Source organism: Balaenoptera musculus, chromosome 17 (genome assembly GCF_009873245.2).
Source record: "Balaenoptera musculus isolate JJ_BM4_2016_0621 chromosome 17, mBalMus1.pri.v3, whole genome shotgun sequence".
In the NCBI taxonomy this organism is placed as follows: Eukaryota; Metazoa; Chordata; class Mammalia; order Artiodactyla; family Balaenopteridae; genus Balaenoptera; species Balaenoptera musculus.
In genome coordinates, this window is record NC_045801.1 from 70,019,967 (window position 1) to 70,308,324 (window position 288,358).

Here is a 288,358-nt window from a genome sequence, read left to right on the forward strand (position 1 = left end):
CGTATATTAACGCATATATGTGGAACCTAGAAAAATGGTACAGATGAACCGGTTTGCAGGGCAGAAATAGAGACACAGATGTAGAGAACAAACGTATGGACACCAAGGGGGAAAAGTGGCAGGGAGGTGGTGGTGGTGGTGTGGTGAATTGGGAGATTGGGATTGACATATATACACTAATATGTATAAAATAGATAACTAATAAGAACCTGCTGTATAAAAAATAAATAAAATTCAAAAATTAAGAAAACAAAATAAAATAAAATTACATGAATGAGCTCTTTAAAAAAAAAAAAGTACATGAGTTTCTTGTTAGTCAAATGAACACCATTCAATACAAGGCTTGGCCCATCTTATTAGTTTCCCATCCCATCTAAGAGGGCCGGTCACCTGGAAAAAGACCCATCGGAGAGAAATCTGTGGCTTAGACCTTCGGGGAATGGGGCTGAGAGGGCAGAGGTCCTCCAGAATACATCTTCTGCCCTAGGAGCTGGGCAGCACGGAGACCCTGTCCAGCCCCCTGGAGGGACACACACAGAGCCCCACAGGAGGGTCAGCATTTAGATGTTTCCCGCACAGGGGGTACTCACGGCCCCTTTGTGCCATCCCTGATTGAATGTAAGAGTGAAATACCAGAGTCGCACAACACATGTGTGCTTTCCACCAGTCCTGCCCTTTTCCTGCCTTAACACCAGGGGGAAGTAAAGGATGTGGGGTAGGATGGGGTGGGGGAGAAGTAAAGAAGAGGTGTCCCAGGAGCAGGCCTTGCCCCTCCCCATTCATGTCCCTCAGCGGAAGCCGGGTGGACCCTAGGGAAAGGGGAGGAGGGGAACATAAAACTGCATGTAAGACCAAAGGTTTAAATTGGATTAAACTGGTTTGGAATTGTTATGCCTTACAGTGGCACACAAACAATAAAGTTTGTGGCAGATGCCATCAAAAGCCCTGAAGGAGTTTCTCAGTAGCACTGTTAAAGGCAGTGATTGGAGAAAAATCAAACCATTACTCTTTGCACCTCACTGAGTTACCACTCTTCAATAAGCTGGGTATATCTATTTCCAAGTGGTTGTTTCAGAATGTTTGTGTGCCAGATGGACGTGAGTTTTCCCTGTATGATCTACGTTCAAAGGGTTGGATTTCCTGTCTTATTCTTATAGCCTCCTTATTATATGAAGAGAGGAAATGTTGAGAAATGAAAAAGTAAACAGCTTGGGACAAAATTGCAATACACTATACACACGTGAGTCATTGAAATGATGTTATACGACGGACCGAGGGGTGTCAGAGGCCATTACAAAGGGGCTAAAATCACAGGTCACTGTCCTTCAGTGTGCGGGCCAACTGCTGCCCATCGATCCTGCTTCTCCGCAGCCTCCAGCATGAGAACTCTGGTAAACTTCATTTCTCCTCCATGTAACTTGCCCTCTACATTGGCCACACTGTGACCTGACACATCACTCAGACTACTTAACCTTGCAGAGCTCAAATATTTAAAATGCCCTCTCTGTTTACTACTTCTTTGCCCACCACCTCCCGGACCCTTGTTTCTTTCGGGCCTGCCCTTCTTCCCAAGGGTTCTAATCTCCCAACATCCTTTATTTTGGCTCAAATGTCTTCCCATCCTGCCTACACCCAGTGGCCTTTTCAGTACCTGCCAAGGTTCTTGCATGGAGGCGATGATAGACTAGACTAAAACACAGTTCTCCTGATTAACAAATGGAATGCCCCAAAGGGTTAGGGTTAGGGGTTAGGGGTTAGGGTTAGGGTTAGGGGTTAGCAGTTAGGATTAGGGGTTAGGGGTTAGGGGTTAGGATTAGGGGTTAGGGTTAGGGTTAGGGGTTAGGTTTAGGGTTAGGGTTAACAAATGGAATGTCACAACCATCAGCTTGTTGTTCAGGCCTGTCTTTTCAAGTACGAGTTTCCACAAAGAAATTCAGGTATTGTACCAGGAGGAAAAAGTCCAAGATGAACATGAAACCCTTTCACGGAGCATCAGTTTTCCTCACAAGGGCAGGTGGAGGCCGAAAATCATTTGAGCTAAGAATTGAAAATATTATTTTTATATTAATGGTTTTAAACTTTTTCTTGATTTTGAAGTTAAAGTATTAAAAGATCTATCACCATTTCAGCCAGCAGGTTCAAGGCCAGACAGGTTATCTAAACAACTGTAAAAATTAAATCACCTCAGACTTTTACACAAAGCAATGGAGATAAGAAAACAGTAAAATATATGTACAAAGTGTTGAAAGAAAACTATTGTCAAACTATTGTGTACCTAACAATATTATTGTTCGAAAATAAGACAATAGGCATAAGGGCAAAATTTTTAAGATCTTAGAAATGTACAAAATTGAGGCCTTTTTGACACCAAGAAGCTTGCTTTACAGACTACGAATGAATCTACTTCAAGAAGAATTACCATACTAGAAAGATGGTCTGAGACTTAAGAAATAATGGTGAAAACAGAATGATAAACATGCATGTAAATCCAAACAAACATTGCTAACATAAAACAATAATGTCTAGTATTTGGGGTTAAACAAAACAAATGAAATATCCAACCAGAGTACTAACAATATTATAGAAGGCATAAAGGGGGGGATATAAGCTAAATGCCCCCCAGAGGGGCAGCTTCACCCATAATTTCTAAGCCCAAGCATAATGAAGTGTGCAACCAGAACAAGGTATTGGAGCCAGCGTGGGCTGAGGAGGCTTCTACTCTGCAGTGTGGTCCTGCAGGTGATGTCCAGAGCATGAACAGAGGGAGGAAGGTATCCCTGTGGGGGAAATGACAGCCACCTGACACCAGGAGCTCAGGTAGTGGGAAAGAAGACATCTGTGGGAACGATGATTGTGGCAGCAGCAGTGAGAGGTTGGTTGCACATAGGATAATTGATCAAAGAAGTAAATATATTAAGGTTAATAGGAGCTATGTTTCTCAGAGTTGCAAAAGGGGCTGCAAATGTGGAAAGGCAGAAAACTAGAATGAACTCGGCAGTATTGGACTGGAATTGGAGGTATTGGTGTGAACTCACGGTATTCAGTATACATACCTAGTGCTGTCCACTGAGATTATCCAAGAGCAGCAACTTCCCAATAGCAACGGACACTTAGCAATCAGAACTTGACTGCCAAATACTATCCTCCCCAGAAAGAAACCATAGCTTCTTCGAGGGCTGAGGCAGAGAGTGTACCAGATAGCGGGTACACTCTCTTCTTGTTTGCCAGAAAGCAAAGAAATGCTCATAAAATGATATGGATGTATCAAAAGAACAAGGGGAGGGTGGGATGAATTGGGAGATTAGGATTGACATATACACACTACCATGTGTAAAATAGATAGCTAGTGGGAACCTGCTGTATAGCACAGGGAGCTCAGCTCGGTGCTCTGTGATGACCTAGATGGGTGGGTTTGGGCAGGGCAGGAGGGAGGTTCAAGAGGGAGGGGATATATGTATACATATAGCTAATTCACTTCGTTGTACAGCGGAAACTATCACAACATTGTAAAGCAATTATACTCCAATAAAAATAATTGTTAAACACACACACACACACACACACAAAATGAACACAGACTCCATCTTGAAGTAGTTTCAGCTGGCCAAATGTTAGATAATTTGAGTATTAAAACAAAGAATGACAGAAATGGAGTATACCCCTTTTAATAAATTAGAAAACATGCAGCTACACCAATCTAAATAAATGAACAAATGAATGAATAAAACTTTCACGAGGAACGCAATATTTACAGTTTCCAAGTTTTTCCCAAAAATAATACTTCTTAATTACAAAAGGAGAAGGATTACTTTTTACCGGGAGAAACCAGCATGCACCATACTAATCAACTAATCAAAGTGAACATCATCTGTAAAACATCACCCGAAAAATAATCAAAATTATGCACTACCTGATAGGATGCAATGAGAATAGTGCAGCATCATTTCTTCTATATTCTTGCCAAAGAACAAACTGAACCAAACCATGAGACAGAGCCAACTGAGGGATATTCTAAAATATATCTTTCGAAGTGTCAAAGTCATAAAATTTAAGGAAGCATTGAGGAACTATTGCAGGCTGAAGAAATCTAGAAAGACGTGACAACAAAATGCAACATGATTCTGAAGTGAATCCTCTCACTATCCAGGACATGACTAGGATGATTGGCAGACTTTAAAAGCTATGTGGATTACATGTCAATAGCGTATCATTGTGAATTTCCTGATTTGGATGGCTGTATTGAGGTAGCACAGGAGACTGTCATTGTTTGTAGGAAATAAACACTCAAGTGTTTGGGTGTGATGAGGCATAAAGTTGTAAGTTTAGCTCAAATTACTCAGGAACAAAACATGTTTTTTTTGTATTGCACTTGCAATTTTTTGTAAATTTGAGATTGTTTTAAAAATACTATATATATGAGTGTGTGTATACATATGACTGTGTGTGTATATATATATGTGTGTGTACATACATGTGTGCACACATATGTATACAACAGGATGTATTACACAGCTATAGGATTTAGTACACTTGATAACAGCTCAGGGATAGACAAATCAACAGTGAAATAGAAGTGAATGCCCAGAAAAGGACCCTTGCATATACAGAACTTTGATAGCAGCAGCGTTACCTAGCAGATCAGGGAGGAAGGAAGGTTTATTCAATAGAAGGTGCTGGGACAACTGGAGGTTCAGACGGGAATTCTGGAAATGCTCCCCTGCTCTTCAAATCATCCTGTCAACACCTCAACCAGTCCAGTGCTTAGCCTTGGGGTAGGAAACACCCATGTGACCATTCCAGAATCCCCAAACAAGCGTTTTTTGACTTTTGATTTTGATTTTATTTATTTATTTTTAAAATTAATTAATTAATTAATTTTTGGCTGTGTTGGGTCTTCGTTGCTGCGCGCGGGCTTTCTCTAGCTGCGGCGAGCGGGGGCTACTCTTCGTTGTGGTGCACGGGCTTCTCATTGTCTTGGCTTCTCTTGTTGCGGAGCACGGGCTCTAGGCACGTGGGCCTCAGTAATTGTGGCACGTGGGCTCAGTAGCTGTGGCTCGCAGGCTCTAGAGCGCAGGCTCAGTAGTTGTGGCGCACGGGCTTAATTGCTCCGTGGCATGTGGGATCTTCCCGGACCAGGGATCGAACCTGTGTCCCCTACATTGACAGGCAGATTCTTAACTACTGCGCCACCAGGGAAGTCCTGATGTGATTTATAAATTTGTTTCATTTCTTAATTGATTGCCAGCATTCAAAAATAAGATGATATGACATAAAACTCTAGATGGCCATTAAAAAAAAATCTGCAACAAAAGTGAGCCTAGAGTCTCACATGGTGATAACGATTTGCCCCCGTTTAGAGGGAGCACACCCCCTCTGGTTCATCATCGAACTTCTCCACAAGGTTACCTTACCAGCCGGGGCCCTCTGGACACTGGGGTTTTCTATGCAGGTCTAGTCTAAAGTGTCAGTCATCACTGCTTTCTAGTTATTTCAACTTTGCCCCTTTGAGGGTTCTCCTTTCATCTGACCTCCAATCAGATGTTCAGACTGCTTTCTTTCCTGAACTCTGCTATTAATTTATGTATTCTTCCTAAAACTTAAATGACTGCTTGTATCATTTTGGGAGGAGAAGGGAAGGGCTTTTTTTTTTTTTTTTGTAGTTATTTGAGACTTTAATACATTTTCTTTAAAATACTATTTTTACAGATTGTCCCCATCGTTCTTTTTTTTTTTTTAACAGCTTTATTGGAGTATAATTGCTTTACAATGGTGTGTTAGTTTCTGCTTTATAACAAAGTGAATCAGTTATACATATACATATGTTCCCATATCTCTTCCCTCTTGCGTCTCCCTCCCTTCCACCCTCCCTAACCCACCCCTCTAGGTGGTCACAAAGCACCGAGCTGATCTCCCTGTGCTATGCGGCTGCTTCCCACTAGCTATCTGTTTTACATTTGGTAGTGTATATATGTCCATGCCACTCTCTCACCCTGTCACATCTTATCCCTCCCCCTCCCCATATCCTCAAGTCCATTCTCTAGTAGGTCTGTGTCTTTATTCCCGTCTTGCCACTAGGTTCTTCATGACATTTTTTTCCCCTTAGATTCCATATATATGTGTTAGCATACTGTATTTGTTTTTCTCTTTCTGACTTACTTCACTCTGTATGACAGACTCTAACTCCATCCACCTCACTACAAATACCTCCATTTCCTTTCTTTTTATGGCTGAGTAATATTCCATTGTATATATGTGCCACATCTTCTTTATCCATTCATCCGATGATGGACACTTAGGTTGCTTCCATATCCTGGCTATTGTAAACAGAGCTGCAATGAACATTTTGGTACATGACTCTTTTTGAATTATGGTTTTCTCAGGGTATATGCCCAGTAGTGGGATTGCTGGGTCGTATGGTAGTTCTATTTTTAGTTTTTTAAGGAACCTCCATACTGTTCTCCATAGTGGCTGTATCAGTTTACATTCCCACCAACAGTGCAAGAGTGTTCCCTTTTCTCCACACCCTCTCCAGCATTTATTGTTTCTAGATTTTTTGATGATGGCCGTTCTGACTGGTGTGAGATGATATCTCATTGTAGTTTTGATTTGCATTTCTCTAATGATTAATGATGTTGAGCATTCTTTCATGTGTCTGTTGGCAATCTGTATATCTTCTTTGGAGAAATGTCTATTTAGGTCTTCTGCCCATTTTTGGATTGGGTTGTTTCTTTTTTTGTTATTGAGCTGCATGAGCTGCTTGTAAATCTTGGAGATTAATCCTTTGTCAGTTGCTTCATTTGCAAATATTTTCTCCCATTCTGAGGGTTGTCTTTTGGTCTTGTTTATGGTATCCTTTGCTGTGCAAAAGCTTTTAACTTTCATTAGGTCCCATTTGTTTACTTGTGTTTTATTTTCCATTTCTCTAGGAGGTGGGTCAAAAAGGATCTTGCTGTGATTTATGTCATAGAGTGTTCTGCCTATGTTTTCCTCTAAGAGTTTGATAGTGTCTGGCCTTACATTTAGGTCTTTAATCCATTTTGAGTTTATTTTTGTGTATGGTGTTAGGGAGTGTTCTAATTTCATACTTTTACATGTACCTGTCCAGTTTTCCCAGCAACACTTATTGAAGAGGCTGTCTTTTCTCCACTGTATATTCTTGCCTCCTTTATCAAAGATAAGGTGACCATATGTGTGTAGGTTTATCTCTGGGCTTTCTATCGTGTTCCATTGATCTATGTTTCTGTTTTTGTGCCAGTACCAATTTTTTAATCATAGTTTCACTGAGGTATAATTCATACATCAAAAAAATTCACCCTTTTAAATTGTACAATTCAGTGGTTTTTAGTATAATGACAGAGTTGTGCAAAGATCACCCTTATCTAATTTTAGAATATTTGTATCACCCCAGAAAGAAACCTCACACCCACTAGCAGTCACTCCCCATCCCGTTTTTATCTCTAAAAGCATTACTCCAGCTGAAGGTATTATACTTTGCTACATACCAAAGTCATATAATTCAAGTATCAGCCAACAGGCTCTAATAGACTTTGGTGGGGAGGTGATTATCTGAACCTTCTTGGTATTTCTGCAATAAGACCCTGTAGACTCATACAATTTATCTGTCCCTTCTGCTCCCAAGGCTGAATCACCTGGCAGATTAACTCTGAATCAGTGAGGTTTGATTCTGATATGTGCCTTCTTAATTCTATAAATCTCTTAGATTTTCCAGGCCCTTCCCTTCACGTCTAAGTTCCTAGAGCACATTCCCTGACTCTCACTGCCCAGAGTCCTCCATGCAGGGCTCCATTCAGATTTGTCTTCCTCCCCTGGAACATTCCATGCTCCAAAATGATGACACAGTTCCCACACCATGCCCATGTCACTAAGGTTTCTGAGGACTGAAATAATATTTTAGGAGGAAAGCAACAATCATTAACCATACTGAAATAAAGAAACCACAGCTAGTTGCATCTTGTAAATAGGAGTTCCAATTGTTGTGAAATTTTAGGCTTTGGGGCAAAATTTTATTTCCAGTGAAGTAGGCATGAATAGGCAGGTTGGCAAGATCTTTCCAGACACATCTGTAAAGCTAAAAATTTTTTCTGTATTTTTATTTGTTTCTGTAGTGCAAAGAAAAAGGAACTAGAAAGTTGATAAAAGCAGGATTGGAGACCTAGGCGTACAGACAGCCCTTAGCTATGCTTTTAAGGACCTCTTTCTCTAATTATAAAAGATTATACATGCCTAACAAGAGAACTTTTGGAGAATACAAACAAGTGTAAAAATATTTTAACCACTTTAACCCCCACCAGCCACTGTTAATATTTTGGTATGTTTCCCTCTAATGTTTCTTACTCTGGAGATGCCAATCCCTAAAACATTTTCTCTTGTTTAACGCATATGAGCTAAGTTAAATTATTAACCCTGGATATAAGTACAGACCACTAACCTTAGAACTAGTTACCTTAATTTTTAAATTACTTTTTTAGATGTTTAAAAGATATTCAAGCAAAATGCAAAATTTTATATAATTAATTTAAATTTATATAAAAATAAATGCTCGATTCAGTTACTGGAAAAATTTTAAGTATGCTTGGAACATCTTGGGTACGTGAATCCACTTTTTCAAGTGCAAAGTTCCCAGTGCAAACTAAGTATGTTGAGTAAAAATTTAGCATCCCCCCAAAAGCAAAAATTTATAAAGAAGAAAATAACAGTCACTTGTAATTCTAGTATCAAGTGATAACCACTGGCTCTCATAATTTACATAATTCTTACTTTCAGCAAGGAAAGTCCCCACTCTATTGCCTAAAACAGTGCAAATTACTAAAAGCTAGTGTTCTGGCCAGGCCACCTTGGTGGCCTCGCCCAGATCACAGGTAACAGGGGCCACTCCACTCACACAAGGCATTGGTAAGCTCCTGCCAATTATTTTTCTCTCAACAGAATTTAGGTAAATTTTCTCAAAGCCTCAAACAAAAGGGACAAGATGAAGGCATAGAGAGGGCAAATGAAACACCTTCCTGACAACCAGAAAGCCGAAGTCGCATTGAATACGACTTAATTTGTTAATTCATCTTTAAAGTTGAAGTATAGTCATTGACATCCTATCATTAATTCTTTAAAATAACAACTCAGGTCAATTAAAGTATATGAATATGGCACTCTGAGAACCAGTGATCTGGAGATAACCGTTCCATGTCATATTCACCTTTTTTTTTTTTTTAATTGACAGAAGTGCAGAATTTCACAAGAATGAGGAGGAAAAACCAAACATTCTTGAAGAATGATTGTTTTTACAAAGTCTTAACAAAAATGTTCGAGAAAATCTAGAAAACCCAAGCAATTTCCTTGGCACATTGCATTTTTCACACTCCTTTCCCATAGTAATCAAGAATTCCCTCAGGTGTGTTCTACGCTTAAAGTAGAATAATTCCCAAGTACTCCTTTGTCCCTATAACCATTACAATAACTATGCTCTAACCTTGTAGCTACCCTGGGCTGCTCTAGGAATGTTGGGTAATAGAGAGCTGGGGAGAGAGGTGGGCTTTACCAAGAAATATTCAGCAATACACTATCAGTTCCATGTACAGAGCACATGGCATTCAGCAAGAACGTGGAACGTGTCATCAGTGAGATGCTAATTTCTATAAATAAAGGGGCTGTGTGTTTAACTCTTTTAAACCATATGCTATGAAAACAAATAGATTTTTCACCAAAGTTTGAGAGTATGTTTGGAATGGTCTGATTTAAAATATAAATGATAGAGTATGCATGATCATGCAAATTACATACGGGGGTTGAGGGAGCATAATTTTAAAGGTTTCAATTATTTACATTGTTCATATTTTGAAAAAAATGCTTTATGTTTTAAATGAAGAGGGCTCCAAATGTTCATTCATTTTCTAATATGATTAATTTCAGTGTTCTTTTGGCTACAGTCATGAGAAATTATACCAGACAAAAGGCAAGCTCAAAAATTAGCAGATCTTAGATTCACATCATCAAAAGCCTGAAAAGAAAAATGAGAACTCTAAGTAAGTCCAAAGGTTGTCTGGAAAGGATAACCTCTTGAGGACACTTGGGAGAGGCGTGTTCTGTCAAGGACACCTGAGACTGAAGTGTGGTGTGAGGAACGGCTGATCACCCTGGGGCAGGCGTCTTCCAGAGCAGCTGAAACCCAGGCATGACCAGATGCCCACGTGACAGCCAATCCAGACAGGCCTGCCACGGGTAGTTAAAAGTCCAGCCTGAGGGAAATTTGGCGGCCACTCAGGAGAGACATGCCATGCATATTAAGAGTCCATGGACAGAGAAAACAAACACTGCTTTTAAATATGAGCCTCGAACCAAGGAATGTAATATGAGTGCAATGGCTGAAATTTGTCATTCTTGGTAAATATTGAAAATAAAAGGTCAGTGCAAAGGTTCCACATTGAGGTCAACTAATTAGCCTCCAGAACTACCGAAATGGTTATTAATAGGGAAAAAAAAAACACAACAAAATTTTTAGAATGACTTTAAGATCAAAACATTGTATGAACATAGGGTGCAGTAAAAGAAAACCAGTGTTTTATGAGCTGGATCTCACTGCTTCCCTTGGACAGCCCTTTGCTTTGTAAACCTCAACAGTTCCCATGGAGCACTTCTTTCACCCTAGACATGAACAGGTCACAAGTGTAGATGATACAAATTGCAGGCACTGGTTGGTGACTGAGCTGCTTCTCTATGTAATGTGTTGCACAATGAGAATAGCATTCACGTGTGACTCATATAGCAAATGTATGTGTGTATGAAAAAGATTCTTTATAAAGCTGTACATTATAGCTCTATTTTAATTATTACACTTATAGAAAATTATTACAGCATTGACTTTTAAATAAATTTTATATAAAGATGGTTAAGGATCCTCTCAAGGAAAGCAGGGCAATATTGTCTAGATATTTAGAGAGACAGACAGGAGAGAACAGGAGAAGGAAAGAAGGGGATGAGAGGGGGGAGGAGCAGAGGAGAGGAACAGTATTGTAGGTGCTGATTCAGAGTTTTAAAATGTAAACTATCAGAAACTAATGAGCTGACTTTTATATAAGAAGATGAACCAGGTACAGATTTTGGTTCAGGGTTGAAAACTGGAGTGGACATCCTTCCCCCAATATACTTTCTCATTTTTTTTTCAGTAGAAACCCTGCCCTCCCCACTATTTTATTTTTTTAACCTTTAAAGAACTTCCTTCTTTGTGATTATGGTGAAACTGCTTATTATAGTCACCCAACTATTCCCAGAGGTAGAAACACAACCCAAGCTACATCAACCACATTCACCCCCTGAGGGATTTAAATAAGAGCAAAGATCCATAGGTGCAGGAGGTGTCCATGACTGGATGATCCAATGGAATCATCTCAGAAAGAGGGTTCTCAGGTTCCTGAAGCTGAAAGCCACAGAGACACTCTAAAGCCTGTCTTTCATTTTGGCAAGCTAATCAATGTTCTGCATGTGGATCTCATTTTCTTGCCTAAAAGTTATGGCTCCTTTTGCTTTCATCAAAGGGTTCTAGACTGTATCTCCATGGATGTAGGGACCATACTGAATTTCACTCACTGTTATATCCCCTGTGTTTGGCTCTGCACTGAGCCCTTGGTAGGCATTCAACTATTTGCTGAATAATGAAACAACAAGCGTGAATAAGTTCACCCCAACTCCTAAAAATATTTCCTGCCTTTAAGATTTAACATCTTAAATAGTTGAGGTAATTTTCATTAAACATCTAAAATAATGTGACAGAGATGAGTATTAATATGAAAACTGGATTTAAAAAGTCAAAAAGTTTTGATAAAAATTTTTAAAAATGATTTTTGTATTGTCCATTATATGTTCTATCTAATAGAAGTAAAATGTAATTCCTACTTAATTCTCATCGATGAATAACATTTTAACATACTTCTTTTCATTCTCATCTGTGCATGTTATTGATTATCTGCACGAATTATTTTGTTTTTTCACAGCCATCGATTCACTAAAATTTATTGCTACTTCTAATTTTTTAAAGTACTGTTATGGACTGAATGTTTGTGTTCCCCTCACAAAATTCATATGTTAAAATTTAATCCCCAGTATGATGGTATTTGGAGGTAAGGCCTTTGGGAGGTAATTAGGTCGTGAGGGTAAAACCCTCATGAAAGGGACCAGTGCCCTTATAAAAAGAGGCCAGAGAAGCTTTTTCTACCATATGAGGATACAACAAGAATTTGGCCGTCTACAATTCAGAAGAGGGCTCTCACCAGAAACCCTGATCTCAGATTCTCAGCCTCAAGAACTATGAGAAATAAATTTCCATTGTTTATAACCCACCCAGCCTATGGTACTTCGTTGTAGCAACCCAAATTGACTAAGACAAACACATAGGCCAATAATTGCCAAATTAGGTAGATATGCCTCTGAGTGTCCATGAAGGCTTTCCAAGAACTTTGTAGGCAGCAGACAATTTAAGAAAATCCATTTTCATATTATCAATTTCTAGTTTTTGCAAAAATTGATCTGCCTGAGAATAGGCCTGTGGTCAAGGCATCATTTGGTTTATTTTTTCCATCTCCCCTTCTCACAATCAAACTTCCCTCATATTACAAAAGAAAGGGTTGTGTTTCACCCATCCCAACTCTTACAGAAAAGTATGTAAAACCTTGCTCAACCACATCAACATAAACTTTTGATAAGGCTTTTGTCTTTTCTAATACATTTTGCTATTCTAGACAAACTGGGGCATTAGAAATAGGGTATTTTGCCTGTGTTGGAATATTCTGAAATCAGATATATTTGTAGAGTTGGGTTAAAGAAGTGACAATCGTCTTTAAAGACCTATCTTCTAACTCCCTAATTCTTCTCAACAAAATTGTGGATGCTGAGGAAGATCCTGAGAAGAAAGCAACAAAAGTATGTCAGTAGTAAATAGTGAAGGGTATTGTAGGTTATTTCTCATAGAAACTCATAGAAAGACTGTGTCCAATTATGTCCAATGTCTATTTCAGAATTAAAGAGTTAAGATTTGTAAACATGCATGGTCTCTTTCCCCTCCCTATGTGGTTTCCTTTCAGAATAATTTAGTCCAAACACCAGTAGTTAGGGCAGAGCAAAATAACCCAAAGAGAGGAAATAGGAGTGCAAGCCCAGCACTGCGTGTCTGTCTGAGCATAGTGAAGAAGGTATCTGTCTGCACAGTGGCCACGTGTGGGGTGTCAGAGCTAAGAGGTGTGAGGAGGTTGTGGAGATGGGGCAGTGGTGATGGGAGATTGTTTACCTATAGGTGGGATTGATCTGATAAGTAAATATTTTAAGGATGATGGGATCCAAGTTTCTCACTGTCAGAGGAGAGAGTTATATATGCATATACATTTATATGTATTATACATATTAAAATGTAAATTTCTAATTAAACTTTACTTTCAAGGTTTACCTATCCGTTTCTGTAATATACTAACTTTCTTTGATCAATAATAAGCCAATAATTATTGGAATGATAACTTAATCCAGATGAAGGAAAAATAACACTTAGGTCCTCTGGTCACAGAGAATATTAAAAAAATTAATTTCAATTTATGTACATAATTTTATAGCAGAAAGCTATAAAATGTGATCAATAAAAGACCTTCAAGCATAAAAATATATTATGTTAGGATAAAATTCTGTAGGAGAAATGGAATGGAAATATGAGTTCAAGGAGAAAATGGGACAATGTAAAACTTCTGGTTGTTAAAAAAGAGCTTATTCATGGATTTTTAAAATTGATGACGGTGGGCATAAAGTCACTATAGCATTTAGATTATATTGAATAGATACGTTGAAAAGAATTGTAATATGATTTTTATATCAAATGTCAATAATTAAAATATGCCAAAAGTCACATCTTTTGAAACTCTTTTACCTTATAATGAAAACATTTCACTGTTAATTTAAAATTTGGCAAAAAGGTAAAATAGTTTTCAAAAAAATATTAGGGGTATGCAAGCAATCCCTAAATGTAAATATTTCATCTATGTTTTACAACTAGAAAAATAGAAATTTTCACAAAAATTAATTAAGGTTCTTAGGTTCACAGAAGAAAATGATGAAACCAGGAGAGTCTGTTTGACTCTGATCTTCTAAATTTCCCACTGCACCTTCACTTCCCCAGATTTTCCTCACTTCACTTCACTTCCTGTCCAGTTCATCTTTCCAGCTGTTGAGCCGGCTGACTCACAGGGGCCCCAAGATCACTCCAGCTGCTTGGGTGCAGACTTGTAAAGGCAAGAGCTGCACAGAGGCCCCTGCTTCCCATTTACCTCCCCATTAGCTCCCCCTTAGTCCATTTGGGCAGATGTGTGTTGGCTTCATGATTTCTCTGCAAGCTCTATCATGTCCACTTGCCACAGTGCTTCAGGAGGCCTGGTTTAGTGCTTCGCTCTCTGGTCCTCCAAATTTCCCTTCTGTGCCTTCACTTCCCCAGCTCCTCGCATAATTGTGTAAAGTTTAATTTGTGTAATAAATTTCTTATTCTCACAATATGCATGATGGCTCTGCTTCTTGACGAACACAGTTATTGTTACCCAAAGTAATTCCACAGTAACAGAATCTTAGTATTAGGAATCTGGAGTGGGTTCTCTGATCTGGCTAGATTTAAAGATAATTATGATCCTGTTGTCAGTGGCAAATGGGGCAATGGTAGCCCAGGGCATGCAGTGGAAAAACACTACTTAAAGTATCACCTCTAGCCACCTGGAAAGACCTTGCATGGCCAAGTGGTTGCTGCCATTGAACAATTTAGTGGAAATAAAAGTAAAACTATGATGGATTGATTTGGTTGTTTCTAAATATGCTGGACGACGTGGAGGGGGAAAATGGGATTAGGGTTTTAAATTCTTGACTCAAGGTCTTGGTAAGGAACCAAAAAGCTTCTATAATGGCCCTTAAGGTGACTTTTATCTTCTGTAGTCAAAGAATTGAAATTTCTAAAAACCAAATCCAAAATTTAATCCTGTGGATGGCTAAATTGCAATGAAAATTTAATTCTAACTTCTCAGGGTCTTTTAGAGAATTAATTAGAAAAGAGTGAGATTCTGGAATCTGGGAGGAGGGCATATACACAAATTCCAATACAGCTGAGGATTTTGAAGACCCAAATTTCTGCAGTTTTCTTTTGACACTCGGAGCAAGATTTCTACCGTTTTCTGAGATTAGTCACCTTTTGTCTAAAGTAATTGTAAAAAGATCTCTTATTTTCAGGGCACTGCTGATCCTCCTTAAGGCCTACTACCATCACCTCTCATTGCTTCTAACTCTATAAATAGATTCAAATCCCAGATGGCTCCAGAGGTTCAGCTACAGAGTATGACCCATGAGGATGTCTTCCCAAGGGATAGGAGGGAGGGAGAATTAAAATTATTTTCTTATTACAAGGTACTTGCACTACTTGTGAAGCAGTACAGTGTCATTTGAAAGTGGACTTGAATTAGTTGTAAATGTATTGCAAGTTCTAGGGAAAGCACTAAACAAAGTAAAAGAAAGAAGTATAATTGATATGCTAAGAGAGGAGAGAAAATGGAAAATCATATAAAATACTCAATGAAAACCTCAAAAGGCACAAAAAGAGTAGAGAACAAAATAGTAACATAGAACAAGGGCAACAAATAGAAAACAGTAACCATGCTAATACTAATCAAAAGAAAGTGGGAGTAGCTATAATAATTTCTGACAGAGTGGACTTCTGAACAAGGAAAGTTATCAGGGATAAAAAGGGACATTACATAATGATTAAGGGGCCAATTCTCCACAAAGGTATAACAATCCTTAAAATGTATGCACCTAGCAACAGAGCAACAAAACACATAAGGCAAAATCTGATGGAACTGCAAGCAGAAATAGATGAATCCACTATTATAGTTGGAGACTTCAAAACCCCTCTCTCCCAAATAGACAGATATAGCAGACAGAAAGAGCATAGTTGAACTCAAAAACACTGTTAATCAGCCGGATACCATGGACAGCCATGGACTACTTCATCCACCAACAGCAGAATATACATTCTTCCCAAGCTCACATGAAACATTTGCCAAGATAGACCACATTCTGGACCATAAAATATACCTTAACACATTTTAAAAACAGAAGTCTGACAATGTCAGCTCTCAGATCAGGATGGAATTAAACTAGAAATCAATAGCAGAGAGACGGTGGAAAATCCCCAAATACATGGAGATTAAACAACACACTTCTAAATAATATACGTGTAAAAGAAAAAAAAAATCTCAGGAAAAATTTTAAAATATTTTGAAGTAAATGAAGATGAAAATACAACTATCAAAATTCTGAGATGCAGTAAAAGCCATGTTTAGCGGGACACTATGTCTACGGAAGATAGAGATGCCGTATGGATCTGAGATGCAGTAAAAGCCATGTTTAGTGGGACACTATGTCTATGGAAGATAGAGATGCCGTATGGATCTGAGATGCAGTAAAAGCCATGTTTAGCGGGACACTATGTCTACGGAAGACAGGGATGCCGTATGGATCTGAGATGCAGTAAAAGCCATGTTTAGTGGGACACTATGTCTACGGAAGATAGGGATGCCGTATGGATCTGAGATGCAGTAAAAGCCATGTTTAGTGGGACACTATGTCTACGGAAGATAGAGATGCCGTATGGAGCCACTGGCAGGTCTCTCGAGGTGAATCACAGAGGAAACCTTTAAGATTTTAGAGCAAGGCCACAATTCTTTGAACGTAACTATTCTCCTTTTGAAAAACAACTCCTGGCTTGCCTCTGGGCCTCATGGAAACAAAACACTTGACTGTGGCCACCAAATTACCATGCAACCTCGGCTGCCCATCATGACCCGGGTCTGACTCACCAAGCCATAAAGTTGGTTGTAGACAGCAGCACTCCATCACCAAGTGGCGCTATCATATATCAAGCTCAAGAAAATCTTAAAAGCACAAGTAATTTCTACAGCCAACTCTATTGCTGCTACATAACCTTGTTTTTCAACCCACAACTATTTTCTGTGATCTGATTACCTAAAAAGAAAAAACTTTCAGTCTGTTGTACAAAGAGTGCTGCATGATATGGTGGCACTACCCAAAAGTAAATAGTTGTAACTCTACAGCCCATTTCAGAGACAGCCCTGAAAAACAGTTGCGAAAGCAAATCCTCCAAGTGGGAAGAACTTCAGTCAATGTACCTGGTGTTTTTTTTTCTGCCTGGAAAGACAGATGACCAGAAACACAGATCTACATTTAATCATGGGTAGTAGATGAGAGTTTAGTTGTATGATCAGGTATTTAGGGGAAAAATGATTGGAAGATTTTGACAAGGAGGTCTCAGGAAGAGGTATGTAGATAAACCTCTCCACATGATTATTAACTGTAAAAATAGTTTTGTTCCATATGAATGCTTCCTAAAGAGCAACCTCAGCAGAAGATCTTAATAAATAGCTTCTTTCCTCAGCTATGCCTACTCTTAACCAATGAGCTCATGAACAAAATGGCCATGGGGGAATTCCCTGGCAGTCCAGTTGTTAGGACTTTGTGCTTTCACTGCTGAGCGCCCGGATTCTATCCCTGGTCGGGGAAATAGGATGCTGCAAGCCATGTGGCGTGGCCAAAAAAAAAAAAAAAAAAAAAAAGGCCATGGTAGCAGGAATGGAGTTAATACATCTGCAAGTTATTAATCTTTCTGTACCTTTTTTTTCATAGTTAAAATAAAGACTATAAAAGTACCCACCCAACAGGGTTATTGTGAGGCCAAATGAAAATACACATAAAAGAACTTAGAACAGTAAGCAGCACACAAGTGATTAATAGATATTGAGTGATTATCTATCTATCTATCAAATATGTGTTAAGCACCAACTATATTGAAGACCCTGTGTAAGAATATAGTCATGAGCTAAACAGGCAGAGTCCCTGCTTTCATAAGCTGACATTCTGGTGGAGAAGTCGTTCAACAGTTCATTACAAAGAACTATTATTTAATGACAATATCATAAGTGCTAGCAAAATGAAGTCCAATACTCTAAGGAGGCGAAGAACAGATTGGACTGACCTAGCCTAGGGAATTAGGAACAGGTTTCCTAAGTAAATAATGCCTAATTTCAGTTCAGGAGATTTAGAATTTAGCTAGTCCGAGTAGAGTGGATGTTGAATTGCAGACAGAAGAGAGATTATGTGGAAAAGGCTCAGAGAGAACCAGGGTCATTGACAGAACCGAATGGCAGTCAGTATCAGAGTGCTGCAAGGGTTGGTGGAGAGAGATGAGCCGAGGGTCTAGCCGTTCAGGATCATGAAGTGAAGGAGTTGAATGTTACTCAGAAAACAATGTGATGTCACTGTAGGGATTTAAAATATTATAGTGACGTGATTAGATGTGTATTTTTAAAAATTATCGCTGTTTTTATGGTGTAGAGAATAGATGGATGAATAGGGCAATAGTAAATCTGAGGCCATCTATTTGGAGGAGTCCAGAAGAGAGGTGGATGATGCCATCTTGGACTAGGGTGATGGCTATAGAGGGGAAAGAAGGAGACGAATTTAAGATGTGTTTTAAGGTAGACTTTACATGACTTAGAAGCAGGGTTGACTGCCCAGTTTTGATCATGAGCAACTGGATGGATGGTAGTGACTTAGGAAAAGGAGTGGATGTGGTGGGTATGATTAAGGGTTGTTTAGACATGCTAAGTTCAAGGTGCTTATGAAACAACCATATGGGCTGTTTATTTATTTATTTATTTATTTATTTATGGCTGTGTTGGGTCTTCGTTTCTGTGTGAGGGCTTTCTCTAGTTGCAGCAAGCGGGGGCCACTCTTCATCACGGTGCGCGGGCCTCTCACTATCGTGGCCTCTCTTGTTGCGGAGCACAGGCTCCAGACGCGCAGGCTCAGCAGTTGTGGCTCACGGGCCTAGTTGCTCCGCGGCATGTGGGATCTTCCCAGACCAGGGCTCGAACCCGTGTCCCCTGCATTGGCAGGCAGATTCTCAACCACTGCGCCACCAGGGAAGCCCCTGGGCTGTTTTATAGACAGTTTGGTATGGGGTTATCTCTTAGAGAAATCTGGAGATACACATTCAGGAGCTATTACATAGACATGATTTTTAAAGTTTTCCTGTTAAGAGTTTGTTTTTTTTTAATCGAGGTATAATTGGCATAACATTACATTGGTTTCAGGTGTACAACATAATGACTCAATATTTGTATACACTGCAAAATGATCACCACAATAAGTCTAGTTAACATCCATCATGATATGTAGTTACAAAAAATATTTTTTCTCATGATGAGAACTTTTAAGATCATATATATATATGATATATGTAATCTTAAAAATATATAGGTTTTTAAGTTCTTAAAAATATATATATTTTCTTTATACATTCATCCATCAATGGACACTTAGCTTGGCTATTGTAAAGAAGGCTATTGTAAAGAAGGCTGCAATGAACATGAAGGTACATATATCTTTTCAAGTTAGTGTTTTCATTTTCTTCAAATAACTACCCAGAAATGGAACTGTTGGATTATATGGTAATTCAATTTTTAATTTTTTGAGGAACCTCCATATTGTTTTCCATAGTGGCCACATCAGTTTACATTCTCACCAACAGTGCACAAGTGTTCTTTTATCTCCACACCCTGTCCACCACTTGTTTTATCTTGTCTTTCTGATAACTGCCATTCTAACAGCTGTGAGATGATGTCTCATTGTGGTTTTGATTTACATTTCTCTGATGATTAGTGATACTGAACATCTTTTCATGTACCTGTGTCTCTTCTTTGGAAAAATGTCTATTTGAATCCTTTGCCCACTTTTAACTGAACTGAATGTTTTTTGGCTACTGAATTGTATGAGTTCTTTGTATATTTTGGATATTAACCCCTTATCAGTAATATGATTTGCAATTTTTTTTCCATTCAGTTAGTAGTTTGCCTTTTCATTTTGTTGATGGGTTCCTTTGCACTGCAGAAGCTTTTTGGTTTGATGAGGGCCCACTTATTTATTTTTGCTTTTGGTGTCCTTGCTTTTGATGTCAGATCCAAAAAATCATCACGAAGACTGATGTCGAGGAGCTTACCACTTATGCTTTCTTCCAGGAAAAATGCTCTTTCTGCATCTATTAAGATGACTGTATGATTTTTTTCTTCATTTATCATATTGATTGATTTGCAGATATTGAACCATTCTTGCATCTCTGAGATATTGATATATCCCACTTGATCCTGCTGTATGATCCTTTTAATGTATTGTTGAATTCAGGTTGCTAATATTTTGTTGATTTTTGTATCTGTGTTCTCAGGGATACTGGCCTGTAATTTTGTTTCCTTGTGGCATCCTTGACTGGTTTTGGTATCAGGGTAATGCAGGCCTCATAAAATAAGTTTGGAAATTTTCCCTCCGTTACATTTTTTGGAAAAGTTTGAAAAGGATTGGTATTAATTCTTCTTTAACTTTTGGTAGAATTCATCAGTGAAGCTGTCTGGCCCTGGACTTTTATTGGTTGGGAGGTTTTTGACAAATGATTCAATCTCCTCACTCGTAGTCCATCTGTTCAGATTTTCTATTTCTTCATGATTCAGTCTGGGTAGGTTGTATGTTTCTAAGAATTTATCTATTTCCTCTAGATTATCAAATTTGTTGGCATGTAACTGTTGATAGTAATCTCTTATAATTCTTTGTACTTATATGGTAGCATTTGTAATGTCTCCTTTCATATCTAATTTTATTTATTTGAGTCCTCTCACTTTTTTTCTTGATGACTCTAGCTAAAGAGCTGTGAATTTTGTTTAACCAGCTCTTAGTTTTGTTGACCTTTTCTTTTGTCTTTTTAGTCTCTATTTCACGTATTTCTGTCCTGGTCTTTGTTACTTCCTTTCTTCTACTAACGTTGGGCTGTGTTTGTTCTTTTTTTTTTCCTAGTTCTTTAAGGTGTAAAGTTAGGTTGTTTATTTGAGATTTTTCTTGTTCCTTGAGGTAGAATGTATTGCTATGAACTTCCCTTTAGAACCACTTTTGCTACATTCCATAGATTTTGGTATGTTGTATTTCTGTTTTACTTTGTCTCTAGCTATTTTTTAAATTCCTCCTTTGATTTCTTTGATGATCCATTGGTTGTTCAGTAGCTTATTGTTTAATCTCTACCTTTTTATGTTTTTTTTTCAGTTTTCTTCTGTAATTGATTTCTAGTTTCACAACGTTGTGCTCAGAACAGATGGTTGATATGATCTCAATCTTCTTGAATTCACTGAGACTTGCTTTGTGGCCTAACATGTGATGTAGCCTGAAGAATGTGTACTTGAGAAGAATGTGTACTTTGCTGCTTTTAGATGGAATGTTCTGTATATATCTGATCTAATGTGTCATTTAAGACTTACATCATTATTGATTTTCTGTCTGGATGATCTATCCGTCAATGTAAGTGGGGTATTAAAGTTCCCTACTATTATTATATTGCTGTCTATTCCTCCCTTTAGGTCTATTAATATTTGCTTTATATATTTATATATTCCTCTTGTCCAGTGCATAAATATTTACAAATTTTATTTCTTGTTAGACTGACCTCTTTACCATTACATAATGCCCTTCTTTGTCTCTTATTATATCCTTTATTTTTAGGTTTATTTTGTCTGATATAAGTATAACCACCCCAGTAGAGTATGTAAAACTCCTATGGTTTCCATTTGCATGGAATATTTTTTTCCATCACTTCACTTTCAGTCTGTGAGTGTCCTTACATCTGAAGTTAATCTCTTGCAGGCAGCATCTCGATGTATCTTGTTTTTTTAATCTATTCAGCTACTCTATGACTTTTGATTGGAGAATTTATTCCATTTTCATTTAAAGTAATTATTGATAGGCATGTACTTATTGCCATTTTTTTGTTCTTTGTTTTCTAGCTGTTTTGCAGTTTCTCCTTTCTCTTGAACTCTTCCTTTGAGATTTGATGAATTTCTTAGTGGTATGCTTAGATTCCTTTCTCCCTGATTAGAGTTTTTAAAAGTTTACTGGTTTAGAGTTTGTAGCAAGAAGAGATGAGCACCTAGGTTCAAGCCCTTTGATGTTTAGTGATTAAGTAGAGAAAGTACTTGCCAAGGAGAATAAGAAGCAACCAGAGAGGTAAGAGGACACTCGGGAGTATACACTCATAAAAATGCAGAGAAGAAAGTATTTCATGAGAGTGTGAGAGTTGCTGAGAGAGCAAATAAGTTGTGGACTGAAAAACAGATGGTGAATCCAGAACCATGGAGCTGGGTTATTGGAGATCACTAGTTACATTGTAGGATTCTATCTCCTCCATCATATTTTGGTCACCTGGGTCTAGGGCTCTGAAGCCGCTGCTTCTTGAAATAGGAAAAGAACATTTTATGTTACATATGATGCATGGGTCACAAAATGACCTTTGTGCTATCAGTATTTTACAGAAATTTTAGCAAAATTGTTCCTTTGTTTTTCTTTAACAGCCTTCATTTTCCAAGGCTCTGTTTCAAGCTCTACAGGAAGTGAAAAAGGAGAGAGAGGTATAGACATAGGAAAAAGGAATGGCTATTAATTCAAAAATTATCCCTTATCTCTCCTATAAACTCTATCCTCTGAACAAGCTTGTGGATTTCACGACTCTATATCTCTTATCCAAGTGCAATGGTGGAAGGACCATTCCTTTTTCCCTCCCTCAAGATTGATAAATCCTTACAGTAAACACAAAAAAGCTGTCAAGATGAGGTCCCTGATAGATACAATTGAGATGTTTTCTTTCCGAAAACAGATACGTTAACTAAGCCTTAAGAGAGACTGTTGTTATTCATTCCTGTTATTTTGGCATGTGACTCTTGCCCTGTCTGCAAACCTTCTACTCTAGATTACTTCTTTACAAAAATAAAGCAAAACAAAATTGGTAAGATTAGTCCCAGCATCTATTGCTAAGGGCCCCTACTGTTTGTTCTTTTTATTTCTCAGAAATAACCAACTAAGCCTACCCTTTGCTCCCTCTAAGTTAGTTCTGTATTCAGGATGTTTTCCTCAAATTAGAGCTTCAATGTTATGTAAATATTGACCCAAGTTCTAAAAATATCTTTTAGAAAAGAGCTAAATTACAAGGTAGGCTGATACGCATTACACATAGTGCATATTTATAATACATTATCTAGAAATAATCTAGAAATGCATTAAATATAGTGAGGCAACCCCATAAAGTAGAAAAAATACCGCTAGTATTCAGATTAATAAATGAGAATCCATCTGCTTGCACTATCTAGCTCCTAAACTTGGTCAAGCTCATGGGAATATTGTGTAGATGAAAATATGTAGCTTGGTGATCAGCACATTGTGGGTACTCAATAAATATTCATTTCATTTCATTTCTGAATATTAGGTTTCTAATTTTCATTCATTTGACAAATATTTATTGAGAATCTACTAAGTGCCACATACTCTCCCAAGCACTGTGTGTACACTGGTGAAATAGACACACAGACAAGGTGCTTGATGTCAGGGAAGTTACCAGGTATGTGTGTAAAGTGAAGATAACATCTGGCTAGATTGTCAAGCGGTCACATGAGATAATGTTTGAAAATGCCTTTATTGACTCGAAAGAACTATGCTGGTTCATTTTCAGATTTCTAATTACAAAATAATTATGTTCTGATTCTTGATGCAGAAATGCAGAGAAAAGTAGGCAGGTAGAATTCTAATCTATGCCTTAATTTCTGTGTGAGCATAGAAAGTTCCTTAAAGCATCACATTATGTTTTTCTTAGCATGTGGGTTGTGTAAATGCTAGAGGACTAAGTGTTTTGCTGAGAAATGGCAGTAAGAATCTAGATAAGGAATAGATTTTCAGGTTGTTCAGAACTGACACAGAAGAAGCAAAAACAAGGAGACGTGGCAAAAGAGAAAGGGACTTTGAGGTTCTGGAGCACCAAAAGCAGGAGGAGGAAACTCTGAAAAGCTGAATTAGCCTTTGCCCCTTTCTAGATCAAGAATCATTATAATGGTGGGGAGTAATAGGTAGAGAAAAGATATCTGTCTCTAAATGGGACTCTCTGAGACACCTATAAATGCAGAAGGGGCTCATGTTAATATGTGTCCATCCACAGACATTCTAAGTGACCAATCACTGTCATTAGAGCACCTTTAAGAATGGGAGGGAGGGGACAACATTCTTCTCTAATTTCCCTAACATTTATTTACATTCTTGAAAGAGAGAATAGTTAATTTTGCTTTTTAAATTTTTTAAATTGATATTGTTGATGATGATAATTATATTTTGAAAATATTTATGCTCATTGTTCAGAAGAAATTTTTCTATAGCTTCTTGACATGAGAGTGGTTTGCTCAAATAAAAGGTGTGAGTTGAATTGCTTTGCTTTACAAAATCAGGAGATATTTGATATTTGAAGAGGAAAATTCTGGAGGGAAAGTAGAACTGGAGAGGCTGGACTCTGTCTGGGGGAAGAGAAAGAAATTTCCAACTGCAATGCAGTCCAAGAGGACTAGGGGAACATAAAACGTTGAGGATATTTTGTGTGGAACCTTATGTTCTGTACAATGTGACCTCTTACAAATTTGTAGCAGAGGCTTCAGTGCCTGCTGTGTTTGGGTTTCTTGCAGAAACAAGTGAAAGTACAGAGTTGCCTGCTGGTTATCTGTTGTTCTAGGATCAAAACAGATCCTGCACATGTGATTTTAGGAAGTCCCTGGCTGATGTTGTCTTATATACCCATCTGAGTTATAGCTCAACCCCAGAAAGCAGAAAATCAGACTTTTTTTCAGAATCATTACAAATCAATTAATTTCTTCTTGCATTAGTGCAATGTTTGCTCATAAATAAGAATATTCAAAACTTCCAGCATATGTATAATTGCTAGTATTTATTGCTTTCATAATGTCAAAATGTAGCACTCTTTGTTGGTGGAAGAAAATTCCAGACTTCAGAGAGGAAAGGGGAAAGGAATGGATCAACCATGGGAATGTTAGTGATCAGAAAACTGGAGGAGGAAACGAGAAAAAAGCTTCAGAAGACCTTGACGGAATGAATTTGGTCATTTTCCAGTTGAGCCTTGGACAAGAAAGTGGAAGGTGGGGAGAAAGCTGAGAACAGAGTTCACACACTGAGGAGTCAGAGAGGAATGGGGGATAAAGAGCGAATGGCGTCTTCTCTAGTCTGTAAAGAAAGGTGTGGGTATCGAAGGACTTCCCATGAATCCAGGTTGCAACCAGCCAGATAAGAGGGGTGGGACTCTGTGAAGGAAGGGGCACCGTGACAGACTGAATAAACAAAATGTAGCTAGTTACTGTAAAAGAAAAATTGTCCCCAACCTCGTCTGCAGCAGAAATTTTGCCTAGTGAAAGGGAAGAGCTTAGCATTCCTGAAAAATGCTTAAGTGGTTTTCTGATAAAATTTCATGGGTTTGGACTTGTTTGAGTCAACACCCTCATGGACTGTCCCCTTTCAGCCAGGAGTTGAACAGTGGTTAGCTGACGTTCTCTTTCTATAGTGTTTCTAATCAGAGTAAATGTTCGAACTGACCTCCTAGAGGCTTTCCTGTTGCAATATTGTAATAAATCTTTGACTCATAAACACACCAGTCCCCCCCTTACCCATGGTTTCACTTTACGAAGTTTCAGTTACCCTCAGTCCACTGCGGTCTGAAAATATTAAATGGAACATTCCAGAAATACACAATGTATAAGTTTTAAAGCTCATATTATTCTGAGTAGCATGACGAAATCTCACGCCATCCGCTCCGTCCCACCTGGGACATGAACCACCCCTTTGTTCAGCGTAACCTGCCTGTTAGCCACTTATGAGCCCTCTCGGTTATCAGATGGACTGCTGCTGTATCACAGTGCTTGCGTTCAAGTAACTCTTATTTTACTTCATGATGACCCCAAAGTGCAAGAGTAGTGATCCTGGCAATTCAGATGCCAAAGAGGTCTTAAGGGTGAAAAGGTGAAAGTTCTTCACTTAAAGAAAGAAAAAAAAAATCATATGCTGAGGTTGCTAAGATCTGTGGTAAGAACAAATCTTCTGTCTGTGAAATTGTGTAGAATGAAAAATAAATTGGTGCTAGGTTTGCTGTCGCACCTCCATCTGCAAAAGCTATGGCCAACGTGCAGGATAAGTGCTTAGTTAAGATGGAAAAGGCATTAAATTTGTACAAGATTTTTTTTTTGAGAGAGAGAGAGATCACCTTCACATAACTTTTATTACAGTATATTATTATCATTGTTCTATTTTGTTATTCGTTTTTGTTATTAATCTCTTCTGGTGCCTACTTTACAAATTAAACTTTATCATAGGTATGTCTGTACAGAAAAAAACAAATATAGGCTTTGGCACTATCTGTCATTTTCGGCATCCACTGGGGGTCATGGAAGGTATCCCCTGCAGATAAGGGTGGCGTACTGTAGTCTAAAGGTTTTTTCTTTAACATTAGAATCACTTAATAAACATGATTGCTGTATCTCAGAAGCTGAGAGGCTGGTGTTACTATGGTTCTGCCAGTGAGAAAGAGAGCAACTACAAAATGAATGAATGCAAGACTCATCACCATCGATGCGCTACCTGCCCTGATACATTTCTGTGGCACCATAGCGACACTATGTAGTGGTCACTGTGTACATAGTGGGCACTGTGTACATAGTGGTCGCTGCGTATATAGTGGACACTGTGGATGTAGTGGTCATTGTGTACGTGGTGGACACTGTGTATGTGGTGGACACTGTGTACTTAGTGGTCACTGTGTTGTGTCGCTCAGATTCTGTCAGGATGGGAGAACCTATGCGCTCCGCTTCTGCGAGTGTCACCAGCTGCTTCAGGAATTGCCTTCAGCTAAAGAGAGCTCCTTTCCAAGGTCACCCTCAGCTTTCCATTATCCTGAGGGCAGTCCACAACCAAAGGCATGTTGATATTGAGATCTGAAGGCCTGGACCTTCACCCCATCTTGGGGTAATTCTAAAGGGCTGTCTGGGTTCTCAATATCCTCAGGGGCTGAGTCTTTGGATGAGACTGCACCCCAACCCAATACTTCCCTCTGTCTCTCAGTTTCAACCCCTGGTGTTGATCCTGAGACTCTGTCCTAATATAGTCCTGTGCTGGTCTGTCTCTCTCTGAGTCTGTTTTCCAAAACCTCTCCTGTAACAGGTAGAAACAGCAGAACCTGGTGGGTAGATTTTATTCCAGACCAGGGCTTTTGTTGCTTCTCCAGGAACCAGCCTGGCCCAAACCGTCCACCCCCACCCCCCAAAAGAAGTTTTTGAGTCTAAAATTCTCCCTTAGTGAACAGAGATAGCTGGGGGATAAGTTTGTAGGGACCCTTGTGCTTTCTGTCCTCAGAAATCTGGGTTCAGTGGTTAATCAGGAAATGAAATGTTGGGAAAGCCAGTGAATCAGAAACAGAGATGGAGAGTCTCAAATCTTGGCATGGGAAGTAGGGTCAGATCATGAGTATGAACTAAGGGTTAGCACGGGATTGTGAATTTATAAGCCGTTGTATTCAAAACTCAAGTGTGTATAAGTAATGCCAAGACTATTAAACAAGAAATGACAAAACTCTTGAATCTTTTCCTTCCTCTTGAAGATAATCAGAGCCATCTGTTCCACCATTTTTAAAGCTGCTTCAAAATTATTATATTCAGGCCTTACCTAAAATTGTACTTTATTAAAAAAAGAGTTAAATGTAACAATACTCTCTATTGTTGGGTCACTCTGTTCATTCAACAGCATTTTATCAAATAAGCATTCCTGCCTGCCATGTCTGTATGTGTAAGCTGAGTGCTAGGTCAACACTATAAATTGGCTTTTTAGGAGAAAGGGAAACTAAAGGGAAAATAAGTGCATTGTTTACATTTTAAAGAAAGACAGAATAAGAGGAAGAATTTGTGATTTAAGATATTTTTGGTCAGGTTCAGGGCCAGCATCTAAGGTGCCTCACTATTTACTATGTGCCGATTAAACAATACTAACAGCAGTCTCAGGTTTCAGGATATATGTGTATATATATATATATATATATATATATATATATTTACCATCATTGCTATCTTAGCTACAACCAGAATAGCTACCTTAATCAAGCAAGAAATGGCACATTTTACATTTTAATTGGGTAGAAGTAATACATCAACAGGCTAACACCTTAGTTGGGCCGAGCTTGTCTGATAAACTCATTTCTATTTATACCCTCTGCCAATGGAGCACAAGGTGCTCACATACAAAAAAAGGGAGAAGCTCCAGGCATTTTGACTGTCATATATTTACTGTTCACAATTTCAACCTCATAAACCTATAGGGAAAGTAGTCTTATAACATTTTGCAGATGGGAAAGCCAAGACTAACCTCCGAGCTAGTGAGGTAGCTCTGAGGTAGGCCAGGGTATAAAGCAGAGGCCCAACTGTCTCCATGCGGTGCCTCGGTCATGGGCAGCTCAAGGTAAAGAGAGGATCCCTAAAAATGGAGGCCAGAATGATTGAACAGATGTGGAAAGGGGTTAGCGAAAGAAAGCTCTAAGGAAGGCAAGATGGTACTGTGGAAGGAGGGATGAATGCACAGTAGAATGTACAAGCTGAATAATCATGGGTGCCCTGAAATTCTTTGAGTCTTGGTTTTCTTCATGTCTAAAGGACTAGTAATGCCTACAGAGGTAGGTGTTGAAGATTAAATAAAATGTGTGTGTAAAACATGAAGCAGTACCTGGCCCATGGCAGGTCCTCTCCATCCTTGCTCCCTTCCTCTTCAGTTTTCTTCCCTTCCTCTGCTTCACAATTTTGCCCAGAAGTGGTCTTAATTCTAATAGAAGGGGATAGGAAGTCAAAGTTAGTTAAGACAAAGCTCACGAGCCAGGGGAGAATAACAGCAGTCATTCTTTTCAGTTAAAGTTCTGACTCAAACCCAATCTACATTTTATGTCAAAACGTTATGGGACATGTCAGGCTTGAATACTCAAACCTGCTTTTAGGAAATTCCCAATATTAGAAAAATAATGTGTAAAATTCCTCTTTGACAATTTCCACAGTGGGACTTTCAAATGTTTCCCAATAACTAAAGCCTACAAGATGCCCTTTCCCCAGCACGTCATTTGCTTCCCAGGAACTCACAAGATTGCAGCCATATTGGTGCATGTTCTTAAATCCCTTCATTTTTACCCCACAGTCTCACGTGGACTAGCCTCTTTTCTTTCTCCTTTCCAACGTCAACACTTTTAGTCCTTTTATGTCCATCTCTTTGAAGGAAGAGCCATCTCATTCACTTTTATAGCTCCAGCAGTCCAGACATAGTGCCATGGGCACAATTTGCACTTAAAAGAAGTTACTGACAAAATAGGTGGACTTGGAGGTCTCAATCCAGTATATTCATATTTTCAAAGTCAGGGCAGGACTGGAAATTCCCTGGCAGTCCAGGGGTTGGGACTCCTTGCTTTCACTGTTTTAGGGCCTGGGTTTAATCCCTGGCTGGGGAACTAAGATCCCACAGCCAAGCTGTCAAAAAAAAAAAAAAAACGACAAAGTCAGAGCAGGAGAATTAGGACATCGATGTTGAAATGCAGGGAAATAGTCATTTTTCAAGTTTTGGTGACTTCCAAACATGCTCTTTAGATTCAAAAGAGAAGGCCTCAAGGGAAGCAGGGCCAGAATTCAAGCCCTAATCATAGACTAGAACGAGAACAGAGAAAGCGGCTGACAGCTTAGACCACCTGGTAGATGAGGGTCAGCTGGGCTGGAGGGGAAGGCTTTGGAGTATGACCTGTCACCTAGACTTCCATAGCTCTTCCTTTAGAGACTCCAATATATCACGCTCTCCCTTTACTCCCTCTGGTCCTACTTCTGTTTTTGCTTGTCTTTTTCTCTCTCCATGTGTTTCACAATCAATATTTTCTGAAGAAAGATGATTAGGCTAGTTGCTATCTGTACTGAACACATTTCCACATCTGGATACCTCAAAGTATAAAGGCCACCCCATGACTCTTTTAGATCTGACTGTTAACCCTGGTCTAATTCGTGTAGCCAAGGTACATAAGATACTAACATTGGTAGCCAGTGTTGAAGGAAATATTTGTGGCTGATTTCTGGAGGGGACCATTGGGCAACTAGAATTTAGTTGCCTTACCTGTATGCCTTATGAACCCCTGTGTTGAAATTAAGCTAGAGTTACCAGATTTAACCAAAAAAAATATAGGATCCCAAGATAAATTTGAATTTCATATAAAGAACAAATAATACTGAATGCAATATTTGGGACATACTTATATGTGCTCCAATGGTTGCCTGAGTTCCAGGCATAGTGTCTATATTCTAAACAGCAGAAAAGAGGAAGGAAGCAAAGGGCCCGACCATTCCTGTTAAGGACACTTCCCTGAAGTAACACCTTAAACTTAGCCTACTGGTGAGAATTCAGTTGCATGGTCACTTCTAACTACAAGGAAGGCTGGGAAAGCAGTCTTTATAATGGACAGCCATGTGCCCGTTAAAAATCGAGGCCTGTTACTGAGAAGGAGGGGGAAGCAGACATGGAGGGTGAACTAGTCATCTCTGTCAGAGAAGTGATGGAAATAAAGGCATGTTTTGGAGGTAAAATAAATTGAACTGGATTGAATATAATGACGCTGATACTGGGTTACAAAAGCAGAAGAGGAATAAAAGAGGTCTTTAGATTTTATTTCAACCAGGTCAGTTTACAGTATGGAGCCCCCTTTTAGCAGAAATGGAAAACAAAAGAGAAACATATATTCAAAATGTATTAAGTGTATACCATAAAGCATTCTAAGTAAGATACTATACAGATACCATAGGGAGATGACACAGTCGCTAACCAAATCTAGCAGGTGGCAGTGTAGTCTTCTTCCTTCCACCTACATAAGACACTGTGATTAACTGCAGGTGTTTTCTGTTATTAATGTTATAAAATAAAATGTTTAGCATGGTGCCTGGCACATGGTAAATGTTCAATACATTGATTAATGCTAAACGTTTTAACCTCTATTTTCAAAGAGAAGAGTCATCCAGGAGATCAAATGGAAAACTAAAGTATAAAAGTTGAGGCTTCTCGTGAAAATTAGTGAGAGGCACTTTTTGCAGTGGGTACAGAAATGCACGGCATGGATACCATCCTGCATGCTGGCTCTGAAGGCCAGGTAGTGATGGAAACCAATCTGCTTTTTCTTGGAGGAGACAGAATAGCTGTTGGCTCACTGTACCCTGATTTCCTGGAAAACTGAATTTACAATAGGAGAAAGGAAAGGCAGTAGAAAACCCTGGAATAAAAGTCAGATGAAGAAACTCATAAACATTAGAGTTCTCATGCTTGCCCAGCCATTCACAGCTTTAAGGCCAAGGACAGCAACACAGTAGTGATTCAGTTCTGGAGCATGGACCAAGGGCCAGGCACATGCAAAGTACTTCCAACTACAGTACCTCAACTCCAGGGTCGGGGGCCAGGGCGACAGGAGGTAGAGAGTAGTTGCAGACAAAGTTGTCTAAGAGATGATTCTCACCTTCTATAGCAAGCAAGACAGACATAGACAGAAATAACTCAGATAGAGAGGGAAAATGTGATGGAGTGAAAAGCAGAGACAGTGTTAAAAGTACAGAGGAGGGAGAGATTAATTACAAGAGTAAGGAATAATTTCTAGAAGGAAGTGGTATTTGAACTGGGCGTTGACAGGTAGGTAGAATTTTAGTATTTAGGGGAGAGAGGAAACTTTTTCAGGCAGAGAGAATGTCATAAGCCAAGGTGTGAAAGGGCTGATTGTGAGGGACACTGTGGCTCTAGCTTTCATGTATACGGAACTGTCCTAGCCATGGGATGGAGACAAATTGTGGAGGCTTCTCATTGCAGGTTGAAGATTTACCTTTATCACAAAGGCAACCAGTAAGAGTTTCGAACAGGGTCAAAGCTGGATAGGTCTGTGTTTTAGGGACGTGGCAATGGAGAGGATGGGCTGGAAAACTCAAAGGCCGGAGGTACGGAGACCAGGTGTGAAGTTGCTGTAATAGTCTTGAGAACTGCGCAAATAAAATCTTGCGTAAAGGAAAGAACACAGTGGCACTGGAACAGCCTTGGTTAGAATGGTTTTTAATTACTTACCAACCGAGGGACCAGGCTAAATTACCTTAACCTGAGCCTCATTATATGTTCTCTAATACATTGCTAAAACTTAACGTTCCAAGTTTGGTGTGGGGAGTAAATACACACGTGCGAAGTAATGTGAATGGTCATTACTCAGGAAAAGACATTTTCAAAGTTTCTCCCTCACCCTTTCCATGGCCAACCTGCGGGGCTTGTACCACTTCTGTCGTAGTACCTTAGCGTCGTTTTGCAATAGCGCGTATCCTCTGTCTTCTCTCTTCCTGGATGGTGTGTCCCATGGGGACTCCTGGAGGGCCCCGGCCCAGCTCTGGTCCCGGTCTTGCCGGCCTCGGGGACTGGCCTCGGCGCCCAGAAGTCGCGGGAGCGAGCAGGGAAGCGCGGCGTGGAAGCGGAGGCGCAGGCGCGCGGGCATCCCGCCGGCTGGGGGCGGGGAGGAGGGGCTGCCGAAGAGGTCGCCGGGGCCAGAGCGCAGCGGGCACAGCCCCAACCCTCTTCGAGGGCCAGCGCGGTCGCGGGGCGCGGGCGAGGGGATGACGTACCCGAACAACTCATTTCCAACTCAGAACTGAAATCCCCTTCCCTCAGGCCTTCAGCGCCTCGAGCTCGGGAAATCCTAACCCCTTTCCCCCTCTTCTCTAGCCCTTCTGCCTGCCCCGGGGGCGGGGGTGGGCGGTGCGCAGTTTTCCAGAGGCGGCCGGGCGGGAGGCGGTGGCCGAGCGGGGCGGTGCGCATGGGTCGAGCGGGGAGGGGTGGGCCGGGGGAGGGGAGTCCGGGAACTTTGAGACTCGGCCCCGGGGGCCCTCGGTGATATTCCAGGCGGCGCCGCGCCAGGCCAGCCTCCCGGGACCCTCTGCCGGCTGCAGACTCGTCGGCTGCGCAGCTCGGAGAGACACCCCGGGCCGCCCCCCGCGGCCGCGCGTGATCTGGACGGCGGAAGACGTGGCCGCGGGCATGGGCAGCTTCTCGCCGGAGCCGTGGCTGCCGCGGCCGCTCAGCCCCTCGGGCCTGGTCCTCGCCGCGGCCCTGCTGCTGCTGGTACTGTGTCTGCGCGCCCGGCGCACCAGGTAAGCGCCCCTCCGCCCGGCCGAGCAGCCTAGCGCCCGGCTCACGCATGCGTCCTGGGCCCCGCGACCGCGCGCGACCCAGATGGTCCAGGGAGCCCCTTCCATGACTGCGGGCGCCGGCGTCGCTGGGGGTCGTGTGTAAAGACAAAGGCTTCGTCTGCCTCTTTCCCAGGCACACGCACACGTACGCAAGCGTGGGGACCAAATTCGACTTGCTGCTCCGGGCTCGGCTGTAGTCTGCCCTAGGTTTGCGTTATACATTAGGCATCACGCATGGCTTCCAGACACACTTTGGTGCCTTGTTACAGTGAGTTGATGCTTTATGGCCTAGCGTTCACAGAGTGTTTCAGGAGGGGAATTTTCTTTCTTTTCATTCCATTAAAAGTGAAATGTTTTAGGAAAATGCCAGTGTGTGGTATGAGCAATACCTCTGGGTGCCTGTCAGTGCCTCAGTTTACCACTGGTCCGCATCTGGAAAAACGAATAGTACCTCATGGGATTTTTGTGAGGACTTAATGAACTTATAATGTGTATTTTATACATTTACTCTGTTATTTTCATTAGAACAGAACAAACAGCATATTAACACCAAAACCCAGAAGTGTGTCACTTCATTATCTGATTTGAAAGGTGGAAGGAGAAACAAGAGGAGTTCAACATAAAAGCACTCACTTTGAAATCACTCTATTTGTCTTTTCTAGCCGGGTCACTTTTCATACTATCAGGTTCTTCTTCATAGCTTTTTTTTTTTTTCCTCCCTTGTTTTTTGTTTTTGTCTGATCATCTGGGTGGAGTGTGGTGTCATTCCCTGAGGTAGGGCAGGTTTGGAGGGACGTGTTAGATAAATAGTGAAGTCTGTGTTTCTGGTGCTCAGTGGCGAGGTCCGGGGAGGATATTTAATTATGAAAGTCACAGATATGAAAATGGAACATAAAATCATGAGTATAGATTGGTCACATTGCGAAAAAGTTTGATGGAGAAGTAGGGGTCCCGGGCCACTCTCCTTGTTGAAGAGTCCGGCAGAGGAAGAAGGACCACCAAGGGAGACTGAGAAAGAGGAGCCAATGGCATGGGAAGAAAACCAAGTGAATGTGGTGTCCCAGAAGCTAGGTAGGGACATATTTAAACAAGTAGGGGGAGTTATCTGTGTCAGATGCTGCTGAGAAGTCTAGTGTGTTGAGGACAAAGGACCGTCAGAGTTGACAAGATGCAGAATTGGTAAGAGTGAAGCTGAGAGTTAATGGACATGGTAGCCTGTTTGAAGTGGATTGAAGTGCCATCTGTCCTACAGTAGCTAAGATTTTATATTCAGGCAAGAGTGCAATGTAGTATTATGTTTCATATCTCTTGAGCCAGTAATTCCAGTGATTTTATTTAAAAGAATTTCTCCTGGTGAAATAATCGTGAAGGTCCTTAAAGATTTCACCAGCTCAGTGCTCACCAGGGCTGCTTATAATAGTGAAACATTAGAAAAAAAACTAGATTTCTGAAAAATATTGGTTCAGTTAAAGAAATTCTAGCATATCCGAGTAATAGAAAGTTATGTAGCCATAAAAAACTATAATGTAGACTATATGAAGACATAGAAAGCCATATTCAAGATATATTAAGTGAAAAAAATTTAAAAACACGGTTCGTATACATGGTGTCAATGACCTCCAGCCAAAGACTGCTAGGAACACACCTGTAGTGGAACAAGTTGAGTTATTGCTTACGGCAACTAGAAAGAACACACGCCATTCGTTCTGGGTAAAAGAGTGTAGAAAGAACCTATTTATGGCATTTGGGTTTGTGTTATGTGATTTGGGGGAAGGTTCAAGGAAGCAAGGTTTTGCTCTGTTGGTAAGATACTCTCAGAAAGCTGGGGCTGGTCTATGACTGGCGACCTTAATCTCCTCTATGAGGCGAGAGGAATGCATTGAGGCTGAATCAGCAATTAGTAAGTAAGCAACAGACTCTAGAATTAGTAAGGTTTGGGGGATATTTGGTCATTTTATTGACTTAGTATTCATGATTTTTGTCAGTATTCAGACACGATTATGGATTGATCTCGTTTTTGACTTTATAATAGTCACAGAGTGGCTTTCTTTGATCACTTAAATGTTTGATTAAGAATGGCTTAATGTTTGTGCAGTTGTTTCTGTTCATCAGAAGAGCGAAGCGTGGTAGCTACTGTCAACTGAAGAGAAATACACAACCTAAAAGTTGTGAGTTATGTTGTATCCCGGAACCTTACTGAAGACTATATAGCCCAGGAGACAGCCTCTCAGATAGCTCTGAGGAACTGTTCCGGAGAGGCAAGGGAGGCGCCAGGATATCTAGGAGTTTTTGCTGAAAAAAAAAAAAAAATCACGTAGTTGAACATCAGAAGATTACTGCTGATCACAAAAAAACAGACATTTCAAGTTAACGATTTTAGTGCTTTTCTATGTATGGGAAGGTGCAAGAGTCCAGGCTCACTGAAATGATTTCTTACATATGTATCTTCATTATCTGGGACCAGCATCCTGTTTTTCTCCATCCCGAATTCCCCCCAGAGTGCCCCACACAGTCAGGGGTGGCTACGGTGGCTGGTGGCTAGGCAGCATTTTGTTTACTGGAAAGGCAGGCAACACTTTTTGTCCGCGCTAGGAGTGCCAAGCAGGCACCTCCATGTCAGGGGTTGTGTTCATCTTTCTTAAAAATATAAAAGGCTGCAAGGATATACCACAGACATTTGAGGGGGGGCAAATTTACATACAAGGAAATGTGTAGATTTTAAATGTACCATTCGATTAGTTTTCATACATGTAGACACCCATGTTAACTGTCACCCCAGTCAAGAAATAGAATATTTTCTCACACCTCTTTCTAGTTAGTCCCCACCCCTGAGCTCTGATTTAGTTTTGCCTGTTCTTGAACGTCTTATAAATGGGATTGTGCAGTATCTTCTTTTGGGTATGGCTTTCTTCGGTCCACAAAGTGATTTTGAGATTCATTCATTCATACGTTGTTGCATATGTCAGTAATTCATTCATTCTATTTCATTGCAGAGTAGTTTATGTTCTCTCTCTATATAAACTGTGGTATATACATGTATATATGTACTATATATATATATATCTATATATATACTACATTTATTATGTATGTGTGTGTATATGTGTTTACTACAATTTGGTCATCTATTGTCCTTTTAATGGACTTTTAGTTATTTCCAGTCCGGGACCATTACAAATAAAGCATATGTAGACATTCTTTCACAAGACTCTTTGTGGACATATATTTAGTTCCTTCTTGGGTTAAAATCCTGGAACCTATGAGAAGGTTGATGGATCATAGGGTAAAGACTTATACTCACACCCATTTTGGAAAATGCCATTTTTCCAAAGTAACTGTACTTTTGTAACACTTCCAGTAGTACGTACTATATGAGAGTTCCAGTTGCTCGCTATCTTCACCTATGTCTGATGTGGCCAGTCTGTTAGTTTATAAACCCTGTCTTTCTAGATTCTGAATTTTAGTGTCTTCCCCTGAAGAGTGATGGATTTTGTTATAGTGTGCAGATGTATTTCTGGCCGATTCTCTTGAACTTGGGGGAAGCTTAGTTTTATCCTTTATAAAGAGGAGTCTATGGAAAGCTCAAGATATTTACCAAGCTTCTTCTCTTTGATGGGATTCAAACCCTAAACTCTTGTCTCCCCAGCAGTGGGCAGCAGCGGAAATCTCTGCTCAGTTCTTTGAATATTGCAGCTGATGCCTTCCACAGGGCTCTTTGAAGTCTCCTCCACAGATGCACACTTCCAAGTTTGGCCACCAATTTGAAGGGTGTCTATATGCATGTTTTTCTAGGTTTCTCTTCTTGATTTCCAGCCACTTCAGTATCCCAAACTCTGACACCTCGGTCAGTAATATTGTAGCTTTTTTGCTTGAGTTCCAGCTGTCTCTCCCCCTTGCAGACGGGTCAGAGGAAATGTCTACCCTGGACTTAATTCATTATGGGTCTGTTCTTTAAGGATTGACTCCCCTTCAGTATCTGCCTTCTTTTGCTTGTTCTTTAGTGCATTTAAATCATTTTTTGTTTGTTTATTTTGTCTTTTGCTATCTGTGAAAATGTTAGGTTATTTCAAGCTACCTCACCATTACTGGAACCCAAACCCAGACTTCTAACAGTGATTATATCTAGGTGATATCTTTTTTGTGAAATGATTATTATTTCCTTTTTTATGCTTATATTTTTAAAGTGTCATAATACATACGTATTTCTTTCATAATACAAAAAGAATGATACATTTAAAATAAAACTTTGATAAATTCTTTTAAAATGTTTTTAATCATTTTTTTTTTTTTTTAGAAGAACCAGCATTCTGGGTCAGTGTAGTAATAGGATTCTAACTTAGAAGATAAGACTTGGGTGGTGCTAGGAAACCCAGTTTATTTCCAGAAAGTCATGATATATATATGATATATATATATATGTGGATATAAAATATGAAATATGTTTTTGTCCAATAATTAGATACATGTTTTAAAAAAATCACTGTTTACTAATAATAGACTTTAATACAGATACATACTTTCCAATTTATTTTAGAAGACAACATCATATAAAAACAGAGTCTGTGGCAAGGCAGAGTTGAAGACAAACACATCTCTATTCTTTCCCTACCTCCCCATCCCCTGTAAAAAGGACAAAAATCAGTCCTACCAAAACAATAGAAAATAAATATAAAATAGTTAAATTATTTTAAATAAATGAAATAAAAATTGTCACTAAATATTATGTTTCCTGAAGAGCGCATTTAAAACAGAATTAAAAGTTTATAATGAATAGGGGAAAGTGTTTACAGAAAATATCATGGGGAAAGGACAATAGCACACATTTTTTAATCTTACAGTTCAGGATATGAGAAGTCTGAAATGGGCCTTACTGGCTTCAGTTAAGGTGTTGGTAGGGTTGCATTCCTTTTGGTGGATCCAGGAGAGAATCCATTTCCTTACCTCTTGCAGCTTCTTGAGGTCACCAGAACTCCAATTTCTGTTTCAGACTCTGACACTCTTGCCTCTTTCTTATAAAGACCTTAGTGACTACATTGAACCCACCCAGATAATATAGGATAAGCTTCCCATCTCAAGTTCCTTAATTCAGTCACATTGGCAAAGTCCTTTTTGCCATGTTAGGTAACATATTTAAGTTAGGGATTAAGGATTAAGAGCTGGGCATAACAGCAAAGGAAACCATAAACAAGACGAAAAGACAACCCTCAGAATGGGAGAAAATATTTGCAAATGAAGCAACTGATAAAGGATTAATCTCCAAAATTTACAAGAGCTCATGCAGCTCAATATCAAAAAAACAAACAACCCAATCCAAAAATGGGCAGAAGGCCTAAATAGACATTTCTCCAAAGAAGATATACAGATTGCCCACAAACACATGAAAGGATGCTCAACATCATTAATCATTAGAGAAATGCAAATCAAAACTACAATGAGGTATCACCTCACACCTGTCAGAATGGCCATCATCAAAAAATCTACAAACAATAAATGCTGCAGAGGATGTGGAGAAAAGGGAACCCTCTTGCACTGTTGGTGGGAATGTAAGTTGATACAACCACTATGGAGAACAGTATGGAGTTTCCTTAAAAAACTAAAAATAGAACTACCATACGACCCAGCAATCCCACTACTGGGCATATACCCTGAGAAAACCATAATTCATAAAGAGTCATGTACCACAATGTTCATTGCAGCTCTATTTACAATAGCCAGGACATGGAAGCAACCTAAGTGTCCATGGACAGATGAATGGATAAAGAAGTTGTGGCACATTTATACAATGGAATATTACTCAGCCATAAAAAGAAACGAAATTGAGTTATTTGTAGTGTGAGGTGGATGGACCTAGAGTCTGTCATACAGAATGAAGTAAGTCAGAAAGAGAAAAACAAATACCGTATGCTAACACATATATATGGAATCTAAAAAAAAAAAGGTTATGAAGAACTTAGGGGCAGGATAGGAATAAAGACCCAGATGTAGAGAATGGACTTGAGGACACAGGGAGGGGGAAGGGTAAGCTGGGATGAAGTGAGAGAGTGGCATGGACTTATATATACTACCAAATGTAAAATAGGTAGCTAGTGGGAAGCAGCTGCATGGCACAGGGAGATCAGCTCAGTGCTTTGTGACCACCTAGAGGGGTGGGATAAGGAGGCTGGGAGGGAGACGCAAGAGGGAGGGCATATGGGAATATATGTATGCATACAGCTGATTCACTTTGTTATACAGCAGAAAGTAACACAACACTGTAAAGCAATTATACTCCAATAAAGTTGTTAAAAAAATAAATAAATGGATTGAGCCCAGGAGAGGACACATCTTCTGGATGACATCAGAGAGAGTCCCCCTCCTCCAGAGATTCAAAGGGTCCACATTCTGTGACCTCTGAATAATCTCTCCCAGTCATCTTCCTTAATAGAAAATGGAATTAACAGCGACCATACAAGGTAGATACGAGAAGCAAAGTGCATGAGAAATGTGAACACGTTTTGTAAAGTGTGAAGTCACTTGGAAGACAGTTGGCTTGCACAATTAGGTTTCCTTGGTTCTTCCCAGAGATCCTTTTCTCTTAGTTGCTATTTAGGGGGAAAAAAAGTGGGATGAGTTTCCTTCCCTCTTTCATCCTTCTCCCCCAACACACAAATCCCCGCACCTCCAAGATGCTGTAATTGGTAAGAAATAAGATTTAAATGTTTTTAAGATGAATTTTAGTCAATGTAAAAATTCAATCAGTGATTTTTTTTGAGTTATAAATTGTCAAGGTTATGTAGGTAACAAGTTGTTTTGAAATGTTGGTTTGTTGACATGAGGGTATCACACAAGTCAATTTTCTTTTTTCTAATTACTTAATTACTCCCCAAGGAGACCCCTGGTGCTCCAGATCCCTCACATTGTTACCATTGCCTAGAAAATGAGAGGAACTAGGTTGTCATCACTAGTGGATGTTTTTCTTCTTTCTTCCCTTTTTCTTATAAGAAAATGTAGGACAAGGATGTGGGCAGCTGAAAGCAAAGTCATTATCTATGCAGAAGAATGCTGATTTAACAGGTGGATTTTTATGTTTGTACATGGGAGGTGGTAGGGACATCTCCAGGCACATTTGTGACTCTGGATTAAATGATCAATTACTGCAGGGTGCTACACTTATCTTTACTAAGCTGTGGGGTTTGGATTGGTCTTGTTACCATTTGAGACATTTCAGGCTGCCTCACTATTTTATTTTGTAACTTAAAAAAAAAGTTCCTGAAGATAGAGAGTATTCCCACTACATAATTAGTGGAACAGGTAAGTTTTGAAAAACACATACTTTGCTGTTTAGTTGTGTGTCATTCAAAGTGATGATTCACTGGGTCTTGGGAAGTTCAGAACTGCTGATTGGGTCCACACTGAGGATTGCTTAATGCTGGAATCATGATCTGCTGATAAATCCTGACTATCCCTTTAAATGTACCATCTGTTTGCATCAGAGAAATCAGTTCACAATTTATGCCAACTCAGCATAAATCTCTTAACCTTTATCAGAGTGAAATCTTCGAGTGCTTCCCTTAGTCATGCAGGGCCATTTATGTATGTAAAATCATGGCTCACTGTTTCCCAGCAATGGGACGTCCTTGTAGAAGGAGTGTAGTGTAAGGCAAAGAGCATGGCTGTGAAGCCAAAATGGACCTAGGTCCAAAATCCAGCTCCATCCCACTATGATGCGGACTTTTGAGAGGAAGGTAAGGGAAGATGGAAATGAACATAACAGGCTCTGGGCTTAGATGTTTTGCATATATTATCTCATTTAATCTTCACTGCGATTCATGAGATAACTGTGAAGCTATTTTTTCAGAAGAGATGAACACATTAAGAAATTAACCAGTTTGCATAAGGTTGCAGGGCTACTCAGGGGTAGAACTGGGCTTTTGATTCCAAGTCCATTATAGCTGTGGTAGACAGAATAAAGCCCCCTTAATCCTAAAGTTTTTCACACTTAATCTCCAGAACCTATGAATAAGTCACTCTGCAAAGTGGAATGAAGGTTGCTAATCAGCTAACCTTAAAATGGGGGATGATACCAAACCATTGGGTGGGCCCAATGTAATCACACATTAAACCTGGAAGAGGGAGGCAGGAGAGGAGGTCAGTTGACCGTTGCTGGCTCTGGAGATGGATTAAGGAGTGCAAAGGCCAAAGAATGCAGGCAGGCTCTCGAAGCTGGATAAACAAGGAAATAGATTCCCCTCTAGAGCCTCCAGAAAGAAACCTCGCCCTGCTTACACCTCGATCTTAGCCTAGGGAGAGCCATTTTGGACTACTGGCCTACAGAACCATCCGATAGTAAATTAGTATTGTCTAAGCCACAGATTTGTGGTAATTTGTTACAGTGGCCATAGAAAGCTAACACAATAGCCGGGTCCCCCGTGCTCTTTGCATTAAACTCTACAGCCTGTTGCAAGAAGGTTCAGAGAGCAGGAAAGAGTGGGACTCGGATCACTTTGCTGGTGGCCCCTGAGGAGCAGGATAGAAGGCAAACATTTGTAAATACTCAGTGTCTATGCTAATACACAGTAATTGGAGAATTTTTGGTCCCAAGGTTCGCAGATTACCATGAGCTATTCACTGATGTCTCTCTTCCTTATCCATCAATTCACAAGTAAGGTTTGAATGTTTGTTATGTATCCATGTAACTCTGTGCATCTTTAAAATCTTTTTGAAAATGTGATGTGGGCTGCAGGCATTGAGGTGCATCCCTGCTTACTGCTACCCACAGCCTGGAGGAGAAAGCCCAGGGTGACTCTGAGGCGTGGAGGGGGTCTGGGGTAACAGGACGCTGTACTTCACTGACTTCCCCAAAATCAAGTAGAGCAGAGAGAACCATCAGCTGCAGAGGAAAGATTAACGGCTTCTTGGAGAAGAATATTTTTGTACTTTATCCAAAGTAAAATCCCACTGAAACGACTTCAGGTTACTGTTCTGTGAAAGACAAAGGACAAAGTTATAGAATGCTCCTTTGCTGAATAAGAGAAGGTGACATCTATTATATCATGCATTTTTATAGCTGAAGTGCTCATTTTATGGCTTTGGCATTTTTTTCAACATAGAAGTATTTGGGATGGGATCATTTTTTGTCTATAGGAAAGTGGAAAGGATTAATTAAGTCTGTAATTGCTTAATACAAAAGTTAATAGAAATTTTAATAAAAGTACAATCATAACAGGATTTAAATCCATTGTCATTTCTCTTCATAACTTTATCCTAAATAGTTGATAATAATGAAGAAGAAACTATAAAAGCTTGACTTTAGTTTTAGCACTAGCACAATACCTAGCCCTGAGTAGGTCCTCAGTGCATACTTGTTATAAGAATGAAGGATGAATGAATGGGTTTGGTGCAGTAATTGTTATCTATTTCCAATATGAATATTTTAGAGTTGTAGATATTGATATCAAAATATACAAACTGTTTACAAAAATGATAAATGTCATACATATCAATTTTCTGCCACTTTGATTAGAAAGTGAAGATTTCATAAGCAAATGCTTACCTATCATGAATATTTACAAGTGGAGAACATATATTGGTGCAATGATTATTCTTTAGTATAAACCTGACTGAAAACGTAGCAACTGGAGTGCAGTCAATTCCTAAAATTCCTGCTTCTGAAAATTCAGAGTTTAAAAATACATATTGTTAACTTTCAGGTTTAGGCTCTGGATTTGTATAACTGGGCTTACGTTTCTGCTGCCTGGCGTGGGTGGACAGTGTGCTTTGTTGAACAGATCAGAGCTCCTTTGTGAAAGGGCTGAGCCTGGGATTGGTCAATCACATAGATTCACACACATTTTCGTCTTTGGTACCCTGAACACTAATAATGGTGGGATGAATACTGATAAATATTAGAGACCAGGTTTTCTGTTTGAAAATCATCATTGCTCTGGTGAAAGCATTGCTTTGTATTAGCTGTCCCTTAGAAATGTGGTCCCCAAACCGCTTTATCCCAGAAGACATGTGGCTTGTTGTTTGGTCATGTCTAGTGGTGACACTGTGTTTTGGCAGTGCTGTACTTTGGGGGCAGGATGTGAAGCGATTAACATTTTTGGATGATGGATCGTTACCTGGATTAGCTACTCCGATATTGTTGACTTTTCAATCTATTTTTGTGTGTTGAGTATAAAGTCCTACAGAATTGTTTTTGACTTGTAATAATGGCGGCCAATAATTTTGAGCGCTTCCTATGTGCCCACAAGACACTGAGGCAAGTACTTTATAGCCATTATTAGATTTAATTGATTGAATCCTCCCTCACAATAACTTTCCTCATTTTACAGAGGTAAAAAAGTAAGTCTCATTTAAATAATATTCCCAAATTTATACAACTAGAATACTGTGCAGTTAGGGTTCAAATCCACAGTGCTTGACTTCCAGTCCACCCATTTAACACCATTTGTGTTTGTTGTTTTACTTTTTAAGTTTTTTTGCAATAATGTTCTGGCATATGCCCTTACCCTTGACTGAAAACGGAAGTATTAAGATCTAATACGACTTTAAAGCATTTCTAGTAGAAATTTAACTAAGATATGAATACATACATTTGGACTTTTAAAAGAAGGATATGTTAAGACTGAAAAAAGCAGGCAGTACTAGCCTGCTGTCTCCTTCTGACACTAGATTGTATGAAAGTGACATTTGTTGGACAGTGTGAGAAAACACCTGTTTTTCCTTATTCCATTTACTGGCTCTTGCACCCACTCACTTAATGGCTTAGCAGAGGATTTGAGGTTCACTGTGTGTCCACACTGTCCTTTGTTCAGATACAGTAGAGAACAGGACGGGTCATGCTGGACCCTGTCTGTCTGTCTCTCTTCCTTTTTTAACATACACAAAGCTGTATATGTTAATGTATTCAATTTGATGAATTTGGAGATAAGTATACATCAATGAAACCATCACCACAACCTGTGCCATAAACATATCCATCACCTGCAAAAGTTTTTCCACCCTCTTTATTTATTATTGTTATTAAGAACACTTAATATCTACCCTCTTAGCAAATTTTTAAGTGTATAATACAGTATTAACTAGAGGCACTATGGTGTACAATGGATCAGTAGGACTTATTCATATGGTATTACTGAAATTTTGTATCTTTTGACTAATACCTCTCTGTTTTCCTCTCCCCCATCCCCTGTTAACCACCATTCTACTCTCTTCTATGACTGTTGGAGATTCTTCATATAAGTGATATGACATAGTATTTGTCCTCCTGTGTCTGGCTTATTTGACTTTGCATGATTTCTTCTAGGTTCATTCATGTTGTCACAATGGCAGGATTTCCTTCTTAAGGCTGAATGATATTTCATTATAAGTATAAACCACATTTTCTTTATCCATTTGCCCATCGATGGACATTTAGATTGCTTCTATGTCTTGGGCTATTATGAATAATGCTTTAATGAACATGGGAGTGCAGATATCTCTTTGGGATCCTTATTTCAATTTTTTGGGATATATACCCAGAAGTGGAATTGTGGGATCATATGGTAGCTCTATTTTTAAATTTTGAGGAACTTCCATACTGTTTTTTATAGTGGCTGCACCAATTTACATCCCCACCAGCAGAGTACAAGAGTTCCCTTTTCTCTTTTCTCCACATCCTTGCCAATACTTGGCTTTTATATATATATATATATATATATATATATATATATATAATAGAGGTGTGAGGTTATATCTCATTCTGGTTTTGATTTGCATTGCTCTGATGATTAGTGATGTTGAGCACCTTTTCATATACCTGTTGGACATTTGTATGTCTTCTTTAGTAGAATGTCTATTCAGTTCCTTTGCCCATCTTTTAATCAAGTTATTTGGTTTTTTGCTATTGAGTTGTCAGAGTTCTTTATAGATTTTGAGTATCAATGCTTTATCAGATATATGGTTTGCAGATATTTTCTCCCATTCTGTAGGTTGCTTTTTCATTTTATCAATTGTTTCCTTTGCTGTGCAGAAGCTTTTTAGTTTGGCATAATCACACTTTTTATTTCTGCTTTTGTTGCCTGTGCTTTTGGTGTCCTATCCAAGAAATCTTTGTCAAGAAGCTTTTCCTCTGTGTTTTATTCTAGGGAAGACTACCTCTTGACACAAAGACTAATGAGCAGGCCAAGTGTCACACCTTAATCTTTTAGAAAACTTGTAAAAATTGATTCAAGATCACTGTTTTCAAAAGGAAAATCATGTTGAAGGAACCTGGAATCAAAGGGAAAGGATACTTTCACCCTCTGGGAATCAGTTAAAGATAGTTTAGTATGTTTCCCATTTTAACAATCTTTCCTAAATGGATTCTGCAACTTGTTGTGTGTCACTGCTGCAGTTATTATTGCACTTAGAGAAGCAGCATTAAATATTGTGTGAAAAAGTGTTACAGACAGTTCAAATATTACTTGATGTAGCAAAATGTAGGTGTTTCTGATATATCTCTTGAATGCTTTCAGGTCTATAGTGAACTTTCAATCTTCCTTTGGATTTTAATGACCTTTTTCACATGGACAAAGAATCTCAGTCCTGTATGTAGGATGTGTAACTTTGCCCTTATTTCTTTGTAGGCATACATGCAACTTCTTTCACTATGCATGCAGTGTATGTGTGTGTGAATATATAAATGTATAAATATATGTGTGTATATATGTGTATATATTTCAAACTAGTTCCACCCTTTTTGCTTGTCAGTGTGTTATACCATATGGTATAGAGCATCATGCCAAAAGATAAAAATATTCCTAGAACATATGAAATCACCAGTCAACTGAAGAAGGGTAAAGACTTTTGACCACAGCATTTGTGACTCTGATGCATTTGTGGGCCATAGCATACTGGCTTAATACCCCAATTCTAAAAACAGGACTTATTTTGAAGTTAAAGTGGCTCTTACTTTTTAAGGGAAGGAATCCAAAAGTAAAGTCTTTAAAATTTTTATTTTTCTAGAGGCATTGATTCAAATAAGTGTTTTCTTTCTATGTTGAAATTCTCCATATGTATTTACAGAACTTTCCCCTCTTATTTTAATCTCTAGATTTACCGTACAGGGAGACATTGGAGATGGAACCCACTCCATTGGTGGATGGAGTCTTTTGGTTGTAAATAACACAACCACTACACAGTTTTTTCTAACTTATTCCATGGGTGGGATGTTTCAACCAAAAAAGAAAGGTACAGAAGATCAAATCCTACAGTATTCCTAGGGACCATGGAATAAAGTCATAATAACAATGTGACTCAAGGCTGTTTAAGCCCCAGCAGTAAGCAATAAAGGGTCTGCAGATGGTCTACGATAATGCCTTATTGTGCTACTCAGACTTTACTCATTTTACATCTCAAGTAGATTCAGGTTCCTTTGTGCCATATTGAATATTGTATTCAACTACTTAATTAAACAAAAATAGGGGAAAAACTACAGCAGTTAATTTCCTAGCCAAGGATTGAATATATTTTCTACTAGAGAGATAAACTATCACATAAAATAGAGGAAGTGCCATTGCCATGAAATTTCTGGGTAGCAGTTCTGTAAATAGTTCTCATGTTATTTGATGAAGATCCAATCTTAATTTCTCATCTCTTCACTGATTATGATACTTATTCTTTTGTATTTAATCAGCTCTTCTAGTTGTCTTTTTTTTTTTTTTTTTTACAAAATGGCCCTACCTGGGCTTGATTTTTACAGGGTGGATCTATAGTAGAATAGTCTTGCTAGACTGCATCTTAGCAATGCCATTCTTCATTTTATGATTTATGTTTGCATTCTGCAGTATTGTAGTTAACTTCTTGGACAGTGGTTGCCTTACCTTGAGACAAACGTAGATCTCAAAAATGTTCAAGCAAAAGTCTTATTCCTGAAACATCTACATATTTTATTTGTTCTTGTGCTTTTCCCTGTGTTGACTAGAGATCTACTATAGAGAAGTTTCTTTAGTCCCAAATATAAGTTAATGAAGTTGAGTAGGTAGGTACAGGTGTTCTTAATTACATTGCCTTGGAAGATATATGAAAATTGCCTTCCACTTTATAGGCAACTATAATATTTTTAAAGGGTTAGTCTTTCCTCTTCTAGAAGCCAAAGTGACTGATTCTTGTCCGTTTTCTCAATCTGCTTTAGTGGGACTAAGATAACTCAATCCCTCTTTGAAACTCTATATTTGTACTCTTTTAAGACAGTCATATTTGAGAAGAAATTCTGGCCAAATAGAACCAAAAGCTGAAATAATGTCTGTTTTTGGACTTTAAAAATTGTTACTGTCTTATAAAAAAGAACACATAACTGGAGTCTCAAGCACTGTGTTTCTATGATAGGGTAAGAGGGCCTTTAAGTATTTTAGGATGACTCAGATTTGTAGGACATCTCATGACCTGTGTAATAAATTCAGAATAATGCTAGGTTACTTAATCAGTTAAAATTGATCATTCTTTGTCAGCAACTTTGAACAATGACAGTTTTCTAACTGTATTTAAGATATACATAGATTTATTTTCAAATACACCCCCTTCCTTAGAACTGATTATTATCAATAAAGGAAAAAACAAGGAAGAAACATGCAGGGGTGTTGTTTCTGTCTGTCACAGGGTGACTTTATTTATTTATTTATTTATTTTTAACATCTTTATTGGAGTGTAATTGGTTTACAATGTTGTGTTAGTTTCTGCTGTATAACGAAATGAATCAGCTATACGTATACATATATCCCATATCCCCTCCCTCTTGCGTCTCCCTCCCACCCTCCCTATCCCACCTCTCTAGGTGGTCACAAAGCACCGAGCTGATCTCCCTGTCACAGGATGACTTTAGAAAATGACTAGAATTTTGGCTACGTCCAAAGCATGCTTTTCGCAGGGTCTCTGAAGCCTTGGTGGGATCAAGAGAAGAAGAATCCATAGCAGCGCGTGCTTTGCTTTTCCAACTGCTGTTTCCAAACTTTCATTAGGACGCTACAGTTAGAATATGTACTAAGTATACTAAGTATGTAGTATGTACATACTTACAATATGTATCCCTATTCAAAGAGAACAAGGATCATGATATTTATGAAATCAGCAATAAAAATGAAACTCCCCCAGAAGAAGAAATGGCATGATAACATTTCTCACTGTCTCTGAGCCTCCGTATTCTCATCTATAAATAAGGAAATCAGACTAGATAATCACTAAGGAAATGATGTGATTCTACCAGGACACTGACATTCTCAAATTAAGCCCCCAAACTACATATATTTCAGCTCTACAGAGGGTACCCCTTCTCAAACACAGCAAGTCTCTTTCTGACTCCATGACCATACCCTTCTTTCTGCTCTTTTAGTCCCAGTGTAAAAGCTCCATCTCTCTGGAGATTTTCCAGATCTTTCCCAGGCAGAGTTCACTGTCTCCTCCTCAGCCTCTCCCAGCAGCTCAGAATTCACCTCACAATGTATCATAATTATCTGTGAATATGCATCGCTCCTCAGTCAGTGTGTCAGCAACTAGTATGAGAATCAGTCTGCTTTTCATTCATCTCTGTGTCCTTAGCACCTAGAAAAAAAAAGTGTCTGGTGCATTGTAGGCAGCCAATAAGTAATACATTAATAATTTAAAAATAGGACTTAGAGAATCATTGCTCATCATAATATGGAATAAAAAGGCTGTGGACGATTTTCTTTGTAGTCATGATTGGTTCACAAAATGCTGAGAAACCTGGCATACAGTGTTGACTATGAAGGGCATGACCCGTGATTCCACCTGAGTCAGAGCTAAGCCAGTTATTGGGAATTCCCCTTAGACATTTATAAACTATAAGAATAGTCTCAGGGCCCAACACAGAAGGATCACAAGACCCTGAATCCCAGAGTAAGTTCAGGGCCATGAAAACCATATCATTCCTGAAGACTCAAAGAAACACTGTTTCTGAGAATTAAAACAGAGAGTTGTTTGAACGGGATTGAATAAGGACATTTGGAAATTGAAGCATGTCCCCATAACTCAGAGCAGAGACAAGAAGGCCATCTCAAGAAAAGTCAGCTGAAACTCTTGGCACAAAAATGAAATAGAAGAGAGTGAGGTATTTGACCATTTATTTTTGTTCAGAATACTTCAGATTGGCAATATGGCAGAATGATTAGGGCTTTAGAACCAGAGAGATGAGGAGTTTAAATACTAGCTCTGCTATTTATTTGAGGTAAGACTTTTTACAAGTTATTTTACCTCTGGAGATAGAAGTAGTTTTGGAGGCAGGCAGATGAGTTTGAAAAGGTTTCATTGCTCAGACCCTTGAAGGAAAGCAGGTGTTCACTATTCAGTCAATAGTTGTTGACCTCCTACAGTATGGAAAACCCTGAGTAGAAAGCAGAATAAGATACCATTTTTACCTCCAAGGAGTTTATAGTTGAGTTAGGAAGACATGTCCAAATAGGTCCCAGTCTTTAAATTTCACACTTTCCTACTCTATTAATTCCATATTGCTTAACACCTATATTTGTCATTGTGTACACTCTTGTTTCTTTCACATGACCCTTACGGCTGTGATTTGCACTGGGAGGAAAAGTTGAGGCTACTAAGGTCAACTGTGACTACTGACACGAATTTCTCAACAATCACCAAGGCAAAGAAATGGATTTTCCACCCAAATCCCTATTCTTAAATCAGGAGTCTTCCATTTCCTGTGTTCTTTTCAGTTCAACTCAACAAAGATGTATTGGCTACCTACAGAGATGAAAGTTTCTGTCCTCAAGGAACCCAGAAATCTATAGAAATATACAAATAATCCAGCAGTTCCATTACACCATGTGATAGGTAATCAGGATAGAACGAAGCCACAGAAAAGCAAGCGTTGATGATGGGGCTAGGTTAGAGAAATTCTTAGAGTAAAAACTACTGGACTTGGTATTGGATTGCACGTGGTTAGAAGGAAGGAGAAGGGGAGGGTGTAAGGATGACCTTTAGGGTGCTGGTCTGAGTGACTGTAACTGGGTCACTTGACAAGATAGAGATTGTTGAGGAGGACAGGGTTTGGGGCTAAGGGGATGAGTCCACTTTATTGGACATTGTGAATGTGCAGTATCTGGGATACCGTGTGGTAGTATTATCTTTGGCAGTTGTATCCATCGACATTATTTTTTTCTTCAGTTCTACCTTCATGATTTTTATTGGTAGAAGGGACAGAGTGACCGGTAGGTTAGTAGAAATAGCTTCCAGGTCAGGACAATTCTCCCAGCTGTCACATCTTCACCAGCATCTCATGTGACATATAAATGTTTTCTGTGGGCAGTCAGATAGTTGAGTCTTAAGTTCAGGAGAGACGTCTGATTGTAGAGATAAATGTGCAGGTCAGTGGCATATAGATAGAGAATGAAGGCAATGTGAGTAGATGAGATTAAAGGGGGAGTGTAGAAATGAAAGAGCAGAGGACCAAGGACTGAGCCTTGGGCACTCCCACATTCAGAATTTAGGCAGAAGAGGACTGAGAAGGGACAATTAGTGAGGTAGAGGAAGACCTTGAGTGTGGCATCCAAGTGAAGAACACACAGGTGACGGGAAGACAGACTGGTGAACTGTGTCAGATGCTGCTGACAAGTAAGATGAGGACCAAGAGGTGACTTGAATTTATTGATATCGAAATTGTTGCTGATCTCAACAGGAGAAGTTTCTGTGGGGTGGTAGAGCTGAAAACTTGTTTGGAGGAGGCTTAGTGGAAAATGGAAGGAGTGAAATTCAAGGCAGTGACTGCAGATAATCTTCAAAAAGTTTTGTTGGGGAAGGAATCAGAAATGGGACAGTAGCTGGTGGGCACATTCAATTAAGGGCAAGTTGTTTTGGGGTTGTTTTTAGATTTATATAAGAGAAATGACAACATGTTTGAATACAAATGGGAATGATCCTATAGAAAGAGAAAATGATGATATAGACCAGAAAGGTGAGAACTTCCAGAGAGAATGCCTTGTGTTAATGAGAGGGATAGTGTATTAGTCAGGGTTCTAGAGAGAAGCAGAACCAATAAGATGAGTGTGTGTGTGTGTGTGTGTGTGTGTGTGTGTGTGTGTGTGTGTGGTGTATAATATATATTTTCTATGTAATATATAGAATATATACAAAACATATATATATATTATATATATGTAGAGGGGTCAAAGGGGAATGTTCTGAGGGCATCATACCCCTGGTTCCTATCACTCCCAGGGCCAGTTTCACTCCTGACTTTAGTTATGTGGGCACATTCCCCTTTAGCCGAAGCAGGTTGGGTTTCTGTCACTTGAAGTTGAAAAAGTCCTGCCAGTTGGGCAGGAAACATAAAGGAGAAAGGGGAAGGACCCAACTGACAAAACTTCTACTCTCCAAACGAATGGTTCTTAATTCCCAGTGTATCAGAATTATCAGAATTAAAGTGTATCAGTTTTTTAAAAAAATGATACTCAGATCCCATCCCTGAGATTCTGATTCATTTGGTGAAGACTAAGGAAGTTGTTTTCAAAACTCCCCATAAAATCCAGTCTTCAAGCTGCGTAGAGAATGATAGTTCTAAATCCTCTCAACTAAGGTCTGTAGTGACAGCTTCAAATTATTTAGATGCTGCAAATTAATCTGTGAATTAAATGATCAATTAATTTTTGGATTACGTCTGCCTGCTACTGGGAGATTTATGGGGGAAAGAAGAGGTGTTCAGATTTCCCCTGGATACATTTTATAGCTCTAGGGCCCAGCCACGTGTGGAGCCCGAGGAGACCAGCGCTGGCCTGTGGGGTCCTGCACAGCATAGGAGTGACCCCAGGGGGCCGGGCACCGTGTGGACAAAGGTGTGGCCGCCACTCTCCCTGGGGTTTTTATTTGTGTTATTGTTTGTTTCATGTTTATTGTGAGGAGTATATTGGTTTTAGATTTATGGTTCAGTAGTTTTATTCTTTATGGTAGTTGAACACTTTATTGCAAATTAAGGCTCCTTAAATAATTGGTGTGTAAAGTATGCCCTTTTAATAGGCATTTACAACAGGGCAGTAGAATATACTAGAAAGAGCTTTGGTCTGTGTGTCAACAGAGCCGTGCTCGAGTTCTGTTCCCATCCTATCTTAGCTCTGAAGTTCAGGGCAAGTTTCTCACCCTTTTTGTGCCTTAGGGTCCCCATCTGTGAACTGAGGGGCTCTAAGATCCACTGCAGCCCTAAAACTCTATGACCTAAGCCATAGTTTTTTTCCGCAAATTATATGTTGCGATACAGAAGTGTTATATTTTTTTGGTTTTATGACACTGTTGGCCTCACCTGTGGCTTATTTTCACTCCTTGTTATTGGAGTATCGCATGGTGGCCAGTGGAAAACGTGAATGGTCTTGACGACAGTCTGCTTTCCAACTTTCCAATGTGGTTTTTAGGGATGCATTGTGGTGAAAAGGGAGGGCGTCTGTTCACAGAACAATGTCATTGACCATACTAAACAATAAAGATGGGGTAAAGAAGAATGGGAGGAACACTGGTTCTTGCTGGACTTCTGAAAGGAAGGAGAGAGCACTGTTTCCGTGTTGTTCTGGGAAGACTTCAGGGAGGAGGTGGTGATTGACCCAGTGTTTGCAGGATGAGCTGGATCTCAGTCTTCAGGGAGAACAAGACTTTCCCTTGTGCGCTTGGCTGGGGTGGTGGGATGACAGTGGAGGCATGGGCCAGCCAGGATGGATGATATTTGAGGGATGGAGGGAGCAGATCAATTTGCCTTGGAGGAACAGAAGGAAAGACTGGAAATACAGAAGGTGCAAACTGCATGCCAGCAGTTGACACTGTGGTGAAATGCAATGGATGGAGCACATTCCAGTATTAATATTTAAATCTTTTTTTAACTTTTTATTTTACATTGGAGTACAGTTGATTAACAATGTTGTGTTAGTTTCCTGTGTACAGCAAAGTGGTTCAGTTATACATACACATGTATCTATTCTTTTTCACATTCAAATATTAATATTTAAATCTTTTTATGTAAGGTTGAACAATTAAAATGTAATGGGAAATGGAGACTTAGCAGGGGTTAAAATAGTCTTTAGAAAAAGGGAATAAAAATGGCGTTTGTACATCCCTTGGAGGACAGGCAGAGGATGATGTGAAGGTAGTCTGCGTCTGGGCTCTCTACTTTTGTATATACTTCATAAACTTTTAATCTAAGTGATATGCCTGAGAAGTGCTTGGGTGCCAAGGAGTCTGTCCTCTCTCCTCTTATACAGTCTTCCAACCCTTACTGAATCTTACCATTGTCTCAAGGTATAAAAACCTCTTTGGTGGAGAGAAGAAAGTGAAGATTCAAAGTGTTTGTGTTTGTCAAGACTGCTTTAATCAAGGCGCCGTACCACCCCCTCCTATGCATTTCTTACGGGATTCGATTCCAATTTGACTTTTTAAATTTAATAATGTATTAAAATGTGCAAGGCATTTCATTTGTTTTGTTCAATTGAGTGCTGCTATCGATTTTATAATTTAATGATAGTTTAACCCAGAAGAACGTGTTTAACAGAGTATGATGGTCATGATCATTAAAAACAATATTTAAAATTTTAACATACATAATACTTTTTGCAGAAATGTATAATGGGGTGACATGAAAAAACTGGTGTGTAGCTAATACTTCTGTGCAACTAACCTCATATAGTTTGTAGTCTGTTTTGGAAAATCCACCAGGCATTAGAACCACTCAAAGGCAGGTGATTCTTTTTTTTTTTTTTTTTTTTTTTTTTTAAAAAGATTTATTTATTGATTGATTACTATGTTGGGTCTTCGTTTCTGTGCGAGGGCTTTCTCTAGTTGCGGCAAGCGGGGGCCACTCTTCATCGCGGTGCGCGGGCCTCTCACCGTCACGGCCTCTCTTGTTGCGGAGCACAGGCTCCAGACGCGCAGGCTCAGTAATTGTGGCTCACGGGCTCAGTTGCTCCGCGGCATGTGGGATCTTCCCAGACCAGGACTCAAACCCGTGTCCCCTGCATTGGCAGGCAGACTCTCAACCACTGCGCCACCAGGGAAGCCCGGCAGGTGATTCTTTTATTGCGGAATTTGTTTTGATTTGGTTTGATTTTTCAAATGGTCAAGTCATGCATTTGGTTATATCTAAAATCAAACAGATCTTTGAATTCAAGCATAGCCAATTATATAATCTTAGATAAATTACTTAACTTCTCTGGGCCTCAGTTTTCTCCAAAGTAAATTGGGGATAATAAGACATATCACAGTTTTGACTTGGGGAGTAAATGAGATATGGTGTTAAATGTTTAGTACAGTTTCAGGTACATGGAAGACTCTCAGTCAGTGGGTTCGCTTTCGCTCTCTCATTACATGTAGGAAACTCAAGTTGATTGTAGATCAATCATTAATTTAAATATGGCTTTAAAAAGTAACCTCACTTGGAAAATTATCACAGAAAAAAAGGTGAATACATTAGTTTTTTAAAAAATAAACTAAAGATTGGAAACGCATCAGAAGAGCAAATTACAAAATAATTGCTCCTGGAAATATAAATAATACCTCTTATTTCTCCTCTGCTATTTTAGATTTTTGTACAGTGTTAATATCTGTCTATCTACTTGCCTTCTACCTACCAGTTTATTAATGTAAGAAATACCCAAAAAACATTTATTATTCACTAATAATTATAACAGTGAATAATAAAGTGGGGAGGGAAGTTTTTGGAGGGAAGAATACTGTGGAGTCTTTTGGTTAATTTAGGTTCATAAGATTAATGCATACAACAGTTCTCTGAAAGATGATTGGAAGGATTTGAACTTTTACGTGAATAATGGCCACCAAAACTAGTTTCCTCTCAAAAAGGATATGAACTATTAAAATAGATGCCTTTAGTACTGTGCAAACTTTTGCTGTAGTAAACAGTTGGTAGCCCTGATCACTGCGTCATTTAACCAAGGTTTCAAATGCAGTATGAAAATAAGTGAAGTATCGTACTTTTTTACCTATTTGTGTTATCTTCTCAAGCTAATTCCACCCAAGTATTAGTAATTCATTGTCTTAGTTTCCTGGCATGTAAGTTATTATCAGTGTTACAGAAATTCTAGAAATTTGGGGGGGCTAATTATTTGGTTAATATAAGTAAAATTGACCATTAAACATGTAGCTGAAGAGGTGTCCGAAAAGAAAATCAATACGATCACTCATGAACAGGTAAGTTTATTCTCATATCGTATCGAAAATAATTGTAATACATCCCCAGTGACCCATTCCAGACTTCTGTAGCTTTACAAATCATTCTTTAAATGAGGTAAAATTGCAACTATAATATCCTTCTTGATGCGCTAAAAAATCTACTGTAGTAGGTTTTTGAGCTGTAATTAGGATAACTACCATACTGTGTGACTCTCCATAAGCTGAATGTATATGTTCTGTGCTATCATTTATAACAGTTTGTGCAAACTAAAGAAATTTTCACATTTGAAAAATTTGGAAAGCAGTTCAGAATCTCAACTTTGGAACATGCCTGTCTTTCTCATTTCCCGCCTTCCTCATAAGCCCTACATTTCTTCTCACCATGGAAAATGCATAGGAACGAACGGGTTGAAGACAGTACTGTACACAGTTCACACGAGGTCTTGTGAAGAAGATGGGACCACATCTTCAACCATATGGAGTGCTGGAATTTTTGGGAACAACCCAAAATGGTAATCTGAAGCCTTATTTAGGAAACAAAACTTGTGTGACTAGAAATAGACCAACCTCTAAATATATTCTGGTTTATGTGCATTCGGGTAGAAACCACATGTCACTAAGTAGGGTTTTAGGTGGTCAACAGAGGGCAGGCATATATTTTTACCTAAAAAAATGTGTCCACTAGTCCAGGAACTGATTATATTCTTTTCTAATTTGATCATTTCAAGTCTTTTCTAACCTAGTGGCAAATCTGTACTTATATATACATATTTTTAAATATTGTCAATCCCTTTGAGGAAGTGAGTGTTCATTTTAAGACAATTTTGATCATGAATTTTGACTTCAGAAATCTCGTTTCTACATTTTAATTTGTTTAATCATCATACCAAATATTCTGTGAAGTATTGATCCTCTCTTGGGCTTACACAGCTGAAAATAAAGTTGTAAACTATTGGAATTTTTTTTTCCCCAAATAATCCATGTTACCTATGATATGCAGCTATGATAGGGTGGGTTCAGATCTCTAGACTTTCAGTCATTAGTATCTTTCTCATTTATTAGCTGCTTCCTCTTAAAGCAAATGATTGAACCACTCTGAAATTGTGTCCTTGTTCATAAAATAAAGATTTTTGTATTTCATGATCTCTCAGACCTATTTCAGGTCTGAATTTCCATTTTCATAAAAGTCTGATATTCTTTACTCATATTACAGTTTGATCATTTTCCATGTTTTTTCTTACAAATCATTGACCTGTCAGCCTCTGTTTGCTAGTTCTTATAATTTGGCATATGGTTGTTCTTTGTTGCTGACTTTTTTTTTTTTTTTCTAGTACATTTCTTGTGCAGTTAATGGATAAAAAGGGAACCCACTGGGATTTATTTTTGTAAAATAATGTAAAAAGTATAGATATTTAGAGATGTGAGTGATTGTAAACAGCATCAAGCCCATCCATCAAAAAGAAGAAAAGTGATGGCAGAATTGTTCAGGATCTTGATTTTGGTTTAGAGGGAGGATCTACGAATTCAGAAATGAGCAGGTTGATGACCTCTCACATTTTATCATGTATACCCCCTTTTAGCTGTGACATCAGCAGTAATGTTTGTATTCTGATTAATCACTCGTTGTGACATTTAAGAATAAATCTTTGGGGACTTCCCTGGTGGCACAGTGGTTAAGAATCCGCCTGCCAATGCAGGGGACACAGGTTCGAGCCCTGGTCTGGGAAGATCCCACATGCCGCGGAGCAACTAAGCCTGTGCGCCACAACTACCAAGGCTGCGCTCTAGAGCCCGTGAGCCGCAACTACCGAAGCCCACAGGCCTAGAGCCTGTGCTCTGCAACGAGAAGCCACCACAATGAGGAGCCAGCACACCCCCGCTCACCGCAGCTAGAGAAAAATCCGTGCACATCAACGAAGACCCAACACAGCCAAAAAAAAAAAAAGAGAGGATAAATCTTTGATTCTGGTGAGCTACAGCAATTCCAGATTTCTGTAGTCAGGTCTCCAGTTCATCCCTCCATCACTGGGTCTGACCAGGTTGGGAGGTCACCCTAAGACTTACTGAACTTCCTCCACCTTCCCACCAAGGTGCTTTGGTGAATTCCTTGGTCAGCACTGGGGCTTGTCTTCCTATAGATGGTCAGGATTGCCTGATGCCCCAGATGGGAGGCAACATAGTGTGACAGAGCAGGGACTGAGGGTTCTGCCTTTAATCTGGTAGGTGACATTGATCTCTTAGCCTCATTGTTTTAAAATGTGGGTTTGTTTTAGTATTATTCAGGTGTGGTGAATAATACCACACCGAGGGGGGGGGGCGGTGGGCACACAAGGAAGCAACCAGCATTGGTCAGAGGTAGAGAGAGCAAGGGAAAAGCATGAGGAAGGGAGTTTATTGTGGTTTCAGAGGAAACAACAACAAGGCAGGGCAAAGCAGGCTTAGGATTGGCTAGTTAGAATGATTTCAGCAGGCTCCGGGGCATAGGGACTGTTGCTAGTTGTCTGGTGCTTGGCCCTGGGGTGATTAGGGCAGGGGGATAGTCACCCAGATTGTGAGAATCCAAGATAAAAGAGGTGGTTAGAGCTGTGGGCTCTGGAGTAATTGGTTTGCACAGGAGAGTTATGCTTGCAGGTAAGCTGTCTATTATCTCTAGGAATTGGCTACCCCAGAGAGAGGCAGTCCCTTCAGTGTCAGCAAGTCCCCAGAAGTCAAAGCATCAAAAATATAGAGTAAAAAGGCATGCTTTATACACCCACTAGCCTTAGAATTCTTCATTTGAAATAAACACCAATATAGGTAATTATATCATTACTAATATAATGTTTGTAATAATACTAATATTATTACTGGAAGCAGTACTGTGGTCTATTCATTATTTCATTGTATTCTCGCTACAATGAGGAATGATGTATAAATTATTATATACTTTTTACAGCTGTAAAATATGGAGATGGGGTTTACTTGCCAAGTTTACACAGCGAGTCACTGTGTCTGTACTTCCCTGCTCATTATATTTTAAAGTAAAAGCAAGGAAGAGCAGAATTACATTTATTGAGTATCGAATATGTGTCAAATGTATTCTTAGGTGCTTCCGTATATTATGTTATAAATATTAAAGAAATAAAAATTCTTTATAACACTGTGAAAAGAAATTATTATGCCCATTTTACAGATGAGAAAAGTGAAATCCGCAAAAGTTAGGAAAGTTATTTCAAGGCTACATGACTAATACGTGGCAGAACTGAGATCTGCCCTGGCTGAGTCTGCAGGACCAAGGTAGCAAATGAATCTTATCTCGAGCATCGCTTTCAGTTCACTGATGGAGGCTACCTGAAGCAGTGTGGAGAAGGATTTGGAAGCTGTGTCTGGGCTCCTTGGGAAGGAGTATCACATTTAGTGAGCGATCTTTGTCACAGGAGTGAGGCGAGAGAGCAGCACCCAGCCATGTATTTCTCATCCTTGAAGTAAACTCTGTCTCATGTCCCTTTCAACTCCACAAACCTATTATTCTAGATAGCCATGGAAACAGGTAATGTCATCTTGCCTTCCCCTGAAAGCAGAACCTGAGACAGAGGCTTGTGTGCAGGTAGTTAATTTAAGAGTGTGACCCCAGGGAGCAGGAGCAAAGGATGGGGAAGGAGGGGAAGCCAGTACAAGGGTGTGTTTTGGAGTTGGCCACCATTGGTACTGAATTTGGTGTGACCTCCTCGGAAGCGTCATGAGGACTCTCCCCCCATGGGAGGATCATAGGGGCAAGAAGCATTTAGCATCGTCTCCCGTGCCTTACTGGACCAGGGCAGTTCTGTGAGTGTTAACTCCTCCGTACTGCCAGGTGGCACATGTGTGGGTGTGCAGAGGGCTTCTAGGGTGTCCTCTGCTCTAGTCACGTAAGGTCAGGGGTAGAAAGCAGGAACGGGCAGTGCAGCTTGGTGAAATACTGTTGAGATGCACCCAGTGAGGCCGGTAAAGCCTGCGCTGAACTTGGTCAGCTCAGTCGTGGCTGGTGGGGGCAGTGGACTGAGAGGATCTTGAAGTGGTGCCTAGGTGAACACTGACCACGGTTGATGTCTGTACCTCCCTCAGGCCTGGGGAGACTCCAGGACCTTTATAAAGGCTATAATTATGCTAGGAAAGTACTAATGCCCTGTTGTCTTAAGCACTTCCTGAATTTTCCCTCTCTCTATCCTTTTCCTGACTGATAGAAAGTTGGGCTTATAAATATCAGTCTGTTTATAAGAGAGCAAGTAGGTTGAGCATTAGTAATTCTATTTTGTTGACTATCTATTATGTGCCAGCCTCTGTACTAGACTCCATAAGCCCACTCAATCTTTTTTTTTTTTTTAACATCTTAGTGGAGTATAACTGCTTTACAATGGTGTGTTAGTTTCTGCTATATAACAGAGTGAATCAGCTATACATATACACATATCCCCATATCTCTTCCCTCTTGCGTCTCCCTCCCACCCTCCCTATCCCAGGGCTCTAGGTGGACACAAAGCACCGAGCTGATCTCCCTGTGCTATGCAGCAGCTTCCCACTAGCTATCTATTTTACATTTGGTAGTGTATATATGTCCATGCCACTCTCTCACTTCGTCCCAGCTTACCCTTCCCCCTCCCCATATCCTCAAGTCCATTCTCTATGTCTGCGTCTTTATTCCTGTCCTGCCCCTAGGTTCTTCAGAACCTTTTTTTCTTTTTTAGATTCCATATATATGTGTTAGCATATGGTATTTGTTTTTCTCTTTCTGACTTACTTCACTCTGTATGACAGACTCTAGGTCCATCCACCTCACTACAAATAACTCACTTTTGTTTCTTTTTATGACAGAGTAATATTCCATTGTATATATGTGCCCCGTCTTCTTTATCCATTCACCTGTCAATGGGCACCCAGGTTGCTTCCATGTCCTGACTATTGTGAATAGAGCTGCAATGAACATGGTGGTACATGACTCTTTTTGAATTATGGTTTTCTCAGGGTATACGCCCAGTAGTGGGATTGCTGGGTCGTATGGTAGTTCTATTTTTAGTTTTTTAAGGAACCTCCATACTGTTCTCCATAGTGGCTGTATCAATTTACATTCCCACCAACAGTGCAAGAGGGTTCCCTTTTCTCCACACCCTCTCCAGCATTTAGTGTTTGTAGACTTCTGGATGATGGCCATTCTGACTACAATGAGGTGATACCTCATTGTAGTTTTGACTTGCATTTCTCTAATGATTAGTGATGTTGAGCATCCTTTCATGTGTTTGTTGGCAACCTGTGTATCTTCTCTGGAGAAATGTCTGTTTAGGTCTTCTGCCCATTTTTGGATTAGGTTGTTTGTTTTTTTGATATTGAGCTGCATGAACTGTTTGTAAATTTTGGAGATTAATCCTCTGTCAGTTGCTTCGTTTGCAAATATTTTCTCCCATTCTGAGGGTTGTCTTTTCGTCTTGTTTATGTTCTCCTTTGCTGTGCAAAAGCTTTTAAGTTTCATTAGATCACAAATGTTTATTTTTGTTTTTATTTCCATTTCTCTAGGAGGTGAGTCAAAAAGGATCTTGCTGTGTGATTTATGTCATAGAGTGTTCTGCCTATGTTTTCCTCTAAGAGTTTTATAGTGTCTGGCTTTACATTTAGGTCTTTAATCCATTTTGAGTTTATTTTTGTGTATGGTGTTAGGGAGTGTTCTAATTTCATTATTTTACATGCAACTGTCCAGTTTTCCCAGCACCACTTATTGAAGAGGCTGTCTTTTCTCCATTGTATATTCTTGCCCCTTTTATCAAAGATAAGGTGACCATATGTGCGTGCGTTTATCTCTGGGTTTTCTATCCTGTTCCATTGATCTATATTTCTGTTTTTGTGCCAGTGCCATACTGTCTTGATTACTGTCTTGATTAGCTTTGTAGTATACTCTGAAGTCCGGGAGCCTGATTCCTCCAGCTCCGTTTTTCTTTCTCAAGATTGCTTTGGCTATTCGGGATCTTTTGTGTTTCCATACAAATTGTGAAATTTTTTGTTCTAGTTCTGTGAAAAATGCCACTGGTAGTTTGATAGGGATTGCATTGAATCTGTAGATTGCTTTGGGTAGTGGAGTCATTTTCACAATGTTGATGCTTCCAATCCAAGAACATGGTATATCTCTCCATCTGCTTGTACCGTTTTTAATTTCTTTCATCAGTGTCTTATAGTTTTCTGCATACAGGTCTTTTGTCTCCTTAGGTCGGTTTATTCCTAGGTATTTTATTCTTTTTGTTGCAATGGTAAATGGGAGTGTTTCCTTAATTTATCTTTCAGATTTTTCATCATTAGTGTATAGGAATGCAAGAGATTTCTGTGCATTAATTTTGTATCCTGCTACTTTACCAAATTCATTGATTACCTCTGGTAGTTTTCTGGTAGCATCTTTAGGATTCCCTATGTATAGTATCATGTCATCTACAAACAGTGACAGCTTTACCTCTTTTCCTTTTGGATTCCTTTTATTTCTTTTTCCTCTCTAATACCTGTGCCTAAAACTTCCAAAACTACTTTGAATAATAGTGGTGAGAGTGGACAACCTTGTCTTGTTCCTGATCTTCGTGGAAATGCTTTCAGTTTTTCACCATTGAGAACGATGTTGGCTGTGGGTTTGTCATATATGGTGTTTATCATGTTGAGGTAAGTTCCCTCTATGCCTTCTTTCTTGAGGGTTTTTGTCATAAATCGGTATTGAATTATGTCAAAAGCTTTTTCTGCATCTGTTGAGATGATCATATGGTTTTTCTCCTGCAGTTTGTTAATATGGTTTATCACATTGATTGATTTGCATATATTGACGAATCCTTGCATTCCTGGAATAAATCTCACTTGATCATGGTGTATGATCCTTTTAACGTGCTGTTGGATTCTGTTTGTTAGTATTTTGTTGAGGATTTTTGCATTTATGTTCATCAGAGATAGTGGCCTGTAGTTTTCTTTTTTTGTGACATCTTTGTCTGGTTTTGGTATCAGGGTGATGGTGGCCTCATAGAATGAGTTTGGGAGTGTTCCTCCCTCTGCTATATTTTGGAATAGTTTGAGAAGGATAGGTGTTAGCTCTTCTCTAAATGTTTGATAGAATTCGTCTGAAGCCACCTGGTCCTGGGCTTTTGTTTGTTGGAAGATTTTAAATCACAGTTTCAATTTCAGTGCTTGTGATTGGTCTGTTTATATTTTCTATTTCTCCCTGGTTCAGTCTCGGAAGGTTGTGCTTTTCTAAGAATTTGTCCATTTCTTCCAGGTTGTTCATTTTATTGGCATAGAGTTGCTTGTAGTAAACTCTCATGATCCTTTGTATTTCTGCAGGGTCAGTTGTTACTTCTCCTTTTTCATTTCTAATTCTATTGATTTGAGTCTTCTCCCTTTTTTTCTTGATGAGTCTGGCTAATGGTTTATCAATTTTGTTTATCTTCTCAAAGAACCAGCTTTTAGTTTTATTGACCTTAGCTATTGTTTCCTTCATTTCTTTTTCATTTATTTCTGATCTGTTCTTTATGATTTCTTTCCTTCTGCTAACTTTGGGGGTTTTTTGTTCTTCTTTCTCTAACTGCTTTAGGTGTAAGGTTAGGTTGTTTATTGAGATAGGATTGTATTGCTGTAAACTCTCCTCTTAGAACTCCTTTTGCTGCATCCCATAGGTTTTGGGTCGTTGTGCATTCATTGTCATTTGTTTCTAGGTATTTTTTGATTTCCTCTTTGATTTCTTCAGTGATTCCTTGGTTATTTAGTAGTGTATTGTTTAGCCTCCATGTGTTTGTAGTTTTTACAGATTTTTTCCTGTAATTGATATCTAGTCTCATAGCATTGTGGTCAGAAAAGATACTTGATACGATTTCAATTTTCTTAAATTTACCAGGGCCTGATTTTTGACCCAAGATATGGTCTATCCTAGAGAATGTTTCATGAGCCCCTGAGAAGAAAGTGTATTCTGTTGTTTTTGGATGGAATGTCCTATAAATATCAATTAAGTCCTTCTTGCTTAATGTGTCCTTTAAAGCTTGTGTTTCCTTATTGAATTTCAGTTTGGATGATCTGTCCATTGGTGAAAGTGGGGTGTTAAAGTCCCCTACTATGATTGTGTTACTGTTGATTTCCTCTTTTATGGCTGTTAGTATTTGCCTTATGTATTGAGGTGCTCCTATGTTGGGTGTATAAATATTTACCATTGTTATATATTCTTCTTGGATTGATCCCTTGATCATTATGTAGTGTCCTTCTTTGTCTCTTGTAATAGTCTTTATGTTAAAGTCTATTTTGTCTGATATGAGAATTGCTACTCCAGCTTTCTTTTGATTTCCATTTGCATGGAATATCTTTTTCCATCCCCTCACTTTCAGTCTGTAGGTGTCCCTAGGTCTGAAGTGGGTGTCTTGTAGACAGCATATATATGGGTCTTGTTTTTGTGCCCATACAGCCAGTCTATGCCTTTTGGTTGGAGCATTTAATCCATTTACATTTAAGGTAGTTATCAATATGTATGTTCCTATTATGATTTTCTTAATTGTTTTGGGTTTGTTATTGTAAGTCTTTTCCTTCTCTTGTGTTTCCTGCCTAGAGAAGTTCCTTTAGCATTTTTTGTAAGGCTGCTTTGGTGGTGCTGAATTCTCTTAGCTTTTGCTTGTCTGTAAAGGTTTTAATTTCTCCATTGAATCTGAAGGAGAGCTTTGCTGGGTACAGTAATCTTGGTTGTAGGTTTTTCCCTTTCATCACTTTAAATATGTCCTGCCACTCCCTTCTCGCTTTCAGAGTTTCTGCTGAAAGATCAGCTGTTAACCTTATGGGGCTTCCCTTGTATGTTATTTGTTGCTTTTCCCTTGCTGCTTTTAATATTATTTCTTTGTATTTACTTTTTGGTAATTTGATTAGTATGTGTCTTGGCGTGTTTCTCCTTGGATTTATCCTGTATGGGACTCTCTGTGCTTCCTGGACTTGATTAACTATTTCCTTTCCGATATTAGGGAAGTTTTCAACTATAATCTCTTCAAATATTTTCTCAGTCCCTTTCTTTTTCTCTTTTTCTTCTGGGACCCCTATCATTCTAATGTTGGCACGTTTAATGTTGTCCCAGAAGTCTCTGAGACTGTCCTCAATTCTTTTCGTTCTTTTTTCTTTATTCTGCTCTGCAGTAGTTATTTCCACTATTTTATCTTCCAGGTCACTTATCCATTCTTCTGCCTCAGTTTTTCTGCTATTGATTCTTTCTAGAGAATTTTAAATTTCATTTATTGTGTTGTTCATCATTGTTTGTTTGCTCTTTAGTTCTTCTAGGTCCTTGTTAAATGTTTCTTGTATTTTCTCCATTCTATTTCCAGGTTTTTGGATCATCCTGACTATCATTTCTCTGAATTCTTTTTCAGGTAGACTGCCTATTTCCTCTTCATTTGCTTGGTCTGGTGGGTTTTTACCTTGCTCCTTCATCTGCTGTATATTTCTCTGTCTTCTCATTTTGCTTATCTTACTGTGTTTGGGGTCTCCTTTTCACAGGCTGCAGGTTTGTAGTTACCGTTGTTTTTGGTGTCTGCCCCCAGTGGCTACGTTTGGTTCAGTGGGTTGTGTCGGCTTCCTGTTGGAGGGGACTAGTGCCTGTGTTCTGGTGGATGAGGCTGGATCTTGTCTTTGTGATGGGCAGGACCACGTCGGGTGGTGCGTTTTGTGGTGTCTGTGCACTTATTATGCTTTTAGGCAGCCTCTCTGCTAATGCGTGGGGTTGTGTTCCTGTCTTGCTAGTTGTTTGGCATGGGGTGTCCAGCACTGCAGCTTGCTGGTCATTGAGTAGAGCTGGGTCTTAGCATTGAGATGGAGATCTCTGGGAGAGCTTTTGCCATTTGATATTATATGGAGCCGGGAGGTCTCTGGTGGACCAACGTCCTGAACTCGGCTCTCCTACCTCAGAGGCTCAGGCCTGACACCCGGCTGGAGCACCAAGACACTGTTAGCCACATGGCATCAGTTTTTAGCAGTTCTTGGACTCTCCATGCAGGCCTGGAGCACTACAAACATATTTCTCATAGGGATCAATGGCACTTCGTGAGAAACACCCAGACTCCTTCACTGAGACCTGCTAGTGTTGGAGGGTCTCCTGCAGAGGTGGGGGGTGGCTTTGGCTCAGTGCAGGGACAAGGACACTGACAGCAGAAGTTCTGGGAAGTACGCCTTGGCGTGAGCCCTCCCAGAGTCCAAGCGTACTCAACCTTAACCACAATATTGTGGGGTAGGTATTAATCCCCTGCCTTGCACAGGAGGAAACTGAGCCTAAGAGCCGAGCTGAATTGCCTAAGGCCACTTCTACAGAGCTGAAATTCAGACCCACCTCCAGCTGATTCCTAATCCCATATTCATTTCACTCTGTGGGTTGTCTGATGGGCAAAAGCTGGAAGGTCTTGGCTCTCATTTGACCAGTTCTTGGGCTCTCATCACGGGACTGTACAAAATGAACTCACTTCTGGGACTTGGGCCTCTCAGCATCCTCCAAGTGAGTCAACTGGGGACCTGGCCGGTTTCCACGATAAGTGCTGGAAATCCCCACTGCGTCTCTGACTCAGAGATGCCTTTCTGTGCCCATGAATCTTTAAACTGCCTGGGTAAGCCCAAACTGAAGTTGAAAGTTCCTAGAAGCTGCACCTTTTTTTCCCAGAAGTGCTGGAAGGCCACATTTTCTCTAGTACTCAAAACCATAACTTTAAATAGCATGTCAGCACTTACCAAGAAAATTAGCATCAACCTCTCTGCATCTCAGTTTTCTCATTTATGAAATAAGGATGTGCATTTCATGTTCTCTGTGGTGGCTTCCAAGGTAGATTTTATGGACTGCAGCTCCCCTGAAGCAGATTACGAGGAGCTGGAAGCAGGGGTGTGGCTGCACCAGGAAACTGTTTCTTCAGTGTTTGGTGCAGAGTAAATCCTGAACCTGCGTTTGCCAGATGACAGTGAATGCAAAATGGACAGGCCACCTTTCCTCTGTGTTTCTTTCCTCTACTCCTTGATAGGTCTTCATCCTATCCCAGCATCTATCAATTCTGCTTCCAAAACAAACCTCGTGCTGAAAAAACGTTTGGACATTTAATTGTGCCTTTGTGTGCAGGATGTCAAGTCAGTGTATTCTCCTCCCCAGGTGCCTTTGCCTAGTGAGATTCATACTTAATTTTGAAATTAAAGAAATTTCATCCTTCAGCCAGTTTCATTATTGAGGGGCAGGGCTCTTCTGAGGCTCTAGAATCACCCGCATTGGACATAAAATCCAGATCGCCCGACTGGTACACATCATGGACCAGGAAAGGGTGCTTTCCGTTAAGGGCAAGAGGGGAAAAATGGGGAAGAGGAGAGAAGAGTGGGACATGAAGCCACCACCGGTACCACTGGGAAGCCAGACACTCCTTGCTGTGGCTGCAGCTGGAAACCCACCGGGTTGAGGACTCGTCGGGCGGGCGGATGAGGCAGCTGGTCAGAGCAGGAGCTGCCCTGCCAGCCCGGTCCAGCCCAACCCCTGCCTCTGTTTTTGTACGGTTTACAAGCTCAGAATGGTGTTTACAGACGAACATGTGCAGCTTATCTGAGGATGGAGAACACTAACTTTGAAAATCAATTAAGTGAAATATGACTCTCCTGCAAAAGAATTCCATTCCTTTCTTTAGTTGACTTGTATTATGACAACAAAACAACAAAAATTGTACTAAATGATTATTATCATATTTTAAACTTCATCAATGAGAGATACGTGGACATTCTGTCCCACTCTTAGCATATAAATACCTACATAATATAATTGATTGTGTCTCTTGACCCACAAAGCTTAAAATATTTACTCTCTGGCTCTTTACAGGAAATGTTTTCCAGCCCCTCATGAACAAGAAAAGAAACCAGACAATAGGAAAATTAATAGATATGGGAGAGGATAAAAGGGAAACGGAGCAAAGTGAAATGATGTTAACAAATAAAATGGAACAAGTAGAATGTTCTTTCTCTAATCATGTGAAACACTTACATGGGATCTTAAGGAGTGGCCAGCTTCCCCTACCCCAGCAAAAAATTATCTTCTCTGTGTGTATCTTAAAACACATACACGGCATGCGTGTGTGCACTTACACACACATACACACACACATGTGTGCGTATACACACACACACGGACACTCTTGCAATGGGCCTGCTGCGAAGGAGATGTGACCGTGAGCCTGGATCCCAGCTCTGCCACTGGGGTCGCCCTGTGATCTGGTGAGCTATTTATCCCTCTCGCTTCATCACTGTTCCCTAAAGTTGCCAGTGGAACTTGCAGTCATTGAAGCAGTGGCTTCTCCCACTTCTCAGTCCCCTGAAAGCCTCATCTCTGGTTTCCAGGACACTGCTCTCATGATCCTTTCGTAAGTCCTCTTCTGTTCTGAAATCCTCTGCATAAAAACGGGCCTTGCACAAGATTCAGCGCTCAGCTGTCTGCCCTCCCTTCATTACACTTTCCCTCAAAGCTCTAGTTCCTTCTCGAATCTGATCATATCACTCCTTTCCTTCCCCCAGCGACGGTCCGTGGCACACAGGGCGTTACATCTGCACGTCCAGCCCTGCAGCCCTGACAGATGCGCGCTGCCTGCCTGCCGTGCACCAGCCTCCCCAGCTGCATGCCTCCCGGTCCAGGCCCCCGCCCGCTTGCAGCTTCGTCTGCCCAGATCCTCAGTCAGCTCTCTCCTCTCACCTTTGCTGCGCTAACCTCTAGTTCTTCGGGGCCCCGTCTGCCTTGACCCTCTGCCTGTTAAATAGATTCTGTTAAGCATTTAAGCATTGCTCTAAAGTTAATGTATCAGACCATCTTTTCAAGCACTTCAGGTGACCGTCAGGGCAGTCAGACTCTGGTGCTAAGACAGACGCTGAGACCTCTCGCAGACCTTAAACATTAAAAAGATCAGTACATCAAGTCTGCACAAATATTCCAATCCTAAAAATATTCCAGTACTACAAAAGAGCTCCTGCACTTTTTGCAGAGGCTTTTTATAACTTAATCAGGCCGTGCGTGTCAGGCCCCTGCTTCAGATTCTGCCTGGCTTCCTGGTTTTCTCCGAAGAGAGTGCATATCCTAGCTGGGGCGGCAGGGCCCTCACAGAAGCCTCTTCCCATCCTTGGCGTCCCCCTCCCCCCGCAGAGCCCCAGGTCGTGCACAGGGCACCAGCCACACTGGCCCCTTGGCTCCTCAGCTGTCCCAAGCATTTGCCCCTTGCACCCTTGCTCTTTTGACTAGAGCTCGGCCCCCGCTTTCTCGTGACGAGTTCAGGCTTGTCCTCCAACGTGCAGCTCAAATGCCATCTCCTCAGCAAGGCCTTTCCTTGTCACCCCATCTAGAGCTGTCCTCTCCCCCCGTTGAATGGATCCACTGGGTTTCCTTGATGGACTTATCACAGTCTGAAACCTTCTGGTTCGTGGATTCTTACTCCTGTCTCTTTACAGTGACTAGAATCTGAGCTTCGTGAGAGCAGGAATCGTATCGATTTTGCCATTACGAAGCCCCCCCCCCCAGTTGTCCTGCTATGCGTTTATTCCTTTAGGATGCACGTGCAACAGTCAGTGCAAAAGGTCTCATTCACAGGGAATGGGTTGCTTTCCCTCAAAGCGAACGTTAAGCTTTGGTGCGACAGGGTTACATGTTTGGGTTTCAAAGAAATTCTATATATATTGGCTTACGATAGAGAGGAAGCCAGGTTTGTTTGCAGAGCTATGGGAGCTGATGCGAGACTGCTAAATAACTATTGGCATAGTGCTTCAGACTTCAACAAAGCAAAATAAATATTTTGTAGGCTATCAATAAACTAAAATCAAGAACAGCTCTAAATAGTGGGTATTTGGCATTGATTTTTTTGTTGTTTTGAAAAATCACTGCGATGTTTTTATGAGAAATTCCTGTCAGTCTTTCCAAATCTGAGTCCATCATCTTCATTTTTAAGAGTATTAACTACTTAAAGGGAACCCTTGAATTCTGGTACCTTCTAAACAAAAGTCTTCTCTTTGAATCTTCAGTGGAAAATAACATTTCAAACACTGGAAGACCTTAGTAATTTGTATTTGACCTTTACTTTTCGTTCACTCTGTTAACTTTTCCAGATTATTAATTGTGCATGTGCTGTCTGTAGGTTCTCTCAGATTTCTCCTCATCCGTTTAACATGTAACACAAGTAGCATATGCATAGTGAATTTTCCAGAGCTTTCATAATCCTTGGCTAGAAAACCTAAATCAAGGTTTTTGATAAGAAGACATTGATGGGTACCTTTAAAGTATAGAACTTTCTCAGGTTTTACTTTCTTCCTACATTGCAAGAGGAACTATAACAAAAATTACACACACACACATATATATATTTACATATAGGGTCAAAGTTTCTTACATATATATAGACTTATATATATAGACTTACATATATAGAAAAAGACATAAGCTTTTGCAGTTTCCCTTCAAACACTGTACTGTATAATTTCACACAGAGAACATTAGAAAAAACATTCTCTCCTTGAGTCCCATTCTGTATCTCTTACCACCTACCTCAGCTCTACATAATATCCCATATGTCTTTCCTCATTACCAGCATATTTTAAAGTCATTAGAACTCTGTGGGTGGCAGAGATACATTGGAGAACAGCTCATAATTAATATAAACCTCTTGAGGGAACTTTAGAGTTTATCTTGATATATACATGTACGTATACTTACACACACAATTTGTTTTAACAGAAAGTTGGACATGACGTTTAACTATGAAAATCGGTTGCAAAGTATGTAACCTTGCTTGGAAGTAAACTTCCTTTACATAGTTTTTACATAATCTCAGCTGTGTACCATGTGTGATCTAGCTAGAGCACTGATTTGCTTAAGGGACCTAGAACTTAATGATTTTTTTTTTTTTCTGGTATACATCATGGATCAGGTAGTGGCATCTGCTGGCAATGAGTGATATTGCTTTCTAATTCTATAGGCGGCCTGGCTTTTCATAACAGTACATCCCTGGAAAGCAGATCGTGGTGTTTTTTTTTTTAGAACAAACATATACATGAAAGGATAAGTAACAAAACAGAGTGGCGATGATCATTTACATATGGGCTGGTATGTGGCATATGGAAGGAAGAAAATGAACTTTTGTTGTGAATTTACTGTGCCCATGTGGTGTTGTGTTCTTCCCTGTGCTGTTGGAGAGGTTAAGAGATCAGGAAGGTCAAGGAACATGCCCAAGTTCACAGGCTGGATTCAAGTAAAATCTATTCCTGTGGGAAATAGTTAGGATGACCTAGTTTTTGAGGCAAAAAAGAAAAGGCTATTCAGACAAGAAGGATTTGGACAGCAATGAACAGTCTCATATACTGCCAGTTGTAGTGTATATTGCTTCCATTTTTTTGGAAGGACAGTTTTCCTGTATGCGTTGAAAGCCTTAAAAATGTGCATTCTGTTTGACTAAGCAATTCCAATTCTTGTCATTTATCCTAAGAAAATAATCATAGAGGTGCTTAAACATTTATCAATATACATGGTTATTGCATCTACATCTCTCTCTATATATAAATATATATACTACATATTATAGCATGTACTATAATCATGAAATCATGATCTAAGTAACAACCAGTAACAAAGGGTTATTAACGTAAATTATAGTATATTCCTATAAAAGAATTATATTCATCCATTAAAAGTATGTTGTATAGGAATATTATTGACATGAAAAAGTGTTTATACCATATTATTAGTAAAAAAGCTGGTTTATGCAGCTGTATGATGCCATTTTCCAAGTAGAACTCTATATATGTACATGTGAGTTGTGCAGGCTTCTAAAGAAGATTTAGCAAAATACCAACGGTGGTTATCTCTGATAAGATGACAGATCACATTTATTTTCTTCTTTTCCTCATCTCTCTTTCATAAATTTTCTTCAGTGAAAACACATCATTTTAAAAATTTAGAACAGTTAATATTTTAAGAGAATTAAGAATGCGGTAACAGGAAGCAACCAGGGGACCGAAAATACAGAGAGACCCAACTGGGATTAAACTGGAGAGGGACTCGTGCCTGCAGCAGGAAGTTAATGGGAAGTGAGGTTAACAGCAAAGATATCTGGCATCGATAGGGGGATGGTTTCCTGGCTGTTGTAAAGGGAGGGGCAAGAGGTGCGTGTACAGGTGCACAGGTAGCCTTGGTGATGTTTAAATGGCAGCATGGTGGCTGGAGAGTAGCCCCAGGATAGAAATCACTTTTGTCCTAGAGAAGTTGGGGGACCAGCAAGAGAGCAAAAGACAAGAATTAGGGTTGGCTCTAGGAAGAGGAGGTAAAGCCAGGGCAGAGGGGAGAGGCAGGTCCAACTCAGTGTTAAGTTATTGAACAACTGTCCCAGGACTCTACATTTCCCCTTGATCATGCTCCAGGCAAGCTTTGTTCCCTCTCCCGCCCCCCACGCTAGAGACTTAGAGAATCATTTGTCTGCAGATGGAAGAAGCATCATATCTAGTGTACTAAAGGTTGCTTAAGGCTATTAATGTACTTGGAAGGAGTTGGAAAACATACAAATAAAACTAAGCCAACAGATGGAACCAGTATCATTTTTTCCCCACTTAATTTTTCCCTAGGAAGCAAGGGTGATTAAATTCATTCCTTTGACTTCAAACATGCCCTTAAATTGGGATCATTTGCAACATCTCGATGTTTCAAACTTTGCAAAAGGTTTTGTTTGTGAAGTTTGGGAAAGAAAAAGACCATTGGATGCGGGTCAGTGGATCTCGATCCTGTTGTGTGGCCATGCCTGACTGGGAACGTCACGTCAACTTTTTAGATCTCAGTCCTGCAAGGGGAAATAAAGGTGGAGGATCCTGGCAACCCCGAAACCCCAGGACTCTCTTGACTTGAAACTTTGCTCTTCTTTCCATACCCATATCTTCTCTCACATCTACCCACCCCAGCCCCTAAATAAAAGAGCCATAAAAGAGAAACATCTATCACAGAAGGTCAGACTGAGGGGAGAGCTGGCTCTTTTCTCTTTTTCGGGAGTGTCCTTACAGACTGACTGTATAGCTAAAAACCCAGGAGCATCTTAGCATTGTTATTCATCTATTCGTTCATTCAAGAGACGCTGAACACCTGGTTTTGTCTCACATGGTGTGCTGGGTCTTAGGTAAACAGAAATTAAAAAGATACCCCTCCTGCTGTCAAGGAACTTTCTGTGTCGTGGAGGATTTTCAATTTTCCTGCGGTATATTCCCCTAGATATTTTGAACTCCCTCTCTATTCTCCTCCCCCTTCCACCCACACTGCTTTTAATAAGACATATTATGATGGAAGTTGATTGCATTTACGGATAGTAATGGAGGTAGAGAAATATGGAAAACCACTGGCCCGATGCAGGAGATAATCTCATATACAGGCAATTACAAATTGCCATCATACGATCTCTGACAGGGTGATATTCTTTGGGCCATAGAAACACAGCCGTATGAACATACTGACCTCCTGTCTCCAATCCTGTTTCCAGGAGTTTCTTATGTAACCTGCTTCAGGGCTCAATTAACAAGTAATACAAATCTATGTAATAAATTGCTCTAAAGTCCATCTATTTCTTTCAGTCCCCTACTGCCTCTACCTTGATCCTGTTTCCTGTCATCGTTTACCTGGATTACTATAGCACCTCCTACCTCAGGTCCCTGCTCGCTTTGAACCCATTTTTCACATTATAGCCAGAGTGATCTTTCTAAAACACAAATCTGATGATGTCTCTCTCCTGCTTTTATACGTGTAAAGTCTAAACCGTCAGTGCAAGTTGGGGGAAACTCCTCTGTGCGTTCATCTCTGTACGTCATTCAGTGCTGTAATTGTGTATGTAGTTATCCTGGACCACACAGAAAACTCTCTGAAGGTGGAGACTAGTTTATTCATCAGTTAATGAATGCGCCAAGGACTGTGCCTGGCACAGAGTAAGTGCTGGACAGTATCTGTTAGGTGAATGGAGGATGTCAATTTTGAGGTCATATTTAGTTGAAATCATTGGCATAGATAACATCTGGATTAGGAGCTGCTCTGTAAGGCTTTTGTTGAATGAATAGATAGATAATGAAGGTTAGTAGACTAAGATCTTGTTGAATGAATAGATAGATAATGAAGATTAGTAGACTAAGATCAGACGTAGACAGTAGAACCGGAAGAACACTAACATTTCACTGCAAGGCAGAGAAGGGTCAACTGTGAGAGTGATTGAAAAGATGGGAGGAAACCTATGAGAGAACGTTGCAGGGAGGTGGGGCGGGGGGGAGTGCCGAGAAGCGAGAGTCTCAATAAATGCTTCTTTGTATTTCTAGGGCCCGGCACAGGGGCAGGTGAAGGAACCGGTTAGATGAATGATGGTCAACAGATTCAGATTCTGCAGCAAAGCTGAAAACCAGAGGGGCTGAGAAGTGCTCACTGGATCTGGCAGTTAGGGGACCCTTGGTCATCAGTGGGATAATTACAGTTTTAGTGGAGTGTTTGGTGCAGAATCCCGGGGTGGCAGTGGAGCTGAGGAGGGAGAGATGGCAGGTAGAGACCACTCTTAGAAGGAAAGGGAAGGAGACATATGGGCAGTAGCTGCCTCAACTCTGGCTGCACTTGGGAGGCTTGAGAAACATCACGTAGACCCCAGAATAGTAGTCGGTGAGAGGGGGCAAGCACAGATCCTGAGGTTATGGAGGTGCTGCTTCTTCCACAGCAAAGCACAGAGGGTCACGGGCCAGGCCATGACCTAAATTTTTCCCCTTTCAAGTTATCAGCTTTGCTATTGGGTGACTTAATAGCAGCAGACTTTCTTCTGCTGTACATTTTCTTTATATTTCTCTAGTCATGATAATGATGATAGTGGTGATAATAATAATAATGATAAGCCAGGAACCGTGTTAAGTGCTTCTATGAGTACTATCTAATTTAATCCAGCTAATAACTCAATGATATAGATAAAATTATTATCCTCATTTTAAGGATTAGTAAAATTAGTCGAATAAAAGAATATTTTCTATTAACTTCCAGTCAGGTCAATGACAAAACAATTATTTTTATAAACTTGTTTTGTACTCAAATTTGAGGAACAAAATCTTTCATAAAGTGAGGATATACTGTAATGTTGTAGATTTCTAGGTGCAGATTGGGATTAAATACATTCCACAGAAGGCAGTTGATAACGAGAATGTCAGAAGGTCCTTTTAATCTCTTTTGTGTCCTTAGAGAGTTATCATATAAACAAATGACATTTAGAAAAAATAAATAGCATTGGGTATATCTTAAGTAATGAAAAAAATTAATTTTAAATTATTTACTATCCTGTTTCTAGTAATTTACTTTTGAAATGAAAGTATTTCTCCTGGCTGTTGGGTAAAAATTTTCTTGCTCTTAATCCTTACTATAAAAACGCAGAAGGAAAATAGTATTGGGATGAGAGCTCACATATAAAATATAGTTATTGTTTCTTTTAAAGTACCAGAATCCAAATGCATTTAGAATCAATACTTGAGTCTTCACAGCCATTGCAACTGACTGACTACAAAATATATTTTAATATATTCTATAAATGAGTGATGATAACACACAAGAATGACAGCGTCTCTTGTGTTTTTCCCTATGCAGTTCTCAGAATGGATTTTTCTTGTGGTAAAACAAAACCAGGACAAAATGCATCGTTTTAAAGGCCTGTGTTAAATAGACAGCAGAAGCTAGGGAGATCAATGCTGGGGGATCTAAGCTACATTATTAATCTACCTTTTTGTGCTGCAAAATTAATACATATAACATACATGAAGGTCTACACTGCAATTTTAACAAAAGACCTTGGCTATACTGCCTTAAGAAAGGGATTTCATTCTCACCTTGTAAATACCTACTTCTTTCTTTTTAATTCAACTGAGATTCAGCAAGAGAATATAAACATATTTGAAAATTTTAGTGGAGAGAAATACTCCTTCATATCAAATAGATTAAAAAACACGCAGGGGCTTTCACTAAACTGGCCATGAATGCTGAAACCATCTGTTTTTCTGGACGTTGTCAGGGTGAGTGTGGTAGAGGCAGCTGTTTGAAAAGCTCCGCTTTGGATGATGAACCAGCCCATTGTTTCTAAGCAATTCACTTGCATTCAGAGGCTCTACCCAAGCATACTATAGAGCAATCAGAATCAAACTATTGTTTCTACCAATCATATTGATCTGAAAGGAACGTGGTGGGATGACCCCATTGTCGATGCAAATAGTTGTTCTGAACAGCTGTATGCTGGCCAATATGTACCTCAGCAGGAAACAGGCTTGGAGGCTAGAGGGTTCCCTGCACCCTACTGGGGAAGAAAAAAGATTATACCAGATTGAACTGCAGTTTAAGGGGACTGGGGGGAATGAAGACACAGGTCTGTTGGTATTAGTGGCAATTTTCTCTCACAAAAACATGGTTGACATTAACTCTATGGTGGTAAAGATACTTGTGTATTAAAGCTTTCTGCACACTAGAAATCTAGAATCTCCATAAAATTAGGTAAGGACTTAAAACTATAGCACAAAAAGTGATTTGCTTTGGTTGCAAGTGTCAAGTCCTTTAGTTTTGCAAATTAGAACACTGCTTCAAATTTTATAATTGACTTACAGCTCAGAAAAATGTAGAAACAATCTTGATATTGCAGTATTTGCATCAGTATTAAAAAGGACATTTTGATCAATGCAGAGAGCAAATGGAAGCACACAAAAGGAAAATTATACTGGCTAGTTTTTAAAAATAACCTGAATGCTATCTTTTATCCATTAACATTTAAGCTCTGTGATTGTCCTTGTCACTTCATTGCATGCATGCTAATATCTTCTCATATAAAATTTAATCTGTTGAACTAAATGAAGGAATTAGTATCTGAAAGACATCTTTCATTAAGCAATTAACGAATCTCTCCAACAAATCTACAAAAGCATATGTGTTTATATTTAATAGTTATTTGTATGATCAGCCAGTTATAACACGTGCATATGTTTAGTCTTAGTCGTGATATTACTACACCTAAGCTTATTGTCACAGTACTGTAGAGTCCTAATAAAAATGTGGCTAGAGCTGGTTATTTGCTAAAGAATATATATATATATATACACATATATATATGTGTATATATATATGTATATATATACCTGTAGTTTATCGACTTTTAAAATTCCTCTGGGGTTCATTATAGAGCAGTGACAATTCCCTCAAGCAGAGCTATTTGATTGTAGATGAAATTTTGCTTTCTGTTGCAGTGAAAACCAGAAATAACAGGGTAAATTTAAGACAATTCATAGGTTTGTAGGATATGTTTGAAAAAAGGCTCAACACCATATGTCCCAAAAAGCTTCTATTGTCAAATATAGGCTGTTATAAGACTTAAATTTGAGTCTTTCTTAAGAAGATAAAAGAAAATATCTGATTATCTATATTTTTAATTTAATTTTTTTTCTTCTTTTTATAAATTATTTTTATTTTATTATTTTTAAAAATATCTTTATTGGAGTTTAATTGCTTTACAATGTTATGTTAGTTTCTGCTGCATAACAAAGTGAATCAGCTATACGTATACATATATCTCCATATCCCCTCCCTCTTGTGACTCCCTCTCACCCTCCCTATCCCACCCCTCTAGGTGGTCACAAAGCACTGAGCTGATCTCCCTGTGCTATGCAGTTGCTTCTCACTAGCTATCTATTTTACATTTGGTAGTGTATATAGGTCAATGCCACTCTCTCACTTCATCCCAGCTTACCCTTCCCGCTCCCCATGTCCTCAAGTCCATTCTCTATGTCTGCGTCTTTATTCCTGTCCTGCCCCAGGTTCTTCAGAACCATTTTTTTTTTAGATTGGAAGAATCAACATTGTGAAAATGACTATACTACCCAAATCAATCTACAGATGCAATGCAATCCCTGTCAAACTACCAATGGCATTTTTCACAGAGCTAGAACAAAAAATTTCACAATTTGTATGGAAACACAAAAGACCCCGAATAGCCAAAGCAATCTTGAGAAAGAAAAACAGAGCTGGAGGAATCAGGCTTCTGGACTTCAGAGTATACTACAAAGCTACAGTCATCAAGACAGTATGGTACTGGCACAAAAACAGAAATAGAGATCAATGGAACAGGATAGAAAACCCAGAGATAAACGCACGCACAAATGGTCACCTTATCTTTGATAAAGGGGGCAAGAGTATACAATGGAGAAAAGACAGCCTCTTCAATAAGTGGTGCTGGGAAAACTGGACGGCTATACGTAAAAGAATGAAATTAGAACACTTCCTAACACCATACACAAAAATAAACTCAAAATGGATTAAAGACCCAAGTGTAAGGCCAGAGACTATAAAACTCTTAGAGGAAAACATAGGCAGAACACTCTATGACATAAATCACAGCAAGATCCTTTTTGACCCACCTCTTAGAGAAATGGAAATAAAAACAAAAATAAACAAATGGGGCCTAATGAAACTTAAAAGCTTCTGCACAGCAAAGGAAACAATAAACAAGACGAAAAGACAACCCTCAGAATGGGAGGAAATATTTGCAAACGAAGCAACTGACAGAGGATTAATCTTCAAAATTTACAAGGAGCTCATGCAGTTCAACACCAAAAAAACAAACAACCCAATCCAAAAATCAGCAGAAGACCTAAATAGACATTTCTCCAAAGAAGATATACAGGTTGCCAACAAACACATGAAAGGATGCTCAACATCGCTAATCATTAGAGAAATGCAAATCAAAACTACAATGAGGTATCACCTCACACCAGTCAGAATGGCCATCATCCAAAAATCTACAAACAATAAATGCTGGAGAGGGTGTGGCGAGAAGGGAACCCTCTTGCACTGTTGGTGGGAATGTAAATTGATATGGCCACTATGGAGAACAGTATGGAGGTTCCTTAAAAAACTACAAATAGAACTACCATATGACCCAGCAATCCCACTACTGGGCATATATCCTGAGAAAACCATAATTCAAAAAGAGTCATGTACCACAATGTTCACTGCAGCTCTATTTACAAGAGCCAGAACATGGAAGCAATCTAAGTGTCCATAGACAGATGAATGGATAAAGAAGATGTGGCACATATATACAATGGAATATTACTCAGCCATAAAAAGAACGAAATTGAGTTATTTGTAGTGAGGTGGATGGACCTAGAGTCTGTCATACAGAGTGAAGTAAGTCAGAAAGAGAAAAACATAATTTTAATTTTAATTAAAACACTTAAATTGGCAGCCTACCCTGCTTCTCTTGAATATATTTGGCTGTCTTGGTGTCACTGTGAGTATGCTATGGGGTGGAGCCTACAGAACGTTCCATCATGTTAAATTCAGTCCACCACTAGGTTGGTAGGCCTGTGTATCTGAAAGAAAAATACTAAAAGCTATTTTTCAACTAAATCTCTGATTTTTACTTGTTGACTTATATGTGTGGGTGGAATGGCTATGAAATATCTGTAAAATAAACTTCATTGGTTCAAACTTCTTAAATGTTTTATATGTACAGTTAATAGACCCAGACACTATTTCATTATTCTAACACTCAGCTGATTATATTTCCCATCTACTTTTAGGAGAATGAGACCAATTACAATTTTTTTAAGCCAATAGAATGGGTTTATTCCAAAAAGCAATTTCCAAGTTATATTCCTAGCATGAATAAACATTTGACTATTTTCCCATGCATATCTGTAGAAATAACTATAGCTGTGGTAGGTGATACTCTGAATGATGACCAGAAGTGCCATAATGACATGTCAGCCACCAAAGAATAATTACGTAATGTTCATGATACTGTACTTAATAGCTAATTATTATTGGATTTTACCATGGGGAAGTTCAGTTTCTTTATATGGAAAGAAACAACTTACTGCTCAAAACTAATAAAATGAAAAGGATTTTAGAATGTGTTGTGGGCTGAATTGTGTCCCCCCCAAATTCATGTGTTGAAGCCCTGACACCCAGTACCTTGGAATGTGATTATATTTGGAGATAGAGTCTTTAAAGAGGTCAAGTTAGATGGGGTCATATAGGTGGACCCTAATCCAGTCTGAGTGGTATCCTCATAAGAAAAGGAATTTGGACACACAAAGAGACACCAGGATGGGTATGCACAGAGCAAAGACCATGTGAGGGCACAGCCGGAAAGTGGCCATCTGTAAACCAAGGAGGCCACAGAAGAAACCAAACCTGCCAACACCTTTGAGGTAGGTTTTTGTGTTTTAGTACAGAAAGGAAGCAGAGGCTTAAAGAGGTTCAGATTTGCCAAGGGTCCCACAACTAATAACTGGGAAACTTGGGGGGGTAGTTTCTCTATTTTATTTTATTTTTTATTGAAGTACAGTTGATTTACAATGTTGTGTTAGTTTCTGGTGTACAACAAAGTGATTCAGTTACACATATATATGTATATACATTCTTTTTCATATTCTTTTCCATTATAATTTATTACAAGATATTGAATATAATTCCCTGTGCTATACAGTAGTACCTTGTTGTTTATCTATTTTATGTATAGTAGTTTGTATCTGCTAATCCCAAACTCCTAATTTATCCTTCCCCTACCTCCTTTCACCTTTGGTAACCATAAGTTTGTTTTCTATGTCTGTGACTCTGTTTCTGTTTTGTAAGTAATTTCATTTGTATCATATTTTAGATTCCACATATAAGTGATATCATATGATATTTGTCTTTCTCTGTCTGATTTACTTCATTTAGGTTGATAGCCTCTAGGTCCATCCATGTTGCTGCAAATGGCATTATTTCATTCTTTTTTATGGCTGAGTAGTATTCCATTGTATATATGTACACTTCTTGTTTATCCATTCATCTGTCAATGGACATTTAGGTTGCTTTCGTGTCTTGGCTGTTGTGAATAGTGCTGCTATGAACATTGGGGTGCATGTATCTTTTTGTATGAGTTCTCTCTGGATATATTCCCAGGAGTGGGATGGCTGGATCATATGGTAACTCTATTTTCAGTTTTTTAAGGAACCTCCATACTGTTTTCCATAGTGGCTATGCCAATTTATATTCCTACCAACAGTGTGGGAGGGGTCCCTTTTCTCTACATCTGTCCAGCATTTATTATTTGTAGACTTTTTAATGATGACCATTCTGACCAGAGTGAGGTGATACCTCGTTGTAGTTTTGATTTGCATTTCTCTAATAATTAGTGATGTTGAGCATCTTTTCATGGCCATCTGTATGTCTTCTTTGGAGAAATGTGTATTTGGTCTTCTGCCCATTTTTTGATTGGGTTTTTTTTTGTTACTGAGTTGTATGAGCTATTTGTATATTTTGGAAATTAAGCCCTTGTTGGTCACATCGTTTGCAAATATTTTCTCCCAGTCTGTAAGTTGTCTTTTTGTTTTGTTTATGGTTTCCCTTGCTGTGCAAAAGTTTATAAGTTTAATTTGGTCCTATTTGTTTATTTTTGCTTTTATTTTTATTACCTTGGGAGACTGACCTAAGAAAACATTGCTATGATTTATGTCAGAGACTAAAACTCGGTTTTGAACCCATGTTTATATGTCTTCAAAGCCTTTCTCTTAACCATCATGCAGCTTCCTCTCTCAAGCAAGTAAAGAAGTGTACCAATATCATTTAGAAAGAATTTCAGCAATAAATGTAGAAGTATGCTCTCTAAATTTTTAACCCTCGTAAATAAAAAAGTTAGTTAACAAAAATGGTCTATTAGCCAAGAATTTCACTAATAGAAGTTAATAGTACATATTAAATAACTCATCTTTGGTAATTTTATTTCCATTAGTGAATTTACTGGGAAAAACTCCACTTGTATTGATTCTCTAGATCTTAACAAGATAAATTAAATTTCTCCAGGAGATGCTAACAGGAAGAGTTTAAGTTTATAAGAAAAATGTGTTAGAGATAGAATATCATAAAGTAAATAATTTAGGAAATTAATGACATGATTTTTAATGCACTCAATGTGTTCATAGGGAAGTTCAACTTCTCTCTAGTGAAAAGAAACAGTTTACTGCTCCAAGCTAATAAAATGAAAAATGTATTTTTATCTGAAACCATGCCATTTACTCTGTTTTTCTTTTTTATTGGGCTGAACCGTATGATTCAGGGGTTAGATAGAAGTTGAAGCTGAGAAACAATAAAATGATCTACTTGATATTTGCTCATAAATTCTTGTGGGGGGCAATAATTTATTTTAAAAAACTGTGGACATAATGGTGCATTTTCTTTTTGTCCTTTTCCATCCTGTCATAAGCTGGTATCTTAATACTTGTCATAAAGAAAAACATCCAGTAAACCTATAGACCTGCTTTTTATTTTTGAAACATATAAAGAGTGCTTATTGTAAGTTGTGCAAAAGTAGTCTATTAAATTAAAGGTTTGAGAATAGATCACGGAAATGAGAAAGGTTGCTTCCCACACTCGTGAGCACATAGAGCATTAAGAATAATACCAACAAAATTCCAGAACAAGTAGCCAAAGTTGGATTCCCCTCATCCGTTCCTATGGAATTCTTAGCTCCTTGATTACGGGTTCAATGATTGGCTTTTCCTAAATGATCAGCTTCTGGGCTAAAAAGAGTTACAGAAGTCCAACCCTGTGTTACGCCAGTTGTCCAGGTGATGTCAACTTGGAAGCTTGAACCCATATTCTAATAATTGAAATGTCAGTAGTTAAGAGTATCTGGTACTTTGCATCACCGTTCTGAGTCTGTTCCTGGTTAAAGACAAATTTCAAGCCTTTAGTTTATAGCAGAACCTTCAGGCACACATGAGCAAAAAGCAGAAACTACCTGCTGCAGTGGACAGATTTGAATGGCTGTGGTTAATGATCACAGTAACTGATATAATATAGAAGTCAGGAGAGTAAATTTTTCTGTTAGAGTAGAAAACATAACAGTCTCATAAGGATTTGATTGTGTTCCTCCTGAAAGGAAGAACAACAGTAATGATATTGACAAATAGTATCCCTGAGATATATCTATATTAACAATATTTTATTATATAAAACTAACCTATAGCCAGCTGTTTTTCTCTTTTGATTTGACTACTCTTCCCGTGCAGCTCTTACAACCAATTGTTTTCGAACCAAATTATAAATATAGAACCTACTAAGCAAACCTAATTATTTCCAGCATCCTTCTTTTTATAAGGTGAGAGAACAAATCTTTGTGATTGCCCAAGAGCCATCTGGGAAGCCTCAGAGATAGTTTAGGTGTAAAAAAATAACTTCAAATAACTTCAAAAAAGTTCTTTTGGGGTTAATCTAGGGTCTAATATTGGAAAAGCAGAATCCAGCGTTGTTAGTGGGAATTTGGTCACTTGATTGAGAGGTGCCTGGGAACAAAGAATGGTGTTAGCTTGGTTGCTTATTCATCAAGGTGGCAATACAATATTTTTAAGTGAACATACGAGAAGGGAAAAAAATTATAATGAACACTAGCATTCTTAAAAAAGAGAAACCTTTTTTAAAAATAATCAAGGATATGATAAAGTAAGCAAAAATCATAGAAAGTTATTCTGATGGTATATAGAAGGTTAGAAAGGAAAGTAACCCTTTGCTACCTTTGATAAAGAGTAGACTGAATTCTCTAAGACCATCTTGGCATTTTAACAAAAAAAATTCTAATATAATATTTTCCAGTATTCATGAGTTCTTTTTTTTATGAATAAACCCATCAAAATTGAGGTTTTGCCAAAATTTTAACATATTTCAGTGCTTCCTTTCAGTCTTACTATTTGCAGTACTTATAAACCGAGGCAAATGAATTTTACAAAATTTCTACAATTTTCTATATGCCTTCAAATTATTTCTTCATAATTTTTTACATAATCTTCATAATCTTTTACATTCTAGGAAAGCTGGATACTTTACTTGAGAGCAAAACCACTCTTTTTCCTTTATAAACAAAACATATCTCATTACGTTGCATTGACAACCTGTTTCTTTACTACTACTTCTAATATAGTGTTAATCACCTATATTACTTATTACTTTTAACTAAAGTAACTTCTGTTTCTCAGAAAGAACTGAGAGGTAAGTAATAAAGAAATATCAGTCACATGCTAGCATTTTAGCAGACTAGCGAAGTTCACGAGGACACACGGTATGACCCCCTGTAGCCAGAAATATCTATTTTACACCTTCTTAAAGTAGCAACTGTGAACACATTCATTAATATAACCCAGAGGTAAAAGCACTCCACAAATATAAGAATAGGAAGCAAAAATAAAAATACATGGATTAACATCATGCTTGAGACCAATGGCTCAGTGTTCTATTGTACTTAGAAATATCCAAGTATTTGGGACTTCCCTGGCGGTCCAGTGGATAAGACTTCACCTTCCAATGCAGGGGGTGTGGGTTCCATCCCTGATTGGGGAGCTAAGATCCCACATGTCTCGTGCCCAAAAACCAAATCATAAAACAGACGCCATATTGTAACAAATTCAATAAAGACTTTAAAAAAATGTCTTTGTTTAAAAAAAAAAAGAAATACCCAATTATTCAATGATTACCTGTTAATTAACTCAGTGTAATGTTTATCCAGGGTCTTAATGTGAACTAAGCTTTTGGAAATTAGATTTAAATTGACGTAGTACAGCAGAAGGGGAGAGGCAGCACGTGGAAAGGAGGGCCTCTGGAGTGTGGAGTTCTGGAGTTTGGAAGACCTGCGTGGCTGGAGGGGGCCTCAGTGGGCAGAGGATCAGGCCTGGAAGCTCATCAGGTTCCTGGGGGTCCAAGTGAACAGGGGAAACCTGTCCACGCTCTCAGAGGGAATTTTTAAGTATTATTTTATGCGCTTTCTTAAGACGGGATTGAGAAAGAGACCAAAAAGGATCAGAAAGTTTCATGGCTGAGTTTTTTGAAATTGAAATATAATTTACTTATTGTGAAATGGACAGATCTTAAACCCCTATCAACATACAGAAAAGGATCATCACCTCAGAAGGTTCCCTTGTGCCTCTGCCAATGCATCCTCAGCACAAAGGGAGCTAAGAGAAATATTACAGCTACTTGAGGTCGAATCCATTCATATTCTTATTTGGTGGGTTTTCCCATTATAATTTTAGACTGAGAAGATTCTCCTCACTCCAGAATTTTGGTATAACCACTGTCAACATTTTGGTGTACACAGATCAGCTCTCAAACACTTGCTGGATTCAATCAGTGGGCTGAAAAGTCCGTTACAAGAGTCATGCTGCATGCTCAGCATGAAACAGGAATGAATTGGATGGACTTGGAAGATTTAGCCGTGAGGCTGACAGGGTCTTGGTGCTCCTGTGCATCTGAGGTGGGAGAGCCAAGTTCAGGACAGTGGTCCACCAGAGACCTCCCAGCTCCACATAATATCATATGGTGAAAGGTCTTCCAGAGATCTCCATCTCAATGCCAAGACCCAGCCCCACTCAATGACCAGCAAGCTACAGTGCTGGAAACCCTATGCCAAACAACTAGCAAGACAGGAACACAACACCACCCATTAGCAGAGAGGCTGCCTAAAATCATAATAAGTGCACAGACACCCCAAAACACACCACCGGACGTGGTCCTGCCCACCAGAAAGACAAGATCCATCCTCATCCACCAGAACACAGGCCCCAGTCCCCTCCACCAGGAAGCCTACACAACCCACTGAACCAACCTTAGCCACTGGGGGCAGACACCAAAAACAATGGGAACTACGAACCTGCAGCCTGTGAAAAGGAGACCCCAAACACAGTAAGTTAAGCAAAATGAGAAGACAGAGAAACACACAGCAGATTAAGGTGCAAGGCAAAAACCCACCAGACCAAACCAACGAAGAGGAAATAGGCAGTCTATCTGAAAAAGAATTCAGAGTAATGATAGTAAAGGTGATCCAAAATCTTGGAAATAGAATGGAGAAAATACAAGAAACGTTTAAAAAAGACCTAGAAGAACTAAAGAGCAAACAAACAATGATGAACAACACAATAAATGAAACTAAAAATTCTCTAGAAGGAATCATAGCAGAATAACTGAGGCAGAGGAATGGATAAGTGACCTGGAAGATAAAATAGTGGAAATAACTACCGCAGAGCAGAAAAAAGAAAAAAGAATGAAAAGAATTCAGGACACTCTCAGAGACCTCTGGGGCAACATTAAATGCACCAACATTAAAATAGTAGGGGTCCCAGAAGAAGAAGAGAAAAAGAAAGGGACTGAGAAAATATTTGAAGAGATTATAGTTGAAAACTCCCCTAATATCGGAAAGGAAATAGTCAGTCAAGTCCAGCAAGCTCAGAGAGTCCCACACAGGATAAATCCAAGGAGAAACACGCCAAGACACATATTAATCAAACTATCAAAAATTAAATACGAAGAAAAAATATTAAAAGCAGCAAGGGAAAAGCAACAAATAACATACAAGGGAATCCCCATAAGATTAACAGCTGATCTTTCAGCAGAAACTCTGCAAGCCAGAAGGGAGTGGCAGGACATATTTAAAGTGATGAAAGGGGAAAGCCTACAACCAAGATTACTCTACCCAGCAAGGATCTCATTCAGATTTGATGGAGAAATTAAAACCTTTACAGACAAGCAAAAGCTAAGAGAATTCAGCACCACCAAACCAGCTTTACAACAAACGCTAAAGGAACTTCTCTAGGCAGGAAACACAAGAGAAGGAAAAGACTTACGATAACAAACCCAAAACAATTAAGAAAATGGTAATAGGAACATACATAACGATAACTAACTTAAATGTAAACGGATTAAATGCTCTAACCAAAAGACATAGACTGGCTGTATGGGTACAAAAACAAGACCCATATATATGCTGTCTACAAGACATCCACTTCAGACCCAGGGACACCTACAGACTGAAAGTGAGGGGATGGAAAAAGATATTCCATGCAAATGGAAATCAGAAGAAAGCTCGAGTAGCAATTCTCGTATCAGACAAAATAGACTTTAAAATAAAGAAAATTACAAGAGAGAAAGAAGGACACTACATAATGATCAAGGGATCAATCCAAGAAGATATAACAATTGTAAATATTTATTCATCCAGCATAGGAACACCTCAATATATAAGGCAAGTGCTAATAGCCATAAAAGAGGAAATCGACAGTAACACAATCATAGTGGGGGACTTTTACACCCCACTTTCACCAATGGACAGGTCATCCAAAATGAAAATAAATTCAGAAACACAAGCTTTATATGATATATTAAACAAGATGGACTTAATCGATATATATAGGACATTCCATCCAAAAACAACAGAATAGTCTTTCTTCTCAAGTGCTCATGGAACATTCTCCAGTAGAGATCATATCTTGGGTCACAAATAAAGCCTTGGTAAATTCAAGAAAGTTGAAATCATATCAAGTATCTTTTCTGACCACAACACTATGAGATTAGATATCAATTACAGGAAAAAACCCTGTAAAAAATACAAACACATGGAGGCTAAATGATGCACTACTAAATAACCAAGAGATCACTGAAGAAATAAAAGAGGAAATCAAAAAATACCTAGAAACAAATGACAATGAATGCACAACGACCCAACACCTATGGGATGCAGCAAAAGCAGTTCTAAGAGGGAAGTTTATAGCAATACAATCCTACCTCAAGAAACATCTCTAATAAACAACCTAACCTTACACCTAAAACAGTTAGAGAAAGAAGAACAAAAAAACCCCAAAGTTAGCAGAAGGAAAGAAATCATAAAGATCAGATCACAAATAAATGAAAAAGAAATGAAGGAAACAGTAGCAAAGATCAGTAAAACTAAAAGCTGGTTCTTTGAGAAGATAAACAAAATTGATAAACCATTAGCCAGACTCATCAAGAAAAAAAGGGAGAAGACTCAAACCAACAGAATTAGAAATGAAAAAGGAGAAGTAACAACTGACCCTGCAGAAATACAAAGGATCATGAGAGTTTACTACAAGCAACTATATGCCAATAAAATGGACAACCTGGAAGAAATGGACAAATTCTTAGAAAAGCACAACCTTCCGAGACTGAACCAGGGAGAAATAGAAAATATAAACAGGCCAATCACAAGCACTGAAATTGAAACTGTGATTAATAATCTTCCAACAAACAAAAGCCCAGGACCAGGTGGCTTCACAGGCAAATTCTATCAAACATTTAGAGAAGAGCTAACACCTATCCTTCTCAAACTCTTCCAAAATATAGCAGAGGGGGGAACACTCCCAAACTCATTCTACGAGGCCACCATCACCCTGATACCAAAACCAGACAAAGATACTACAAAAAAAGAAAATTACAGACCAATATCACTGATGAATATAGATGCAAGAATCCTCAACAAAATACTAACAAACAGAATCCAACAGCACGTTAAAAGGATCATACACCATGATCAAGTGAGATTTATTCCAGGAATGCAAGGATTCGTCAATATATGCAAATCAATCAATGTGATAAACCATATTAACAAACTGCAGGAGAAAAACCATATGATCATCTCAACAGATGCAGAAAAAGCTTTTGACATAATTCAATACCGATTTATGATAAAAACCCTCAAGAAAGTAGGCATAGAGGGAACTTACCTCAACATGATGAATGCCATATATGACAAACCCACAGCCAACATCGTTCTCAATGGTGAAAAACTGAAAGCATTTCCACGAAGATCAGGAACAAGACAAGGTTGTCCACTCTCACCACTATTATTCAACATAGTTTTGGAAGTTTTAGGCACAGGTATCAGAGAGGAAAAAGAAATAAAAGGAATAGAAAAGGAAACGAGGTAAAGCAGTCACTGTTTGTAGATGACATGATACTATACATAGGGAATCCTAAAGATGCTACCAGAAAACTACCAGAGGTAATCAATGGATTTGGTAAAGTAGCAGGATACAAAATTAATGCACAGAAATCTCTTGCATTCCTATACACTCATGATGAAAAATCTGAAAGAGAAATTAAGGAAACACTCCCATTTACCATTGCAACAAAAAGAATAAAATACCTAGGAATAAACCTACCTAAGGAGACAAAAGACCTGTATGCAGAAAACTATAAGACACTGATGAAAGAAATTAAAGACGATACAAGCAGATGGAGAGATATACCATGTTCTTGGATTGGAAGCATCAACATTGTGAAAATGACTCCACTACCCAAAGCAATCTACAGATTCAATGCAATCCCTATCAAACTACCAATGGCATTTTTCACAGAACTAGAGCAAAAATTTCACAATTTGTATGGAAACACAAAAGATCCCGAATAGCCAAAGCAATCTTGAGAAAGAAAAATGGAGCTGGAGGAATCAGGCTCCTGGACTTCAGATTATACTGCAAAGCTACAGTAATCAAGACAGTATGATACTGGCACAAAAACAGAAATAGAGATCAATGGAACAGGATAGAAAGCCCAGAGATAAACCCACGCACATATGGTCACCTTATTTTTGATAAAGGAGGCAAGAATATACAATGGAGAAAAGACAGCCTCTTCAATAAGTGGTGCTGGGAAAACTGGACAGCTTCATGTAAAAGAATGAAATTAGAACACTCCCTAACACCATACACAAAAATAAACTCAAAATGGATTAGAGACCTAAATGTAAGGCCAGACACTATAAAACTCTTAGAGGAAACATAGGCAGAACACTCTATGACATAAATCACAGCAAGATCCTTTTTGACCCACCTCCTAGAGAAATGGAAATAAAAACAAAAATAAACAAATGGGACCTAATGAAACTTAAAAGCTTTTGCACAGCAAAGGAAACCATAAACAAGACGAAAAGACAACCCTCAGAATGGGAGAAAATATCTGCAAATGAAGCAACTGACAAAGGATTAATCTCCAAAATTTACAAACAGTTAATGCAGCTGAATGTCAATAAAACAAATAACCCAATCCAAAAATGGGCAGAAGACCTAAATAGACATTTCTGCATAGAACATATACAGGTTGCCAACAAACACATGAAAGGATGCTCAACATCACTCATCATCCGAGAAATGCAAATCAAAACTACAATGAGGTATCACCTCACACGGGTCAGAATGGCCATCATCCAAAAATCTACAAACACTAAATGCTGGAGAGGGTGTGGAGAAAAGGGAACCCTCTTCCACTGTTGGTGGGAAGGTAAATTGATATGGCCACTATGGAGAACAGTATGGAGTTTCATTAAAAAGCTAAAAATGGAACTGCCATACGACCCAGCAATCCCACTACTGGGCATATACCCAGAGAAAACCATAATTCAAAAAGAGTCATATACCACAGTGTTCATTGCAGCTCTATTTATAACAGCCAGGATATGGAAGCAACCTGGGTGTCCATCGACAGATGAATAGATAAAGAAGTTGTGGCACATATATACAATGAAATATTACTCAGCTATAAAAAGAAACGAAATTGAGTTATTTGTAGTGAGGTGGATGGACCTAGAGTCTGTCATACATAGTGAAGTAAGTCAGAAAGGGAAAAACAAATGCCATATGCTAACACATATATATAGAATCTAAAAAAAAGAAAAAGGTTCTGAAGAAACTAGGGGCAGGACAGGAATAAAGATGCAGACGTAAAGAATGGACTTGAGGACACGGGGAGGGGGAAGGGTAAGCTGGGATGAAGTGAGAGAGTGGCAGGGACATATATACATTACCAAATGTAAAATAGATAGCTAGTGGGAAGCAGCCACGTAGAACAGGGCGATCAACTCTGTGCTTTGTGTCCACCTAGAGGGGTGGGATAGGGAGGGTGGGAGGGAGACTCAAGAGGGAGGAGATACGGGGATATATGGAGATGTATAGCTGATTTACTTTGTTATAAAGCAGAAAGTAATACACCAATTAAAAGCAATTATACTCTGAAAAAGACGTTTAAAAAAAATTAATAAATTGACGTAGTACAAAACGTAATTTCTCGTCATAAGGTACTTTTTAGAATTACAATTCGGTTTAGCCAAACACATAATTTTCTAGTTTTCATCATCATAGATCTTCTATAGGAATAATGGTAATATCTGATCAGTAAATCAGTTTTAGAACTTTAGAAAGTTTATATTAATTCATCTCTTTGTTGATATCTATCAATACAAAATAGATTGCTGGAATTTTAATTAGGATTGTGTTGAATATATAGATGAGTTGAAAAAGAATTGATGTCTTATAACAGTATTGAGTCTTCTAATCTATTATCGTAGACTATCTATCTCTCCATTTATTTAAATCTTTAATTTCTTTTATCAGAGTTTTGTAGTTTTCTGCATATAGATCCTGTACATATTTTGTTAGATTTATACCTAAATATTTCATTTTTGGTGCTATTGTAACATGTATTGTGTTTTTGTTTCAAAGTCCAATTTTCATTGCTGGTATATTGGAAAGCATTTGCCCTTTGCATATTAATCTTGTATCATGTAACCTTGCTAAAAGTGATTATTTGTTCAGGATTTTTTTGTTTGATTCTCTGGGATTTGCGCATAAAACATCATGTCATCTACAAATAAAGAGTTTTATTTCTTCCTTTCTCTCTGACTGTCCCAGTCTGCATACCTGTTATTTTCTTCCATGGTCTTATCACACAGGCCAGGGTTTCCACCATGATATTACATGGAAGTGGTGAGGGGGATGTCCTTGGCTTGTTCTCTGTCCTAAGAAGAACATGCCAGTCCTTCACCATTAAGCTCTCCTCCTTTCTTTATGTAGGACCAAGTTGTTGACCTATAACTTTTTCCTTTTCCCTGAAGACATTCTTTTTTTTTTAAACTGGAGTATAATTGCTTTATAATGTTGTGTTAGTTTCTGCTGTACACCTAAGTGAATCAGTTCTATGTATCCCCTATATCTCCTCCCTCTTAGACCTCCCTCCCACCACCACCCCCATCCCACCCATCTAGGTCATCACAGAGCGCCGAGCTGAGCTCCCCGTGCTATACAGCAGCTTCCCACTAGCTGTCTGTCTTACACATGGTAGTGTATATATGCCAAACCTAATCTCCCAAGCCATCTCACCCTCCCCTTCCCCCGCTGTGTCCCCACGTCCATTCTCTACGTCTGTGTCTCTATTCCCTGGAGAAATTCTTTTAACATTTCTTGCAGGGCAGTTTGGCTGGTGATGAATTCCCTCAGTTTTTGTTTGTCTGAGAAAATCATTATATCTCCTTTACTTTTGAGGGATAATTTTGGTGCATGTAGAATTCACCAAATTTGGTGCATGAAGGTTTTTCTTCAGCACTAAATATTTCAATCCACTCTCTTCCTGCTTGCATGAAGAGAATTCTGCTGTAATTCTTATCCTTGTTCACCTTTAGGTAAGAGTTTTTTCTCCTCTGATTTCTTTCAAGACTTTGGTTTTCTGCAGTTTGAATATGATATGCCTAGGTGTGGAATTTTCAGGATCACTGCTTGATGCTTTTTGAGCTTCCTGCATATGTGGCTTGGTGTCTGTCATTAATTTAGAAAATTCTTAGTCATTATTACATCAAATATTTTTTCAGTTTTGTTCTCTCTTTTCCTCTGTTATTCCAATTATGCATTTGTTACATATTTTGATATTGTCCCACAGATCTTGGATGCTTTATTCTGTTTGGTTTTTTTTTCATTATTTTCGTTTGCCTCTCAGTCTCGTGAGTTCCATTGAACTATCTTTAAGCTCACTGATTCTTTCCTTGGCTGCATCCAGTCTATAGAGGAGCCCATCAAAAGCATTCTTTGTTTTTGTTACACTATTTTTTTATTTCTAGTACTTCCTTTTGATTCTTCCTTAAAGTTTTCATCTCTCTGTCTACATTATGCATCTCTTCTTAAGTGCTGTATATTTTTCTATTAGAGCCATTAATATATTCAGCACAGTAATTTTTAATTCCCTGTCTTATAATTAATTCCACAATCAGTGTAATATTGGAGTCTGGTTCTGAGGCTTGCTTTGTCTGTTCAAAATGTTTTCCCCATTGATTATTAAGACTGTTTTGTACAGTTTTGGTTATATAGTTATCTTTACGGTTCTGAACTACAGTGCAAAGTGAGGACTGCCTCTGTGTGTGTGTGTGTGTGTGTGTGTGTGTGTGTGTGTGTTCTGGTCAAGTAATGAAGTACTTAGCACAGGAAGTTTTCCCTTTGCTTTGATGTACCAAATAACATAAAGCCATCTGAGCATATATCTTTAAATTAGTTGTTATCTTTCAGCTTCTCTTTGACTAAGTTGTGCTGGTTTCTTTCCTCAGTCTGATTGCTGTTGAGCTAGAATTCCTATTGTGAAATTTTCTCTCTTAACAGACCTTTTCTACTATTGTATTTTGAAGAACTTGGGAAATAGCAGAAATTCCCTAAGCATTTTGAAATTGAATTTAACTTGTTTTCCCGATTTTTCTATAAGTGTGTGATAATTTTCTGGACTTTTTCTTAATGATAGTAATAATTGCAATAATAGCACCTAACATTTACTGAACATTCGGTATGTGTCAGTTTCTTTGCAGAGCACTTCCTGTGTATTATGAGAGAATATAATGCTTTTCTCCTACTCAACAAATAACTTAAAATTTGAATACAGCTGGAAGAAAAAAGTCTTTTACACATCAATATTGTTGATGTGAATTATATCTTAGACTTTTTCTCAACAGAGGCAAGGGGCTAACAGAGTGTGGGGAAGGATCTTTTTAAGATCTAGGCACTTTCCGCTCACTGCATGGGACCAAGTGGTTCCCATAGCCTACGACTTGCCCTCCAGAGAAGAGCTGCAGGTGCTGGCCACCAAAAGCAGCAAGAGGATCTAAAATTTGTTTTCACATTATACTTAGTAACAACATGCTTGGTAACTCGCTTGTATGATAGAAAAACTTAAACATGGCCCTAGTTTAGAAAAGAAACCAACCTACTGCCTGGAGATACTGGCAATGAATGATAATTATACTCTCCAAATCCTTCCATAGAAAAATCAGTGAGCTGTATTTACTTCTTTTAGGCATTATAAAAATTATGTATCCTTTTATGTGCAGAGACAGTTCCTTGAGGATGAAGAGTTATGCATGCTCATTAGCAGAAGAATATGTACCACAGCAGGTACTGCATGCTCAACCCGAGACTTATGACCCTCTTGTCTGCCTGAGTGGCAAGCATAACTTCTGCGTTGTGGTGGTGAATGAGAGGATGAAGAGATAATGATGATAATGAAAGAGGATCATTTAAATGTTCTTGCTCCATACTTTGGTTAAAGATTCAGATACATTTCAAATTAACCATGCTTCTTCAAAAGTTAGAATCCAAGTGTGATTAAAGCATTACATTCTTGCTTAATTTTCTGTGTTTTGAAATGGAAGATACCTTTGGAATTCTGTCTTAGCATTGGCAAATCACTTTGCCCTGGCCATGAACCTTGATTATTAGTTTACATCTTTTAGTCCAAAAAGACTTTGCTCTCATTGGTCTTTCTAGATTGACTTTCCCTGACTCTGTTGGCAAGTATATTAGCATAATCTTTGCCTAAAGATTTCTACTTGGTCAACTGTTTCCTATGGTCCTTTTCAGTTTAGAAGAATGAACTAATGGGACAGAAGCAGTCACTTTGATGTTGGAATCTTCATGATAATTATTCTTTTCATGAATTCAGGTCCTTTGTGTCATTTACTCTTATGATCAATGTATGTATTGTGTGAAGACCTGATTCATGGGAATTATCATGAAAATTGGTTCATTGGTTATATACACATTAAAAGAGTTCAAGTGAACAGAAAATAATTTGTGAAGAACAAATAATTTAAGGAAAGCAGTGAAGGCTCAGAGTTATGTCATTAGGAAACCTAGTCAGCCAAAAGAAATGGTGAATTATTACATACATTGTTTAAAAGAAATAAGAGGTATGAGAATTTAATCTCCAAAATTAAGTAAATAAATTACAAGAGACTTTGTAACAGCATATTTTCTTAGATCAGGGTCCTTAGAAGCAGAACTCCTGTGCAGGAACTCCCAGGGGAAACCTTAAGGGAAAGGGAAAACAGGACAGGGAGGGGAGGAAACCGAGGAAAGAGGCCGATCTCAGACAGAATCTCCCAGAAGGTGGGCTTCAGCCTAGTCCTACAGAAGATCTCTGGAATATGAATTATACGTGTTGAAGGTTCATAATCCATCACCCCATAATCACTGGTTGACAGTCACAGGGTGCGTAAGAAGGTCACAGACCCACAGGTCCTTCCCGCTTTTTACACCTGCAGTAAAGTATTCCTGGCAGCCTGAAAGTTGTCTTCTGAAGAGCTGCAGGCCTGGCCATGGAAAACACCAGATTAAGATTCAGAAGGTGGGGTGCATGCAGAAATAGTAAGAAGGCATAAGAGGGGGTTCAACAGTGTCTGTCACACGGATGATCCTAAGTTACAAAAGTGTGTAAAAATTCAAGGATGTTATTTCAAATCTGGATAATTTCTCAGATTGAGGAAAAAATCAAATTGGCTGTACTAGGAATCTTTGTTTGTTTCTTTGTTCTTAATCATGTAATAATCAAATGAAACCTGCCATTTATTGAGCTCGTACTGTAAGTCAGGAACTGTACCTGTCACTGTCAGTTCATTTAAGTCTGATCCTCAGGACAGTGAACATGGGTATTATTTCCCCCATTTCAGAGAGAGCAGAAACTCTCCAGATGCAGTAGTGTGCCAAAAATGATGTTTGGATGAGCAAATGAATGGATACACCGCATTGAATCAAACACAGGCTGGCCGTATACTTTTATTCCATTTATCTCATTAAACTACAGCTAGTAAGTGAGTGGCTCACTCAAGACACAAGTGTACGTCTGTCTGACTCTAAAGCCGCAGGTGTTTTCATCTGTTCCTGTGTACAGACAGTCTGTGTTTTACGATGGTTCAACCTATGATTTTTTGACTTGACAATGGTGTGAAAGTGATAACGCATTCCGTAGAAACTGTAGTTGAATTTTGAGTTTTGACCTTTTCCTGGGCTAGCGATCTGTGGTAGGATCCTCCCTCCTGATGCTGGAGAGCAGTAGCAAGCTGCAGGCCCCAGCCAGCCCCGCAGTCACGGGGGTGAACAACAGAGACACTTACAACCATGCTGTACCCGGACAACCTTTCTGTTTTTCACTTTGAGTACAGTATTCAGTGAATTACATGAGATATTCAACATTTTATTATACAGTTGGCTTTATGTTAGAGGATTTTGCCCAACTGTAGGCTAATGTAAGTGTTCTGAGCACGTTTAAGGTGGGCTCAGCTAAGCTGTGATGACTGGTGGGTTAGATGTAAAAAATGCATTTTTGACTTACGATATTTTCAGTTTATGATGGGTTTATCAGAACATAATCCCATCGTAAATCAAGGAAGATCTGTAAGAAAGATCTGCCTTTCCAAAAGAAAATTGTTTTTAAATACCCTTAATCTCTATTTCCCAAACAATAATGATAACTCCCTGCATTCGTACAGCACCACACAGTTTACACAGCCTTCCACATCCTCAGCCCATTTCATCTTCACCACCACCCTCCTTACAAACTAGGCAGCTGATGTTCAGAGAAGTTAGGTAACTTACCCAAGGTCACAGAGCCAGGAAACAGTAAGGCTCAAGCCAAAGTCAGCTCTCCTGACTCCAAGGCCAGTGCTCTTTCCAAAATCAGAAGTTGTTTTATGTACTTTTTTTTAGATTGTGAGCTTCCTCGTGGTATTCAAAGTGTTTTACAGAGCTTGTGTCATTATAGGGCCAGTGAATACATATTTTCTAAGCTGGTTTCTATGAAATTGCATTCAAATGCAGGACTTTGATCCCCCTGACTACATATTCAGTCTCCATAGTTTCTAAGATACATGGAATGTTATGGGGTTGATCTTTGGTTCATTTTAAATCACTTCTGAAACAACTTTGCTAATTGACAAATGAAAAGGTTAAGGAATAAGAGAAACAATGGAGGTTTTTGGTTTTTCCTTTTCTTTTAAAGATCAGAGGACTGAAAGAAGGTTTCTTATCCTACATGTTTGTTCCGTAAAAGGGATCTATTTTTCCTTTAGTTTCATCTCAAGAAGACAACACCTTAATTAAACTCCAGTGGGCCAGTTTAATTAAAAAATGTCAGTCAGATCGTCACAAGGGGACCAGATATCCATGAAACGTACCGTCTGTTTCCTTCGTGATTGCTTGGATCGCTTTGATCCGGCACCCACCAAGACAGCATGCAGTGGTGGTGGGCAGAGCTTGTGAGTTCCCGTTGCTGTAGACAGAGGGGGCCCTTGGTGGGCCAGTGAGCGAAGGAGAGACGCCGGTAGACCATCAGGACCCAGGGTTCAATGCTGAGAGGCTTTCTGCTCTATCGCTGTACTGAACTAAGGGATTCATGGTTTTCTATTCTCATCACCAAGAAGATACCTAAGAAGTTAGTCACTCTTCCATCCCTGCCCCACTTCCCTACCTTTCTTGCTCGCTCCCTGCTTTCCTTTCTCTGATCTGTGGGCCCTGAGCCTGCAGTTTTGTGTATACATGTCTGACAGCCATTTAGTAGCTGCTTCAGCCTGAACCCAGACAGCCCTGTGAGCAAGGAGGCCACCTCCCTAAACCCTAGGGCCAGAGTGTGGTGAGGGGTTTCAGAATCACAAGGTGTTGAGGGTCTCCTGAGGTCATTCTCTCTTCTAAGTCTTTTAAATACATGATTTCATTTAATGCCCACTTGATCATTACCTCACTTTGCACAGAAGTGGAAAATGGAGGCTTGGAGTAATTCAGTGATTTCTCCCAAATTATAGAGCAAGCATAAGGAGAAGCTAGGAATTGACCAGCAAAGCTATACAAGACCTGAAAAGCTTCCAACTACATTTTCTTCTCAGCCATCTCTTCTTTATTCATGAAAGTGGCTTTAATCTGATTATATACATATTACATGCTTATTTTTAAAATCCGATATATCGGAATAATATGCTGTTTTCATTGAGGACCTTTTAAAAAATAATTCTTGTTATCAGCCAATTCTCCACCCCTATCTCCTACTTGTGCCCCTCCTCCTCCATCACCCTTCCATACTTTTTATATAACAACCTGTGACGTAGGCTTTCAAACCTTGCTCCAAGAGCATATAATCAGAGGAAACCTGCGGGTGTGCACAGAAGCATGAATAGGGAGTTTGCTATTGTTAGTTATTTTTTAAGTGTGTTCTCTGCATCTTTTCATTCAAGAGTACATCATGGAAAATTTTCCTGGCCCGCTGGTATGACTCTAACACGTTCTTTTAAAGGTGTGTACTATTCCATAGGATGAATGATCTATAGTTTTTCTCTTTTTTACAGTCTTTTTTTTCTTTTTTTCCCCAAAGAAACAATTCTGCACTAAATATCTTTGATTACGTATGATTTCATATTGATGCTTTTATTTCTCTGGAATAGATTTTCCTAGAGGTGAGGCTTTTTGGGTTGAAGAGTTTATGCCTCTTTAAATTTTAATCGATATCTCCAGATTGCCTAAGCAGTTTCTAGGGCATGTGAATATGCCTTTTATCAAAAACCCATCAGACGTGCATAAGAATAAACACATGTATTCCCAACTATAATTTGACTGTCTCAAACCCTGACTATCCCATATCGAATGTGTTATAAACATCTCAGCCCTGGATTCGGTACAGGCCAGAATCCACAGGATCGAACTGAAAACAAATCTCCAGAGATAGTATGTTTACTTATGTATACCTCTACTGAATTTCTGGGTTACTTAAAACTCACAAAAGTTCTACAGAGTTTACTTATTGGCCATTTGGATAGCAAATTGTTGCGTAGAAGATCCATTTGGGCATTTGTTTATAGAAGCACCCCCTATGATGTATCCTTATAGAATCACAGGAATTGAGAGCTGGAACTGTTAAATTAATGATTCCTTCACATACTGTACAGAATCTTCAAGAATGATGTCTTGATGGGATGTGCCTTTGGAACATGCTAAGATGTTATCTCATTGAGTGCTTTGCTGAAAGCTTATTTCTAACATGTTTTTCAAAATGTTCAAATTTTTAAAAAGATCAAGACATTTATTTAAAGTTACTTTAAAGACCACTGATTCAGGGCTAATGATTGTATAGTTTACTAATCAAATGTATTTCGCAGGAAAAAACCCAGCTACAGTTCACTTACAATTGGGGTTTTACTCTATTTTAACGTTATTTTAATGAGCTACAGATTTGAATGTGGCCTTTGTTCATCTGTTGCTTCCGCTCAATTGCAGTTTCACCCTAAGACGACACAAGACAGATTGATCAGGCTTCCAGCCATTGTGGGGCTTAAATGAAGTGAACAGGGCCTTATGTTTCTAAACCAAATGAGAGGATTAAGGCAAAAAGAAAAAGAAGGCAAAAAAAAATTTTAAAGTTGCCCTCCCCCCTGCCCCAAACAGTCTATACATTCTTTAAATCATCTGTTTGCTGTTCTTAAATTTGCTACTATGGTATCCCTGTTTTCCTAGGAGAGCATCAGAAGATGACATCATAAAAAGGAAAACTGAGAACATCCCAGACAAATATTAGCATGTGTAAATGTAAGGGGAAAGGCGCTGTCTCATCTCATTTTTGACACACAACAATTTCAGTGCAAAAGTAAGAGCATTTAAATGACATTAGATCTTCTTTAGTAGATAATGTTCTTACGTCCAAAATTTTAAAGCTATTTATCATCTAATAACTTGTTAAATATTGTTCTTCATTTATATACTTTATTTAAATGAAAATAAAATCCCTTTGAGTTAGCAGTGATTTTTTGTGGTTAAGATTTTCAGCACTGATAAGTTTGGGGGGAACTTCTCTGATGGGCCATGTAAAGTCTGGCACATACTGGACCAGTTTTGGCTGTTCTTGTTTTCTGTTTGCAAGGATGGTCTAGAGAGGCTGTAGCTTCTAACATGTAGTTTTCCATTGTATTTATACACTAACTATGCTGCTTGAGATGACAAAAGAACTTCACATCCAGAAAACAGAACTTACAGAGTGGCCTTCTTAAAGCTGTGGGAAGCTATATGGCAGCTTTGACCAACCTCATTCAACAAGAAATTAATCATAGTTTCTGAACTTTCATGACTCAACCTTCTGATAACAAGAAAGCATTGTGTACCCCCATTTTGTTATTTTTTAAAATTATAAATGGTTTATATTGAATGCAAGTTTCATAAGTTAACTTTTTAGGTAAGAACAGCTTCTAATTAACAATAATCATATCTTTATGAATTAACATTCTTAGTGGAGCAATCCAGATTCTGTGGACTTATTTGAACAACACAATAAATGGAAGCATTTACAGGAAATAATACAATATAAATATGAAGTGTTACTTTGTATATTAGATATACTCAAGGACTGTTGTAAGTAACATATATTTTTAAAACTGCAAATTTCAACACGCGAGTTCACTACTGAAAAATTCCTATTGCTAGTGCTATGCATTACAAATGTGAATCTCTTCATCATCCTTCACCTCCATTTATATGCTGGTTTTGCTTAAAGCGAGACAGACCTATTTTTCCCTGAGAGCTTGTTGCTTATTTTAATATTTTTTTTCATATTGATGATAGGATAGATCTGGTAAGACCAAAACCATATAAAATAAAATATAGAAACTAAGGTATTTTTAAAAAAGAGTGGAGAAACACTATATCTATGTGGTCCTGGCTGAGCAAAGACACGGAATTCACTTAGAGCTTTTTTAACAGCCAGAGCAGATGTTTATCTTGTACTTGAGCCTGTTGTGTAACTGGGTGAATGACAGAGTTGTTTGTAATTTCAGTGAAGGTAGATTTCCTTTCATTGTTGTTAGTTAAAATTAATGTTGAAGTTTTAATACATTCTCTATTAAAAGTAAACACAACCACAAAACAAATATGTAAAAAAGTTTGAGATTGACATTACAGATTGAGAACTAAGTAAGAATCAAGTGTTTTTTTATAGTTTGTCATTTGTGATTACGTGTGTGTGTGACTTTGTACTGTTTTAGATTTTAATTTTCTGTTTTGTTTTTAATAATTTTTGTTTAAAGAAAAAGTGTTGTATTTATACATTTCATTTTCAATACATTTTTGCATAAAGGAAAATACCTATTTGGAAGTAATTTACAAGTAGATCAAATTCAAAATATAATTGAGAGCCTTTTAGCAAACTCTGCTGAAAAATTTTGTTGAAAAATATATATATAACACTTCCATTACACAGAGACCATTATACTAGTTATTAATTATGATAAAATTTGAAATTCATCCACATATAGTTTTATAATTACATAATGTAAAGGAATATTTTTATCACAAGAGATTTATATTTATTTAACTTATATATCTTTTAAAATATGCACATGACATACATTTTGGTCTCAAAGATGTATGAGTTAAAATTATATAATGACATGCAACCCATCTTAAAGAGCTTAATTTCCTTTTGATGGCATGTGTGTACAACCATTGTGTGGATGTTTTCTCATTACTTTGAACATTAACATTCTCTGAATATTCTGTGTATCTAAGTAACCATGATTGTGGTTCACTTCATTTAATGGTCATTCATATAAAATTAAAGCTTTGAGAATATTATAATTTGCTTCAGCTAATACCAGTTATATTACTCTTTTATAGGACGGCTGATATTTTCACATAACAGAGATTTTCCCACTCTCTTGACTTTTTCATTTTATTGTGTTGTTTCTTTCACTGAAAATAGGCTCATAAGAAGTTCAAGGTGAAGTTTTCAGGCTCAGAGCTATTAGCCAGTTTTCATGTAAACAACCATCTTTGACATCATCCTTCTATTCATTCAGCTTTGCATTCTGTTATGTAAATAACCATACCTGTGTGTTTTTAAAAATCACTATTTCTAATGGGCGCATTAAAAAATCCTTAGGTATTCAATGCTTTTCTGCAAATAAATGTAACGTGGGTGTATTGCACTTAAGATTAAAGGCCAGTAAGGCAGACAAAAGGGACACCATTGCAAATTAAACCGTAAAGGTCTGAAGTATTATTAAGAGGTTCACAGATACTATGTTCCAATCAGGCTCAGTAAGGGCTGAATTCCTATTATGTTTCTAAAGCCTCCAAAAAGACATGGGAAGGGACCCAAAGTTAAAGTCGTCAAATAGAAAGCACTTAGGCCAAGAGCACATGAATGTATGACTGGGTAATGGGCCTTTCATCTTTGAAATAAAAACAGTTGAGTTCAATTGGAAGCGAAGTTTCCCCCTTTGAGAAAGTTTATTTTAATGAGTTTCCATTTTATGCGTGGGCTGCTCCTTAATCCAGGCTGTTCCATTGAAGTCTTACCCAATGAAGATGCAAGACAGATTGTCCAAGCTTGCGGCTATTGTTAGGGGTTGATGAAGTGTATGGGCCCTTATGGTTGATAACAGAAGTAGATGGTCAAAGCCAATAAATAAAACTTTAACTCTGATTGTTGGGTGCTTTATGCTGAAAAGGTTTCCATTAACATGGATCTTTGGTTTTGAAGGACTTGTGAACCCAAAGGCAGCTTGTAGCTCTGTCACACAAACTAAGTCACTTAGACAAGCAGCAATCTGTCCTAGCTGATCAACTCAGTTTGGCTTTTAAAATTCTGGACTTCTTTTTAGAAATCAACACTGTTCATATCTTGACAGACAATTAACAATATGTGAATCTGCTGCACAGTTGATTTATCACGTACATGGTTTAAGGAGGAGGTACTTTGTGTTTTGCTTTATGGGGTCTTAATAATGAAAATTTTACAATGAACAATTTATTATGTTTTAAGTGGTTGGTATTTGAGTGTGGGGACGGAGGAGGATATTTTACAGACAATGTGAGTCATGGGACCATCTCAAGTATCATAAATGTTCATAGCTCACCCATATGACATTCGTATGCTCTCTCCAAATTTTTATTCTTCTAAATCTCATTTCATCTAATTTTTGAGTGATGGATATGATCAGTTGTGTACCCATAATTGTCCTAAAATCTACCAAAACCATTTGTCCTGAGTTGCAGTTCCTTGAAAATCTGCCCCAGTGGCTTCAAAATTATACAACACTAATTTAGCAATTTAGAAGCCACTGCATCCTGTGACTATTTAGGGCATGATTATAGTAGCACAACAGATGGAACTGTGATGACCTTGAAGGAGTAACCCTGCCCTCACTGCCTCGCCACTGGAAGTTTAGGTAGGCGCTTCAGGGAATATATCTCATATTTACCTTTACAGTTACCCAAGGAAAATCCACCTGTGATACTTTTGAGACAGAGATACAAGTGGCCCTTAGCCCACACCCTGCATCTGCCATCCTACAAGGGACCTTGCGTGCCTGGAATGGACCACGCTGCTCACAGGAAGCCCCATGGAATTCCCCCCACCCCAAATGACCACTGGCTAACTGCAGACCTAGATGGAACATGACGGCTGCATTCTGGGAGAATGGAGGCAGGGTCCTGGGCTGCGGCAGAATGGAATAATTCTCTTCTCTCCTCTGCATTTTGTGGTGAAATCTGTAAGAGTGAATGAAATGACTGGCAAGGATGACAATGTGAGAAGTCAGGGGCAGTGAGGAAATGAAAGAAGGAGGGTTAGGAAGCCTAAGGAGAGGGCAGCATAGGTGTTGTTGGCTGATTTATGTAAATTATCCACAGGGTGTCATTTTTTGTCCCTTTTTTCTCTTTCAATAATAAAGTGTATAGTTTATAACCATGTTCACAGTTAGTGATTTCCTATCTCTTCCTCAATAAGATTACAGTTACTGTCTCAATATACTTCCATTGTGTCAGACTTATTACAAATGTCATAAAAAATTTCCAGCATTTTTCTCTTCCAGACAGGACAGTCTAAGTGTTTAGATGCCTACTGTTTTTTAAATAATGGTCTTTGAAGAGGAACACATATCCTAATTTCTACCAAATTTCAAGGTAGATATGTTGGAAAGGTACAAAGATGCTTCCAGAATTCTAGCCTGTGATTCATGAGTTGGGGGCCTTGAGAGCCATCAGGGTCTCAGGTCTTTTACCCAAATCCCCTCCTTCCTTATTTCTACATTTGGTTGTTTAATGGTTTGCATTCCTAAACAAGGAGTATGACAGCTTTATTGGTATGTAGGGAAAAAGGATTCTACATCTTTTTACAAGACAACCCTTCTCTCTGCATCATTAGATTAAATATTTGTTTAAAACATGCTTAAATGTTGAATTTATCCTGTTTATTTTTTTAACCTTTAAAAACTTCATCATCACTGTATGCAGCTATTCGTCCTGAAAGTAGAGTGATGGGGACATCAGTTTTCATACGGTATGTGACACAGAACCAGAAATGGGACGATGTCATGTCCAGATCTGTCCGTGATGGAGGAATGACCTTAGACTTCCTGATCAATTCTGACAAGTCACTGACAGTTTGCAGGGGAAGCACATATGTGACAAAGGACAGGCAGAGGCTACATGTGTCAGCAAGAACCCTCTGATTCCGACGAGAAGGAGTCAAGCTGCTGACGACTCTGGTATTTGGAGGCCATTGGTTTTCCTTTTAAATCTGACTTCAGAAAATCACAGGTGCTCACTCTCCCGGACACGCACAGGTTTTCTGCTGATCTGAGTCAGTGGCTAAATGGCAGGTCACACTGATTTAAATGCTAACATGTTCATGGTCTTTTTGCCAGTTTGCATATGAATTTGCACACATTTATTGACATAATTCTGGATCTTGAGTGTTAAGGGGTAATTTGGTATTATTTATAAAAACCGCAACTGAATTGAAGTGTTTTAAAATCATGTTTAGCATAAAAATGGGCAGTTCTGGCTCAAGCTTGAGGCTGAAAATGTTAATGTCTGTCCCTTGCACAGGTGGAACAGAGACCACATGGTATAGTGGTTAAGAGCTTAGATACTGAAGCCAGACCTCAAGGGTTTGAGTCGTGGATCCACTTAAGAGTTGGGCTTGGTCAAGCACATTAACTAATATTTCTGGGAGTCAATGTCCCTATCTGTAAATCGGGGATAACTAGAGCTCCTCCCTGCTCAGGTTGTGAGGATTATGTGGCTTACTACCTGTGAAGCTGTTAGCACAGGGTCTGGTGTAAGATAGACGCCATGTAAGTTCAATTGGTTTAAAATTATGTTGCTGAATTTTTATATATCCAATATGCAGTTTCTATGAGATGGCATAATGTAAAAAGAGAGGGTCCATGAGTTTATAATTTTGATCAAATTTGGAAAAAACTGAGCCATTATTCCTTGAAAATGCTTTTGTCTGCTTCTCTCTCTCCTCTCCTTTTGGAATTCCAATTAGTTGCATTGCTTAGAGTGCTTTATACTGTCCTACAGGTCAATACAACTCTTTTACTTCTTTTAAGTTTTTTATATCTTTTTTATCTTCCTTTTGGATAGTTTCTGTTGCTATTTCTTCAAGTTGACTGATCTTTTCTTCTATAGTATCTAATATAATCTGCTGTTGATCTCGTCCACTGTAGTTTCATTTCAGATATTTTGTTTTTCATCTCTAAAATTTCCATTTTTTGAATCTCCCATTTCTTTTTAAGTTCATGTTTTATTTGACGTTCTTGAACAAAGAGAGCACGTTTAACATCCTCGTCTGCTAATTTTATTCTCTCTTTCTCTCATGTTTTTGTGGCAGCTTTTATTGATTGACTTTTTTCTGTATTTTCCTACTTCTTTGTATGCCTAATAGCTCTTTTGTGTGCTGGACATTGAGGATTTTATTTTAGGGTGTTGTATTTATTTTAATAGTGTTGGACTTTGTCCTGGCATGCAGTTAAGCTTCTTGGTATCAGTGTGATTAATTTGAAACTTGCTTTTAAACTTTGTAAGTTTGGGTCCTAAAAAGATCATTTGACAAGTCTCATGCAACACACTGACAACTTTTGTTTGATGGTGCTACTTACTCATTAATTTATTAATCAGCTCTCTATTTTATACATTCATCCAGCTAATATTTTATGGGATTTCTCTGTTATGGTTACGATGAATAAGAATCCTCAAGGAGCTTATCGTTCAGGAGAGAAGATCAATGTAGACATAAAATGTTATCAGGCAGTGATATATGCAAAATGCTATAGAATCTGCTGGCATCTTACTTTTCCCATGTGTATACATGGATGTTCAGCCAAAGTGTACTCTTGTACTGAACTTTCTTTTCTCTGTGATTATTCTCTCTTGGCCTCATGATGTTTAAGAAAATTTCAGTATTATAAAAATATATATTTATATATGTGTATAAATATATATACATATGTATGTATCATTAGGAGGAAAAAAATTTATCTACTTTTATAACAATTCAAGCATTTATTCAACAAATTTATCTTGATTGGCTATAATGTGCCAGTCCAAAGCTGGAGCTACAATCATGAACAAAACAAAGTCCTTTCAAAATGCAAATTCAAAATGCACAATCAAGTGGTGATAATGTATACCACATTATAAAATTATGACTCTGTATTTATCATCCTGCTTTTAAAGTGACATGATGAGTCTAGCATTGAGTTAATGGTAGAGAATTGCCCTTGGACAGGCCAGCTTGTTCCCTGTTCTGAGCTCCAGATTATAAGTGCTGCTGAAAATGGCTAGCTCCAGAGAAGTGTTTTTAAAAAGGATTGCTGATATATCTATATTTTTGTCTGTGAGAATGCTATTATTGTAGATACAAATTGGATTCCTTTTTTTAGAGTTCCAGGGTATGAATTTCAAGAAGATTCTTGATTGCAAAAGAACAGCCAGGCTAGGAGCTACTACTACAAATGTTACTATTGCTGCTGCTGCTGCTGTGATTTCCTGAAATATCAACATCTCCTGGGGCTCTGTTAGGTGTTCTGTGAAGTTCTTTACTTTATGTCTTTTCGTAATCCTAGGATGTATGGAATAATAAAGTGAGGGTGGCCATAAAATCATTATTTTAAAGTATTTATGAAAATGAGACATAGTCACCAAGACAGAAATAATTTTCAACCTGCATTATTGAAAGTGCTGTAATAAGACTATTAGCACATGCGTATTGTAAATTGCAGTTAGCATTGTTGGTTTGATGACTGAGTAGGTGGCTTTCTGAGCAAGGCTTATCTGGAAGATTCAAATCAAATTTTACGTTATTGTCTAGAAGGACGGCATAGTATAGGAATACTGGGAATTTAAAATAACCCTCACAAGAGCATCTTCTAGTATCTCTGCCTTACTGAACAGCAAATGCCCCACTTAGCTAGCTTTCTCAAGAACTGACTAAAAGTTGAGTGGGAGACAAGAGTAGAATGGTCAGTGGAGAGTCCTTTTCGCAGATCTTGGCTTCTTTCTCTAAGGCAGGGGCTCCTTTCTGAGAGTGACACATGACAAGATCCACGCCGGGCAGACAGCCTTCCCTGACGCCTCACCTCTTTGTGGTGCCACCATGTGCCCCTTCCCAGAGAGCAGAGGGGATGCACTGACCCGCAGTGACTGGTCCCAGGGTGGTGGGGCTGCAGATCCAGAGAGACGCTGGTAGGCTTACGGTGCAGCTGGGAAATCATTTCCACTCGGCTGTGATGTGTGGGTCCCAGTGATTCTGCTGTTGAAGAAGTTGTAGCAGATCTACGCCTCTGTGCTGAGAGGACAGAAAATATTACCGATATTACTGGAGATAAAGTTTCCTAGCACCTCTAGCTTTGTTTTCAGGTGGATTAAACTTTCAAAGATTTGAAAAATGAAACTTTTGCTCCACCCCTTCCCCCAGCCCCATCTCTCCCCTCCCCCTTCTAAAAATATGAAAGGGGAATGAGCAATCTGCAGTGTACTTATTTCTAGATGTGCTGTTTGTTATGCTGGTAGAGAAGGTATTTTTAAGTTGGAAAAGATATGTGTAGTTTCATTCTTTAAGCTCTTGCAGATTTCCTATTTTAAACTGCTACAAAGTAGGTATTTCCTTTTAAAATTAGATTGCTTGAATATTTTATATAATTTTTAAATATTAAGCTTAATTTGAAGGTAAGGTATTTTACCTGTTTTTATAAGGTGCTTTATGCCTACATATGTACATATTATATATAATTATATAAATATCTTACAAATAAATATATAAATATATATATTACATATATTATCTATATTTTGCAAGCTACTTTGTATTTATATAGTCATCTGTAACTAAACCAATGACTGATCCATTCATGAAATTTACTGAGTTCCTACTATGTGTCAGGTACTGTGGGCCTACAGTGATATATGAAGCGAGTCTCTGAATCTGAATATGTAAGTGTCCTAACTGAGGGCAGAGTGCAAGCAGAATTCAGGGAAAAGCAAGATTGTTTCCAGCTAAGCTTAGAGGAATTGGGAACGTAAGAACAGTTTAAGAGAGAAAGTGCCGAGCACAGTGCCTGGCATATAGGAACTGCTTAAACAGAATTTACTCTATGAATGAATAACGAACGAACGACTGAAAGAGAAGTGGCCTTTGACCTTGAAAAATGGGTAGGTTGGACTTGAAACAATGCCAGTGCAAAGGCAACCATGTGAGCAAAGAAAGAGAGAAGAAAACTCAAGGCAAGGTGAGGGAATGGTGAGCAGTTCTATCTGACTGGACTTGGGGGATGAGTGATTACGTTTTCAAAGTAGGTTCGAGCCAGGTAGTGGGACCTCAGACTCCACTTCAAAGAATCTCGATTTTGTCTGTACTAGGGGAGCCATTGAAAGTTTCAGAGGGGAGCCGTGACCTGCAGATCTGTGCTTCAGAAGGACTTAGCTGGCGACAGTGGTAGGTGAGGAGGGGATGAAGAGATCCCAGAGTCACAGGGGCTGGTTCTGAGCCTAATGCAAGCGGTGAGATTGAATCCGCTGTGACTGTCTACTGCTTGAACAGCAAACACCCTCAGAAAAATGATCTGAGCCCCACTGTGGTTATCTGATAGCACGGGGTTGATCCAGCCTACAGAAAAATGTCATCCAAGTACTGCGACCTGACATGATCAGTCATGAAATCAGACTCAAATAAATTAGTCCCCAATGGTGAAATGTGAGGCGAAATAGCTCATGGGAAATAAAAATCAACATAGTGAAACTAACTCAGAATTGACTCCTTTGCCATCTATTGTGCTTAATTTTGGACACTCTTAAGTGCTTTGGGGAGAGTACTTTCTAAGTTGATATTTTCTTTTTTCTTCTTTGAGAAGGCCACACGTTGTTTATACCATTTGTCCTTTTTCTTGTGCTGGTGACACAAATTATGGTTTCATCCAGATTAACCCTAAGGTATCTCACTTTTAATACCCTTGAAAATTGCTTCATGCTTTGTAAAAGACACAGTGAAAATAAGGAACATGGAAAACAGTCCAGGTGTTTATGAACAGCCTTATAAGTTCCAGAACTCTAGTTTCTCAATAATTTTCACTGGTCCACTAATCATTTACATACATTCTGAGTAGTAATGGAGGTATTACTTGAATGTATATGTATATTCAATTCTGCAGTCACACACATGCGCACACACACACACACACACACACACATACACTCACACCATAGCTTTAGAGTTTTTGAGGGGAGCAGAGAGAAATCCGTGTATAATACCCCTTTCTTCTCCCTGCACCCACTTATCTTCAGAGACAGCTAATAAACAAGATATGAGATAGACAGATGGAAATCAAAATATCAAATTTATTGTTGATCAAGCTGGTTGGAAAATGCGGCTTGACATTTGCAGGTGAAAGGGTTTGCATAACAGTCTACTTCTGGCTCTTCCAACATGTGGAAGTGATGGGCCACCTAAGGAAATCATGATGTCCTCAGAGCACACACACCTTGCCAGGATTGCTGTCTCCATTGGTCTGGAGCTGATAGGGAAGAAGAAGAGAATCTCCCACTGCTTCTGCTTTTTCAAGATGAGCTCCACCTACTAAAGTAACACAGACCAGTGCAGGTCAGATCATTGTCACCCACAGTTAGACACGTTAGCATTCCTTCTGGGGAGGGGGAGGCAAAGGAAGATGGGAGTACAAAGTAGAGCACGAGAGCACTTGTGTTATCTAGGGGCAATCCCTCCACCTAGCTACACAAAAGCAGTGCAAAATCAATGGAAGGGACTTTCCCCTAAAACACACACACACACAGACACACACACACACACATATTCACAAATATCTTCAGGCTTTATTTGAAGGAAAAACTTATGTAAATATTTTTGACTATGATTATGTGTGCTGTGATTTTAATGACTAATACCTTTAGTGTTGAATACTTACTAGATCAGAATGCATATATTATATACACATATACATTCAAGAATGTGGAATACATTTAAGCCGTATTTTAAAAATAATGAACTTTGTTTTTTTAAAAATATTTATTTATCTATTATTTATTTATTTTGGCTGCACTGGGTCTTAGTTGCCGCACGCGGGATCTTTAGTTGCGGCATGCATGCTGGATCTAGTTCCCAACCAGGGATCGAACCAGGGCCCCCTGTGTTGGGAGCGCAGAGTCTTACCCACTGGACCACCAAGGAAGTCCCATGAATTTTGAATAAAACATTAATTCAGAAGAGTAACTGTAAGTTAAACTTTAAACGTCATCATTAAAGTATTGAACATAAAAAGTATGGTATTGTTTCAGAAACCATAGTTGAGCCCATGCTGATCAATGTGGTGGAGGTATCATATTTCAATAACCACAAAATACTTTAGCTCTTCTAAACTTTGTTTACACATTTTGCTCTTAATTCTGCTTTTATTGTCTATTCTGGGAGCTTTTCATGTGTCTTTTAATTTTATTATTTGGCATCTCTCCAGTCACCTGCTAGAAACTCTTCAGTATTGGGCATCAAATGGTTAAATGGGAGGGTATCACCCAGAACGTAAAGCAACAAGCTGAAAGGTCCAGGCTGCCTTGTAATCCTGATATTGACATTATACCTTTTAAAAAAGTTTTATTCATGCCTTTCTGGTTTTTTATGGGAGACTTCTTTCCTTAAAGGTTTCATGTACACAGCACAGGGAGATCAGCTCGTCCGTTGTGACCACCTAGAAGGGTGGGATAGGGAGGGTGGGAGGGAGACGCAAGAGGGAGGGGATATGGGGATATATGTGTATGTATAGCCGATTGACTTTGTTATACAGCAGCAACTAACACGACGATGTAAAGCAATTACCTCCAATAAAGATGTTAAAAAAAAAATTTCATGTACAACAAAATAGTGACAAATAAGTTTTCCAAAGTGCCAAAGAAAAGTTAGTGGGATATCAGCTCATCGTGAGAATGGGGTAAGGGTGACTTGTCGACAAGTAGGGTGAATGGTAGCAGCCACGGGGGCAAATGAGAGGACAGAAGATGATATCATAGAGCCTTCAAGCTCAGTAAATTTAAGAGAGTTAAGCTAAGGTTTCCTTCAGATCTTTTGTAATCCTAAGCGAAATATGTAAAGTTTACACTCAAGACTCAAGGTTTAGTTTAGATAAGATTTGTACTCTGCTGTCCAACATCTGTTGACTCAACCACGCGTATTTGGATATTGCCAAAGAAACGACAGCACACCTGGCAGGATTAGAATTATGTCATCAGCACTTCTGAGGGTAGCTCCCCTCTACCTTCCTGCCTCCCCTCCCTGCCCATCCTACACTCAGAGCATATCTCCCTCTTTCCAGCTATACTCTGATAGTGAATTATAAAAAAATAGCCACATCCAGTTTCCTGTATATATTTACCAATGAAAACTTCTTTAGAAGTCCAGAGTTTGTCATGGGTCAGAGTAGAGAGAATTTTGCAATTGATTTTGGATTTTAAGTCTTTAGAAAAACAAGTTAGAGTCCAAGAAAAATGAAAAAAAACTAAGTTAATAAATGTTCATGTGTTGGTGAAATTGTTTACTAGTATAACTTGGGAATAACTGACTCTCCAGTAGAGCACTGCATATCAGTGATTGGAGAGACTGTTGGTTTCCAGTGACAGATGAATTCCATTCCCAGTGATGAGCTTTTGGTTACAAGTTATGTCTGCAGTAGAATCTGTTAAGATTTTAAACAGCTTTACTAGTCCGATTGGGTTGGTGCAGTCTCTGTTCACTCAAAAGAGAGGAAGAGGTTACTCTTCAGTCCCAAGTAAACCCCCTTGGTTGATACCTTTGCCTAGAAAAAAACTTTCACCTGGAGATGACATCAGAAAGCTGATTGACTAGTCAGTTATCAGGGGAATGTGGACTTGAATCAGACAAATATGTTGAAATAGATAATTGACTCTGGAATTTGGGAAATAATGTGGGCTCGGATATTCACTGTGTTGGCCTCTAGGGACCCTCAAAACTAAATGAAAATGAACTCCATTAAGGATGAAAACATTATCTTAGTAGAACTCTGAGGCTTTCATTTTCTCTCTTGAAGGCTTGTTTGGTACACACATATGTTGAGTAGCATATGCATTTTGAGTTATTCAGGTGTAGATTCTAAATGCATACTAATGCATTCTTGTTTAAAGCTGAATCATTCAGGGTTTCTAATACAAACTCTGATTCTGTGAGCCACTCGATGGCATTAAATGAATTGCTCAACTTTGCTTTTGATAGTGATCTAAATACCTTTTTTTAAGAAAACATTTTTCTGATAATAGTCTTTGCTCTCATTTTTAAGGGACTTCCTATGTGTCAATGAGGCATTACTATTACTGCACTACTTTAGAGATGCAATTCAAAGAGGTGAACCACTTGTAATGTGAATAGCTAAGACAGGTGCAATCCAGGTCTTCCTTGAAAGCCTGTTCTTCGTGGTGGTGTTGGAAAGCCTCTCTATCAAGTAGCATCATTTTTTATTGGGGTTATTTTAATATTTTTAATACAGGATGAAATGGACCTGATTAAATCCAGTTGATGAGAATACTAGAGCAGTTATTTAGGACAAGAACTTATTTCCATTGCTCTGAAGCAACCAGGATTTCTTACTGCAACTTGTTTATCAGAAACCAAATAAGGGAAGGAAGCTTTCAAAATTGCTAAACTTTTAAAATTTATTTATTTATTTACTTATCCTTGGCTGTGTTGGGTCCTCGTCTCTGTGTGAGGGCTTTCTCTAGTTGCGGCGAGCGGGGGCCACCCCTCATCGCGGTGCGCGGACCTCTCACTATCGCGGCCTCTCTTGTTGCGGAGCACAGGCTCCAGACGCGCAGGCTCAGCAGTTGTGGCTCACGGGCCTAGTTGCTCCGCGGCATGTGGGATCCTCCCAGACCAGGGCTCGAACCCGTGTCCCCCGCACCGGCAGGCAGACTCTCAACCACTGCACCACCAGGGAAGCCCCATAATTGCTAAACTTTTGACAACTATATCTATTCCATTAAAATTAGGATCCTGATGACCAAAGTTAGAAACATCAGAAGTTACATACTTAAATTACTAGTAATTTAGTATGTTAGTCTATGGGAAATATATGGGAAGTTAATACATGAGAAGAAGGAATGTTTGTAGAATAACTATCTTCCTAGCTTAAGAGTATGAAAGAGCCCCGAAATTAAAAATTTTCCCTTATATTCATTATTAGCACATTGTACTCAGAGTCTCGTAGTCAATTTTACCATGAACTCTAACTTCAGCTTTGCCTTTGCACTGTAAAATTTCCTTGAGAGTCAAGTTTACAGCTGTATAAGGTATTCTTTTGTTTCAAAGACAATTCTACTGAATATATCTTCTGAGAAAATGTTATCATAAGCTTGAAATCTGCTAGCATCTGATTAGAGGAGTTCTTAATACTGTTTTCGTTTTCCAGCAAAGTATTTTCAAGTAGATATTTAATAAAAAGTAGTTCTTATATAACTAAAAAAAATTAAGGCTGATTTTAGACCTCCTCAGTTATAATAACCCATTGGAGTTCAGAAGGCTTATATATATACCACAGTGTTAAATACTCCAAGTATCTAAGTGCCACATCCCTGAATTTTATTGTTCTCGCTGAGTCACTGTATTATCTTGATACTTTCTAGCATTTTCAGTACAATTATTAAAACAGTTATAGTGACTCTAAAGGAATGTAATTGGAAAAGAAAGGTGGCCTGTACTGGATGAAATTCTTAATTAATCTTTCGCTGTTAAATTGTTCAAAATTAATCAAATATATTGCCTATAAGAAGGCAACTACACTTTATATACCTCAGTATTATCATCACCAAGTCATATATTAAAAGTTAATTTCTGATTTAAAAGTGTACTTTAACTGCAAAACCATCAATCCTAAATAATTCCATTACCAAAAAAAATCTTATAACACCAAAGAACGTGACAGAGTACTTTGTGCTTAACATTTTGAAGGGTTTTTTGGTGTGAGCTTTGCAACATGACATTAGGATGTATGTTTTTATAAAATAACTAACCTGCGAGAATACCATTCATTCACTCATTGATTCATTGATTCATTCATTTATTCCACATGTATTCCTTGAAAAAAGTTAGATTTCAGGCATTGAGAATAATGACAGTGAAATGCAACAGCAATTTTCTGGTGTATAAGGAGGCAATAAACAACTTGTGTTCTAATCATATTTGTGGATAAATATTCTTGGGGCTGTTTGAGAAAATTATGAAACGGTGGTCTCCCTCCGCCCCAACTTGTTTTGAATTATACAGATTATACTCTCCACTGGTTCTCAATATTTTTTACCACCCTAACACACCAGAGTGACATGACACACCCCACCAGACACACTTGGCCCCTAGGGCAGTGCTTCTCAGCTGGAGAGAGAAAGTCACTTGTCCCTTTGCCGGAGCTGGAGATGAGTGAGTCCCTTGGCTCTCTGCCCTGTTCCTAGGCTGAGAATCACCAGTAAATGAGATCTTGCTTAATTATGGAGCAGGCCACAGAGATAAATGCCTCAATACATCCAGTGAAAGGTCCATATGCTCGTAATACAGTCAGTAGAACTACATAACTTCAGTTGATTTTTTCCCCCATTAAATCAACTAGTTGTTTGATTCAATCAATTAACTAGATGTTTTTTGTGTTACACAGACATACCCTATATAACAACATAGAGTAAATACATTATTTGGTTGGACATTTTGTTAAGATGTGGTTGTAAACAGGACCATTTTAAGATAAACGTGTAACAGATGTTCCTCCAAGCCAGATTAGCATGAAATACTCTGTTTAACTGAATGCAGAGTCAAGAGTCGAGTCTAAGATGCTTTGATGCTGGGGGACTCTTGATCTTACCAAAGGTGTCAACAGCTGCCACCTGGCTGGCAGAGACCATAAGGAGCTATTTCAAAGACATTAAAGTGTAAAAAAATGTGCTGTTGTTCTTAAAATCAATGAAATAGGATACTAGCTTTTCTTGAAAATTTTGTCTGTGTTCTGATAAATACTGTATTCTTAAACCTACTTGGAAAGCACATATAATGCTACACATCAAGAAGGACTTAAGTTACTCAGGTAAGGAGTATCATATGAATCAAATGGGCAGCCCACTGCAATGATTAAGATCTATCTGTGGAACTTAAAGGCATTATTCATCTACTGGATATGCCTTTTGATATGATATCCTGAAATACCTAGTTTGATTAAATGCCTTGAAATTGGGTTGAATCTTTTCTGTTTTGAGCTAGCCATACAGTCAAGTGGGATGATGCATGGGTAGAATGGACAGTCACTTAATGTCTTTTTATTTCTTCACCTTAAGGATTATCTCAGCCTTGGCTCCTCTTCAAATAGACGTGCTTCCCTGAGAGTTAATCTATCATATCCCTAACAACTTAGTATCAGTTAGTTTTTCTGATTGCTTTCTCTCCTGTCTGGGAATTGGAAAGAAAAATGCAGAAAACAGAAGGACGCACTGAAGAAAAACTTGAGCTGTCTCTCTGCTTTGCCCAATCTCCTATCAAGATTTCATTTATCAACTACAGTATCAATTTTAGAAAACCGCTTTGAAAAACCAGCAAAGCAAAAGTTAACAAATGAAGATGGGGGTCCTTCCAAAGTTAAAATCACGCTTGTGATTTAAAATGTGACATTGGATGATCAATTAAAATGCTTCTTTAAAAAGGCAGACTATTACATTAATTATTAGTTTAATTCCTCCCTAAAATTTGCAAAATATGCACTCCTGCTGTAAAGATCTGAGGACTAAATTAAAACAGTCAAGTGTGCCAATGCATTTTCTCAATATTCATATATTTCCTTCCTTTTCTGAATGACAGAGCTGGTTGACCAACAGCTGTTTCTGTTATGTAGTTTGAGCTACACTGCTTTCTCTTCTTCACTCTGTGAATTGCGAGGGTTTCTAATGCTTTATCCTTGAGACAAGGGGTTTATCCTGATGGCCTAGACGTTACTTAAGATTTTCCTGGTTTCTTTTGTATGGTCTTAAATGTGATTTAGAGGTGTCATCAAATTTCATTTGCATTAAAGGAACAAAATAAATAAACATGCAAGAGTCAGACAGCTTTATACGAACAGTAGAGCATCATGGTGGGGGAGATTTTTCCACGCTTCTGTTAAATCAAGATAATTTGTCTTAAAAACTAGATGATTCTTTTTCTCCTGCTGGTTAGGGGTATCTTTTATTTTGCTCAAAAATAAATTTTTACCTTGTAATTTGGAACAGAATAGAAACATTGAATAAGACAGCATTTTGTTGAATAAGAGAGAAGTATCGAAAGAAACGGAAGGCAAAGCCCCAACCCTTTCATAGGCCCGCTTCAGCCCATTTCCAACATGGTGACGTTGACAGGGTTTGTCACCCATAAATTTACGGCTTATTCCAGCCTCTTCATAAACTGACTAAATTTTTTGAAAGAAAAAATATATATAGGTGTATAAAATACCCAGTTACAGGTTGTGTTCTATTTAGCCCTTGATTAAAACGTATTGCTCCTTGGTATCTTTTAGCTATGAAAATTATAATATGGAACAGAGATGAGAATGAAATTATCATGGCTAGAAGGCATTTACTCAGTGGTGACAGCCACATAAACCTGGGTCCTGAGAATGAGGATAATACATTAGGTTCTGCATGCCCGATATTATTGCCGTACATTATGTATGTTTCATTTATACTATTTCGCACACACCAGCAACGCTGACAGATAGGTAATTACTCCCTGCGCCAATGAACAGTTATCAGGACCACCGCTGTTTATTGCTGAAATGAAGTGCGTTTGTCAGTCAAGGTCACTTGTTTGTGTGTCCTCTTTAATAGTTCCTTCACAGTTGTTGAACTTTGCTCGCAGTTCTTATTGCAGGGTTCCTGGAGGTTGCTTTACTACATAATGCGTTTCTCAGGTTATCAAAGTCACTTGTATTTATCACTTTAATTGATAAACAACTAAGTTGCAGGAAGCAGAACTGAAGATGTGAAAGAACATATTTTGCTAGTCAGCTGATCCCACGAGGTATTCAGTAATGAATGACCGATCTCGGGCAGATGTCTTTAGTACACACTCTCTTAGCCAGCCTGAGCTGGTGAAATTTCATTTTATAATGTTAACCTTAATTTCAGCCGCTGATGGATACTGACACAATTTCATAACTACTATTAACTTAACATTTGTACCCTCTAGAGGAATTTTTCTTTGTTCATGTCTTGTGCGGTGCAGAGGTGATTTTCATGCTTAGTATACTTATAGAATGGGCTAAATCCATTTGGTTTGACTTTAAACCAGTAATGTTTATTTTTTAGATATGTGCCATTAAGCCTCTCCTTCCCATAAAAAATGTTATCAGTCTAATGCTGGTAATCATCATCGTGTTAAAGCACCGGTCTTGTTCCAAAATGAGCATCGCACGGTGCATTTTTGAGAGTAAAAATGAATTCAGTGCCATTGTGTCTATTCTGTGCAGCCTGTAATTTCATCTGTTATAAAATAAAGAAAACGGTTGATTTTTTTTATTTTTGTGTTTGTTAGCCACAGTGCTTTATTAGAAGCTGGAATAACCTCTAGGATATAATAATTTATCCAGTCAAGATAACTGGAGCTATTTCCTTAAGCCTGTGATCAGCCTGAGTTTGTGTGTGGGGAGATTTGTACTGCCGTTGCTTATTACCAAAGAAACAGTTAAAAAGGATTTATGGGGGTGCACATTATATGTGTGTCTGGAAGTTTTGTGTATTTAACTTCTCTCCTTGCCCATCAGTGTTTTTCCTCTGTTAACATCATTGTCAAATAGAGAGAATACCTATACCTACCACTAAATGCAAATTTTATTCCGGCATTTAAGCAGAATCACATTCATTCATTAAACCAAATGATGCTTTTATTTGAAAAAATATATCGGCACATGGTAAGATCATACCCTGTGTAGCAGGGACTTTAGTTCTCTGGCAGTGCAAAAGTTTACTATTTCATTATTAAGGGATTAAACTATGGTAAAAAGGTGCCTGGTGACCGTGAATGTTTTAGTTAATTTGATTATACCCATAAAAAAAGAATTTAATTCCATAGCAGCCACCGGGTCTTTTGCCTGACAGGGGAGTTGCAACCCATTTCGGGCCGATCTTGTCCTGGGAGGGACAGATATTGCCATTTGGGCGAGGCCAGGAGGGAGAGAAGAGCAATTCGGTTCACTTGTGAACCCAGGTTAACACCATGCCTCTAAGTTTTCAAACCTCTTCCTTTTCTTAGTTCTTAGTTACCAGAGTGTTACAAAGAAAGGGTTTTGATCTCATGTAGCTAGCATAGCATTAATTACCCTGACACTAATTAAACTGCATCAAACAAATACCACCGTGTTCCTCAGGGGGACAACAGAAGGCAGTTTAAAATAATTACTGGAGCTTCATGCATGTGTGAAGTTTTTATTACTCTTAGGACACAAGCAAAAGAGATTTGATATCATTAAAATAGCCACCTTTTCATGATTGTAGCAACCACCAAAAAAGTGACTAAAATTTCCTCAGAGCATATTGATGTCTAAATAGTAGTGGCTTCCATCCTTGGGAATGGTAACTTTTCCTTAAGAATTGCAAGTCTGCAAAAGCAGGAACAGGTGTTCCGGTTCACATTCTGGTATGATTATGTATTAGCTTATGTTTGTCAGACCATTTCATTAACCACCCACTGCTATCACATATACATATACTTTGTTCTTTCTGAACCATGAAATGAAATGCATATATCTTCACTAATGCTTGCTATCAATGTAAATGAGAAAAAGAGGCTTATTACCAATCACGACTACTGTGAAGCCCACACCTCTGTACACATACAGGTAATAAACATCTTTTCGTAAGTAGGACCCAAGATATATTGAGTTCTGCCTATGATAAGAAATGGGGATCTTGTCCTACTTTTGTATTAATGGATGATACTTCCCGTATGTATTTAGACAGAATGCAACGGGACCATGTTGAAGAGAGCGTCTTCTCTCCAAACTGGAGGTGGTCATTATTTTTGAGCTCTTTTGTCATTCTGGAGGTAAGCAAACCTTTCTGGTCACAGATAATGGATTTTATTTTTCTGCCACTGGACGAGTGTACCAAGTTGGTAGCCACTACTATTAGGATTGTAGATGGTCTCTGTAAGAGTAGCTATGAGAAAGCACTGGTGTGAAATTGTTAAATCCTAGCTAAAGGGAAATGTGGATGGAGCAGTGTAAGTGATCAACCGGATCGTGGACAGTTATGGTGACTGTGGAAGTTGCACGTCTGATTCCTCTTTCGGGTGCATGTGTGTGCGCACACCTATGTCCCTGCACATGTGTGCATGCACGTGTGTGTGGTGGATCAGATGTATTTTCCCTCCTGTCTGCTCTGTATAGGCACACATTGCGTTGTCCATGGCCCTGCTTCACAAGGTCGCTTCTCCTGTTTATTTCAGTGACACATGAGCAGGGGGAATCAAGTTGCCTGGGTTCCAGCACCAGGTGCCAGCCATCCTTCCTGAAAGGTGTTGGGAATTAAAACGAGAGAGTGGTCATTTCCAGATTTATGCAACTCATATTTCATTCGGTGAATGACGCTTTGAATGTGATTATGGAGTGGTTCTGCGTATGCAGTACTGCATATTATAAGCCATTTATTTTTTTTACTTCCTTCTGAAAGCAATAATTTAAGGGAATTATGCATTAGGAGGGTTTTGCAGTGGTTTTTTAAAAAATTAATATCATGCCAGATATTTTAGGAAACCTGTTTAGGAAAGTAACCCTGAATTCGTGTTTTAAAATTGTCACACTAAGCAAAAATTGGATCAGAACTGATTGTAGAAGAATAAAATTTAATCCAGTTGTAGAAATTTGATGGGACCAAAAAAATGCAAAAAATATACTTTTGTTCCTTTATGGCCAGATGGTTTGTCCTATTTTAAGCCGATAGTATCTTCATACATCTCTCTTGAATGTCATTGGTTTTAACTGGCAGACAGTGTCTACTATTAGAATTTTCCATATTCCTGGATGATCTAAAGTATATTTTTGGAGCATTTGGATGATCATACTGTACACCAGGAAAATTTTTTCATTACACTTAGCTCATACTCAAAAAAGTGTTTATATAATTAAAAAAAAAAAAAACCTCTAAAAATGAACAGTTCTTTTGACATGATGTTGACAGAAGTCACTTTGATGTAGTTTAGAGTCATGAATTTTCTATCTGTTCCGTTTTTCCTGGGGCTCCATCAACTCAGACATCCTGATCTGTCATTTTGCAACTCTTTGTGAAGGCCTTGACAGATAGAGGTTTTGACAAGTGCTGGACATCAGCAGCAATGCAGAATAAGCAGTGTATATTTCTCCAGGTAAAGTGACAAAATGTCTAAAAGCGTCAGAAGAGCTGTGTGGTCTTCAATCATATCTAATATTATAAAGCAGGGCTCTCTTTACTTTATGTGTTTTAGCATTGTATGGTGGCTAAGATTTAAAATTCTGTCAGAAGCTAAGATTACAGATCCTTTGTTTTATTTAGGAGTGTTTACAATAATGAGAACATTGGGGTCACTAGAAACATCCTTTAAATTCCTACTGAGTGACTGATGGGAATTAACACATAATGTGATTGGAGTCTTTAAAACTGTAACATGCCATTAGATATTCCTCGCAGTACTGATTTGAGAAATTCTGCTTGATTAAAAAATACTTTCTCCTCTTTCTTGGGAGTTAATGGTTTGATATAAGAGAACTTCCACTGGGCACTAATTAGACCTGTGGGCCAGGCCACTAGCTCTTCAGATGTCAGTGTCTGTCTTAGTTTGCTCTCCCATTATGACTAAGGGATAAATGTAAACATTGGCCCGCCGATTGAATATGCTGTTTTTTTCATATAATTATTTTGCGTCTGTATTCACTCAAGAAACAGCTGTTGAAAGCTGAGTGGGATGCAAAATGGCACAGCCTGAAGATGGTCTTGTTCATGCAGCCAACTCCTTTTTGATGTGATACCTACTGGCAGGGTGGTGTGGTGACTTCAACTTCTTTGACAGCCATCAGTGCTACTGACCAGTGGTTTCAGGTTTTCCAGTGAAGAGAGAGGGTAGGGAAGGATTCCATAGTTGAGTTTTTTCCCCCTGCTGCTGGAGCTAAAGCTTCTGCCAACAACCATCTAAATCAACACCATGCCCATGTGCTCTGCAGACCGAAGTTCACCCCAACATCTGGCCTCACTGTCTGCTTCTTTCAGGTTTGTCACTGGGCAGCATCTGTTTATGGAGTCTGTCTCAGCCTCTCTTTGATCTCTCTGACAGTAAAAAGAAGCTTCTATCACCCATAATGCGTTAGAATTTAAAAAAAAAAAAAAAATTCCAAAGCATGGAATGTTGGAAAACTGGTGGGATTTTTGTGTGTCTTCAGCTCTTTTTATTCTTTGAGCTGGGCGTTCTGTTTGACACAGAAACATGGAGCGAGGTGATTCTACTCTTGATTTCCAAAATATTGTCACCATCGATGAGTGTAATATGTGAAGACATCTAGTCTAAGCCGGCACCGTTTTGTCCCTCTCGGTCAGCCTTTAAAGAATGAAAAGTGAATCGTGCAAACTGTTTTTGTTTTTGTGTGTGTTTGGTTCGTATTAACTCTGAAGAATCAGTGTTGATATCTGTTGTCTGCTCTTCGGACATTTCTACCCATGGTTAAGAGCTCATGCATTTTTCATCCACCAGCTTGGGATGTAGGGGACAGTTGGGGGATGCTGCATAATCGTTAGATAAGTACTGCTAATCGTGGTCCACGTTCGCCCATCGGAAGAGCGAAGCCCCAAACTGAATGTCCTCCCCCGGCTGCTGGTGGTTCGATCGCATGCCTGCTGTTTACAAGGGCAGTGAAACATGTCCATCCTCCTCGTTCAGTCTTTCAACCCTTCACCCTTCAGGGGGACTCTGATGATCTCCAGTCTGGAGTTCAAATTCAGCAAACACGTAAGGATGCCTACCCTGTGCCCTACTCCATCCTACGCGCTGGACGTACAGAAGTGGATTAGACAGACACACTCCCCTGTTCTCTCAGAGCTTACAACCTGGATTGATAAGGGGGCTTAGAAATGTTCATGTCAAGAAAAGACTCAAGGCTTCAGAATGTGTTTGGCCTTCCCCAGGAATTGGCCACTCATGACTCTTTTTGTATGTGAATATAATTATGATAGTTCACAGCTATGATTATAATAAGATTTTAATTCTAGTCCAAATCAAATGCCAAAACTCTCAGGAGGAACTTATAGTGCATTCTCCAGCACCTAGCACAGCTGCTCCATACATGTGTGTGGAGAGAATTTGTGAATTTCTTCTATTTTTATTTATTTCCTGAAAGGATTGTTGATTTCCTCCTGTTTTTCTTCATCTTACAGGAAACTATAGCCTTAGATAAAATCTATTTTTTTTTCTGTGTGATTTAACTTTGACTAACTAAAACAAGAATTTGCTTTTATAGCATTTACCAAAATTTTCAAAGTACTTTTACTAATTTGGCATCATTTCTTCTTCCCAAAATCCCAGAAATTTATAGGAAACTCAGAGTTTAACTCTTAAGTCCATAGTAATGAAGAGATCATTTGGACCAGGAATCTGCATATATTACTGTTATTATTAATTACTTATTTTTCATTTTCATTCCATCAAAGAAATTCCCTAGGAGTTTGTTCTGTCAGTTAGCAAATGCTTCTAAAAATGCTTAAATAATCGATAAAATGTAAAAAGCTGTAAGTGATATGTCCAAAGGAAAGAGACTCTGTCATGTGGGAATCAGTCTGCATACACTATAGTCACAAGTCTGTGCAAAGATGCAAACTTAAAGGAAGGATGCTGGTAAAACTAGGATTATTTCTCCTCAGTCATATGTGGTCCGAAAAGATAGAGTCGTGGTACCCAGATTCCAGCTCCCTCTTCTGCTTCACTAGTTCAGTGACCCAAGAGCAAGTCATTTGAGCCCTCTGGTACTGAGGTTTTTATATTTCACCTATAAAACAAAGTCTTAGGATTAGATGGCAAAAATAATCATTTATATCCAAATTGTTACTTTGCAGTTTATAGCATTTCCAAATATATTATCGCCTTTAATCAGAACTTTCAATTCTAGTATTTTAGGAATCTGTAATTTCACCTTAAAGGATACATGTTTGTTATGTAAAATAAAGCCTTCATTGAAGACATCAGATTATCATGATTCTGCTGAATGACCTCATATCTGGTTTGGAAATAATCTGTCTGTGGAAATTCAATCACCTAAATACTAAGCGCTGGTATTGGTAAAGAATAATCATGGCTTTATTAATAAATTTCATAATGAATCTTCTTTATGCTGAACATTTAACATTATAAATTCAGAAGGATGAATTCATGTCTAGTCAATTATAAGAATGATAAGCTAAATATAGCATTTACCATATACACTTAATAATTTAAGAATAAAATCTACATTTTACATTTTCTTAGATTTATATATAACTACTTCATTTGAAGTACTTCCAAAAGTAATTGTACAAAAAATTATTTTCTTTTGAAAACATCCAGGTTTACAAAAGATAAACCTTTTTTGTCAGCAAACCTGTGCATTTACATATATTACTTTGGCCACTAGAGGGAGTCCGCATTGTCACGAATGCCCAAGAAACCCATGAGAACAGGAAACACAGGCTGTATTAGAGGGTTGGTAATACATCCATTGTCTACCCAGAAATCGTATGCATGCAAAATGTCATACTAAATAATAAAAATACAAAATAATCGAACTCAGTTTCATCAGGTCCATTATTTTACAGCCCCCCAACGGATTTTTTCCTATTTTATTTTGCTCTTTAAAAGAAAGCACAACTTTCAAAGGTGATAATTTAAAATGCTTCCTCCAGATAACAGAGATTTAGAATCGGAAGGACCATGAGGGATTCAAGAACGTATATTAGTGATAACGTGATCACTTGTTTTCTTAAGTCCGTTTTAGTGCGGGTGAGAGAAGTCATATGGAAGTGAGAACCTTCTCTTTCCCCCTCAGGCCCTCCCCACACGAGCAGCAGCTGTGCTGGCATTTTTCATGCTGACCTACTGATATCCATCACCCCTAACCTGCGGGGACTTCCTTGGAGGGTGAGAGGGTAATTGTGTCTCATGTCCGGTCAGTCCTTAGCCCCTCTTCTGAGACCACCAAACACGTGGCTCTGTGTGTGTATTTTCGCTGAGCCGGTTTATAAATGAGGAACTGAGCTGAAACCACCTGCTTACTTCACCTCGGCTGCAGAAAGCAGAGGGAGGGCAGGGGCAGTGTTACTTTCTAGCGCGGCTGGTTTTAGTCAGCAGAGTTCAAATTTTTAAAATTTCAGGCTTCCAGCAGGGCCCTTTGGCTTTTGCTTAAATATCCCACCTTACACGTTAGTGACCTTTGATTTGATTTATTCCCGGGTTATTTTGCTTCTCACTATCCGTGTATGCACAAGGCAGAGGACCACAACACAAGGGGTAATTGACAATGCAGGTGGTTATCACGGATATATATTTATATTTAACGTAAGTTACATTTAACTTACGTTCTCATATTGAGATATAGGTATCTTTGATAGTGTAGGAAATCATTATATTCCTCGCAACTAAAACCTGACTCAGAAGGGCTGGCGGACTTGCCCAGCGCAGTGCTTCTCAAACTCTCTGGGGCGGTGGACCCATTCTTTTATTCCTTTTCCAGTTGGTCGTGGATCAGTACTTCTGTAAAATACAATAAAAATAAATGACCAGAAAAGTGAAATAAAAAGCATTTGAAATACTACCTAATTTTTTATTATTATAGTCATCAGACATAAAACTACCCTGTGAAATTGCTGTGAGAGTTTCTAAACACTTCCCCTCGTGTTCTGTGTCTCACTGTGGACCAGCACGGACAACAGTCTGTACCTAGGCCTAGTAGCATCCTCGTATTTTTCACTGCATCTCCATACCTTCCTGACAACCCAATCAGACAATAGGCGGCATTGCCTTTCAAACTAACGTACAACAGCAACTTCACAGAACTCACTTATTCACCCTTATCCAGAGCAAGGGAGGAGTTGGAAGATTTTGCTTCTGAGCTGAATATAGGGTTGGGATAAATAGAAAAGGAGCTGTATTAAAAATTAAAAAGCAGAGTTGATGGCAGTACCAGTTTAATGAAAATAAGGTTTCAAATGTTTGACCCTAAGCATATAATTAAAAGTTTGTTGCCGATGATATTTTCTAATCAGCTCATACTACAAAAGGTTCAAAATTAAATTATTTTTGTCTTTGAATTTGGGGCAGGAATGAAGCAATTAAAGGACGTCTTCATGTTCATGAAATATTCAATAGGTAAAGAATCTGGAGAGCTTAGTAAAATAATAGACTTGAACACATTGCCTTATTTCTCTCTTTTTAGTTGCCCTTTTGGAAGGGGCTGATGGTAATTTTGTCTCCCAAGCCTCAACGCACACTGAGGAGAGATTAACTAAGTAAACACGCTGGACTGGGGAGCAAGAGACCCAGTTATCAGTTTGTCACTATTTACTGCCCATCTGGCCTTAAGCAGGTCACTTTGACCTCAGTTTTCTCTTCTTAAGATGGGAAGACTGTTACTCTCTGTCTTCCTCACAGGATTCCTGGGAGGACCAGGTTAATTAGCCAGTGGGCTTAGGAGGCCATCAGGCATGTATGCACACACAAATGTGTGTGTGTGTATATATATGTGTGTGTATATGTATGTGTATATGTATGTGTGTGTGGCATTATTCTTCATTTTTCTTAATCAAACATTTATTTTCCTGAACTCTCTTGAAATATACATTCTAAGCTCACTGTTAACCCATTCCGTGTATATTTTATGGTCCTTTCTCGCCCCACTCCCAGTTCACCCATAACTTTAAGTGTACAATGATTTTTATTCTTGTTTGGGTTTTTTTTTTTTTTTTCTGTTTTGGGGTTTTTTTAAATTGAAGTATAGTTGCTGTACAACATTATATGTTACAGGTGTACAATTCTTGTTTTCAAACGTAGATGAAAGTATTATTTAAATGCCATCTCTGAGAATTATTCTCCTTGTCTAGTGGTGCTACCTAAGCATTGCTGTGGCCCTGAGCTTGAAGGGCTGGGTAAAAGGGAACCCTGCCTCTGAAGGCTCAGGGCCAGCACACACACACACACACACACGCGCGTGCCCCACGCACACATATACCCACAAACACACATGCATGCAGGTACACCCATGCCTGGGCCCTTGACACTCCCTCTAGCCATGCCCTCAGATTTCTGCACGACAGTACTTTATCGTCCTGGTTATGCTGCACAAATGGTCGTAATGGGGCTTCCTTTGGAGAACAGGGATTGCAAATGAGAAGAGAAGGTCATTGCCCTGAGAGCAAAGAAGCAGGTGGTCTCAAGGCTGTGGCACTTGGCAGGACCTAGTCCTGATCCTCTTCTTCAATCCCAGGGGAGATGGGTCTGGACAATTTGAATCTAAATACGAAGTGCTGGAAATGGAAAAGCGCTTTTCACCTCAGTAAACTGGAAGGGTCTGCATTAGCCCCTGGAGGAGTCATCTGTGGCTCGAGAACAGGTTAGGAGAATTAGGGACCCCCATTCATTTACTCATCGATCCATCCATTCACATATTTATTGAGCACCTGTCACGAACCAGGCCCAGTGCTTTGTGCTGCGTAGAGAGGCAGTGAAAAGATAGTCTGGGTCCCTGCTCGTGAAAATTGCAGATAGTGACAGCGCACAGAATGGCTCCAGCAGACTTTCTCCCCTCTTCTGCTCCCTTTGAAGGCGTACGCAGTGCGATCGTCAGAGAAAGTCGTAGAAGAGCAGCTTGAGTTTATTTTTGCCTTTCCACAGCTACGGCCGCATCCACTGAGACCACTGTGATGGCGCTTCTGCTCTCGCTGCGCTCCTCTGAGACGTTCTTTGAAATGTCTCTGGCCAGTTTCTGTTGCTGTTACAGACGACTGAGCTAGCAGCGCTGAGGGAAGCAGCTGGCAGGCCAGAGCGCGGGCCTGGCTCCGTCCCTCTGCTCCGGGGCCTGGTTCTCGCTGGAGATGGACCCTTTCAGGGACACAAGTGCTAGCATGTCACGTTGCTCTTACAGAGGCTGCTTCATGAGAATGGAATCAGGAGCAATGGAAGGTGGATAGTCTTGGGGCTGTTCTGGGCAGGCACCAATTGTCAGTGTACTGGGTATTCATTTCCATGAGTCTGTCTCCTTAGTGCATCTGTGAATTTCTGTTCTAATAATGTTTTGCCCACAGAGGACACATGGTTAATGCTGATTGGTTTCAGCACTTTGAGATAGAATCTAGATATCAGCACTCTGCACCTTCCAGTATAAACACCTTTGTTAGAAAGTACAGCCCTGCGGGTATTCCCAGAAACTCTGTGATAAGCACGGTCGGTATTGAGGAGTTGTGAGTGGGGTGGGCCCCCTGATGTGACAGTTATGAAGCAGGAGGCCTGCGACCATGACTTAACTCCTCTGCAGGTGGGAGAGGCTGGGCTGGGGGAGGAATCAGCACCTGTTATCCTTGATGCCCTGATGAGCCCAAGGCTGCTGTCCTGGACACAGACTTGTTAGTTCCTCAGGCTGACAAGGTTGAGGTGGAAGGTGCTTTCTGTGCCATTCCCATTTCCCCGAATGTGTTCCTTTATACACCCAGGTTGCCTCAGGCACTTGGGAGACAGAGGTGAGCAGAAACTAGCCTGTTGCATGTAGACTTGGAAAGGACTTTGGAGGTCATTCCCCTCCCACCTCGGACCACCAGCATCCCCCCACCCCAGCTGCCATCACGACTATGTGCTTGTACTGGTGCCCGCTTTTACCTATGTTGGATGCATGTGCCAGTGGGTTTCCTGCTTTCCTGGTAGTCTGGAACCTTTGACAGTGGACAGGAGTGAAAATAGAAGGAGTGAATATTCATTTGGCTTCTCTTCTCCTGTCTGTTATTTCAGAGCTTTAGGGAGAGCTGGTATGTCATTTTCTGCTGTGGTCCCCAAGCCAACTTAACTTCTCTAAACTCTATTACCTAGTTAATGGTTGCATTTGTGTGGATAAACGAGGAAATGTATACTTTTGGGTAAAGAATACAACTTTGAGAAATGTTTACGTCAATTTAGGCTTTCGATGTTGCTATGAAGCTATGGATGTTGCTGTAGAATATTTAAATAATACCTAAGCTGTTTACGTGACTCTTCTCACTATTGTGGTTAAGCTGCCTCCACCTCCACCCCTGAACAGCGTTTATCCCAGGAGTCGCTCCATCCCACAGCACTGAACTGTTCATAAAACCAGGAGGGGGGATGGCGTGGTGGGTTCCGTGCAAAGTGGCACATGTGCAGTCCCTTCATACTGTGAGTATTCTGTTCCATTTCTTACTGGAAGGCATAAAACTAATTGCTTATGTGCATGTTTAAACCACAAAAATGTCCTGGCAGAAAGAGAACGCCTGGGGATATTTCTTTCCACAACCCACAGTGGAATGAACAGGAAAAGTAGTTCCAGCTAAAGGAGAAGCATAAGCCTGCCGTGGACAATCTCTTCAATTTCCAAAATGTATTTTCCACATTCTTTTTTGAATACAACAGGTCTCAAATATTTCTTCAACCACAGCTCAACGTATATATGTTATTGAAAATGTGTGTTACTCCTTCACATCTGGGAAAGAATAATTCTTTTGGGGGTGTGTGTGTGTCTTTGACCAGTATTTTCGAAGCAGAAAACCGGATTACAGATTACAAGGGCCTTAGAATTTCTTGAGTTAAAAGTAGGCTGTGAATAAGAGTGGCTGTCTATCCACCCCCCCCCAAATATACAGCATCTGGGTTACTTCATTACTTTTTTTTTTAACATCTTTATTGGAGTATAATTGCTTTACAGTGGTGTGTTAGTTTCTGCTTTATAACAAAGTGAATCAGCTATACATATACATATACCCCCATATCCCCTCCCTCTTGCGTCTCCCTCCCACCCTCCCCATCCCACCCCTCTAGGTGGTCACAAAGCACCGAGCTGATCTCCCTGTGCTATGCGGCTGCTTCCCACTAGCTATCTGTTTTACATTTGGTAGTGTATATATGTCCATGCCACTCTCTCACGTCGTCCCAGCTTACCCTTCCCCCTCCCCGTGTCCTCAAGTCCATTCTCTACGTCTGCGTCTTTATTCCTGTCCTGCCCCTAAGTTCATCAGAACCTTTTTTTTTTTTTTTAGATTCCATATATATGTGTTAGCATACTGTATTTGTTTTTCTCTTTCTGACTGACTTCACTCTGTATGACAGACTCTAGGTCCATCCACCTCACTACAAATAACTCAATTTCGTTTCTTTTTATGGCTGAGTAATATTCCATTGTATATATGTGCCACACCTTCTTTATCCATTCATCTGTCCATGGACACTTAGGTTGCTTCCATGTCCTGGCTATTGTAAATAGAGCTGCAATGACCATTGTGGTACATGACTCTTTTTAAATTATGGTTTTCTCAGGGTATATGCCCAGTAGTGGGATTACTGTGTCATATGGTAGTTCTATTTTTAGTTTTTAAAGGAACCTCCATACTGTTCTCCATAGTGGCTGTATCAATTTACCTTCCCACCAACAGTGCAAGAGAATTCCCTTTTCTCCACACCCACTCCAGCATTTATTGTTTGTAGATTTTTGGATGATGGCCATTCTGGCCGGTGTGAGGTAATACCTCATTGTAGTTTTGATTTGCGTTTCTCTAATGATTAGTGATGTTGAGCATCCTTTCATGTGTTTGTTGACAACCTGTATATCTTCTTTGGAGAAATGTCTATTTAGGTCTTCTGCCCATTTTTGGATTGGGTTGTTTGTGTTTTTGATATTGAGCTGCATGAACTGTTTGTAAATTTTGGAGATTAATCCTTTGTCAGTTGCTTCATTTGCAAATATTTTCTCCCATTCTGAGGGTTGTCTTTTCGTCTTATTTATGGCTTCCTTTGCTGTGCAAAAGCTTTTAAGTTTCATTAGGTCACATTTGTTTATTTTTGTTTTTATTTCCATTTCTCCAGGAGGTGAGTCAAAAAGGATCTTGCTGTGATTTATGTCATAGAGTGTTCTGCCTGTGTTTTCCTCTAAGAGTTTTATAGTGTCTAGCCTTACATTTAGGTCTTTAATCCATTTGGAGTTTGTTTTTGTGTATGGTGTTAGGGAGTGTTCTAATTTCATTCTTTTACGTATAGCTGTCCAGTTTTCCCAGCACCACTTATTGAAGAGGCTGTCTTTTCTCCATTGTATATTCTTGCCTCCTTTATCAAAAATAAGGTGACCATATGTGTGTGTTTATCTCTGGGCTTTCTATCCTGTTCCACTGATCTATATTTCTGTTTTTGGGCCAGTATCATACTCTCTTGATTACTGTAGCTTTGTAGTATAGTCTGAAGTCAGGGAGCCTGATTCCTCCAGCTCCGTTTTTCGTTCTCAAGATTGCTTTGGCTATTCAGGGTCTTTTGTGTTTCCATACAAGTTGTGAAATTTTTTGTTCTAGTTCTGTGAAAAATGCCATTGGTAGTTTGATAGGGATTGCATTGAATCTGTAGATTGCTTTGGGTCGTAGAGTCATTTTCACAATGTTGATTCTTCCAATCCAAGAACATGGTATATCTCTCCATCTGTTTGTATCATCTTTAATTTCTTTCATCAGTGTCAGTTCATTACTTTTTAAATAGAGCATTTTATCATAAACATGGGAAACTTGATGGCCTCAAATAGTTGGTTTTATTTTCAAGAATATGTAGTGTTGGGCCATTCTTTTAGAGTTAGAAAAAAAGGGTATTACATCACAATATATTTCTTCTTATTTATGAAGGGAATATATATTTAATGTCGTAAGTACACAGCTAAAATGTATTTGAAGCATTTTCCAGAGTGGAGATACCGCTTGAAACCCAGAATCAGATAATTTTTTTGCTGGACTATTAGCCAGTTTGGAGCTGTGTGTAATCAATAGAGACAATGGATAGTTCAACACGGACTGATTTAATTAATAAATAATAGTGCCGAAAGGGGAAAGTACAATATTATGCTTTTTATGATTTGGGGGATACTAATGTCTCCGGATATATGTCTGCAAGTGTCAGTATAGAAGATAAGTCCTTGTGGTTCCTGTCAAGAAAGTAGGGACAATGTGTGTGGGTGCGTTGTGAAGGAATTCACTTACTAATATGTCTAAGAAAAGCCTAGAAATAAAATTGAATTTACCATTCACTTATGAGTATTTTGAATTTATGTAAGTGTTTACTTCATTATTTCTTTAAATAACGAGTACCAGGAAGACGTTATAAATATACCTTATATTTTAAAGTTTGATGTTCATACATATTATAAAGCATTTATCTCAAAAAGTATGTAATATATTTGGAAACAAGTAAGAATACTTTTAAAGGTAAAAACATTTGCACAGCTATTTTATAAAACCAAGTTAATACTAGGAAAGAAATGAAAGGCTATTTAAACTTAATGACAAACATCTCAAAATCTATTTTTAAGTCAACACCTTTTTAGCACCCAGTGCCTAGAAAACCAGAACCCCAGAAACTTGCACTTCAGCAAAAGTTGGACTCCTGAGAGCTTCCTGGGAGTTGTGCATTTTAGTGTAAAATGAAGTGTAAACTCGTCATAGGTCATAGGTGTGTCTCTTTCATTCAGTGTATCCTCAGCATCCAGCGTTATGTCTGACATGTAGTCTATATGTAATCAATATTTATTGCTAAATAAATGGGTGAACTTAAAAAAAATAGGAAGGGAGGAAGGAAAGAGAGGTCCTAGAAAATGGAAAAGCTTACAAAAAGCTAGTTTTCAATGCTTTTTACATATTAATTGTAGCCATGTTAGCCCCCATCTCTAAAGCTTTGCTTGGGGAGGTGCCAGAGGAGGGGCAGGGAGTGCTCTTGCAGGAGCTGCCATGACACCGTCACAGGTACCGTGATCCAGCTTGAATCTGGGGTTTTATGTGCAGGCATCTATGTTATCACCATGGCTGTCACTGAGTCGGGAAATGAGTTTTATGCTGATGATAGGAGCTGAGAGCATAGGAACAACGGCTGAGTATAATTATTTGGTACTAAATGCACTTGTCTGTGTTGTGATATAGGATGAGGGAACTCTGCAAAACCAGGAGATGGCTGGGAAGGGCAGCGTGACCTGCAGGATACCCTGTCTCCGTCCCCTGTGCTCGCAGCTTTAGTGAGCTCATACTGAAGAGAATCTTACAGGCAACCTAGGGTAAATCCACTGGAATGCAAGAGAGAGATTTTTATCTAGGGAAGAGACCTGCAATGAACGAGTCTGGCTTTTATTATTTATTACTCTTTCCACAGTGTTGAAAGCAGGTGGAGCTGTTTTCCCAGCTATACGGAGTGAAAATGTACACATGAAAAATACTTGAAGAAACTTTGAATTATCCAAGGACTAATTTTTTTAAAGAAAAATTTACATTTCTTGAGCATCTGTTATGTGCCACATACTTTTAGATGCTATCAAATTTTTTTGGGTGGTACTTTTTTTTTTTTTTAATTGAGACATAATTTACACACCGTAACATTCACCTTTTAAAAGTGTACAGTTTTCAGTATATTCACAAGGCTGTGCAACCATCACCACTACCTGATTCTGGAACATTTTCATTACCTCCAAAAAATAGCTTGTTAGCTACTCCCCATTCTTCTCTCCCCTCATCCCTAGGTAATCACTAATCTATTTTCTGTCTCTACGGATTTGCCTGTTCTGGAAATTTTGCATCGTACAGTACGTGGCCTTTTGTGTCTGGCTTCTTTCACTTAGCATAATGTTTTCAAGGTCCATCTGTATCTTGGCATATAACTGTACTTCATTCCTTTTTATGGCTGAATAATATTCCATTGTGTGGATATACCATATATGTTTATCCATTCATCAGTTGATAGACATTTGGGTTCCACTTTTTGGCAATTATGAATAATGCTGATATGACCATTTGTGTGCAAGTTTTTGTGTGGATATATGTTTTTGTTTCCCGTGGTGGTACCTAGGAGTGGAACTGCTGGGTCATATGATAACTCTGTGTTTAACTTTTTGAGGACCTGCCAGGCTATTTCGCACAGTGGTTGTACCATTTTACAGCCATTTTAGTAAGTGTGAGGTGATATCTCATTGTGGTTTCGATTTGCATGTCTCTAATGACCAGTGATGTTGAGCATCTTTTCATGTGCTTATTTTCCTGTGTGAATATCTTTTTTAGAGAAATGTCTGGGAAGTAGAGTTGTTTGGTATTATTATGCATTTCTGAATTATTCAGGAGACCAAAAATTAAGGCAGGCTTTAATTCAAACCATCACCAAACATTTATTAAGCACCTTCTATGTACCTGCTGGTAACTGCTTGGGAAGATGGCATTCATAGATACTTTTGGGTGAGATCATCTCTGAACTTGGAAGAAATTTTTGAATGCCGATTATGACCTTACATATTTTAAAAAATAAATCTCTTTATCTTGTTTGAATTCTGTAATAAATTACATCTTAGCATTATTTCTACTGCTTTGAGACTCTATTAAATTATTTATTTAAAGCCTTACAACATGTTTATTATGTACCAGGCATTTTGGTAAACCCTTTAAAAATGTGAATTCATTTAATTCTCATTACAGTCAATAGTAGATATTACCATCGTCCCCATTTTACAGATGAGGAAGCTGAAGCAAAAGGAGATCGCAAGTAACTTGCTCAGTCTCACACAACAAGTGAGGCCGTATGGTTCTGGACCACCTGTTCCGTTTTTTTGTTTGTTTTTTAGCGGCTTAAAATAATAGAAGTTTATTATTTCCTAAGATCCTGTGAGATGACTGGCTCAACTGGGCAGTTCTGTTCCAGGTGACATTGACTGTTGCTGGAGTCAGCTGGGCTCACCTGGGCTTGAACATCCAAGATGGCTCACTCACACTGCTGAAACTTGGGTGGGAGTTGATCTGGAGCTGTCAGTTTGAGCACCTCAGACCTCCTTCATGTGGCGTCTTCACATGGCTTGGGCTCTCATAACATAGTAGCTTCCAAAAGGTTGCAAGTGGAAGCTGCCAGTACTCTTCAGGCTTGGGCTTAGAAGTCCCAGAACAGCACTTGGGCTGCTTTCTATTGGTAAAGGCCCATCCAGACTTAAGGTGAGGACAAAGAAACTCCGCCTTTTGTGAGAAACAGCTTGCCCATACAGGGAGGAGAAGAACCCTGAGGGCCATCTCCAGAGAGTAGCTACCTCAGACACTAAGTGATCTTTGTCTAGTTTTAAGAATTTTCCAGAAATATAGCAAAGGTATAAACCAAGGGAAATTTGACCTTTGTTTTGTTTGGAATTTTATTCATTATATTTGAGTCACTAATATAACACACCCACATCAGTCTTTGTAGTTGTCCCATTCACAGTGAGTCAGTGTTTAGATTCACGTATCTGATTGCTTCTTTTTTTTTTTCTGGACCACCTGTTTTAAACCACCGTGTTCTTCTGTCTCTCTTATGCTGTGTTGTCTCTTGAATACCCAGTATTTGGAATGAGGAGTGTATAAGCTCAATCGTGCATTTATTTGACAAAGGTTTGTTGAATGCTACCCTGTGCCAGTCACTGTTCTAGACTGTGAGGAAGCACCATTGAGGACATTGAGCAGACCCCCTCCGTCCTCATGGGATTTCCCTTTTAGTGGACCAAACAGACCATATCCTGTAACCAGGGGAGAGAGGCTGATGGTGGTGGAAGGAGTGTTTAAGTAAGGAGTCAGGGGCAGCTTTTCTCAGTAGGTGACATTTGAACAGCAACGGGAATGAAGTGAACCACAGGGGTGTCTAGACGAACAGCATTCCAGACAGAAGAACCTGCAGGTGCAAAGGCCCTGAGATCGGATACTGTTTGCTCCGTTCCTCATTCCAACCACTGAGAGCCGGGTGGGGTGGGGGGACTTATATCTGAAAGAAGCTTATGCCTCACGGATTTCTCCTGAAACGCTCTTCTCTTCCTGCTTCCTTGTTCAGCTCCTACTTCACTGGCTGCTTCTTCTCAGTCTCCTTTCCTACGTCCCCACCTCTGGGTACCTCTGAACACTGGAACCCCTTGAGCTCGGTTTGAAGACCCTCCTCTTCTCTCCTCGTGCACCAGCTTGGGGTCTTACCCAGCTCCATGGTAACCATGGATACCACCTACACCCTGAAAACACCTAAGCTTGAATCTCCGGACTGGACCTCCCCCCTGCACGCCAGACTCCTAATCCTACTGCCCATGTAACATCTCCAGTCAGAGGGCTAATAGCATCTTAAACTTAACCTCTCCAAATGCACTCAACGCTTCTACCCACAATGAATTTGGGGTTTTGTGTGCAGGTGGGTGCCTTTTGGTTAGTCCCCCTACTTTAAAAGCGCCCACTTGCTCCCTTCGGCCTATAGGATGACTGTTGGCTGCTTAGCCTCGCTTTCCAGATGCTTCACAACCTGGCTTATCCCGCTTCTTCTCCAGCTTTGTCTTCCACCATCCCAGACAGACTGGGCTCTGTTAATCTGGAGCTGATGAGCGACTTCTGCCATCCCCTCTGCCTGGCCTCTCATCTCTTCCCTTTCACTCCCTAACGGAAGCTGACCCATCCTCAAATGCACAGCTCAGACGTTATGTTCTATAAAAAGCTTTCCTCTGCTACTCCAGTGAGGACTCTACTGGGCTTTTGTCTTAGTATTTGTATTATTCAGGGTCCTCCAGAGAAACAGAACCAATAGACCAATAGAATATATATATATATATATATATTTATATATTTATATATTTATATATTTATATAGAATATATATATAGAATATATAATATTATAACATGTAATATGCTATAGATAATATATATAATATTCTATATATATATACAGAATATATATATTTTATATATAGGGGCGTGTGTGTGTGTGTATACACACGTATCTGAGAGAAAGAACTTTTAAGGAATTTAAGACTCATGCGATTATGGAGCTGGCAAGTCTGAAATTTGCAGAGCTGTAAGAGTTGATGTCACAGCCTTAAGTCCAAAATCCATACAGCAGGCGAGTAGGCAGGAAACCCAGACAGAGTTTCTGTGTTGCAGTCTTGAGGCAGAATTGCTTCTTCCTCAGGAAATCAGTTTTGATATTAAAGCCTTCAACTGATTGGATGAGGCCCACCCACATTATGGCAGGTCATCTGCTTTACTTAAAATCAGCTTACTGTAAATGCTAATCACATCCACCAATACCTTTACATCAACATCTAAACTAGTGTTTGGCCAAGCAACTGGGCACCATAGCCCAGCCAAATTATCCATTATAATAAATTAATTACTTGCTCATGCTATGCTTCTACTCTGGCCACAACTCAGTGCTATACTTATACATTGGACCATCTATTCCAAACATGTATTAGTTATTCATTGTTGTATAATAAGTTCCCTCCGCACCCCCCCCCCCACAATTTATTCTCTCAGTTTCGAGGTTTGGGATCTGGGAGTGGCTTAGCCAGCTGGTTCTCGCTCAGGGTCTCTAGTGAGGTGGCAGTCACAATATTGACTGGGGCTGCAGCCATCTCAAGATTTGACTGAGGCTGAAAAATCTGCTCACATGACTGTTAGCAGACCTTAATTCCTCGCTGGGTGTTGGCTGGAGACCAAGCCGCTCAGCGTGCAGGCCTGTGCAACATGGCGGCTTGCTTCCCAGAACAAGTGGTCTGAAGAGAGAGGGAGAGAGAGAGAACCCAGAATAGCAACCAGTCTTTTATGACCTGTTCTTGAACGTCAGATACCCTCACTTCTCCCGTGTATTTGTCACACGAACCCATCCTAGTCTGGGAGTGTGTGGAGAGGACTACCGGAGGCTGTGAACACCGGGAGGTGCCGTTCACGGGGGGCATCTTGGAGGCCGGCTACCTCAGAAGGAGAACCTTGTCATTTCAGCTTCTTTCCCCCACCACCAGCTATGGTGTATGGTACATACAAGACTTGCAATCGGTGGACGTTTGCGGAGTGAGTAACTGACCGAATGAGGAATCAGGCCCAGAGAATATGAAGTCGTGCTGAAATTATGATTGCATCTCCCACTGGAAAATAATGTGCAAAAAAGAAGAGTAAGGGTTTCTTCCCCTAGATTATTGGAGGTGTTTTCGTTGCTATTTTACCCTCTAATCATTTGGGTCCACAAATATTTTAAAAATCATATTTAAGGGTAAGATTGACCCAATCACTTTGCTTTTCTCCAGTTAGTTTCCACTGAAAAAAAAAATTGGGATTTTCTTTTTCTTTTTGGTGGGGTGGATGTTGGGTGACCTCTGGGTCAACAGGGAAGGTAGTTTTGAAATAGGACCAGGTAGAGTGCACCTGGGTGGTACTGGTTACAGCCATACCGAGTTTAAATGGCTCAAGCACACTGGGCACTGATATTCTTATGGAAAATGGGAATGGGGGGATGATTAAGAAAACCTTACTTTCTCACGAATATAAGACAGCATTGCTTCAACTGTTCATTTCAATTTTAAATGCTAGAGAAAAGTGAAAGCATGTAATGGTCAGTATCATCTGGGTCTTTTTACTGCCATATAATGTGCTTCATTGAAACCATATTTCTGGCTGAAGTATCAGAAATTTGTGTCACTGGCAACAGTGTTGCCACCTTTCTTTATTTTCTGTTTTTAATTTTCGAGGGTCCCGTGCATTGGTTTACTGTGAATTCTTACAAATCGGAGAAACTTTTATTTTCTAAATGAAACAGTACCCTATTGCTACAGGATACGTAAGTTTAGATTTCATATGTTTAATTTAAATAAAGTAGAAATCTGGGGACTTCCCTCCTCACAGACCTGAGTGTGGCAGGAATTGTCATGTTTCCCTCTGATGAGAAGTTGAGGGGCTAGTCTAGCTTATCAGTGGGAACAGCCAAAAGGAACATATCAGGAAAGAAAGAGTGTATTTAAAAGGAACGCTTAACTGGTTAGACAAACTAAAATAAGCATATACAATATTGGAGAGAAAAATGAAGGTCTGATGAAAGAAAAAGTGTAGTTTCCCACAGAATGGCTGGGAAAAGAAGAGTTGGTTTTCTTAATGCTCCATTAAACATAAAAATAAAACCCTCTATACTTGAAAAAAAAAAGTAAGGAGAAAAGGTTTTCTGTTCCCTTTAACAGAAAGGGAAATTAGAAAGCAAGAAAAAAGTTGAAAAACAGGTGACAATTTCTATAAAAAAGAATGAGCCATCTCTGCTAGAGTTCACTGAATTGAGCCTTTTGCCCCAAATGTGTTTTTTTTTTAAGAATTGTATTTACCTGATAGCAACTGATTTGATTTTGAAATATAAAAATATTTTCAAAAGGAAGAAAATGTGTTTAGAGGTTGTTTCCATCTATCGACATAGCACAGATCATAGGAAAGGACTCTTGCTTAGTCTGTGGGTCTCAGGGAGCTGCCACCTGCAGAGGTCAAGGCTAATAGGTGTTTGCTCAAGGGTAAGCGTGAAGGCAGACGTCTTCGTTTAACAAAGCGCTTGCTCATTGTTTCCTGACCATCAGCCCTAGTCACTGGGCAGTGAAGCCATGATGATAGAAATCCCTGTCTACTTCCACAAGAAGTCAGTAAGGTCTATTGCAGAAGAGACTTCTTGATCAGCCCTTCCTCCTTCAAGCTGACTTTCGGATGAATGAATGAATGTGGGGAAAATGGGCATTCTAGTTGGACTCTCTTAATGAAGTTGAATTTAAACAGGAAGGCTATGAAAGTTTTACAGGTCTATGAATCATGAATTCTACCTTTCCTACCCCCTTGAAACTCAAAACACCCAAGACGGTCACAGATGTGCAACAAATACATTCTTAAGAATCTCTTGCCCAGTTGCCATTAGCTGTCTTGCTTTTCAGAAATTGGCACCACGACCTCCTTGCATCTCTCTCTCTCTGACTCCTAGATAGATAGATGATAGATAGATAGATAGATAGATAGATAGATAGATAGATAGATAGTCAGACAGACAGATACACACGCACACAATGGCCTTGCATATATGGCATTGCTGTTTAACAAAAGCAGTTTCCTTAAGTTCTATAAGAGTTCTGATTTCTGATTTCTTGGGATATGAAAAGCCTCTACAGACCTCATCACATATGGATAGGATCCCTTCTGAAACATTGCAGTCTTTGCACACAGACATGGCTGTCAGTGTATATTCTCTATCTCAAAGCTGTATTTTCCTCTTTATTTCTCTGTAGATGGTATAACCATCCCTAGCAGCAGTCATGTGACCACACACTGATGGTAGACATTGTTTTGCTCTGCATATCACTGCATGTACCCCAACCTCTTGGCTTGTCCAGAGTATTCCAGAGGAAAACTCATCTTGGCTCAGTGTAGGTGAGATGCCCACCCTGGGCCAATCTACTGAAACCAAGACTGGGTCATATTAGCACATGGCAGCTCCTGTGTGGATGGTGGGAGCAGCGGTTCCTGGATGACATGAGTGTCCACTGAGTCACAGTGGATGAGCCAGCATTTAATCTGTAACTAATAAATCGGCTTTGTTGTCACAAGAAGGAGTTTTTTGGAACACGATAGGTACCTTCTTTTGTTCTAATGACTTTTCTAGGGATAAAGAATTGATGCTAAATAAATTCTGCTGGATTAGTGACCAAGGTCTAATTCTCTCAAGGGCTTAGGGCAGGGCAACTGGTGGATGCTCAGCCTTGGTGCAGGCGGATAGCAGTTCTCATGAAATGAAATTCACTCATAACATGCCCACACTCTGCCTCCCAACAAGCAGGCATTGGAGCCTAACCCTGGGCTACATGTGTGGGAGGTTTTGTTCATAGTCTCAGACATGGAGTGATACAAAGGCAAAGTCAAGGTGGAATGAGCCATAAAGGCAGGACATGCAGATCAGAGCCTCGGTCCTAAGCATTTAGGCAGAGAGGGGGAATTTAGGTAGGAGACAAGAGCTTGGAATTAATGTGCCAAAGCAGAGCAAAAATATCTAGACAGGAGGGTAGAAACAGAATTAGTTAGAATTATGGCTTAGCCACAAGCAATCCTTCTGGGATTCCTTTAAACCTTGGGAGGGAACCATGAAAGGCACTAAAGGAGCTGATTCTGACACCACAATAATGGTAACAATAATAAGAGCAGCTAATATTATCAGTTGCTTTCTGTGTGCCGGCACGCATGCTGACTGCTTTATAACAATGATCTCATTTGGCCAGACCTGGTTTTTATATTGAGTTTATTTTAAAATGTAGACCCTATGATCCATTTCTATGTGAAGAAATCCAGGACTGTGGCTCCTTCTTATGCATTCCTTTCAGCATGTAACCTTTGGGAATATTTTGATGAATCCTTAATTTTCTGACATGCAATGATTTTAGATTAGATTTTTAATGTGATGGTGATAGAGCTTTTACGGCTTGTCCTCCTCAGTTGCTTGAGAACGTTCTGGTGAGCAGTTAGTTTTGTACTTGTCTGTAATTATCATTTCTCTGGCAGTTGGCTAATATCATCATCAGGAAATCATTGCTTTCTTTAGCCCTTAAAAATGTGCTGTTTACCTCCTTTCTATGGGTTTTTGGTAAGAAACTTTTAGTTCTTATTTAGCTGTTATTTAAGTGTTACTGTTATCTCTATGGCAAGTTATATTGCGGCATATTATTTTGAACAGTTCTAAAGGGTTTCCTTTCTTTCTTAGGGTTTTTGATTGTCCAGTGAGCACGAGACTGCTTTGTTCCGAATATTAATGACCAGTTAGGGCAGGAAGCACCACTTTTTGTTTTGAATCTCTTTTGCCATGAGTGTGTATTTTTTTCCCTGTAACTCAAAATATTGTATGAGTATTAGGCTTCTAACCATCTTAATTCAAATTGTGCACGTAAATATATTTTGTCTAGTGGGCTTTTCTGTTAACATTTCTGAGTTTTTGTTTTCGCAGCATAGTGTGCTGCCTTTTACATTAGAACAAAAGCCCCCAAATGTCGGCTCATCAGCTGACAATACCAGTTTTGTCTCTTAATTAGAAAAGAGAATAAAGCTGTTTAGGGGTGTCAATAAAATGACAGATGCATCATTAGCAGACGGTGATGGTGGATCAGTTCTGTGCAAATACTTGGAATGGAATTAATAGGAATTTCTGCGAGCATATTTAAATCACAAGCTTGAGGGGGAGAAGGCAGTGTTTTAATGCAGTGAACTAGTAAAAGAAAACGGCAGTGAATGACCATTTAAGACTGAATTAAAAGTGCAAGAGAAATCAAGTTGCAATACAGACTGTATTCCTGAGAAATTTATATACTATTAATAGATCACAAATGAGCCGCTGTGGATATTGTATGATTAATTCATTTAATAAATATTTATTGAGGGTCTACTACATGCCAGGTGGTAAATTTAATGAGAGTTTAAAGTCCAAACCCAATGTGACTGCCCCTTGTAATTAGGAGGACAAAATTGCAATCCAACCATAAATCTCTGAAGAGGTTCTTTGAAACCTCTTGAGTTGGATGGTCTTAAACTGTGTAAAATCCAGGTCACTCAGTGAGATTCAAGGGAGAATTCCATGTAGTCTGTATTTCCTGAATGGTTGGCAGGTGCATGTGGGTGTGTCACGCACAAGATACTATGTCATGTTATTCTGTGATCAGGAAGCACTTAACTCACGAGACTAAACACTGTGCTTGTCAATTATTATATTCCCAGGGCTTAAAATAGTGTCACCAAGAAGTAGGCACCAATAAATATTTACTAATGAATGGTTGAGCAAAGAATACATATAAAACTGAAGACAAACAATAGACTAATTGGATACATTTTAAGAAATATATGAATTATTACTAATGAATGGTTGAGCAAAGAATACATATAAAACTGAAGACAAACAATAGACTAATTGGATACATTTTAAGAAACATATGAATTATTGTGGTAGAAGACCTTCATTTTATTTGAAATCTATTCATTTGCTTATTCGTTCTGTGGACACACAGAACATCAGAGCTGTTCCATGCACTGCGCTAGGACTGAGAGTTAAGAAATGAAACAGAGTCCCTGACCTCAAGGAGCCCCCAGTGTTCTTTTTCAATGCGTTTCTTTTTTTTATTGGAGTAGAGTTGATTTACAATGTTGTATTAGTTTCAGGTGTACAGCAAAGTGATTCAGTTATACAGACATATGTATCTATTTTTTCAGATTCCTTTCCCTTATAAGTTATTACAAAATATTGAGTAGAGTTCCCTGTGCTATATAGTAGGTCCTTGCTGGTTATCTATTTTATATATAGTAGTGTGTATCTGTTAATCCCAAACTCCTAATTTATCCCTTTCCCCTTTGATAACCATAAGTTTGTTTTCTATGCCTGTGGGTTTATTTCTGTTTTGTATATAAGTTCATTTGTATCATTTTTTTAAGCTTCCACATATAAGCGATATCATACGGGATTTGTCTGTCTCTGTCTAAGGAGCCTCCCGTTTAGCCTTTATACGCTGAGTGATTTGGTAACTAGAGATCTACCTGTATCCCCCCATGATGTAGAAGAGTACAAGATGTCACAGACCTCTGAGGGTTGGCCTTGGAGCTGTGTACAAAAGTCAATTTTATTGGTAAATCTCTGCAGGAAAAATGTGTCCGCCCTTAAGCAGGACCTGGATACGTAATACTGTGGGTGACCCTGGGATTATGCCTGCATATCTCAGGGGCACCCTCTCAGGATCTGCTCCCATACTCCCCATGTCAAGCACCTTTGTCCCAGTGTTGGAGCTAGTGTATTTAGCACTCAGAAGGGATTTTTAATACTCCTTCTTCTATATGACACAATCATTGAATGATGGATTATGTAACAATCAGTCATAATAAGTATTTTCTTAATATTTTTAAAGTCTTTAAAATTAATAAAGAAGTAAATTTGATTTAATAGATATTATGCAAAATCAGTAAAATACTTCATGCATGAACTAAAATTTGCATTTACCAAACAAAAATATAACACTTTGCAGTTTGTACTGTTTTGTCTTTTAAAATTTTGAGCTAAATAAAAATTCCAAGGGATTACATAAAATGACAGAATTGTAACACTGGTTCTGTTGCTTCACCATTATAACCACTGTGCTATCATATTTATTTAGAATCTGCTGTTTAAACACAGAACTATGTAGAACCCCCGGATTGGGAGACATGAATTACATTCAAAATGAGTTTACATCCTTTTGAACAGTGTAGAACTTACTCTTGAAGTAAAAGCATGGCGCTGAGTCTGGGTGTGACAGGAGGGAAACCTGTATGATTGGTCTCCTGACTTAACTTTCAGGCAGAATACCATGTTCATGAAGGGAAATGTAAGAAAAATGTGCTAATCTGATTAAGCCCAACAATTGCTTAGAATTTAGATCCACAGAAGGCTTTTCGGGTGAGGAGTATATAATCAGGAACATTGTTTAGAATCGCTGGTGCGTGGTGATGAGAAAGGGTAGGCTGACTTTTAGTGGTTTTGTCCTCGTTTCTCAGTTCTCTGCAGAGAGGGTCCTCCTTATTGTCTCTGCCTGGGGTAGACCCCTCCCACCCTTCTGCCCTTGGTCTGCCACTGCACTTGACCACCTGCCCCCCACCTGTGGGCCCAGGCCTACCTGAACAGAACACCTGGGTTTTGCACGGGCAGACCTCAGCAGTGTTGGGTGGTCCTGACCCAGACTTCGGTCTAGACCCTGATCTCGGTGTGGGGGACTGTTCTGTATGTTCCCAGCTCTCTGTTCCTTCTCCATCCTGGTGCAGCTCTTTGACTTAGCGGCCCTTCTAGACTTTGTAACTTGTCTGCTTGGACCTGCTGTGCTTACAGCTCTTCTCTGTCTTTATTGACACTGATCTTCCCGTCTGATGTAACTAGTCAGCTCCCTCCCACCACCCTTTTGTTGTTGTTCACATTCTGGCCCTGGTCCTCTCGCCTCCCTGGCTTGTTTGCTAGCACAACTTCGTCACAATGCCACTTACGTCCTTGGCTGTGGTGGTCAGCAATTAAAGAGTACAGTCGCTAAGTCAAGGTATGTTTGTGTAGATTTCTTCCAGTAGGTCTGCAGGTAGAGTGGGAGGCAGTGCTGCTTTCACCAGCTGAGAGCCCTGGGAAATGCCGCTGACCCCTGCTCCCTGTGTGCAGTTTCCCTGAAGTGACCTGTTAGAGGGCTTCTGGGCCTTTCCTGGGGCTTTTCGAGTCTTTCCTCACTCTTGCCTATTTTTCACAGTGGTGCCGGAGGGATCTTTTAAATACTCTATCCTAACCCTTAATAAAAAACCTTCAATGACTTTACCCTTCCAGTCTGGTCCAGCTCTTTCTAGCTGGTTTCCAGAAGCCAAACTCTCTTCTCTACCCTACCCCCATTCTCCGCCCACAGCCAGTTCCTGCCCCTGTGCTTGGTTTGTACTGATTCCTCCTCTTCCTCCCCCTACTCCAGGGGTCTGCAAACCGCCCCCTCCTCGGGCTGCACGGCAGGAGGTGAGCGGCGGGCGGGCCAGCGGAGCGTCATCTGCCGCTCCCCATCGCTCGCGTTACCGCCTGACCATCCCCGCCCCGTCTGTGGAAAAACTGTCTTCCAGGAAACCGGTCCCTGGTGCCAGAAAGGTTGGGGACCGCTGCCCTACTCCATCTGCTAAAGTTCTGCTTGCCCTCCAAGGTGCCATTGCCCTGAGACGCCTCCTCCACGCCCCCAGCCTTCACCCCAAGCAGGCCCCTGCTGTCTTCTCCGCCCCGTGGCCGTCTGTGAACACCTCTGCATAGCAGCTACTACTTTGTACAGTAGTTGGATTTTGTTGTTATATTCCCATATCAGCTCCAGATCTCCCAGAGGAGGGACTGTGTTTTGTTCATTGTATATATGTGTTTAGTGCCCAGCACAGTATAGATAACTTTAATCTAAAAAAAAGGTTAAAGAATGAAAGTTAGTGACAAAAACAACACTAGGGTGACTTTGTGAATTATTGCTCTTATTTACTTACCTAGAGATATGAATTGTCGCAGAGTTTGGAATGCACAGAGAAGTAAAGTGGCCCAAACAGCCAAGTTTAAAGGAATCAAAAAGAATACAGACAAGGAGCCCCATGAAACTCAGTGGATTGAAACTATCCCTGTTGTGCAGAACATCATATCGTAGTTGCTATTCATGATTAAGACCTCCACTCATAAATTTTTTTTTAAGTTATGATTATGCATGATGATATTGAGTCAGGGAAATTTGTGATAAAATTTTCAAATATTGCTATCCTGAATATTTTGTAATAGCTACAGCTATACAAAGCTGGCGTATCAAAAATATTCCATTTCTCTATGATCCAAAACAAAGGTATTGCTGTATTTTTCATTAACAGGACTTCAGGTGTACATGAATTTTAATTGGTAGTGGCTCTGCTTAGAGCTAGGTTACTATGAAAGATTCTTGTCTTCTAAGAGATCATCATACTAAGTGAAGTAAGTCAGACAGAGAAAGACAAATATCATATGATATTGCTTATATGTGGAATCTAAAAAATAATTATACAAATGAACTTATATACAAAACAGAAATAGACCCACAGACGTAGAAAACAAATTTATGGTTACCAAAGGGAAAAGGGGGGAGGGATAAATTAGGAGTTCGGGATTAACATATACACACTACTATATATAAAATAGATAACCAACAAGGACCTACTGTATAGCAGCAGGAACTATACTCAATATTTTGTAATAATCTAAAAGGGAAAAGAATCTGAAAAAGAATATATATATATATATACACACACACACACATATACATATAAAACTGAATCACTTTGCCGTACACCTGAAATTAACACATTGTAAATCAACTATACTTCAATAAAAAATTTTTTTAAATGAAAATAAATGAATCAAAGAAAAAAGAAAAATAAAAAAGAAAAATAAAAAAAAATCTTCTCCATATTAGGTAATGTTGTAAACATCAGCTTGCTTAGTTTCTACAAGGAAGAAAATGCCCAATTCACTATATCTTTGCTTCTTTTCACATAATAACCACATGGTGAGGAAAGTAAGCTAGAGCATCAGTGCTGTCAATTCTTTAAAGTTATAATTACTTACTCATTCACACATTCATTCTTTCAACAAACATGTATCAAACACTTGCCATATGCCAGACCCTTGCCAGGCTCCAGGCAAACCAGGTCCAACAAGGTGGAGGGTACATGGCAGGGACAGACAAGGAGATCTCCTCTCTGGTACAGCTTGGTCCACGCCAGTGACAAAGGTGGACACGCTCAGCTCTGGGCACGTAGGCGCTTTTGAAAATGGAAACACCAAAGCACACAAGAGAAAAATGGAACTGAATTTAAAATATCTGTCTCTGAGCGCATTATAGCTAGAGTCAGTACTCAGCTGTTAAATCCAGCAAAAATTCCATTGCTTCAATTAATTTCTTTGTGCCGATTCTTCCTAGTAAGCCTTAATTTTAACAAAGTTAATTAGGTTGAAGATTAAAAATCCCATTAGTGTCGATCATTCACTTCTTGGCTCTGTCAACAAGGTGCTAAAACCTTGCTCAGTTCTGGAGGGGCAGAAGGAGGGAAGGGGCAAACAGAGCACTCAGGCTAGCTGTTCGGCATTTTTAGGAACCAGATATTTTACACCATTTTTAAGGCTTTAGATGGATATCGTTTTAAAGCATATTTTTGTACTTTTCCAAACATCGAGTTATCTCAAATCCTTTAGACCCGTGGCTATTAATTTTCCGAGAGGTCTGTGGCAATGGTGCATTTTTGCTGAGAAACTCTATCCCATCTACTCTGATGATCTAATTTGCAGGTTTGCAGGGCATGGATTTTTAATCAAGGACCTGTTTCCACTGTCACCTTGTCTGCCCGTTTATTATGGTTAAAGACTCAATGGTGGCTAATATGTCACCCAGAGTAGGAAAGAACAAACAATTAATAGACTCATGAATTACCCGCAGTCATAATTCTGTCCAAAACACTGGTTTGTTTGAGTTATGCTTTCTGCTTTGGCCCTCACACCCGACTTACAGTGGCAAGAATTGCAGAAACTCAAGCGTGTACTGTTAACACTGGCTCCCAGGAAGTGGCTACAGTGCTAATGTGGCAGCCACAGGGACAGCAGGGGGAACAAGACCAGAGCAAGGGAGCGCCAGCCGCAAGCCTAAACCTATTATCTTGTTCACGATGAAAAGTCAGTAATAGGAAGGAACCCAAGAATGTGGAGGAGGCGGGAAGCCGTCCGAAATCAAGTTCATACAGGGATGAGGCAAAGGCATTGCACTTCCTGGACAGACGTGAAGACCAGGGGGAATTTAATCAAGGGTTAGGATTATAAAACAGAGTAAACATGATACAGAACAGTATTTTCCAAGCAGATTCATTTAAACATAAGATGAGGGAAAATCAGAACAGGGTACAGCCCCATAAAAATGTCCGGGACACCAGGGTCCACAAAAGATGGAGAAACTCCAAGAGACCAGAGCAAATGGGTGTCTAGATAGGTAACTTGAACCTTTAAGGTGTGGGAGCAGGGCAGGGGGAGAGAGGGGTTGCGTAGTGGTGCATAGAATGTTCTGCACATAGTGAATCATCAGAAGTGTTGGGCTCACAGGAGAAAGTCTAATATCTTTCCTTGAGCTACTGCCTATAAATCCCTACCCATGGCATTATTATTATTATTATTATTTTTAACATCTTTATTGGAGTGTAATTGCTTTACAATGGTGTGTTAGTTTCTGCTTTATAACACAATGAATCAGCTATATATTTACATATATCCCCATATCTCCTCCCTCTTGGGTCTCCCTCCCACCCTCCCTATCCCACCCGTCTAGGTGGTCACAAAGCACCGAGCCGATCTCCCTGTGCTATGCGGCTGCTTCCCACTAGCTATCTGTTTACATTTGGTAGCATATATAAGTCCATGCCACTCTCTCACTGCGTCCCAGCTTACCCTTCCCTCTCCCCATGTCCTCAAGTCCATTCTCTATGTCTGCATCTTTATTCCTGTCCTAATCTAAAAAAAAAAAAGGTTATTATTATGTAATAGCTTGAATCAGTGTGAATAGATGGGACCACAGCAGGCTGACAAATGAAATGCAAAAAAAAAACCCCAAAACACACAAAAAAACACCAGGGTTTTATTTATAAATGTTCTCTTGCTATAATATCATTGACAACTAGGGCCTAGGGCAAGTGCTGTAGAGATGGTTTGCTGTCAAGAGCCTATTGGTAGGTTTGGGTAGCCTCTACCTACAGAATAGAAGTACCTACTCATGGCAGAAGACAGGGATTTCTTCAAATGAGAGGTGTTTCTCTTTGGGCTTCAGGTTCATCACTGAAATAATGACGGTGAGAAACTGAGTTATTTTTGTGGTCCATTTTAATTCTAAAAAATCTATGATTCTTGACTCTAAATGAGTGTTATTTTCTTTGTGTAGCTTATCATGACCTTTCCCTTTCCCCTCTTCTTTGCCGAAGAAAACTCTTCAAATGCATATCCTATGACCTCCTCCCAAAACATGGCCCTGCTACCATGGAAATCCTGTTCAAGCTGGTTGGGCAAAGTACTCTGTGTGTTCTCAGAGCATAGATGTTAATTAGGTCTTTAGCACCGCCCTTTATCTCTTCACACACTCCCTGTTCTGGTCAACCTCTACTGCCTATGAGAGTCTGCTTGAAAATGCTCCAAAGTACCTTCTATATTCAGAGCATCAGCCTCTACTCACACTTTCTGCATCATAGCTCCAGACAGGAAGGAAAGAGGTCTCAGCACAGTCCTAACTGGCTTAGTTAATCCCTCCCAATAGGTGGGATCATTGTTTTAAGACATGATTTCTCTACCTGAAACTTTTTGAACCTTTAAAGAAACCAGCAACTTACCTGACCCCATTCTCCATCATTCCAAGTATCCTTTTCTGTAATGGTTTCACTTGGCTTTATTTTGTCTAGACCCCCAGGTCTTGAGCTGGTGCACGACGGGTACAATGTCTCTTGAGATGGAACTAAAGAGACTCTGAATCTGACTTTCTTATGTCTAACTTCTGAAATGGATGTTGTAATTTTGCCACTGTACCTCATTTGCTTTTTCGTTCTCTCCCTTAGCCCTGAACATGACTACTCTCTTCACATTTGACCCCCCCCCCCCATGAGACCCAGCTGAACAGAATGAATATATTTTTAAACATGGTGAACATCAGTTCTCACATATCATCTGAAAAGCTGCAATCCAAGAAGCACAGTGAAGGACAGACAGAAGGGGGCGCACTAGCTGATGGTGGCCCTCGCTTTGCCTACACCTGGCCTTTAGCCGTAACCTACGCCTCATATGCTCATACTCAGAAGTCAGTTTGCATGGGCTAAGAAACAGAAACTGCAAGTCTGCATCCCTTGAGAGGCACCCCTGGGTCTTCCTGCCTCCCCTGAAATGGTTGTTAAGCCCAGATCTCCCCTGATTGATATGAGTTACAGCTCTTGGATGATAAGGACATCTCTTGAGCTAAGATTTGGAGGAACCTCACTTTCTCCCCATCATCTGCCCTCTCCCCTCACACACACACCATTGAATAATAAAGAGAGTAAATGTGATTGGCTAGATAGTAAGAATCGTGGACAAGAAAGATGAAATACAGGATCTTTTCTCCATGATAAGTAACCCATCAAGTCTTGTGGGTTTAGAGTGGGTGAGAGTTTATGTGCTTTGAAGAAAAGGAAGAGGAGAAGGAGGTAAGAAGGGGCAGAAGAGAGTCAGAAAGGGATGGTTGTTCTGCTTTGTACTTTGTCTACCAACTGTGTTGTATCTGTATTGTTTTCAAATCAGTGCAGGTAAAAGGAATTGCATACCCAGAACGACTTAATCAGTCACCTCCATTCATTAATCAAGCCAGAAACAAGAGCCTCTAGCTCCAAGTTGATGTAATTTCATCGTGGAGGAAAGACTGTCTTCTCATTAAGGTCCTAAACTCGGCTTGTTTTTAGTTACCTAAAATTAGAATGGCCAATCTTCTGTAAGACCGTATTATTAATCTGCTCATTATTTATTCAAAATAATATATTGAGTGCATACTATGTAAATCACTTTATACAAGCTCTATGGAAGGAACAAAAAAAGTCAGGAGAGTATCAACTCCTGTTTCAGCTTAAATATCACCACTTCAGAGAAGCCTTCCTAGTTCACTCAGTCTGAGTGTAGCTCTCCAGCCACTTGCAAAAATATTTGTCTTGCTTTATTTTCTACACAACCTTGTCACTCACTATATTTCTTTTGATTAGTGATGTGTTTAAGTGATTATTAGTTTGCCCCCTAGAAGAATGTACGTTCCATAACAAAACCTTAAATCTCGTTCAACTCTTGTAATAGTCCACGCTTTCCAGAGAAACAGAACCAATAGGAGATATATATATATGTAATGTATATGATATAGAACATGTGTATACGTGATATATATAATACATGTAGGTATATAATGTGTATATATGACATTTATTTTAAGAAATTAGCTCATATGATTTTAGGCGCCATCAAGTCTAAAATCCATAGTGTAGGATGGCAGCCTGAATATTTTAAGACAGGGGCTAAGATGATACTATCTTGAGGCAGAATTTCTACTTTCTCAGGGAAAACTCAGTTTCACTTTTTTTTTTTTTTTTTTAAACAAGGAGAGAATCTTTTTTTTTTTTTTTAAATTAATTAATTAATTAATTTATTTATTTATTTATGGCTGTGTTGGGTCCTCGTTTCTGTGCGAGGGCTTTCTCTAGTTGCGGCAAGTGGGGGCCACTCTTCATCGCGGTGCGCGGGCCTCTCACTATCGCGGCCTCTCTTGTTGCGGAGCACAGGCTCCAGACGCGCAGGCTCAGTAGTTGTGGCTCATGGGCCTAGCTGCTCCGCGGCATGTGGGATCCTCCCAGACCAGGGCTCGAACCCGTGTCCCCTGCATTGGCAGGCAGATTCTCAACCACTGCGCCACCAGGGAAGCCCCAGTTTCACTTTTAAGGCCTTTGAACTGATTGGACAAGGCCCACCCCCCTTATTAATGGTAATCTCCTTGACTTAAAGTCAACTGATTGTAGTAATTTGATACTATAGCTTAGCCAAGTTGACACATAAAACTAACCATCACACGCCTATGTGTCTAGCATTTAGAGCAGTGCCTGGCACATGGTGGGTAGTCAGTAATACTGTTGGCTACCTAGTAATCAATTCATCGTATAGGCCTTACGAGAGGCCCCGTAAGATACAGCCCTGCCCTCCAGTGCTTATGATCTGGGTGGGAAGACACATTCCACACAAGGAAACAATTAAGCCACAGCAATGGGCAGTGTATGATTCAGAGCTAAAATGAGTGATACTAACACCAATTTAAAAAAAAAAAGACTAGGCATTCAGAGAAGGGAAGATCCTTGTTAGCGAGAAGAATGAGAAAAGGTCTATTTGGGGGTCTGGTTGTCTATGTCAGGCTGTTTTTTCATTACCATTTTCCACTGTGTGACTGTAACTAACACCCCAGTGGGGTGGGTTTCCCTCTGCCCTCTCTGGGTCTAGAGCTGCCTCTCTTCATCTCTGCAGGTGAGGATGGCAGCGAACTGTTTGCTTGGAAGGATGTGCTGCTGAGGTTTGGCTCCTGCAGAATGAGTGGCCCTCGTGCCTCCTCTGAGCTGTCGTCCGCTTGGACCTTGTGGGTCAGCTCTTAACTGGGTGGGGGAGGTGACCCATTTCACCTGTTTGGTACTTAGTGTCTTTAGTGTTATATTTTACCGACGGTGATGAATGTCATTTTATGAATTCATTTGGCAATCCTTCTATCTTGAGGAGAATAGTGGAAACCGACCTTTTTCTTACTTTGTGTACTTATTCAGATCATCTCCTACAAAAGTTCTCTCTCCTAAGGAAGTTAGAAGACATGAAGTGATTATACCTACCTGAAGTATTAAAGGGTAAATGTAAACATTTAAGGGGAAGTGAATAGGAAAGCTGGTGTAGGGTGAGGTCTGTTCATCACTTTGCCCCGGCTGCTGGCTGCTTTTGATTCCCAGTGTGCGGCTGTGGGATGTATGTATGAGATGGGGGCTCCCTGGCATTACGGAGAGGCCTTGGCTATGTGGCACCAGGGAAGGTGAGATCCCTGATGTCCTGTGGGGTCTGCACTGGCGTGTGGCTTTGGGCAAGTCGGGTTGGAGTCCTTGTGGGAACAAATTCAAAATGGAGCTGGAATAGCCCTTAAACGTTGTTAAGTCCTGAAACACTGCTCACACGAAACCTTACATTTAATTCTCATCTGTGAAACACAGAAAGGCAAACCTGGAAGCCAGAGTTGGTAGGGAGTGGCGTGTGTGTGTGTGTGTGTGTGTGTGTGTGTGTGAAACCCACTAGTTGCAGCCTTTGTTCCCTCCCCCCGTGGGACTCTAGAAAATCCCTGAAGCTTCAGAGTACAGTGTGCAAATCAAAGAAATGGAATGATGCCGTTGCCTGCTTTGAAATTCTGCGAAAAATTGTGAACGAGGTAATTCATCCACAGGTTTTTATAAAGACATGTTTTCTTTAAAATAATAATTACATAAGAAATATGAGGGCATAACTTCCTATAAAAAGTTGAACTGGTACAGGAGTGTCTGTGCGAAGCCCCTTCATCTTGCACCCTCCTTCCACTGCCCCTATTCCTACCCCAAGCTCTGTGGGGAGTTTGGTTTCAAGCTTCCCAAATCTATATTTTTGCATTTATTTTATTGGTGCACGAGGGAAGGAGTCATTTATATAAATTGAACCATAGTAGTGCGTTACTATTCTATAACTTACCGCTTTCATTCAACGGCATGCCTTAGAAATCTTTCTGTATCACTAAGATACACTGAACTCAAAGGGCTAAGAGGGTATGAAAATTCCCATTTGCCCCATGCTATCAACAGCCCTGGAAATTTTCAGTGTATGAAATGTTTCCTATCAGAATGGCAAATTTGAAGTGTTCCTGTTGTTTTAATTTATTGTCTCTGATTTTTCATTCATTTGAGCTCTCTATATTGGCAAAGTAGCTTTTCCATTACCTGTTACGTTGAAGATTGCCTAAGGTCTAAAAAGGGGTGAACATTTTAACCATGGAATCTGTTTAACAGAGCTCTTGACTGTTACGGTTTATGTCTCTGATAAGAAACTGAGGACTTGGGAATTTCCTGATGGTCCAGTGGTTTGGACTCTGTGCTTCCACTGCAGGGGGCAGGGGTTCGATCCCTGGTCAGGGAACTAAGATCCCGCATACCGCGAGGCATGGCCAAAAAAAAAAAAAGAGAAATTTAGGCTTTGCAACCTGTAAAGCAGTTTTCTTCTGGGATTCAAACATATTTTGATAGACTCATAGTCATTAGTGGCCTCGGATAAAGAACATTTTATTAATTAGAGGAAACTTGTTCTCGTGATAAAATGTAAATAGAATTATCATTCCCACCTTGATATCAATTGCCAGGTCCAGCAATTATGAAGTCTTAGTAATCTCTTTTTAAACCATTCTTTGGTCAATATACGTACTTGTCAGTTTAAAAGAGATATTTTTCCTTTAAAAACAAGACAAAGCAAGACTAAGTATCAGGATCCAGCTTCTTATTTCATATACCAACCAGTACGTCAAGTAGGTTGCCAAACCAATCCATCATAAGGAGGCCCAGATCTCCTAAGTAAATGCCAGTAAAAAGGAATAGATTTAGTAAGATTAATAATCACTTTAATTTATAGCATTCTGTCTCCCAAAGACACTTGGGAAGCTTTGCAAACGTTTGAACCAAAGTGCAGTTTAAACCACTGGGAACCGGATATGTAAACTTGCTAAAAATATAAAATATGAGCCTCATATAGTGGTCTTTCATATTCAGAGATGACACCTTCATATTATATAGTTATCAGTTCAACAAGTTTTTACTGCATTTTATTTGTTCTCCCCAAAGCCTTATTTTTGATAGATGATGCCTAAGATATGCAGGGAGCGTCCTTTCAATATCGTATGAGTGATGAAAGGCAAAACAAAACAATTTATCAAATCACACTGCATACATCCCTATAAATTTGGAGAGTGATGAATCTGTAGACCCATAGAACTTGGCATGTCATGTATTCATCAAAAGGTAAAGCCCCAGGGCTTCCCTGGTGGCTCAGTGGTTAAGAATACACCTGCCCATGTAGGGGACACGGGTTCGAGCCCTGGTCCAGGAAGTTCCCACATGCCGCGGAGCAACTAAGCCCGTGCACCACAATTACTGAGCCCGTGTACTACAACTACTGAAGCCCACAAGCCTAGAGCCCGTGCTCCACAACAAGAGAAGCCACTGCAATGAGAAGCCCGCACACTGCAATGAAGAGTAGCCCCTGCTCGCCACAACTAGAGAAAGCCCGTGCGCAGCAACGAAGACCCAATGCAGCCATAAATAAATAAATAAATAGATAGATAAATTAAAAAAAAAAAAGGTAAAACCCCAAACATCTCAAACACTGCTGGTGACAGGAAGGCTGATCTTACTTGGGAAAAAAAGTAGTTACCCTCTGAAACTATTCCTATACTAGAAGAATCCTTTGAAAGATTGAGCAGTTGTCTGTAGCATTTGAGTTGAGTTGTACAGAGGATTTGATATGATTGAACAGAGGATGATGTCATCATACTTTTTTCTATTTGGCAAAGTTAAGTGGGTTTACAAAAACACCTACTATATATTATCCTATATCTAATATTTATAACTGCTGATGGAGATCCAAATAAAACATTTCTTTAGGTTGTAAAAAAAAAAAAAAGGACTAGATAATCATTTTTCCCCATCCTGTTCCAAGGCACCAAAACACAGTTATTTCTCCCATCACAGATATTTTGCAAATATGAATAAGAAACATATTGACCTAAGATACTCTCTCATGGCAAGGTGCCCACCTGATATCTCATTAGAGGTGAGTCTCATTCCCTGTAACTTGGTGACTAATCACTGCAGTGTGCCTTAGTACAAAAGGATCAGATAATAATTATCTTCCTTGTCTGCTTCAGGAGCTCAAGATTTTTAAAGGTCACTGTGGTCACCAAGTCCTAAAACACTGAAGTTGTTTCCTGGGAGCATTAAGAAAGTGGCAGCTGTCTAGGAACCTCTGTGCCTGTGAACAAGATAGGAGAGAATTAATCTTCCTCAGTTCCTGCCTGGCCCTCTGGGGCCAGCATGTTCTCAGGAACCACCCACTTCTCTTCTGGAAAGGGGTTAACATGGTGGCCCCTGAGGGAATGTGTAATTCTGCCCAATTCCGAATTACAGTTGACCCTTAAACAAGGTGGGAGTAAATCCTCGTATAACTTATAGTTGGCTCTCCGCATCTGCATCCATGGATTCAACCAACCAAGGACCATGTAGTTCTGTAACATTTACTGGTGAAAAGTATCCACATGTAAGTGGACCGTACAATTCAAACCGGCGTTTTTCAAGGGTCAGCTGTACTTAGTTATTATGAGATCCTAACCTTAAAACCCTTTTTTTTTTTTTCAAGCACAACTTAGCACATAGTAGTAGGTTTTGGTTTTTTCCCTTCTATTTTCCCCAGTCATTCAAAGCACCCCTCCGCCTTTAAGAATGAATAGCTATATTTAATTAAGGAAAATATCTAAATCAAGCAGAAACTTTACTTTGGTGGATAGCTCCTGAACCCGTGAGAACCCTGGCTTTTTTCTGTTATATCCAGTAACTTTGAGGTTGTTTGGGTGAGAAGCTGGATGGCAGGAAGGGAATTAGAGTGGAAACCCTATCCTGTAGGGTTGTAAAGACTTCAGAAGTAGAACAGATGAACATTCTAGGGTCCATATGTTTTCACCTGAATTTCCCAGGTTACATAAAAATACTACTGTAGCACAACTTTTTTCTAATAGCCAACAGCGTTTGTTGTTTGGTGGCATGTGTAATATTTTTAAGGCAGATAATGGCTATAGCAAAGCAACTCACCATTATATTAAATAACAGGGATAACCAATAGGGTTGAAGGGGAAAAATACAAACAAATAATTGGATAGTAGACTATTTTTCTCTTCAATTTAGAATTCTGGTGAGTTCTACTCATTCTCATTCACTAAATCAGTTATGTCATCAAAACTAACCATTCTGCAGAGCGCAAACACTCTCCTGGGTGGCCATTTCAGATTTTTCTCCTTCCGTTTGCATTTCCTGGAAGATAAGCCTTTTGGGTGATATCCTTTCTAAAATGCATTTGTGAGAACATGAAAAGAAGAAAATGAAAATTAACCATAGTCCCAATACCCAGAAACAATCACAGTTAATTTAACATTGTGGTGTGTGTATAGCCTTCAAGTCTTTTCTTTGTCAGGGCATATATTTTATAAAATAAATCATTTTAAAAAGAGCATTAACATTTATTTGCAGAAAGAATACATTAACTTTCAAATGCTTAAAGTGTAACTTCTGCGTGCTAGTGAGAGCTAATATTTTAGGACTGGGCAGTCATTAAAAAAAATTAAAGAAATAGTATTAATGTTTTTAATTTTTTTTATTTTTTATTTATTTTTTTAACATCTTTATTGGAGTATAATTGCTTTACAATGGTGTGTTAGTTTCTGCTTTATAACAAAGTGAATCAGCTATACATGTACATATATACCCATATCTCCTCCCTCTTGTGTCTCCCTCCCACCCTCCCTATCCCACCCCTCTAGGTGGTCACAGAGCACCGAGCTGATCTCCCTGTGCTATGCGGCTGCTTCCCACTAGCTATCTATTTTACATTTGGTAGTGTATATATGTCCATGCCACTCTCTCACTTCACCCCAGCTTACCCTTCCCCCTCCCTGTGTCCTCAAATCCGTTCTCTATGTCTGCGTCTTTATTCCTATCCTGCTCCTAGGTTCTTCAGAACCATTTTATTTTATTTCATTTTTTTAGATTCCATATATATGTGTTAGCATATGGTATTTGTTTTTCTCTTTCTGACTTACTTCACTCTGTATGACAGACTCTAGGTCCATCCACCTCACTACAAATAACTCAATTTCGTTTCTTTTTATGGCTGAGTAATATTTCATTGTATATATGCGCTACATCTTCTTTATCCATTCATCTGTCAACGGACACTTAGGTTGCTTCCATGTCCTGGCTATTGTAAATAGAGCTGCAGTGAACATTGTGGTACATGACTCCTTTTGAATTATGGTTTTCTCAGGGTATATGCCCAGTAGTGGGATTGCTGGGTCATATGGTAGTTCTATTTTTAGTTTTTTAAGGAACCTCCATACTGTTCTCCCTAGTGGCCGTATCAATTTACATTCCCACCAACAGTGCAAGAGGGTTCCCTTTTCTCCACACCCTCTCCAGCATTTATTGTTTGTAGATTTTTTGATGATGGCCATTCTGACTGGTGTGAGGTGATACCTCATTGTAGTTTTGATTTGCATTTCTCTAATGATTAGTGATGTTGAGCAAATTTTTTTAAGTTGCTCTAAAGGTGAAGCAGTTTGTCTAAGTTAAAACAATTTGCCTGAATGCAGTTTGCCTAGTCTGGTTTATATAGCTTGTTAAATATCAGCATTCCTTTTTCTTAGAATGCCTTCCTTCAGCATTTCTGCCTTTGATGTAAAATGCCACCTCCTCCTTGAAGCCTCTCCAGATCACCTCATAAGAACATGACCTCGGTCTCCAAAAGTCAAGGATCCTTGATACTCCATATAGCCTTAATCTCCCCACCTTCATCATCTTGTAAGCCGATGGGGTAGGAGGTCCCCAGAGGAAGGGAACCAGACCTAAACTTTCTTAAAATAAGAGAAGCCATTTAGGCCTGAGCTATTTTGTGATCTAAGCTTGGCCCTTGCAGAAGAATAGTTCTCAGAAATCAAGGATTTTAAGAGAACAGAAGAAGGTAAAAATAAACAGCTATTACCAGGCCAGGGAGATAACCATATCAGAGTATCAAGAGACAATGTATCAATTGTAAAGACTCCCAGTTCCGTTTCAAAGGCAAAGCTTAGCCTGAAGCATGTTCTTGAGCTGGTCTGCAGAATTTAATGCCCCCTGAACCCCTCAACCACCAGATCAGCTGGAACCTAAAGAATGATGCTGCTGACCTTTCTGACCCTCATAACTTCTTCAATCATCTAGAGCCTGGACTCAGCGCCTCCAACACAGTAGGCATTGTCTGCCAAATTAATGAGCGTTAACGTGTGTCCCACTGGCAGTAGTGGCTAGTATCATTTTCATACACAACACCTAGAAAATAAATGTATGAGTTTCCAGAGTCCAGTTCATGGCCAGCCACGGTCTGGGTTTCTTTTTTATGATTATGCCAGTGTGATTGGCAGAGACAAATTTTAATTCCATGCATAATCTAGCCAAATTGCAGTTGGCTTGGGTTCCTTTGGACAAACGAATTATGCCATTGTTCTGCTGGGGTTTCAGCTCTATATTCTGTCTCAGTGTTTCTCATGCTTCAGTGCCTTTAGGACAGACAAGAATTGATAGATAAAGGACAGGTGCAACCAAGGTAACTCCCCACCTGGATGAAGGCTCAGCTCACAGCCTTGTCCTCATCCCAGGGTCTCTCACCCTTCTGCACTCCGGCCCTTTAAGTCTGCAGTCATCAGCAAAGTCAATGAAATTGGGTGAAAGAGCATCAGCCTGACCCAGTAACAATTCTGGGGCGTGGCTTTCCTGTAGCATTCAGGCGGGAGGGCGGGGTGAGAGCCAAAACCCACCTTCCGACTCAGGGGTGAGGAGGCCTAGCCCCACTCAAATCCCAGCTTCCCTGCTATCGTGTGAGGCAAGGTTCTTACCTCCCCAAGTCTTGGTTTCTCTCTCTGGAAAAAAGAGTAAAGATAAAATCTGCTTCAGAGGGTGATTGTAAAGATTAAATGAGGTAATCTATTCAAAGTTTTTCACACAGTGTCTGACATAATTGGGTTCTATTATTATTAACATTGAGCTGGAACCAGTAGCCGTGTGTGTGTGTGTGTGTGTGTGTGTGTGTGTGTGTGTGTGTGTATGTAGGTAAATTTCTATTGTGTGGCCTGAAAAATCATGAACTCCTGTTAGCTAGATGATTCCAATTGCAAATAGGTCAGATCTCCAATACTACCCCCCACAACAGACACTCACACCCCACAGCTGACCCTGGGCATGGACAGTGTGTGATCTGAGACACAGCAAAGAGAAACAGTACAAGCAGCCTTTTCCCTTCCCTGGCCTGGGTGGAACCTGAAACTGCGCAGTTGCAGTCTGTATTTCCAGCCCTTCTAGGGGGGCCTGAGTGGGTCTGACCAAGGAGAACAGTGGCAGGGATGGAGCTGCTGAGAGCCAGGGAGAATTGGGCTACTTAGGGGGAAAGATTGGCCGTCCAGGGCACAGGCAGGAGCCGAGCCTGGCACTGCCAGCTTTCGTGGACAGAAATGAAACTCTTGGTCCTCAGGATCTAGGATGAAGCTGAGTGCAGCCTGGTCTCTTTGTGGTGAAACAGTGTCTGAAAAGAAAGCACTTGGAACTTAGCAGAGAAAGGATGAAGAGGGCAGTCATCAATATACGAGTAGTTTGGAGTTTGGATGCTGGTTGAGGTGAGAGAGCTAAAGAACCCAGGATGTGAAGGGTCGCCCTGTTGGAATTACCTAGCAAACGTTTCCTTTGTATTTGCAACTTTCAGGAGTTAGAAGGGTTCCTTGGCTATTTAAAGACATCTTTTGAAACATGGTGTTTAGATCAAAAAGGCTATGTCCACAAAAGGAGAAGGCAAGTGAATCATGGCAAACTGTACTTCAGGAGCTTTACAGTCTGATTCAGAAATGACTGCTGTTGATTCAGCTCTTGCACATTCCTGAGTCGAGTCCCCATCTACTTAGTCATTCATTCATACAGTCATTGTTTTGGACTATGTAAGTGTCAGGCGCTGTGCTAAGAGCGGGGAAAACAGAGATAAATATAAGGCACATCCGTAGGCATTCGGGAATAATTAGTTGTGCAAAATGAATCAGTATATGATTCCCCATCGCTGTCTATTATAAATAAATATTTATAATAAAATAAGGTAGCAGCCTCTTACAACTATTTACAAAGCACCACTGAAAATAAAACAGTTATCGTCTTCCAGCCAGGAGAGGGTAGAGGGAGGAAGATCAAAACAAATCATTCATAAGAAGTGGTTTGTTTAAGCTGAGTCTTGAGTGATATCTAGATGCTTACCAAGTGAACAAGAAAAGTAAATACATTCTTCATACAGGGAAGAGCATGTTTCAGAAATTGCCTGTGTTACTGAATTCCTTGAGTACAGGAGCAGAGTGAAAGGCAGGAAAAGGAAGAGGGGCAGATGAAGTCGTATAGGTTGGAGGAAAAAGGCGAAGTGGCAGAGGGGCGAATACAGGATTGTGGTCTAACGGGCTGGGTGGGAATCCCACCTCTGCCAATGAATAACAGCTTTGTGACCTTGGAAATTGCCCCCAAGATTTCATGTCTTCATCTGCCACAATGAAGCGCGCACACTCTCTTGTGGGGTTGTGGTGAGAATTCGTAGCCACCTGAGTGAAATTCTGGATACATAGAAAGTATGCATACTCCATACTTGACTGGGATCATTACGATTTAAACACCATGCTAAGGAACTTGTGCTTCATGTTGCTTGTTCCAAGGAGCCAATAAGGATTTCAATCAGCAAAGCGGCCTGGTGCGCATTCACATTCTGGTTTATTGGGAAGAATAGAATTGACATGATTTGGGCAAGTTGCTTGACCTCTAAGTCTTTGTTCATCTAGAAAATGGAGACAGTAGTAGAACTTACCTTCTCACCTTATTATGAAGATTAAAGGAGATCATGAACAGCATTAAGCACTGTGCCTAACCCAATAGCAATCTATCAATACGTGTTAGTTATTATTTTTATCCTCTCTATAGGGATGAGGCTGAAAGGAAAGAGACCAGTTAGCCAGGAGGCCTTCGTTAGGGTCCAGCTGGGAAGCGAGGTAGGGCCACATCTTGTGAGGTGGGCTGAAGAGCCGGGTGTTGGATATTTAAAAATTAAAATCAACAGGCCTGGGATTCACTGAATGTGGAAGATAATTTTGCTTCACAACATGATTTTTCCTCTACAGAATAAAAACTATAGTTAAAAAATTTATTTTTCTAAAGTAGGCATTTCCCAGTCAGGTTCACATTCCCTGAATGTGCCTATTAATGAACCATTGCTTTTGAGTGTCACAGCTTAAAGGAAGGGGTTACTTAGAGTTCAACAAAATTGGAACTAGTACGAGAGACCACAGTTGGATTTAACAAATCAACAGAAGTCCAGCAGGAGCTGTGACTTCCAATCTGTACCAGATCTGCCCCCCTTTACCCTGCACACAAATCTAAATATATTAAAAGGATTATTAACAACATTAAACAGTTTAACAGAAGTCAGCCTAAGCAATACAAACCATCTGGATATAGCTAGAATCAACTGCTATGGCTCCACTATAAGAGAAAAATAGTTTAAATCATCTCTGGTTCTCAGAAAGAAAGGGATTCAAAATAAAAACTGGCTTCCTTACAGACAAATGGCAATAAGTCAGAGTTGTTGAACTGGTAGGAACTAACTTTTAAGAACACTAAAGTGGCCTCATGTGGAAGGTTTGGCTGTCTTCTTCCAAATCTTTGCAAAGCCCAGTTTAATTCTTGTCAGAACTTTAATCTGGAAGAAACTTACAACATTTGATCTAACCCCTCATGTTCAGGAAGGACCACCCTCACACCCCTAAGACCTGTGAGAATGTGTGCGAATTTCCAAATCTCCTATTCTTGTCCTTAGTAGCAATTCCCATTAAGGCTCTATCCTTTATGCTTATATGAAAGTTTAAAGCTAGTTTAAAGTTTTCCAGTTTAAAGCCACCGTGTTTCACTCTCATTTAATAAGTTAAGAGCTTCAAGTCATCATACATCCTCTTTCACAGCTGCAGGCCTCTATTAAGTTTCCCCTCAATTTTCTGAAAATTTCAAAATGTTTTTCCAGCCTCTCAATTATTAGCTTTGTGAGTTTTATCACTACATTTTCCAGGTTAAACTCTCTCCTCATAGCAGCACAAAGAACCAGAATGATGGCCTAGATTTTGGTATTGCTCAGGAAAGTGTTAGTACCCACTCCTTGGTTCCTTAGTCCGTCTGGTTAGCCTAATACTATACTCACAGGATGGTGTGACAAACAGCCTGAAACATGACTTCCAGTGACCCTGGACTCCTGATAGTTATGCCCATGTATGTTCCCTCCCCTTGAGTGTGGGCTGCACTTAGTGGCTTGCTTCTAACTAGTAGATACAGCAGCAGTAATTGGATGCCACCTCCAAGATTAGGTTACAGAAAGACTGGCTTCCACCTTAGATATTCACTCCCTCTCGCTCTCTTGCACTCTCACTTGGAGGAAGCCAGCTCTTCTGTCATGAGGCAGCCCTGTGGAGAGGCCTCTGTGGCCAGGGACTAAGGCCTGCTACAGCCCTGCCCCACTGAGCCTTCAGATGAGACCACAGCCCCAGCTGACACTTGAGCACAGCTTCTCCAGAGACCTTAAGCCAGAGGCACTCTAAACCTTGCCTGGATTCTAGACCCACAGAAATGGTGAGATAATAAATGTTTTAAGCCTCTCAGTTTGAGGGTAAATTGTTATACAACAATGATAATGAATCTAAAAGGCTAAGACTATAGATGCTGGAAATATATGTGTGAAAATCCTGCTGCCACCATGTTTTAGTAAGTGGCCACGGGCTAGTTATTTAACTTTTGAGAGCCTTGATTTTCTAATCTATAAAGAGGCTGTAATATTAATAGTACCTTCCTCACAAAGATGGTTATTTGGGCATTAATTGAGATAATGTCTATAAAGTGTTTGATGGATTACCTGGCTCACAATAAGAACTCAATGAATGTTGCTTTATTGTTATTATCTTTAATGCTTATTGTTTTCAAATATTGATTTTTGACTAGGTTCTGTCCTTTAGTCTCTTCTCATTGGCTTTCCTCATATACCCCAGGATTATAGTTCCCCACTATGTACTGATAGCCACCAAGCCTCTACATCTCTTACAAACTCAAGATGTGTGTTTATTGTTGCCTGCTGAATAACTCTGCCAAGCTGTCTCACCCACAGGTATCTCACAAGCTCCCACTTTTCCTCCCAACCCCACAGTAGCTGTTGCTCCTATGTTCTCCTACTTGGGAGGCGTCACGATCTAAGAACCTTGTTCTGAGTATGGGTAGCCAAGATTGTGCTAATCTTTAAAAACCATCATTGCAAGCATACAGTGATCTATGCACAAAGATATTCATCATAATGTTGTGTTAAAATTAGGAACTGTCTAGGCATCCATCAATAGGAAATCAACTAAATTGTGCTCATAAATAATAATAATTAACATTGATTTAGCCCTTGCTATGTGGCACGCCCAATTCTAAAGAGCATTATATATATATATAATATATATATATATAAAAAATATATATATATTATATATATATATAGTGCCACATAAATCACTACAGCAACCCTGTTTATATTTATTCAGGGGAATTCACACAGTCCATTTTAAAGGATGCTATAAGTATAGATCTACTCATATAGAAAAATACTCATGAAATTTTGTAAGAAGAGAAAATTACAAAGGTACATATAATAGCACAATATTAAAACATATCTAAGCATAGATGTGAATATATACAATAAGTAGTTTTTCATTACAGGCACTTTGCACAGTTTCACTATGCACAAATTTTTAGTTACCATGACTTAGTTAGGTAACACTGTTTACTGTTACTGAGTCCCCAACAGCACTATTCAAATGTCAGTTGCTACAGTAGATTACTGTCAAAACTAAAGCGCAAACTTTGCTGCTAACTCTCCACTCCACAAACCACCATGTAGGTAACAGATGCACATGCTGATCAGCAACCAATCACATCAGTCCTTTCAACGTCGGTCAGTGATTGGTCACTGCATATTTGTTATTCAGTTCCCGCAAGTGTGTAGTTGTCTTGCTACCTTGTCTCCCAGTGATAAACCTCTATCAAAAATTGGATGCTTGAAAGAGAGGGTTGACCACAAAAGATGAAAGTGCAGCAAAGAAACAAAAAGTGATCATGATCGAAGTGCGATTGGAATCCAAGGTAAATGGAGTTGTGGAAGAAGTAGCTGACCCTGGGAATGTGGGCACTGCAGCCATTCTGAAGACTCCAGATGTGCAGCAGAGGGACTTCAGTGAAGGGAACTTACCAACATAATGAGGAAGGCGGTTGTGATGCAAAGGGTGATTTCCCAGGGGAAGTGACCACGACAGATAACTTACTGCACATTTAAGGAACTCTTGGAGATATTTCCCAACACTGAAAGCCCAAAGAATACAATGTTGGAAGCTGATCCAGACTTAGAAAGGAATGTGACAATTGGCTGAGGAATAGAAAAGGTATTCACTCCATATCATAAGTTATATGACAAGAAGAAAGCAACCCCTGCTCAAACTACTCTTAGGTTTTTTCTTAAAAAAAGTTACTTCTCAGTGTTCTGAGGTTTTAAATTACACTGTACTAAATAAATATTTACTATTTTTTCCATTTCTCTACACATTTATAGGCAACAGTAAGAGAGATTTTAATGCTTTGGCAAAATCTTTTAAAGATCACAGAATAATCATAATTTTCCCCATGGATTATTAAGATCACTTTGCACAGTTTCATCTTGCATAGTTTTATGGTCCTTCAATCCTGTGAAAAGCAAGGATTGCCTGTATATATTAGTAAAAAAACGTCCTTGGGACATACATTAAGATGCTAGTAATAGTATTTTGGGATGGTTGGGTTACTGGTGACTTCTTATTTCCTTTTTATAATGTCTCTACAATGAATATAGATTTTTAAAACCTAACCTAGTTAGTTAGGCATCTTTTCCTTTAAACATATATTTTTGAGTTCCTACAATTGCAAGGAATTTGGTGAGTGCTGGACACTGAAGGAAGAAAAGACCTTTCCAACAAGAAGGTCATGGAGCAGTGCAATATCTGCCACATTACACACAATTTTTACACTGCATGTCAAGTATAATGAACATATGGGAAAAAAAAAGTCAGGAGAACAGTGGAGAGAAAGCTGGGAGTTCCTTCTGGGAAAATTGGAGAGGACCTCCGGCTCCTTATACTCCAGTATTAAAGTTTTGCCCCCAAGGAAAAATGGATCCCAATTGGCCACAGTATTTTATCCTGGAAATTACTAAAACCTTTTTCTAGAGAACCAATTTTAGTTCTAGGTCTCACAAACAAAAAAGGCAAAGCTAACAAGGTAAGGGGAAAATACACTAAATCTTTCACCAAAAATTATTTAGATACTTGTTTTATCTGTTTCCTTCTGTCACTGAAGCTTGACCAAAGGGATCTCACTTTGCTTTGTCTTGGGTTTTGTTTTCCACACTGCTTTTTACAAAAGCCAAATGTTTGTAGTCAGAATTTTCAAGAGCGAGGAGCACTGAGGCAGCCTGCCCTGTTCTGGGCCCAGGGATGTGACGGACACAGGCAGCTCCTGAGTGCCACTCGTCTGCCTCATCACTGTTTATGATTTGCCTTCAGTTTTGAGAGTTTTAAAATTAAAGTTTTATGTGTTTATGGTGGTTTAAAATTTAGTGATGTCCCCAATCACACTGCAGTTGTGAGTTACCGTATTATAAAACTGACAGCACCAAGTAGGGACACTTCCTAATGTCAATAAATGGCATTCAGAAACAGAAAATCTGAATACTGTATGAAAGGCATGTATGATTGGGCTTTTTTTTTTCCTCTGATCTCTTCGGTGAATTCTTGTTTGTTGAAACAGCTTTATCTTTCATTTTGGGACCTCATGTAGAGCACTTTTCTTACCTAGCCTATTGAGAGATGGTGATAAATCAGAAACTTCACTGATGTCTTGGCAATGAGGCCTCTCTGCCTCTGGTGTTTGCGCCCCAGGACCTTTCTCCAGGACGCACTGTAGACAGCTTTTCCCGAAGTACGCTGAGCCTACCGTGGTCAGGAGACCATTGTGGGTGGGATGTCAGCGTGAAATCATCTGGTAAAAAAGTTTTCCCCTTTGCAGTTTGCTTTAACCCTCATTAAGTCAAGACCAAGTCTCCGCTCCCCAAAACGCTTGCTAATCTTCCTTTTTAACCAAGAACAGGCTCTGGGCTTAGAGCTTTCAGCAGATGAGAATATCCAACTAGAATTTAAAATAGCAATGGTTTGTTTTTTCTGTATGGTAGTGATTTATTTACTTAAATGAGTCCCTTTAAAGACAGATATTAAGAAAATAGTATGAGTGGGTTTTTCATGAATATAGCTAAAAATTTTGCCAATGGTCTTTGAAGAACTAAAGTTTGGAATACCAGTAGTTTGGAAAAATCGTAGGCTAGGAGTCAAAAGGCCTAGATTTATATTTGGGGGTCTTTGTAACTTTAGGATGATTGCAAGCCATCAGCCTGTCTATGTCTCAGTATTCTCATCAGCTAATTTTCAGGTTAAATTGTATGTGTTTTGCAATAATAGCTATCATTGATAGTGCCTTTCTTTTGAGCTTGAATGTCCCTAAATAATTGATATACACCATTGAATCTTCACAACCATCCAATAAGGTAGGAGGTATTATTAGTCCTACTTTGCAGAAAATGGAGCCAAGATACAGAGAGGTTTTGCCCCAAGAGAATACACCGAGTGGATTGAAACCAGGAGTCAAACCCAGATAGTCAGGCTCCAGACCCTGTGCTCTTCGCCACCAAGGTCAGCAACCTCGGTTCTCGGGAAGCACTGCAACATTTGTTTTAAATTCCAGAAACTCAATACGTTCATCTTCTTCGCCCAGATTATCTTCCAACTGTACCATTTTAAATTTCATTAATTTATTTATTTATTTATGGCTGTGTTGGGTCTTCGTATCTGTGCGAGGGCTTTCTCCAGTTGCGGCAAGCGGGGGCCACTCTTCATCGCGGTGCGCGGGCCTCTCACTATCGCAGCCTCTCGTTGCGGAGCACAAGCTCCAGACGTGCAGGATCAGTAGTTGTGGCTCACAGGCCCAGTTGCTCCGCGACATGTGGGATCCTCCCGGACCAGGGCTCGAACCCGTGTCCCCTGCATTGGCAGGCAGACTCTCAACCGCTGCGCCACCAGGGAAGCCGCCAGCTGCACCATTTTATTTGGTGGAAATAGCTTCAGCCTTCATCTGGACCTTATGGGTTAAGCAGTGCAGTAGAGTAGCCTGAGGGGAAAGATCTCTCCATCTGCCAGCTGCCCTGCTGGCTGCAAAATGGAAGAATGAGCTACATCTTCCCCGTGCTGTCAGAGGAGACAGAAACCATTTCAGAAGAGCCAGGGAGCTTTGGACATTAAGGGACCACTGAAAACACCTTACAAGCAGTATACCCCCAAAGCTCAGATGATCAGAGGGCATTGGGGGTGGTCTCAGCCTCTCATCCTCATTTCTCCCACCATCTCCCCCATCAAATACACCTTTATATATTTTTATAATATAAGAAGTTGGCATTTGCAATTACATTTTATACAGCTGGTGGAAATTGTAAAAGGTCCTACAGATCATTGACCTTTTCTTGGCCTAACCGCACCGTGCTCTATAGAGGAAATTCCCAGGCATACTCTAGAATAAGGCATTTTTATTTACTTGGATGAAAGGCCCCATGAAGGCCAAACACAGAAAATTTTCTGCTGCTCTTAGTTTACATTTTGAATTATAAGTTTCTCAGAAAGTCCAAATTAAAAAATAAATTTTGAAGCTATTATAATTTAAACTCTTAAGAAAACTCTGCCAGGCTATGTTAGAAAATGATTTTACCTGTGGCATAAAGAATTAAATATTTCTATATAGGAATGATCTATGACTTCGTTTCTAATTATTTTTAGGACAGTAAGGCAGTTTATAATAATACATCTAGTCTTACCTATTTGCTTCATTTTATTATTAGGGACAGATACACTGTCTGAATAAACTTGACCCATATTGAGCATCCAACGTATATCTTTCTTCGGGGAGTAGTACTGTTAGAGAGAAGCCTCTGTTAACTATGTCCTTGTTTATTTTGAAATTAAACAAACTATAAAGTAATTATATTTTAAACATATGCGCAGATTCTAGAGCATGTGGGCATGGAAGGCCGATGCTAATGCTTATTGGCATGAAGGTACCACTCACACTATATTTTTAAACCTCAGATCACTTTGGAAGGCTGACAGTTGATGGTTTTGGAGTGTGGAATTTACTAATCACTTGACTGTCCCATATCTCATTTAGCAGAAATTGCAATATGCATTTTGGGGAATTAAATTTTGAGAAAAGGTGTAATAGTATCTTCTCGATCAGACATAAGGAAGAGTATTCCCACACCTCTCACTGAACTACCTTTAACATAACTTCTTGTGATATGAATGTTGTATCACAGGAAAAATAATTATTACGAAGTTGCCAGTGACTAGCAGAGACCAGAACAAAACAGGATGAATCAAATATTCTAAGTTCCTGCTTCACAGAGATACAGAGATAGCGGTGAGAGAGGGGCCATCAAAGCACCACTTAACAAGCACTGAAGTTAAATAATATGTTAATGATATGTGTTGAGAAAGGACGTGAACACATCCTGCAGGACTGTGAATAAACTACTCTGGGAGTTGCACGCCCATGCGGGGATTTGAGCATAATTTTACGTGGCCAAGATGGATGCAATCCTTAAATATCACCGTCTTTCTGTTGAGTAACAGTATTCCTCTGGCGAGGGTGCATGGAGACCAGATACACAGGGAAGAGGAGCAGATGCATGGTCTAGGGTTTTAAATTCAACAGAGTGATGACAGGAAAAATGAATTACAGAAGTTTTTTAGAAAAACTAAATCAAACTAAGAAGTGAGTTACAAGGTAGAGCACGTAATCCCTTGTAAGCCCTCTCATTATTGTCATGATGATGTATCTTAGTTATCTTTGTGTTTGTACCTAACACCCACCTCCAACAACACTGAGTTCTCCTAGGGAAGATCCTGTGTCTCTTATTCTTCCTTGTGTCCTTGTCACCTAGAACAGCATCTGACACAAATCGAGTACCCAGTAATTGTTTGAATTAATGAATTGATTGATCCATTGATAAATGGGTGACCCAGGTTAATTGAGATGGCTACACAGAGCCAAAATTCATTTGAAATCATTGGCATCTAAAAGGAACTATATGACCAGATAAGAGGAATTTTAGGATCCTCTGTGGCTCAGAGGCCAAATTAAGGTGACAGGTTTTCAGGAATGAAAGCAAGTGTATTCGTGTAAAACAAATATATGTCCCAGTGATTTATATGGAAGTTGAGAATTAAATGTATGTTACAACAATTCATTTTAAAGTTGTTCTATAGCTAGCTATAACTTGGATATAAAACAAAAGGTTAGACTCTTGCTGATTCTCCCAGGGACAGGCCCCTTCAGATGCATCATCACCAGGCCTTAGACACGCTTGGCAACAGTGGCTCTTTTTCTTGCCTTCTTCTGAGAAAGGAACTGAGGAATTCTCAAATGTTAAGATAATAATTTCCAGTCCATACCAAATAAATCACCATCTCTGAGGGTGAGGAGCAGTATATGAAAAAGATATATTCCTGGTGATTCTGTGGTGAATCCAGAGTCAAGTACTATTGGATTAAAATTTGGGAGAAAAAAAAATAATATGAATATACATTTTGGGATAATCCAACAAGGTAAACACTGGGTAGAAATTAGGATAATGGGTTGTGACCCATTAATAGGACTTGAAATGGACTTAGTGGGTTCCAAAAACATCAAAAAAATAAAATAGAAGAGAAAATATCAGAGTACATCACACATAGTATTGTTTCATGACTTATAGTTACATCTACATATTCATATATCTGTAATGTATATGTAGAGTCTATCACAATATATACATTGGATCAAAAATGTTTGCAAAATATTGGTCTAGGGTGATGGGAATATATAGCAACACTTTTTAAAAAAATTTTTATTGGAGTATAGTTGATTTACTATGTTGTGTTAGTTTCAGGTGTACAGCAAAGTGAATCAGTTTTATATATATATACACTTTTTTTTATATATTCTTTTCCCATATAGGCCATTACAGAGTATTGAGTAGAGTTCCCTGTGCTATACAGCAGGTTCTTATTAGTTATCTATTTTATATATAGTACGCAGCACTCTTATTTTGAAATCAGCCTGGGGTCTCCAAAGTACTGTGTAGTTCATTAATCAAAACAAATCTCTTCTGTTTAACTCTTGTTTCAGTCATCTTTGGCTCAGTTACACTACAGTAACAGATAACTCAGTGGCTTACAACTGAAAGATTGATTTCTTATTCACCCTGTATGCTCATCATAAGCCATTGCCTTCATTCGAGTTTCCAGATTTAAGGAGAGTGTTCTCTAGGGGACATTTTTTGACTTGTGTCAATGGGAAGAGAACGTAGTGGAGCCATGTGACAGCTCATAAAGCTTCTGCTGGGAAGTGGCATGTGTCACTGCTCACAGATCGCTGGCCAATGAAAGTCACATGGTTAAGCCTGGCATCCATGGGGCATCAATGAATAATGCTCCTACAGGAAGGAGCAGTGGATATTTTGAACACTACTGCAATTTATCACAGCTCTTAAGCTATTTCCTTAAAAATGTATGTTTAAGGAATATCAAGTTCTCATATTCTCTTTGTCCAGGGCTTTACTGAGATTTTGTTAAGAATTAGTTTGCCTGAGGCTTTTTGGATAAATACTGCTGGTTATGGTCTCTGAGAATTTAGGTGCCACAAATCCTTTAGCCTCCATCACTTTGGTACAAATACTGCAGCTCTGAGTTGGTGATAGTAAAGGCTGAAACTTTCTGAGACACAGATATCCTCATCTTTTCTTTTGCTTCAGATGCCTATTGTACTTCCACCAACCAGAGGTGAGTTTTTTTTAAACCCAGACATTAAACTAAGCTAAGATTCAATTTGAGAAGTTTCTAGAGATAACTCTTGGAATCTGGAGATGGAGGAAATGTATGGATGGGATGTAGGATTTGAAACCCTTGGACTACCACACTCTGGCTGGTATCAAGTGGGTCATTTTGTTTCCAGAGAATTAATGTTTTTTCCAAAAATTAGCTCTCATACGGCTCATTCAGGTAACCTGTGTTGAATATGGAAGTGAGATTTTTGTTCATGCAAGTTTATTACATTATAGTTTATGAAGCACAGTGGCTATATGTCAGACTTCCTTTGAAGCTAAGCAGGCCCTTTGCTCTGCTACTCCAGCTGAGTCTTTTATTTGAAGTGTTTCTTCATCTTGGCTCATTTAGCCACAAACAGAAGTTGCCCTATGGGAGATAACGTCTTATGTTTATTTACTTTATAGCATTATCAGCCCTGGGCTCATTGCAAGTGAAAAACATATCAGAAAAGAGAAAAATCTGATTTCAGAAAGTCAGTACTCCCTTAACCCTGACATGTGTCTGTCTTCCCTTGGATAGTGTAGTCAGAAAAAAACAAGTTATTGGATTGGGAGTCAGGAGACCTAGTCCCTGATCTTTTTTGTTACTTTGTTACTATGTGATTTGGGGCGAATTATTTTACTTCTCTGATTCTGTTTCTTTATTTGTAAAACATGATGAGCCTCCCAAAACTCTTCCAGTTTCAGGACCCTGTTTTACTTATGGAATTTTGCAGAAGTCATAGAGAGTGTTCAGCAAAATCATTACAGAAGAGATTTTTTGTTTAGAAAACATGAAAATAAAAATATATTTCTTCATATTTAGAAGTGGTACAAAAATTGCCTGCAACATCTAAGTTTAAATGGAATGCTTAAGTTCTGTTAAGTGATCCTTGCTTTTTCTTTACCTAATAACAGAAATTTAAATATCAATATAATTTTTGGTGTGATATATTTCATTTAAAGACTTTTCTGACAATTGAAATACGAAATTCATCATATAAGATGCCTCCTTTTTTTTAGCAGGTTCATTGAGATATGCTTTACCTATCATGAGATTCGTCCATTTTAAGTGTACAATTTGATGAGTTTTAGTAAATTGATACTGTTGTGAAGCCATCACCACAATCCAGTTTAGAACATTTTCATCATCCAGAAAGTTTGCTTATGTCTGTTTGCATTTAATCCCTGTTCCTACCATCAACCACAAGGGAGAAGTGATCTGCCTTGTGCCTCTATTTTTATCTTTTCTAGAAATTTCCTATAAATAGAGTCATGTGTCTGGCTTCTTTCTCCTAGCATAATGCTTTTGAGGTTTATCAGTGTTGTTCCATACATCAGTAATTTGTTTCTTTTTTACTGCTGAATAATATTCCATTATATAGATATACTACTTTTTGTTTATCCACTCACTAGTTGACTGACATTTGAATTGGTCTTCATTCGGGGCAATTATGATGAATGTGCCTACGGACATTCACATACAAGTCTTTGTGTGGACACATATTTTCATTTCTCTTAGGTAGAGAGAGATACCTAGGAGTGGAATTGCTGGATCGTATTGTTAGTGTGTATTTAACATTATAAGAAACTGCTCAGCACTTTTACAAAGTGATTATAGTATTTTATATTCCCACCAGCAGTGTATGAGCATTCCATTTCTTCCTCATTCTTGCCAACACTTGCTACAGTCATTCTTCTTGATTTTAGCCATTCTAGTGAGTGAGTAGTAGTATCTCATTTTAGTTTTTAATTTGCATTTCCCTAAAGATTAGTGATGTTGAGCATTTTTTCATGTGTTTATGGGACATTTGTATATTTTTTTGGTGAAGTGTCTATTCAAATCTTTTGCCCATTTTTTATTGGATTGTCTTCTTACTACAGAGTTATAAGATTTCTTAATATATTTGTTCCAAATTTTCAAGGGACTTTGCATGCCACAAGCATGTACATATGTATGTATATACACACACACACACACACACACACACACAAACTGCTTGTTTCTTTCATATTCATACTTTGAAATAAAGTCCTTTGAAAATAATGGGGTGGAATTTTTAATTCTTGGAAAGAAGCAGAATGAATTTTAAATGGTCATTAACAATCATTAAATTAGTGTTTTGAGGAGTTACCTGTAAGCTCTCAAAACAGTAGAGTGGTCATTTACAAATCTAATAGTGGCTTCTGTTTTTTCAGTTTGTTCCCTGTTTATAGAGGAGAAAAAAAACATCTTCTATAGATGCATAAGTGTTCTGTCAGCATCCAAAATCCACTTCCTTCTGAAGAGGGATAAGGAAGTATCTGAGGAACTAGAAGAGAGAGATTGGAGTCTTTGCTTTTTTTTAAATGCTTTTTATTCTACTGAGAGTTAACACATTTGCCTTCTGATGGGTGGTCTGTGGAAAGGATTAATGTATTACTGACATTGGCATCACTTTGGTCAGGTCCTAGTTCAAAATACAGTTACATGTGTGTGTGCACACCTACACACACACACACACACACACACACACACACACACACACATGCTTCCTCAAATGAAAGAGAAGAGTCTATCTGTACCTCAGTTCTCCCTGCCAACTCTCCCTAATCCTCACAGCCCCGGAAACAAGATAATATAACTTATGGGAGTGTTAGAGTAATTTGGGGAACAATACAGTGAACTAATAAAATCGCTTATTTCACGCTGGAATTTCAACTGAAACCTTGCATAACTCTACACCCCATCATCTTTTCCTCTTTTCTGACTTTTTGATAATATTGTCTGTTTATTCTCACCTCCATAAATAGAAATGAACTCTAAGATTTTTTATCTGCAAACATTACTCCAAATGACTTTGGCAATAATCTCCAAAAAAATTAGAATTAAGACAAATTCAAAATTGGTTAATGTTAACTATTTATAGGAAATGTATTTGCATATATGTCCTATGTCCTATTCCCAAAGTCCCTACAGCAAAATTAGAATTCTTAAAAGATACAGCCTCATCCATGTAACTGGTAAACAGAAGTAGCTCATTAAAATGATGAAGCCCCTTTCCAATCATGGTATGGTGAAGTCCACCAGCCTCACCAACATGCACACAGCCTTGTCTTCAAATGTGAGAGAAAGCTAAGATCATGAGACATTGAAGAAAGCTTCTATCATGAAAGAGAGAAACTATGACAAAGAAACAGAAAGAAAAGAGAGGAAACAGACAATTCGAGGACAGAAAGAATCCTCAAAAAACTATGTTTAATCGTCTTAGAAACAGAAGAAATTGCATTTATAAAACAAGAATGGAATGTAATTTGTATAAGGTATAAGCAGAGAGCACAAAAGACCTCTTGGAAATTAGAAATCGAAGGTAGAAATAAAATAATCTCTGGAAGGGATAAAGTCAAGAAAGGCTCTTGTTGAGTGGAGCAAAATAAAAATTGATGGAAAATAAGAGAGGAGCTATATGAAAATTACAGGACCATATGTCTAACCATATTGAGAGCGATTTTAGAGAGGACTGAAAGAGATTGATAAGAATTAGTGATGGGTACACAGAAAACAAGGCAAACACAGAAACAAAGCAATTGAACACTACCTAAGTAATGATCATGGCAAAAACACTGAAAATTGATTTCACAAAACAAGTGGGAGGGTGCACATAAGAGGGAGAAAAGTGAGCGAAGGACATTGCAATAATTATGTTTAAAATATGTAGAAAGTTATCTTTAATAGAAATTTAGACTTTTCAAGACAACTTTAGAATTGTCTGTATATAAATGATCTGTATATGTCTTCTGTGTCCCATGTTCTAACATTAGTGATGATGGAGTTCCTGGAATAGTCATACATTCCTTTTATGCAGTGACTTAAAATCACCAGCCAAAGTCAGGAACCAGTATTTGGAAAAGAATGGTATTTTCCCTTTCTAAAAGCCCTCTAATTCATGACAAGAGCAAAATGTTGCCTTTCTCAGTGCTGTGTGCTGTATTACAAATGTAGAGATACTATTAGCTTTTGCTATGTTAATGTTTTACCCAATATTAAAATATGGTTCTGAATTATTGCATTATGCAGCAGATGTAGCATATGGTCCTCAGGCTTTTCATTAGCTTCCCACCTCAGCAAACCAGAATACCCTTGAATTACCTTTCCTATGGTTCTGATATGCTGGGCTTGATTATTTTAGTGTTGGCCTTCAGAATTTGGAACTTGGTTTCTTCATAGGCTTGTATTGATGAAATTTCATTTGATAACTTGACTATGCACTTATATATTGTTGGCATTGATCTCTATATTGTCATTACCAAGGCTCTCTGGGCTAGTCCTCTGTTATAATTTAGTTTCCACAAAACTGTGGGTTCTGACTTTTTATTAAATTTTCAAAATCAAATGATTTAATCAAATGTAAGAAATGATGAGTTAATGGAATTGATATCCCCTCGATGGAGTCCAATCAAATCCTGTCTGTAAAATAAATTAGCAACTGATCATCTCAGAAATTACAAATTCGGTTGCATGGTTTTCTATTTTAATTAAGGACTTGAAATAACTTTCCATTATGAACCGATTTCCCTCTTTTAGAATTGCCTAGGCCATTTAAACATTCTTGACTGGCTTCCTCCTAAGATCCAGGGCTCTTCTGAGCCACTTTTGTTCTTTTGAGTGTGTTCATTCAGAGAATATAAAGCCCGGAAAAATGTAGGAAGGTGATTCTGGCACCCCATTTCCTTACCACCAAATCATATATGGCAGCCCTAAACTAAAATCCAAATCAGGCAAATAAAGGAAGTATGCTAGCAAATGAAAAAATGTCTTAAAAATTGGTACTCTATTGAAAACTTTTAGGAAAGAGAAATAAGGAGAGACCCGTGATTAGATTTATATTTTAGATGATCCCCAGTAGTAATGTGAAGATGGTGGTGGTGATAATGATGATGATGATGATGATAGCAGCTAACACTTAGTGTTTACTATGTGAAGGCATTGTCTTCAGTTCTTTACGTGCACTAACTTATTTAATTCTCATATGAGGAAAGTACAGTGGTAGAACGTCCATTTTACAGATGAGGAACCTGAGGCACAGATAAGTTAAGCAAATTGGCTAAAGTCACCAAATTGGTGGTAGTTTGCAGAGACCCAGATCTGACCCAGATCTACACAGTGTAGCGAGATTAATCAGGAGTTATTGTGTAGCAGCGAACACAAGAACAGATGAGGGCTGGACCTATGCCCTACTTAGCCCAAGGTCAAGTTTATAAAGAAATGATATTCCAGTATTGTGGTCATTATGAAGGCTGCTTGAGACTCAATTAAGTTTTAAATGATAGTTTTATAAAATATGCCTTGACATTATTATTCCATGGTGCCAACCTGGGCATTCCTCACAGCAAACAAACAAACAAACAAAAAAACCCTCAATCATAGACCTCTCAGAGTAAAATCCTACACGGATGTGGTTTGGCTTCTTAGCCAAAGAAGCATCTACAAATCACTCACTTGATCAAGGCATTAGTATAAATCTGCTAATGGAATAGAGTTTAGAAGGCACATTGTACAGACAAAGCTTTGTTCAGACCACACAATTGCATAGATGAACTGACAGTTAAAGATTCAACTGGAATATGGCTTGAAGAGTTATGCTCTAGGGTGTGAAGATACATTTAGTTATTAGTTTTGCTCTGATTCCATGCCGATAATGGAGAAATTTGTAACCATTAAGCATTGCTTGCTTTTACATTGCCATTACATTTAATGCTTTGATCAAAAGTGCTTGAATGGTGAATATCTTTGCTGCTGGGAAATTAAGTCAAGTTTTAAGTCAGTTGCCATCCTGATAGAGCCAAAACATTTCAGGAGTAAAGGTCTTGTTTCTGACTGCCAAAGTTAACAGATCTTCGTAGAGTGGTACAGAAGTTACCAAAGAGCAGAGAATAGAATCATTGATAGACTGAAAAGTGGCATTTTTATCCAGGAATTTTTCATGTATTTTTTGTGAGGCAGAGGTTGTGTGAACACCAGGTGCCAATCACACAGCACCAGTGGATTTGCAAGATTATAGGACTGGGGAAAAAATGAAGATTAAGCACAGGGTACAATGGAGATTATTTATGGTAATGAATTGTATAATTTTTCTAGACAGAGTTGGATTAATGTTCATCCTGAAAAGAGATTACAGGAGGTCTGATTCTTGCAGTAAACAAATATTAAGCAGATCATACATGTATAGCATATGAATCAAGAGTCCTAAAGCATATACGATTTATCATTTACAAGGGGAAACAATTAACCTGTTCCCTAACTGTGCGCATGAGATGCACTGGAGTCTTGTGAGGGGGGTAGAGACAGTGCCCTCTGTGCCACAAGGCTTCTTCCTGCAAAGCCTTGAAGAGTCTATCAGGTTGTCACAGCCCAGCAGCTGCAACCCCAGTTGTGACGAACACCCCGCCCTCCCGTGGCTGTCACGGAAACCAACTCTGCCTGCCCCCGTTTGCAGGTTGCCTGGACCCTGGAAGAAGTAATGGGAGATCCGGGTGGCACAGTGTGTCCACGCTTTGTACAGTTACAGAGTCTGACCCCCAGGGTCTGCTCTTCCTTTTTGGAGTGTGGTTGTTTGTGGCAGGGCGTGTGTGCATCCTCAGGGCGGACCTCAGGCTGCCGCGCCGCTCCCCAACCTTGGAAACATCGCGCTCATTTTTAGAATCAGCCTTTGATTGATTTGTAGAGCTTTTGCCATCGACTGCTGTTTAGAAGACAGTGCCCTCTGTACCTGCCTTTCACGTTCACACTAAAATAGCATCTTCTTTAAATTTCCAAACAATACACTGAGAAGGGCACACTTCGGTGGGATTCTTTCCAAAAATGTTAACAACCTCAGTCTAATCATGCGAAAACATCAGACAACCCAGGTTGAGAGACATCCTACAAAATCAATGACAAATAATCTTCAAAAGCAGTATGTTTTTGTCATGCAAGTCAGATGACCAGAGGGCCAAACCCCTATAATTTCGCCACACCAAAATAATGACCGTTAACATCTTAAAGCATACTAGAGTCTTTGCATTTATATTCCCTTATTTTCTTTAAGGAAAATAATATTATTCTGTTGCGCCTGTGGTTACTTAACTGCTTTATTCACTTAAAGGTGTACTGCAAAAGCAGTATGTTTTTGTCATGCAAGTCAGATGACCAGAGGGCCAAACCCCTATAATTTCGCCACACCAAAATAATGACCGTTAACATCTTAAAGCATACTAGAGTCTTTGCATTTATATTCCCATATTTTCTTTAAGGAAATAATATTATTCTGTTGCGCCTATGGTTACTTAACTGCTTTATTCACTTAAAGGTGTACTGCGCACAAATTTCTCTGAGAAGTAAGTACTGATGGACGCTGAGGTGAGTGTCTCTGTCTGTGGATAAGGACTCAGGGCGGAGACCTTCACATCGTGTCACTGCCGCTCACCCTTCTTCGCACTGTGGAGACGTGGACACCACCAGCTCAGCCCACCAGGGACTTTGTAGTCAGGGGGTCGCTCCATACAATTCAGCTCCTCACCTTCTTGAGCTGCAGGCATCCAGGGAACTTTCGTGATTTGCTCTAAAAAGTGCCTCCCTTGCTGGAGTTGAGGGTGAGAAATTTCTTGAGCAGGTTTTCACATTCAGTGGACACGTAGAAGGAAATATGGTGGATCCCACTCAGTACCTGTTCTTCCTGTTCCTTTAAGTTCTGCCCATCAAAAGGCGGGGATCAGTGACCAGTGTATTTATAGGATGACTCAGGCTCCACACATCCACTTTGAGGCCATCTTACTTTTGGCCTTGACAGCGCAAGGGGGTGGGGGGCTGGCACACACAGGGTATCCCACTTACTGCCAAAGGTGAATTCGTGGCTGAAGCCAAAGTCTGCAACCTTGACGTTCAAGTCAGCACCCAGGGTGGATTTTCTGGCTGCAATACTGTACAGTAGACATTCTCTGCCAGAATTTCCCTGGGGCCTCTTTCTCTTTCATGCTGCCGTGATCCGCCAGGTAATGGAACATCTCACCTTCGCCAGCATACTCCACGACAAGGTAGAGTGTTTCCTCCATCTCCATCACTTCGTATAATTTCATCATGTTGGGGTGTCCCAAGGCCTTCATTATCTTGACTTTGTGGGATCGTCTCTGGAGCCCCGAGGAGTTCTGCTGGCTCTTGTTAATGATCTTCACGGCCACCTCTTTCCCAATCAGGATGTGCCGGGGACACCTCACCTTGGTGAAGGTATCCTTGTCGGTGGTCATTGCCCACATGGGTCTCATCCTCCTCCTTGGCAGAGATGGAGGCAAGAGGCCTTGCAGCAGATTGCCTTTTACTGCATAGACAAAGTGCCCCAAGGTCAGCTTAAAATTGAGAAAAGCTGGTGAAAAACTTGATCCAAATCACCTCAAAAGAAAATCACTTCCAAAGCCTACCTGAAAAACTGATCTTTATAATAGAACCAAAGCACAGGGCCAGACAAAAATGAAGATAAACAAACAACAAATATTAACAAACTTTTTGAAGTGAGAAAAATGAATAAAGAAAAAATGGGAAAAACAGTAAAGAGTAAAGAAAAAAGACAAATGAGAAAAAGAAATAAAGAAAAAAATGAGAAAAATCAAAAAGAGTAAAGGAAAAGTGAAAAGAATAATAGCAAACAAAATAGTCAAAAACCCTACAATGCCAAGGAAGGAACACTTTGGTCAAAGTCCCTCAGGTCACTGAAAACCAGCTTCCTGAGCTAAAAGATACAAAAAAACTTAGTCCAGGCAGGGTCTTAAATAGGTGCTTGGAATTCCATTACAATGGCTCCTTATGAGGTCATAGCGAGAAATGGACCTAACATGGTTGAGGATAATCCACAGTAGATAGTCTCAATTTTTGGTTTCTAGAACTCTTCACTCTTAAAAAAAAAAGTTGCAGATTGTACCGATTTACATACTGACCAATCCTAAAATCTAGAATTGCCTGTCTTTTGTAAAAATCTCTTTATCTTTTTTTAAAAATGGAAACTGATATATGTTTCCTGCTTAAAATTCATTATATATATGCTTTCTTTTTAAGGCAGTTTGAGGTTTACAAAAAAAATGAGAGGAAATTGCAGAGTTCCCCAGACCTCCTCCTGATCCTCCCAACAACATAGTTTTCCATCTTATTAACATCTTGCATCAGTATGGTACATTTGTTACAATTGACTCAACATTGATTCATTACTATTAACTAGAGTCGTAAAGTTTACATTGGGGTTCACTTTTTGTGTTGTACATTATGTGGGTTTTGATAAATGTATAATGACATGTATCCACCATTACAGTGACATATAGAATAGTTTTACTGCCCTAAAGATCCTGTGTTCAACCTGTTCATTCTGCTTTCCTTCTCCCCTAACAACTAGCAACTACTGATCTTTTAACAATCTCCATAGTTTTACTGTTTCCAGTTCATATGATTGTAATCATAATGTATGTAGCCTTTTCAGATTGGCTCCTTTCACTTAGCAATATGTAGTTAAGGTTCCTCCAAGTCTTGTTAGGACATGATAGCTATTTCATTTTATAGCTAAATAATATTCCACTATGTAGACTTACATAGAAGTTTGCTTATCCATTCACCAGTTTAAAGACGTCTTGGGACTTCCCTGGTGGCACAGTGGTTAAGAATCCACCTGCCACTGCAGGGGACTCCAGTTTGACCCCTGGTCCGGGAAGATTCCACATGCCAAGGAGCAACTAAGCCCGTGCACCACAACTACTGAGCCCACGCGCCACAACTACTGAGCCCGCGTGCTGCAACTACTGAAGGCCAGGCACCTAGAGCCCGTGCTCCGCAGCAAGAGAAGCCACCGCAATGAGAAGCCCATGCACCACAGCAAAGAGTAGCCCCCGCTCGCCGCAACTAGAGAAAGCCTGTGTGCAGCAATGAAGACCCAGCACAGCCAAAAATAAATAAATAATAAAAAATTGGATTATTAAAAAAAAGGACATCTTTATTGCTCTCAAGTTTTGGCAGTTAAGAAAAATTTGCTGAAAACATTTGCATGCAAGTTTTTTGTGTAGACACAAAATTTCAACTCACTTGGGTAAATACCAAGGATCATAATTGCTGGGTTGTATGGTATTATGTTTAGTTTTACAAGAAACAGTCAACTCTCTTCCAAAGTGGCTGTACCGTTTTGCATTCCCACCAACAATGAGAGTTCCTGTTGCTCCACATCCTTGTCAGGATTTGGGCCTGTCCATGTTTTGAGTTTATCCATTCTAATATGAGTGTAGTGGTATCTCGTTGTTTTAATTTGCAATTCCCTGATAACATATAATGTGGAGCATTTCATCTGCTTATTTGCCATCTGCATATCTTCCTTGATGTCTGTTCAAATCTTTTGCCCATTTTTAATTTTTTTTCTTATGGTTGAGTTTTAAGAGTTCTTTGTACATGTTGGATACTAGTCCTTAATTAGAAGTGTGTTTTGCAAAGATTGTTGTTCCAGCCTGCAGCTTGGGTTTTCATTCTCCTTTTAATACCCAAAGGGTTCTTTACAAAGCACGACGAGGAGCTGATGCTCTCTGGCTCACAGTCTTCCCACTATGTTTGCCTCCTGCACATACACTTGACCCTTTCCCCCCACCCAGTAGAGTCCCTCAGCTGGACGCTGCCCGAACTCCTCAACTTTTTCAGCTGCCGTTGACACAAGTTTATGTGGTGTGTCTAACAGACTCATAATGAATGTTTGCAGATGAAAAAGGCCATGTGGCTCCCAGGCCAGCAAACAACTTCTTAGAGTTGAAGATTGGTCACATCTTTTCCTGTAAGCAACCTACCCTGCCGTGCTGTTCATCCTGTCTTGGTCCTTCTCAGAGTCCCAGCTTAGCGTGATGTGGCCTCACTATTTTTTCCCCTGTCCTTCCACTTCCTTTATTTCTCTTGCTCCTTAATGCCCACCCCCCAAATTCCTGTTTGCATCTTATGCAGAGAAATTTCATTAACGTCATGTCCAGAGAACCTCATCATAAGCAAACACACACCTGGTGAAGCTGTTCTGAATAATGATCATTCTTTCCTTGAGAAAGTCAGCTCTTTGCAGAGACTTCGGGCCTGTTCACCTGAAGTTATTGAGTCTTTGTATATCCGGGCATTTAACAACTTCATTTAGCCAGTGATTGGAAGGGTAGGGAAGTCCATGCTTCAACCCTGAGCAACTCCATGGAAGGTATAGATAAGCAGGGAGGATTGACAAACCAAAGAGTCCAGGCTGAGCAAAACCACTTCCAGGCACTGCTTGCAATCTACCAATAACAAGAAAACTAACCCTGCTCTGTGTACCAGCTACTTTCAAATACTCTGTCTCAGCCTGATTGGTAAATCTCTAAATTGAATATTATTATTTTCATTCAGGGGAAGAAACTGAGCATCTGTCTACACATAGCTAGCCTTGGGATTTAAAATTCCCCAGGACAAGTCAGATGTGCAGAAATGTAACTTTAATTCTTTATAACTGAACTCAAATTTCCAAGCCCCTATTTCTGCTGATGGCAGAAAACACTGAATATTTGCAGTAAGAAGTTGCTCAGTCACTTCTTGTTTAAAACTTGGTCTCTTTTATACAAAGATTAAATGAGATTTGGGATTCTCTCTTCCTCTTCCTTTCTATTGATCTGGTGAGTCCTGTTGTACAGATGTTCATGCTGTTCATCTTTGCTTCCTGGGGGTGCCTCCTGGCTAGGGTTTTGGGAGTGGTTCTCCTCCTTTGTATCCCTTACTGAAGTGCTCCAGTTGGTTGTCACTCACCTAGTTTCCAGAGGGAGCAATGCATGTGTTTCTATGCTTCCTTGGCTCCACCTGGGCGCTTGATGAGGCTGCTAGGACGCCAAGGCTCAGACACGTCTTCCGTCCACTCCTCTTTAGGACCCTTCCATCCACAACCCTGGATTGAGGGTCCCTCTCCCCAGTATCCTGAAGAGCATGTTGATTCTTCTCTCTCCAGAGTTGTGGGAACATTTTTAGACATCCCGGTGCCCCCATTGGAGCCAAAAAATAGTGGAGGAATAGAGGATACTTCAAGAATACAGTTCTAAGAGACACTATAATGCAAATGACATTTCCAGTTAAGTAGCTTCCAGAGTAAGTCAAGGAAGCATAAAACAGAGCAGCTTCAAAAGTGCCTTGCTCAACAGCAAAGTTCGTTCCAAAGGTCAGTGTTATCTTCGGTTACTGCAATGCCCTTCAGTTGTGTAGTTTCTGAAATTTTAGCCACCCACACAAAGAAAATCTTCATTCATTAGGAAAAATAAAAAATTATTAAGGTAACATTGCAGATATTAGGTGACCTGATACGAATATATTGTCTTTACAAATTTTTAATCAACACGTAATTTTATTTTTCCTGGATTGCTGTGCATGCATCAAGGTGGCTCCTTACTTGCTTAGGAGGTTATTTCAATCACTGGGATTCCTAGCCTAGAAGGATCGTGGGAAAAATGGAAAAGAAATTACTTTGCCAAGTATAGACTGCTTTGGAAAGTGTTGGGCTTTAAATGTCTAGGGGAACAATGTGTGACAGGTCAGATCTTCTACCTGTTTATTTAACGAAACGTGTAGCATAAAGACGAACTTCATATATCATTAGAAACCAAGTATTCTGTGTCGGTCCACTCTTAACTTTTATGTGCTTCTTTTTCACCAAAGGAAAATGTCTAAAATGTCTTTTATATTTTATAGCTATTTGATGTATTTAGATTCTTCTCCACTTTTTGCTTCCAGATAAGTTTGGACCGTACTTGACACTTTGCATAAACTTTAAGATGTGTCCTACAACGTGTAAGGAAGACCTTGTTGGCAGTGATGCAGTGGTCTATGCATAGAACATGGGTTTAGTCATTGAGAACCTTTGTAAGCTTTAATTTGTATAACTTACAGGATATGTCCTTGTGGTCTGTTAAATAGTAAAGAGGATATTTGAGGAAGTGTATATTGTTTGAGTGGGAAAAAGAGGGATATGGACCATTGATTTTGGGGGAGTTTTTTAGTTACCCTCCATTGTTTCATGACCTGCTCCTCTGAAGCTTTGGAACTGGAGCATCACCGATAACCGTTAAGCATCCCATCCCTTCACTCAGCAACGAGCAGTCGGTATTTCATTTTCAAAGTCACAGAGCATGAGAGAGACAAATAGCAGTATTTGTGCTGTGCCAGGTGTCAGCAGGCCTTTCTGGATCATTATGGTGATGTCTTTCCTCCCTAAATAATTTTTACAAATACACTGATGAAGACAGATTTCTGTTATCTGTCTTCGATGGGTCGTAAGTTGAACTAGCACTATATTTTTTCCTGAAAATATGCACAGTTGTGACATGGTGTTTAATAGTTTGAGGCTTATTTCTGCCAGAATGAGCACAGCTGAAAGGAATGATGACCCTTTCATCTTTGTAACAGTAAAATGGTTTCCTAATGTGTTTCCCTCACTTTGAATGTTAAGTTCATATCCCCCTAGATTTCTGAGCTCCATTCTTTACCCCCTCGGAAACCCCGTGAAGAATACAACTTTGGACCACATGACAGAGCACAGAGGATGAAATTAGTTGCATTAAATAATATGACAAAAAGCCTTTCAAAATCTTTGTCACAATGCAACATTCAAGTAACATTAAACAAAACAGAGTAAAAGTAGGCCACAGAAGAGAGTTCATATCTTGAAAGGAAATTTTGTGAACTAGATCACTTGCAGATTTTGGAAGAGTCATTGGTGAAGAGCCTACATGCTATGGCTGGGGATCTACTCTCCAGTCATATGTGTAGTCTTTTCTCATTTATTAATCTTTGGACCTAAAATTAACTGTTACAGTGTTTTCTTGGTACAGTTTTATATTTCTCAAAAAAGCAAGTCTTCATTGCTCAAGTTGCATTCAAGAAAATCATGGGGAGTGGGGTGAAGAATAAGATACACATTTCTATGCAATGTTTCCTGTCTTCCTATTCTAAGTATATGTATTTAAACAAGAGCATATATTTTGTAAATTAGTATAAAGATAAACTGTCCTCTAAAAACAGAAAGCAAAGTTTTGATACTGATTTCCTTTATTTCTATCACACCTTGGATTTATTTTGTTTCAGTTTATTTTTCCCCTGAAAAATCTGATATATCTTTTTTTATTCTTTTAACTTTAATTCTACCATGTTGGGTTGTGGGAAAATAAAAGCTTCTGATAGGGTTAATCTAGCTACATAGAATTCCATGCTGAGTATGAACATAATCTTGATCTTTGATTAGATCTGAACTTGTAATATCTTGTGATTAATCAAAATGGGTTGTACTGTGTGTAGTATAAGTCATCTTCACAGATGGGATAGAGAATCATCAGAGTTCTCTTGAATATTTGTTTTAATCCCTTCTAGGATAAAATGGCTTTGGATCTTTTTTTTTAACTTTAAATCAGATTGAGTTCACCAAATAAATCACTAGGAAGAAATATTTTATTTTATTTTATTTTTTGGCTGTGTTGGGTCTTCTTTGCTGCACTCAGGCTTTTTCTAGCTGTGGCGAGCAGGGGCTACTCTTGGTTGTGGTGCGCGGGCTTCTCATTGCGGTGGCTTCTCTTGTTGCGGAGCACGGGCTCTAGAGCACAGGCTCAGTAGTTGTGGCGCACGGGCTTAGTTGCTTCACGGCATGTGGGATCTTCCCGGACCAGGGCTCGAACCCGTGTCCCCTGCATTGGCAGGCGGATTCTTAACCACTGCGCCACCGGGGAAGTCCCAAGGAAGAAATTTCCAAAACTGGAAGTCCAGTTTTGCTAGGATTATAGGTCAAAAAAGAAGAAACTTGGTTTTTAATTCACAGTATTTCAGTGTTTCACTGAACACACTTCATATGTTAAAAAAAGTTATCTTGTAAAATTTAACAAATATTCCTATTTATTTGGAGTTTGAATAAAAATCTTCATAAAAGAATATAACAAAACACCCTTCATGGAAATAATGTTGAAGTTCTTATTGTTCTCAACAGCATAAAAGATTTTTCAAGATTAATAATCTCCCCTCTTCTAATTATGTAATTCCAGTCTAGTTGAAACCTGATAACAAAGAGCTTTACTTTGGCAACTAAACTACCTGACATCTGACCCCCAGAGCACAGCAAGAGCACTCAAACACAAAATGTTTACTGAATGTGTCTGTCATTTCAGCCAACCATTTGGGCCTTACAAGACACAATTTCTCACAAAATTTCCTCACCAAAAATTGTAAATTGAACTGTCTGCCCCAGAGCCACACACACTGGAGGGGCTCAATAAATACATGCCTATGATTATATAGGAATCATTGAATAAAAGAACTGAGAAAAAACTGTACAATTCATCCAGTTTACTTCTAGACTGGATTAATGACCCACAGGTATTAAAATAAGAATGATTTAATTTCTCTCTCTTTTTTTTTTTTCCTATAGGAGACCTGGTGAACCTCCATTGATAAACGGCTGGCTTCCTTACTTTGGAGAAGCCCTGAAATTACAAAAAGATCCCCTAGGTTTCATGACTACTCTTCAAAAGCAGTATGGTGATGTTTTCACTCTTTTCCTTGGAGGTAAGTGGCACTTCAATAAGTTCCTTACTTGTATCATAATTTCTCACTTGTTCTTTAATGTTGTTATATTTTTCTCTAGGCAAAATATGGAATATTTGTACATTATTGTTTTATTTGTATGCTACTACAAAAGAAAACTATGTTTTTGAGTATAGTAAACCTCACATTAAAAGAAAAAATTATAGAATTCTCTTGAGGGTTCCTAGGGAACCCCACTCTCCTGGTATCACCTGTTGTTTGGTTTGGTTTAGCTTGCCTTTAAGAATTGTTTCTTGAAAAGCTAGAATGCATTAATGGACTTGATTTTGTAGAGGAGTTTTAGGTTTACAGAAAACTGATCAGACAGTACGGACAGTTCCCATATATCTCCTCTTTCCCCTGATCATAATTCCCCCTATTATGAACATCTTATATTAGTGTGGCACATTTGTTGCAACTGATGAGCTAGTATGGATACAACATTAAAAGTCTGTGGTTTAGGGGCTTCCCTGGTGGGGCAGTGGTTAAGAATCCTCCTGCCAATGCAGGGGACACGGGTTCGAGCCCTGGTCCGGGAAGATCCCACATAACCACGGAGCAACTAAGCCCGTGCACCACAACTACTGAGCCTGCGATCTAGAGCCCGAGAGCCACAACTACTGAGCCCACATGCCACAACTACTGAAGCCCATGTGCCTAGAGCCCATGCTCTGCAACAAGAGAAGCCACTGCAGTGAGAAGCCCATGCACCGCAACAAAGAGTAGCCCCCGCTCGCCGCAACTAGAGAAAGCCCGCTCGCAGCAACAAAGACCCAACGCAGCCAAAAATAAATAAATTTATTTTTTAAAAAAGTCTGTGGTTTACACTAGGGCCCACTCTTTGTGTTGTCCAGTTCCTTGGGTTTTAACCAATGCAGCAGGTCATGTATCTTCCATTACAGTATCACACAGAATAGTTTCACTGGTCTAAAAAAATCCCCTGTGTTCCACATATTCATCCCTCTTCCCCTCCCCCTGAGCCCCTAACAACCATGGATCTAGAATATATTTTTAATTTAAAAGTATTTGTTATGGTTCAGTGCACAGAGAGCAGTGTGGGTCTAGGAATGTTCCACAGCTTTCATTAGCACAGATGTGAATAAAGTAATAATCCTGCTGGTGAAAACAAATATATTTTTTATGGTTCTAACTTCAATAAAATGTTTACAAAACAAGGAAGAAACCCACAGCAGGATCACTACGTAACCCAGCATCACTGGGCTGAGAGGAGCTGGAATGTGCTCAGCTCGTCCTCCTGTAAGGGCCGTGCTCTCCAGCTGTAGCAGCTGTCTCTGGCCGCCTAACAAACCTCTCCCAAATGTAATGCCTTAAAACAGCAACTGGTCTTGCCCGGGTCACTTGTGTGGCTTGAGTCATCTGGCTGATGACTGGGGCTTAAATGGCCCAAGGTGGCCTCGCCACATGCCTGGCTGGGCCTCCTCGTCCGCATGATGCTTCATCCTCAAGAAGATGTCCTTACGTGGCAGCTAGTATTTCAAGAGGGTGAGAGGAAAATCTGTAAGGCCTCCTGAGGCCTTGGCACACATGTTACAGAACCTCACTTCCAGCACATTCTCTTAGTACGAGCAAGTCACGGGCCAACCCAGATTCAAGGCTAGGAAAATAGATTTCCACTTCTTCCTGGGCAGAGTGGCAGAGTCACATTGCAAAGGAGCCCATGTAGAAAGAGAGAAGAAGTTTATCGTGGCCATGTTTGCATACCGTCTTCCACATCAGCTTATCACCTGGGCTAGGCATTCCTTTTCTTCACTTTTGTCTGCCCCGTGCATGTCCCGGAAGGCTAATCTCTACACAGTAGATTATCTACACGCCTCTGCCCTCTGACTTCTGGTTGGGTGTGCAGGTGGAGGGCGGGAAAGCCGTGTTCTAGCTCTCCATCTCTCACTGGGCTCTGTAACACAGTTCACTTTCCTTCCCAAGAAAATTGAAGACATCAGGTACGCTCTCACTCAGATCCCCACATATCTATCAAATGTTTCACAATTATCCTTACCACCTCTGCTCCAGTTTCAGAGAATGTTCAAGACAATCCATTTACCTGTCCCCATGACCCTTACTGCCTCCTCTAGGCTGGCATTTCATTATTTCTCCCTCCCATATATGTATCTTCATTACTTTCCCTCTTGGGTCCTTACCCTAAGCTTCTAACCATGCTTAATCTTTCCTGTATTTTCCTTCTAGTTACTTTTCACTTCTGTTTTTTCTCTTTTGCATCTAGATTTTTAAAAAGAGTTACCTACCTTTGCTGCCCCCGGTTGTTTAGCTCCCAGAGACCTCCTAGCTGTAACCAGCTTTCTGCCTTTCTGAGGTCATTAATGGGCCATCACCTGCCTGGACCTCTCTATCTGGTGGACAAAGCTGATCCCTCACTCCTTCTCGAAACACTCTGTTCCTTCACTGTCTTGACACTGTACCTCCTGGGTCTTCCACCGATGCTGAGCATTCCTTATCTGGGTCATATTTACACATGCCTCTTTCTTTGCTCAACCCCCTTTATCTTTCTCTAACAGTCCTTGGAATTTTATGTTCTATTCCTAAAGAATTTAGATAATTTCTTCTTACTGTAATTATGTTGCCAAGTATCCGAAGCAACCTTATGTACATAGAGCAACTTCACTTTTGTGCTACCACTTCCGTGTCATTGGGAGGAAAAAAAATGATCCAACTGGATGAAATAGTCAGCATGGTCAGTTTCTCACATGAATAGGTAGTATTTGTTTCATTGCCTCTTACTCCCTTGGCTGGCAACTGGTAAGTCTCTTCCAACAGTAATTGTAGGCACTCTGATTTCAGAAGAATTGAAATGGAAAAAAAATCATGCGTCTTAGAAACAGAGACATTGTAGTGTATATGGTGGTCCTCAGGAGGCTTTCCAGGGTCTAGGCCCCACCTACCTTTCCAGCCCCGTCTCTTGCTACTATAATGCACCACTAATACACCAGATTGTTGGAATTTCCTCCTCATATACCATGTCCTTTTATGCCTCTTTTTTCTGTTGTGGTTCTTTCTGCCAGAATGCTGTTCTTCTATTTCTGAGTCATCCTTGAAAGATGACTGACATGGATGCATCTTTTGAGGCCATCGTCACGTATCACTTCCTCCCACAATCCTTCACTGACCATTTCCCTCCCCATGGTATGTTTGATGCCTCTTTTCCAGGCTCCAATTACTCCTAGTATCACTTCTGTCATGGCATTTAATAAATTGTGAGTGTATTGCTAATTCACTTGTCTATTTCCCTTCATTATTTTCTAACTTCTTTACTGCCAACATTTAGTTCAGAGCTCAGCACTGATTGATTCACAATAAATATTTGATGAGGAAATTTCCAATACCTTAGAGCTGATGAAATACTTGCTATAATACAAATAAAGGGCCATAGCTGGGGCTTCTATTCTAAGTGAGCTTTTGGCTTCATAATACAAAACTATATTCTTTACTTAAAAAAGTCACTCTTGGGGGGGAATAAATTAGGAGTTTGGGATTAACATATATACACTACTATATATAAAATAGATAATCAACAAGGACCTACTGTATAGTACAGGGAACTCTACTCATTATTCTGTAATAACCTATGTGGGAAAAGAATCTAAAGAAGAATGGGATGACCCAGCAATCCCACTACTGGGCATATACCCAGAGAAAACCATAATTCAAAAAGAGTCACGTACCACAATGTTCATTGCAGCTCTATTTACAATAGCCAGGACATGGAAGCAACCTAAGTGTCCATCGACAGATGAATGGATAAAGAAGATGTGGCACATATATACAATGGAATATTACTCAGCCATAAAAAGAAATGAAATTGAGTTATTTGTAGTGAGGTGGATGGACCTAGAGTCTGTCATACAGAGTGAAGTAAGTCAGAAAGAGAAAAACAAATACCGTATGCTAACACTTATGTATGGAATCTAAAAAAAAAAAGGTTCTGAAAAACCTAGGGGCAGAACAGGAATAAAGACGCAGACGTAGAGAATGGACTTGAGGACACGGGGAGGGGGAAGGGTAAGCTGGGACGAAGTGAGAGAGTGGCATGGACATATATACACTACCAAATGTAAAATAGATAGCTAGTGGGAAGCAGCCGCATAGCACAGGGAGATCAGCTTGGTGCTTTGTGACCACCTAGAGGGGTGGGATAGGGAGGGTGGGAGGGAGATGCAAGAGGGAGGGGATATGGGGATATATGTATATGTATAGCTGATTCACTTTGTTATAAAGCAGAAACTGACACACCATTATAAAGCAACTGCTTTAACTGCTTTAACTCACAGATGTTAAAGAAGAAAAAAGAAAGCAAACAAACAAAAAACCAGTTTCACTTGTTATCTTCATCTTAGATACTGAGAAGCTTGCTGAATTTCTAATGTCTAAACAATTTGGCCATGGCTATCTTTTTAAACTCAACAGTAGACAACCATAGTTGAATACGAACTGCTACTTCCCTTTAGCTTCTTCCTAGAGTTTGAATAAATTCCTGTCAAAAATCCTTATAATGTATGTGGTTCTAATGATCAGTTTGCAAAATAGCTCATTTGGAAAATGTGAAATGAGGAACAGTGTCTCCCACCTTTGTCCCGTGATGTGATTTCAGTGAGTGTATGTTCTTGCGTGATGAGCAAATGATTGTCATCCCCAAAAGTCTCAAGGGACATGGGTGTCATCTTAATAAAGAAATTAAAAGGTACATCTTTTCATGAGAAACCACGTAAATTCGTGACCTGTCGCAGAAAATAGTTCTCTAATTGGTTTTGTGTGGTGGTGCAGCGGAATCGTTTTCCCTAGATGTCACCCCAGCGAAGCACCACTGTACATCATTGTCAAAAGCTAGCGAAATCTCCCTGATAAGAGGGGGAGTATAATGTGGTCATCCTCATAAAATAAAAAGTTGGTTCGTAGTCCACTCTTCCAATGAATATTTTCAGCTTGACATTTAAAAAACGTCTATTGAAGAGCCAGCTAAACATGGAGATCAAAAAGTTATAGTTATGGAAAATTTCTTTAAAATTCCAATTTATCTCATATTTCTTGATTGGGCATTTCTATTTCAAATAGTCAAAGAGTTGTTCTGAATTCTCTTGGATGCGTTTCTGTACAGCACCAAATATCTGAAATGAAAACATCAAAATTCGGTTATAATGATCCAGATGTCAAACTTCTTGTGTATAAGACATTAGAGTGAATGACGTATTTGTTTTTTTAACATTTAATGACATACTTGGCATCATGTAGCTTCACCTTCCTAAAAGAAGTAATTTTGAAGGAAGTGAAAAGGCTGTTGAGTTAGTAAACGATCGTATGCAGGTTATTCAGGAATGCTGGGGTTAATATCTTAAGGCCCAGCCAGCTCCTAAAAAAGGAAGACAATGAAATTATTGGTAAAGAATACATTAAAAATTTTGACCCCGTTTCAAATTTACTGCTCAAAAGGATGGTTTTATATATACGTATATTTTTTTGCAAAAGTGAGCCTCATTTTGACATTTATATTTTAGACAAATGCAAACTCTGAAATTCTTTAAATCAATATATCACATCAACTGCTGATAGCTTTCTTCTCCCTTCTGAAAACACAGCAAACGATATTGTTTCTATCTTGTGATCTTTGTGAACTAGGCAACTTGCCTGTTGACACTTGGCATTCATTTACATAAAACCACACTGGAACAAAAGTTATTTTTGCTCCAAGAATCCATGGCCTTTAGAATAACTTTTCAAATTTCCTTTGTTAAGAAATTTAAATTCATTTTATGAATGTATATGTGTTTTCCTAACTGTCTGATTAAAGATTACAAAGAAACTCTGGTTTTGCATCTCACGTTAGCAGATGGTGGACAGATGGTTTAAATTAATATTAATTTTGGAAAACTTAGCTTAAATTGTTTATACTGAAGATTAAAAGTTGGAAAGCCAGCTAGCATCTCCAGTGTTATTAGTACTTCCAAACCCACTCAAAAAGTAAAATCCAGAAAATCAAAAGGTCTTACTCAGCAATCCACATCTTATTCAGATAAGAGAGTCAGTAAAGCATAATGCCTTGATGTTGAAGAAAATCAAAATAAGAATGAGAAAAAGAAAATACAGATCCCGTAGTGTAAAGAGTCTTGAAAAGAGTGAGAATTTTAGCTACAAATTGCTTTAAACTAATCAGTAATGATTTTTTAAAAGAACCTGTATGCAACAAACTGTTTATTAAAAAAATATTAAAATTGATTGCTAACCAGACACAGTTTTCTACATTTAGCTTTTACTGTTTTTATTTGAAATTAACCTCATAGTTTCTTCCCATATCCTTACCCCCAAGGTGAGATAGAGAAAGAGAGAGAGGGGGAATATATGTGTAGTTTTGATGAATTCTAGATAAAAACTGTAAAGTACATGAAGCCTCTACTTCAGTAGGTCAATAGCCAGTGGCTTCTGCTGCCATGGCTGAATACAGTTTTGCCTTTCTACTTAGATTTCGTTGAATATAGAAAATTGGTAAGAAAAAAATTCAAAATATTCTCTAAAAATTATGTTTTACAGACTGAGCCTTTTATACATTCTCTGAATTTTAGTGACTAATTTAAAATAACTCTGTAAAGATATTTATAAGCAAAATCCTTTCGTTTAGTGAAAGGAGAAAAGTATGAATCACCACCTGTGAAAATGCACAGCCTTGCCTAAAATTATATCTTTTGCAAAGTAAGAGAATTCACTCTTTTTTCAATTATTTGTCAGGCAGATGCTGGCAATTTTATTTAATTAAGCTGCTATGGTAAAGCAGGTGTCATAAAATATGCCCAAATCCAATTGATTCCTTTTTTTTTCTTCTCCAGGGGGGAAAAAAAAATCCAGTTTACTTTGTAGATACAGCTTTAGGGTCTGACCAGAATGAGTTGTCGCTTCTAGCTTTACCCTCATTCCTAGATTGACCCACCTTATTAAATAAATTAAGGGGAAATAGAGTGAATACAATTCAAGTCATACGATTTATTTTTAGAAAAAAAATTATAGCACGTATATTCATGTACACTAAAAACTTAAACTCTGTTTTAAAATTGTAAAACAAAAAAACATTTATCCTGTTTCTAGGATTAGGTTGAAAATTATTCAAAACTTTATCCTAAATCTGGTACCAAATTGAATTTAATTTCTGTGATGCTGTTTGAGTTACCATAAATAACAAGCGAGAAGTTGTTCATCTAAGAAAGCTTCACACACACACACACACACACACACACACACACACAGGAATGATGAGGTGAAGAGCTAAGTATAGATGATTCGACAAACTTTCGTGTCTAATTATTTACTGTTTTCTAGAAGACAAATAAGCATTAAAGTTGTAGGATCATCTAAATTTCATGTGTGTTCTTGGAAAGGGAAGACTTATTAATGCTAGCATTGAATACTGCCTACATATTACCTCTAATTAGCAGGAGTCTTAAAGCAGTCCTCCAGTGAGAAGGAGTCAGCACTGTGTAAGGAAAAGAACAGTGCGTGGGGACTGTCTTCTTGTCTAGGCTCTGCCACTAAAAATGGCGGCATGATCTTGGCTTTTAACTTCTCCTGACTTTCTTTAGCTGATAAATGCTGGAGAGGGTGCAACTAGGAATCTCCAAGATCCATGCCAGTTTTGAGAGACAGACCACAGTATGACTCTGTTCCTCAATGTGCCTCCTTATAAGAATCACTTGAGGGACTTGTAGGTCCCACCTTCAAGCCTTCTGAATCAGAATCAGGAAGGAATCTGTATTTTTAACCAGTACCCTAAGTCTGGACTGATATATGAAAATGCCAAATGTCACCTCCTCAAAGAACCCTTGTTGATAACTCCAGGCAGACCAAAGCATATTCCACTTCCTGTTGCCCTTACATTGTGTTCCCACCTCTGCTCTATTACTGTCCATAACAATACAATGGTTCCTTTACATCTTTATCTCAAAAGGAAAGAGATCCAACCAAGTATCTGGATGTCAATAAATGTTGAATGAATGCATGAATGAATGGATGAAAGCGTGATTGGATGGGTTCTAGTTTTGAAATCCTCTTTCGGTCACAAATCAATATGAGAGTTTGGACGTGTTACTAAATCTCCCTGAGCTACTATTTTCTCATCGATAAAATGAAAACCTTGGTATTTGTGATTTGTTGTTAGTGTTGAATTAGACGTTCATTTGTGAGTACCTGCTTCCTACCACATCTTCATTTATTTGAGTTAAAATTATTGTATCCAATCAAAGCTAAGATAATACCAAGTATGAAAAAGCTGTTTATGCAGTGTAAGTGATCAGTAAAGGAGTAGCATCTTACCAATTTGAGTTGCTTGTTTGTTTTCTGATTGTATTATTGGGGAAAAATATGAGAAGTGTTTAAGTAATGAATTTTGAGACTATTTAAAAGATAATTTAAATAGTAGTTCTTGGTAGTTTGTTAAAATAAAAATTTGAAGAATAAACTATCTTTTTGAAAATCATTAAGAATTTCAGAATATTTAACTTCCAGCTTCTAGCGTTTTCCCACCATCTTCCATTTTAAAAGGAAATATGTAGTGGAATTTTGAATCAAATAGATTTTTATTGTACTTTGCATCTTTTGAGGTATGAGTTATTAAGGTCTTTCTAATTTTGATTAAGATATTCTCAAATTTCAGATATCTTGTTTTGTTTTACTACCACATGAATTCATATTCTCATTTATTTCTTTTAGGAAATTACATAACATTTATCCTGGACCCTTTCCAGTACCAGTCAGTGGTAAAAAATCAAAAATTAAGCTTTCAAATGTTCACTAGCAAATTCTTAATGAGAGTATTTTCTGTCAAAAAGATGATGACATATCATGACCTGAACGACAAGATTCATACTAGCTATCAACTTTTACGAGGGAAGCATTTGGACGCACTGATGGAAAACACAATGCAGACTCTAAAACAAGTTTTTGAACCCCAATTCCTAAAAACCACAAGTTGGGACACGGAATATTTGTTGACATTCTGCAGCTCAGTAATATTTGAGGTGACATTTACAACCATACATGGAAATGTTCTCGCTGGCGATAGGAAAACATTTATTACTGAGTTAAGAGATGATTTTTTTAAATTTGATAGCAAATTCACACATTTAGCATCAGGCGTACCCATTGAGCTTCTAGGAAACATCAAGTCTATTCGAACGAAACTTATAAAACGGTTGACAACAGAAAACTTAGCTAAGTTACAAGGATGGTCAGAAGTTGTTCAAATGAGGCAAGATATCCTGGAGAAATACTATACGCCCAAGGACACTGAAATAGGAGGTAAGAAACTTCTGAATGATGACTTGTCTAAAATAAAATAATTTACAATAGACCTTTGAAATAAAAAGACAAAATAGTGACCTTGAGAATTTTTATGCTCTTTCTAATTGGCTAATGATAAAATGTTTTACTCTGAAACAACCCTTTGTGATAATTGATTTTTTTTTTTTTTTTTTTTGCTGAGATGGTAATGCAAGATACTTAACGGGGATAATGAGAAAGTATAACTAAGCTGCATTTACTCCTCTTATCTCATCCCCCCTCCCCTCCCCCACCACACACACATTACATTTTAAACTATTCTCATTAAGCAGAAAATTAGACTTCAGAAGCCTATTGGTCCTCATTAGCATGCACTGATCCTTGGCTGGGTCTGTGTCCTAACATCTTTTAATTAGCACACTGCAAATCTAATCAGTGTAATAAACGCTATTAATCTTCCTTTTCACTTATTTTCTCCCAGCACATCATTTAGGCTTGCTCTGGGCCTCTGTGTCAAACACTGTTCCAACTATGTTCTGGACGATGTATTACCTTCTACGGCACCCAGAAGCTATGGCAGTGCTGCGTGACGAAATTGACCATTTGCTGCAGTCAACAGGTCAAAAGAAAGGGCCTGGATTTTCCATCCACCTCACCAGAGAACAATTGGACAGCCTGGTCTACCTTGGTAATTTATTTTTATCTGTTATGAAGAAAAGAAGGTACCTCTCTGCAAAGTCAGTTTATCACTCAAAGCTGTTTACCAAGAGGTGGAGGACACAGCTGCCTAATTGACATAATAACACCCATTTACATCAATTATAAATTATGTAGTTTATAGCTGTAGATACTCTCATTGCATGTAAACATTAAGGCCTAGGTAATTAACTATGTAAGGTATGCAAAAGGCTAAACCAAAGCTTTGCAATTACTTGAAAAAAAAAAGGTTTATGCCTATTAAGTCACTTGACTCTGAGCATCTGTTGGTGTGTTAATGCTTTCCAAAGGATGCTGGACTATCTTAACGAGAAAGGTATTCGGGATTGAAAAAGAAAGTATTTCAGACAGACAACTTGTGTGCAAAACATACTTATTCTTCCCTAAAATGGTGTCTCTATTTTCAGGCAGAGATTAAGATGTATTATACAGCTTGCAGTGTATGATTCGCAAAAATGTAGTAAGAGTGATTTCCACTGGAAGTTCATGATTTAAACACACTTGGGGAAGAAAAAAAAAAAAAAAAAGGAGGGAAGAAAGGGAGGGAGTGAGGGAGGGAAAAGAAAAAGCCACAACTACAAATTACTTCATGTGAAATGTCAGTATTTTATAAAGTAGTCACTGGTTCATGAGATATGCATGGTCACTATTTCAAATACGTTTGAGGTCAGAAGTGGCTAAGTTACTTTTCTTTTTCTATGTAGGCCTGTGTGCCTGTAACAGTGAGCTTTTGATGACAGTGGATTCGCCTTTTCCGGTTTTGATAAGACCACTCTCATTATGTGAATGAATTTTAATTCCCAAAGTTAAATTCCAATCCAACGAGTTATTCTCTGCTTTGTCTGTACTGACATTTCATCCTGTGGTTTCTTTTACTATACACTATTCCAGGGCCCTTTGGACAAATGTAGGAGCAAGTCTTTACATATCTCTGTTGCTTCCCTCATTTGACAATGTAGGCAAGTATTTTAGCCCATGTTGGCCTCAATTTTTTCCCTTTTAAATATGTTCCAGGTTCTTTGATGGGAACTTCTGGGAGCAAAGGCCCTACAGGTCTTGATCAGTGTTGACCACCAGCTGACATTAAGAAGAGTGGCCCAAGTGTTCTGGGGATTGTTCCCACTGGTTAGGATAAGACCCATCAGAGGCAGTAGCAGGAAGCTTGCCTTGTAGTGACAGTTGGCTAGCTTATTCAGTCATGCCGTTTTTAGCATACATTATCAAAGTAATTTTATTTATTTTTTTTATTGGAGTATAATTGCTTTACAATGTTGTGTTAGTTTCCGCTGTAGAACAAAGTGCATTATCAAAGTAATTTTATATTTGGTTGGAGAAGGAAAATAATCCCAGCATTATTAAAATACAAATATTATTTTATTTTTCTTTTCAGAATGACTGGGGACCAAATGCATAAACTTTGCATAAAGTTCTGGGTAGTTGCTTTCATGTAGACACACAGTATTTTCTGGATAAAAGATTTATGGTTCCTATGAATATCAAGGCTGCATTTCCCATTTATTCAAGTAATTTCAATTGCATTTTATGAGTCAGATGATGTATACAGGGACGTAAAGCAAATAAACTTTAAGGAATGTGTGTTTGTATTCAGAACACAGTTATAAACTCTTAAAATTTAGTTGAAATTCATCAACTCTCTTTTTACTCTTAACTTCTCACTATTGAAAGAAAAGACCATTTTAAAACTGTGGTATTAAAGCAGACAAGTTTAAATTTATTCAAGCTGAAGAAATGGCAGGTTCCAGAGCCGTAATCCGGGTCCATTTAAGTCCATCACTAGAGTAGAGATTTTCATCCAGGAGCCCTCAGACATTTACAGCTCACTTATCATCAACAAATGACCCTCACCAATCCCAAGTGCCTGGAGATCCACCTGAGTACAGGAAGCACCTTCAGCAATCTAGAAGGTAGACCCCGTTCATCACAACCTCGGGTACCAGCAGAGGCCAGTGTTGTTCATTACGAGAATTGAATCTTCTAGATAATAGGGTCCACTTTTTTCTTTCTCCAGATAGACAGTTTGAAGCAATGTCTATCAGATTTCATCTTCAATGCAGATTGAAGCAAATTTTTATACGAATCAGACTCACAACAGATAACCTCTGCATCTAGTCATAGCTCTATCGTGAGTATTTCTCTCTATCAAAAGGGTATGAACTATATGCGGAAAGGCAAGATTTACAGAATTAAATGTTTACAGTGCACTGCATGGGATGAGTGTATGTGCATCTCATCTCCTTAAAGAAAGAGTTCTATGTATTCTAAGTACGATTTCTTTAAAGAAAGATATCTTGAATTTTTATTATTATAAGAAAAGAGTTCACAAGGATGAAAGGAATGCTGCATTTTTTTTTAAACCAGGAAGGAGAATTTTGATATTGGGAGAGCAAACAAAGGGAAGGAGTTTTTTTACAGAGATTTTGCATGTCATCACGCATTGATAATAAAGCGAAGTTGGAAAGGAAAGTTAGAATGCTGTAGAAACCAGTATGTTATTCCTAAACAAAAACGATTTCTCTTGTTTAGAGTGATCCTTGAAGACAAGGCCCAAGGGGGCATAGGCTTATCATGATGTGATCATCGTGCACATATTATTGACATTCATGGCCCAATCCTATAGGCCTCGCATGTGTCAGATTTACTCTGACATCAATATACACACAACATCAGCAAAACTTAAAACGTGTAGCATCAAGTGGGCTTTTAAATATCAAGCCTGTTAACGCAATTCAAAGCAATCATCCATTGCAAGAGGCTGTGATGGATTTATGCTTTTGTCCAGTGCTCTTGAGCATCTTTCTTTATAACCATTCTACCCCTTTCTTTTAGATAAAGAAAAACACAACTATATTGTTTTATACTTATGGAACTTGTTATAAAGATTCTGTTTATCAGGTCCTCACTAAAATTGAATATCAGTGTTTAGTAAAGGTCTCTACAATTAAATATAAATTTAGAATAAGATAGTATATACAATGGGGTTCAAATAACTGTTACTTGGGGCCTAAATTTCCATAGGAAAAGTTGCTGATAGAATGGAAGTTTGAGAAACTCTAAAAGAAAAGTAAGAATGTTTTTGTTTTCCCAGAAAGAAGAACCTGGGGTAGAGGTAGGACTTAGAACTACAGGTTTCCAATACAGGAAAAAGAAAAGTAGAAAAGATGGTTCAGAGAGAATATAAGAAAAAAGATAATGTGAGAAGAGAAAGTTCTCAAAATTGAAGTTTTGGTAAATGGATAGCAAATAATCTCATTGAGTACTACTTCTTACTTCAAGATTTACCTGAAAAATATATTTAAATAACTTTAAAAGTATGGGTTCAGTAAATGTTGTCTATTGTTATCACGAAAATGATGTTTAACCTCAGTGCCATCCCTGTGATGTTTACGTTGTTTTCTTCATTTTCAATTATTTATGAACCAAGCTGGTATTATCATTAGACATAGTCCATGTTAAATATATTCATGACTTCAGTATTTCAAAGCAATTTTATGGACTTTTATTGTTTCATATGATCTTCTTTAAGATACTGGGGGGCTGGGGGAACTATTATTTTGTCATTATTTTTACAGATGAGAAAATTCTCAGGGTGCTAAATAACTTGGCTAATAAGGTCATGGAGGTAAAGGAGAGAAGCAGGATTTTAACTTGGGTTTTCTGGCCACACTCACGCTTTTCCCCTCAAACCTATCGATACCAGAATTTTTGGAGTCTTTTTTCATTGTCCAAACAGAGAGGGGAGAGGAGTTCTTTGTATCTTGATTCATCAAAGCCAGCTGTGATATGCACATGATTAGATCAGAAAATGTGGGCTACATGGTATAGTGTTAACTGTATTCTTAATTTCAGGATGAGACATTATGATAATATTCATAATTATTATTTTACTATGTATCAGGCTTTTATTAGCTTATTTAATGATCAAGTACTAGCTCATATATATATATATATATATATATATATGTAAGCACAAGTATAGCTTATCTAATCCTCAAGTATTATTATCTTCATTTAATTGTTGGGTAACAAGGTGCAGAAAGATTAGTTAACCAACCCAAATCATACAACTAGATAGTGGCAGAGCCGGAAATTGAGGCCGGCTCTACCTAACTTCAGCGCTAACCTATAAACGTTGTCACCTCAGGGGAAAATGCCCTAGAAATGTACCAGAGACCTTGCCCACTATATTTTACAAGGATATGTATCACGAATTCTCAAATGCAGTTGGGTTTGAGGGTGAGGTTGGGGCTAGAGGTTCACATCCGAATTTTGAGGTTTTTTTTAAATAAACTTTTTATTTAGAATAGTTTTACAGAAAAGTTACAAAGAGAGTTCCAGTATATCCCCCCCTCACACACACACGCAGTTTGCCTTACTATTAACATCTTAGTGTGATGTATTTGTCATAACTGTGGGTGTTATTTTGAAAAAGCTCATTCAATATTATAAAATAATTGTGTATTTGAAAAATTAAAAGTGTCTATAATTTAAACAGCAGTAGTAAAGTTTAACAAAATCCTCTCTTCCAGCGGGGATATACAGGAGGTAAAAATTCTACTTCACATTAGAAATTTCTAACTGGAGGAGGAGAGAGAGGTATCTCCCACAAAGCGTACACCAGAAATCAGGTAGTGAGATTTTTATATGTAACATAAGGAGACATTGGTTAAAAAGTGAAAAATACTAATTTGGATGTTTGCCAGATTTTCAGCTCAGCACAAAACAAAGAGGGCTAGATAATATAATGAATGCCAGCAGCAGGAGTTGAAAGGATTGAAAGGGAAATTTAATAAGAATTCAAATTATTGTACTTAGGTCTAAAAATCAACTGCGTAAGAATAGAATGAGGAAATGTGTGGCCCAGCGGAAGAGGATGGTTCTCAACCTTCGTTGCTTATTGGAATCATCTCAGGAGCTTTAAAAAGTACTCAAACCTGGTCCCACCCCGAGAGGTTCTGATTTCATTGGTCTGGGGTGCAGGCTGATGGCGTTACAAGCTTCCAAGGCGACTCTAATGTGCAACCAAGGTTCAAAACCACTAATTTAAAGGTTTTAGTTAATGCAGTGGTTCTGATGCTATTCGCCGGTTATGGAACATTTATTTTTTTTAAACCACCTCGGTGATTGTAATGAGCGGTCAGAGCGGATCACCTACAGGATATCAGAAAGCTTAACACAAGTCCGTGGAGATATTACTTCAAAAATCTGTTGCTCATCTGCTTCCAACAAAATATTAATAGAAGTGTGGTATCTAGGGCAGAGGAAGTAGTTCCTCTCTACGTTTCCAACTGAAATAGCACACCCAGCTCTGCCACATGTTAAGAGGCATATTGACTAATTGAATTAAAGACTAAAGGCCATATCATCTCTGATGGACAGTTAAAAAATGACATGATAGTTGTCTTTAAATATTTTTAAAGGGCTGTTATGTGGAAGAGAGATTCAATTTTTTTTGCCTTTGTGTTTTCTAAAGGGTAGAAATTGAAGGGAGGAAAATTCAGCTCAGTACGAAAAATAACTTGCTACTAAAATGGACTTTCTGAATGCCATCATTGGAGTTACCCAATCAAAAATTGAACAGTATGTTCACTAGGATCCTGGAGAGCATTCCTGTGTATATGTACCTTCCGACTTAACACCTAGATTGTAGTGTCTGTGAAGGCCAAATCCATATTCTCTGTTCTCTTTTTCCACCAACGGCAGTGACCCAGTGCCCTGAGCAGAGAAATTCCTTAATAGTACATTTATTGACTAGATGAACGTTGAATTTACATTTGTGTATTTTAGCAGTAAACCAAAAGCCGTGCCTGCAGTGCAGAGTGAAAGTAGGCATTCGTACCAATTCAGATTTGTTTTTAACTTTACTTAAAATACACAATTGTTGAGCCAAAACGTAGTTATTTGGCTTCAAATCGTCTGACGACGACAGTGCCTTATTTCCCTTCTCACCTGTCTTGAAGGTGGTTTTGTAAAAACTCGCATGCACATCTGGAGGCTCACTCTATTTCCTCACCCTCACCCTGCCAGCGCACACTACCTCCAGAGCCCCCTTTCCCTTTGCTGTCCACTTCCTTTTTCAGACCATCCGCGTGTTCAGCCCCAGTCCACTGCAGCAGGGTCTGGTTGCTCATTTCACTGCAGCCACCGCCGCTATCCACTGATCACCATGGCTAATCAGATGGTGTGACAGTCTGCACCAATCACTGAGATGACCCAAATTAACAGTCTGGCTGTGTCACAGTGCATTCATTCCACATATCCAGACATGGCCTAAGTGTGAGGCAGAAACTTGGATGTGCTTATTTGTGGTTGCATTGTAACATGCATTATTGATTGTCATAAACGGCTTCAGCTCTTTAAATCTGCAAATGAGAATCATCTGTCAATTAGTACAGCCAGAATTGAGCTATGAGGGCAGAAGAGAAAGTGTATATATTCCTTTCTCTACCAGCATTTCCTTTCCTTTGCCATATTCCTTCCCCGTCGCATTATAAAGCCTCTCAGCTCAACATACTCCCCAGCTTTTTGCTTAGAAGGGATACTTAATCAGAATATTTTTATATCCTGCAAAGAGAAACAAATCTCCCTAGCCAAGTGAGGGAGACAGGGCTGGCTTTGAATTGTAAGTTCATTGTGGGAATTCTGTAATCCAGTTCCCTGGTGACACTAGTCAGTAAAGTTCGGTTCTTAATAAAACACAGGCAGCCTTATCTTAATCACAATTGCAATTGTTGGCACCTTGCAGTGCCTGGTGTAAATTACCCCCCAAATATTTGCATTCTTGATAGCCGTTTTTCTACAATGCGTTTAGTAAGTAGAGGGTCCTATTACCTGCTAAATGTAAGTATAAATTAACAACCCATTATGCACAAGTTTTATAAAACATTTACAGATAGAGATCATGTTTAATTAAAATTAACTTGCATATGAAAGCCAAGTGCACTAATGATCACAATGACCTTTTATTACCTGCAGTCCCTTGTTTTGGCTGGAATGATTGACAGCTTGCTGTTTGGCTACCATGTTGAATTTCAGCTGACAAGACTTTTCATTTTAACTCAATTTGCCCGCCTATCACAAGCTGGTGGCAGGCCAGACCCAAGTCACCCAGCTTTGCCTCAGCAGCTTGCTCTAGTTCTCATTAGTACGCATTTATTCAGTGGAAATTGGAAGACAAATGCTTGAAGGCATGTGAACTAAGTATAGCAAATTAGGTTTAAAGACTGAATATTTATAAGTGTATGGAAAGTTTTTTTTTTTTTTTTTTAATTCTAGAGCGAATTGAGAACTGAGTGCTAGCTTTGGTATAAAAGAAAGGAAGATAGAAGGGGGAAAGAAGATTCTAAGAATAACAATACTATCAGGTTTTTCTTTCCATTTTGGAAATATGTAAAATCTCTCTGACAACACCTTATCAAACCAACCTGGTCTCTCTTTCGTGGAGTGCTTGCACAATGAAGTTTAGCACCTCGAGTGTGAGAAGGGGGGAAAAATGAGGGTCATGTTCATCTGTTGCTTGGTTATCCCTTGGTATGTTTTCAATTGCCTTGTTTGTTCGGCACTAGCACAGAAACAGATGTTGCTCTACCATGCAGGATAATTTACTGTGCAGCATGGAAGGCCTCCCAGGGCCCAGCTGGTCTGTCAGTGGCACTGGCTGGTGTCTGCTCAACTATGACAACTACAAGTAGAGGCTGCAATTTTTTTTTATTGTGCAGTTGTCATTCTTCTCAACGTATATATAGCCCTGCCTGCATCCTTCCTGGGGCTGGCGGCAAGGCTGCGGCTTTTGTGTCTGTACGTTGTAACGCAGAGCCACAGAAGCTCCCCTCTCCTTTGTGGATAATAATGCCACTCATTACTTTTGTCCTCCGATGATTCTCAGCATGATCGCTGCGATCCAGAGCCAACCTCGTCTCGCGCACATAACCGGTACTGGAAGGTAAAACAGATTTGTCATTTATGACCTGACCGCTAAGCCACACTTTGTGCTCCATTATTGTGATTAACTTCTGCATAAGATATGCTTGCCCAATTGTCACTTGTGATACTGCAGTGGGCGCAAGCTGCCACCCTTCCCGCGAGCACGCCAGCCAATGGGATGTGACCGTGTTGTTCGGATGCCTGCCCTGTCACAGTGGCCACCCCACAATTATTGTGCTTTTGTATTTCTTCTCCCCACAGCCCTCCTGGACCTGGTGGGTGCAGAGCACTGCCACGTTTGTCAGCTACCATTTCACACCACAAGCTAAAATGATGTCATGCTGCTGTGGATCCAGCATGAGCCAGCAGCAGTACGTGGGAAGCTGACCCTTGCTTTTCACCATAGAAATGTTGGTCGCTGGTGTCCTGCCAGCTGCAATCCGTCGTGTCAGGTGCCTTGTGGCTATCTGCAGTAGAGTCCATGTTCCAAAACCAAAGTTCTTTTCTGGCCCTGTCACCAACAAACCGATTTGACTCTGCCTGATTATAATAACGAAGGCAGTCCAAAAGAATATGAGCAGCCTCACGGTACGTCATATCGAATCACCACACTGGCCACACAGAGCTGACCGCAGCCTCATTTCTTTAGACAAATGCATGCTTAGGGAAAAACCTCCTGGGAGAAGGTCCCCAAAGCTACTTGATAGCCCTATGCAAGCTGTGCATAGATTTCAATTTTGGGGAAATCGCATTTATTTTTATTTTTTGGCTGATGCAAGCCCTCACTGACCTGCCCACCTCTATAATCTAATAGGTTATTCTACATTTCAGACCTTTGTTGAACACTAAGAAACTGGCCTCTGTGTGTGTGTGTGTGTGTGTGTGTGTGTGTGTGTGTGAGAGAGATTCTAAATTGCAAGCCATAAATACAACCATTTGTTACCATGTGAAGGGGGAAAGAACGCTCAATTTGGAGCTCTTTTTCATATTGCTGATGAGAGAGAATCAAGCTTTATATTCTAAGACCCATTCACGCTGGTGAAAACATAGTCAGTTTTGATTATGAAGGCAAAGATGCAGACCTAGACAGGAGCTACATGCTGATATGCATGCTATCAGAATGATTTATGCAAATTATGCATATTATTCCCAAAGGAATTCCTCCTCAAACTGCCAGGATAAATTGCCGGAAATTAGCCGTAAAATCTGTCGTGCTAGGAGCAAAAGGTGAAGGCCACTGGGAAAGCAAGGACATTCAGCTTCTGGAATCTTCCAGGTTATGATGGTGGCTGTTATTTTCCCTGGATGCTGGGGGAAATATGGTTTTCTTCTGATTCCTATTAAAGTATTTTCCCTTTGAAATTTTTCCAGCAGATGCTGACTCACATTTTATTTACAACTAGCATAAAAGAAATTAAGTGTTAAGCTATCTCAGAAAGCACTACTACAATTACTTTACTATTGGCTGCCTAAGTGGTTAGTAAATGCCTAAGCCTGGCTTTGAAGGCATCACTGTTCCGAAGGTTGGTGAAATAACCCACCAGTGGTGTACTTTAACTGGGATACGGTTTTACTTTCCAGTGTGTATGCCCCAACACAGACTTCCTCTCTTGCAGATCATTCTTTCCTACAAAATTCCTAATTAATGACTTTCTGCCCCAATACAGCGCTGTTGTCTCCTGCCTGTGAAATGCCCCAAGCTTTGGGGGCTGGGCCACAGCTGTCTCATCCCTCCCCTCCTCACTCTCCCATTCAGAGCCCCCATTGGCTCCTTCCTGGTGCTCAGTGGATCTGATTGGGAAAGGATTTCCCTGTCAATCACAGCTACTGTTTATGAGCTTTAATGGCAAATTGAGAGCACTTGTCAGGAGCAGTCACATTTTAATAAAATGTTGCTTGCTTGTTTCTTTCAGAAAGCACCATTCTTGAGGTCTTGCGACTATGCTCCTTTTCTGGCATCTTTCGCGTCGTTCAAGAGGACTTGACACTACACTTAGAGAGCCAGGACTGCTGTCTGCGAAAGGGAGACTTTGTAGGCATCTTTCCTCCCGTCTTACATTATGACCCTGAAATCTTTGAAGCTCCAGAGGTAAATAAACATTAAGCCGGTATTGCTCCCTCTTAGATACTGCAAGCACATCCCTTTCCCTCGTGATCTCTCTTTCTCTTGCCATCTTGTTCCAGAAAGAATTGGAGAGAGCTTAATGACTCCTGTTTTTCCTTCCAATGGGAACATTTTCCTATTTACTGAAAGGTTTCCTTAAGGATCTCTCTTTCAAAGGTTTCACGATCTATAAAGAGAAATACAGCGATGAGACTAAACTCTAGTTTCCTCAAATGAAATGAACGTTGATACCTTGATGGACACTATTCACTTTAGGCCTAAATTAAGTTTTGCTTGGCAGAGAATTATTAAAAACCATGGAGGGCTAGCTATTGACAGGTGGCTTAGAGAATAAATAATGACTATTCTGCTAAGTGTTTCCAGAGTGGGGTTGACTGTCCCAGAGTCAGATACCGTCCTTGCCAGAGTTAAGCTCATCTACTTTTTCACCTCTTACTAAAGGTATGTGCCCCTTCTTGATCAATTAGGATGGCATTATGAACTTGAGATTGTAAAGCTGCTACTCACAGGTTAAGCTCTGAGGGTAATTGTGTCACCTCCTTGTATTTTTTTCTGAAGCTGGAGTTAATGAATATCAAAGACTGGAAATTAATCCACCCTGGCTCATCCCTTAATACCACTTCAGAGGTTCACCACCTGCATGCAAATTGAGCACCGTCATCTTCTGCCTGTGCTTCTCAGGAAGTCACGTTGCTGCTGCAGTGGTTTTTGTATATAAAATGCCATTTTTCAAAGGGAAACTTCTGTGCTCTTTTTGAGCAGTTTGGCACTGAACCACTTTTAAACCCAGTTTCTAAGATGTTTTTCAGCCAGGCTGGATTAAAATCTTGTTGAATTTGGGAAATTAATAAGAAAAGGACAGACTTCAAATACAATGAGATAATTAGCATTTATTTCATCAGCAAAGGCAAAATTTTTTAAGTGAGGGGAGAATGTACATATGGTTTCTATGCATTTCAGAAGAGGCGTTACGTGAATAATGATAGCAAATCACAAGTAGGGTATCGGTGAGTGAATGAACATTTTTGCAGACAGTAGGCTTCACCACGTTTGTAAATATCAAAAAAAGAAATTCCACACGTAACTAGGTGGTCAATAAGTAAAGCAAGTAAATAGCTAATATTTGAAAAATATTTTAAAATTTAAAAAATTTCATTTCTATCTACAATTTTCAACTTAATTTCTGCTTAGTATTTTTATTATGTGATTATCCTGCTAGTCATCAAGTTTATTATTCATGTCACAATAGTAAGATCAACATTAAAGTTATCAAAAAATAATAAATGTTTACCAAATCACCACTGTTTTTTAAGGTCTTAGGGATCCTCCTATTCTCTATCCCCAACCCTGCCGCCATGATGGAAAAGACCATGAGTTAGACTTTTAGGAATTTCAATATCAAAGCTAAACATTTGAAAGTGTGTCGATTTATACTTTTCCTGTGGCATGCTAAATAGCAATGCCCAAACTTTACATAATAAATAGTAGTCGGAGAGGTTTGCCTCATACTAAATCAGTGGGAAGAACAAAATTGCAGTATTGTGAACTCTGATTTAGCATCATTAGGGCAGCTCTAGCTTGAGTTGATGAGCATTCTCTATTATTTACTAGACTTAACAGTAGCCAACTATGCCTGACTAATGTTAAAATCAACTAGCTAATTTTTGCTATGGTATCGTTTCCTTGAAATTAGTTGTGGAATGCTGATAGTTATTGGCACAGAAAAAAAATGGTATAGTTCAGAACCAATTTTATGTGATTTGGCAACGCCTTATGTAATCATTCATTCTATAAATATTTACTGAGCACTTACCACTCTCAGGCTTATGGATTGATTCCTTTTGTTCTTAATAACTTAGGATGGCAATAAGTAGATGCTATAGATGCTCATGTAACAGTTGCCCATCCAAAAACAATCATGCACTAACAGTAAAAAAAGAGAAGAAAATTCTGGAAAATTCCGTCCTTGGCCTTTGTCACGGACAGCACTGTCCCAGGAGCTCATCCGAAGTTCATACTCCTCACTGCCTGACTTTTGTACCCTACAGATCTTGAATGAGAAGACCAGCCCTTAGATATAGAAAATAGCCAATAGCTCTTAGGCTAAAATCATGAGGAAGACCAACTCCAGATATAAGTATAGTTATTCTCAGAGGACGTGGAACCTGAGGTGCCTTAGTGGAACATTGGTTCCCCCCAACCCAATGAGGCATGGTTTCAGGATGTTCAAGCCCAAGAGACCCTAGACTATTTATTACATTCTAGAAACAGGTTATATCTTCCTTCACCCATCTCTCTATTGTTGAATGCCCCTCTTGTCCACTGAGAGACTCCAGGTGACTCCACAATAATCCCCGTTAATCACCTCTTCTTTGTCCCTGATTCCCACCTCATTCCTCAGAGAATCTGCCACTGCTCACTCTGTGGCCTGGGTGTACCTTTGTTATGGGGGACACCCCACGGTATTTTGCAATTACTTGTTTGCCTGTGCGTCCATATACCGTAAGTTCCAGGAGGGGAGAGACCTTGTCCTTACCTTCTCTGAATTCTCAGTGCCTGGCATGAAGGAGAGTACCCATAGAAGGAAATAAATAGGAGGTGCTGAGATGGATGAACGTTCTGAAAGTGAAAATATACTTCAGTTAAGATGTTAAATCACTACAGATATCGCACATTCAAATGTGTACTGGGCCTAATTAGATCCAATAGCTGAGGTGGCTTGTGTGTAAATATAGCAATACTATCGGGAGTGGTAAGAACTCTGGTGAAAGGACAGCCCAGGAGGCATCTAAGGGAGACCATGTGGCTACTTTGGAACCAACCCTCAGTCCTTAACAAGCATGTAGACCTGATGTGACCAAGTCATTTTTATTATTTTTTTTAAACTTCAGATTCCTGGATGAAGCCTAGAATTTTTAAATGTTTGGAGAAATTAAGTTTAAAACACAATGTAGGCTAAAGAAAAAATGATTGGGAACCTAACTGGGCCTATAAGCTACCAACACGTAAGCTGTGTTAAGAATTATTCTTTTCCTGAATATGGGTTCCTTAGCTTATTGTAATGTTAGCCAGTCAGGTGGCATGTGCTGATGTGGAAAAAAAAATTGGCACGTGAAATTAAAACAATGAGAGAGAGCAAAAGGAAACACCTGTTCCCAATTCTCTTTTCTTCTTTCTGTATCGGTCTAAATGCTACCCAAGAAAATCTAGATGATGTCTTAATTAACTAGGAATGGATACTTTTTAAAAATTTTATGAAGGGTTCTTCAAATTTGTCAATTGTCAGCCAGAATTCTAGCCACTGGCTCTCAAGTAATCAGTAAATGGTGATGATTACTTTTCTGCCAAAATGCAGCATCCAAAAATAGAGCTATGGAGAAGACCAGATCTATTGGTTGGTTTTTCTATGGAGGTGCTGAGGTATAAAGGGCTGGGCCATAGGGAAGAAACAGCCAACATTTAAGATGGTAACGCATTACCTTAACCATATAGCCTCCTAAAGTAAGGACACAGGGAAACAACAAAGTAATTACAAAGCCTTTGGAGTACCCCCAATCCCCTGCCAAAGCTCTGAAGATGAAAAGCCTTATTTGACCTCATGCAAGTCTGCCCAACCTACTTCTCGGAGGTGTAAGGATTATAAAGTGATGAATTTGAAAGCCCTTGAAAAAATTCTAAATCACTATAAAAATTGTTGTATCAATATTCTTTTGATTATTTCCACTATTATTAGAATATACTAGTCATGACAAATGCGGAAATACTCTCAATAATTTTTTGTCTGTCTCTCAAACTGGAATAGAGATTGTGCCATTTAGTACATTTCAAGGATACAAACATAAACTGAGCAACCACTACCCAGAAAGCACTTTGATGGGCATAATGGGTGACGTAGATATAAAAGGGGCCCCTGTCTTTAAGAGCTTACAGTTTAGGGGCTTGTCCTTATCACATGGCTGTGTTCTCATAGCCACGTGCTCCATGTTGAGAGGGTTTCTGCCCCACTAGTGAAGTGGCACTTCCATATCTACCATGTTGGAACCAGCAGTGGGCTGGCAAACCAGCACTCTGAGAAGCCCTGATTTTGTCAGTTGTCATGGTGTGAATACTTTCACCTTGGCTGATTTCGTGTTACCAGAGTGAAGACCCTGAATACAGCGTGGGGAAGAGATGTATACACTCTCTCTAGCTGGTACAAACTGGCTATGGCACACCACTGATTGACACCCAAGTCACGGAAATAAAAAAAGGGACTTCTGTACTTAGTCATCCTGCTCCCAGGAGGTCCAGCTGTAAACCCCGGGAAAGAGTGCAGCCCCTTAGTCATCCATTCAAAACAGTGACAGTTTTTATTTCTAGGAAGTCATGTCTTTTGTCTAATCTAGATTCCTATACCCAAAATGATGAATTGAGTGAATACAAGATCTGATCATGTTCACAGAATATGATCACCTACCCCAGCAAGACCATGTTTTATGCCTTTTTAAACTTCAATGCTGCACATACAGGAAGTGCTAAAAAAAAAAGCTGTTGAACTGAACTAAACATAAAATTTGGAGGACACAGATTAGGGTGGTACGCAGTGTTCCTCAGTCACTCATACCCAAAATTCTTCTCTATCCAGGAAATTGTATCGTCTACCCAATCTTTATTTCTAGTGCTAAATATTATACCATTTTCTATTTGTAAACATTTTCTATTTGAATATTCATCTACTCTTCATTCTCTCCATCTTTATTATTATTTTTTTAATAAATTTATTTTTGGCTGCGTTGGGTCTTCGTTGCTGCGCGCGGGCTTTCTCTAGTCGCGGCGAGCGGAGGCTACTCTTCATTGCGGTGCGCGGGCTTCTCATCGCAGTGGCCTCTCATCCATCTTTATTTATTCATTCAATATCTCTGTTTTCTTCAAAAGTTTGAAGATTGCTTTTAAAATATACTTTATTGTCATGTATTTATTCATTAATTCAACAGACATATATGGAACCTCACTGTGCCTAGCACTCTGGTGGGGGCTTTGCAAATATGGAGATAAATAAGACAGTGTGACCCCTCCCGTCTCCTGGGATTTCTTGGCTGAGAAACCCTCTCCTGGTGACAGCATAGCTTCAGCCTCGCAGGCGTCATAGTCACATATAACCAGGTCTAGAGGAGGAAGAGTGATGGACCATTTTGTTGTGTGTTTCTTTCTTCACAAGAAGGGAACTTCTCCCAGATGGCCCCATACACTCCTCCCCTGTAGCACTGAGAGACGGGTTCATACACCCTCTCCTAAATCAGTGAGAGGCCAGAGCAATGTGATTATCACAGTTGGTGCCTCGAGAGATCTCATGCAGAAGAAAGATGTTGAGGAGCAACCACAACAATCAGTAGAGGAGCGTTGGGGAATTTCAGCGTCTCATGCTTTTCTCTTATGACTTCTCTATTCTTATCCATTGAATAATATTGCATGTAATTGACCCTTTTTAATCGTGAAGCACCCAGCTATTATGGTCACTGCAACATGACAAATCCTGTATTCAAGTTGTTCCAGATCAAAGATCAAAGCATCTCGAGCTTTCTGACTTTTTGTTCTATGTCACTGTGACCCCAGAATTTCTGGGGTGAGACTATTACACCCCTTCTTTTTTTCTAAAACCAGACTATATTCTTAGCAGCTGCCACAAGCCCTTCCTAAAATTGGCTCCTGCTCGGGTTCTCCATGTCCTGGCAATGGAAAACAAACTGAGAAGAAATTTTGACTCAAAAAGCTACTTATGCCCATATGCCCTTTGAGCTTAATGGTAGCCACAGAGCAAAAGCAGTTGGCCTTTTCCCTTCTTGTTTCATAATATAAACAACTAAATAGGAATTTCTATGATATTTATTGTGAGGAAATCGAATGGAAGGTGATGGAAAACTAGAGGAGTGACATTACTGGTTGACTAGATGTTTGGGGGGATTGAACGTACACTAACTGAACGTGGCAGGGCTGGGGGAGCACTTCGGCATTCCTTGTTGGTCACTGTGACTTCTCAGCTGCATATTCACATACACAAAGAAATATAGAAAAGCCATGACAGTTTCTGGTTTATTTATGATATGAGCACACTATGAAGTCATAACTCAAGCTAAGTTTTCCTTTTGCATGTTCTGGCTTAAACCATAGGACTGACCACAGTGAGAGCTTTTCAAAATAGAAAACCATTTCGTGGCAAAATTGACATCAACTGGTTTGGCCTAGGGAAGGAGCTCTTGGGAAGAGCGCTGGTCTCCTTAGATTGGTCAGTGAGAAGGAGGAAGCACCTGTACTGAATCCAGGCAAGCAGGCTTGGGCCCCAGTAATGGAAAAAGATTTACTGGGAGAGAGTACCGTATAGCCATCCTATCTCCAGTAACAAAGTGGATGTCCACAGAGAATGTCCTTATCCATACTACAAGGATGGACAGATACTTTTAGGTTAGCACTGGTTAGATCCTATTCAGATACATCCCAGAGCTATCTGTGGGAAAATATACTTGCACTCTGATGCTGATTAATTTTGCCATCATGATTTCATCAACTTGCAAGTTTACGGGGTGGGGGGGTGGAATAGAAACCACGCAAAATGTGTTTTCTAAGCTTGAATATTTATCAAAATCAGTATCCTAGGTAAATGGGGATAAAACCAATACTTTTAAAGGAAATGATTTTGCTGACATGAATACTGGCATTGAGTGAGAAAATTAGATCATCTGTGATGGATTCAGGATCTATACGTGAACCCTAGGGTTTTCGCTGTAACCTAAATGCTTTCAGTCTGACCTGCTTCTTTGCCTTTGGCTTCATAGTTCATAGCAAAGTTGTGTGCTGAGCAGGTCGGATGCAAGTGAGCACCAGGAAAGACTTGGTCATTGTCATGCCTGCCACGTGCGTTAATCTAATCAATGGTTTAATTCACCATGGGCTAAACTAAGGTCACTCAGTGTCCTCTCAGAAACTCACATGAGAGTAAATTAAGATGGAGGACCAAACACCCTCCATAAGCCAGTCCCGTAATTTTCTGGAACAAGTAATATAACTTAACTTGTGAAAACATATCAGAAACCAAGAGAGTTAACCCAAAGAGCACTCATTCTAAATAGAGCTGTCATAGGAGAAAGTCAATACCACATCAGAAAACAAGCCAGACCGATTTTGTGGCTTAGTTCTTCTCTAGTGCTTAATGTGAATCTTATTATTTAGTGTGTGTTTCATCCAAACACTAAATCCTAAACTCATCCTTTGTCATCCATAAGTAGCTGATGGGAAGGGATAGAGAAGGGCACGTGAGGGATCCTTAGGTAGGCAGCCTCTGTGGCCAGTAGGATTCACTGTCCCCTAACCATGGTAGCTCTGCAGGAGCCCTTCCCTCTACCCAACATTGGTATTTGAAGTGCCCGTGTGTGGAGACCCACCTTAGAGAACAAAAACAGAAATACTGCCTCTATACTTAGGAAACTCAGCGTAGGAGAGAAATGTGAAGAAAAGTCATATAGAAAAGTTTGAATTTGTTTGATATGGGAGAAGTAATTTTCTAATAACACTGGGGTTTTTTGAAAGTTCATACATGATTTGCACTTTGTTAAGTTTTACTTCCTGGTGTTTGCTGGGTTAAAAGAAGCCTTTTAAGATGGGCAGGGAGAGCTGGCAACTGTGTGAACCTGAACTCAAGCTATTTCATGGAAATTTTTGATTTTAACACTCTGTTTTCTTCTTTACAGGAGTTTAGATTTGATCGTTTTACAGAAAGTGGTAAGAAGAAAACCACCTTTTTTAAAAGAGGGAAAAAGTTGAAGTATTACCACATGCCATTTGGATTTGGAGTCAGCAAATGTCCAGGCCGATTTTTGGCAATAGTTGAGATAAAACAATTGTTGGTTGTATTTTTAACTTATTTTGATTTAGAAATAATTGATGATAAGCCCTTAGAACTAAACTACAACCGCTTTTTGTTTGGCATTCAGTATCCCGACTCTGATGTTTTATTTAGGTACAAAGTAAAATCTTAAAGAAGCTAAAAGGAAAGAAAAGAAATCTATCAAAACTAACCTAAATGTCCTTAGCTCATCTATTTGTTTTTAATTTCTTCAAATGTAATTGCTTTGTTTGTTTTAAAAGTGCCAATTTCTGTTTGATCTGAGATCAGTCCAGTCTGTACTTTGTCACAAAACCCATCAAAAAAAAGAAAGAAAGAAAGAAACAGCATGGTGGCATGAAATTGACATCAAAATCAACATAATGATTAACTTAAAGTAGCTTTTTTTAAGTTTCTACATACATATTGTGATTTGCAAGTGTCATAGTAAATGTGCCTTCACAGCAATAGATTTGACACTGTGGGATTTTTTTAAAGTCACAAATTCTTCTCTAATATGTAAGAATACACTTTATGTACTAATGGAAATTTGTGCTGGAAATGGACACAGTCTAACAAATTCCAAGTTCTCAGAGAAGAAGGAAATTAAATTTCCATGAGATACACTGGATGAAAATGTTCCCTTCAAGTATAATATCAATAATATCTATATTGCCAGGGTACGTTTGCATTAAATGAGTTTTGCAGTAGATTAAATGCTTCAACTTCACTTCAATATTTAATCATCCATAAATGTTCTTTATTACTTTGTATACTGTGGCTCAATAGAACAAAATTTCTTGTTATATAATGCCACTCATGTTCAAGTGAAACACTGGTAAGATTTATCAGTGTAAGAACACACAAAAACCTATTATATATTCAGCAATTGCCCTAGACATTAGTATTAGGTTTACTGTAGGAGTAAATGTTGAGCTCAGTACAGGACTGATTGTAGCATTTGACTCCAGTGTAAACTATAAGGGTTATGCCAGTATTGGAATTAACTTTCCTAAATGCTTCCATTTACACCAGCTGAGAAACTAGATAGCAGTATTTGTTCTTGACGCCTCACCTCTTGGACTTGGAGTTTATTTGTATTATTTGAATTACAACTTTATGTAATACAGTATAATTCCATATGCCACAATGCAGCATAGTGTGGAGGATTCAAAGATTGCTAGTATCAGATTGCCAAGTGACTGTCTGGCATCCTACCTAACTGCTGATGCCGTATATAAACAGGCAAAGCAGGTAATTAAACCCAGTTAATTCATGCTGCATTCATTGGAACTTCTGATATTTCGGAAATGTGCTATTGTTTTTGAAAAGGAAATTGATTTTAAAAATAACAGTATAAAATACTTAACCATACTTAGTAACTAAATAGATTTTCTAGCATTTACTTTCTCCTTCCTGAAGTCCATACTCTAAGTGCACCTTAGTGAAGGTCTACCGGTCTAAACTTTGTTTTTGCTGGATTGAAGATGTTTTCCTTTTTGCCCTCATTCCTGAAAGGTGATTTCGCTAGATGCACAAGTCTAGACTGACAGTGATTTCCTCACAGGGCTTTGAGGATATCTCATGTTCTTAAGAGGTTAGCCTTTATTCGGTTTAATTATTCAGTAGGTAGTCTGCCTCTCTGACAGCTTTAACATGCTCTCTTTGTCTTTGATGTTCTTAGTTTCTATTTATCATGCTTGCATGTCATGGTGTCTTTCATGAAGTGTAGAATGTTCACAATCATTATCTCTTTGAATATTTCCTCCCTCAGGCTCTGTATCTCGCTCTGTACTCCATGTTGTTTGACCTTTTTGCCTCGTATTTTCCACCTCTAATTTACATTCTCGGTAATTTCTTTGGATCTTTAGATTTCTCTGCCAGTTTATTCTACTCTTTAACCCATCCATCGAGTTTGTTTCCTCCTTTTTATTTTAACCTCAGGTTCATAGGACTGAGTGATCACATGCCTTATGTCCCTTAGTTCATGGTACACAATTATAATTGGCCCAAACAAGGTCCTCTGGCTTTATTTACTCATTCTATTTTATCCCTAATGGCTACCATTATACCCCTCCCCATCATAGGCAAATAGTCTAATGTGTTTGGTGTGTATCTTTTTATTTGTATATGCCTTTATAAAACATATGTTATTATCTTGGGTGCATATATGTTTAATTTTCATAAATGTATATTCTATAAATCATTATTCTTCTTAATGTTTAACTACACTCTATATTTTTAAAGATATATCCGTATTACTTTATGAATATTTAATCTGTTGCTTCTAACTGCTGTGTAGTATCCCATACTGTGCACCCACCATGTTTTAATGCTCTATTTACCCAGTGATGGAAACTGTGTTGGGGGGAGAGGCCAAAGGAGAACCCAGACGTCTACTCCCACCCGTCCTCCCACTACTGTGTGCTCCACCCTCCACCCTGGGCTGCAAACCCTGTCATCAGCAGCTCCACCACACGCGCACATACGCACACACGCATGCACACATGCGCGCAGACACACGCACACGCAGACACGCGCATGTGCACACGCACATGCGCGCGGACACGTGCACACGCACGCACACATGCGTGCGCAGACACGCACACACGCACATACACGTGCACACACGCACACACGTGCGCGCAGACACGCACGCACACACAGACGTGCACAGACGCGCACACACATACACGCACACACACGCGCAGACACGCACACGCGCGCACACACACGCGTGCGCGCCCACACACACACAGGCCGTGACAGCCTTCATTCTCTGAGGTGTTCTAGACTTGTGTTCCATGCTCAGATCCTTATCACCCTCTCCCTTCTGTGAGGCCTCCAGGGTTGATCTGAGTCAGGGTGCCAACTGTCAATTTGTCAGCTTTCAGGATTTCAATTCCACTGAGTCTGCTAAGTTTAGTGATTACATTTTCAGTTTGAGAATTCTCTTTTTGTTCTTCCTATCTGCCTGGTCATTTTTGATAACATCTTGTTCTTTCATGATACACTCAATACCTTCTTCCATTTCTTTAAATATATTAAGAAACTTATTTTATATTCTGTATCTGGTATTTCCACATCATCAGTGTTTTATGGGTCTGATTCTGTAGTTTGCTTTTCTTTTAACTCTGCCTCAGGATGGCTTGTTTACTGGGCCCATGTTCCTTGGAATTTTATCTCTGGAGATTTTTTTAAGACCTGAGTTTAAAGTTCACACCTCCAGAGAGAATTTGCGTTTGCTTTTGTCTGACTGCTGGTGTTACTATCAACTTCTGATCACTTTACATTTTCAACTTGAGTATTTTGAAAGGGGATTGGGAACAACATAGATAGTGTGAGTTCTAGCCCTAAATCAGCCAGACTGCAACCCTGTGAGTAGGAATAGACAGGAGAGACTTTCTGGGTTTTTTTCCCCCTTTACCCAAAGCCAAGGCTGAGACAGGCAAGTATACCCACAGTCCTTCTCTGTGGAGCAAGGTTTCTTTCTAAGTCACTTACTGAGGGTGCTGCCTCTGCAAATTCTTGGCTTTGTGTACAGGTCTTGGATTACACGCTCACACACACACACACACACACACACACACACACGCCCCGCTTGGGCCCCAAGCTTTATCTTCTGCCTGCCACAAAGTATAGCCCATTCGTTTTGTACCAGGACATCTATTCCACCATGTTGCCTGAAGTGGAAGCCTCCGGATTCTTAAATTCATCTTAGTAGTACACTTTTGTGCTGCTACAGCGGAGAGAGCACAGAAAAGTATTCCATTCTAATTTCTGCTTAATTTATAGCGAAAGGAATTTAGAGTAGAAGTATTATGTAAAATATTACATAAAAGCAATGGGTGGTAGAACCAAAACAAGAGAGTCTTGTGACAGGCTTAAATCTGGTAATTAAAGATTGTTTATAAATAGAATAAATGTCATGGAGAAATAAGTTAAAAGACATGGATTCTAGCTATGACATAACTGGTTTGTTTTCATCAACAAGTCACTTTGCCTCACAGTGCTTCAGTTTCCATATTTGCAAAATAAAAATATTAAGGCCTTTTGACACCAGGGTTCATTATGAGGATTGAACACAGTAAGATGTGCAAACTTACTTTGAAAAGTGTAATGCAATATACAAACTTAAAGTTGTAAAGGAGATACTTTGACAATGTTGTGCCTTTTAAAAACTGTTCTTGTGTATTTGTGAAAGGGAACCATTTTTTGTCATTAGTTAATTCATTATTCATTTATTCAATCAAACACTTATTGAGCATTTCCTCTATCCTAGATTTGATGCTATGCACTGGATTACCCTTCTTCAAGAACACATAATTTATTAGAGAACACAATACATACCCAACTAATTTATTATAAATGTAGTTGTAATAAATCATCTCCTTAAAATTATTTTAAAATTCTGATTCATCACTAGTTCTAACGAAACTTCCATCACTCATTCCAAATTAGTGTTCTGTAATGAGAAATTACTATGAGCCTAATTACATACAATAAAACATATACATCAAGTGTTGTGATTATATGTTAAAAATAACCAAAACCAATCATTGAGGCTTCAGAATTTTTTAAAAACTTTATTTTACATATAGTAAAAACCGATCTTTTCATTTTTAAGCCTCCTCTAAATTTCAAATTAAAGAAAATGAATAACTAAAAATATTATTTTATATCAATGACCAACAGTAATGAAGCATTCAGTTAGCAAACACTAAATGCTCTGAAGATATTCAGGAAAAAGCTATTTATCACTGAGTAAGGAATGCTGATAAGCAACCTATTCAGGAACTTTTATCTGCCTTGTTTGGCTTTCCTGGCATACTTCATTATATTTTCTCCATTTTCTCATTAAGTTTTGGGTCACAAGTGTGAGGCAAAGGAGCTTCTATACTCAAAATTTGCATGATTACTTCTGTTTATTTTCTCATGAAAAATAATTTGGGTAGCATTTCCTATAAGCGAGTTCTTCAAATTTAACCATGGAATCTTAAAACCAATTTCAGAGATCAAAGCACAAAAACTATCTAGGCTTTGATCTTCGTATAAAACAATGTCAGTAATTACAAAACAAGAATTATATGCCCTGAGAATGTACACTGCTTTAATCTATTAAATTTGCCAATATTGCAAACCATTATGTACTTGAACTGCATTATTAGGTATTCATATTCACATACTCAATTAGGAAAAAGTTAGCAAGCCAAGATTAAGTTCCCTGTAGCATTATTTTAAATTACAGTGGATGATCACATAAAGCTCTCTAATGTTTCTCTAAAGCAATTATTACTTATTCTACTTCAGAGTGTTAATCTAAATCAGTGATCATTGACGATGGAACTTTTTTGCTTAAATGTTTACTTTGTTTATAATATCTTGAGTAAGATAAATTTAATTCGTGAAAATCTCTACTGAATAATTTTTAAAAGGAGGTAATTTGGCAATACTTACATTTTAAAATATTTATTAAGCAGAGGAGTGCTGTATATTAAAAAAAAAATGTTGTCCTGAATGTTTGTTTAATACTCTTTTGATTTTAAAATGGTATAGAGGTGGATTTATGAGGAAGAAAATTATCTTGAAAAGATCTTAGGTAAGAAATGCAAGTGCTTTGTAACTCAATTAATGTTTTTTAAATTTACAACAAGCCAATAAATTAACTTTTAAAGCACAGGTGAATGACTGTGTCCCCTTATTTCCCTACTAGGAGCATGTTGGGTGACAGAAGATTTGATTACAAATAGTAAATTATTTGGGAAATAATTTTGCTGTCTGAAGATCCCCAAATCCCCATCTCCCCCCGACACATACATATACATATATTTTTATTTTCTCATACTTTTGATAAAAGTGCATTAATTGTTATATTCAGAATATGTTTCAATATATTTTCACTTACTTATGTGGGAAATAAAAACAGATCCAAGTAATATCAGTGACTAATAAGTTTTTAAACAAGTTTATTTTAACCAGGCTGACCTTGCTAGGCTGCAGTTCTTAATAATAGCTATTATTCTGTGGAGAGATGTATAAGAACAACAAGAATGGGAGAGAGAACCCATTTCTCTCCACATAAGAGAGGTGTGGTCTTCATCTTCTGCAAATCACTACCACAGATAATGAGGCTGAGTAATATTTGGACAGTATTCTGTGTATTCATAGAGCTGAAATGCAAGCTGTAAATAAAACATAACACAGAACATGCTGTTGATGAAGTGTGGCTTCTTCAGTAACTGTACATACAGCATTTCACTGGGACACTTAGCTTTTCTAAGAAACACTCCATTAATGTTTTAAAGATCGCCCTAGACTCTGAAAGTGTTCCTGTTCATTTGAACTAGGCAGTTCAGTATTGCTGAACACTTAGGGTAAATTGTCGTTAAATGGACAATCTATGAAATAATTATCTTTGCATTCAATTTTACTCTAAAAAACGCTTATTGAGTAAACAATAATTTTGCAGAACTGTCTGGCATTATCCATGGTCATGTGAGTAATAATGTGCATTTTCTATTGAGGATATAGCTGAATAGAAAAAAAATAGTGGCTATGCTGGTAATTTTAAGTGTGTTTGATATAGTTTTTGTTAATTTTTTCAGGTATAGTTTATGTTCTTAATTCCTAAATGTATTCATTTTTATAAGGAGAGACATGATATACTGCAGACTACCTAGAAAGTAAATGTTTAGAGATAGACTCATGAGGTATTTCAATTCCCTTACAACTTACAAGTTTTGTGCTTATAGGAGAGACTAGGGCAATAGAAGTAACAGGTAAATGTAGTAATACCTAATGGTTTATCGTTGAGTCAAATTTAAACACTTAGAAAGCACATATTAGCTGGAGATTCTTATTTGTTTGCAAGAGAACGTTTATTTCATGTAACTTTTATTTCTAAGAACTAACCATTAAAGTTAACATATATGTCATTATGACCTGACAACCCACATTTTTAAGTAAGTGATTTTGTCTTTCATGTTCAAATTACTGTTTAAATGAAGTATACTTTCATTCTATAACTTCTAAGAACTGGCCAATATATTTAAAATTTTATAAATGCCTCTGTTTTATACTTTAAATGGAATATTTTTTAAAGTATTTGAAGTCACTTTTGAATTTTTTAAATCTAGAAGCATACAGGAAGTAGTACTTTCTCCATGTTTTAAAGTTCAGTATTTTTTTTTAACTTTATTTTAAACTAATTTTAGACTTACAAGAAAAGCTATAAAAATAGTATTCATTTTTAAAGAAGAAAGTCCTCAGACTAAACAATGCTTGTCAAAAGTTAAACTAAACAGTGGTCATAGGACTTAGCCAGTTGCAGATCTTAGTTAATCCTTGACCTTTGGAGATGTTTATCCACAATAACTACCCAATAGGGCAACACACAGGAAGTAACACCTGAGTGGCAGAGATAATTTGTGTGCGTTCCACCCAGATCCTCCAAAGTCCAAATCAGTATTTTGTTTTCATAAAAACACAATTTTCTAAGTTTTAAAAAGAGCTTACTTTGTTGAATAATTCCAGATTTTACTTAACTACACTCTCTTGAGAAATCTACACTTTAAAGATACATATGCCTGATGCTTCTGTAAAAGAAAATTGAAGTAAGTTATTCGCTGCGCCTGCGCCCTGATACATTTATAGATATCATAGATAGATTTCCTTTCCTCCTTCATGGCTTTTCATGTTTCTGTGGAGGCCTGGTTAGGAAAATCTTTTTCTGTTTTTTTTTCATGGAAGTCTCAGATGGAGGGGACAGGCTCAGCTTAGCATCTGAATTTTGACCACAGCTCTGCAGAAAGAGACTGTGCATGGCAAATGTAGCTGCACTTGCTTCAACAGACAGTGCATGATTTAATGTTTTAACCAGTTGGGTACATAATCTGACTCTCTCACATAATAAGAAATTATTTGTCTTCCATTTTCAGAGAGGAGATAAGGATATTTGACACAGAAATCCTTACACCAAGTTCTTCAGTAATTGCCAGAGCAGAGTAAATGCATAAAATGAGGTTAGGCCATGAAGCATGTTTATGTTTAAGACTAAATTCTCATCTCTAAACATCCCTATTAGCATAGCAGATTTGAGCTGTAACCATCCTCCTAATAAAATATGAAATCTTTAAGATTGGGAAGCATTGGTAAATAATGGGTCCTTTAAATATCCCTGAACTTTATTCTAAAACTTATAAAGAGAAATAATAATTGCTTTATATAACCACTGATACCATTTTAGCATTTGATGAAGATGTTAATTTATGGTTAGTTAGCAGTTTATGGCTGTCATTAGTTTTTCAGTTTGGTCCACATTAGAAATCTATTTTTCTTTTTTATTTTAATCTGAGACAATTATATAAAGATATGGTTATGTTTTATCTAAAATGTATCATTCTAGTATCGCATTTCAAATTATTCACAGATCGTAGTTCTTATATGTGCATATATGAATTTAAAAATACAGCAATAAAATGCTTGAAACAGATCATAAATTTGCTTCATATTTTATTGCATCTCTGAATCAGGTTGAGAAGACAAGGGCAACTATGGTCTTTGGGAAAGAATTAACTCTTTCCCAAGCTGGGAAGGAAAACGATATCACCTTGTGCCTAATAAAAGCCAACTCCCCATCCGAGCATCCTGGTGACTTCTAAGATAGGCTTGTCCATGATATATTGGGGGCTGGAGGGCTGGTAACCGCAAAACCCTCTTTCCCTTTGCAGTCTAACCTTCCCAGCCCAGTAATTTCTCTTCCAGAGCTCTCTAATCTGTATTTCTGTATCGTCGGAATTCGGGAACACAAGGGAGAGGAAAGAAAGAAAAGTCCCACAGGCACATGCACACGCACTCAGGGGGACCTGATAGTTCTGCAATAGTCCACAAGTCTCCTGGATTATGTTAAGACGAGTCATTTAGAAAAAGTGATAGAATTTAACCAAAATCGAGCCTCAAGGAAAGCGAGCTCACTTTCTTTGCCTTGCTAGGAAGCGATGAGCTCTTTGGGGTTTAAAATTGGGACGCTTTCACAGAATTCCCGGGTTTGGCTCGGCTGCGGGGTGCTTCTTCCAAGCCTGTCATCTGCAGGTGAACTCTCCAGGCCACGGGGGTCAGGAGACAACCCCATCCTAGTGCCTCCCCTCGAAAGACAGTTTGAGGCAGAGCCCCCGAAGTTCGCGTTCTGCCCCTAGGCACGTAGAGGTTGAAGGGTCTTGCGCCCCGCAGGAGGGGCCCAGAACGTCAGTGCAGGGGAAGCACTAGGAGAAGGGGTGTTCTGCGGCTGCGGGTCCCGAGTCCCTCCGGGGGCGCAGCCTGAGCAAAGCAGCGCGGTGGGCACGCGTGTTGTGGACGTCGTTCTGTCTGCGACCCTGGGCTGGCAGGCTGGCCTGCGGGAAAAGCCGCCCCCTCCTTCCTCCTGCCCTCCCGGGTCCCCAGCACAAACACTGGCCCTGGCCCTGGGGCGAAACAGACACCTGGCTATTTTACACAGTCTACAGAACCCTGGTTCTTGTAAACACTCATCAACCGATTCGAAGAGCCAGAGATCCGGCGGGGAGAGGAAAAGACTCTTACCCTGAGAATTGTTTTTACCCTTAAGTTGCTGTCTCCTGGTTTTCCCTCCCGTTTCCTTCGACTGTGCCCAATGTCTGATGTAAAAGGCCAGCTTTAAATCAACCCGCAGCTCATTGGTTTGGCGGATCCTGGGGCATCCGAGTTATAAGCGCCAACGCAGACCTTGAAGGAGACGGGCTCATTTATTTTGCCCACACAACAGAAAATGTTAATTGATGTAAAGTTGCTTGGCACGTGATTAATTCAGTCTGACCTGCATTTTAATTAAAAGAATACTTCTGTTTCTGACGTTTGTTTTGCAATTTAATTCTGTTTAGAGGCAGCGCCGTGTAGTGGGCCCTCCCCATCCCTCACTTCCCCATTGAATCGCATTTTCATGAAAGGTTTTACCAAGGAGCCTCTCCCGACCAGGATTCATCACCTCCCTCCTTCCACCGGCACACGTTCGGGTCTCCGCTCCGCCGCTCCGCCCGGCAGAGCCGCCACTGTGTGCTGCGAGCCGGGAAGTGAACTCTCATCATTATTTTTCAAAGTCTGGGAAGTGTATTATCCTTTTTCCTAGTGGTAATTAGTTACCATAGCATCTAATACGTAAATGTGCCCAGAGCACACCATTAACAGTTAAACGGAGGATTCAATTTAACACATGATTATATCTTTCATAAGTCATTACATTGGAAAAGTCAATGCCACTCATGCTGGAGCAATCTCAGGGTCCCGGGCGCGTAGAAAGGTTGGGTTTCGGCATCCGGGCCAAGAGCGCGCGAGGAGACGGGAACCCTGTGGAGCCTTGGCCCTCCCTAGAGAGCTGTTGGCAGGAAGGATGGGTGCTGGGTGCGATAAGAGGGAGCGGAATTTAAGCTCAACACAGGGTCTTGGAGGGGATGCCCAGCTACTGAGAGTGGAGAGCGCATCGCTGAGCGCGCGCTCACGCACACGCGCGCGCGCGCACACGCACACACCCACCCACCCACACACACACACACTTACAGGCACCACGGGGAGGGAGGAGGGGTAACTAGTGAGCTCTTCGAAGGTGATCATTTGCTGGTCCTGTAGGAGTCCACGAAAAGCCTCAACGCGCTTCACTCCTGTAGGTACCCCATGTCAAGCTGGAGATGAGACCTAAATGGGAATTCGAAATTAGAGAAGGAAATTGAAATTAGAGAGAAATTAGAGAAGGAAACCGGTGGAATAAAAGTCCAAGTGGGACTCTGGCTCCTCGCTCGGCCTCCTCTGCCCAGTGTCAGTTTCCTAAGAAACTTGAGCAGCGGGGATCGTCCCCTGCTCCCGGGAGAAGCGCCCCAGAGCGCGGTGGACGAAGGCTCTGGGGCTGACCGAGGTTCTCTGGCAGACGCCGCAGTTTTAGGGGCCAGGATTGCTGTTTTGCCCCAAGGGCACTTCAGCAAGACCACACTGATGCCCTGGTGTTCAGTCACCCAGTCCGGAAGTGGATGGTGCACACTGGAAGGACATACTGGGGCCCACAAATGTGTGGGCCAACTTTCCACACTGGGCTGAAATCCAGGAGTCCAGCGGGCCCCGGAAAGCGGCCGGGGGTTTTGCCAGGTAGGGGGGAGAATTTTCTCTTCAATCATTGGTTTCCTTCCCTAAAAGCTGCTGCTAATGAAACTTTGGAAACGTTGGGGTTAGCGCAGGGAAAGCCACCTAAGTAAATCACCGAAAATTCCTCCCCTGCCCCTTTTAGATGTCCCACATTTATTCCTAGAACCCAACGCTGGTCAGCTCCTGGATTTGGAAAGAGAATTAATTTGTCTGAAATTATCAAAATGAAAATAAATATTATTAACCCTGCTACTTTGAACAATTGTACATATTTGTCTGACATTCCGACTTATTCTCAACATCCTCTCCTTTCCCCCAACCCCAATCATTTCCAGTCTCCTTCAGGACTAAGGCTGGAGACTGAGTTATTAAAGGGTGAAAGGAGGGTGAGCTTTCCTCTTTCTCCTGAAGTTCAAGATTTGTTATTTGTACTATTTCTAATACTAGTTGAACAGCACAGAGGTTACAGAGGGAATACATCAAGGAGGCCTTCTTAATAATGAGAAATATTAAGCAGTTAAACCTTGCAGCGAATGTGTCCCCTACAATGTTAACATGCAAAAAGTAAAAAAAAAAACAATTCGACTGATGGCGGCTGTGGTTAATTCCTAATCAGAATGATGGACAGCAGGGCCAGAACAATACAAACTAATGGCTGTGTTGCTGATCACTTTACCCCTTGATTAAAGGCACCCAATTACGGTGCAGAACAGTGTCATAATTATGTTTCTTAATCACATCCAGGAGGTTTAATTGCCTTAACGATGTGTTTCATTAAATGAATTTAGGTATTATAGTAGACAGTTTTCATACACAGTTGTTTTCAAATTAACATAATATTAGACATCGTCATGGAAATTGTTTTAATAATCATAATTAGACGCACCCAGGCTTTGTCTGGTAAATGCTGAGAGACGGGTCTCCTCCTGCCTGGGGGCCGCCCTGGTCTCTTCCCTCCCTCTACTCCCACTCCCAGACTGGGAGGGCTTCAGCTTCAAGGCCCTTTGCTGTTATGTTTTCTGAAAAGTTACAGGTTCTGATTAATCTTTTTTGATGGCAAGTGGAGCAGAAAATACCCTCCCTCACCCCCCACTAAGTTTGATGGCATTTAGGGATATCATTATGAGCTGAGGCTACACAGACCAAAACGCATTTAGCAAACTGCCTACAGAGGAAACACTATAACTTCACCACCACCATCTCTCTAACCTCCACCACAATAAAAATCAAACCTTCTAAATTTGAGGGCATTATTAAAGTCCAAATACAAGCCTATACAGACATTCTTTAATAGAATCAACACCCAACCCAAACATACTCCCTTACAAATCTCTTTAACAAGCAACACTAGAACATTGAAAAAATCTCTATGGGCATTGTTTACACATATAATTCAACCTGGTTGATTCTTCTGTCACAAAAAAAAAAGCAGGGGGAAGCTACAATACAATCCATCCTCAGAGAATCCAAATCCATTGCTTTTCCTTGGCTTTTAGGAAGTTGGAGATAGAAATTTTGATTAAAAACTCTTTAAGAAACTTTACCCTCTCTGATGGGCCCTGGCATAGTAGTTAACAATGCCATACAAAGTGGGAGAAGAATTCCAGGGAGAGCAGGGCCTTCAAAGTTCATGCCAGCAAACAGGAGCTCTGGACCTCCTCTGGGTCTCACCACTGACCCCATTTATCAATCCTCCAATGACCAGGCCCAGCCATCGCCCTTTAACAAGTAAACAAGTGAACTAGGGCTGCTCCTAATTGTGTATCCCTGACAAAACTTTAGTTCCACCTTCTCTGAAACTCCTTTCTTTTTTGTTACCTTTCAAGCAAAGAGTAACACAGAAGAGAGGTGATTGCTCCCTCCACAAAGCACAGCATAATGAAATGTTTGATCAAAATATTTTAATAAAGATTCTCTCTGACATAGATACACATACAAATGGTTGTACATAGCTGTCATAGTCTGATTGACCTATTTAATATATATATCATTCTTTACACATCCAAAACCCGCCAATAGATCCATCATAGCTCCCCACTCACCATCCAACCTGACAAGCTGAATTAGTATTATCTGCAAGGAGTGGAAAATAGCAGGACTCCATTTTTAAAAAAGGTTTTCTTGATTTTCATAGGATAGAAAGGCAGGCAAGCAGCCATGCAAACTAAAACTGAAAGCTCGCTTTGGGTAAATAGCTTCTTGCTCTTCCTTAGTTTTATTTTATTTCTTTTAAAAATTTTTTTAGAAAAATAACAAAGGATTTCACACCATAGGCAAATCAAACCAGTCTTTCAACTTAAATAATTCTCCACAGTTAAAATAACTTATATATGTATACATATACTAAAAGCAATTAAATTAGACCTTTTAAAAATGCACAGCACAGCCTGGAAAAATATTTGCTTAGCATGTTCTTACTTATAGGATCTATTGCTGTGATATCTTTCCTTTTTAGAATGCAAAGGAGTCCCCTTTCAAGAAAAGAGATCAATTCATTCATCAATTAAGAATACACCTTTCCTGTAATTTTTGGACTGAAGCAATTTATTAAAGCTCAATTTAAATACAGGGATGATGCAGCTGAAGATATCCAGGTGACCTTTGATAAACCTAAGCAGCTCAGATACATCAATATGTCTCTTCATACTTGTTGGCAAATAAACCCTTTTAAACACTTGGCACACAATATAAGTTAATCTATAAAACAGAATTTTAGAGGCATTAAAAAAAATCTGCACGTAAGACCCCATGACCTTAACACAGGATAAATACTGTTGATGTGGAAGGGTCATTGAAGAATAACAAATAAATACCATGAATCGTTAATACATCATTGCAGAGTGGAAAGTAACAAGGTGCACATAAATATTTTTAAATGCAATTCTTTCAGCCACAGTCAGTTTTTTGTTTTTGTTTTTTTAATATCACTCTTGCCAAAACTTTTGAGCATTTTCACAGGATTAAAGTTCAGAGACAATAAAAAATACAAGTCTTTCATAGCAACGTGTCTCTTCCTGTTTTTGTTTTTTTTCTTCACTTAAATAAATCTACATTTCAAGTTTTTCTCCTGGCTCAGAATCAAAATTTATTTTCAAGTGCCCTTTCTGATTTGTCTGAATGAATATTCCGTGCCACAAGCCACCCAACCCCGGACTCCTCCTCTCCCCCTCAGCACTAGCCAAATTCACAATTATTAGTAGGATTACTATTTTGCCATGTAATACTCTCCACGCTTAATAACACCTACTTCTCAACTTATTTTTTACCCTTAAAGGAAAACACTGCTTCCTCGCGGTCTAGGCTGCCACCAAAGTTGCCACTTTTCCGAGAAAAAAAGACATCCATACTCTATCCCAACTCCACCTCCCTCCTCCCTCCCTCCCCACCCCGAAGACCGAGATTCTGGGGATGTCGAGGCCAGAAGTCCCGTTTGTCTCTGATACTTCTCCGCAGTTCTCGCCTCTGCTTTGTTTTCTCTGCAAGTGTTTCACGACTACGAGAGGACCAAATAAAGGGGGGTGGGGAGCAGCTTTTCACTCTCCTCTAGCTTTGGGGTCGGTCTTATGTTTTTCGGGGGTGGGGGGTGTTTAAGGCTTCTCCGTGCACTGTTTGCAGAGGCTGGAGGAGACGCTATTGAACAGGGCGCACTTCTCCGGGCAGGAGGCGGCCGGGGGCAGCCCGGCGCTGAACGGGTAGCCGGCAGCCTGCTCGTAGGCGCCGAGCGCCGGGTGCAGGGCAGCGGCCGCCGCCGCCGCCGCCGCGGAGCTGGGCAGGGAGGCGGCCGAGATGGCCTGGCCCTGGTTGAGGTAGGCGACGAGGCGCCGCATCTCCTCCAGGGCCTGCGCCTGCATGAGGATGTAGTTCTTGGCGAGCAGCAGCGTAGCGATCTTGGAGAGCTTCCGCACCGAGGGGCTGTGCGCGTAGGGGATCACCGCGCGCAACTCGTCCAGCGCGTCGTTCAGGTCGTGCATCCGCCGGCGCTCCCGGGCGTTGATGTTGAGCCGCAGCGCCTTTTGCTCTTTGGATTTTTTGCTGCTGCTGCTGCCGCCGCCGCCGCCACCGCTGCCGCCGCTGCCCCCGCCGCCGCCGCCGGCCGGGCCCCCCGGGGGGGCGCTGGCGCCGCCGTGGAGGTGGGCGTTGGAGCAGCCCTCGGCCGCCTTGACGCCGCCGCCTCCCGCGCCCGGGGAGGCCCGTGGGTCTCCGCCGCCGGCCCGCAGAACCAGCTCGCAGCGGCCGTCGCTGTCGTCGTCGGGGCTCTGCTCGCCGCCGCTGCTCTCGGCCACCGAGCCGCGGCTGGCGCTCTCGCCGTATTTGAGGCACAGGGCGGCCCCAGCCGGCAGGCTGCTCAGGCTAGGGTCGCCCCCAACGCCGGCAGTGCCCACGAGCAGCCCGGGGACGCCCACCCCGCCGCCGCCGCCGCCGCCGCCGCCTCCCCCGGGCGGCGGCAACAGCAGCCCTGCCCCCTCGGGGTCAGCCGGCTCGAAGCAGCCCAGAGGCGACGAGGAGGAGGACGCCGGGCGCTCCCGAGGCGGCGGCGCCAGGGACAGGTCCATGCTCGGGGGCGGGGAGCGGAAAGCCGCCTCCAAGCGCTTGGCGGCGGAGGCGCTCAGGCTCTTGTGCAGGAAGAGGTCGTCTTCGCCCGCGGCGGCCGCGCCGAGGTGCAGCCCGCGCTCCATGGTCCGGCGCCGGCCGCCGCCGCCTGGGCTCGGGAGTCGGGCGGCGCTGCAGCCGCGCCCGAGCCGGGCTCTGGGGCTGGTGCGCGCGTCGGTCCCGGTGCTGCTGGCAGCCCTCTCCCCTTCTTTTTCTTTTTCGCCTTCCCCCGCGCTCGCCGCCTCCTCTTCTTCTTCTTCTTCGTCTCCAGCCGATGGTGCTGCCTGCTGGGGCTCACCATGGGCCGCGGCCCCGCATGGTGGGAGGGTGGGCGCGGAGGGAGTGGAGCCGCCGCCGCCGCCGCCGCCGCTCTGAGCCCAGCCCCGCGCCTCCTCTCCGCACCGTTTATCTTGCTTGGATTCACCTTCAAGAGATTTCCGGACCCATCAACCAGCCGCCGCCACAGACGGGGGAGTCTTTTACATCATTATCTCTGAGTAGGTTATTATGAAGAAGAGTCGCCTGTTGGGACAGCGCTTTCTACCCAATCAGGTTAACGTTTTAATTAATAGGATTAAAACGGTAACAAACAATCGCAGGCGCTATCTGGCCGCGAGTCTGAATAGTTTCATTTCCCAGGTCTGAAGACAGGCAGCAGCTAGAGCTTTATAAAAGGCGCCTGCTCCATTATTCTGCCTGCCATCTGTATACACAGCTTAGCGCATATGTTTGCAAGGCGCTGGGTCCTGTTAGTAACCCAACAACTGCCTTTAGCTTGACATGTGTGGCGACTTTCACTCATCAATGAGCACACTAAAAGCCCTACTTAGAGCCGAGGATGTTCTCTGCTCCTTCAGCAAATTGTAGATCGGCGGCGAAGCCTGGGAGTCCCGTGGAAAGCAGACGCCTCCCCCCACTGCACCCCCTCCCCACTGCCCTTCCCTCGCCACTGCTGTCTCATCTTGTGCTACATGACCCTTTCCTGGGGAGGCTGATACTCCACCCCTGTTCCTAGGATGACTCTGGTCTGGATGTGGAGATGGGATTTTCGGGGGGAAGTGGTGTCTCCGCTGGCTTGCCCCAAATTCACCCAAGATTCTTAGCTAGTAAGACAGCAAAGCAATCGCCCCCCCTCCCGCCCCCCAGAACACACTGCCTTATTCCGCCCCCGCTCACCCACTCCCTGCCCATTTTCCTACCCGGACTGAGGCTGGGGGGGGGGGGGGGCGGGGACGGAAAGGGAGGGGAGGAGGAGGAAAGAAAATGAAGATCGAGTTGCTTATGCAGCCCATTAGATTTTTTTAAAGGGAGGGGGTGCTTTTGCAGCCGTCTCCAAAGAACGGCTACAGTGATGGTGATTAATGAAGCACAGGATTTCCTAAACAGGAAGAAACTGATTGCTCAAACTTTCCTCAAGATGAAAATCCAGCTGTTTCGGAAGAGTCAACTTTACCGGTAGTCAGATCCTCTCACACACCAAGTGGGACATTTGTGCATATTTATTTACCCGGAAACGTAGCCGCCATAGCTAGGAAGCCATTCAGGGACATCTGGGTCTGCCTCGGTTGTTCTTAGAGGGAGAGGAAGGCGAAGTGTGAAAACAAGTGCTCCTCTTCGGATGGGAAATGGTACACGCGGTCTTCCAGCTCCTGTGTCCCGTGTCTGGGAGCACATGGTATTTAGCGGCTGGTTTTCATCCTTATGACATAAGTAAAAACAATATTTCCCAACACCCTCCAATAAATCTCTCTTATGTGGCAGAATTACTGAAGCTTATGAAATTTTTGGTTTCTCTGGTTTCATTAAAAACCTTTTAATTGTGGCTTTCAGAGTTGGCCCCAGGTGTTGGACTCTTTTCATTACATTTTGCTCTAATGTGATGAAATTCTAATTCTCTCCTTACCATATGGTTAAATTTCCCCACTGAGAATTAGTTGAAAAAGGAGAAATAATCTATTAATCTCTGTAATAGATTCACAAATGAGGTTCGCCACAGAACCTGTTTTTGAATGGTAATATCAGAACAGTTGGGCGCCTTATTTCATAAAGGAGGGGTGAGGACGGCATAGAAACGTCTGCATTTTCACCTGGAAAGGAGGAAAACGGGCCCAGCGGAATCTTTCCAAAATAATTGCCTGAGATTCAATCTCACCGGGACAGAAATGCTACGCAGTCGTCAGTTACCTTCGCGCCTTGGGATTGACTGGATCCCAAAGATTGAGAAAGAGCAGGCGAGCTGCGGGAGGCTTTCCAGCCTGGGACCCGGGCCGGCGGCTCTGGAAGGCTCGAGCCCGCCCACGTGTCTCGCCGGGGGACCGCAAAGCACGTAGACGTGCGGGGCGGCCCCTCGCTCACCGCTTCCCTCCCCACTCCGTCCCCCCGGCGCGCGCAGCTATTAACCTCCAGCTTTAGGAAGCTAAAGACACGCTCCTGTTACTGTTTTTCAATTAGCAGCTTTGTTGTCACCGGGATCATAAACAAAGGTTCTCTATAAACATAGGTGAGTCTTGTGTGCCTGATAATGACTGACCAAAGAACTCTGGCCACTTAGGGGAGGACCGAGGCTGGCACCGTCGTGCTCTGGGCGGAGTGGAGACACGTTTCCAGTGTCTGACTCGATTCTCCCTCTGGCTCCCCTTTATAGAGCGCTGGCACTTTCCGCAGGACGCCTGTATTCCTGCCGGCCACTCAGTGGGCACTGGAAGGGTGAAGGAGCTACCATGTCCGGGCCGGGTGGGAGCTATAGGGTTTAGCTACGAGCGCCACATGGGGCTATGCCCTGCAGGACCGGACTGGCCAAGCTGGGGCCACCGCCGAAAGCGGCCAAGGCGCCGCTAGATCCGCGACCCCCGACAGACTCCGGTCCTGCGCCGCTGTCAGATAACTCAGCCCCGAGAAGCACCTCCTGGCCCTTCCCGGACCCCACTTCCACGCCCTCCTTCCTCCCCCCCGCCCCCCCCGCTTCCGCCATCGAAACTTCCGGAACAAACTTTTGCGCAGCTGTATTTCACTCAGTAGGAGCCCCAAACCTCTTTCCTTGGCGGTTCAAGAAAATCCCCCTGGTCTCCTCGGAGGAGGTGACTGCTTAATAGTCCCTGGAAACTTAGCTTTGGGAAAGTGCTGAAGAATTTATAGGAGCTTTAAATGTGGGCCTCATAACAACCGTCGGGGAATGGTCTTTGAGGTTTATGCACTCGTAAACTTTTGCTGATTGCTTCTGGGAAGTTGTCAGGCACTTAAGGCTGCATTTATCTCACAGGGCAATGAAAACACATCTGCCCGGTGTCTCGTTACCTGGTTTAATCGTCGCCAGCCCCAAGTCACGGCCTAGGCTCTTTCTCCTCACTTGAGTGGGATCCCGCCGCCTGGTTTCGGGCCAGCGAAGGGCTGACGTCACCTGCTCACTTAGCACCCTCTGGCCGTAAGAGCTCCAGAAAGCTCTGCGCTTGAACTTTGCTATGCCAAGAAGAGGGGAAAGGGCCTGGGTTCCTGATATAACTAGCAAGTTGTAAGGAGAGCAGAGGAAAAGCCAAAATAAAAAATTTCTGGTTGCCTGGGAAGAAAGGGCGGGAAATTAGCCCGCGGCGAAAACTTCTGACCCACAGATGACCCCTGGAAATGAAACATTGGAAGCGAACTCCTCTGAGTCTGTGCAGTTTCAGAGAAGGTCAGGGTGAGTTACCGAAGCGATTGGCGGACAGGAAACGCAGGGGACTGTTTCCTCTGCCCAGTCATGGTGGGGCAGCTCAGGCCACTCCGTGGTCCAGACGGTGGGGTGGGCGCCATCGAGGGACACCCAGCAGGGAGCTCTTGGTACTGGGCTGGTTGGCGCATTGAGGCTGGTTGGTAGACACACATCAGGATAGGGAGCGTTCTTGGCCGAGTGTCGAGTACCAGATTTACAGACGCCAGCGCATGTTGTGCAAAGATGAATCCAGTTTTGTTACAGCAGGAAGGAACACACCTATGGCTTTGAAAGGATTCTTAAAATACTCAGCAAGCCGCACCGCATTGAAATTACAGAGCTATTGAGTTTTAGACCAAATTAATTTTTTAGGTCACTTATATTTCTTAGTGATCGTCTTCCTTAATATTTGCTTGAAATTTGAAATAGGAACCTACGTAAAATCAGAACGGAACACGATCTAATCCGTCATTAAAGAGCAAAGCCAGGAGTTCCTCTTTGTTATTTTTATAGCCCTGATAAACAGCTTATTACTGATCTAGATTTAAAAGTTAGGAGAACCCCCAAAGACTGGGATTTGAGTATCTGTGTTTTCTGAAAGGGAGAATTTTCCTTGTGTGTCTGCATTTCAATTTATCTATCTGAGAACATTCTAAAAAGTAAAAAGCAAAGTTTGGTAAAAATGACATGAACTTTCGCTTGGGAGCTGCTCAGGAAAAGCACATTCCCTGAGAGTGACGGAAACCCTCTGGGGGCTGCGCATCCCCTGCGGCTGAGGAGTCCAGCCTGGGAGGTCGCGTCAGGCAGGGACCGCGGCGACCCAGAGGGACTTTCTGTCGGAAAACGGCCGAGGAGTACTGGCTCCGAGCCGTCCTCCGCCGCGTCCAGCGCGCGCAAGCAGGGCGCGCCCCCAGCGCTCCAGGCCCGAGCACCCTTGGCCGCTCTCCAGCCCGTCAGAGGCGCGTTGACCTTGAAGTTGCATTTGCCTACCCCCCGCCCCACGCCGTCTGGTGGCTCTTGGGTCAGCTTGAAGCCCGCACAGCTGAGGTTCATCATCCTGCGCCCCCGCCGGGTTTGGGAACGCAGGATCTACTTGGTGGCGGAGAGCTTCAAGCCCATCAAGCTCCTGAAGTCAAGCCTTTCGGCCTCGTTTAGTCATCAATATTTTCTTACCCTCTTGGCTAGGTCCCACAAAGCTCACTGCAGAGAGATGCTATGGGTCCACGTGTGTGTTTGGGATTGGCGGGCCTAATGAGGAGGAGGGCAGCGAGGGTGCCGGGGCCCTGGGAGCTGGACCATCGCTGGCAGTGCGCCAAGGGCCCCAGCCTTACGATTGATCTGAAGTTCTTGGCAATTCCGAGGACTTTGACCTTGGAAAAGCAGGAACCTGTTGATATAAAGTTCTTTCGGGAAGATTTTCCCTTTGTGTATTTTAAAGAAAAGAGGTTGATCCTCAAGACTGTTTGGCGGCAAGTTGGTTGAAGTTTGAACAAACATTGAAGGGAAACACTCAGCCCCCAGACAAGCAGATTTTTCGGCGCGACGGCGCGCCCCACGCGGGCGCGCAGGCGGGTCCCCGGGCTCGCGGCGAAGGGCTCACCTGGCTCCCGAGGGATCTTCCCATTGCCGCGACTTTTAAGGGGAGGGGCACGGTATAGCGAGAGAAAAACTTGGCGCCTGTCTACCACTGCTGGGACCCCAGCGATCGGGTAGGATGCACGGATAGAGGAAAATTAGTGAAAAGAGTTTCTGAAGAATTCGCTCCCTCCTTCGTACCTGGGCGTACTCCTGCATTCAGTCGCTCTCCCTAGGGACCGATAATACTTATTTGTGTTACACGTGTTTCTCCTTCCGAAGCTTATCTTTATCGAATCTTGAAAAACATTCGATTTTTTTTTTTTTTTTTTTTTTTTTTAGAGAAAGAAAAATTGTTGGGATAAAAAAGTGAACACGTTTAGGGCTTGTCTGCTGTCCACGAATTAAGGAAGAAACAAACTGAAAAGGGCTCAGTTCTGCTTTGGGATTTTAGCTCTGAGATTTAAAACCCATAGCGCCATCTCCTGGCAATGAAGAGAATGTAGCGGTGGATGACAACAGCGTACCTAAATGCTGAATATGAAATATTCAAATATGAGAGACACACTTTATTTTACGCCTCAGAAATTATTTTAGTGATAAATTGATTGCGATGACAAAAGATGAGCTGGAAATTTATGATCATTAAAGGTTGTCAGACACAATCCTGGAAGCTAATTATTTGTGAATAGAAGTTTGTGTGTTACATTTACACACACATTGTTTTTATAGATTGGGATATAGTTATTATTTCTAGGGACTTGTGATAAAATATGATTCTTTAATTTATCATAAATACATAATTTGATGGAAGAAATTAAATCACAGATTAATTTCTAAATCAGGATCTGAACTAGTTATTTTACGCAAAAAATACTGTAACTTTATAAATACCTCAGTGCTCTCGGGCATTAATTGACTAGTGAAAAGCAATTGCTGAATTACTATTCGGATACTTTAATCACCAAAACATTTCTCGTTCAAGTATGGGTTTATTCAGTAAAAGCAGTTCTCTTGGTTTACTTTTTGTGGATGATGCTTCCCATATAGGATAGAAAGGAGATTACTGTGAACTGATGGTGTGTGGAGACATAAATTTTCCTCCTAGTTCCTCATTGAATTTTGCTATTCAACATGAGTAAAGAATCTGCCCCGTTTTTCTCAATAGTCCTTCACTTTCTTTAACAGTCTTATCATCTCACAATCTTTCAGAATGTCTAATTTAGGCTTTCTGAGCCTGAAATTTCATCTGAAGCTAAATTGTTTTCCAAAAATTTAATGCACGTAATAGAACCATGGATACCTAACACTTTCGTGAATTAAAATATTTCTAAAGTATGAGTATTTTTGCCAGCTTTGCTCCCTTTTGTAAGAAAGATTGAAATCCAGTATAGAGATGACACCCCAATTAAGAACATTTCTCATCTATGATGATATGCCCAGGCCAGCTGCTTGAAATACAAATAAAAGTAGATATGCTTTTTGTAGTGTACAAAATATTATGAATATCCTTCAAAAATATTGTAGATCAAACAGACAAATGTAAACTTCACTTCAGTTGAAAGATTAATTTTATTTGATTAATTAAAGTGAAGCTCTATTAAGCCAAATATTTGGACTCATTTACTCTGTCAATGTAAGCCTTCCTGCTTGAAAGAAATTTGATTATATATAGGAGGAACTAGATAAACAGATGGTTAGCTAGAGAGCTTTTCACAGTTGAAATTTTTAAACTTAACATGGATAAGTTTGACACCTTCTCAAACATCTTCGATGAGGTCATTTGATCTATTCTAGCAATGCAGTATTGCTGCACAGAATCATTTTAACTTATGTTTAAGAAACATTTGACTTGGTTTTCCTATTAATGTATTTGGATTAAAACTGTACTGTTTTGAGTAGTCCACTTGGAAATACACACACACACACACACACATTTGTGCTATATTTTCACAGTGGTAAGCAAGTATTAAAAAAGGAAATCAACAGCGGCAAGGCATCATGACAAGAATGCCTTAACATAAAAATAACATTCCTCTGATGAAATATTTCATTCAGACTACCTGAAGGGGGCCATCATTTGCTTACAGTAACATTGGCAAGCAAACCAGGATATCTGTCTGTTGTCCTGCAATGCCAGTGTGGAGAATGGATGATGTTACCATGTGGCGGAGAGAGATGAAAGATAATCCTCAAAATGACTTAAGAGTCTCCTAGGCCTTAGGTACTTATGAAAAGAAAAAAAAAAAAATCTCCCATCGCCTTCACAGATAAGAAGTTGAGGTTTTCCTAGGAAGGTTGTTTTGTGATCCATGTACATACTTAAATATCCTTACTCCCCTGAGTTACCTCCCATATTCCCATTGTTTTTGAGAACAAGGGTCATGGGGACAGAAAGGAAGAAAAAGGAAGGACGGATAGAAAGAAAGAAGGCTGAGGAAAAGTAGGTATGCAGAATAGAGGCCAAAGGATGCACTTAGGGTATTTGGTGTATGTGGAAAATGCTTGTCTCATGAAGATGCAGTCTGCTTTTCTTTTAAAAAGAAGTTTTTCCATCCCTGGTGGGGGAACTAAGATCCCGCAAGCCACGTGGCATGGCCATAAATAAATAAATAAATAAAAATAAAAAGAAGTTTTTGAATTATGATTTTTACACATGTCCAAACCTGATTGCACTTCTCTGTGATTACTTTAAAAGATATGAGTAGGTGTAGTAGAAATAGCAGATCCCGGGCAGAGTAACTGTGTAATCTTTGGCAATTTCCTTGATCCTACTTAGCTTCCAGAGGAAAATGGATCCATTCATCTGCCTTTCCTGACCACCCCTGGGTGTTACTCAAAGGAGACCTTGTGGAAGCATTTTGTAAACACTAAAATGTTATGTGAATTGAATGTTAGCACTTTATTATGCTTCTTTGACTGTTTCATCTAAACCAGTTCCATCACCTTTAATTATCATTATTGGTTTGTATTTTATTTACTTAAAAAAAAATCACAGCTCTCAGGTGCTGGCAGATTTTAGAGCACCTTTCACTGCTGGGGCCATGTTGGAGGGTCCTGGGAGTAGGAGCGATAGGTACTGGACCTTTTATGTTCCCACCATCAGAACCCATCTCCTCCACTGCTCTCCCCTCTTCTGAATATCCCTACGCCCTGCTTGGGGAGCACTTGCTCTCTTTCTGCGATCTTGGATGAATGAATTTGCCTCTAGCCAGTTACAAAGTGGTCACCATAGTGTGATTTGACTGAACTAACTGGTGTATGGATGGAGAAATGGCCATGGATTTGGTGCAAAGTCAATTCTGACTTGGACATCCCCCTGTACTTCTATCCTCCACCACAAGCTTCTATTATAAAGCTTCCAAATGTGTGGACCACGCTTTTCAACTTAGTGACATTTGTTAAATTAATGATTGCATCATTTTCCTTTCTTCTGTCTAGATCATTAATATAAAAGCTTCGTGAACCCAGATCTATCACTGGTCTTAGTATGGTACTTGTTTCTTCCTTCCCACCGCTGGATACATCAGTGCTATTATTATCTCTGTTGTTTATGGTCCAGCAGGCAGTTTTCAATTCAGTTGACGGTGCTCACTTCAAAGCCAATTTGAATTAATTTTTTATGAAAGATTTATGGAGACAATGTATGTCGAAGGTCTAAATTTATTACACACCTTGCTTTCCCTTACCCACTAATTTAGTTATTTTTCTCAAGAAAGGAAATCAGGTTTGTCTGAATTATTTTTCTTTTTATTCCTCAGCTGTTTATTGCCTCCTAGGCAATATTCATTATTCTGTAAGCGTTTGAAGATAATTTCTACTTAAATTTTGTTTTATTATTTTACTAGAATCAGAGTTAAATCAATTCTTTGTGGATTGAGAAATGCATTTAAGGTAATGTGATGGTAACATTATTTATAGAGATGCATTTTATAGATTTAGGGTGGAAAGGCTGTCCTAAACAAGGCAAAAATCCAGAGACTCACACAGGAAAAGGTTGACCCATTTAACTACACATTTAAAAATTAGAATTCCTGTTCTGCAAAGAATTTCACCATAAACAAAGTTAAAAGACAAATACCAGACTAGAAGGAGAAAATAAATACATTAAATATACAAAGAACTTCTACAAACAAGAAGCTATCTAATAGAAAAATAAGAAAATAATTTAATCTGGTAACAAGTAGAAAAAATATAAATGTCCAAAAAAAGATAGTAAAAGATGTTCAGAATCCTTAGTCAAAAGAAAATATAAATTAAAACATTTTTAAATAGGCGAAATTAAAAATAATAATAATATGTAGAGCTGTGAGGAAAACGGTTGTAGTGAAAATCAGTACAATCTTTTTGCGAAGGTGATTTTGGGTCTGACACCTAAGACTCGATCCTATAGAAATAATGGCAAGAGTACTATAGATACAGGTATAAGGGTTTTCCGAAAAGGCAAAAAATATGAAACAATGTTCTTTAGTAAGCAAATTATTAAATAAATGATGGTGTCTCCATTCTATAAAATAGTATGTTATAAAAAGTAAATGAAGTCAATCTATCTATATACACTGACCTGGAAAGACATTTCTGACACATGGTTAAGTTGAAAAAGCAAGATGTAGAATCTAACAAGGTCATTTTTGTTATTAAAAAAAAAAGGTATGTGGGTGGACACATTCAGGAAAAAATTTGAAAGAAGTTTACAGAACAGTTACCCCTGGTTCTCTCTGGGAACTGAGGTTTGAGGGTCAATGGTAGGGTTTTTCACGAGTTATTTTAAATAGTTTGATAAAGATTATGGGTGACAGATGTTTACTGTCTGTTATGAATGTAGATTTTTTTTTTTTACAATTAAAAAAACTTAAGAATAAATGATTAAATAAATAAAAGTGTCAATATTTCCTGTAGGGTCTTTGCATCATTATTCATTCTCTTCTCTTTTTAAAAATATTAAGAGTAATTTTCCTAATTTTAAACACTTGCTTTCCGTAATTTTGCTTCTCACATTTTATTACCTAAAACCATTTTCTTTCATGTTGTTTGGATCAAGAATGCATTTAAAAATAATAATGATATGTAGGATATAATGATATAATGATATATCTTTGCTTAACCACAGATACCTGCCCTTTATTACTAGTAATTAAGTTTTGAAGAAAATTTATGATATTAAAATATATTATATATAATATGCTATATAATATGTATTATTATATATTATATATGATTATATTGCAACATTAGTGACTTTATTGAATTTCAATAAAGAATAATTCAGTTTTACTCTGTAAATTGAGCCATTTTATAACTTCTATTTTAGCTTGATCACAAAACTGTTTTTTTAAATTATTTATTTATTTATTTATTTATGCCTGTGTTGCGTCTTCGTTTCTTGTGCGAGGGCTTTCTCCAGTTGCGGCCAGCAGGGGCCACTCTTCATCACGGTGCGCAGTCCTCTTCACTATCGCGGCCTCTCTTGTTGCGGAGCACAGGCTCCAGACGCGCAGGCTCAGTAGTTGTGGCTCACGGGCCCAGTCGCTCCGAGGCATGTGGGATCTTCCCAGACCAGGGCTCGAACCCGTGTCCCCTGCATCGGCAGGCAGATTCTCAACCACTGCGCCACCAGGGAAGCCCACAAAACTTTTTTAAGGAGCAGAACAAATACAGATTTTTGTGGAGCAAGAATTCTCACTTTCAGCTTTGACAAAGTGATTTTGGGGTATGAATTTACCCTTTGATCTCCTTACATGTGTTTGTATCATCATTGGCCCATTCTATTTCCTGGTTCAAAAGTGGAAGAACGATGGTTTTTGCCTTGGAGGTTACTAAAATTCACACTTTAATCTTTCAGGGACTGCTATTTTCCAGTCATACTCCAATGTCTGATTGTCAGCTTTACGTCTTGGAAAGGATTCCTCGCAATTCAGGTACACTAAAGTATGTAGCTCCAGCTAGCCTCTGTGTACTATATAACTTTTATAGTCATTATAAAAAATAATTTATTGAAAAAACTTAAACCTTTTCCAACTCAGGTGACTGTTGATTTAAATGTCTGTGATCCTGGCTGTGGTATTCGGTGACGGCAGGTTTTTTTGTTCTGAATTAAGTTTGCTGTTTATATGACAAAGTTTAGAAAACATGAAAGTAACATCATCTCAAAGATAACTGGTTAGAAGAAATGGAAAGTCCATAGTGCACATTTTACCATTACTTGATTTGGAATCACATTTAATACAAGGCCTAGAGAAATTTCCTATTCTTTGTGTCGTATTTTTCTTCTTCTATATATTTTTACTTTTTTGGGGCTGCTGCGTAGTAAAGTCTAAAATACAGCAAGCTTCAGTCTGCTCTGACTATTGATTGGAAAAACCTTGTTAGGTGAAATTAGGAGAAGCAACTTAAGCTGTTAACAGTAACAGCAGATGTTTAGAATAATAAGTAATTATTAAAAGGTTTTTAGGAGGTTATGTAAAGGTGATGGTACAGGCAACAAATCTCTGTGAATGCTTAAGTGCTTAACCTCTGAAGACGTAAACTCTCAGTGTAGTGTGATCTGAATTTGGAGGCGCTGTGCTGACAGCGGTATTTCCTGTGCACGCGGAGGGAGCTGACAAGATCAAGGTGTCCTTTGCAGCCTTAGACAGTCTGGTCAGGGATTGTAGCTGTTACTTGCAAGGAGTGTTTCACTACCTGTGGGCTGCTTTGTTACTTAGACTTTGGGCATTGAAATGAAATCCCTCCTTACTCCAATGCAAATGCAAATAGCACCAAGCTATTTTTATATTTGCCAACTGAGCTCTTCTGACTCGGACTGTGTGGTCAAAGCAATTAAGTCATCTTTCATCTGTGGGTAGTCTGATGTGCCAAGACCCAAAAATATCATCTGTGTTCATCATGCTACCATTTCAAAGAAAGCAGTTTGCATACGACTTAAAGTCAGGGCAGCTCTTCACTGTTTTTTCTTTACTATCAACCCCCCTTATATTTTCTAGTTACTGATGCTGTTATAGCTTTTATTTTTCCTTTTAAATGCATGGGATTTTTTTTTCATTTTAAAAATATACTATGATACAGAAATAGACATGTTGAATACAATCTCAGACTACAGTTATGAGGAAAGCTTTTATTCCTTGTTTAATGAATACAGGCACTTTTTGTGGAACTTGATGTTAGTTAAAGTATGAAGCCATGATAGGTATCTACAGAAGCTTTAAAATCAATCTCTTCCATCTACATCAAAATATATTGATGGATAATGAAAGATAAGAGAGCAAAACTTTTTTAAGGAGGGACTTGAAGAGATTTGAATAGTGCTAACTTACTTAATAGGATCTCTTAAATGAATGCATGGAAAAAAAGGAACCTCCCCTATTAAATGAAGTGTCAGAAGAGGAAGTACATTAGAGAGGTTGACAGATGACAGTGTTTCTAAGAAGCACTGATTCTCAGTGAGTGCGACTTATAACAGAGGTGACAGTTTTGAACCATGGGTAGGTTTGAGAGGTAAAAGAAAGAGCAGAGAGCTCCAGCAGGAATTTCTTCAGCCTATTTTTGAAGAGTAACCGTCCTGCAAGGAGAAACTAGGCTTCAAAGCTCATTAGCAGGATCAGATGTGATCTTCATCTTGATAAGAGTAAGCAGTGAGTTTAAAACTCACCTGAAGGTGCAGAATCAGGAAAGCTCCTGCCTCTGTGAAGCATGTCAGAGTAATTTTGTAACCTAAATTAAGGTAAGTGGTGACAAAACCTATTTAAACATTCCAACGATGCCTCTATCTGTACAAACGGGATTCAATTCACGCAGTGCAGTTCAACTCAAATGGACCCAGAGCAACACAGCAAATATTCTGTGGTCGTGTACAGGGCTTTCTTTAAATCTTGTTTCTAAGAAGATTGCTTTTGGAAATAGATATCTAATTAATTTTTTGTTAATTAAATTCTATTTTAACAACAACAAAAGAATTCTGAAGGAGACACGTGTTAATTGTTGGCAGGCTCTAGATGCTATAGGGGAGAGAAGGTGTGCATTAATCCGGATGAAGCTGTTGTATGAGGTCAATGCCACCTAGATGGCCTAGTGGCCTAGATGGCGCCGCTGCCACCTAGTGGCATGAGTTTGTGGACACGGTACATGTACGAGTATCTAGTTAATTCAATGTAATTTCAGTAGTGGCAACCGTTATACTAGATATCTTAAAAATAAACTTTCTACTTGTGATTGAAAATATCAAAATTTACTTTTTTCTTTACTTCGAGGAAAGACACCCCTTTTAGCACAATCTCTTCTTCTTAACTCTATATACACTCCATGGCCCTTATAATTGCATATACATAGTTTACTTTAGAAGTGACAGAAAATAATCATAGCGTGCTAGGCTTGTAAATTTGTTTGGCGGTTACAAAGGCACTTACTGCAAAATGGGCCATTAGATAGGCAAACAGATACTTCCTAAAATCTCATTTTATAATATAAAAATGGATTTTATGGATTTTCCATTTGCTCAAATGCATAAAATTATTTCAACACTTCACATGCTTATGATTACTTAAGATTTTTAAGGGTAGCTGTTGAATGCCTTCATACATCTTAGCTTTCTCTCTTTCACTGATTCTCATCTTCATTTGTTTTTAACACATCTGTAAACACATATTTGATATTTCATATTCATCGTATTCAGGTTTCATCCTCTTTTCATTGCGCTTTCAGTTTAATTTGTAACTGTGAATAATTACACACTTTATCTTATGTCTTAAAGGGAAAAAAATACTTGCCACGTTATTCTATGAATCATGTACAGGAAGGCAGATTGCTCCATTACTTGGAGTGTGAACTCCAACGCAGCAGGTGAAATAAGTGAGGAATGGCCATCTTCTGAGACACATTCAAGCATGATGTTCATGGGGGGCAATAGCGTCCATAGCTGGCTACCCTTAGCGTTTTCTTGACCTTCTATTATGAACTTCAAGGAGTCAAGGGACCTGGAGTCTGGTTCCAGTTTTCTGGTTAATTAAATTGTATGACCCTTAACCTCTCTGATCCTCAGTTTCTTAATCTATAAAATGAGTCTAGGTAGTGTTTTCCTATCTGGCACCTATCAGGGGAAAGGCTGGCTGACTCCTGATTCTTCATAGCAACATCCAATGCCCAAAGACGAGGCAGTAAAAGAAGCCTGATTCTGAGGCAAAGTGTGACCCAAGAATGTTACACCCATCAAAGCTGTCCATTAAGTCTGAAGGCAAGAGGCAGCTATTCCCAAACTATTCAGCATTGTTGAGTCCTTCCTAGAAAGACAACTTGATGTTGAAATTTAGCCAGCTAGACAATTAACTAAAATAAAGAACTCAGGAATGAAGACAACTTGATGAAAGGAATGGAGATGAGCATTTCATTTCAGTATAAAACTAAGATAAAACATCTATGGAGATGATTAGAGTTGGGACAGAATGTAAACCTTGACAGGCCAAAGATGATATTTAACTAACAAAAAATGAAATGAAAGATAGGAGAAAGTGTTAGTGTGTGAATCTCCTCAGCTTACTATATTATCAATCAGTAGTACTTAAAAGTGAACTGCAGTTTAAAAAGTAGCCATAATTAATTCCAACCACTCAATCTTTTTCACTGTGATTTTTATTAATTTTAGTGGTAAAAGTTTATCTATCATTAGAATGTTTTATGTTTCAATTCTGTTTTGCTGTTAAGTGCAAAAATTAGATAATTTAAAAACGTGCATAGAATGATCCCTATTTTATAGTCATTTATGTCTCTGTCTTTATCTCTATTTATTCATATAAGGATGTCTAGGCTGATGTTCACTTATGTTTCATAAGAATAACTTCTAGCTAGTTCGATTTGAAGTCATTATTTCTTTTGTTTTTTGGGTTTTTTTTGGCTGGAATGTCATAAAAAAGCCATTATCATTTATAAAAGTAATTTTAAATAAAAGAATAAAATCTGGTGTTTTAGCTTTAGCTCATACCATCCCCTTTTCCTATGGTTTTTGGTTTGGGACTTCGTTGGTTATAGACTTGGAGTGAAGCATTTAAATCTTTTGTTAATTTGGGTGACTAAAATAACTGGTACTATTTGACATGCTGAGTGCATAACACAAAGATAGTATTCAAATTAAATATCCTACCAGATGTATCCTTGCTCCATACATGTAGTTTGCAAATGTTGCCTATTGTGCATTATACATATTATGATTTCCTTTCCTACCTAAAACTGTGAACTTTTGTTAAAATATGCATTATTTTGCTTCCCAACTCTTAACTCCATATTCTTGAAATTGTATATATTAAAGTCTGGTCCTTAAAAGGAGGGCTTTTGGGCTTCTCAAATGGAGTCTGAAAAAGGGTTAAACTCATCTTCAGCAAAAATCATTATTTGCAGTGTGAACATGGAAATGTAATTTTAAAATTCAATCTATGTTTTGGGAAAAACAAAGCATTTTTGGAATATTTGATAGTGATTAATCGACAACAGTATGCTGTTTAGACTTTTTGAGGGCACCTACTTAAAAATACTAGGATCTGGCATGGAGCAAGAATGTGTTCTCCTTATCCACTGACAGTGGTAGAACTTCCACCGTCATCAATGCAGATCACTCAAACAGCCCTTGGCAATTATGTCTACTGTTCTATGTGATCTACACCCTCTATTACTTTTCCATCTTCATTCTTTCTTGATTATCTCATTACACATCTTTCTTTAAAATTGTTTTCTCTCTTTCACTTGCCTTTTGTGTAATAATTCTATTTAATCCTGCTGGTAATGTTAAAATAGACATAAGGAAATTAAACTTAATACTATGCTCACTTACTGGATCCCTTCCATATACTTAACTACTGTGCTATGCTTTAAGTGGTACAAAGGTGAATAAAAACACAGACCGTGTTCTCAGAAACTGACAATGTAGGAAGTAAGATGTGGAAATAATAGATCAGTTCTGGTTTATTTGTCTCCAAAGGGAATGCTGTTTCATTGCTAAAGCAATAGCAGTTTTGAGTATAATGAGAACATGAGTTTTAAGTCACAGGCATGAGTTTGAACCCTAGCTCTGTTGCTTAATAACTCTGAATCATATGTCAGTTTATTCAAGTTAAAAAAAAATGGAAATGATACTTCATGCAATTGTGATACAGAATAAATGAGAAAATATTTGTAAAACTAGCCCACTGCCTGGCACACAGTTTCCCTTGATAATAATTAGTTTTCTTCTTCTTCACTTAACTCAGAATATTTGCAAAATAACTATCAAATATAGTGCCGGTATCTATATATTATTTTACTATATTTCACACTTGTATCCTTATAGTATGTGAATCTATCTCTATATCGATCCTTGCAGTTTTCCCCCTTATTATGTTTTATATATTTTTAAATTTTTTTATTGGAGTATAGTTGATTTACAATGTTGGGTTAGTTTCTGCTGTACAGCAAAGTGAATCAGTTATACATACATATGTATCCACTCTTTTTCTTTTTTAGATTCTATTCTCATACAGGTCATTACAGAGTATTGAGTAAAGTTCCCTGTGCTATTCAGTAGGTTCTTATTAGTTATCTATTCTGTATATAATAGTGTGTATATGTCAATCCCAATCTCCCAATTTATCCCTCCCCCTTCCCCCTTGGTAACCATAAGTTTGTTTCCTACATCTGTGACTCAACTTCTGTTTTGTAAATAGGTTCATTTGTACCATTTCTTTAGATTCTGCATATAAGCGATATCATATGATGTTTGTCTTTCTCTGTCTCTGACTTACTTCACTCAGTATGACAATCTCTAGGTCTATCCATGTTGCTGCAAATGGCATTATTTCATTCTTTTTTTATGGCTGAGTAATATTTGGTTTTATATATTTTTATTCGTATTGGATTGTACATTGTCTTGAAATTATTGCCATTTCTTTTATTATTATCATTATTGATTGATTGAAACGTTAGTGCCCGTGTCTCTAATTTTTTGCAGTCCCCATGGTGAGAGCAGGCAGCCATTCCTCCTCCAATTTGCAGCAGGACCTGTTCTTGCCTCTTGCTTGTGGAGGAAGAGGTGCCTTTCCTGCCATCATGTCCCTCCCCATTTGTTCCATGCTGTCCCATTTTCCAGGGAACTCTCCTGTATCTCATACCACTCCCTTTCTGCGGTAGCATTTCCTGCAATATCCACCAGTCACTCCAATCCTAAAACAAAACAAAACGAAACAAGACTGTCCTTCCTCCTTACAGCTTCCTCTAGCTACCTTTCTACATCTTTCTTTCCCTTTCATGCCAAGTTTCTTAAAGAAGAACCCTACCTCGCTTCTACTGCAATCCTCAAACAGCTACAGTGTGACTTATTCTACTGACACTCAATGAAAATTGCTTTCACTAAAGACAATTTATGACATCCAGTTTCCAAAATCCAATTCACTTTACAGTAAGTCCCCTACATATGAACCTTCAAGTTGTGAACTTTCAAAGATGTGAACATGAGTTCACACATCCAATCACGTGAGTTAGTTCATGTGTCTGGCATACTTTTCAAGGTACTGTACTGTAAGATTAAAAACGTTTTCTTTATTTTTTGTGTTTGTTTGTTTTTTATGTATTATTTGTGTGAAAAGTATTATAAACCTATTACAGTACAGTACTGTATAGCCGATTGTGTTAGTTGGGTACCTAGGCTAACTTTGTTGGACTTACGAATAAATTGGACTTACAAACGTGCTCTCAGAACAGAACTCGTTTGTATTTAGGGGACTTACTGTAAAGAAACTTTTCTTCTCTTACTTGACCTCTGTACCATATTTAAGAGTGGACCCTTCCCCATCTCTTCATCCAGTCATACTGACCAAGTGCTGTACTCTTCACTTTGCATAGATATTCTTTCAACGACAGCTTTTGTTTCTTGCTCGGCCCCTTCACTCCATTTTTTATACGATCTGTGATAAATATTTACTCTAATAGGTGTTTAGGTCAAAAATCAACTTTAGAAATAAAAATATATTAATAGTGATGGTAATATATTACTAGGCATGATAACAAACAGCTCTAAAATATCAGTGGTTTAGCAAATACAGCTTTATTTCTCACCCATGCTGAGTCAAGGTGGATGTTCCTACTTGGGCAGCTCTCCTGGGTTGCTCTCCTTCAAGTGGGGACTCTGGGATTCAGCTTTTTCTGGTTTTTTTTGATGCCACTCTCTTCAATATACAGGGCACTGTGGGAAGGAAAACGATTATGGCAAGAGCACAATTACTAATTATCCTCCTTAGTCTGGAAATGACACACATCACTTCTGTTCATGTTCCATCAGCTGGAGGAGGGGAAATGGAGTTCCTGGCTGGGCAGGTGCCTCCCAGGAGTGACTCTAAAATACAGAAGGGGAGCCCGGATCTTCAGTGTTAGCCAGCTACAAGTTATTATATTTTTCAACTTTTATATGACTTCAACAATTCTCAGTAATGATTGCATTTACTCTCCCAAAGGGTAATTAAGTGCTCTTTTGTGTCGCACCAGCGATGGCCATTAATATTCACTGTTATTTGAGATGCTGATGCATTTAATGTTATAATGAGGTCCCAGGGAATGTAGCAGATTGGCTAAGGAGAGACCTTGTCTGTAGCTTCTCTCAAGTAAAACAACTTTCCAGTGCCTCTCTGCCTCATTGATTCACACTCTTTTTTCAGATCTCATCTGAAAACATGCCTTTCTCCCTGGACTATGCCTCTTAATTTATTTCTTCCTCTGCTCTTTATTATTTAACTTTGTATTGTTTAATTAAATTAGGTTACATTATTGTGTGTTGAAGATGCTATGCAAAGGAAAGCTCTTATACAATATTTAGCATTTTAACTTCACTTGATGTTTCCAAAGCACTTTACAGTATTAATTAGTAAATTGTCACAACATTCCAGGGAGGCAAATTAATTATATCCTGGTTTTTTTTTGTTTTGTTTTTTTGAGAAATAGCCCATCTCAGTGAAGGACAAAAGGGTGTACTTTTCTTCACAGATACATCTGTGCTAAAGTCCTTCCCCTTGGCCTAATACCAATGGAAGTTTACAATGATAGAAGTATTAGAATGGTTTCTTGAAGTCCTACAATGCATCAGAAACTATGCTAAACACCTTACACGGGTGAAATCTTTAATTTTCACAATATCCCTGGTAGGTACTTTGAGATATTATGCCTGAGATCACCCACTTCACGACCTGAGTTGCCTCATTAGCATTGTTGGAAGAAGATAGTCTAGTGCAGCACGAGGCCAGTAACAATTCAATTCAGTGCAATTGATTCTGGGCATGTGCCATCAACATGTCATAACTCTTCATTAGTTATCCAAAACTTTCTTATCCGGATCTTCTATGGAAAAGACCTCTTTGTTGATGAGTTTCTCTGCATCATAAGGACAACTTCAGTAGAATTTAATCCAAACTACATTTTCTATTGCCGAGCATAATTAGAGTTTAAAACTTCGCAAGCTAGCAGTTTAGGTACCCCATGGGTGGCCTCAGACTGGATCATAGGATATGTGCCTTGGGTCTCTTAAGGAAATTTTGGTAGAAATCCCTAACTGATAATAAGGCAAAATTCATGCAAAATTTTGAAGTGTTATTTGATGCCACCTTCCTGTTTAGCTTTTTCTGTGCTTCCCCCGCCCCCCACCAATGATGAGCTCATCCTGTTTTGAGAGCCTCCTTTCTGAATGTGCTCTCTGTTCTTGTCCTCTTGGACTAGGTAGTGATGCGATTACGCAACCTCAGGCCAGGTAAGGTGACTTCCAATTATACCAACCCCCTCGGAGATTCTGCAGGGGAAACACCGCAGTCACAAACCCATTCAGAGGAGCGCCTCGCTTAAACCTTGCTCGGCTTTGTCCCACATGACCCTACTATTTTTTTTAATTAATTTATTTATTTTTTGGCTGTATTGGGTGTTCGTTTCTGTGCAAGGGCTTTCTCTAGTTGTGGCAAGCGGGGGCCACTCCTCATCGCAGTGCGCGGGCCTCTCACTATCGCGGCCTCTCTTGTTGCGGAGCACAGGCTCCAGACGCGTAGGCTCAGTAATCATGGCTCACGGGCCTAGTTGCTCCGCGGCATGTGGGATCTTCCCAGACCAGGGCTCGAACCCGTGTCCCCTGCACTGGCAGGCGGATTCTCAACCACTGCACCACCAGGGAAGCCCGACCCTACTATTTTTAAAGCTAACTTTAATACTTGACGTAATAGAGAACCAACAGATAACTGTCTTACTATAGGAGTGACTAAAGGACTATATAAAGGTATTACTTAGTATAAATGTAAGGGCTGGAACACATATACAAACTTTCCTAAAACTGAAAGAAAAGAAATAACAAGGAAAAGAGACCACATAGTATATAGTAAATGTAACACACAGCAATATGACAGTACTGAGAACAAACGTATCAGTAATATCAATAAAAGTGATGGCTTCCTTCCAGGCCATGGTGGGGCGAGTACTGGGCTGGTGCTGTAGTGCTTGGTGCTAACCTCAGGACGAAGTGAGGGCCTCACCCCAGTCAGGCCTTAGGCTTCCTGGAAGGACCAAGCACTTTAGCAGCAGTTGAGGGAAAAAAAAAAATCTTTTTTTTTTTTTTTAAATCTTTTTTTTAAATAATTAATTAATTAATTAATTTATTTATTTATTTTTGGCTGTGTTGGGTCTTCGTTTCTGTGCGAGGGCTTTCTCTAGTTGTGGCAAGTGGGGGCCACTCTTCATCGCGGTGCGCGGGCCTCACCATCGTGGCCTTTCGTTGCGGAGCACAGGCTCCAGACGCGCAGGCTCAGTAGTTGTGGCTCACGGGCCTAGTTGCTCCGCAGCATGTGGGATCTTCCCAGACCAGGGCTCGAACCCGTGTCCCCTGCATTAGCAGGCAGATTCTCAACCACTGCGCCACCAGGGAAGCCAAAAAAATCTTAGAATAGTAGCAAATGGTATCCATCAGCACATTAAAAGTCAACATAATAGTCAAGTGGAGTTCACTGAAGAACTGCAGATGTGTTCAGTGAAAAGACACCTGAAAAGACAAAGTTGATTACATTCCTCATTTTTAAAAATTCAAGAAAATAAGAATGGATAGATCCTTTCTTAACACAAAATATATATTTCTCTGGAGGGAAGTCAGCTTCTTACTAAATGAGACATTAAGTTCCACTAAAGTCAGGTGTTGTCATGGTATTAAAGTATAAGAAGAAAACATGGATGAATCATTTTATAATCTAGAAGTGGAAAAAACCTAACTATGATTCAAAATTCAGAAGTAATACAAGAAGAGATTAAAATATTATATGCTAAAAATCTTCTGCATGGCAAGAAAAATCAAAGACAAATAATAAAAGGGAAGCATATATTTGCAATTTACATCAAAAAAAATCTAAATATAAAAGTTTCCTAAAGCAGGAAAAATAGTGAGCAAAAAAATGAACAAATATTTCATATGACATGAAAATCACTCAAAAGTACAAAAAATTGCTTAAATATACTCAGTATAAGAGCAATGCAAGCTAAAATTATCCAAGATACACTTCTCAGATTGCAGATTGACAAAATCCCAAATTTCGTCCATTCTCTATTGATAAGGTTGTGAGGAAACAGACACTCTCACATATTTGCTGGTGGGAATGCAAAATGAAACTCCATGGAGAGGAATTTAGCATCATTCCATATAAATTTATCCTTGACTCAGCAATTCCATTTCTAGAAATCTATCTCATCATACATAGGTAAAAGTATGAAATGCTTTATGCACCAGATTATTCCCTATGGCATCATTTGTAGTAGCAAAATTTGAGAAACAGTTCTAATGTCTATCCAGAGGGAACTGATTGAATAGATTACTGTCCATCTATACAGCTGAATATGATGCAGATCTCAAAGGCAAATCTGTGGAGACAGAAAGTGGATCACTGGTTACCTGGGGTTGGGGATAGAACATGGATTAACTATAAGAGGGCATGAGGGATCTCACTGGGCTGATGAAAATGTCCAAAAAATGGATTGTGGTGATGGTTGCACAACTCAGTAAATTTACAAAAATCATTGAATTGTATACTAAAAAGTGGGTAAAATTTATAGCATGTAAATCATATCCTAACAGAATATCTACAGGCTAAAATAGAGTGAGCTTTTGCATATATTGTTAATTGAGAAAAAGCAAGGTACAGAACGTACCTTGTATGTATATGTACATACATATAGAGTATGTAGTTTTCATTTCTTTCAGACATTTTTAGTGAACAGAGCAAAAAAATGTATGTTTTTGAAAAAAAATCAGGAATTTCTACTAGTTTCAATGCAAATTTACATTGCACAATTTGTACTTATTTTACACTTTTATCCTTTTATCTCTTTTATTTTACACTGAAGTGAAACTATCACAGCCAAGAGGAGCCTTAGGAGAGATGACAACTAAATGTAATATGTTAACCTGGGTGGGATCCTATAATAGAAATGGGACATTAGGTAAAAACTAAGGAAAACTGAATAGGGTATGGTTTTAAATAATTTGGAAAATGTATCAATATTGACTCAATTGTGACAAATGTACCATACTAATGTAAGATGCTAATAATAAGGGAAAATGGGTGTGGAGCATATGAGAACTCTTTATACTGTCTTTGTCATTTTTCTATAAATGTAAAACAATACTGAAATTAAAACCATATTTTAAAAATCTATTAATTTTATGTCATAGGACATAGGATCCAACATGAAAGGGCTCCCATTTGGCCAAAAATGGGACAATTTGTAACTGCAAATGACTGGTACACGTTGAATATACAAAAAACCCATAGGTTCATGATGAAAAATTAAAAATAACATCATTGGACACTATTTGAAGTAATTAGGTGCCAAATTCTTACTCTGAAAAGTTGCAATTAATAGAACGCAATTCAGGGTAAGTACAAAGCTCTGGGTGATGAGAAAACTAAATCAACCTAAACCGATCTTAGCATTAATAGGTGAGACAATCAGATATTGTTTGACTAATGACAGGATGCTATATGAAGCCCATAGTAACACCGATGAAGTATTCTTATTCTTGCAAAAAAAAGGCTGAAGCTGAGTCTAATCAAGTCCCTAGAGTTAACTTCTATTTACAGGAATTGTAGGGATAAAGGAATAAGTTAATGACACCATGAGGTGGTAGACAACTATATCTGAGAAGTAGGAACATTCTTTAGGATAATGAATCTGGTTTCTGTCACAATTCAATAAAAAGAAGAAAGAAAGAAAGAGAAGAAATTCTTAGGTTAAAAGAGATCTAAGAGACATGAAATCCAAAGTAGTGTGTGGGCCTGGTTGATAAATGATTCAAACCAACCAGCAATAAAAAGACCCGTTTTAGTCAACTGGGGAAATTTGATAGTGGTTGAGGTATATGATTCCAAGGAATTGTTGTTAATTTTGTTAGATGTAAAACTGTAGCTGTGGATTTGTAACAAAATTGTTTTTAGAGATTCATAGTGAATGATATAGGAGTGATATGATGCCGGGAATTTACAATACTTTTGCAAAAAACCTCCCATAAAAAACAAAAAAAACAAACCTGGTGAAACAGATATAAAGATAAATACAGCAACAGTTGCAAATGCTTGATAATTGTTGACTTTGTGATGTGTTTCTGTGTTATTCTCTCCATTTTATGTATGTTTAAAACTTTTCATAATGGAACATTTTTAAAATAGTAAATGCACTGAATATTTTTTCACTTACGCTGGGTGGGAAGGACTTTCGGAAAATGACACCAAGTAATGAAACTTATTTAAAGGAAAAGTTTAAAGGCAAAACCATGTAGAAATTTTAAAATTTTGTACTGAAAAAATTAACATAAATGTCAAAAAACAACTATATTTGGAGAAACTATTTGCAGTGCATATGTAGACAAAGTTAATATTTTTAATATAATAGAAAAATAGGCAAATTCATGTTCCATATGCAAAAACAGAATTACCAAATAAAGCAATGAGATATTATTTTTTACCTATAAGAAAGGTAATATTTAGAAAGATTATTAACGTTCTCTGAGGCAAGGAAGGGTATGGAAAAATGGCACCTATATTACTGGTGGGAATAAATTGCTACAAGTTTTTCAACTATGTATTTATACTTTAGATGGGCACACTTTGACTCTGTAATTCTACATCTGGGAATTGTATCTTAAGGAAATAATTGGAGACATGTACAAAGATGTACCTAGCAGTATGTTCTCTGAAGTATTTTTAACAAAAACAAAACCTTGAGATGGCCTCAGTGTCTATTTAAACATGGATACATAAGTTATCACATATCCACACAATGCAATTAGGAAGTCATTACAATTGATTATATAGATTTATATTTATTGACAGAAATGTGCTACAAGGGAGTTGGAACGGAAGTGAATGAGTCAGTCTGCTCTGTGATTCTCAGATACATATTAATATATTGCCATTTACGTTTATTAGGTAAGGAATATTTCCAGAAGTGGGAGTCTTGGGAAAAGGGGAAAGGACAATTCAATTCTTTTCATACATATCACCCAACTGACTTCCGGAAGATATATATTAATTTATGCTTCTCTGAGAGACCATTTTTCTGAACACTTGCCAATTCCTAGAACTTTAGCTTTAAAAAATCTTTGGCAATTTGGTGGGTGAAAAACAGCATCTCATAATTGTTTTAATGTGCATTTCCTTGATGACTAGTGCTTTGTACATTTTTTCATATGCTTAAGGACTGACTGATTTCATCTTTGTAAAGATGAATAAACGTAAACTTAAAACTTAAACTTTTTAAGTTTATTTGTAATCTTTTCTACTGGTGTTTTCATTTTTCTAATTTGTTTCTGACAGACTTTCAATACCTCAATTATTTTCTCATCATATATTGCAAAAATATTTTTCTGGATTTTTTGCATTGCTTTAATTTTTCTTCACAATGGATCTTTGATATATACAAGTTCTAATTTATATGATTAAATTTAATCTTTTTTAAAATGGTTTTTACTTTTGGCACAATTCTTACAAAGGCCATTTCCACACCATGATTACGTAAATCATCACTCCTACATTCTGTTAATATTTTATGGTTTTACTTTTATATCTAAATCTGTAATCTATATGGAATTCATTTTGGTGCTGTATAATATATGAACTACTGTAATTTGTCGTACAAATGATTGGCAGTGTGTTCCAACACCATTTAGTGAATAATACATTGTTTCCTCAGTGGTTGGAAGTTCCAGCTTTATCAGAAAATATTATTTTTTAATGTAGTCTTTATATTCAATGAATGATAACATGTGACATGTATTTTTCCCTTTTCCCTTAATGATGTGGCCTTCCTAGTCCCACTTTTAGTCCCATAATTTTTCTTAATATCAATCTAAATTAACTATGTGAGATAGAGAAAAGGAATATTTCTTTTTTTGGATATGTCAAGGCTCTGAAGAAAAGTTTTGTAATTAGCATTATTTTGTCACACACGCACACACACAGCACCATGAAAGACACACACTGAAGACATAATTTAACTCTAGGTAGTTATAGAGTTGCTGAAAACCTTTGGACCCACTTAACCTTGAATGCTGCCTTGAGTTTTGGTAATGCTTTCCTTTTTTGTGGGGAAAGGGTTATTTGTATTAAATTCCTTTTGGAGTAACTTAGGGTCCTCATGTTTTCTCTCCTTTAGTTGTGAGGCACGTACAGTTGATCCCTAACTGGGCACATCTGTTCTTGAAGGAAGAACATATTTGGATAATCTGAGACAGGCAAATGAATAACATTTGTCAAGAACTAATGGAGAGGTTTAAAGGTCCCCCAAGGAGAAATGATTGATAAAAATGTGGAGGAATACAGAATCTTATAGCAATATAATTTCTCCCTATTTTCATAATCTTGCCCAGGGTAGAACTATGTCCAGTCTTGGGAAGTTTTGCTTTGGGGATATCAGAGGGCTTTTTCTTTTCCTGCTCTAAGTGAAGCTACTTTCTACCACCCATCTCTTCCACATAACCAAGAAAGTTCGCGAAGATGATTCATTCCGTGACTCTGATCCCAGAGCTGGCTGTGGAAGATGCTTTCTCAGCTGAAACTAAATGATACTTTATGTGTCTTCCCTAAATAGAGAGATTAGAAAGTTATATTAAAGAGGTGGTAGGGAAGCACATTAAATATGTGATAAAGTAAGTGGTTTTGTAACTGATTTTATTACTTAAGTTCAAACATTCTTTTCTTGCTAGTCTTTGTCAACTATAAATTGAGATAGAAGAAGTTGGACAAGGCGCAACCAGAGCAGGGCAGAATGCTTCAGAGATCATGTCTTTAAGGGTTATTAAACACAATTTGTTTTTGTCAGATTCCAATTTATCTGTATCTTAGCAAATCCAGGGAACGTGAGTTCTGACATCTTGTACATCCTTATTAATTATTCATGCTTGAGGTTCTGTACTTGCTTGACCTTAAGAAATATGTGCTGTTTACCCCAGTGAAAAGGGAGCAGAATATTCTGCCCATTTTGAATGAACGCGGCTGGCCCCCCGCCCCCTGTGATTTCAGACACATTGAATGTCTGGTACACACCTCCCTCACCCCAATCCCTCCTTCGGAGGAGAAAATGATAATAATAAGTGGAAGTGGCCTTAAAGGGATAATATTAATGTCCAGGGAATTTTTTAAAAATCTTAAAATTCAATGTTACAAGCCCCAAAGGGTTTTATTGTCAGAAATAATTACTCTACACACCTGAGTTCTGCAATGATGCTTTTTGAATGCCCTGTTATTTCTGAGAGTTCTTCTGATGTGCAAAGATAATGTAACTGCCTTCATGGCTTATAACTGATATTATCTGGCACCAGAGCTCTCCTTCCCACTGATGAAGGAGGGGCAGGGGGAAGGGGAAGAAAGGGAAATTTTCTATGAAAATATAAATCAGGATCCTCCAGTTTATAATATACCTCCTGATAAATATTTAACCCGTTCACAGGTCCACTCTCTTTCAGGAGTGATTCCTCTTTCTTAAAGAGTTCCCTCCCCTCTTTGCCTTCCCAAGTTGGTATCTCCGTGCAGGGACAATCATAGATAAATCCATTGTGGGGGTGAGGGCACGTGGCTCTGGTCTGTGTGCTATTTTCCAGACAATGTACAACTTCCTCTGAAATCCCCTCCCTCTGCAGATCCCGTGGGTGATTGGTACTGGTGCCTGCTACGTTTGGTCCTGTCCCGGCCTCTCTGCTGACAGCCCTAGGCGTAGGCTGCAGTATCTGCAAAGCTCAGCTCTCCGTGTGCTGCACCATGGGCATTCTTGTCTCCAAGAATCTCCTGGTTCCCCCCATCCTCTCAGAATTCTTTGCACCACTCTCCCTACCCCTGGGCCCTGCCCTCCACCCCTGCCAAGCTGGTGTTTCTGGATTCCCTGCCAGGCACAGGCAGGCTGCTCTGAGCTGGGGGCTCCATCTCACTTCTCTCTGTTCACGGATACTGTGCTCCCCACTGGAGCCACACCAGGACTGAACTGAATGCTTCTTGGAGAGGCTTTCACCTCACCTGTGCTGTGCCCAAGGGAACTGAGGCACTGACTGCTATGTTCTTAGATGCCCTCAAACCCATCTGGCGCACCCGTCTTGGGGTTATACACCTCTCCAACCACAGTCCCCCATTCCTTTGTTTGATGGGAGTTGGAATTAAGGATCCTGGCAGCTAATCTCTCGCTTTTCTTTTTTGCCCCTCCCTCATTCTCCCAGCACCTCTGTGGCCTTGATGATGATGGTGGTGGTGGTGATGGTGGTGGTGGTGATGGTGAATAGCTGCTACACTAATATAACTCTTACCACGTATCAGGCACTCTTCTACTAATTAAGTCATTCGGTCCTCACAACAGCCCTGTGAAGCAGGTTCTATTATCACTCTGTATTTATAGGTTAGAAAAGTATGTATTCAGAGCTGGATAACTTGCCCCAGGTCACCCAGCTAGTAAGGGTTGGAACCAGAATTTGAATCCAGGCAGTCTGGCTCCAGAGTCTATGCTTTCATCCTATGATTCTGTCTCTCACTTCTTTTTCCCATCTGGCTAGATCTCTTATTTCATCTCCTCCTTCTTCGTAGGACGGACTCTGGGGATTATGGTGTCAGCCTAGCCCACCCCCAGAAAGCAGAGCCTGAGGCCAAACTGACGTTTGATTTGGGAAATGCAATCCCAAAGAAGCAGGAGTAAGGGAAGGGCAAGTGACACAGAGAAGGAGGGGAAGAAAATATAAGGGGAATGTGTTGTTGAGCGCAATGGCAAGACCATTGCTCAGTCTCCCGGGATGTCTTTAGGGAGGATAAATGAAGGGGCTGTATATCCAGTCGGGGAGAGGAAGGGAGAAGCATCGTCCCCTGCCTCCCATGTCCTATGGGTCACGGTCAGGCCCATGGAGCTTTAACGCTAACAGGAATGCCAAATGAGCCCCAGCGTGCCCTCACCTCAGTGCAGCGGGAGAGAAGGGGGTGGCGCTGTCTGTAGCTGCAGAGACAACTGGCTGTGTGACCTGTGGAAGAGGATGAGGCCCACTGGGGGCTTCACGGGCCAGTAAGCAAAGCCTGCGTGTGGATCTGGGATGGTGCCTAGGCAGAGTCTGGTCCACGCTGCTTTCTGCTTCCCCGTAGTGATAAATGTCAACACAGAGAGGAAGCAGGAAAGAGAAAAGCAAACTTACATTAGGAGGTTTAAAACCATTACTCCCATTACATAAGGAAATACAGCACAGAGGAAACTGCCCTGGTGAAGGCCCAGGCCCCGAGCGTCCGGCTGAGTTTGCTCTGACTCGTCGCAGCTGTTCTTCACAGGGCGGCAGCAATCCAGTGCCTGGCCCTTGTCTCCAGATGCTCCCGGTGTCTCCAGACCACATAGCTCGGACACAGCCCGCACCTCGTCACGCCCAAGGTAATACCCCTCCCCAGAGTCTTCATTTCCTGCCGTAGAATTGATCATTTCCTAGAATCACCGACGTTGGAAATGTTTCTTCTCTCTAGGGAAATCTTTTCTCCACCCCAGGGGGAGACTGGCCCTACAGAGCCAAGGAGATTGTCAGGTGATCATCTGACATCAGAACCTTCTGAAATCTGAAGAAAATCGATCTTAAAAAGAATGTGTAGAATGTCCATAACTTAGCCCAATCTCAGTCCAGTTTTTTTTTCCTAAATGTCTCTCTGTGGAGGGTAAAAAAAATCTTGAGGTCCAGATTCACCTTAGGACATTCTATTAAGTGATTACTTTTAATAAACATTTAGAAAAGAGATTTCCATTATTACTCTTACCATAAAATTTGGATTTTTGAAATGTTCATACAATAGGAAAAACTGGCACCAAATATTTTCTGGGTTTTTTTTTTAGAACAAGGAGGCCTATGGACGTAATCCACATCTTGTTAAAGCACAAACATTTTAATTCTGTCATAGCCCAGTAAGTGGTAGCCATTGGTCAAAGTGGGTTTATTAACCCACCTATTAGGTGAAGGTGGGGAGTGGCAAGTATGCAGACATTCTGTTCCCCCGGTGGTGTTTCTATGGGGATTACGAAACCCAGAACCCTCATCCCTACGGCTGCCCACCTGTGTAGGCTCACACTCTGTGCCCCCCTGTCGTCTTCTATTTTGAGGACAAATTCTGCACACAGCTGTGAATCATCACCAGGGAGAAGTTTGGGGCACTGTCTGCAAATGTCCCTTTATTTCCCCCCAACTCCGATAGCTCTCTGGACATACCTCGTTTTGAACGCATGGTGGGATAATGATTGATAGCCTTTCTTTCCCGCTAGCCTAGGTGGGTGGGGCTGAGTCATCCTCACTGTTAAATCCCTTCATCACAGCACAGGCCCTGGCACATAGTGATGCTCAATAAGCATTTGCTAAATGAATGACTGGCACAACTGCAGTGGTTTTATATTCCTCTGTGAAGTGGATCCTCTGATCCTTTTCTTTTCTTTGTTTCCCTGTTCCCCCTTTGTTCCTAACATCTTCTCTCTCCCTTCCAGCGCTTTCTCCCAGGCGCGACCTTCTTCCCTGAAGAGAGAATTCCAGAAGTAGGATAAGGCTTTTATCTGACTTGTTCCCTGGAGTTAGATTTTTCTGCCAGTTGGAATTCTTTCTATCCCTAAAGATCGATTATTTCTCCCAGATGATTAGAAGGCATAAAAAGTCCCTTATAGCTGTTTTTCCTGAAATTATGTTTAACCATATTCAGTCTCAGTATCATTTCGCTGGCCTTCCTGTTTTCAAGACCTCTATTCATTTACAACTACCAGTTAATTTGGTTAATGATTTCCCCCTAAATAATGGGTGTGGTGTTAAACAAAATAGAAGAGCACAGTAGTTCCAAAATACCAGATAACTGCTAAAAGTAGCTACAAAACCTGCTGAAAATGCCTGGGGTTGGTAATGCTGCATTTCATTCAAGCTAAGACACCACTGATTGCAAGATTTCACTATTATTTTATATTCCACTAAGGAGAAAAATTGCTGCCAATTAAACTATGGCATAATGATTCCTTATCACTTAGATCATTCATTTTCCACTTGTTGAAAAGAGAATTAGCCTTGATTAGACCCAGATATCTTTTATCATGTATCCCTCTCTATGCATACATAAGAAGGAAACCGTAAGCAGAATGAATGGACTAAGGTATCATTAAAACTTTGTCCCTCTATCGAGTCCAGCTGTTCTGTACCACTAATTCAGTCGAAGTCGTCGATGATTGTAAACGATGCAGCAGTTTAAGGATAGTTGTGAGTGTGTGTGCTCTTTTTGTCTGGTTTATTTTTCTTTTCATCATGTGCAGTCTGAACCCAGCATTCGTTTCTCACATCTTCCACAAGGATCTCCAACAGAAATTTTATGTCCCAGCGTGTGTTAAATTAGAAGTGAAATCTTAAGGAGATTAGATTTAAGGGAAACTTGGGCAACTTTTTAAAAAAGCATTTGTTCTCAACCGTTTAATTTATTAAGAGGAGACGCTGTTGTGATTCTTGATTAGCAGCAATCATTCTTTTGTTTACATGGTTATGGTTTTATTTGTTGTTTTGCTGTGTACTGGAAACAGAAAGTGTTCTACATGATTTTCAGTCAAGGGTTGTGGTATAGTTGCTCTGTGTTTGTAGTGACATCTACGTTGTCTTTCTAGGATTTTTTTCTGTGCAAACAATCTTTATTTATGAAGAAAAACTTCTTTGTTTTGTTATAAAACCAGCGCTGGGTGAAGGCACTTGACTGGGGAGAGATGGGGCCGGGATCCTGGTGGAAACTAACGTGCCTGACTCAGCCTCTGAAGGCTGCTCGCAGAGGGTAGGGGCGGTTGTTTTTGGAATTTTCTTCAAGCCACTGACGCCCCTTCTGCAAGTTTCAGGGAACCGAGAGACAGTGGCAGCTGTGGCGTTTCTGGCGACCGGCAAACAGTGACTGCGCGGTGCAGCTCTGATTTCAGAGCTCTTCAAGTGTGCCTCAGGGCCCATTGTAAAACTGATGTAATTTTAAATGGGTTTATATTTTCACATTTTTATGAGGAATTTAACCCTATTACAGAAAGTTTTGAAAATAGAGAAGAGGAAAATAGTTCCCCAAATCTAACTCGACTGTTGGCAGTTTTGCGTGTGCCTTAAAGTACGTGCGGATATAACTAACCACTGATGGCGTGAAATTTGGTACATACATTTTCTAGTGTTCTTATCTATGTAGCATCATATAATAATAGTTTTATTATTTTCAGGTTACTGCAGTATGTTTATAACCATCCTTTACAATTTTACTGAAGTGATTCTAAAATGGAATTCAGTCTTTTTCATCTAATACCTAAAAGTGTTGATGCCTTTTTTTCAACTGTGGGTTTTGTGTTTTTCCCTTCCCGTAAGCTTTAAGTAGCTTATTATCATAGGCCCTGAGTTAGGATTCTTTATAGAGTTTTTAACCATCTTTTGTTCCCCAAATTGGTTGGAAATTGATCTTCTTTTCCTATGCCAGCCTTCCTTTCTAAGTCATGTCAGTCATAAATTTATTTTTCCAAAAAATCCAGTTGTCTCAGTCATTCATTAAAAACCTAACTCTATTAGCCAGGGGTAAAATACAGCCATTCGGACTCTTTGTGCGGCTGAAGTAGCTGTTGGAGGGGTCGGATGTCCCGCTTCTCACCTGGCTGCTTCAGCGCCACACGGGCTGCACCACGCCGTAAGCTGGGACGTGGCGTGAGTCTGTTATCCCTGCGGCGGCCCTAGAGCTGCTTCTCTTGCTGGCATGAAAAGGGCTATGTTGTCTCATTCTAGGTACTCGGGTTTGAAAGTCTGGACCGATAAGGACATTTGTCAAAATAAAGATTATTTGATATTTGAAAGATGATTAAACCATTCAGATTTTAGTCACTAGAACAGCAAAACAACATAAACAGATGCTTTCTAAATATATGATAGGAAGCAGTTGGTAACATTCATTTTAGGATCATTGTGTCAATCCTTTCCCTAAAATAGTTTCTTACAGCTATTTTGGGTCTGTAGATGTTCAATATTCAGGCAGAGGGATGCACTAACTCTAAGAGTTCAGGTTTTTATTTTTTCTAACGAGAATTTCCTACTGTAGCTTGAATAAATAAGCCGAACTGAAATAGCCATGCTGTGAAAAATATTTGGTTGCTCAAAAGGCTAATCTTCTTAGTGTTCAGAGATTTTACTTTTCTCTAGAAATTTCAGGAGTTTTGACTTCCCTCACACCCTACAGGTCCTGTCCAACTCAGGATAAGAGAGTCAAAGAAAGGGATCAGGTAGCACGGAGTCCTATTTACAGGGACCTTTATCTGCCACTCAAAAGAGAATAGTGGCGGAAGTCACTTTGGGGAAACTTCCTTCTCAAAATGTTGACCAGTGAGAACCAATGAGTAAAAAGCAAGCTAACAATAAACAAAAGTGAGAAAAGCAATTGTGATACTGAGTCGTGCGGTAGAATAATATTTTGGAAATATTAACTAGTGTCACCCCATCAATCTCTCCCCTTTTCCCCTCCTCCCATCTGAGCAGCTGTTTCATTCACTGCCCTGGGAAGAGACGTGGCAGTTACCAAGCACGTGTGCCACAGTCTACTCCTGGCCTGCCCTGCACCTCCAGCAGCCCCGGTGCCTTGGGCCTTTTCTTCAGCTGAAAGGCAGGAGAAAAAATGTTGACTATCAGTGTGAGAGTCTAGAACTCCATCACAATCTCAAACTAGAATATGGTGCTGGGCTTGGGGAAAAGGAAAGACAAAGGGGAATCGATGAGTGTCTGTGTTGGTGGGTCCCGGATAGAAGGGCATTGCTCTCAGACTTTTGGGGGAAAACCTAGTGGTTAGGTTAGAGCAGATCTTAAGTGGAAGATTCCTGTGCAATATATTACGGAAGGGCTCCCAGGAGAGACTGGTGGGAGAGCGAGCAAGGTGGGACAGGAAAGGGGGAAAAGCCACGCAAGGGTGTGATCTCAGGCTGAATGCTAGAGTCCTGACCCTGCAGAGGAGCTCTGCAGAGTAGGTTATGCCTCAGAATTGTCCCAACCTGAGCCGGGAGGGCCTCCCCTCCCTCCCTAACCCCCCAGGTAAACCTCTGAGGACAAAGCAACTTCAGTTGCCCCAGGGCAGCCTTCAGAAGGACCTGAAGGTGCTGGTTGTTGGAAACAAAGGCACTGAGGGTGTGGGGAACGAGGCTTGCAATACAGCATTGTAAATCAACTATACCTCAATTTTTAAAAATATGGCAGAAACTGGATCCACGTTGTTCTAGATAGAGCACTGAAGTCTTCTCGACCCAGGAATAAGAAACAGAATACTATAGGAATATGTGTAGGACATGTGTGTATATAACACTCCACCATTATCTCTTCTGATCTTCATTACAACCTTAGAAGATACAGGTACATGCTATGACACCCTTCTCAGATGTGTGAAGTTGAGGTACAGCACCATCAAGCAGCTTGCTCAAAAGATGACAGCCTATGTCTTTACCTCCAAACCCAGCAGTCTTTCTCTCTTCTGCAGCAACAATATAGAGACTGTTTCCGGAATCTTCTCCCACAAATCCAGAATCCAGGGGTTATTGTAGAGTAGATGGTAGACTGGGGCTGCTGTCAGAATTCCTTGGCTCACATCTGAGAGCCTCTGAATCAGCATCTCCCAGGGTGAAGCCAGTGGTTTCTGTTTCTTTCCAGGATCCTCAGGGGACTCCTGTACAGCCAAGGAAGTGCCATTGTCCAGACCTGATTCTGGAGACCACTGGTTCAGAGCAGTTCTGGGTTTCCGGCAGGACAGGGTATGAATCCTGGTTCTGCCATTTACCATCAGTGTGAGTTTAGGTGAGGTCACTGAAGCTCTCAGAGCCTCCTTTTTGTCATCTGCAAAACTGGGTAATGTGAGTGTTTATTTACCTCCAAGGGTTGTGTTGAGAATTCAACAGGATGATATTGGGAAGTGCTAAACCTAGGGCCAGGAAGGAGTAAGTTCCCAGTAAGCAGGATCTACTATGATTTTATTATTTTTATTTTTTATTTTTATTTTTATTTTTATTTTTTATTTTTATTTTTTTTAGAAGGTAGTCTTTTATTTATTTATTTATTTTTGGTTGTGTTTGGTCTTCGTTTCTGTGCGAGGGCTTTCTCCAGTTGCGGCGAGCGGGGGCCACTCTTCATCGCTGCGCACGGGCCTCTCACTGTCGCGGCCTCTCTTGATGCGGAGCACAGGCTCCAGACGCGCAGGCTCAGTAGTTGTGGCTCATGGGCCTAGTTGCTCCACGGCATGTGGGATCCTCCCAGACCAGGGCTCGAACCCGTGTCCCCTGCATTGGCAGGCAGATTCTCAACCACTGTGCCACCAGGGAAGCCCGATTTTATTATTTTTAATCTTCATACTGTCTTGCAAATTACTCAAACTCAGATCACCCTTTCTCTAAATTGATGTTTTACCCCTATGCCACACTGAATGTCAGTGTGGACCACTTTTCAGGACTTGAAAATGATTCAGCAAAGTGAACCTTTCAGTTAATGTTGTTTACTGGAGTGGGATTTGAGCTTTAGCAATTTAGACACTTGGCTGGCAGATGGTGGATGGCCTTGGGAGGCTATACCATTTGCCTAGAATACAGAGTTTGTAGTCTCTCTTCACCAGCCATTTAAAAAATGAGTCTCGCTTAGAATTCGCAGAAGCAAATGAGCCTGTAGTTAAAATCCTGGTGAAATAACCACTTGTTTAGTATTTATTTACAGCCCAGACACCCAGCAGGTACAATCCCAGATGTACTTTAGCTTAAAAGCAAATTCTACAATGCCCTTCGATTTCCTGTTTTCTGGGCATGAAGAAAGACATTTGAAGACCAGCTTACTCCCAGCCCCCAGCCCCATGACAGAAATAAAAAATGAGGAAAGAATTTTTCTGTCTAATTTGTAAAGCAAATAAGAGAAATAAAAAGACCAGGAGGAAGCCAGCTGCTGGAATGATACACAAATAGAGCAGTTCTCAAAAGGTGAGAAGTCACAGCGTGAATGAAGACAGAACAAGGGTGGCATCCGGGCCCTCAGACCTTTCAGCACATGTGTAAGTGGAAGCATCAAGGGATGATTGAGGGACACTGATGACAGGATGAGATGAAAAATAATGGTTCATCTTTGCAGAGACAGAGCACAAGAGCAAAGCTTGCTGAGAAGGCTTTTCTATCGATCACGGCCATCCTACAGGATAATTCCAGAACTGCAGAGCCAGGGAGGATTAAGTGCAGCCCCTCATTCTCAACATGGCCAGAGATGCTAAGGGAGTTGCCTTCTTCCAACCAGTAAGGCCAGTGGGCACGAGAACACACACCTTCATGTTGCCCCTGGCTCTCCACCTCTCCCAGTGTGCTAGCCTGTGTCAAACAACCCGTTAAAAACTTTTAGTGAATTGTAAACACTCAATGAAGATGGGATAGAGGGAGAGCATAGCTAATAAAAAGAGCTTTCACCTTCACTGTCCCTTTCCTATGTGCTAGATTCACGGACGTTATCTCAGCTAATCCTCCAAATGGCCCTATCAGAGGTGTACTTTCCCCATTTTACAGGGAAAGATACTAACTTTGCAAAACTACAGTGTGTAGCAAAACTCGCCTTTAATCCCAGGAATTGTTCCCACAGCCTATGATCTAAACTTCTAGCTATACTGTCTTATACTAAAGAAAACCCCTTCATTGCAAGTAATTTAATGAGGCCCTCCTTGTCATGGAAGGGAGAACACAAAGAAACGCATACAACTCAAATGCTTCTCTGGTTAGATTTGCTTGGTTTCTTTAGGGTTACACTACAACATACTGAGAAGCAGGATTGAGCTTTTATAAACGAGTGCAGTGCGTAGGCCTGTGTTCACACTGTGACCGTGGAAGGGGTAGGAATAAGGCCCAGATGTTCAGACCCCTATCACTCATTTATTTCTCCAAGACACCCTTGTCAAGTCCCTATCATGTGCCAAACACTTGTGGTCAGAGATGGAAACACAGGGAGATGAATGAAGAGTGATTTCTTCTCATGAGAATCTTCCCATATAAGGGGAAAGTCTGCCAAACAGATAACTGCAAAGCAGTGTGTAATAGTTATATTTGTGATAACAGTGGTAATAGTTGTAACTTTCGGCCAAGTCCTTATAGGTCCCAAAAGAGATACCAAGTAGGAAGCAAGGACGTTTTTAACTGAAATATTTGGATGAAGATGGCTTTCTGAATTAAAAGCAGTGATAGAGTAAAAAAAAATTAGATCTTAATAAATTCCAGAGAAATTTAAAAACTCATGGTTTTTTCCAAGGAAGCTAGAAAACCAAAAAAAAAAAAAAAAAAGAAAAGAAAGCAATTATTTAAGAGATTCTCTAATCTCTCTAAGAAGAAACACTTAAAAATAAAAGTTATGTAAAAAAATAACTTAAAAGACAGGAAAAAGACCTGTGTAAGTATATTCTTATAACATAGTTGATAATAGTAAAACATTGGAAAATACTGAGATGTCCTGCAATAGAGAAATGGTTCAATTAATTAGGATGCATTTTATGGTGGGGTGTTACGCATACTGCAGCAAAGACTTTTCTTCTCAGGTGATTAGCCATTTGTTCAGTGAACCGTGTTGGCACACGGAATTTAGGCAGTAGTTTCAATCCTCGAACAGCTTACCTAACTCTCCATATACAATTGTGTAGTTGTTTTTTTTTTTTATTAGAAAACGTATTTTATCAGACATATTTGCCATGGATTATTTTTAGACTCACAAGTTCCTTTTGTTTTTTGGAAAATGCATACAGTCATGTAATAGTTACCCCCATTTTTAATGCCCCTTTGCAATATTCCCTCTCCCAATTCCAGCCCCCTAACATTTACTGATCTGGTTTCTGTCTCTACAGTTTTGCTTTTTACCAAATGTCGCATAACTGAACTAATCATATTGTATGATTATGTAGTTTTCCGTGTCTTGCTCCTTTCACATAACGGGTTTGAGACTCATCCATGTTGTTGCTTATATTAGTAATTTATTCCTTTTTATTGCTCTATTCTATTCTATTCTATTCTGTTCTATCGATGTTCCACCATTTGTTTATCTATCTAGCAGATGTGGAACATTTGAAGTTTTTGGCAATTATGGATAAAACATGTCTTCTGTGGGCATATATTTTCATTTCTCTGTTAAATATCTGGGAATTGGATTGCTGGGTCAAATGATAAGTGTATTTAACTTTATAAGAAACTGCCAAACTGTTTCCAAAGAAGCTGTATGTACCATTTTGCATTCTCACCTACAATCTATAGGAGTCCCAGGTGCTTTCAATCCTTGCCAAATTGGCAGTTGTCAATTGGCCCATCATTCTTTTTACTTTTAGCCATTCAAGTTGGTGTGTAGTATTACCTCATTGCATCAGGGATCCCCAATACCACCATAGGCTCACTGTTTTGTAAGAAGGACTCATAGGACTTGAAAATGTTCTTTTACTCATGGTTACAATTTATTACATGAAAGAATACATACTAAATCAGCAAAGGGCAAAGATTCATGGGATAAGTCCAGGAGAAACCATGTGCAAATTTCCAGGTCTCCCCTCCCAGTGGGACCATGGAAATATGCTTAATTCTCCCAGCAATGTGTGACATGTGTAAACTGTTACCAACTGGTGAAGCTCACTCAAGCCTTGGTGTCCAGAGTTTTACTGAGGGTCAGTAATGTAGGCATGTAGCATCTGCATGACTGACCTCAGCTACTCTGACCCAGGCACCTCTCCCCAAAGCAACTCACATTGTCAGGATAAACTTACCTAGTCTAACTGGTGCAGCATGGCCCAAGGGTTGGACCTACAAAAATGGGTGTTCACCACATATATGGCATGGCCTAAGGGGCTTAGGCATACAAAAACACTCTTACCAGGCAGAATATCCCATGGAATATTCCAAGGGTCAGTCCTGAGCACAGACCTTTCTTTGGGATGTGCAGGGTTTGAGCAATCCAGGCCTGCTGAGTTAACCCTTTCCTGAGCACTTGTGATCTTAATTTTCTTTCCCAAATGACCATTAATGTTGAGCATCTTTGCGTGTGCTTATTTGTCATTCATACATCTTCTTTGGGGAAGTGTCCATATTTTTTGCCATTGTAAAGTATGTGATTATTTTCTTTTTATTGAGCTGTAAGAGTTCCTTGTTGTATATTCTGGACACAAATCATTTATCAGATATTTTCCAAATAGGTTGTCCCAGTCTGTGCCTTGTTTTTTTCTGTTACTTAAGAGTGCTTTAAAAGAACAGAAGTTTTAAATTTGATAGCATCCAATTTATTAATATTTCCCTGCATAATTTGTGCTTTTTGTATCTTATCTAAGAAATCTTTTCTATACCAAGGGCTTATGTATTATTTTCTAGAAGTTTTATAATGTTAACACTTTCATTTAGATCTGTGATTCATTTTGAAGTAATTTTTATATATGATGCAATTGAAGAGTTGAAATTCTCTTCTTTTGAACATATAATGTACAGTTGTTTCAGAACTATTTGTTGAATCTTTTTCCCATTAAATTATCTTGGTACTTTTATGATTTCATTCCTTTTATGTTATTGAGATTTGTTTTTATCTGAGAACATGGTCTGCCTAGATAAATGTTCCATGTGCCCTTGAAAAGAATGTATATCTCTTGTTTTAGGGTGAATAGAGTGTTCCATAAATGTCAATTATATCAACTTGTTTGGTAGTGTTCTGGTCTTCAGTATCTTTCCTGATTTTCTGCCTACTTGTTTTATTTATTGTTTACTGGGAGGGAAGTGCTGACATCTCTAATTTTAATTATAGATATGTCTACTTTTCTTTTCAGTACTATCAGGTTTTGCTTTATGTATGCCAGAGTTCTGTTGTGGATGATTTTTATTTCTAGCATCTCTTTTTGACTTTTAATTATCATTTCCATCTTCCTGCTGAATCCCCCATGTGTTCATGCATGTTGCCCATATTTTCCACTTGTTCCTTGAACATATTAATCGTAGTTATATAAATGTTCCTGTATGATGGTGCCAACATCTGGGGCACCTCTGGGTTTGGTTCTGCTATTTGCTTTATCTTCTAACAATGCATCGATTTTTTCCCCCTTGATTTTATGGGTATCTTATAATTTTTTATGGAGTGCTGGACCCTGCATGTAGAAGAACAATAGAGAGGGAGGTAAATGCTCTTCTTGTCTGGAAATGGGCATCTTCTTCTCTCAAGTTGTTAGTGTGCGGTGGTTGAGTCAATCTAGTTTGTACTTGATTCAGGTTTGAGGTATGCTGTTGCTATCATTCCCTCCATGATGGCATGGTCCTCCGTTTCCTTCCTCAGTGGCTACTGCTACCTGTGCTTGTGCTTAGTGTGGGGTAGGGGTTTTCTCCGTATTCCTACTCTACTCTTAGCTTTCAGCACAGTGTGCGCCTTCAGCATAAAGAGTGTCTCTTCTCATGCTTGTTCTTCCTTCAGTGGGAAACTGACTTTACTTGTAACTCAGTTTGAGGCTCGTGGTGGGCATCTTGCTGGAGGGTGCTGCTTCAGTCTTGACCAACTGTAGCAGAGTTTTGCTTTGTATCAGAGCAAGAGCCTGTGCTCAAATGTCTTTCCTTCCTTTCAGATGGTTTTTGCTTTTACTCCTCTCTCAGCCACAATTAACCTTGTAATCTCAGCCTACCGATGAGCTTAAGAAAAGCCATGATTCTGTAGATTATCTACAAAATCTCCACCCCACTTTAGGAAAACTCTTTTCTCTGTCATAAGGTTTAGTTGTCTCCTGGTTCCATCTTCTTCTCCATATCAGGGTATCTCCTGAGATGTAATTTCCCAAAGTCTAGTTTATCAGTCTAACTGACTATAGTAATATTTTGTTGTATATGAAGTGTATGAAGTATGTGCAGAGTGGGGTTGGGAGATTCGTTAGGACAATTCAGAAGGGACCTGGTGCTTTTTGCTTGAGTCTTCTTCTTTGGTCCAGCCACAGTGGTGTGAAGGAGCCAATGCTGTGCATCTCTTCCCAACTCTTCTTTCACGTGTCTTGTTGGTAGCTTGCAATCAGTCATAGTAGGAGTGTTTACGCCATGGCAGTCAGCAATTGCGACAAATCAGGGCTTTTTTCGTACTTGAGAGAACCAACTGTTAAACATCTATGAGCACATCCCTGTCCCAGCATCCTTTTATGGGTCCCAGTTCTTAGCCCAGGTGGTCCAGATGAGGTTGACCCTATTCTTTGGCTTCAAGAGTAGGGAGAGTGACACATCCCTCCTGGTTTTGGTGATTGGTACAAAAATGGGTAAAATTTTTGAGATGGACCCGTCAAAGCCCCCTCCAGGACTTTTCCTGAAATGATTGGAAAAGAGGTACCCTCTCCTTTTGAGCTTTTGGACACTAAGGTCCCTGAAAATCTGGAGCTGGTGAGGGCCACGTGGACAGGTATATGGAGAAAGCCTGCTTGAGAATGAAGCCAGCCAGCACAGAAGAAAATAAAGTCTAAACAAGGAGCAAGAAAATGATAGGGCTTGTGCTCCTTGTTTTAATTCCTGAATAGAGCCCTGAAGTTTCCGTTACTGGCACCAACAAATCTTATTATTGCCTCAGCTATTTCAAGTTCAGTTTCTGTCACATGTGACCATGTAAAATTTGACTTATATAACTGAAGAGAACACACATGCACACACACACACACATACACATCACCCAACGGCAGACAGTACTTTTTCGATAATAAGGAAGAGGAGACTTTTCCTACAGATAATGTGGAGAATTACATTATCATGCAGAGCAATGTCCATTCTTCATTTCTCATCATTCTGCTTCCAGATCATCCCTAGGGCCTTATCAAACAACAGACTCAGCAAATTTTGTTATTCCAACACCAGGCAGAAGTTTGGGAATTAAAGTCCCTCCCTATGCCCCCTTTAGACCAGGTCACAATGTTAAGAAGTAGTACTCCTTTCCACTCTTTAGCCTGTAGATAGAAGCAATGCAGAAATTGATATTCTCCTTGACAGAGCACCCTTTCCAAAAGAAGAGGGGTGTTACTACTCACGATGACCAAATGACGACTATTTTGTATTAGGGAGAAAAAGTTCAAAGAGATAACAATTCAAAATGATGCTATTTCAGCTCAATGACATTAGCAAGTTTTGATAAAATTAATGCCCCTAAGTGGAAATGGTTAAGTGAAACAAGCACTGTCTGGCATAGGTGGATGGAAAGTCAGATGATGCAAGCTTTTCTGGAAAGCAATTTATTGATATACATCCAGAAGTTCATATATTTCCATTCCCCTTCGCTGAGTATTTCCACTTCTGGGAATACACTCTAAATCAGTTATCAAAAAGACAGATGGAAATTTATACACAATGATATTCTTTGGAGCCTTGCTTATAATACAGAAAGGTTGGGAGAAACCTAACTGCCCACAATAAAGGAATGATTAAATAAATTGGGACCCATCTATGTGAGAAAATACCATTTTTAAATGGTATTTCAAGAATTTAAAATATAATCCTGATATAACATTTAAGAAAAAGCCCTACATAACCTGATAAATAGTATGATTTCACATACAAATGCATGTAAACCTCACAACTCGTCTCGACAAAGGCTGAGAACATCCTAATGCCTTTATGTTTTTGCATCTGCTGGGCCTTCACCCACTTTGCCACCTGGTGAATTCTTATTTTTCCTTAAACATCTAGTTCACATATTATACCTTCTGTGGAAACTTTTCTTGAGAAGGTCGTGCCTAAAGGGAGTTAATTATTTGGTCCTAAAAAATACTAAAGAATAGGCCCCATGTCCTGAGAATTTATTTATAAGTCCCTTTCTTCCGTGAGTTCATTGTTCTCTGCAGCCTCTACCACCCACTGGCACTGACACCTGAGGTGAGACCGATTGCCACTCTGCCTCTGTGGTGTCCCAGGGGACCTCTGTGAGGCCTCGGCCAGCAAGGACCAGTGAGGACACTCTGGCTCCCATCAGCAACAGGAGCCTACAGTTGGGTGCTCTGAGCCAGATTGTCACAGATGCATATCATTTTAAGAAGACCTTTCTACTCTAGAATGCAATACTTCATAACTGTGAGATGTTGATACACATTACAAAATATGGACTTATGCCACTTGTAATGTGTCAACTATTGGGTGGAATCCATGAATAAAATCAGCCAAGCTTAAGAAAAAAAAAAAAAAATATATATATATATATATATAATTGTCTCTAGAAACCATAAGGGAACCATGGAAATGGATTTTCTGTTACTAACACAGATCACAGCAGAGGGTTTGCTGCCTCAGTATGAAACCACTGCCTGGTGTGACAAGCGGAGAGAACGTGAGTCCTTACCTACTCTTGGTTGTCTGCTAAACAAATGAGCAATGCGGTCAATACAGTCCCCGAACTTGCACTTGATAGGTGTCTCCTCCACCAAGGATCACTTCTCTTTCTGCCCAGGCTGTCCCATTTTCAGGCACGTTGCTATTATTGTTATTATTACTACTGTTTTGTCAATAATTAGTTGCTAATGGCACTAAAACGTCCTTTTATTATCATAACATTTTCCTAAAGGATTGGAAGCTTTCAGATTAGCATACCTCTGCCTTTTCTGGCTCTATCTCTTCGGACAGATTACTTGACAATCTTGAGGGTGAGTTGGGAAGCTTTCCAGGAAATGTGGGGGGAAATAATGAGACCTGAATTTTTTTTTATTTTACTTTTTTCTTTGTTTTAATACATGATGTTCAAGATATATTGATTTCTCAGAAATATTATAAGAGCATCTCTGACTTTGAATTTACAGAAAAACCCAATATAATACAAACTTTCAATTGGTGTTATTGTCCTAGGGCTTAGATTCAAAGGATTTTGTCATTTGATTTTAAAGTCTATTTTGTCTGATATGAGTATTGCTACTCCAGCTTTCTTTGGATTTCCATTTGCATGGGATACCCTTTTCCCTCCCTTCACTTTCAGTTTGTATGTGTCCCTAGATCTGAAGTGGGTGAGACCTGATGTTTAATGGAGAGTCTGTAAGGATTACATGAGATACCACATGAGAATTTTTATATACGTATCACTTATATAGCAAGTGCTCAATATTTGCTAGTCATTATCATTAGTTTCGGTATATCATTGTTATCGTTGGGTAACTGTGATACGTGATCCTCCTCCACCTCTTAGTCAAGGCAGGTCCCCGCTACTGGAAGTGGGGGTGCAGGGAAATCTCTCTGGAGTGGCCCTTGCCTGCACAGAGCTTCCGGGGATTGGTCAAGGTGGGGCTCAAGGTGACGTCTGGCAATGAGCTGGTGATGTCTCTCCACTGCCACACTGGGGGAAGTGCACGTTGTCTGGCCAGTACTGGAATATCTTCCGGGGGTTGGTCTCATCTTGGCAAGTAAGTGTATTTTGTTTACATCTTTACCTTGTGAAGGTGCAGGAATGGTAGTAGTCTGGAAATGTTTGAGTGGCAAGTCATCAGATGAAGTGACAGTGTTCTGATATACCATGGAATAAACCAGGGGACTACCTTTTGTTGGATATCTTGGCTGGTATTCCCATAGCCCTTTTTAACTCTGTCTAATATCATTTATCACCTCGTGGCTGTGTCTTTCTCCTTCCTTATTCTGTAAGCTTTCAAGGGCAAGAATAGAGTCTATTATTCACTCATTCAGTAAATACCTACTAAGCAATTACAATGGCCCTACCATGTCTATTGTATTTCCAGTCCCTAGCAGAGTAGCTGGCAAATAATTGGTGCATGACAAATGTCTGAGGCGTAAATGGGAAAAATATGTAATTTTATGACATGTGAAGAAGGGGATTGCTAGAACCATAGTGGGAGAAGCCCTATGTGTAGAAAAGGAAGAGACCAGTTAGAAAATTCATCTAGAATGTGGACACACTACAAGCAAATATTTAAAGTTGTGGTTTAGCAAGAGAATATTTCTTTACTGAACAAACATAGTGGTTACAGCAGACAAGGAAAGGGATGGGGGAAGAGAAAAAAGAGAATATGGATAGATACTAAATTTAGGATAGAGGTAGCCTGTGGGCAAGAGGGAGGGATTGGGTTTGGGGAAGAGCATATAGTGGGCTTCAGTTATATTTGTAGCATTTTATATCTTAAGCTGGGTGGTAGGTGAATGGATACTCACATTTTTCTCTATACTTTTCTTATTTTGTTAAAAGTATTCATTGCCTCTAAGCATTTTTAAAATGTTGTTAGAAATTTATAAATTTATAAGACTAGTCACTAAGTTTAGTCAAGTCCATCTCTGTAATGCCCCCTCCATTAGATCCACCTTTTCAGGCCCTCAATAACCTCTTCCCAAGGACTCAGTGATTATCTCCTAACTGTCCTGGCCACCAGGCTCAGATCTCTCCAGCGAGGTCTTCCTAAGAGGTAGATCCTGTCATTTTTCTGCTTTAAAACCATTAGTGAGAGAAACTTGCCAACCTAGCATTCAAAGAACCCTACAGTTTATTTAGCTCTTATTTACCTCTCTGGTCTTTTCCCCCCTGTAGGACATTGGGTTCCAGTCATGATGGCTCACTTGACCCCAGCCCACCTCGTGTGCTTTCATCAGTCTTTAATTCTGTCCATTACACTTGAAAGATGAGTGCAAAACCGGATGACTTTTCTCTTCTTGTTCAGTTTGGGAAGATGCCTTCAAATAAACCAAAGCTCTTGGTATCTGAGAGCCTCAGATAAGAATAAGACTAACATCAAGTGAATCAGTAAGCTGGTGTTGGAGATACACTGGCATCCGTGTGCCTAGAATACTCCCTTTGCTCTTGTAATAGTTGGCCTTCAGTATAATACCTGTTCAGTGCGAATGAGGTGTAAGGCAGATATTGAAATTATGATGATAACTGCACACAATGAAAAAACTTAAACATTACGCAAGAGCTGAGGATTCGATTAGTGTTTTTTTTCAACATTTCTTGTGTGTGATTGGTAGGTAGACTAGAAATATAGGAGATAAAATACTGGTCTGCAAATTTTGATTTTAATCCTAATTTGGCATGACTTTTATTTTTTATTAAATGCTTAAATTCTTGGAGTTTCAATTACCTTTGCTGTTGATGAGAAATCATCACCTAACTTTAACTCCAGTATCTAATCTGTCATGTGTTTGCAAGCCTTTTGTCCAGTGTTACTGAAACCGAGTAGGAAGTACCTATCTGGTACCTGTTGTACCAGAGGGGTGAGTTTGCTTCTGGTATTCTATGAATCCCTTGTAGTTATATGAGTTTGAGGAAATAGGTTAATTTGTTACAAAAGCTGTTGACTTAACAATCATGGTTTGAGCAAGTGAGATCATGGCATACTCTACCAGCTAAATTAAACTCATTCTTCACCACGCTGTCATCAGTAATACCTGCTGCTGTTGAATCCTAATGGTGGTGGATATGTAAAGAGGAATGACATTTACTGCCTTTCTGGTTTGGTTTTAGAGAACCCTTGGAGGTCACACTGGCTTCTTTTCACTCAACTTTAACCCTGAAATGCCATTTTGGGATTTTCTTTTTATTTTTAAGACTTTCATAAATACTGCCGATATTGAAACTTTAGCTGGCATGGAATATCTGAGAAAATACTTTAATGGGAGAAGGGGAAAGTAATAAGAAAATCTGCAAAATAGGGAAGGAGAAATTGTGTCCATAAGAGATAGAAAAGGAAGAACACTATGGAGTTTGGTCCATTGAAATTTTTACTTTTTTCTCAATCTTGCCAAGACTCATCACTTATATATTATTGTTTTCCCAATAAAATCCATGTAGTATTCTAAATGAGAAGAAATGGTAAATAGGTACAGATTGTTATTCAGAAAATATTCACTTCCTACCCTCCCTTCTGCCCTCCTTCTGTGGGAGAATTATACTTTCTCCCCCCATTGATGTTGGGCTTGGCTATGTGACTTGCTTTGCTTTTGATGGTCAGGAACTATAATAGGTCTGATATTTCACCCTATTTGCAAGCTAAAAATTATTCTGCCACAGTTTCATGGACGCTGGTAGAAGACATAAGCCTCCCACGTCAGACAAAGAGCTTTATTACAGCAATTACAGAGTATCAGCCTCTTCTTGTGCTGTTTTCCCAAGCCCCAGTTCCCACAGGGTGATATGAAGAGGACCAGCTGACACCTGCACTCGCAGTGAGTTGCATTACAAGAGAGAAACCCTGAGCTTAGGGAACCCAAATCTTTTATAATGGGCAGTCAGTATGTTTCCCTTTTATTCTGTAGGAGAACTTATTTCTATCTTCTAAGTTTGTTTACTATACATCTTTGAAAAAAATTGTCCATAATAAAGGCTGTCAGTGCCTTTGCTTATAAGATGTGCAGACACATGAGTGATGCATGGAGCACTGTCTCCCAGCCCCAGCCTCAACCAGGAGAACATTTCCTAGATATCTGATGCCACATGGGGCCAAGCTCGGTCAAGCTACAGTCTAATATAAGGCCACCGCAGCTAAATTCATCCTGAATCAGCTCAACAGTAGTCAGCATGAAAATACATAAATATGGAAATAAATGTTTATGGCTGGGATGGTTTTTTATGTAGCATTGCTATAGCAATAACTGACTGGTATGTAAGTTGGTAAGAAAATGAGGTGCTGCCATATCAAAACCTCAAATCTTTGGCTTGGGTTTGGCTTTGGGACCACACAGGGGGTAATGGGGAAACTATTATGGGAGGCTGAAAAAATGGTCATCTGTGTTCTAAAATGACAAAATATTTGATAAAACTGTTGCTTCACAGTAACCAAGAAGACAGAAAATGTACCTAATATACTTGTAACATTTAGTTAGGAGATTTCAAAAGCATGAGCTTTTTTAACAAAGTGCTACAGGAAAAAGATAAGCTCAGTAAACGCTGGTTGATTAGCAAGGAGGATTTAGAGGGACTATAAAGAGACCAGAAGTCTCAAGTTTGAAAAATAAAATAGTTTTTTAAAATTAAAACAAAGATGTGGTGTTTTTACAGACCAAATTAACATTGGATCTAACATCCTTTGTTAAGACGTATGAATAGAATGTGTGGGTTAGTAGATCGTCTCAGCTAGACAAAAGGGCTTCTAGAAAAATTGAGAGCAAGTTCCCACAGAAGATTAATGTACCTGAAATTAAGTCTAGAGAGAGACATGCCTTGGAAAGTATTGTGGGTGTGACTCTTGGCACTTGGATTTAACTAGAATTAATTACATAGAAAACAAACCACTCTTTTGAGAGACCAGTAGTAGCAAAAGTGCTACTAGCCTAGACTGAAAGACACCAACACAGAGATGTAAAAAAAACTCTTGCAGTGAAATCAGAAAGAGAAAAACAAATATCGTATATTAACGCATATATGTGGAATCTAGAAAAATGGTATGGATGATCTTTTTGGCATGGCAGAAATAGAGACACAGACGTAGAGAACAAACGTGTGGATACCAAGGGGGAAAGGGGGGTGGGTGAGATGAACTGGGAGATTGGGATTGACATATATACACTACTATGTATAAAATAGATAACTAATGAGAACCTACTATAAAGCACAGGGAACTCTACTCGGTGCTCTGTGGTGACCTAAATGGGAAGGAAATCCAAAAAAGAGGGGATATATGTATACATATGGCTGATTCACTTTGCTGCACAGCAGAAACTGACACAACAGTGTAAAGCAACTATACTCCAATTTAAAAAAAATGAAATTTCTACACCAAAAAAAATATTTTTTAATTAAAAAATTTAAAAAAAAGAAAATTGCAAGAAAAGAAATCTCTTGCTTCCCAACTTTATATAGTCAGGAACTGAGCTTAAAAAAAAAAAAGGCAAAACAACCCCACACCCCCCAAAAAAAATCCCTGCTCAGGGACCAAGAAACACTTATTTTCAAATGCCCTCTTCAGAATTAGTCAAGCAGGATGATGGCAATGGCAGAAGCCCCAAGAGGGCCAACTCAAAGTCTACAGAGAACAGTGGACTGAGAACCATTACCAGGAAGCAGAGCCAGGGTCTCTTCAGGAACCATAACCCATGATTCTGTTATTTATGGGTTCCACATTCACTGAGAATGACACAAATCGCCTTTTCTCAGCTCACATGATTATACAGATAAAGGTTTCCATTGAGTATTCTTGTGCAGGAAGGCTCATCTTCCTCCTATGGGGTGTGCACAGGTATCGTTCACTATTGCTTTTATTCCCACTAGTTACATTATATCGTTATATATATCTTATTTTGGTCTATCTGTAGGGAAAGAGCAGTTAGGAAGCAATCATTTAAGTTCCCTATCCAGTTTGAAGACCTGACAGCGTTTGCTCTGCAGGGTTCCTGATTTGTTATGGACAAGTGAACTATTATATACTCCTTTAAAAAATAGGAGTATTTATTGTGGGTACTCTATCCAAGTTTCATCATTTTGTACAGGGTGTGTGGGGATGGGTAAATTGTGTTTTTAGTTCATGGCCCAGTGAATCAAAAGGAGCTGCATTCAGACCAGATGTAGATCATGAGGTCCTGGATTTTGAGCCTGATGCTGTGACTTCAGGAGTGTAATGCGGATGAGTATATTTTGCATGTGGGAAGATGGAGAATACATGAGAACAAAAAGGTGCACTGTGGTAAATTGGTTTATTATATGCTATTCTCTACCTCCATGAGAATAGCCTATGCCACTTCTCCTTGACGTTGGGCTTGACTCTGCAAATTACGTGGCCAATGTGATGTTAGCAGATGAGATGCAAGAAGAGGCTTAAAACATGTTTGCGTGGTTGGGCTTATTCTCTTGCGCTTTGGCTATAGCCATGGAAAGACCTGCTGGAGTAGCTGCTGGCCCTCCAGCCTGGGGTCTGGTGTTAAATGCATGGAGCAAAGCTGTCCTCAACCCACAGACCTGGAGTCCAAAGCAGAACTGCCTCAGCCAACCTGCCGTTGCATAAAAAAGTAATAGATGCTTTTTCTTATCACTGAGATTTTGCGATTGTTTTCTTTGTAGAAAAAGCTGATTTATACTTAGAGACATAGAAAATACTCACTTTTAGAAGGGAATAATGCCAATATTATGGACTGTGGGCGCTGGAGAGAGGGCAAGAACTGAATCTCAGGGCAGTTTGAGTTTCAGAGAGACAATCAGCAGTGAGTTTTCAAAGAAGCCTACAACCTTCTGAAACCAACTATTTCTGTATTTTTCAAGTTGAATGATTTTAGTGAACGTCTATCCTGTCCCATGCATCTTTATTGGAGGGTTCTTAAAATTAAATCCTAAGTGTTGTTTGTTTGTTCGCAGTATGTGTAGTGTTGGCGTCTAGTACCCCTGGGAACAGGGAGCAGGAGAGGAATTCAGGCTTACTCGGAGTGCAGTGACTTAGCAGTTGATCACATTTTGCAGAATTCTATTTGCAAGCTTAGAAAATTACCACACACAGTTCACCATATGGCACAACTTATTTTGCTAAGGGGACTATTGTATTTGAAAAATCAAAAACACTCACTAAATCCCCAAATCTCTCTTTTTTTCTCTACCATCATGGTTTCCATGACTACACTTCACAGCTCCATATTACATCTTAAATGGAAATGATTTCTCCTGAAAAACACTATGTAGAATTTTCAAAAGGAAGAAGTGAGAGAGATGTTTACTCTTCCAGGCAAATAGTATGTGCTGATTTCCACAACTCTGTCTGGGATTGGGTACAACACCAATGAGAAGTACATTTTAAAAGCATGATTTCTCAGATTTTTAAGATGGATCCTGAAACAGGCTAGAGATATTGGAGATACAAAACTTCAATTGGCAGATAGGGGTTGGTGACAGTAAATGTGTGTGTAGTGAGTTGGATTCTTATACCTTCTAACAGCTCTTAAATATTCTGCTTCTCTTTTATCTTTGTGGTTTAAGGTGTGCTCTGAACCTTTTTTGGGGGTTGGTGGAAGAAAGTATAGTCACATACATTTTCCCTCATGAATTTCTTAGAATAACAAAGACATAAACATTTCTGGGTTTTTTTTGTTTTGTTTTTTGTTTTTGAATTAGGAAAAGAGTGTTGAATTTAATTCCATGCCTACTTTTTTTTTTTTTTTCATGCCTACTTCTTAAAAGTATTCTTCAGAGCTGCCCTTTCCTAGTGTACCTATCATTTTATTGAAGACCATATGTTGTTTTCAGTTGCATGAATGTTGTCTAGTCCACAGTTATTATTGTGTTTAAAATGAACACTCCTCAGCTTCTGGCAGGCTGCATCCAGAGCCAGGAATCTTCGCTGGTATGTTTTATAAGTGCTGGTACAAGGGCCTTCTAGAGTTGTTACTCAAAAAGGAAACCCCAAATGTGCCTCATCTTACAAACAGACAACACTGCTTTGATGCTTCCCACCCCTTGTGGTAGAATAACATCATGCTTCTTCAAGAGGAATAACATTTGAAAGGTAAGTTTGATGCAAATAGACTTTACTTCTTTTCACTTGCATATTTTGAGGTTTAACACCTTTTCTTGTTAGTAATTAGCACACCTGAAACTGGCCCAACATTAGCAACGCAATCTCTACCTTGTACAATGGAAGTTTTCCCAGGTTTGCAGTAAAGTCTATAAGTTGAAGAATCCACATTGGACAGGTCAAGAATTGGATGACCTGAATGTGCCACATAGAAGCATAGGCCACACCAGAAGCTGCTCTGGGTATCTTAAAGTTTTAGATCTTTGTCTTCTGTTTCTCACCAAAGAGAGATGTGAAGAGAGTCTTATTGCATTTCCAGTTTCTTTTCTCTTCAACTACTGAAGGCCAGAGTTTCTGATGAAGATTGAAGGGTGGTGGCATGAGGTGGTAGGGTCATTATTCTTACAGAAATTACAACTTCCACCACATTTTAGCTTCTACTTGTTTCTTCTGCATTATTCGAGGCAAACCAGTTGATAAGCATGTAGGAACAGAAATTAGTGAACACTGAGGGCACAATAGGCATTGTGTGTGCGTGAGGGATGTTTTCATTTGTGTGTGCATACATGACTATTATGGGATTTTGTGACTAAAATGCTTCCTTTTGTAAAATGCTACTTGTACAAAATTACATGTGTTCATAGGTTTAAATAAAATTTTTATTAGTAATGTATATTAAATGAGGTCCTAAGGAAAACAAGATTCCCAAATTGAGCAAAATTTTTGCTCAAATAAATGAATAAAAACAATATGCATTGCATTGGGGACTGGGGATGGGACTTCAGCAAAAATGGGGTAGTAAGTACCTCCAAAAAATCTTTCTTCCATTAAAGCAATGAAAACACTGGCAAAAAAGTCCAAGTCAACTTTTTCAGAAATCTGGCAATTAGCAAAGAGCTTGGAGCAATCTGGGGAAGTTTATTCAAGAAAAATGACTCAGTCTTAGTAAGAACAGTGACACTGTAACCTGCCCTATTCCCATTCCCCCTCCCCAGTTCCATGGTAGCCTTTAGAAAGAACAGCTAGTAATTACAGCTCTCTTGGTGCAGGCAGCCTTTTCCCCCCCGGGGTATTTGTCAAAATAATCAGAGGCAATTGTTTAACATTGTGCCTGCCTGAGGTGGTAAATAACAACTGGGGCAAATAGGCTAACCAAAAAGCTTAAAAGGAAAAGCTGGGGAATGAGATGTCCATTAGGAGCTTGGAAAAGCTGCAACATACTTCTGGAAATCTAGAAGTTAATGCATATGTGTGGGGCTGTGCGCATGCCCAGAGCTGTGAGCATACTCAGGAAAGATCAGCCAAAGCCCTAAGCTCTCACCTCTGGGCTCTATACAGTGGAAAGTGGAGGCTAAGGTGGAATTACAAACTGCCTGACTGCATGTTGAAGGCATTCACCAACATGTGCACAGAGTACCTCGGCAAAAACTGGGAAACTTATTGGCCCAGACACTTAAGGAGATCTCTGTCCAATTATTAGGTGACCACTAAGCTAAATGAGGAGAGACTTCAGTGGTCACAAATGACAAACACAGGTTTTACAGAATCAGTTCAGAAAAGTCAGTAAAACAACAAATGACAACAAGTAGTAACAAAAATAAACCTTAGGAAGGGAGTAGAATCTAATTTGCAGAGTTGCCATTTTTTAAGAAATAATATAAGACTTGCAAGGAAAAAAAAGTATGGCCGATACACTGGAAAAAGCAGTCAATAGAAACTGTTCCTGAGGAAGTCCAGATGTTGGGCTTATTAAACAGGCTTTAATTCAGTTATTTTTTATATTATCAAAGGATTAGAGGAAGCCACATATGAGAATGATGTCTCACCAAATAGAGAATATCAAAAAAGAAACAGATTTTAAAACTAAAAACTCCATAGAAAAATATAATAATTGAAATAAAAAATTCACTAGAGGTGCTCAACAGCGGATTTGAGCAAGCAGAAAACAGAATTTGAGAACTTGAAGATAGGCCAGTTGAGGTTATCTCATCCAAGGAACAGAAAGAAAAGAAGGACAAAGAAAAATGAACAGAGTCTCAGAGATCTGTGAGACACTATTGTCTTAGTCTATTCAGGCTGCTCTAACAAAATACCAGAGACTAGGTGGCTAATAAACAACAAACATTTATTTCTCATAGTTCTGGAGGCTGGCAAGTCCAGAATCATGGTGTCAGCAGATTCAGTGTTTGGTGAGGGCTTCATTATTCACAGATGGCCATTTTCCCCCCTATATCCTCACATAGTGGAAGGGGCGAGGGATCTCTCTGGGATCTCTTTGATCAAGGCATAAATCTCATTCATGGGGGCTCCACTCTCATGACTTAATGACCACTGAAAAGCCAGAAGGAGAAGAGAGATTATAAAGAGGCAGAAAGAATATTTGAAGAAATAATGGTTGAAAACTTTCAAATTTGATTGAAAATATTAGTCTATGTTAATCTACCTGTCTTATCTTGTCACATCTGAGCTCAACAAACTCCATGTAGATTAAATTCAGAGATTCACACCTAGACACATTATACTCAAACTGTTAGAAAGCAGAAACAAAGTGAAAATCACGGGAAAGAGCTACATCATGCAAACAACAAACAAAATGAGGTTGGAGTGGCTATATAATATGAGACTAATTTTTTATATATAGATGTTATATCATCCAATATTGTTGAACTAGTTTATTAGCTCTGATAGTGTTTTGTGGATTCTTTAGGATTTTCTTTATATAAGACCTTGTCAACTGCAAACAGAAATAGTTTTACTTCTTACTTTCCAATTTGGATGCCTTTTATGTCATTTTTCTTGCCTAATTGCCCTGGCTAGAACATCTAGTATAGGGGTTTGAGCCACTGAACAAGAATAAAGATCATATCTTTATTCATGTTTATACAATCAAACATGGAATGTCAGATCTCACTCTGGACAGATGTGGTAGCCTGAAAGTGCCAGAACTTAAAAGTCTGCCCACTGAGAACATTTCCCTTCTTTAGTTGTCCTGTAATCTTCCAGATGTCTAAGGATATCTCTTCCTTAGTGTGCATTTAAATTCCAAGTTGGAATGTAAATTAATACAGCCACTATGGAAAACAGTATGGAGGTTCCTTAAAAAACTAAAAATAGAGCTACCATATGACCCAGCAATCCCACTACTGGGCATATACCCTGAGAAAACCATAATTCAAAAAGAGTCATGTACCACAATGTTCATAGCAGCACTATTTACAATAGCCAGGACATGGAAGCAACCTAAGTGTCCATCGACAGAGGAATGGATAAAGAAGATGTGGTACATATATACAATGGAATATTACTCAGCCATAAAAAAGAGTGAAATTGGGTCAATTTGTCTAGACGTGGATGGACCTAGAGAGTGTCATACAGAGTGAAGTAAGTCAGAAAGAGAAAAGCAAATATCGTATAATAACGCATATATGTGGAATCTAGAAAAATGGTATAGAAGATCTTAGTTGCAAAGCAGAAGAGACACAGATGTAGAGAACAAATGTATGGATATCATGGGGGAAGGGGATGGGGTGGGAGGAAGTGGGAGAACAGGATTGACACATATCCGTTATTGATACTATGTATAAAATGGACAACTGATGGGAACATGCTGCATAGCACAGGGACCTCACCTAGTGCGCTGGGGTAACCTAAATGGGATGGGAGGGAAGTCCAAAAGGGAGGGGATATCTGTATGTGTAGGGCTGATTCATTTTGTTGTGCAGCGGAGGCTAACACAACATTGTAAAGCAACCATACTCCAATAAAAATTAATTAAAAAAATAAAAGCAAAAAACACACACACACACAAAAAATTAAAAAATAAATTCTAAGTTGGGGAAAGCTAGTAGCAAGATTCCCTGACACTTGTGATACCATTGCAGAAAGATCTCAAAGTTACTAGGCCACCCCCTCATTATTTAATTTTAATTGTGGAAGGATATGAAGTTAAATTCTAAACTACCAGGGGTGCAGTAGAGAAATTGCTCTAGAGATCATATATATCGTCATAATGTTGCTTATTTTATTTAACGTTTTCTTTCAGATAAGCATGATTTTGGCAATAATCTTAAATATTCTCTGAACAGAGGTTAAAGCAGGATGCGGTGGGTTGTGCAACATGTAGCTCAGAATTGAACTCTATTTCCAGGCTGATGAGCAGGGAATTGGGGGAGGGGTAGGATGCAGAGCTTGGTAACTTGCTTGAGTGCTGCTGAAACTTGTCCTTAATATTTAATATTTAATGTATTAACTGCAGTGGTAGAAGGTTAAGAACAGAGTAGTTTGAAACTGCAAGAATGTTATATCCTGTGTTGGCAGATATGAGATTTGGGACAGCCTGGTCCTTTGATCTGGAAGAGCCCCTTAAAGGGAATTATTTAACCCTTCAGTTGGGGAGCAGAATTGCCCCCAGGAAAGCTGCTTAAGTTAATGTCACTCTAAGTGACTAACCTGATACTCAAGATAATCAATAATTTTTCTGAGAGGTGAGCAGAATTGTATTTCCTCTGTGTTCAGGTCCCCTGAGAGAGTTTATTTTGTTTCTTCTCTGAAGATTTAGGGGATATCTTTTTTCTTTTCCCCCTGGTGATATTTCTGTTTTGTTGGATTGGGAGCTGGGAGAAAGACACTGAAGGAACTGACTTCCTGAGAGACTTGGTGAGACACCAGGGCCCAGGGGTGATACTTTGAGGGGAGGTCAGTTTTTTATACTGAGGCATAGGACCCTGGGAGAGTCTGGCAGAGCTGGGAGTCAAAGCCCGGGGTGCTAAGGAGAGAGGCCTAGTCAGGACAGGGGGCAGGGTGGGGTGGTGGAGGCGGGGCCTACAGAAAGTACTGGCAGCAGTGGGAGACCACAGATGGACTTGAGACAACACCCCTGGGTACCCAGAAAGCGACCAAGGACCCTTTGTGGATGGCTCAGCACCTGCCTTGGAAGGTGGAGCTCCAAATATGCATCATTTTGGCACTAAAATAAATGTGACCTCAATTGGATCCACAGGCTGGTGAAATCCAGCCCATTCAAGTTTCTTCTAGATGGTACTGCCCTGTGTAAAGTTAGCAAGAGAAGTTCTGATCTAACCTTCACTTCTAGAAAACGGGAAACAATAAGAGACCAAAGATAATCAAATGGCTTAATAAGTAGGGCAGTAAGAACATCTCAGGATTGACCTATACCATTTGGTCTCACTGAATGCAGTGTGATGATCAAATGCATCTCTTTTTAAAGGGGTTACTCTACCACAAATTCATTATCCTAGTTATTGGACTGCGTTTCCTTCAAAGGAGAGCATTTAATGTGCTAGTTAGTAGACCATTTCTTCACAAGAACTCTGCATTATTTATTTACTTATTTATTTATTGGCTGTGTTGGGTTTTCGTTGCTGGGCGCGGGCTTTCTCTAGTTGCGGCCAGCGGGGCTGCTCTTCGTTGTGGTGTGCAGGCTTCTCATTGCGGTGGCTTCTCTTGTTGCGGAGCACAGGCTCTAGGCGCGCAGGCTTCAGTAGTTGTGGCGTGGGCTCAGTAGTTGTGGCTCGTGGGCTTAGTTGCTCTGCGGCACGTGGGATCTTCCTGGACCAGGACTCGTAGTTGTGGCGCACGGGCTTAGTTGCTCCGCGGCATGTGGGATCTTCCTGGACCAGGGCTCGAACCCGTGTCCCCTGCATTGGCAGGTGGATTCTTAACCACTGTGCCACTAGGGAAGCCCAAGGCCTCTATTTTAAAATAAAAGATTTGTTACCATGAAGTTTACTACACACAGAGCAGTGTCACAATAAGATTAGTTTCTGTACATCTATTATCTAATTGGAAAGATGACAAGTGAAAGATAATGCTGCCTCTGTTATGATGACAGTTATGCTTTCAAGAGTTTATAGTTCTTAAAATCAAGGGTGAGTCAGATCAGTAAATTAAGTGTATAAAAATATAAAGCAATATGAATAAAACATTTTAGAAATGAGAAGCTTTTAAACCATTCTTCCCTCATTTTTATACTCACTGAATTCCCTTATTAATAAGAATTATGTTTTTACTAACATTCAAAGGAACCAAAAAGCAATTATCCACCAGTAAACTACATTATTACTGCAATGCATAAACTTTCAAGTGTATGTACAAGAAGTTCCTCTGGACGCAGGAAAATCAAAGCCAGAAATTGGAGTTTTGTAAAGGTATTTCAGTAGTAAGTTTAGGCAAGCAGGGGAAGGAGTTTCTTGTGTCTTTCCCAGTTTGATATATTTAAGAAGGGACATGAAAAGGAAGTGACCTCATGTGATGATTTATAATTTTACAGGAAATGATGGAGTATGAAGACCTTTAGGAAGCATTGTATGTTCACTTAGTTTGCTGGCTGACCAAACTTTTATTTGGTCCCCAAATCTTTGCATTAAATAGATCATTATGTTAAGAAGTGTTAGAGATGTTTATTTCCTACAACAGAAAATTTTACTACAATCATTAACATTGTGAGCAAGGTTTTGTTCGAAATTCTTGCATCCTGGGAAAATTCTGTAGGATTTGTGACGTAGGAGAAGTTAAGAAACTTTTCATACAAACAACCTGATGACAAATTTGTGCAATTATTTTTTGCACTTTTTTGGTGAATTATTATTTTCTTTCTAACCAATTCAGACATCTTTGGAGTGAAAGTATCAAGAGGATAGGCATTTGGGGGGTTGAGTCCTGCCAACAGCAGATCCTGAAAGAAGGATTCAGCTACATGGTTTATTTGGGAGGAGATCACCGGAGGCAAGAGGGAAAGAATAGGGACAGTGAGACAGGGAAAGGAGAAAAGCCAGTCAACCTGTCAATGACCAGGTTACCACTGGGGCAACTTGGTCTAGATGGGCTTGGGGAGTCAATCTCTGAAAAGCCATGAGGGAATCCCCCTCTGAATTCTCCAATTAAGGATGAGGAGACTGGGCTTTTATCGTCCTACTCCCATCCCCCTTTGTTTGAGAGCTACCCCCAAGCATGTCATTCCTCTGCCTTGTGGGTTGCACTGAGGGACATGCAGCAAGCTCCCTTGATCCCAGAAAAAGCCCTCAGGCAGGGAAGACCAGTGAGGCAGTCCCGAGGTGCAAAGCTGGCAGCGTGCTGGAAATTGTCTGTGGCAGCTGTAGGTGAACTTGTGGGCCAGGGGCCAGCAACAGTGGGAGCCACCAGGGTAATTCTGATAGGTCTCCTTTGTATTGGGGATAAGGTTGTGGAATAGTTTCTATCCCGGTATACTCCTACCACCTGGCACGTTTATCAGTGCAGATGTAGTAGCACAGTGTTAGCCCTCTTGAAATGAAGAGAGATGATGTCTTAAAATACAAGTTTGGCTTCTGTGAGAGAGACTGAAAATAGAAGTAGCTTATAAAGAGAGAGCTGTTTTTTACTCACATATATATGTTCAAGCTCACAAACGGAATAACCAGAGGTCC

General features: G+C 39.5%; 2 protein-coding genes across 3 annotated transcripts; one reads left to right on the forward strand and one right to left on the reverse strand.

Annotated features, from left to right (window-relative positions):
• The first annotated feature begins 32,863 nt into the window (after nt 1-32,863).
• Nucleotides 32,864-219,100, forward strand: LOC118883561 (cytochrome P450 7B1). Its single transcript, XM_036830517.1, has 6 exons — nt 32,864-33,164; nt 185,963-186,099; nt 194,836-195,423; nt 195,887-196,093; nt 205,977-206,152; nt 213,910-219,100. Exons 1-6 carry the CDS (start codon nt 33,052-33,054, stop codon nt 214,195-214,197), a joined length of 1,509 nt encoding a protein of 502 aa, XP_036686412.1. The 5' UTR covers nt 32,864-33,051; the 3' UTR covers nt 214,198-219,100.
• A 9,507-nt stretch (nt 219,101-228,607) lies between these two features.
• On the reverse strand, nt 228,608-232,050 carry BHLHE22 (basic helix-loop-helix family member e22). 2 transcript variants are annotated; one of them, XM_036829823.1, is made up of 2 exons: nt 231,960-232,050; nt 228,608-230,199 (listed from the first exon to the last, which is right to left on the reverse strand). In XM_036829823.1, the coding sequence occupies exon 2, from the start codon at nt 229,859-229,861 to the stop codon at nt 228,773-228,775; it is 1,089 nt and encodes a 362-aa protein (XP_036685718.1). In that variant the 5' UTR covers nt 229,862-230,199; nt 231,960-232,050; the 3' UTR covers nt 228,608-228,772. The 2 variants fall into 2 exon arrangements, with proteins under 2 accessions (XP_036685718.1, XP_036685717.1); XM_036829822.1 differs by lacking the exon at nt 231,960-232,050 and adding an exon at nt 231,283-231,429.
• Nucleotides 232,051-288,358: the final 56,308 nt, after the last annotated feature.

What these genes read in the sequence shown, in the direction of transcription:
- LOC118883561 (XM_036830517.1), top strand. Translation starts at nt 33,052, where the DNA reads ATGGGCAGCTTCTCGCCGGAGCCGTGGCTGCCGCGGCCGCTCAGCCCC. An exon ending in TTTCACTCTTTTCCTTGGAG is followed by an intron (nt 186,100 to 194,835) that starts GTAAGTGGCACT and finishes TATTTCTTTTAG; the next exon opens with GAAATTACATAACATTTATC. An exon ending in CAAGGACACTGAAATAGGAG is followed by an intron (nt 195,424 to 195,886) that starts GTAAGAAACTTC and finishes ATTTTCTCCCAG; the next exon opens with CACATCATTTAGGCTTGCTC.
- BHLHE22 (XM_036829822.1), bottom strand. Translation starts at nt 231,325, where the DNA reads ATGTCCCTGAATGGCTTCCTAGCTATGGCGGCTACGTTTCCGG. An exon ending in TATGGCGGCTACGTTTCCGG is followed by an intron (nt 230,200 to 231,282) that starts GTAAATAAATAT and finishes AATCTCTTGAAG; the next exon opens with GTGAATCCAAGCAAGATAAA.